The sequence below is a fragment of the Balaenoptera physalus genome (assembly GCF_965194825.1).
Source record: "Balaenoptera physalus genome assembly, chromosome: 8".
Classification (NCBI taxonomy): domain Eukaryota; kingdom Metazoa; phylum Chordata; class Mammalia; order Artiodactyla; family Balaenopteridae; genus Balaenoptera; species Balaenoptera physalus.
Genome location: NC_138887.1, coordinates 1,761,448 through 2,049,805, shown reverse-complemented (window position 1 = coordinate 2,049,805; position 288,358 = coordinate 1,761,448). Strand labels below are relative to the sequence as shown.

Genomic DNA, 288,358 nt, shown 5'->3' with positions numbered 1-288,358 from the left:
GTTGGAACAGATTTCTGGTGCCCAGTCAGAATTCATGCTGCAGTGGGTCTAGGGTGAGACCCCTCATTTGCTTGTCTCACAAGTTCCCAGGTAATACTGATGCTGATGGTTTTTGAGAGCCACTCCCTAAGGGCTTAAATGTGGCATCCTGACTGGAAGAGTCTCCTAGGGTGTCTGCAAAGAGGCGTTTGGCGGTGTTGTTCTGGACTCCCTCCTAATACTATCCCTCCCCTTAAATTCCTGGGCTCCTGAAGTCTAGGACCCACCTCCCCTAAATACACATGGCTAGAGTGGCTGCTGCCCCCTGGAAAATGAGCTACACAGATCAGACATCTGATGATGTAGTACAGCTACTTCAAACAACAGAAACAAGCTGGCTAGCAAATGCCATCTGAGAAACATGGTTAAGTGCTAACTGAAACAATGTATAGTTTTCAACTAAAACAATTATACACTTCGATATGGACTGAATATCCGTATCCTCCACAAATTCCTTTGTTGAAGCCCTAACCTCCCACTGTGATGGTATTTAGTGGTGGAGCCTTTGGGAAGTAGTAAGGTTTAAAGGAGTTCACACGGATGGGACCCTCAGGATGAGATTAGTGCCCTTAGGAGAAAAAGAGGAGTGACCCCCTGTCTGTTTCCCCTCTCTGTGTGAGCACACAGTGAGGAGGGCTATCGACAAGCCAGGAAGAGGGTTCTCACCAAGGACAGAATCTATGAGCACCTTGATCTCGGATGTTCAGCCTGCAGAACTGTGAGAAGTAGGGTCTGCTGTGTAAGCCCCCCACCCTGAGGGCACTCCGTCAGGGTGGCCTGAGTGACAGACCCACCTCATTTCCTGTCAGGGCCACACCCTCAGGTGCCTGGAGGTGAGCTCTCCACACCCTCTGTTCCTCTACTTCCCAGGCACAGCTGCACCCTCACCTGCTTCCTGCTCCTCTCTTCCGGGAGGCCAGATACTGAACCTGATGGTGCAATCTGTTGACCATCTTATAAAGCCCTCTCAGAATCGTATCTGATTGTTCAAAGTTCTGGCCACCACCTGTGTCAGGTTGTGTTCATTCAGACTCTGAAACAAGGGTTGACATGCAGGTAGTTTCTCTGGAGCTGATCCCAGGAGGCCCTGGTGGTGGAGCTGGAAGGTGAGTTGGGGAGGGAAGGAGACCAACACGGGTGCATGAGTGCACAGGTGACACTGTGGGCAGCTGCACCTGCACCCCATGGGGCCTCTGGGAGACAAGGGAGCATGCCCAGGTGTTCCACCTGAAGGAAGCTGAGCGGCTGATCCATTGATTCATATCAATCGTCCATGGGGGCTGCTCCCTAGAGGTGATAGTCTTCTGGCACTTTTGTCCAATGGCCAGTGTTTGTGTGTGTGTGTGTGCGTGTGTGTGTGTGTGTGCAGGACAGGTGGGAGCCGAGGGGTTGGGAGAAGGGCATCTCCATCCTTGGTACCTTATCTTCTCCCAATTACCAGGAAGACCAACAAGGCTTTCCTTCCTGCACCTTGAGGTCTGATTCAGATCAACGAAGCATCTTTCTCCCCATCTGGTTATTGGTGCCTGAATGTCCTCTAAGTTGGGTACTTTACCAATGAGACAGCAGAAGTTTAACATTAAAAAATATCCTGAGCCAAATAACACGGAGTCCAGTAGCCCTGGACCACAGATCTCAAGGCTGTGAGCCCCAGAAGCTTCCTGGAATGGTGTCGGACTTTCTGCATTTGAGGGGCAGTAAGGGTGTGTTTTCCTAGACGGCGAGTGGTAGCTTTTATCGGGACATCGATAGGCCTGTGAGGCATCCACCCAGGAAGGTTAAGTACCACTGGACTAAAACTGCTGGAGCACGTTTACACTGAAACGTAGTCCCTCGCAAAAGCAAATGGCCATAACATTGTCCTCTCTGTCTGATGTGGGGAAGACACTGTTGGAGTAGAGGAAAGGGGTACACAGGAGGGGCAGAGAAATCCCCAAAGCAGTGTGCCTGAGTAGAGGAAAGGGGTACACAGGAGGGGCAGAGAAATCCCCAAAGCAACGTGACACTTGGAACTTTTAGCCTGGGGGTCAAGCTTGTTAGCTTCTTGGGTGAAGCCAAGTAGCAGCACTGTGTTGATGTTTTGTTTGGTCCAGGAGGTTGCTCACACCTGCTTGCCAAGCTGATCCACAGGATAGATGACACCAAGGCTTACTCTGGTGTCATGTTTGCTATGGAACTCCCTCCCTCCCTCCTTCTCTCCTTCCTTCCTTCCTTTCCTTTCAGTCCATTCCTTCCTTTCTTTCAGCCTTCAACTCCTAAGTCTTTTCCTCCATACATCATTTATCTATCCATCTACTGTCAACTGTTTATTGCTACATACCAGGTCTTGGGCCAGGCTCTAAGCCTATGACATGGTAAGTTATGGTGTCTTCAGTCAAGAGCCCCAGTGTTTAGTGAGGAAGGCGAACATGAAATCTAATGCCGTTCTGGATGATCAATGCTATGAAGAGGAGATAAATAGACTGAAAGCCCCAAGGACATCAGAGGCTTCTTTATAAGTGTTTGTGTCCCCCCAAAATTCATATGTGAATTCCTAATGCCCAATGTGATAGTATTAGGAGGCGGGGCTTTTGGGAGGTGCTTAAGCCATGAGGGTGGATCCCACACCCTCTAATGAGGATTAGTGTCCTCATAAAAGAAGCTCCAGAGAGATCCTCAGCCCCTTCCACCATGTGAGGACACAGCGAGAAGCCTGCAACCAGGAGGAAAGCCCTCACCTAACCGTGCTGGCACCCTGATCTCGAACTTCCAGTCCCCAGAAGCATGAGAAGTAAATTTCTATTGTTTATTAGCTACCCGGTCACTGGCATTTTGTTTTAGCAGTTCCAAAAGACTGAAACAATGCACTGGGTGATTTAAGATGTTGTTGAAACTTGGACATAATTACGGTTTGATATTCTGTTGGTCATCCACCTTCTAAGTCTTAATGCACGTTTTAATTTCACCTTTACAAACAAAGATGATCCAGAGTACTGGGGCTTTGTGATTTTCTTCCAAGCAATGGGGGGGGAGGGGGGCTGTCCTACTGTCCTGCATACACATTTTTGGTGACAGCAGCACACGCTGGGTATGGGCTTGCTATGGGGACTAAACCTGCGCCCAGGGACTGTGTGACTAATAACTGATCCGTCGGTGACCTAACCCATGGTCTGTTACCACTGCATCTGCCCAGCTGATGGATGTGGGCTCCCGTTGGTCATACCCAGAGAGCGCTCAGGCCCACTCGATATTTTCTCTCCCCTGAGGTGTAGTTCTAACAAAGTAAAGAATGTATGGGAAGAATGCAAGTGCATCTCCCCTCCAAGGTTCCAGAGAGGCCATTTTCTTAGACACAGTGGCCTGGACAAAGCTTATTAATTACTTTAAGCCTATGAAAGTCATTTGCTAGTCTCATAGCAGATGGGTAGTGGGAGCCCACATGGGTCTCACCCATACAAGGTGGGAATATGTCTTTATTTCAACCATAAGCCCCCCTTCTTTCTGGGCACAATTTATTGGACTAGGGTTTGTCTCCTAACCTAAAACGGGCCAGTTAGATTTTCTTCCCCAGGAATTTGGAATTGTTACTTGACATGCTGATTGATATCCAAGGAAGGTCGTGAGCCTGAGGTTGAGGTAGTTCTATTTGGTTGTGCACGTAGATGCCTCAACAAGGAAATGCATTTTGCAGACTCATAGGAATAAGAGGCACTCAGGGAGGAAGAGGGAAGACACGGTGAGACCTGCTGCTGTGGAGGGAGCCGCCGAGGTTCCTGGCTCAGCTGGGGCTTCCCTGCTCCTGGTTCTAACTTCTGATAAGCCCTGGGGGACCTCTCTGACTTTGGGTACCACAGACACCCCTTATTCCTTATGAGGAAAGAAACAAAAGATCATGAGAACACTCTTTTTACTTAAGGCAGGTTGAGTGGGTCTCTGTTACTTGCAACCTAAGGAACTTGACTTCTTGTCCTAAAAGAGAATCTCAGCGTGTGGGTTATTCTCATGCTTGCTGACCTTGGGCAGTTGAATTTCTTTAGATAGTCCTTTAAAAGCAGATTATTATGACCAGAATGACAGGTACATGGAATCTTTAAGTTATGACCCTAGAATATAAAAAGAGCATCAGGAGAGAAGGAGGAACTGGGTGAGAACAGGCTGGATTGTCTTGAGGGAAATGAACGTAAGTGTCGGACAGAGAGGAGGTAGCCATCGGGGAGAGCAGGGATGTCTCCATCCTGGAGGTTTCCAAAAATAAGAGAGCAGTTGCTCATCGGGCGGGGACAGCTGGGATCATCCGGTGATGAAGTGACCCTTGGTTGTTCCTTCTCTTTGGCCTCTTGAGTCTCCCTCAAGGCTTGTTTGTGGCCATATTTTGTGCTGAGGGGTGAGGTCCTGCATCATAGGAATTGGTCTGGCCAGCTCTGTGGCAGAGGGTCCACATCCAGGATCCATCTTTACCACAGATTTGATGAGCAGACCTGTGAAAATTCCCCACTCTGCAATCCCCTGGATTCTGGTATCCTAGTTGGCTCATCAGAAATGCCATGAAGGCGGTGGGAGAAATGACTGATTCAGAGAAAAACAGTGAAACCAAACAGGAAGTTGGAAAAAAGTGAAATTTTACTATGCATTTTCTTGCCCTTCACTTGTCTCTATTTTCCTGGCCAGGATTCATCCTGAGAGACTATTTTTACTCTGTTCCTGACCCAGCGAAACCTCGAGGTTCTGCAAATCTTGCCAGATTTAGATTCCATTTGTGTTTTCTCTGTAACCTCTTATTTCTGGGAAAGAGAGAAAATCTGAAGGCAAAACTTCACCTTGCTGCGTGGCCTTGGTCTCTTTTAGGAGGAGGGTGTGTAGGGCCTCAAGCTGCCCCACCGTGGGGGAAACCAAGGGAAAACTAATCTCTTCTCCAGAGTTTCTCTGCTCTTTGAAGCCCTGCCTTTGGGATTTCAGAGCTGGGTGAGAGGCAAGTCAGAAGTGTGCCTTCTCCCTGTGGTTTCCTAAAGTTGTCTTGACGCCGTTTCAGAGCCGTCCCTCATGCCAGTGTACTCAGGAGTGAAAGGCCGGCGGTGGCACACGCCCCAAGGGTTCAAGACAAAGTCTCCCACACAGAATTTTCTCACACTCAGCACGCAGGGCAAGGAGAAACCAAGAGGCACAGGCTGAGCGCTGCGGAAATCACAAGACGAAGACGTGGTCGCAGCTGTGGGGGACGGCAGCTGCCGTGCTTACCATTCAGGACTTCTTGTAGCTGGAATATTCCTAATAGTGACACCAGTCAGCAGAGGAGTTTCAGATGGGCTTGAGTAGAAGGGGAGAAGAAAGAACTGTTCTTAAGTGGATGATTCTCTTGTATCAACTTCACAAATATGGTGTCTGTTGGTCTCTCTCTCTCTCTCTCTCTCTCTCTCTGGTAGCATCAAAGCGAACATGCTGTCTTGTCTGAACTGAGTGAGACCTGAAGTCTATTTCTGGTCCTACCAACTGACTCCCGGGTGACCTCAGTCACTTCCTCTAAGAGCCTCAGAGTTCCCCTCTTTTCAAAGGAATTTAGATTATTCTTACAACTACATAGAGCCCCCAAACCTAGAAGATGCTAACAGACACAGCCTTTTACTGAGGCACTCTGAGCCCAGGTGGATTGGATTTAGCCAGGGGCAGGTAAGGTATGAGGAGAATATTCCCTGGTCATTTTCATCCTGGTAAAGATGCATCCAAGTGCACTGTGTTCCTCCTGTCACTTTCTCTGGTTTCACAAAAGCCTGTGGATGAGCTCTCTGATTCCATCCAAAGCTGGTGATGGAAGAACCTGGGAGAACAGAAAATCTTGGAAATGAACTTCAGCTTCAGGAAAAAATCGCCCAGACAAACTCTAAGGCATTGGCCCCAGGCTCTGTTGGGCTCCAGCTACAACAATAGCATGTAAGCCAGAAGGAAGAGGACTGGAGTTGAGGAGCCTCAGGTCCTAACATTTTCTGAATCGAGGTAAAAATATTTATTAACTTTATGTGTTAAGTGTGCATATTAAAACTTCTATGGTGACCACTAAAAACAAAAAAACAGGAATAAGGTATGTAACTGTCAAACTATTAGTAAAGAAAAAACACAATTCAAAAGGAAACAAGAAAAGAGTAAAAAAAAAAAAAAGGCAGAATACACAGAAAATGCAAAATGATAGAAATAAATCAGAATATTTCATTACTTAAAATAAATTTGAATAGGCCAAATTCTCTAGTTGAGATTAAACTAGATTTTTGAGGGTGGATTTTAAAAATAAACAAAGCTATAGGCTTTTAATAATAGATATAAGATAGAGATTTCAGAAGGATTGAAAATGAAACTATCAGAAAAGATACAGTAGCCAAATAGAGATCAAAACAAACAAACAAAGAAGTGTAGCTATATTCCCATCACACAAAAGAGACTCTAAGGTAAAGGGAATTATGAGAGAATAAGAGTTATTACATCATTGTCAGAAAAATATAATAATTCTTGTAATAAACTTGTAAACTGAGAAATAGCCTCATAATATAGAAATACAATTGCACACACAGGACTAAAATAGATAAACAGATAAATTTACCATCATAGTTTTAAATAAATAGAGAGATGTACTATGTTCATGGATTGAATAACTCAATATTTAAAAAAATGTCAATTTTCCAGATTGATTGAGGAGTTCAATTCAATCTCAGTTAAATCTCTACCTTTTTAAGGAATTCAAAAAGATAATTCTAGGATTTATGTGGAAAGGATCCACAAGTTAAGAGTAGCTAAGAAAATACTGATTCAAAATGCGGGACCATTTTCCTGATCAGCTAACAAGAATTATTATGAATAACATAGTGACTATTATGGTCTGGTCTTAGTACAGAAATAGACAAGTGGATCAATGGAACAGCACAGAGAGCCTAGAAATAGACTCATACATACATGGACACAATTTATAATGGAGCTAAAATTGCAAATGATGGAGAAGGAAAATTTTTTCAGTAAGTCATAATTAGAGGATAATTCATTACCTACAGAAGGAAAAAAATGGAAGTTAACCCTTTCCTCAATCCATTCCTTTAAAATGAAGACATTAAAGACCAAACTGTGAAGTAATAAACTTTTATTTCAGAAGAAAATATAGAGAAAACTCTTCATGATCTTGAGGTAAGGAAAGTTTTGACACAAAAAGCACATTTTAAAAAAGAAAATGTTAAAAACTTCTATAAAGAAAATGAAAAGACAAGCTCTAAACTGAGGGATTCTCTCACAAATACATACATATCATAGTCATTTCCAGAATCTATAAAGAACGTATACTACTCATTTTCAGAATATGTAAATAACTCCTACAAATTAGATTTAAAAAGTCGATTATAAAGCAATAGCAAAATGACAAAAGGCTTGAACAGGCACTTACAAAAGAGAACATAAATGACTGAACACATGAAAAGATGTTCAACCTCACTAGTAATTAGGTAAATGCAAGTTAAAATCATATTGTCATATCACCAGATTGGAAAAACTAAAATATTCAAGAATATAAAGTAGCACTCTTTGTAAAAACAAAACTGTAAGAAACCAGAAAGTCCACTGGCAAGTGAATATTTTTAAAAACTGGGGGTACTACATAGCAGTTAAAATGAACTAACTGTTCATCACACATCAATATGAATGAATGTCATGAACTTCTTCTTGAATGGGAAAAGCAAGTCACCAAGAATATAAAAGGTAAATTTCTATTCCTGTAATGTCCAAAGACATAAAAACCAAATATATTATTTATAGATGGTGAGAAATGAGAATAATTTTCTAAAGAACATAGGACAGAAGGAGATGCGATTAGGAAGGGGGACTTCAAAGTAACGATATAGTTGGTTTTCCTAATGCACCAAGTGGATTCATGGCTGTTAGTTGGCTATTCATTGTACTTTATGTATATTAATAATTTTGTGTCTACTCAATACTTAAAAATTGAACATGTCTTGAATAATTTTCCAACTTCTAACATTCAGTTGTACTTCATTCTTTTTTAAAATGCGTATTAGTCTGTAATGCAGACACGTCATTTTTGGTCTAATCGTTTCCCTGCTGATGTACATTTAAGGATTTTGTTTCCCAAGTTTTGATGTTTCTCATATAACAGAATCTAAAAAGGGCTTTTTAAAATTGGTATTTTTTTTTTCAGAAAAGGATGTGTCTTTGTTTAACGAAACAAACACACCCATGCTTTCTAGATCCTCCGCGTCGAAGACTTGATGCCTTGGACCTTGGAGAATAAGGAAGAGAGATTCCAGAGGGGTGGAGGGTGAAGGGAGTGAGTCACCCCTGAGGCTGGGGTGACCCTAGCTGTGAGCCTGAATCACGCTCTGTAATCCTGGTCTATTATCAAGACACCAGAGAATTTCTGTCTCCTTTTGTTCTGCAGGAGTGAGCTGGACCCTTCATTTTACTGAAACGTCTTCAACCCCTTTGCTACCTCAATGCAAGTTTTTCTTACGTGGAATTCTCTAATCTGTAAATTTAGTAGGTTTTCTTTTTCTCCGAAAGCTTCAGGAATGGCATTTTCAGTATGAGTGTCGGGGATAATTAGAAAATGCAGGAACCAGGAGTTGGATCTATAAAGAAATGAACAGGAGAAGGCACAGGAGGTGTAAATTCTCTTCCCATCAGTGTTTGCAAGGAAGCCCAGGGCCAGCCAATGAGAGGCACACAATGGTCCTCCTGCCTCTACAATGATATAGGAACATTTGTTGATTATTTAATTTGTTGACCATCTAAAAGGGAAAGAAGAATTTATTCAGTTTAGAACTGTTAGTAATAAATGAGTTCCTTTATTATAGATAACTCAGTTATTTTTTTAATAGGTTGTTGAAAATATGACCTGAGATGCCATTTAAATAAAGATGTTATAGTATGTAATGGGTCACAGAAACCAAAAACACAATATCCAAGTAATTAACTAACAGTTAGGAATCAGATTTCCATTAGCCATGCCTGGAATTGGAGCATACTACTTTACTGCTTTCTATCAAGAAGACCTCTAAATTCCCAATTTAAAACGGATACATTTCAAGCTTGTGAATTAGCGTGGGTATCTGTGTAAGAGAATAAATTGGGCCAGAGACTTAGCCATTGTGCTCCTGTGCAAACCCGATTGCTCCTGCGAGGTTATTAGAAATTCTGGGCTAATGTTCTGGAAAGAATGAATTTGCTATTATAGCAATCTTCCCGCATCATGGTACCTCTGCTATTAAAGCACAATCTCTAGATTTAGCGTGTCCTCTAGGAAAGAGATTAATTGAATTAAGAAGTATTTATTAGAAAAGAAATAAATAGCTCTTGCCAATTAATGAGATCGATCAGCCCAGCCATTAAAGAGGATGAAGGAGGTCTGCCCCGTGGTGTTGGGTTTTAAGGTATAGAGGTTGATAGGCGATATTCCAGGGGGTGTGGATCACATTCATGAGCTGTATACATTTAGAGGCACAGAGGAAATGAAGTGTAAAAGAGAGTAATTGAGCCATTGTAAAATCAGATTAGAAAAATGTATCACCTTTGCCTCACCTTTCTTTTTTCCCCTTTCCCAAACATCTCTCTTATATAATCCTCTGTATTGACTGCTACAGCATCTATCGACAATATTAAGGAGCTGCTTGCTATTGTCATTTAATGCTATTTGTTGCTATTTGGACATCAGCAACGTATGGATAGTTATTTTCTAATTTTCTGTCTAAAAAAGAAAAACGATTCCATTTGGAAAATCTGAAAATGTGTCAAATCTTCTACTTAATTTTATGAAAATTTCAATTAAACAAAGAGAATTCCCCTTTCCTCTAATGTCACTATAACTTTTTTCCAAAAGTGTTATTTCCAAACTTATTAGAATTGAGGAATAGGGGCTTCCCTGGTGGCACAGTGGCTAAGAATCCGCCTGCCAATGCAGGGGACACGGGTTTGAGCCCTGGTCCAGGAAGATCCCACATGCTACGGAGGAACTAAGCCAGTGTGCCACAACTACTGAGCCTGCGCCCTAGAGCCCGTGAGCCACAACTATTGAACCCACGTGCCACAACTACTTAAGCCCGGGTGCCTAGAGCCCGTGCTCCACAACAATACAAGCCCCCGCAATGAGAAGCCCGCTCACCATAAAGAAGAGTAGCCCCCGGCTCGCCACAACTAAAAAAAGCCCGCACGCAGCAACGAAGACCCCATGCAGCCAAAAATAAATAAATAAAATAAATAAATTTTAAAAAGAAGAACTGAGGAATAATTGATTTCTACTTGTATTTAAATATCTATGTATTACATGCAATATATTCACTTCCTGCTAATGGGGTGTATGTAAGGCAAAGAAAGTTTGCCCAAGGATAGTCTTCATTTAATTTCCCAATGTAAATGTGATTTTTCTTCCATAAGTATTGATCCGTGTGTTGGCAACGACCATGCAACGACCACAATTATGGTAATCTTGACTCCCAGCACATCAAGTGTTTGAACCAGAAGGGACTTCGAGGGTTACCTGGTTACATCACTGTATGAATGGCCTGTATGTTTGTGTCTTGTTAGAACCCATTAGCAGCATCTCTGCAGGCACTGCAGATGCTCTGGGAGCAGTTTAAAGTCCTGTCTGGCTCCACAGTAAATCTTCATTCATGAGGGAGGGACCTGGGTTATGAGAAGTGACTAACATTTTTTGCTCACTACCTCTGTGTGAACAGGTTTTATGCATCACTGAATTCCCATCACACCTCTGGGAGGCAGACATTATTATCCCCATTTTGCAGATGAGTAAAACTGAGGTTCAGAGCAGCTGGTCAGTTGGTGAAGTTAGACTTGAACTCACATATGTTTTGTATGAACTTATTTTTCCTTTTCTCACTCTCTTCTCTCCCATCGTCCACACAGCCCAGCTGAAGGTGCTACCATGGTCTCCCTGCTTATATACTGGGTAACGGGGACAGGCTCTCACTGAAGCAGACACCCCACTTCTGCCTCCTCCTGCTTCTGTGCCTGACACTTGCTCCCCCACGTGGGATGAGGCATCATAGTTAAGAGCATGGAGTCCACAGCGAGTCTGCCTGAATTCCAGTCCTGGCTCTTCCTCTTCTTTTCCGTGTGTCCCTGAGCAAATTACTTCACCTTTCTGGGTCTCATTGTCCTCTGTAAAATGGGCATAATAATAGTACCTCTCCATAGGGTGGCTTTGAGGGGTAAACGAATTAGTGTTTCTAAAGCACGTAAAAGCATGCCTAGCACACAATCTGGCCTCAATCAGTGTGGTCGTGTTGATTAAATAGGCACATAAAGGGATTAGAAGGGTACCTGGCACATGGCATGCGCTTAATTAAGCATGTTATTCTTTAAGAACATAATGTGTTGGCTTCTGCACAGCTGTTCTTGTGTTTTCTCCATCTTCAGAGACAACTGTTTAAACTCTGATCTTCATGATGGGAAGAGTACATTTCAGAAAGCCCCCTTTGTGACACCCTGGGTTCTTCCAGGATGGAGCCATTTGGATACGCACCCTCCCACCCCCGACCCTGGTTTAATCAAGTCAGTTTTGATCACTGCTATGCTACCAGTGTTCGAGGACAGGATCCCGAAGCTTTTCTCTTTTATATGCACGCAGGTGCTCAATAAATGTTTATTGGATGAATAAATCAAGGTTGGGTCCTTCATTCAAGATGGAGGCTAATTCCAGTTCTTGGGCTCCTCTGTGTGTATGTGGGCAGGAGGACCCAGCCGTCTGGAGGGCTGCCATCCCAAATGCCCACAGGGTTTGTGCTGGAAGAGAACTCATGCTCTGCTCCAGAGAAAATGGCTGGAGAGTGATGGACTAACCCCTCCCGCTTCCTCCTGAGCACATAACACGGCCCACCCTTGAAAATGACCCTTCTCTGCCCTAACCAACAGGGTTAACCTCTTGGGAGAGAGGTAGGCCTAATGCCCCTTTGGCTCTTACCTAAGGGAGAAGGGCTGGGTTGGATACAATGAAATGACCTAAGTATACTGAAATAGCAGAAAACAACACAGCAGTAATTCTGTGGCTTTACCTTTTTTAAAATTTGGAAATCCTGGACGCTATAGGAAATAGCACAGACAGTGCTGGTCAAGTAAAGTTCTGTGAAGAATGCTGTGTTCCTGGTCTCCCTACTATTGTTAAAGTAAGTTTTCTCTATGATTTCTGTGGCTTGAAAGTTATCATTAAGTATTGCAATGTGGCGTTTGCATACGGAGTGAATGCTGGTTGGGGGTCTACCCAGTGGGGATCGCTATAGATGCCAATCACGTGTATAAAATACTGTAGCTAGTTTGCAGAGTGTCTGATACTACCCACTGCTCCCACTTTGTTAGGGGATGGGGGGAGGCTCTCAGCTGGGAGCAATGGAATATCTGGGTCCTGTTTTTGGTTGGTGTCTTGAATCATTGGCCCACTTCCTTCATGGATGTTCCTCAGGGTGCCCCCTGCTCCCAGCTCATTCTTGACCCACATGAGGCCATCTTTCTGGTGTAGCATCTTTTACCCTGACTGAAAAAGATGCTCAGTTTCTCTCTCTGCAAGTGATGGATATTCACATTTTAAGTGCAGTTACCCACTCCAAATGGCTTTGGTTGTTGCTAAATCTTTGGGAGAGACTTTCCCCCCATTCTGCAATGTTCTGGCAGCTTTTCTGTTACTTGGGCATGAGTAGAGTGAACTGTGAACAGCTATGACTCCTCTAGATTAAGTGTGAGGAGAACAAATCCTTCCCCACTGTGAATGTGGTCCAGTGGGCAGACCCCTCACCCCCATCTCCCATAGCTGCAGACCTGTGAGCTTTCACTGTTTAACCATTTCACATCCACAAGCGGCCCTGGAATGGCTTAGTCCAGGCCCAGCGAAATGCGTGAGATCAGAAAATGTGGAGGACCACAGAGCCCTGTCACATGGCGCGTGATCCGGAACGCGGCTAAGGATCTCTCCTGATGAAAATAACTGATGGAGAAGCAGAGTTTCTGACGCAACACAGGATTTGCAGGCGCTGGGGCTGGCCGTGGACACACACCCCTCGCTCCTTCTGAGAAGTGGGGTCTGAGCAGCTCCATGGCCAGGGAGGTTCCCAGAGAGCAGAGGCAGGACAATGGAAACGACTCTCTTACTTAACTCAGAGTTCATTTTTAGCGCATGCAAGGCGGCCTGGCTCGTTATACATTTATTACCCTGCGATGCACTTGGTAACTCACACCAGATGCCCTTAGCTGCCCATACAGGGCGCTTACACCATCTGGACCTCCTTCGTCCCCTTGACAGCACCATTAAGTCCAAGAGTAAATTATTAATGGTGCTGACTGAAACCAAAGCCCCAAATGATGCAAATAAAGTTAACTAACGTGCAGTGGGAAAACAGAAGTTTTCACCAAGTTGAGAAATGCTCGCTCTTCCAAAAAATGTGGCTTAAAATTTGTCATTATGTATCACGATGTGGCACCCTATGATCCTGGGGCCAACTTGTTCAGGAAGAACGGAGCCTAGGGAAATTGTGTAGTAAATAGTATAAACAGACAGAGATATTCAGGCAAAGCTGTGTAAAGAATGCTGTTTTCCTGGTCTCCCCACTCTTGATCATAATAATGAGAAAAGCTTGATCCAAAACGTTTAGATTTGGTCAAATGAAACCTGTACTCTAGCCCACTTACCAAGGAGCCCAGATTTAAGGATCCAGATCTCTTTCTGAGAATAAATGGCAGATGTGGCAATTCTCTAGAAGCAGTGGTCAGGGGAATCCCCTCTCTCCACCTGTGGCAGGTGACCGTGGTCATTTGTGGAGAACGTGGGATATGGCCGGGGGTTGTCACGAAGCCCCCAGGGCTGCTCAGGGATGGAACCTCTGCTTTCAGCTTTGAGGTCAGTCTGAGGCGTGGTTCATGTTCAGGAGGCTTGGATCATGGAGGGCTCAGCTTTACAATGGTGAATTTAAAGTCTTCTCAGTATCGACAGTCAAGAAATCTCTTCATGCAGAAAGACTCACCGACTGTAATTTGATTCTGTGAGGCTGAGCCAGTAGGGCCTTCCCTGGACTTTCCTGCATGCTGCTGCGCACAGACTTTCCACGCCCTGGGTGATGGGCTGGAAGGTGTCTGGTCATGGTCCTGTGTCCTCGTCAGCACAGAGAGATGTCAGCCACTGGGGACAAAACAGGTACCAAGATCCGGGAGTTAAGAGAAAAAGAGACAGAGGGTGGCAGAGAGCACCCCCTGCCCAAGGCTTCTTCACCTGCAGTCATCCTGCTCCGCAGTCCAGCTCCTCCTTCAGAGCTGTAGACCACTCAGGAATCTTTATTTCTTCCCTTCGGCTGCACCGAGCAGCTTGCAGGATCTTAGCTCCCCGACCAGGGATTGAACCTAGACCCTCAGCAGTGAGAGCACAGAGTCCTAACCGCTGGACTGCCAGGGAATTCCCTCACTCAAGCATCTTTTCATTTCTTTACTTATTTATTTATTTATTTTTCAAGCATCTTTTTAATGAGAATCTAGGGTGGTTCATGCCAGTTCAAATTGGGTTTCTGTCACAGGCAACTGAGAGGCTCCTGAGAAATAGGTTAAAAGGAGAAAAAATGCACAAAAGCAAAATGAATAAATAAATCTAAGTTATTTTTGAAAAACTAATAACAGAGAAAAGTCCCAGAAATGCATACAGAGGTAAAGTATGTATCAGAAAGTTGGCATAATTCCAAAAATTTGATATTCAATATAAGAAATTATAAAGAGAGCAAATAACAGTATAGAACAAAAAATAGGAAATTTCTATCAAGCAAGTACACAATAGAAATAAAATGAAAAGGAAAACAAACTGGGCAATATTTTCAATAAGTATGATAAGAGATTTAATATGGATTCTCATAAAAATTGGTAAGAAAAAAATTAGGACTCCAATAGAAAGTTGGGCAAACTTAATGAACAGACAATTCACAGAAGTTGATTATACATTATCCAATTTGAAAGTTGAAAAAAAACCCCAGAGACACAAATTAATATCCTATGGTCACCATATAACATCATATGACATAAAAGGGTCAATAATGATAAACATTATGCTGACATTGGCATATTTATGGCTTTTTGATGACAGGATATATTGACACACTCTTTTAGGAAACAATTAAAAATTCTCAACAAGGTTTCTAAAACTGTCAATACTCCTTGTCCGGGTCATCTTATTCCTTGAAATGCATCATAAGATAAGAAATTAAATGAACTTAAGGGCTATAGTAGGGCTTTGGTCACCAACAATGAAAATCCAGCTTCAATAAACTTAAATAAATAAAAGACTCTATTTTCCCTGGTAACTGTAAAGTTCAGGTACAAACAGCTTTGTAGGCCCCTGGATGGAAGCTTAGAAAGAAGGGTCTTGGGTCTGGCTACCTGTATCACTTTTCTATTGCTGTATAACAAAGTACCATACAATTTGAGTCTTAAAACTATTCCCTTTTTTTTTTGGCACACAGTTTAATGGGTCAGAAGCCCGGTCACAGTGGGCCTGGTTTCTCTGCTCAGCATCTTCTGAGGCTGAAATCAAGGTGTCGGCTGGACTGACTTCTTATCTGGGGGGTCTGGGGAAGGACGTGCTTCAGCTCGTCCAGGTTATTGGCAGGTTCACTGCTTATGATTGGAAGACTGAGGTCCCCTTTTCCTCCCCGCTGTCAGCAGGTGACAGCTGCCAGCATCTTTCAGCTGCCCATGGTCCTTGCAACTTGGTCCCCACCCTTCTCAAAGCCAACAGTGGAGAATGTCCCTAATGTCAAATCTCTCTCACACTCTGAGTCGCTCACTTCCTGTCTCTGGCCTCTAGAGCCAAATCGAAAGGGACCGTGTCCAACCAGACAATGTCTGTTGATTAACTCAAAGCCAACTGATGGTTAATCTTAATAACATCTGCAAAAACTGTCTTGCCATATAACATGACATAATTATGATAATGGGTATCTCATCATACTCACAAATTCCACCCACACTCAAGGGAAGGAAGTTAGATAAGGGAAAGGGCCTTTGGGGATCATCTTAGAATTCCCCCTACTACATACATCCTCCATCTCCCACTTGGCCTCATAGTTTAGATTGACTGTCTATCCAGGGGATGTGTATGATGCAGGCGCCAAGCTCATGTCATCCCAGGTGTGCAACCACACTCAAGACAGGGTCTTCTCTTCCCAGAGAGGCTGGGTCCATCCCATGGTCCATAGACTTATCCATCTAAGGACTTTGAGATGCTCTCCTTCATCATGGGGTCAAGAAGAGATGAAACTAATAGTTAACTCATGACTTAATCGAAATATAAGTTGAACAACCCTGAGATACAACTGAATACCTATCAAGTCAATAACATTTTTTAAAAATATTTATTTATTTATTTATTTATTTGGTGTACCAGGTCTTAGTTGTGGCAGGCGGGCTCCTTAGTTGTGGCATGTGAACTCTTAGTTGCGGCATGCATGTGGGATCTAGTTCCCTGACCAGGGATTGAACCTGGGGCCCCTGCATTGGGAGCGTGAAGTCTTAACCACTGTGCCACCAGGGAAGTCCCTCAATAACATTTAAAAAAAAAAAAAAACCTGAAACTTATATCTAAACAATATAGGAAATGTATCAGCTCAAATAAGAAGTCAACAGGTGACACAGAAAGAAGACCCAGCAGATCCACAAGAGCATCAGAGATCCTCCCTGCCCATGGTCAGCCTTCTATGGCATCATCCTTAGAATCCACAGGGTGGCTCCTGCTCGGGTGAGCTCCGCCCTCACATCCAGACCCGGGGGCTCCGTCGTACCATCCAGAGGAAGGGAGGATGTGGGCCCTTGAAGCTCTTGCAGATGACAAAGTTCTTCTGTCCAGAGGCCCCAGGAAGCATCCTTGGCTCTGACTGGATCACATCCCTGTCCTGTAACTGATGACTGTGGTCGGTGGTGTCAGCCGTTCAGGGCCCCTTCCTGCAGTGACCATGGAATCCAGGTCATTCACAGGTCAGCGCAGAAGAGGCTGCTCCCTGCAAGGAACTGAAGCAGCCCACGAGGCAGGCCCTGTACAGGAAACCAGCATGGGCATGAAGGACAGAAAGGCGTTCACCAAAGTGACTTTGAGCCTAACAGAGCCCAGGACAACTCAAGAAGGTCCCGTACCGGCAGGATTGCCAGCGACATGTTGCCTTGGAGGGCACGAGCCGTGGGTGACAGTCCCTGCATGGGCGCAGGCCTTCTGCAGGCCCGCATCGTCTCCTCCAGCCCTCACCACTTCCCCGAGAAGTCCATGCCCCTTCCACATCTCAGAGGAGGAAACGCAGTCTGGTCCCTATCTTGCTGGACACCAGCGCGACGGCAGCTGCCTGTCATGGCTCCCGAGCCCCCCACACGTGTGAGGTACTGTTTGCACAGCCTGAAGCCACACTTGCCCCAGAGAGTGGCCCTTGTCACTGTCTTTCCAGTAGGTGGGAATTTCACTTCCCTATTTCCAGGCATAAATAATTGCAGATGCAAAATCGCAGCCTGATTTTAGCCACAAGCGTTGAGAATGCAGCTCTTAAATCCTCGGCAGTACCTTGCATCTTTGAGTAGGAGGTGGCCTGACCCCAACTTGCTGGCCGCTGAGGCCCTGGCTCGTATAGAAACCAAGCTGCCAGAGAGGAAGCAGGTGGGTCTGTCTCCTCCGAACCCACCCTATCCCTTAAGGAGAACATCAGCCAAAGTCCCGGACGGTGTGGGCCCCAGGAGCCAGCACTCCGTCCATAACCTTGTGTCCCGGGTGACCAGTTGCCCTGGCACCCGCCGGGTGGGCAAGGCAGGCTACGTAATGGGTGGGTCCTGTGCAAACTGAAGACATGGGCTCCTTGTGCAAAAAAGAGGAAAGATGTGTTTTCTTTCTTTTGTGGTCTCTCTCTTAACTTGTCATGAGGGTTTTTATTTGTTATCTGAGGTCATCTCCCTTGGCCTCGGGGATACTCAGGCGGTAATTGCAGACCTCCCAGCATCCAGGGCACCGCCCACAGCTGTGTGTGCCTAACCTTCCCCATGTCCCCAGGTCCCCAGGTCCCTGTGTCCCACACCCCGGCCGGGTCCCAGTGCAGGGTGGAGGGCGGCCATGAGGGTGGGGCGGGGTGCCGGAGCAGGCGGCAGGGCGCCCGTGGGTGGGTGGGGAGACAGCTGGGAGACGGCTCCCCTGGCACACTCTCCACTGCCCCCTCCACACCACACGCCAAACACAAAGTCAAGGTGAAACAACCAACGGTTCAAGGCCACAGCCGTGGAGCAGTAATGGCGGGGCCTCCTGCACCCAGGCCCCGAGCGACCGCACTGAGGGCAGGCCCTGGGAGGTGGCCCAGCTGCCAGGCTTCGTGGGCGGCCAGGGAAACAGAAAACCAACGAGTGTATTGGATTTCTCAACGTTGATGGCTTTGTCTGTCTGGTCTTTACGGGTCACGTGATCTTGAGAGAGCAGCCTGACCTTTCTGGGCCTCAGTTGCCTCTTCTGCATGCAGCAGCTGATCCCAGGGCACCGGGAGGATGGAGGGGTCGTCAAGGGCAGAGGCCCGGTACCTCGGGGGGGTGACTGCCTTTGGGATTGACTGGCTCTGGGAGTTGCAGCTGCCTCGGGGTTGGGGGCTGGCCTCGTGGTCGGGAAGGCTGGCTGTGACCATGGAGGGACCGCCCCCCCCCCGCCCCGAGGCCTCGGGCAGCCCTCAAGAGGCAGCTGTGGAATCCACCTCTGGCCCCGGCCTGGTGTGGAATACTCCAGCTGCGACTGCTTGGCGACCCGATGGCTGAGGCCGACAGGGCCCCCGTACCTCCCACGGATGGCCAGACCCTTCGCTGGGCTTCAGAGGTAGAGGACCAAGGAGCTCAGAGCCACGGTCCCGGGCAGCCCAGTGGGGCCCTGGTAGCATCTGGTCGAGAAGGCGTGCAATGCAGGCCCTGGGCTAAGTCCTAAGTGACAAGCAGCTGAAGCAGGCAGGTGGAAGTGGGAAGTGGGTGCCCTGGGCAGAAGCGGGGGGCGGCAGCTCTCAGCCACGGCCCCAACCCCGAGACCCCTGCTTCCTCATACCACTGAGACACATCCCTGCTTCCAGAGTGACAGTGGCAGCTAAACACACGTACTTGTTTGCTTAGCGCCCTTGCCGTGCGGTTAGGGGTGCGATCCCATCACAGGAAACAGCGCCCTCAGTGCTGCAGTCTAGGAGACGGAATAGTCCAGCACGAGGCAGGGGGGCAGTTCCCTTGGCGCCCAGGGGGATGAGGAGGCTGGAGTGCCAACCCCCCGGGGCTCAGGGCACGCTGTGCTTTCCCAGTCCCAGCTCCTCCAAAAACTGTGAAAGGAGGCGACTCCCAAGAGAGCAGGTGGTGCGCGTGTTTTGCAGAGCACAGAAAACAGGGGATCTCGGCGCCCGCAGGAGCCTGTGGTTTCTGAAACGGGGTGGGGGGGGGGGGCCGGCTTCCTGCAGCTGCAAGGCATGCCGGGGAGGAGGTGCGCAATCTGGGCCTCACCTCCCGCGTGTTCTCAGGCAGTTTGGCTCCCGCGGGCCTGGCCTGTTGCTCCCTCCCTGCCCAGAGCACAGGGGAATCCAGCCACTGCCAGGGAAAGCCAAGGATGCACAGATCCCATACATCAGGGGGGCTCCGAAAGTGGAAGCCAGGCAGAACTCTGTCGCAGGCAAGGCCCCCTGGGAGAGATGGGAAGAGATTCATTTTATTTTGTGCGTGGAGACAGTGATTTTAATGTTATGTAAATGTAGCCGGCGATTCCTAATCTCCCCTGAAATGTACGTGTCAGGGCTCTGGTGTAACTCAGGTTGCTGATGATAGAAAACAAGCTGTGTTTTTACAGGGGAGGCTGGTGATGACCCGCTTCTGAATTTTTTTTTTTTTTTTCCATTACAAACTTAAATAGAACAAGCTGAGGCAGTGGTGCCTCTTCGGAGCTGCAGGTGCAACACCTGTCTGCTGAGCATTGACCCACACCTTCAGAGGCAGCAGTGCCCGGGAGACCAGAGACCTCAGTGCCCCCCTGATGCTTCAAGGTTAACCGATAATCATTCCAGTGCTAAGCCAGATCACCAGAAGTGGCCCTGTTCTCTGCCTCTCAAACATCCTGAAAAGCAACTGATTTGGCAGGATGATTTCTTCTCCCCCCAGGGATTGGTGAAGGAAACAGCCACTTGGAACAATTGTTTTTTGGCATTTTTTTTTTTTTTTTTGGCTGTACCGCATGGCTTGTAGCATCTCAGTTCCCTGACTAGGGATCGAACCCGCACGCCCCCGGCAGTGAAAGCGCTGAGTCCTAACCACTAGACTGCCAGGGAATTCCCTACTGGCAAATTTTTAATCAGGGATGTTCGTAATAACTTTTCTCCTTATGCAAGTACCCCCCTTTGAAGTTCTGGGCCAAGGAAGTTTATTTTCCCGGATAAGCAGCAAGAATCATTGTGACCAGACAGTGGGATCCCACAGTTTGTCTTCTCTGTCCTGACTCTGACCAGACGAGGATGCTTGGAGCAAAATGTTTTACTTCATCCATTTCTATGTTCCTGTGCTTTTTATCTCTCATCCAAGAATTCTCAACAGAGGTTTTGTCCCCATGCCTTCCACCATCCTCATTCCTTTCTATTTCATGCTCATTGATTTCGTTCTTCATGTATCTGCTAGCTTTGTCTCTGTTTAACTCTGAGTCAACTTTAAAGCAATTTTGAAATGAGGTGAGCTCTCTCTATGTAACTAAACTTGAAAATTTGTCAAGTGTGTTCTGATGGGAAAATGCTAGAATCCTGTCCATTTGGCATCTTCGTCAATTTCACACTGACACGTGGTGGGTCAAGGTAGGTGTGACCATCTTTCCCAAGGCACCCGGCTCAGCAAATCAGTTCTGTGGCATCAGCAATTCCAACCTCGGAAATTCCACAAGGTATGAAAGAAAAGAGTTTTTCCCTTAGAAGAAAGAGGCCTCAAGCCACAGATGAGTCACAGGCTACCTCCGCCTCCTCCTAGGCTTCTTCATAAAACGTAAGACTTCCTCTTTCCTTCAGCTGGAAGCACTCACCTCTTCTTCTGCCACCTTCCTGTCCTGGAGAGTCCTGACTCTGAAATCGGCCTGGAACCCCTTTCTCGGGCCCCACGTGCACGGACAGCGCAGGACCTGCACAGCTTCCTCCACCGTATCCCTCATTCCTGTTTCTCTCCCCGCATCCGACCCCGTCCTGCTGGCTCAGAGCTCAGTCCTCCTTCCAGACTCCCTCCCCTCTGCCTTCCTCACCCTGGCCCTCCTGACCCACCCCCACTGCCCCCTCCCTGCTCACCCGACACTGCTTGTCACCCACTCAGAGGTCACGTCTCTTAGAGAGGCCTTCCCTGTCCCCTAGGCTCACACTTGTCACCAGCCCCTCCACCTGCCCCATCATCCTGTTTATTCTTCATGATGGTTTCCACCTGCTGAATTTCTTTCTTTCCCTCTCCCTCCCTCCTTTCTTTCCTTCCTCCCTCCTTTCTTTCTTTCTTTCTTCCCTCCTTTCTTTCTTTCTTCCTTCCTTTCTTTCTTCCTTTCTTTCTTTTTTCTTGTTCATTGTCTTATCTCTCCTACTAGAATGCAGGTGCCATTAGAAAAAGAATCACGTCTGTCTTGTTCCTTTGCTGTATTTTTAGCACCTAGAAGACCATCTTGAGAGATACTTAAGAGAATGGATGAATGAATGTATAACTCACTCAGCAAAGTTCTTAGCACCATTTATCTGGGCCCTTACAACCATCCCCATTCTGTGACTTGGGATTCTCCTCTTTTTATTTATCTTATGTAAGAGCCTTCCTAATATTCCTAGAATACTGATTCCCCTTTTAACATCCCTTAAAAGTTCCCTAGTCTAAGACAGAACAAGATCCAATCTGTAGACCTTGCTGTTGAAGGCGTCTTTCATCTGGCGTTTATCTGATTCCAGCGTTTGTCTCCCTGAAAGCAAACTCTACCCCATCTTACCATTTCAGCTTCTATTTCCCTAGCCGTGCAGTCTAGGTCAAGGCCCTTCTCCCACCACTCTCCCTTCCCTTAATTCCTTCTTCCTTCTGCCAGTGGAAGGCATCCCCATGTGGAAAAAGGCATAGTCTTTGGAGAGTCAGATAGATTTGGATTAAAACCATGCCCTCGCTATTTACTATATTTGACCTTATGTTTTTCTTTGTAATAGAAAGAACATGGCAACATGTTAGTCTTCTCACTACACTTTGCATTTCCTACAGCCCTTCCTGTGAGGGCTGTTCCAGTCTTTGCATCCCCCAAAGGCGTCCCCAGCCCTCTGCCATCATTCCTTTGGTGAGTTTTCTCCAGGATTTGCTATCTGTACCCTTTGCATGGAGTGCAAACTCACCTGACACTGTTATCTAACCCTCTGTATCTGCATCAGCCCTTCTCAACTATCCTCATGAAGGGCAGGAAACTTGCCTTATATTTATTTTCTCTCCAGAAGGTACTCAGTAAATGTTTACTGCTTCTGTCCATTCATTCCCTTATTGGGTATGTATTGAACACTTGCTATGTGGAAGGCCATATACCAAGCCCTAGAGTGGCGGATGCACAGGCAGAAAAAGGTGGAGATTTGTTCTTAGGGCACTTACGTCCATGGGGCTTTAATCCACAGTAAAAACAGCATTACCGAATTATTCTGTACCTCCTCTGTGCTGAGATATTGCCAGTGTTAATGATGCTATGATGAACAAAACATACATGGCTTAGGTCTTACATACTCACACACTGATTGTAAGAGAGAAATGGCACCAAATGGACATCAATTCTAATTTCAGGGGCATTTAAGAATAAGGAGAAATGAGGAAGATGAAGGTGATAATACATGATGATAGAGTAAGATAACATTGCCTACTAAATGTTCAGATTAAAAAAAACCTGATTTATCATTCTGAAAAATTCCAAATTGGCAATTATGTGGTGATTTTTGCAGTTTAACATACACCATCTGGGCTGAGAGCCCTCTGTAGTCCTCCCTAAATTCCCTTCCTGTTTGCCCAACTTTGGTCAGGTTTGCAGCTATTAAATGAGAATCAGATCCACTGATGTCTCTTTGGCTCACTCACCTAATCTAGGAAAGGTGGGAGACAGAAGAAGAAACCTCTTTCCTCCCTCCTCTTGTTCTGCTTTTCAATCATTGCATTGCAGCCAGAGATGATCACAATTATTCTTAGAAATGTCCAGATGAAAACGTTGATGGAGAAGCAAAGTTGATCAGGCAGGTTCTAGAGGCATCTTTGAAGCCCGGAGATTTATCCCACGGAGGAGTGGCGTGAGGTACCCTCCTCTCTCCTCCACACGCACCCCTCCACTCCTACCCCACTCTGGGATGCAGACTCCCAGCAGAATTCCCTGATGCACAGGGGTTGCTAATGCACGTGGCGGATTACATAACCCATCTTATTTTGGGCAATTGCCTTATCAGAACAAGTCCCCCAGTGGGAAAGTGGTGGAAAAAGAGGAAAGAGATGGGCATTTCAGTACAGGAGAGGTTGCGAGAGCTGTGCCTTGGTTTATTAATAATCACCATGGCAATCTCGTGAAGTGGGCGTCGCTGTTCATGTTTTTCAGATGAGGAATTTGAGACTCAGAGAGTGGATGTTCTGGGCTGCCTGCTACACTACCCCCCTTCCAAAGGAAGATACCACCACCAAGTATAATAAAACTTGGAAAGCCATATTACCAACAACAAGTTATCCAACTACTGTTGTTCAGAATCTGGCCAGTGCCAAGGTAGCTATGAGGGAGGTTTGTCAGGGTGGTCACTGAACACTTCCTTCTGGTTGTCTCCACTCTACTCCTGGGCAGAAGCAGCCGGGCACCACAGTGGCTTCTCTTTTTCCTTTTTTTCAAAGAATTTCTGGCGTGTTCAAAACCAGGAAGTTCCGGAAATCGGGCAACAAAGCTTAATCTCATGAGATTTCCTACCCAAATAGGTACTGAAAGTTCAAAGTTTCCAGATAAGCGTGCAGCTTCTTGTTGCTTATCTAGCCTAAAGGTTTAAGTATTCTGAGTTTCATCAGATTCCAAACCAGAGAGAGTCACAATGTCTTCTTCTTGTGGGAATTTTTAACCTCCTATGATGCTATGATTTAGGAGGAGGTGGTGAGTACTCTCATTTTATACTCAGTTTTCCAGGAAAAAAAAAATATTGTCCAGAAGAAGCTACTAGAGGGGAAAAAAAGTTAAAATCCAATCAGTAAAATTTTGACTTAGCAACAGAACAGGGCGTCCTAGATATCTGAACACCCACAGATAGAGATCTCTCACACACTGAGGCCTGCTCAGAAACAAGGGCCACATACAGTCACGCAACAGATGGAGAAAGAGCTTGCACACGCCTGTAAAGCACAGTGATTGATTCACAAAGGTATGTCCATATCTGGAAAAAAAATAATAAGGCCAAAGCCAATTAAAGATGATTAAAAGTTCTGCCATCATTTGGATAATGTTTTATCCTTTTCACAGCATTTTTGCTTGCATTATCTTCCTTGATCTTCTTCCTAGTCACCCGCTAAGATAGGCAGAAGCGTTATGACCATTACACAGCTGGGAAAATTGGAGGCTCAATCATGTTGAGTGACAGCTAAGAAGACCTGCTGGAAGTGAGCCATTGCTAGAATCCGGGCTTATGGTTCCCTAAGACGAGGTTGTGATCTCCCTGTATTAATACTGAAAGAGAAGTCCTAAGAACAGCAGTGGTGGAAACAGCAAACTATGGCATCATGACCAGCAAGGCAAGTAAGGCTGGTTTTGATACCAACCAGGGTTCTTAGCCTTCCCCAATCAATAGAAATTGGTACGTGGCCAGACAAGAAATTCAGGCAAAGCGTTATTGGGGCCCCTGCTTCAGTAGTGGGGAGTGAGAACAAGTAGGTTCCCTTGTTCCATCCCCGAGGAGGGGCAAGCTGGTTCCTTTTATGGGGTGAAGGTAGGGGTGTGTCCAGGGGTCGGGCCAGAGGGGTGTCTTAGGTGTTTTGCCCACCCCTTTGGTGGTGTTGGAGTGCTGGGGGCATGCACAATGCCCTGCTTTGGCTCCCAACACCCTGTTTTTGCTCCTGGTTCTTCAGAAGTAGCAGCTGGGTTTTGGTCTTTTGTACCTTGTTCTCCATAATTTGCCCCAACTGCACATGCACAATTATTTTTAGTCCCTTATAGTTTCTTTGTATTTTCTTGCTTGAGGAGACACTGTCCAGGTGCAAGCACTGCAACAAAGGGTCCCAGGTCCCAGGTCCCGGCCTTTCTCAGTTTCATGAAAAAAGTTGAGCTTTGGAGCTACAAAGCTCTTCCATTCCTGTTTTGGACTCTTTCTATTTATGGCATCTTGAGCAGGTAACTGAACTTCTCTGGACCTCAGCTTTAGTAAATATTTATGAAATGAAGGGTCTTGTGAAGATGAAATGAAATAATGTATGTAAAATAGGCAGTTACTACCTGTTCGATTGCATCTTTTGTTCTTTCCCTTTAGGATTTACCAAAACTAAGTAATCACATTTCTAGAAACTGTTACTACTGATAAGCCAGATGCTTCTCCATTTTCATCCTAGGGACTCTACAAGATGCCCCACTTCTCTTAAACTCTGCTATCATGTTTTCACTGATTGGGGGTACAGAACTGAGAAGATATAATCCATTCCTCAATGGGGCTCAGTGCTTACAGTGACTTCATTTCCTTTCTTTCTTTCTTTCTTCCTTTCTTTCTTTCTTTCTTTCTTCCTTTCTTTCTTTCTTTCTTTCTTTCTCCCCCCCTTTCTTTCTTTCTCTCTCTCCCCAACTGTCTTTCCCTCCCTCCCTCCTTCACGCTCTCTCTCTCTTTCTTTCTTTTCTTTCCCTTTCTTTTTTCTTTCTTTTTCTTTCTCTCTCTCTTTCTTTCTTTCTTTCTTTCTTTCTTTCTTTCTTTCTTTCTTTCTTTCTTTCTTTCTTTCTTTCCTTCTTTCTTTTCTTTCTTTCTTCCTTCCTTCCTTCCTTCCTTCCTTCCTTCCTTTCTTCTTTCTTTCTCTCTCTCTCTCTGTTTCTTTCTTTCTTCTTCCTCCCTCCCTCCCTCATCTCTCTTTCTCTCTCTCTCTCCTTCTTTCTTTCTGACTCTTCTATCATCTATATAGAGGTGTGTAAACTGTGGCCATGGACAAAATTTGGTCCAATGCCTAAGTTATATTCTAGTCTAAGCCAAAAATGGTTTTTGCATTTTTTAAATAGCTGTCTATGGCTGCTTTCATGTTACAACTACAGAGCTGAGTAGTTGATCCACAGATCCTAAAGCTTAAAAAGCCTAAGCTATTTATGCTCTAGCCCTTTGAAGAAAAAGGGTCCTGATCGCTGATCTGTATTCCATCCTATATTGCATGACAATGCCCAATGCCCAGTGTAGCTTGTGCATGTGCTCTGCCTTCTGCTTGCTTGAGGGTTAGTTTGTTTTTCTTTTTCTAGTTTCTTAAACTGGAAGCTAGGGGTATTGATCTGAGACATTTTTCTCTCATATAGATGCTGAAGATGTAAATTTCCCTGTGAGCACTGCTTGAGCTACATTCATAAATTTTGATATCTGTGTTTTCATTTTCATTCAATTTAGAATATTTTAAAATTTCCCTTGTAAGTTGTTTTCTTTAACCCACCTGTTATTTGGAAGTGTGTTGTTTAAGTTCCAAATATTTGAGTTTTTCCCAGATTTCTTTGTGCTGTGGATCCCTTATTAAAATCAACTGTGGTCAGAGAACATATTTTATATAATTTCAATCTTTTAAATGTATTAAGGTTGTTTTGTGGCCCAGGATATGATTTATCCTGGAGAATATTTCTTGTGTATTTGAAAAAATAATATGTACTTTGTAGCCCATGAGTGGAGTGTTCTACAAATCTCTGTTAGGTAGACTTGGTGGAGAGCTTTGTCCAAATCTTTTATTCTTGCTAATTTTCTGACTATCTTTATCAATTATTGAATGGGATTTATTGAAATTTCCAGCTATTGTTGATGAATTTCTCCTGTCAATTCTGTCAGTTTTGCTTCATGTATTTTTTGGCTCTGTTATTAAGTGCATATACATTTATAATTGTTATATCTTCCTGATGTATTGACCCTTTTATCATTATGAAATATCTCTCTGTATCTCTAACAATATACTTTTCTCTTACAGTCTATTTTATCTACTAATAGTATCCTACTCCATCTCTCTTATGGTTATTGTTATAAATCTTTTCTTATCCTTTTGCTTTTAACCTATTTGTGTCTTTGAATCTAAAGTGTATTTTCTGTAGATAGCGTGTAATTGAGTTTGCTTTTATATTGCCTGACAATCTGTACCTTTTGAATGGGATTTTTTTTCATTTACATTTAATGTAATTGCTGATACAGATGGATATATGGCTGTCAGTTTTTAAAATTTGCTTTCTACTTGTCTCAGGTCTTTTTTTTGTTCTTCTATTCCTCTTTTGCTGCTTTTTTTCGTGTTAGATAAATATTTTTAGTGCACTATTTTAATTTCTCTAATTTTTTTTACCATATTTTAAAATTTTATTTTCTTACTAGTTACACTAGGGATTACATTATACATCTTATCACAATTCACTTCAGATAAAAACTTTGCTCCAATACATCTCCTTTCCCTCACCCCTCCTTTGAGCTATTATTGATATATAGATCATGTCTATATAGGTTATTAATTTAAGAATGCACTATTATAAATTTTTGCTTTACACTACGTTATGTCTTTTAAAGAAGTTAAGAAAAGTAATAAGAAAAAATATAAAGTGTTTTATATTTATCCACATATTTACTATTCCAGTGCTCAGTATTTCATCCTGTGGACCTGAGTTACCTTTTGGTGCTACTTCCTTTCAGCTGGAAAGATTTCTTTTCTTTTTTAATTAATTTATTTTATTTTATTTATTTTTGGCTGCATTGGGTCTTTGTTGCTCTGGGAGTGCTTTCTCTAGTTGCAGCAAGCAGGGGCTACTCATCGTTGCAGTCTGCGGGCTTCTCATTGTGGTGGCTTCTCTTGCTTTGGAGCATGGGCTATAGGCACGTGGGCTTCAGTAGTTGTGGCTCATGGACTTTAGAGCACAGGCTCAAGTAGTTGTGGCACACGGGCTTAGTTGCTCTGCAGCATGTGGGATCTTCCTGGACAAGGGCTGGAACCTGTGTCCCCTGCATTGGCAGGCGGATTCTTAACCACTGTGCTACCAGGGAAGCCCAGAAAGACTTCTTTTAGTAGTTCTTGAAAGGCAAATCTGCTGCCAACACATTTTCTCAGTCTTTTTTAGCTGGGAATATTTTTATTTCTCTTTCATTTTTGAGGAGTAGTTTTACTAAATGTATAATTCTTAGTTGACAGTTTTCCTTTTAGCATTCTGAATATGTCCTTCCAGCCTTCCTTGTTTCTGATGAGAAGACAGCATTAATTGTATTGTCCGTCTCTTGCCCATGAGTCCTTTTTCTCGTGATGCTTTCAAGATTTTCCCTTCATCTTTGTCTTTTAAAAAAATTAACTAAGTTGTGTCTAAGTGTGCATCTCTTAGCGTTTATCCAACTTGGGTTTATTAAACTTCTTGGATTTGTAGATAAATAGTTTTTCATCAAATTTTGGAAGTTTTAAGCCATTAATTTTTTCAATTTTTTTTTAATGCTCCCCTCTCTGATTCTTCTAGGACTCTCATTACCCATAAATTGATACACTTGATATTGTACCATAGGTCTCTGAGTCTTTGTTCATTTTTGTTCAAACTTTTATCTTTGTTATTCATATTGAATAATTTCTATTACTCTATCTTGAAGGTTACTGCATCTTTTCTCTGCCATCTCAAATCTTCTGTTACAGAAAGGAAAAATTTTTATTTACGTTATTATTAACTTCTGATAATAATTCAGACCAAAATTTCTATTTGGTCCTTTAAAAAATAATTTATATCTCTTTACATATATTTCTATCACTATCTTTAAAGCTGGGTTTAAGCCTTACTGAATTTTATACCCAATTAAATTTGCACATTTAAAAACTGGTTATATGTGTAAAGAGAAAGTCTCACACAGTTGAAAATTAAATCAATACATGAAGTGAAAACTGAGAGAAATTCTACTAGCTTTCTGAGGACAGAGGGAAAAAGATGAAGAAGATGGAAGAGAAGATGGGGATTATGAAGGACAGAGACAGAAAGCTGACCAAGTGTTGCTGGTGTTTTAGAGGGAGGAAATAAAGCAGTTAGAGTAGAAGGAACAAATAAAGTCAGAGCAGATTAAAATTCTACTGAACTAATAAAGGAGTGAACTGATATACAAGCAAAATTAATAAAATTAAATCTATCAGAATTACCCTGGCAATATTTTTGAACTACAAAGATAACAGCAAAAACACACATTCTTATAAATATCCAGAAAAAAAAGAAAAAAAGGAAGAGATGGAGCACCCACAAATGTTTAATAAATATACTTAATCTCTTGGCTTTCCTCTGTAACAGTATTATGAGGGAAAAAAGGCAGAAGCAGTGTCTACAGAATTTTTAGTGCAAATGATATGACTCAAGAATGTGATGTGCCACCAAATTTTTATTAAGCTGTGAAGGCTATAAAAAGACCTTTCCAAATAGTCAAAGAAAATATACCATTTGTAAACCTTCTTTAAATAATAACATAAAAATTTGTTTCAGCCAACCAAAAAAATAAACTGAAAGAAATCAATCAAGAATGAGAAAGCAAAAATATCAAAGAACTAAAGGTGAAAATTAAATTTAATTATTATAAAATTAGTTTAAAATTAAATCCAAGTGTTAATGCTATTTATGAAACATAAAATAAAATAATTCAATATGTCATCTAAGTGACAAACATTATTGCTGGGACAGCACAAATTTTATCCTGTATATCAGTTCTGTCCTGTTTCTATAACTGCCTAGAAAACAATATCATAAAAGATTCTAAAGCCACATCTTGACTCAAAGGGAAAGAATTCTGTGATGAATTAGAGGTATTTTCTATAATCAATCTGTGATGTCTGCCTTGGGTGCACAAGTGGGTGTAAAGGTTCATGTGCTATATTCATGGCACCTTGCATTTCCATAGCCTGGAAACAAAGTCAACATAATTCATAATCTTGACTAAACCTAATATCAAAAGTTTATAAAGAGTTAAAATGTAAGGCAATAGAATAAACGTGTCATATGTGTGTGTGTATATATATATATATAAAACATATTATAAATTTTCAAGGTGGGGATTTCATTTGCTAATGGTTTAAACCAGGAATATAAATCACTTTAAGGATCTGTTTTAACATTTTCTGAATAGAGTTTACAGACTACAAGTTCAATGAGATATTAATCTTAATTGGTATGTTAAAAATAAATCTTTTCCAGAACAAATAACCTTGGGAAAGCTACACATTAAATCAACATCATAGATATTGATTAAGATTAGAATATTAATGTCTTTAAGAAATTCTACATTGAAAACAATTCATAACAAGTAACTATAACCCTTAACCCAACTTACCAAATATAAAGCAGACTTGGTTGCCAGCAATAACTAGTTAATATAATTAGGAATAAAGTTCTATTCATAAGAGCACAATACAAATAAATAATCTGTTAATAATACTAATAAATATGTGCAGAACATATAAGAGAAACATTATTGAGAGGTCTAACAGAAAAATTTAATAGTAAGTTATGCCATATTTCTGAGTGGAAAAACTGAAAATAGTAAACATATCAGTTTTTGACAAATCTCAGCCCAAAGTGCTATAAAATTATTCTAGGAAGCTGAAATAATTATACTACAGTTTATGTGATAGCACTAATAGGTAAAGCTGGTCATAAAATTAAAAAAAAAAAGAGCCAAGATTTTGTAAAGTAATACTATTAATTCTGGAAAAAACAGAATGAACTTTTTGGCCAACCGAATACAATCAGGTATTAAAATGTATGGTAAAGAGATAAATTTCTTCAGATAATGGTCAATAGTTTATTATGAACAAACTTCCACCTATTAAAACTAGAAGTGCTGGACTAAAAAAAAAAAAAAAGAAGAAGGCATTGGAGACCTATCAGGAGAGCAGAGACAGACTTAAAGCTTCAAATTTTTTAAAATGAGGGAATTGCAGATAGGTGGACTCTATATTTAAGAGGTGGAGGAGAGCTTCCTCTAGTCTTATGGGGCAGAAGCGACCAAAATTACAGTTCAGGAACCATGAAAGAAGTCAGACCCTGCTAAGTCAAGGATTTTATTTGAGACTCTCAGGGGCAAAACCAGAAACAGATCAGCATCACAAAGATTGAAACAACTCTGTCCTTGGTGGGATTAAGTTGACCTGCTGCTACATTAAGTGCCTGCCAGTAACAAAAATAAATCCTACCTAGAGGGATATAAAATATTTAGAGCCATAAATGACCTGTAAGATTTTTCATACACGATGTCCAGCAGACAACAGAAAATTACTAGGACTATCCAGTAATTGGAGTCAAGACCAAATGACCAAAAATCAGTAGGGATAACATATAGTGAAATCAAAATCACAGGAAATCCAGGAATTGGAGTTATCAGACACTGATTTTAATTTAATTGTAATTAATATGCTCAAGGCATTAAATAACAAGAAGGAGAATAACAGAGAACTAGGAAATGAAGAATCAAGGAAAATCTTTAAAATGTAAAATATAATAATTGAAACTATTGAGATGCCTTTAATAGCAAATAGGCATAGATGGAGTGATGATGAGCTGGAAGAAGATAGCCAGGTGGAAAAGGGGTAGAAAATATAGACAAGAACCTCTGAGACATTTGGGACATGATGAAAATGTCACACATATATGTAATTAGATTTCCAGGAGAGGAGAAATAGTGGAGCAAAATCATTATTTAAAGAGATAATGAAAAAAAAAAAAAAGAGGTAATGGCCAAGAATTTCCAAATGTGATAAAAGGCAATAGCCCCCAGATTCAAGGAGCCGAAAGAAGCCAAAATAGTATAAATTAAAAATAACCTGAGACCCAAATACTAAGAAAAATTTTAGGAGTAGTTAGAGGGAAAACAAAACAAACTAATGTCAAAGCTGCCTGAAACCTCTGGGTGGGGGAAGATCAGTGGGAACAAAGAAGCTTCTGGGGATCATCAAGGGTTACTTGTGGCTGAATTGGAGGGGGGCAATAAAGAGGATCCCATGAACTGGATAATCCTTTCCCCCACCTCGAGGCATCAGGTAGCCTGGCTGGAGGGAACTCCCCTTGTGCCCTCTGGTAGCATTGGCAGGGATCAAAGGAATTCCCAACAGAACCAGATAAACCAGAGGAAATAACACTTCAAAGGCTCTGAAAATGACATTGTCATTGGAACTGTCGTCCACAAATATAGGCCAGGACCTGTGTGCTAAACTATAAGTGAACAGAGCTGCAGAGGCTTGAGGAACAATAACAAATGATTCATCCCTCACTGGAGTCCAAGAAGGAAAGGAGAAAGAGACCAAATCTGAAAAAATAAGTGTTGCTGAAAACTTGGGATCTAAAGAAATTGGGAGCTGAAAACATCCAAATTTGGAGGGAGATGGAAGCCTATAGGTTCAAGAGCTCAAATGAATCACAAATAGGGTAAACTCCAAGTAATCCATGCTAAGGCACATCATAGTTAAACTTTGGAAAACTAAAGACAAAATAAAAATCTTGAAAGCAGCAGAGAGAAACAACACATTCGCTAGAGGGGACATCAATAGGGATGATAGTAGGTTTCTCACCTGGAGCCCTGGAGGGCAGATGGGAGACCACTTTCTCAGATGCTGAAAGAAATAACTGTTAACTATAAGTTTTATATTTAGGGAAACGATCTTTCAGGAATGAAGGAGAAATAAAGACATTCCCAAGTGAAGAAAAACTAAAAAGAACTACTCACATAAAGACCTACCCTTAACAAATGGCTAAAGGAAGTTCTTCAAACAGAAAGGAAATGGGAAAAGAAGAAATTTTGGAGCATTAGGAATGAAGGAGGAACAAGAAAAAACAGAAATACCAGTACCTACAAGAGACCATTCTCACTGAGTTTTATAATGATATTTGATAATGGAAACAAAAACTATAACAACACCTGATACTCAAGACGATGGTACTTAAAAGTGGGGACAGTAAAGGGACACAAGTGGGAGTGGGGTTTCCACACTTCAGTCAACATGGTAAAATGTGACGGTGAGCGGACGGTATGTCCCACGTGTGTCTTGTCACACCCAGAGCCACCGCCAGTAAGAACACCATACAAAGAAATGCACTCAAAAACAGAATAAATAAATCAGAATAACAAAATTATAAAAATGGAGAACAGATTACTGTCACCAGGGGTTAGGAGTGGGTGGGGTGGGCAGCAGTATGGGGTGGGAGGTGTTACAAAAATACAGCATAAGGAATGTTTGTAGGGATGCTTGTGGCAATGTAAGTCTTCTGTGTCCTGACTGTTGCCAGTAGACCCACACATGTGATAAAATTGATAGAACTACACACAGACACACACACACACACACACACACACACACACACACACACACACACAAAGTATAAGTAAACCAGGGACTTTGAATAAGAACAGTGCACTGTATCAATGTCTGTACTGTGGTTGTTATCCATAGTTTTGCAAGATGTTGCCATAAGGGAAACGAGGGTCAGGGTACACAGATCTCTCTGTATTATTTCTTGCACCTGCATATGAATCTATAATTACCTCAAAATTTAAAAGTTTAGTTACCCCCCTCCCCCCAGCATGAAAACAATATGCCAAAAGGCAGGAAGGGAGCTCTAACATTGCTTAGGAAGTGGTAAAATACTTATAAATAAGCCAAGGAAGCGTGTTGTAATATCTAGGGTAACTGCTGAAAGAACAATAAAAGCCTGTGAGGCTATCAGATAAATAGAGAAAGAAGAGAAAGTATTTTTAAAAGCAGTTGAATCAAGCCCACATGAAGAATGGAAGGAGAAAAATGAAGCAGAGAACAGGTGCAACAAGTAGAAAATAAATTGTAAAATGTTTGATTCAAACCTACATATAAAAGTAGTTAGGAAAAGAAAAACGGAAAATGTTCCAAATAAAAAGACCATGATTGTCAGACTGAATTTAAAAATGAAATATATAAGATTTACACTTTGGATATAAGGAAACAGAGAGCTTGACAGTTACTTCTTTGAAAAAGCCAATCAAATTGGCAAATTCCTGACAGACAGAGCATATCTTACCAATATTAAGGATTCAAAGGGGGACATTACTACAGAAACTATGTACAGAAAAGCTAATATAAAAATTTTATTAAAAGCTTTATGTTAGTAAATTTGCAAATTCAGACAAAAGGGTGAAATCCCTAGAAAAATACAGCTTTTCAAAACTGGCACAGTAGGAAATAAAGTGTTTGAATAATCCTACATCTACTGAAGAATTTGAATCTGTTATGAAATCCTTCCAACAAAGAAAACTCATCCAATTGTCTTCATTGGTGAATTCTTCCAGACAGTTGAAAACTAAAAACCTTTCAACTCATTTTTACAGTGCTAGCATAACCTTGATACAAAATCTAGAAAGAATATCACAGCAAAGGAAAATGAGCAGCCAAACCTTTCTCATGAACACAGATGCAAAACTCCCATCAAAATATTAACTGAATTCAGCAATATAATACAGAACAATTTATCACAACTAAATTGGCTTTAATTCAGAAAGTCAAATTTTGTTTCGCGTTTGAACATAAACCACTATCATTTACCACATTTACAGATTAAGGAGAAACATCTTATGATTACCTCCACAAATGAAGGAAAAGCATGTGATAAAATTCAAAACTCGTTCAGGATAAAAATTCTTAGGAAACTGGGAATAGAAGGATCCTTTCTTAATCTTATAAAGAAAACCTACAAATACAAAACAGAACACAACAAGGTAAATCAACCTATGGCAGCTTCCACTATGGCTGAGTAAGCTCTGTACCAAACCTCCCAGAGGGCAACTAAAAACTCCAGACAAAACACAAAATACAAAGGATTAATCTCCAAAATTTACAAGCAGCTCATGCAGCTCAATAACAAAAAAACAAACAACCCAATCCAAAAATGGGCAGAAAACCTAAATAGACATTTCTCCAAAGAAGATATACAGATTGCCAACAAACACATGAAAGAATGCTCAACATCATTAATCATTAGAGAAATGCAAATCAAAACTACAATGAGATACCATCTCACACCGGTCAGAATGGCCATCATCAAAAAATCTAGAAACAATAAATGCTGGAGAGGGTGTGGAGAAAAGGGAACCCTCTTGCACTGTTGGTGGGAATGTAAATTGATACAGCCACTATGGAGAACAGTATGGAGGTTCCTTAAAAAACTAAAAATAGAACTACCATACGACCCAGCAATCCCACTACTGGGCATATACCCTGAGAAAACCATAATTCAAAAAGAGTCATTTACCAAAATGTTCATTGCAGCTCTATTTACAATAGCCAGGACATGGAAGCAACGTAATTGTCCATCATCGGATGAATGGATAAAGAAGGTGTGGCACATATATACAATGGAATATTACTCAGCCATAAAAAGAAATGAAATTGAGTTATTTGTAGTGAGGTGGATGGAGTTAGAGTCTGTCATACAGAGTGAAGTAAATCAGAAAGAGAAAAACAAATACAGTACGTTAACACATATATATGGAATCTAAGGAAAAAAAAAAAAAGGTCATGAAGAACCTAGTGGCAAGACGGGAATAAAGACACAGGCCTACTAGAGAATGGACTTGAGGATATGGGGAGGGTGAAGGGTAAGATGTGACAAAGTGAGAGAGTGGCATGGACATATACACACTACCAACGTAAAATAGATAGCTAGTGGGAAGCAACTGCATAGCACAGGGAGATCAGCTCTGTGCTTTGTGACCACCTAGAGGGGTGGGATAGGGAGGGTGGGAGGGAGGGAGATGCAAGAGGGAAGAGATATGGGAACATATGTATATGTATAACTGATTCACTTTGTTATAAAGCAGAAACTAACACACCATTGTAAAGCAATTATATGCCAATAAAGATGTTAAAAAAACAAAAACACACAAAATACAAGCTGCAGGTTCTCTAGTGGAGTTGATACTTGGAAGAAGAAAACAATATGGGGCAACCTTACTTTTTTGGCTTTTAGCTTGTAGTAAGGCCCCAGTTTGCACCATGTAGCCCAGCTAGGGGGTGTCTGAGCCCAGTTGGGATTAGAGAGGCATCAACACAGGGAAAGACAATGATTGGAGATGGGTTACTTCCAGGGAGATGACTCACATAAAAATAACAAGCGTGGGGTTCTTAATGTTGGAGAAGGGTGTTACCTGTATGGAGGCAGCAGACTATCCTTCTGCCTTGAATGCGGAATTATCCGTGTGAATTCATGGTTTTATAGGTAGATGTCGGTCTACGCATATATTATCTGTGATGTAGACAGACACTCCACAGCTTGATCCACCGAGAAGGGTTGAAGCAGTGAGCACACGTAGGCCCCGTTCTTGATTTCCAACACCATTTTCCACCAAATGGAGCTGGGGCTCCTTGAAGGAATGGTTGATTCCAGGGCTGGAGCAGAGAAAATATGACACGAGCCTGCAACATTTTGTTGTGTCAGACCATGATGACATAGTTAATTTGAAGGGGAACCTATCAAAAGGACACAGATGTTGACGTGAAGAGGCTCCCACTGTCCAAGTCTGGAAGAAACTTGAGTCTCAAAATAAATAAGGATAGTAATGGATTACAGTTCATTGAATGAAATAGGAAACTATGAGTTTATATAGATATACATAATAAATGCATTAATAAACTATAACTTTGTTGAGGCATGGGATATTTACATCATTTCAAAGTAGGTACCGTAAAATGTTTGTTAATTTGAACGGGGAAAACAATGATTTTGCAGTGGAGAAACTGGCAGATACCAACTTAATCAAACAAAGTTAACATCGTCAGTTATGGAACAAATAAAAATATATTCCACATGATAGAATGTCCACAGCACATGAGTCATGAGGAGATTCCTGGCAAACACATACTGGCAGAAATTCCTGAAACAGTGGACCTATGCTCTTCAAACACGTTAAGAACATGAAAGTCAAGGAAACACTGAGTAACTCTTCCAGGTTGAAAGAGACTAAAATGAAATTAGAACTAAAAGTAATACCCTTTAGAACCAACAGGTCAAGTTCAGAATCATGTATTTGGGGACCAGTTGATAAAATTTGCATAGGGTTTGTAGATTGAATGATAGTGTATCAATGTTAATTTCCCATTTTGACGGTGTTATAGACGATTTATAAGATAATTTCTTTATCTGTAGAAAATATACTCTAAAACATTTGAAGGTTGATTAAACATCACGTCAGCAGCCTAGTATCAAGTGATGTTGCAGGGGAGAAGCTTTTTATTAGTGTACTTGAGACTTGTCTCTAAATCTGAAATTGTTTCCCAAAAACCATGATTTTCAAAAAGAAAGGACACGGCCAATTTGGAAAACTGCATATAGGTCAATATGTTTGGAATGTAAGATACATTTGAAGAATGGGAGCTGAAGCTAGAGCCGTATCACAAAGGACCCAAGGATTGTATTTTTGCTGTTTTAGGATTTTAGGGAAAGAAGTGTCATGGTCTAGATTGCATTTTAGGAAACATCATTCCTGCAGCTTAGCAGAGTATTAAATGAAGAGGATGCAGACACATAGTTAATAAAGCAAGTTCAAGGCTGTCAGATCAGAACTCAGGGAGCCATGCTCGATGAATAGGGCAGCTGGAGAGCGGCAAGAGCAGCTGGGGGGATGGTCGCCCGGAAACTGAAGGGTAACAGAATGAGGTGCACATGGCAGATAAGGAGGTGGAAGCTTAGACAACCGGATATAACGACAAAAATCTTGGATCTTTCATATTTTTATATTGCCTGGGCCATGTTCATTCCTAAATCATTCAGAGAAGAAAATTCTGATGCATGGAGGTCCAGAGCCCTTGTACTGCCTCAGGCAAGCTTGTCCTGGGCAGGCAGAGTGATGAAGAGAGCCTGGGGTCGCGAGGCCATGAGAAGGAGAAGGTTGGGAAAGGCCTGCTTGGTGTCTGGCTGTGCTCGTGACATTTGTGGGAGGTTTTGGGACCACGCCAGCAAGGGTGAGGGTGACAGGTGTCTAATGGCATTCCACGGAGGTCGGTGCCCAGGAGCAGAGATGTGCATCCAAGTCCGGGGAGCAGTGGTGAGGTTGGTGACAAGTCAACCAGCTGGAGGGCCCAGAGGACAGGAAGGGAGAGGGAGTGAGGGCCAAACGCAGAGCCTCCAGCGGTGGGATGACGTGCTCCCTGCTCAGATGGGATACTCCTCGCCCTGTTCTCTGGCTGATGCCCCTTTGTTCTCTGTGCTTATCAGGGCAACAAGGGACACACTGAGGGCTTCTCCGTTCCAAGAACTGGCTGGACGTTTGAGAGACGTTAGGTGCTTAATCCCTGCAACAAGCCTGCTGGAAGGATATTATCTACACTTTCTAGATAATAGATAGAAAATAAATCTGAGGCTAAGAGAATTATTGTCACTAGCTTGAGAGGGAGACCCAGTGCTGTCTGACTCCAAAGCCCTAGAACTTGCACCACTAGTGCTTGACTCCGAGTTGCTTAAGCAAGAATGAACGTAGAACTGATGCCAGAGGGAAAATGGTAGAATATATCCCTTCTCTAATGTAGTTAGAATTGTAAAGTTCAGCAGGTAGCTGTGAAAACTTGCCATCTTACCACTAATCAATGGTGCTTCCTAGAATTGTATTTATTTTATTTACTTATTATTTATTTATTTAGTTTATTGAAGTATAGTTGATTTGCAATATTGTGTTAGTTTCAGGTGTACAGCACAGCAATTCAGTTATACATATCCTAGAATTTTAGAATTTCAGCACTGGCAAGTCCAATTTATCACTCTTTTCTTTAACCAGTTGAGAAATTGTCACCCAGAGAAGTGAGGCAGATTTGCCAAGAGGACACTGGATATTAAAACTCAGAAGGGCCCATGGAATTTTGTTGAACAAAACCACAAAGCCTTGATTATCTTTATCAATGGTGCTTTCTTTTTATCTTGAACCCATTGCTTCATGGAGAATGTGAAACAAAACAAAACAAAACAAAATAAAACAAACAAAAAAATAATATTTTATAAACTTGTTTGTGATGTGCAGATCATAATAAATCATTTCATAAGTACTGGCTTCTCTCTTATAATCATTAGTTTAGTGATTTTTCAAACAATTATATTAGGGGCAATGTGGTAATACTGCAAATAAATAAATATGGTAATACCATAAAATAAATTCTCCCCCTATGTCAGCAAAAAGGGGTGGCAGCTGGTTTGTGCATTTCTGTGATTTCGTGGTACTGTTAGTTGGTTTATTTTGGTCATTACAATTTCATGTACTGAATAAACTTCAGGTCCATTGAATGAAGATATTGAAATTATAGTCAGTGTGACTGGTTTTGCTTGGAACCCCTGGTCCCTTCACTCCATTGCTGGCCTTGCCTCCACACACCCAGGTTCACCCCCTCTAACACAGGGTAAGTACACAGCTGCCCTCCTGCTTTTCAGTCATGGAAAATGCTGGAAATGCCTCATTCCACAATGCTTGTTGACTCTTGATACTGTCAGGCTTCAAACTCTTTATCTAGCGATAAAACTAATATTACTGTAGTTTTGATCGGAATTCCCTTGTTTATTAATGAGACTGAACATGTTTTCATATATTTTTCTCTCATACAAAGTGCCCATCGAAATAATTTGCCCACTTCTCTACTAGATCACTTGTCATTTTTGTTATTTTTATATTGGCAGTATACTCACATGTTTTAGGAAAAAATATTTGTGATGTGTGCAAATACCTTATCTCAATATGTATTGTCTTGTCACATCTTAATTGTACCTTAATTTTAAGATGAATTGGCCAAACATTTCCTTAATGGAATGTGCTTTTAACATCTTTATGAAGTCTTCCTTTTTCTAGGTAATGGTCAGCTGCATTGTTTTCTTAAAGTTTAATAGTTTTTCTTTTTAGGTATATGTCATAAGTTTACCTTAAAATGACTTTAGTATATTATGTGAGATAGGGATATTAGTTCATTTTCCTCCCCATATAAAAGCGGTTGTTTTCTGCACCATTTTCCCTCCGTCTCCACCACCAGCCCCATAATAATCAGGTTTCTAAGTTTGTGTAAGTCTGTCTCTGAGTCTCTTCTTCTGTACCATAAGTCTATCTGTTTATCTCTGCACCAATGAAATATGTCTTAATCATATTGTTTAAAATATGTCTTGATATGTGGTCAGGCACATCCCTCCACCTTGTTCTCTTCAACAATGCTCTCTTTAACTGTTGGCAATATGTAAATTTTAGAGCCAGCTAAATGCAGAAAATAACCTGTTGGAAATTTGTGTGCATTTGTGTTGAACAGAAAAATCAAGCCAAGGAGAATTAACATCTTTCTTATATTGTCTTCCTAGTCAAGTATCTCATTTTCTTTGTTCAGGTCTGCTAAAGTTGTACGTCTGCTATTGTATTTATTCCTACAATTTTTGTTTCTATTTTAGATAGAACTTAACCTGTGGTATTATTTCATTTACATTTATTTTCATTTCAACATAGTTGGATGTATTTCTACCATTCTATTTTGTGCTTTTAATATCTCCCCTTTCTTTTCCTTCTTTTCTTGTCTTCCTTCAGATTGATTAAATTTTTAAACTTCTCATTTCTTTTCTTTCTCCTCCAGTTCTTTCAGAACTTACATACAGTTGCCTCTTGGTATCCATGGAGGATTGGTGCCAGAATCTGTGGAGGGTACCACAGTCTGGGAATGCTCATGCCCCATGGTTGGCCCTCTGTATCTGCAGGTTCTACATCCAGGAAGTCAACCAACCACAGGTTGTGTGTTAAGTTTGTGATCCCCAGTTGTTTGAATCCATGGATGTGGAACCAGGAATAGAGAGGGCTGTTTATTAGGAAAAAATATCCACGTATAAGTGGACCCACACAGTTCAAACCCCTGTTGTTCAAGTGTCACTATTTGTTAGCGATTATCTTAGATATTTTAAAAGGGATAATGAATAAAGTATGCAGTTCACCAACATATCTCTCTTCCTTGTAAACGTCACAAAGATCTAAGATAAATATGTTTTTGTTTTTTCGGTTCGATTATTTTAGATTAATTCTACTTTTACCTAAGCACTAATGCTAAATGTTGTTGTTGTTTTGCCATATAGTTAATGGTTATTTAGATTTACTTGTCACAGTAACAAATATATTTGCTTGTTATTCCTTCTTGCAGGTCAAATTATCCGAGTTTATATTCCTTCTTTTTAAAGAACATCCTTTAGAATTTTCTTTAACGAGTATTTATAGATCAGTTTTTGTTTATCTGAGAAAAATTTCTATTTTCCTCTTGTTCTTTAAAGGGAGTTTCTTTATATGTACAATTCTAGATTGGCAGTTCTCTCTTGGCAACACTCCAATGGTATCTTTTGGCTTCCATTGTTGCCAAGGCAGCTGTCAGTGTAATTGCCATTTATTTTTTAGGTTTTTGTATTTTTCTGCCTAATTTTTAGGTCTTTATCATTGGTGTTCTGAAACATCAACATTTTGAACCTAGGTATGAATTATTATTATTATTTTTTTTAGATTCCCTGGGCTACCTGAATCTCAAAAGAGAGTCCTATAATCAATTCTAGAATATTGTCAGCAATTGCTAATAAAGACATTGCTCCATCTCTCTCTTATTAGACTCTAAATAAATGTGTTAAACCATCACAATCTACACTTCATGTCAATGCATTTCATATTTAACATCTCATTTTCTTTCTGTGTGGCAGTCTCGATAATTTCTTCAGATTTAATTTTCAGATAAATAATTCTGTCTTCAGCTGTATCTAATCTGCTGACTATTGTATTTCAATTTTCAGTACTATAAAAAATTTCAGAAATTTGATATGTTTCCTTCTTTTCCCAATATGCCTGGTCATATTTTATTGTCAACTAGTTTTTACTCATTGTACCCTATTTCCTTTTATATTTTATGATGTTCCTTTGAAATTTATTTGTAGGAATTCTTTGAGAACTGAATAAAAATTGGGTTTCCTGGAAAGGATTTGTCTTTCCTTCCAGGAAGTTTTGAATATTACTAACCTGGGAACACTTGAATTTCTGGCTTTAGATTTTTCAAACCATAGAGACAGCTGGAATTTGAGTTGAAAATGCACGTGAAAGTCAGTAGAGATGATGAAATCTCAAAGGACAATTGGTTCCCTTTTATATGGCGCCAAAGCCAAGGTAGGCAACTTTCCCCTTTGTCTCTTTGTAGGTTTGTTTCTAAATTACCCTATGCTTCTGGCCTTTGACTTTAAGTAGGCATCTCTTTGTTTCCCCAGCTTGGGAGAGTACTTATTTATCTCTTGTCCTTGTGCTTTGTGAGTGGAAATCAAATCAGAAAGCCGATTTCAATAGTATTCCACTGATGCTTCTGGGAAAAAGAGCTTGAGTGCTTGCTTACATCTATGGATTCCTTTCTCAACTTCATTGTCTGCGTCTGAGCAATGCAAAAAATATATTCTTAAAAATGTTTTATACTAAATTTTGTGTGTGTGAAAAGATATCTCAGGTCATCCTGTCATACTGTGTACTTTGGAACAATTTTCTTGGACCACGAAAATAGAAAATTAAATTAATTGTACTCCCAACTTTATGACACAGTGTAATCATTTGTCCACCTCATTGCCATTGTTCTTATCCTACAGACAATAATTCTGATGTGTTTAGTATATATTTTGGGAGTGTTCTTTCAAAATGTGTATTGGTATCTTGTATGCATGTATTTTTAATTGATCCCCATGGTGTCAAAATATAATCTCATGCTGTTTATTACTCTTTTTTTTTCACTAAGCACTATTTTTTTAAAGGTTTTTCTATGTCTTATTGTACACATCTAACTTGTTTCTTCTAACTATTAAATAATTCTCCATGGAAGACGTCTACCATACTTTTCCTACCCACTATTCTAGGACAGATTCCCTGTGGCTCCCAATTCCTCACAACACAGGGATGCTGCAAGAAGCATCCTCATATGTGAGCCCTTGAGGACTGCTGGGCTGTCACTGAGGAACCATTGTATGTCCTTTGACTAAGAGTACTAGATTGCTCTCTGTAGCAATTAAAATCAATCTATATTTCTACCAGTATTATAGGAAGGGATTTATACTTCACACTTCTACTAATGCTTGACTCTATCTTGCTTTCAAATTTTGTTATCTATGAACTTTGTCCGTGGTTTTTGTCATTAAACAGAAATAGTTTTAATATGATCTAATAACAGGTTGTTGGTTTTCATTTTACTTAAGTTCTATGCTTCTGTCACTCTTCAGGATCACTAAGGTATGGTCTTACCTTTTTCATAATTAACTTTAAAGTTTTGTCTTTCACACTGGAATCTTTGATTCGTGTAGAACTCTGCTAGATTTGTTATTGTACACTTGAAAGGTGACCAGTGCATTGAGGAACTGAATTTTAATTTTATTTGATTTTAATTAATTTAAATGTAAAATCTGAAACAGTGTTATTTTCCATCACACATAACTAATTGTTCTGATAGGCATGCATTTAACTATTACATTATATAAGATATTATTGTTTTATTGTGGTGTGTTTGTCAGACACATGCATCATTTCTATTATTACACATAAACATATTACCAATTTAATTGGTGTCACCCAATTGGTTTAGTTAAAATGATTTTATTCTATACACTGATGTAACATCATAGTGTAATTGTTGAACATATTATGAAAATAGGAAGAGTCAGAGTGATACTTGTGTAAATTGTAATTATTAAATACATTCTAAAATTATTATTTAGTCAATGTATTTAATATCTTTCTAGTCTAAAAATAACTATTACCAAGTTTTTGGGTTTAAAATGAAGCCATACTGCTGATGCAGAAACAAGTGGAGACGTAGATGTATATAACAAAAATCAATATAAAATGGAGAGATGTACATAACAAAGTTTATGATAAATGGCATTTACAAATTGCTCTAACACAGCAAAAAAAGAGTAAAATTTAAACATAAGAAAGAGGATAATATTAAGAGACATTTACAGCAAATACAAAATTGCCAACAAATATAATTGATAAAACTTAATCACTTGAAATCAGAATTAAATGACCAACACAAAAATTTTATATGATTCTTAATAGAAACTGGGCTTATAACTTTTGCCATCTATAGAATGCTTAAATTCTTACACAGAAAAAAAAGAATTTTTAGATAGGAAGGTGGTAAAAGAAATTATTAAGTTATAGAAATTTCATTAGAAAGTTACAAAGGAAAGACTAAAAAAGATATTTTACTATAAGTGAAAACCTGCAATTAAGCCATCAAATAATTGCCCACAAAATACAATACTTTTCTAAGAATATCAGACCAATTGATTCAACATTTGCAAAGATGTAAACACATTTTTTAGCTTTAGATGTGTCATCTGTTATGAAATGCCACTCAACTAATACTTTTGGTATGCTTTATCCCAAAGAACTTCCAAATATATTTAGAAATACTGTCAATTCACAATCTAAAAAAATTGAATTTGTGGCATAGATATTGTTGAATCTTTTACATTTTTTTCAAAGAATAATTTCTGATAGATGTGGAGAAATTAGCTCCAATTACAACAGACAGTGTTCCAGCTATATTAAAAATCTGGATTCCTTACAATTTTAAAACAAGAGACTGGTGTTTCTCTTATGGCTTCATTCTACAGTTTGATAGATATTGAAAATATCTTTTGCTCAGTTTTCTGAAGCTTTTAATGAAAGGATCATGAATATATCTGTTAATATCTTTCAGTATGTAAGTGCAAAGGATATGAATCATCAATGGTTTATTAAAGTGTTGAAAGAAAATGAATTTAAGGATCTTGTGTTATTTGTCAGTGCTAGTTGTTTGAGTGGTGGGAGTGGCTTACAAAAATTTTCTTTACTGTTAACCTCAATGTAAGATTTCTTGAAATAGAAGTAATGCTTACCCTAAATTCAATAACTAAAGAAAGAACTTGCCTTATGGAGAAAATGTGTGTGTTTATTCGATCAGCACTGTTCAGGCATAAGTTGGCCATGTGTTCAGTGTTAATGAATCAACAATGTATACATTAAGTAAGGTGTCTTTAAACAGAAGGGCACAAGAAATCAGGTATGTATTGATCAGTTGATAAAATTGTTGTAACCAGAGGTTCATAGGGGCTTAAAACTGTATTTCCTCTAGAAAGTATGGTTCTGCATTTGCCACCTCAGTCCTTATGCTGAATTTGTAGAAAACAACTGCTGTGAACAATGATAACTGACAATAGAAGTCATTGATTTTTGCTAGTGAATTTTGTAGATCAAGCTTGTGTACAGCAAAGTCGCTGAAAACTCTTATTGGTTTTAACAGTTTACCTGATGCTTTTTCTTCATTGGTAATCATGTCACATGCAAATAAGCATAGTTTCATGTTTTCCTTCCCAGTCCTACACCAACACTAGGTCAAATGGTAATGGTGATTATTACCTTTGGTTGCTGGTTTAAATAGAATGCATCGACATTTTTTTCATCAAGTAAATATTTACTATAAATTGTTGGCATATACGATGAAGTTCTGTCATGTATCTTAAGGTAACTATTTCTCCATTTATTTATAAGTTCATATTCTATACCAGAATAGCACAGAATTCTCAATGTGTGCCATCTCAGTTCAAAAGAATCATGAAAAAAAAAAAGATTTATGCCACGAGTTTTGTCTTATAAATGTTTTTCAAAGGGAATTACTAATGAATAAAGGTTACTATTTCTCCATTTATTTAAGTAGTCATAATGTATTTATCCTTAACATATTAACATGGCAGATTACATTATAGATTTTCTTATATTGAACTATACTTATGTTCCTAGCATTTTATGACAATATTTTAAACATACTATTGGATTTAGTTACCCATATTTTATTTAAGATTTTTGCATCTAGATTCATAAGTGAAATGGACCCATAAATTTTTCTTTGCTTGTTTGCATGGACCTTATTTCGTTTAGGAACCAAGAATACACTAACCTCGCAAAATGAATGGGGCCATTTTTTTTTAAAGTCTGGAACAACTATTTCTTCAGGTTTGGTAGCTGTGACCCAAAATCAAATTTGTAAGCTACCCATATGAAATGATATTCAGAGACAGTGTAGGACAAAGTCATCTTAGTGTTTTACTAATATCAGTGCTGTTGGTATTTATTTAGCTTGTTTCTAAACATTCTAAAATATTCCTCTTAGATTATAACAACTTGCTTTCTTGCAAAACACTTATAAAATATTTTCTTACTGGCTTTAAAAAATAAAATTGTTTAAAATATTTTTCATAGATGTATTTTATGGTTAATATACTTTAAACTGTTGACACTTTTCATGGATTTTTCTCTTTAGAACTTACTTTTAATTGAGAAAAATTTCTCCAGAGGTGCTGAGATTTCTGGTAGTTCAGAGTAAAAGCTGCTAAATGGGGAATATTCTAATATTTTTGTGTTAAAATGTGTGTAAGTCTAAATATTTTCATAGGCATCATCTTTTTGCCTTTAGTCATTAGTACCTCCCTTTGACAAACATTTATAAGACAAAGCTCATGACATAAATCATCTTTTTTTCATGATTCTTTTGAGCAGAGATGGCACACATTGAGACTTCTGTGCTATTCTGGTATAGAATATGAATTTATCCAAAATAAAGAAATAAGAGCTCTATTGAAATAGTGTTTCTACACATCTAGATAATCCAAAACGCAATTGTAGATATTCACCATTAAATCTAGTATATCGCTTGAGTTCTCATTTAATTTGTTCAGTCCCTTTTTTGCAACTTTGAGCTGGATACAGTAACTGGATAGGTCCTTAGGTGGTTTCAGTTTAATTTCCAAGAATTCCTTTTGTTAAAACAGAAATGCTGAAGATTTTTAGCCCTCCACTTGTTGAATATTTTTATTAGAGATCTCCAGCTGATTTCAAACAAAATATACCCCAAATTTACAGAACTTGTTTACAAACTGGTTTTTAACATGAAATATATATATATAACACAGCAGTAGCCAATATCATACTTAAGAGGGATCCATTAGAAATGACCTAATTAACAAAGTAAGATAAATGTACCCATTATTTAACATTATACTAGAATTTGTAGACAATAAAGCAAGGAATAAAACAGAAATAATGGATTCAAATATTGGAGAGTAGACAAAATTTTCATTATTTGCAGATGATATAATGTATATCTAGAAAATATGAGAATATTAAGTGCAAAAACTATTACAACCAATAAGAGAGTTTGGTAAATGGGGCAGACACAAAGGAATTTCTTTAATTAATACTAGCAATAAATAACTGGAAAAATATCTGTAGAAGATCCCATTGACAGGGACAACATCAGCCAAAATTGTAAACTATGTTATAATAAATACACAGAACAGAACAAGAAGATCCTAGAACTTTCTTACTGGACGTAAGAGAAATGCTTATGTAAGTGGTCATATCTGATTAGGGCAGCACGGGTGGCAGAGGCAGTATAACAGAGAAAAGAAATGGGGTGTGTCTTCCCCACCATCTGGTTTCTCTCTGAGGAGAGGTTTATTGTCTCCTCCTTGACCGTCCAGCCCCTCCTACACAGAGAATTACAGTCTGACTTCTGGAAGTTTTGACCTCAAGGCTGATCTCCAATCACCAAGATGCTTTGTCAACCACTCACCTTCAGAGTTCATGCAAGAGGAACTAAGAAGCCCAGTTTAAGACTCATGCCCTGAGCCACACTCTCTAACCTGGGTGTTATTATCTGAGTGTAGTGCCCTTGCCCTTCTGTTTAATAAAGTCAGCATTTACTTCCCATGTAGAGAAGATGTGTCATTAATTTGTAGGTTCAAAAACCGATGACCACCCTCCCAAACCCATAACTGCACATTTTTTTCCCTTGAGTTCATCTGTCTTTAAGAGGCATAATGAAGGTAAAGACCTATAGGAAAATAGCTTACGTCTGATGTCACAAGGGGCAAAAAAGAATCTGTTGCTTATTTTTCACCCTTGAGCAGATTCTTTCTCTCTTTGATTTTTTCTTTATTGTGTTTTAAATCTACCAAAGTATTCAATGATTAATTATTTTAACTGATATTTATATTAACCTACTATGTGCCAAGGACTGTGCTAAGCATTGGGTGTAAAATAATGAATGTACATATAATGTGTGTACGTGTATATGTAAAGATACACATATGCATATAAATGTTGACATGTATGAATGCACACACACATATGTCTTATTTATGAAAATACATGCACAAAGGAAAAGGACTGCAAGGGAATACAAAATATGGCATTGTCTGAGAGGTGATATTACAGGTGATTTTTAAGATATTTTTTTTTTCAAATGCTTATAAAGAGCATGGGTTATAATTTTTCATCTAGGAAAAATATCCTGAGGAGCTTTTTAAAAATAAAGAGACTCGAGGGACTTCCCTGGTGGCACAGTGGTTAAGAATCTGCCTGCCAATGCAGGGGACACGGGTTCGAGCGCTGGTCCGGGAAGATCTCACATGCTGCGGAGCAACTAAGCCCATGCGTCACAACTACTGAGCCTGCGCTCTAGAGCTCACGAGCCACAACTACTGAGCCCACGAGCCACAACTACTGAAGCCCGTGCACCTAGAGCCCGTGCTCCGCAACAAGAGAAGCCACTGCAATGAGAAGACTGCGCACTGCAACGAAGTGTAGCACCCACTCTCTGCAACTAGAGAAAGCCTGTGTGCAGCAATGAAGACCCAACACTGCTAAAAATAAATAAATAAATTTAAAAATAAAGAGATTTGAATTATTGAATCATATTGCCTGTTGCTATGACCTAGGCATGTGCTCCACACTGATGGGGTATAGATTTCTGCTTAAGAACCACTGCCAGGTTGGTGGTGGGTCACTATAATTGCAGGCTTAGCTCTTTTCTGAGATGGCTATCTTCAAGGTAAATTTGGTTCCTGAATGTTTCCGTTCTTATTTGTAATCGCTATCTTATTTCTTTAACAGAGGAGTGCTGTGTTTGGGACTGATGAGCAGCCTGACCTCTAAAATATCCAGTCATCCACTTGCAATGAAGTTTCCCTAAAAGGATGCATTAAATAGAGTTTGCAGCCAAGGAAGCATATTAGAAAATGATCAGAACAATTCTGGCATATCTTAAGTATCTTATGGTCCCAGTAGATTATTTATACATACACAAATAATTCATTGAATAGAGACTTGCCCAAATAAACCCAATAATTTTTCTTTTAGTTGCCTCTGATATCTCTCCAAAGCAAGGTAATTTGTTTCCTTCCATCCTGGGTCCTTTATTGCTGGGGTCCAAGTAAAGACCTCTCAGCTTTCAGTACAAATTACCTTTGCAACCAGGTGACTTCAGGATAATTGGATTTTTTCCCACAGTCACTGTATCAAACCCCTTTTATGTTGAAAAGTTTTTCCCAGAGGTGACTTCTGACTCTTAAGCTTTAAAAACAAACAAACAAACAAACAAAAACTACTCTGACTACTCTCACAGTGGACCCTGGATAGAACTGACGTTCTTCCCAAATAGTCTTCTTAAATAAGTCACTCTTTTTCATCATCCTTACTTATCCTCAGGCTTCTCCCATTTACCAACTCCTGGGATGCCTGGTCGGTATTGCAGAAGTCTAATTTATGTTTGAAATTTTCACCAACTGGAAAGCATAGAATGTTTGCTATTTAATCTATAACACAGATTGGGATGAGATAAGGAGCAACACCAAATAAACAAGAGAAGAAAATGTGAAAACACTAAGATGTGTGTTTTCTCACATGTTCACATTCCTCATGTTGGGATACATTTTATGATCTATATGTGATTAATGTGTATATTTTGATCATACAATGCATTCTAAATCAGAAACATTAACATGTAGGAAAATAACATTTCCTCACCTTGAATGCTTACAGATGTGATTAAATCTGTGGTAGGTTTATAATCAATGGCATCCTGGAATGAAGAAAATAGAAAGTAGAGTTCATTTCTCTCATGGTAAGCCCTGTCTTGACTATGAATATGAATGATTGAACATTTAACAGAGTAATTTGAGAACTTGAGTAATGCAGAATGGCCATTCTGTTCCTGTCCGTTTGCAAAATTCAGCCACAAGGCAAAGCCATGTCTGGAGCCAATGGGAGATCTATATTTACATTTTAGGACGAGACTTGCTTCCTTTAAAGCCTAAAATACTGCTGAAGATCTAGAGAAAAGAGGAACACTTAACTGGAAAGGGTTTGTATTGTTTTTCTCATTTTAACAAGAAGAGCAATTTTAGTGGAAATTTAAAATGAACTATATATTTAACAAGATAAGGACGAAATTCTCTTTAACTACAAATGCATATTAAAGTACAATATTGGGTCCTCGCTGGAGACGAGATTGGATGAGGAGGAGGTAACACCTTAAAGGCGGCATTTGTGTGTGGCATTTTGTTATTTTCTTCTTTGATGTGAATAAATTGAAGAAGTTTCCAACAATTAGCCCTCGCCAAAGAGAATGGTGAAATGCTTGCTGTCCTGTCTCTCATTCACTGAAGCAGGCAAGTGATGGAGAGCAGAGCTCCAGGCCCTCTGGGGAAGTTTGAGGTGTTTGGAAAGTGATCCCAGGACACCAGCGACATTCAAACAGCCTCACTCATTGTGGGTTAGGGGGGCAGGGACACAACGGGCTGTGCACCAAGATGTTTACTCTTCTGCATGTGAATTGTAATGAGATTATTTCAGACAAGCAACAAGACAAGAAAGATATCTTGATTTTGAGGCTAACTGTAGTTACTCCACACTTACCCTCACTGCTCAGTTTACATACTCAAACATGTGGATTTGGGAATTCCCTGGAGGTCCAGTGGTTAGGTTCACTGCCGAGGGTGAGGGTTCAATCCCTGGTCGGGGACCTAAGATCCTGCAAGCTGAGTGGCCAAATAAATAAATACGTGAACTTTTCCTCCTCTCTCCCAATTTTTAAACCTAGTCAGTCAGGAAGTGTTACAATCTATAATAGAACGAACAAAATGGGGAAGGTGACCTTTAGTTGAAAGTAGAAAATTTAATTCTAAGAACTCTCAGCTTGAAACCCAAATCCTGGTTCCTTCCACTAGATAACGATGCAAAGGGTTCCTCTGTATTATTAGTAGCTCAGATGGGTTAGCTGTCCTGAAAGAATCGCCTCCAGATTGGAAACCTTAGTTCCAAACAGAAAATGTTTGGTACTTACCACACACTTAAGAGAGGAAAGAGAATCCCTGCTTCACCCACCCAGTAACCAAGTAACCAGACCTCCCTCTTCCAAGGACATCGGGATGGAGAAGGCCAAGGAATCGCTTTGCTTTAGAGCTGAAGAGCCATTTCTGGGAGTTTTTGCTTGCAAATATAGAAGGGGGTACGGTGTAGTGAAAGGAGCCCTGAATTTGAAATTAAAGCCTCTGCTGGGAGTCTTGTCTCTATCATATATGGACTGTCTTTAGACCAATCACTCACTTTCTGGAGGTGTGGTGAGGGGACCGATATTAACCATACAGCTCAAAAGACTATCATAAGAATCAAAATAAGACAGTGGTTAAAAAAAATGTGCCCTGAGCATTATGACATTATTGTTATTAGGAAATTTAAGTGATTTATTTAGCATATTCAAATTTTTAAAGTATGAATATTCTAGTTGTGTAAAATCAGGATGTTTTCTGGTACTTTCCCACGTCCAGCTGTCTGGCACATCTTCCATTATAGGTGAACCAGAGCTAACCTGTACTGCGAACCAACCCTAGTGAAATTATGTTATCTAATCTCATCATCGTTAACACATATACAAATCAGGTATTAGATTGAATTGTATTAAATTGTCAATTTTGGAGGTCAAAAAGGTCCAGTAGTGACTTTTTTATATGTTTCAACCTAATACTACCATTCTCATCATATAGATGAACAGATGGAGATGACAGAGAGAAAAAGATGAGCCCAAAGTGAAACAGGCAGAACAGGAATTTGATCCCGGGTCTGTCTGCATTATTACTGAGTCAGCTTACTTGAAGTTTGCACCGTTGCCTGGGATGTAATTTTCTTGGCCTTGAACTGATTCAGCACAGCCTGTGGCTCTCATTTCCCCATTCATCTTGGGGTTCATTTTCCTTTTGTCAGGAATTCCCCACACTTTCCACCACCAGCCCTGCCCACTTCTCCCTCACATCTCTTCCTCTGAACAGAGCCTAGAGTGATCTTTGCTGTAGTCAGTTTTCCAGAAATCTCACTGCGTTCTGACGACCGAGCATCAGCTCATATTTTGGGCCTGGATTGTGTATTCTTTCCACCTTGTGCATATGCTTTGAAAATTCCAACCCGAGCTGGATCCCTGAGTGTTTCTGAACATCGCTCGAGTCTCCCTGAGCACACATCCTTTTAAGAGTCTTGGACCACGGAATGCAGCTTCTTTCTAATTCTTTTTTTTTTCATGCTGATGACACTGTGCCTAGAAATCTGTTTTAGGGAGAAATTCTGTGTTTGTAAGTTCGTTGCATCAGAGGCTCAAACCATTATTTTTATCACGGTTTTTAACTCTTTTCTTAAAGCCATTTATTGACTAACATACACCGACACATGCATGGATTTTTGTAACAACATATATTTTCGAGTGATCTTTACCTGCCATCGACTGTGCTAAGTGTTTTACATGTGCTGTGTATTTTAATTCTCATACTAATACTCTGGGTTAGGTATTGTCATTAACCCATCGAACAGATAAAGAAAAGGGAGCCCAGTTTCAGGCAGAGGTTTAGGGCCTAAGGAAGACCCTGCCCTTGTGTCTTTTTTCTTCTATAAAATGACAATGATACTACTTCCTTGAGTTCCAAAATATTTGTCATGTGCAAACATCTTGTGAAGTTGAAAGCATGACACAATGTTGGTTGTAACACTTTTTAAAAATAGTAGCATATAAAAAATATTTTGCAACCATCACTACCCTTTAGTTCAGAAATTTTTGGTCACCCCAAATGGAAACCTGTACCCATTAAGAAATCACTCCTATCCCCTGCTGTGTGGAGAGGTCACATTTTATTTATCTACTCAACAGTTGGTGGACATTTGGGTTATTTCCACTGTTTGGCTATGGTGAATAGTGCTGCTATGAATATTCATGTGTAGGCTTTGTTTTCCCACATGTTTTGAATTTTGGGAGTATATACTTACTTAGGAATGGAATTACTGGGTCATATGATAATTCTATGTTTAAGTTATTGAGGAGCAGTCAAACTGTTTTCCACAGCAATTATACCATTTTACATTCCCACCAGCAGTGTATGAGTTTCCAATTTTTCCATATCCTCACTGACACTTGTTATTTTCCACTTTTTCAATTACGGCCATCCCAGTGAGTGTGAAGTACTACCTCCTTGTGGTTTAGAATTCAGTTTCCCTGATGACTAATGATATTGAGCATCTTTTCATGTGCTTGTTGGCCCTTTGTATATCATCTTTGGAGAAATGTCTATTCAAATCCTTTGTGCATTTTAAAATTGGGATGTTTGCCTTTTTGTTGTTACGTTGTAAGAGTTCTTTATGTAATTTAGGTAACAGACCCTCATCAGATATAAGATGTAAATATTTTCTCCCATTCTGTGAGTGTTTTTTCCCTCTTTTTTTTCTTTCCATAATTCCTATTTAATTCTCTAAACTCACACATTTCCAAGAAAATAAATATTTCTCACCATGAAGTAGTTCCAATGATGTAGCATGTTCCAAATTCTTAGAAAAATAGCCTAATGCTGCAGCAAGAGTAAACAGCCATTACAAAGTGAAATAATTTATTTCTTTAACTTACCTAGCATAAAAGTTGAAATCCCTGGTTAGGCTTAATCAGAATATCTAAATATCTTTAGATATTTAAAAAGTTGAGAAGTTGAAAGTGATAAGCAAACACTTCCGTCTTTTGATAGTATCCTTTGATTCACGAAAGTTTTTAACTTTTAGATGAAATCCAATGTGTCTGTTTGTTGCTTGTGCTTTTGGTGTCATATCTAAGAAATCGGCCAAATCCTTGGCCATGAATATTTACTCCTATGTTTTCTTCAAACAGTTGTAATATTTTAGTCCTTATATTTAGATCATTGATAAATTTTGAGTTAATATTTGTATATTTTGTGAGGTAAGGCTACAGTTTCATTCTTTTGCATATTGGATATCCAATTGTACCAATACCACTTGTGAAAGACAGTTCTTTATTGATTGAATGGTTTTGGCACCCTAATCAAAACTCAGTTAACCATAGATATATAGCTTGATTTCTGGACTCCCAATTCTATCCATTGATCTATATGTCTACCCTTATGCCAATACCACTGAAATGGTAGATTTGCAGTAAGCTTTTGAAAGTTAGAAGTATGAATGCCCCAAATGTTATCAAGATTGTTTTGGCATTCAAGGTCTCTTGCAATTGTATATGGAATTTAGGAATGACTTTTCCATTTCTGTAAAAAAGACTGTTGGGATTTTGATAGGGATTACATTTAATCTGTAGATCACTTTGGGAAGTGTTACCATGTCAATAATATTAAACTCTCCAATCCATTAACATGGTATGTCTTTCCTTTTATGTATGTCTCCTTAATTTCTTTCAGCAGTGTTTTATAGTTTTCAGTGTACAAGTGTTGCCCCTCCTTGGTTAAATTTATTCTTATGTATGTTATTCTTTTGGATGCTATCGTAAATGAAATTGTTCTTCTAATTTCATTTTTGCATTGTTCGTTGATAGCTTATGACTGATTTTTACATATTGATATTGTTTCCTGCAAACTTGCTGGACTTATTTCTAACTCAAATACTTTTTTTTGGCTTCTTTAAGATATGCTATATACAAAATCATAACACCTGCAAATAAAGATAGTCTTACTTCTTCCTTTAGAATATGAATGTGTTTTATTTCCTTTTCTTACATGATTGCTGTAGCTAGAACCTCCAGTACTATGATGAATAAAAGCAGTAAAAGTGGAAACCCTTGTCCTGTTCCTGATATCAGGGAAAAAGCATTCAGTCTTTTCCTACTAATATGTTAGTTGTGGGTTTCTCACACATACCTTTTATCAGGTTCAAGGCATTCCCATTTGTTACAGACTGAATTGTGTCCATCCTAAATTCATATGTTGAAGCCGTAACAACCCTCAAGGAGACTACATTTGGAGATAGGGCCTTTAAGGAGATAACTAGGTTTAAATGAAGCCATAAGTGTGGGGTCCTAATTTTACAGGACTCATGTTCTTATAAGAAGAGGAGAGACACCATTATTCTCTCTCTCTCTCTCTCTCTCCATGCACACACAGAGGAAAGGTCATGTGAGGATGCAGCAAGAAGGCCACTATCTGCAAGCTAGAAAGAGAGATCTCACCAGAAATTAACTCTGATGATAACTTTATCTTGGAGTTCTAGTCTCAAGAACTGTGAAAAATACATTTCTATTGTTTGTCACCGAGTTCATGATATTTTGTTATGGCAGCCCTAGCAGATGATTGCACCATTTATTCTTAGTTTTTTTGAGTGCTTTTTAGGATCAGGAAGGGGATTTTTCTATAAATGATTTTTCTGCATCAATTTAGCTCATCATACAGTTTTTTTCCTTTTCTTAATCGATATGTTGTATTACATTAATTGATTTTCAGATATTAAACCAACCTTGAATTCTGGGGTAAATCTTACTTTGTGTTTATACACGTTTTATAATTCATTTAATATGTTGCTAGATTTTATTTGCTAGTATTTTGTTGACAGTTTTTGTATCTATATTTATTTAAAAAAATTTTTTTTGATGTGGACCATTTTTAAAGTCTTTATTGAATTTGTTACAATATTGCTTCTGTTTTATGTTTTTTGGCTTTTTGGCCACGAGACATGTGGTATCTTAGCTCCCCCACCAGGGATTGAACCGGCACCCCCTGCATTGGAAGGTGAAGTCTTAACCACTGGACCACAAGGGAAGTCCCAGCATCTATATTTATAGAAGATATTGGTCTGTTTTCTTTTTCTCGTGACAATAGGGATTTTAGAATTTGTGGAAGTTAAGGAGCAGGGGCAGATTACAAGTGTTCCAAAGATCCTAACCAACCAGGAAAATTTCTTCAAATGACAAGACAGTGCAGAATGTGCAAGAAAGGGTATGTTGCATTTTATCTCTATCTTTGACACTTACATTAAGGCTTTCTTAATCCATTTTATCCCATTTACATAGTTAATTTTTGAATTGCCTAGAGAGAGTGGAACTAGGCTTTGTATCTGTGCAGAACCTGGTATCAAGCATATAATGTGCCTTTGAATGGACTTTTTCCAACCCCTTTGTTTCTTTATATTTGAAGGATTATCTATTAAAATCCTATTAAAAACAACATGAGCCTGTCTCATTGTGTTTGGCTGAAATCAGATTCCAGTAATGTTAGGATTCCTTCTAATCACTACATTAACTGGAATTAGTGACTGGGAAGCAACATTCTAGTACTGCAAACATTTTCGAGGCTGCAACCACATGGCATTAGTCACTTAATTTCTCCCTAACAAATTGTGTCTGTATATACACATACATATATGTATTATATATACTTGTGTATATGTATCTCTGTGTATATATGATTAAATGTGATTCTACTTTTGAACATTTAGTGGGAATTATGAGATGGTTCACAGAGATGATCTGGTTGGCTTAAGTCTGTAGTTGAAATTGTTGCACTGGGTTAAAAAGTGAAATAGTGCATGGAAATAAATTTCTCATCTTAGGTTGTTTTGCATTTTCATAATAGTCCTGACATAGATTTGAGGTCTGAAATCTTAACCTTGGCTGTTTAATTTTCTTCTTATAAGCTACAAATGAATGTTCATTGCTGGTACTTCAGCACAGAACTAGAAGTGTTCCTTCACTACTCCTTCCACTGAGGGAAGGGCCCCAAGCTCCCAGGGAGAGCCTCACCACTCCAGGCAGCCACACCCCTCCCCACTTTCCATCCGGGTGCCTCCCCACAAACTAGTCTCCTTTCCATTTCCTGCTGAGCTTGGTGATTGCCTAGTCCCTGCCAGTGTTACCCCACTTCCTCTATTTGGAGGTACTCTTCTACCCCTTTCCTAATTCATCTTCATGACGTGTGTTAAACTTTTCTATGTGAAATTGTCACTAATTCACTTCCTTCACTCTGGTGGCTCCTTTGAGCACCTCTATCTTGAAATTAGGTGAATTTTATAGAAGGAACTCCATCTTCAGCCATGTAGGGAGATACAGAGGTGGGTCTAGGTAGTGCGTAGTCTGCCAGCCAGGGCAAGCAAACAAGAGTTAGAAGAACCCACGGGGCTGAGGATACTGTCTGGGATAGGGGAAGCTGGACAAGAGTATCCAAGGGGCACATCTCAGTCAGGGGTCAAGAAACCCTGTCAGCTCTAAGAATGGGATTGGGATAGGTAGGAGGTGATAGGACCCCAGTGGGAAATGGAGTGTAGACTTTCAGCATTTCAGGTACATGATGCCAGCTGGGGGGGGAAAGCATTTGGAAAATTGGTTTCCAAAGACTAGGTCCTAGCCACCTTGTGAGGTGTTCAGAGACCAGGCTTCAAACTCCAAAGGCATGAGCTCTGTCATGAACAAGGGGTTCAGAGGGCTGGATGGGACTGCAAAAGGGATCAAAGTCTTTGTTCACAGCCTGGGGTGCGCACAGGGCAGGGACCAGCAACTGTGGACCTGAGCAGGAGCTCCCCATTCAGCCCAGTGAGGACAGTGATGGTATTCAATTCTACCTGTTTGAGTGAGGAGAAGGAGATGGCTGCAGAGCTTTAAGTACTGAGCATCTTCATCAAAACTGACTCAGGACCTAAGGATGGGATAGAGAGGGGACATTTGGGTACAGGTGACTATTCAAATAAGTGTTTTTAAAGTTGTGGGACAGATATGGGGCAGTGAGGTTACAGCATCATGTCAGCAAAGGAGGCCTACTGACCAGGTCCAGATAAAGGCCTCAGATTTTTCAGGTTGGAGGGGATCAATTTTGTCGGCGCATCTTGAAGTGACCACAATCTCAGAAAAGAATTCATGATATTCATGAATTCATGGCAGCTCACAAGATGCCAAATTATAGTTATTTTGTTAACTTCCAACATGAAGTACAGTTGACCCTTGAACAACATGGGTTTGAATGGCAAGGGTCCACTTACACACGAATGTTTCCTGATAAATACTACAGTGCCACGTGATCTGTGGTTGGCTGAATCCACAGGTGCAGAACTGTGTGTACAGAGGGTCAACTGTAAAGTTACATGGGGATTTTTGACTACATGGAAAATGTAGTCGAACCCCCTAACCCCCGTGTTGTTCAAGGGTCAACTGTATTCCTTTCTAATGATGTTCATATGTGCTACCCATGGCACCACTTCCAAATCAATAACCATCAGGATATGATTAAGGGCACAGGATAATGGATGACATTTGAGGACCCTGGGAAAACCCCTAGGACAATTCCTGGTACTACTTAGGTCTCTTAAATGCTAATATCTGCCCAGTCCTTTTTTTTTTGGGCACTGTTGGCAAGCACTCACTCACATCATCCCCCTTTTCTCTTTTCTAAACCATCTGCCTTGTACTGGCACCCTTTTCTCAGGCATGGTACTACCATTGGTTGGACCACTGCCTCTTCATATGATTTCTGCATGGTCTTGCTCTCTCTTTGATTTAAGAGATACCCCATCTCCTAAAGACTACTGCAGTGTGGTCATCTCCATTAGGTGAGAATTCTGATAATGTAAACTTGGAAGCTCAGCTTAAGTCTGAAGACACGCTACTTTATCTCCTCTGTATTGACCAAGCTGGCCAAATAAGTTAACGTCATGACATAACCTATATCCTTACAAGACGTTTTATCCTCAATAATTTGGATGAATGGTTGGATGCAGAGATGGACAAAGAGCTTGTAAACTCAAAATCAATGACAGAGGCAACATCTACTGATCTTTCTGTCTTTCATGAACTCTCACTTTATCATCACTTTCTGTCTGCATTTTATTATCACATTAGAACATTAATTTCTCAGGGTGACTTTGCTTATTCTGCCTCATAGGACTCCTTCTCCAGAGATTCCACAGCCCCTTCCTGACCTGGGAACATGCCACCACCTGGCTTGGATGCTGAGACTTGACCATAGAGGACTAGAGGACAAACCACAGGAAGGCAGATTCGTCACCTCAGAATCTCGATAGAATGCAGACTCTGATGCTAAGGTTTGAGGCAGGGCTCAAGGATCTGCATTTCTAACAAGCATTCCAGTGATCCAGATGCTGCTGGTCTGTGGACCTTGAGTGATGAGCCCTTAGTGGTAAAACCGTGGACCTTGAAGCTTCCCTCTCCTGAGTGGTTATCTCGGTTTCCTCCATTGTCAGCTTCATGACCTTGGGAAAATTCCCTCACCTTTCTGAGCCTAGTTTTATGTCTATAGAGTGGGAATTCTCCTTGCTTCCCAGGATCCTGTGAGGATGGAGGGCATGAGTGCTCAGTGACTTGGATAGTATCTGTCACCTTCAATCTTCCTCTTCCAACCTAACCCTTTCCTTTCAGGCCCATCTAAGTCCAGCCAATCTCTGGCCTCTTTACCTGGATGATCCCACAAGCAGGACATGGGACAGCTGTTTCTAGGACTTTTTCAAAAGCATTCCGTCTTCTCAGGCTCCAACTGTCCCCTTGGTTTGGTCACAGCTCCCTTTTTCAGCTGGTGCTCACCCTTCCTCTGGCCCCTGGATCACAGCTCCTGACACCTGGGCTCTTCCTGGGCCTGGGCGTTCTGAGCACACCTGGCTTAGACTCTCACCACCTATGGACACTGTGAAGAGATACCTCACCTTTGTGACATCATCCAGGGAGGGCAGGCAATACCTTTCTTTCGCCCTAGCAAGGCTGCTGTTTGGATATAGTGAGAAAGTCTTGTTTCTAAACTGAATGAAGTTCCTGTTTATTTCAGGAGCACGTTCCCTCCTCCTGGTGGTCTGTCCCTCTGAGAAGTTGGTTGCTGGCCCACATTTTCCCAAAGGCTGGGTGACCCGATGGCACCCTCAGAATGGCTCCTTTCTAGCCTTTAAAGACGACTCCAATTTCATCGCCATGAGAGCTGTGCAATCTCAGATTGTTGATTAGAGCTTCGGTCACTGGTTTCCTGCCTGCAGAGAAGAGAAGAGAGTCTGGCATTTCTGCTCAAAAGAAGGGCAGGACACTCTTGTATAGAGAACAAAGGGAAATCATTAAGGTGTCCACGATTACCAAAGTATATGTAAGAAATGTGTTGTCTAAAGTGGAAATTGCTACCCTTGGGCAACAGGAAAAGGCTGGTCATTACATTATAAGTAGGAAATGGGAGATAATGAAATAGATGCCAAGCACACAATGCAACCTCGATAAGGGAGTTTGCATCATAGCCCTCCCAATTCGTCTTCACAGATGGTTCTCCTCTCGGGCATTTAAACATTGTCTCTAATATCAATCGGTGAAATGAGCAAAGAGATTTGGCCAGTTGTTGTTATTGCTACCAATAAAGCGCTGGTCAGATATCCCCACAATGTCCTCTCAGATAGGAAAGCAACTTAATGGATCCAAGCTGGCTTGTGCGTTTCTGCGCTTCTGAAATGCCGTGTGTTCTGATGGCCCGAGGAAGTCGCAGGGGATTCATTGCATTCAAGTCTTAATGGACTCGGGCTTCAGACAGGCAACACGAATAGAGAGAACTTTGTAAAAAATGTTTTCGCTCAGTTCCCTGAAATGCTTGGGACCGTTTAACCATAATCTCTGGCTTGTTTTCCTGGATATCGCAGCCAGCTAACGGGTGGTAGGATTTCCGGTGAGAAATTTGGCACAATGAGTGATTTCCCCAGCATATCAGAGAGGCAGCATTACTGTAAGGCCAGATTCCCACGAGGTCTCCATCCTGAGTGACCATTATTACAGAATCCACTCCAGTTGGTGTCACAGACCACCGGAGACCACCTCTGGCTTCTGCAGCTTCAGAACACGGGTCTCCAGGATGGAAAGTCCATGACTGTAAAGTCAGGAGATAAGTTGGGACAAGGGTCCTGACCCACCCCATTAGGTGGGTGGTACCGTATGAACCCTGACCTTGCCCATCCAGCTAGCCCTTCCTCTGCTCTCACGGCTGTTGTCAAGTGAAGTGCACAGTGGGGACATGGAAGTGAGGCCACTAGGACACCCAGTGGAGCTACCATTCACAGAGGGGTCTATGAAATGGGTGACTTCTGGAATTATGCAATGCACAGCCCAGGGGGCCGGGTGCAATACCCATGCTTGGAAAAAGCTGTGATCTGGCCCAATTTACGTACCCTAAAATCAAAGGGCCCCAAAGCATGGTAAATATGGATAGAGTGAAAACTCCAAGTGGCAACCAACCCCAAGAAATCAGAGCTCAGGCCTGGGCACTTCAGTACAGAGCTGTGGGGACCTAAGGGCTGAATCGGGCCCGAGGTGTGATCCATGCCCAGCCCTCATGTCGGAGAAGGGGAAGCTTGGGCCAAAGTGGGAAGTGGTTTGTTTGCCCAGTGTCACTCAGAGCATCTTTGGCTGAGCCGGGGTGGGGCCCCGTGGTTTCTGGATGCGAGGCCTGCACACTCTCCCATGATGCCTGAGATGGTAGTGAGAACACTGCTTGAGGAAGGGCTGCTGGGGGGATGTCAGGTGGGCAGGCTGATGGCCAGAACCAAAGGTCGCCTCTGGGGAGCGGAGGTGACGCAAGAACGTGTATGGCACGTACACAGACGCCTCTCTCTGAACCGATAGGAAGGTGTTTCCGTGCTCCCTCCCTCTCTCTCCCGCTCACACACATGCACTCACTGCTGCTCACCTGTGACTTCTCTTTCTCTGTGGACCCACGTTCTTAGCTCCTCACCGCAGGGGCAGAATATTCTTAAATCCCGCCACTCCAAGACTCTCTCGACTCCACCTCCAAACTGATGCTGCGTTCGGACGTGTGGGTCCCTAACTCTCACCTGTGGTTGAAGGGGGGGTTGGCAGGGACACCTGGAAAGCGGGGCAGCAAGCAGTGGTCCCTGAGGACCCAGGACTCCTCACATGGGGCTTTGAAACGACCCCGAACTGCTCCCCCTCGGCTCCAGCTCCTTCTCCCGGATCCTTGCTCTGCCTTTGGGTCCAAACTGAACTTCGTCTTCCCTAGTTTGAACCCTGCTGAGCGAGGCTTCCCCAGGTGGAACCTACAGGGTCAGGATGGAGCCTGAATCCTGAAGCAGAGCCATGAGCCCCAGGACACCCAGCTGCCTGTCCCCCCTCCTGCTGGCACCCCCGACCCTGCAGAGCTGGCAGCAGGCACACCGTGCCCGTCTGGTCCTCCACCCCTGGACGCCGCAGCATCCAGACCCAGATGGATGTCTGACTTCGCCATCCTGCTCTGGGAACTGAGTCCGTTGCTGAGTGCTGAAGGGACATCCATCTATCTATACCGCCGGGCAGACCTCATCCAGATGAGTGAATTCTTGAGTTTTGGGTCACACAGAACTTGGTTGCAGTTTTGTAAATTACATGACGCACATTCACATCCCTTCATTTTGACTGTTGATCTGAAGGCCCCAAGAGGTCCCGGCCGGTGTTGAGCCTCATGAGGCCATGGCGGGACAGAGGGGCGGGGCTCACAGGTGTTGCCTGACCGGCTGCTCTGCCTGTCGCTGTGCTACACCTTCTACAGATCATCTCAGAGGGGCAGGTGGCAACGCTGGGGAACCACAGGGAAAGATAAGGGGAATTTTGTGACTTCTGACATCCAGGAAAGGACAGACCTTAAGGGAAAAAGATAAGGGGGAGAGAGATACACATTCAGAAGAGCTGTGCTGGGCAAGGCCAGCCTGCAGCCAGCAGACCCTGACCCTCTCTTGTCCCGTCTTTGCTGCAGATGTGACTCTGCTGTAGGACCTTCCCAGCTACAGCTACCAATCCATGCCCCGAGTGAGCTGAGTGCCTTGGCGTTCTGGGGGACCTGCTCTGGGAACGGTGGGGTCCTCCTGCTTCCCAGGGGGCAGGCGAGGCCTGAGGAAGGAAGCCAGACACCCCCAGGCCAGGTCTGGGAGCAGGTCCACGGACGATTCTCTGTTGCTCTGCCCCATCACCAAGACTCTCCAGGAGAGCAGTGGCTGCTGCTTTGCAGACACTGGGCAGCTGGCCCACTAGCACAGGAGCCTGGACGGTCCCTGCAAAACCAGTGTGATGAGCCCTGTAGCCACCTGACCTCTCAACAGCATGCTCCTTCCAAATGTAAGAGTCTTCCCTCTTGGGCTCCACTTCCAAGCTGCTGAGCCCGGCCTGCCTGTGCTGTGTGGGCCTCCTTCCCCCGGGCACCCTTCGGCCTCGCTGGGCTGGGCCTGACCTGCCTCCTGAAGAGCAAGGAGATGGGCCGCTGTGTCCCCTCCACCAGCGCAGGCAATGAAAGCGACTCGTGTGGATGGAAGGGCGGCTCTGAGCCAGGCAAACCGATCATTTCAGAATTTCACCTGCCAAGCCTCATACTGCTCCCTGCTTTACAGATGGGGAGAGGGAGGCCGCATCCCCCCAGACCCTGGGATCTGACCTCACGCTCCTGTCCTTTCTGGGCTCAATGCCAGCAGAGCAAAGGCAGCTCGTGTGAGGGATCCACGGAAGTGTGTGCTGGAAAGGGGGACAGACGGGAGCCAGATTCAGTGGGAGGGGCCTGGGGAGTTGCCCCCATCCCCCCGCCCCAGCCCGGATGAAGCCAGCACCTCCCCCCCAACACCAGGGCTGGGGCCAAGGCCCGTTTTCAAGCATCGTCCAGCCCCGAGCGCCACCATATGCTGTGTGACCAAAGGGCCGGGACAGGACCGGTGCTGTTGTGTGTGTGTCTGCGGAGGGGGGCGCTGAGTTTGTGTGCGCTCTGAGTGCAGGGGAGCAGGGATGCGGAGGGCAGAGCAGGCACATGTGGAAAAGCCAAGAATAGCAGCCGGCCGCGCGCTCCAGCGGGGAGGAGACCCCATCCCAGCGGGCAGAGCGGAGGCCGCTGGGAGGAAGCAGAGGCAGCTGGCGGAGCCCAGGGGCTCTCCAGCACGGGGCAGTTCCTCTCGTGTAGAAGCCAAGGTACGGATGTGGTTTCCAGCTCTCTGGAGGCCCCCTGAAGATACGCATCCTGGCCGCGTGCGTGCTTGATTTAGAGATAAGAGCTGGTCTGGAACCCAGGAGCGGGGGATGGGGGGAGGAAGGAGGGGGAGGGGCGAGGGGTGCCCAGTGCAGGACTCGTCCTCCCCATCCACCAGGTAGGTTCTCCCAGTGTCCCCTGCCTGCCCGGCGCCCCTCCCCCTCCCCTGCCTCCACCCGCCACCCTGTGCATCATGCTGCTGCCTCCAGCCTGGCCCAGAGTCCCTGCCTGGCCGAGCCCTGGTGGCCTGGGTCTGTCCAGTGGCCACACAGAGGCCCTCCTGCTCTCAGCGCCCAGGGAAGCAGCAGGATTGAGGCTGGAAGAACTTATCAGGGGGTTCACCTGAGACACTTGCCTACCTCGGTCCTATTTGCCGGGGCTGGGGGGCCTGGCATCATCACCCTGCGCCCCGGTCTTGCCCGTCTGCTCCCCTTGGAAGGGCACAGGGATCCCCCTGCCTCGACCTCCCTCTGAGTGGGGGGCCTCCACCAAAGTCTCCACCCCGACCTCACCGCCCAGCTCTTCAGCCCAGTCCCCCCGACGCCGGACGCCCCATCAGCGCACTTCCTTGTTTTACTGGTACCATCTCCCGGTGCATCTGCATTCCTCACCCAATATATGGTGGCCTCAGAGACGGAGCCGTGTCTCCCTGACCTGGTCACTTCTGCCCGCCTTTCCGCCCGCATCCCGAATGCACCCTAACCAGGACCAAGAATGTGAAAATGTGTCCAGTGTGAACTGTGGCCTAGAGTATCCTATGATGCAGGACCAAGGACAGGGCAGCAGGAGGTCAGGCCTGGGTGAGGAGGGGAAACGGAGGGGACACAGGAAGGCGGGAACAGGCACTGTTGACTGCTGGGCCCCGGGCATCTACCCTAAGGGTGGCAAATGGCCTTGCTGGCCCGGCTCAACTTTCCACAGCCTGGGAGGCGACCCAGGCCCCGGGAGGGCAGGTGACGGGTCTCACAGCCCCTCGGAGCCCAGAACCTGTGCGTCAGCGGACACCTCCTAGCGCCAGCCAGCTTCTGTGCTCGGCTGCCGGGACCTCTGAACGGGGTCGGAACGCACCTGGCTGACCTCACGTCTCTCCTTTCGTGTAGCTGCCTCGGGCCGCGTCTGCCCCAGAGTGAAGGCTCCTGCCAGCGAGGACCCTGGAAGAGGAAAGCAGGACAAATGACCCGGCTCCGATCTCAGCGGCTCCCCTCCCTCCTAGGGGCTGCCATGTGCATCAATGTGATTGCTGTGGCCACGTAGAGACCCCACCTTCCACGTCAGACAGGCTGTTAGTGCAGGACCTGTGCTGAGTCATTTACGAAAACCTTCAGTATCAAGCACGGTGTTTGCCACTTGTCAGGTATTTAGTGATGGTTATCACATGAATGAATGAAAGAAAGGACGGAATGGTGTTTTTCAGCCCACGGGTACACATTTGACTGTACTAGCCAGGAGCGCTCATGACTACACAATGAAGGCAGACACGTGGAGTGTGGAGGGAATAAGCACATTCAAGTGCCCCCTGCAACCCGGCAGAGAGCTCTCTGCTTTTTCATCCCACATACCTGATGGGTACCCCTTATGTCACTCACAGAATCTGCGCAATCATAATTATTCATTGTATTAATTCTACTTATCCTTAATCAGACATCGCAGTTTATGTTTGCAATTTTCTTTGATAAACATTAAAACAAGTCATGTTTTAATACTGTGAGATAGAGATTTAATACTATGAAATAGAGATTTTCATATTAAAAACTATTAAACTGTGTCCGTTCCCCAAAACATTACTAGTACCTAAAAAATAACAAACAGATCAACTCTTAAAAACTTTTGTGGCTAAATACAATTCATACAATTCATAAATGTGTCTGCTCCTTTACAATCTGTTGTTTCTCATCCACAACGTTACTGGCTCTCCACCGCACCCTGTGATGTGGATATTGTCATTTTCCTTTCACCAGAAAGATGCTACCAATACTCAAAACCTAAGTCGCCGGAGGTATTCATTATAATACGTGCGCATCCCTTCTAAGGACACAAAATAGGAGATTACAAGTGGCCTCAGGGGGAAAAAAGGGATGGATGGCGCGAAACGAAACTGAGAAGATGAAGAGGTGGGAGGTGACCCTGATGCCTGTGGGCAGCGGGCACCTGGCTCTGGTCCCCCAGGGTTGTGATGTCCCACATTTTGTAGTTGTGACCCACAGAGACAGACAGACACGCTGGTACGAGTAAAATTCCATCCTTTTGCATCTGTTGAGTAACTTCCGCTCATTTGCTACTGCCTTATGAAGGAGGATTGTCAGGCATTTATCATGACACATTAAAGAGGAGAAGCCGAGGCCCAGGGCTGACCACGCCCAGCCCACCCGTGAGAGCAGCAGGAAGAGAGGGGGAACTTCTGTCTCCATCCAATGCCTCCCGTGCCCAGGCTGAGGCCCCACGGCCTTCCAGCTCTCACACTCCGCCCTTGGCAGTGGTCTTGGGTAAGAGGGTTCTGGATGCAGCCGGTTGCACAAGGGCTGCTCAGTGAAGCCACCGATTGTCCTCCAGGCCTGGGCTGGGCACACAGTTATTGCACAGCAGAGACCGCCCAGATAAGGAGAGATTTGCGAAGTTCCCCGGTCAGTTTGCACACACTCCCATTTGACCCAATGAAATCACTCGCTGGTGGACGAGGCCAGCGAAAGCCACAGACGCCACCTGCTAATTCAGTGACCTAGTGGCTGGTGCAATGCCTAGCAGGCGTTCAGGGAACGTTCCACGTGGATCGGCAGAAGGACAAGTTAGGGATATATGGTCTGGGGGCCCAAAGCCCCTGACCCCAGCTCCAGCGTGTTCTGTGTGACTTAGGGCAGATAACTTCTCTGGGTTTTGCTTTCCACCTGTGAAAGCATTACGCAGACGGTATTTATTTCACCGGGCACCGTGGAAGAGAAACAAGGTAACTGCCCAGAGCAAGAGCCCTGTAAGTACGGACCGTGATGATCCTCCCAGTAGAGCTGCTGGAATGCAGACAAGGCCTCTGGGCGAACCTCCTCCGCTCTCTCGAGAATCATTTCACTTACCTGCTACTTCGACGTCCAGTGTGATGGATGGAGGTATTTTTGGTAGCATCTCCCGTTAACAAGAGGGCAGCACCCAGGCCGCAACTTAGTTCGCTCCCAGGCCTCACGTCCGAATCTGAAGAAGCACGAGTGGGCTGGCTGTGTTGGAGTCTCCTCCATCTCCGACCTCCCTCTGGAAAGGGAAAGAGTCTGTAGGGTCTGTAGGGGTGGCAGGGGGGATAAGGTGCGGAATTGTCTGAGTTACGCTCGAAGGAACCACGGAGGAGAAAAGCCAGCCAGCAGACTCCGGGCAGGGACAGGGCAGGGAGGGACAGGAGACTCTGTGGCATCCCTGGCGGGTCCAGTGACCTGCTAACCCCAGCCAGGCACATGGCGCTAGGGGTCCCACACGTGGCCATGACTTTCCCAGCAAAAAGATGCTTCTGTTTGAGTCCTAAGGCTGCTGGCCTGTCCTGTGATCTCACTGAAAAGACATGAAGTTACAGCCATCAGACTTTGCTGTAAAGATTTTCAAAATCTATGTCTTCTGAAGCAAAACATTCTTTCCAGTAGGCGTTGTGAATGTGCCCATTGCCCTGTGGCTCCTCTGCCCCTGATTCGAGATTCCATGCTGGCTGTCACATGGGTCGGGTGGGAAATACCCCCTCCAGCCTGAAATCCACCCTTGGAAAGCCGTGTGCTCTTGGACAAACACTTAAGTTTTCTCATTTGAAAAATACCTGCCTATTAGTTTATAATACTCAAATTAGTGCTGACGTCTAAAAAAGCAACAACCTATTATGCTTTTGAAAAAAAAAATTTTTTTGTGACGAAAACAAAGATCTGGCTTCATGGATTTATTTTCTCCCCTTGGCAGGAAGCCACCTTAGTTTTATGTTTTAAAGCCTTTCTAAGGTTCTGTGAAAATGTCTGAAAATATTTTATTCCTGAAAAATAGATCCTCACACTTGAGGAGGACAGTTTCTTCAGAGGAACATAAAATAAGTTCTGCCCATTGTCCGTCAAAGTGGGACACCTCAGCCATGGTTAAGGTACCACGATGAAAGTCTGGGGTCTCTTAGCAGAAGTGGCTTCTCTCTTTCATGCCATGTCTCTCTTCTAGAAGAAAGAAGAGAGTACAATTTCTGATAAGACAAGACCGTTCTATGATTTCAATTATGGCCTCATTCCATCTGCTCTTGTCAGAAAGCACCCCGGACATGTGGATGCTATTTGCAGCTAATAAAGAGGCGGGAGGCCTCGCTCTAATCGGTGCTAAGAACATAAAGAAACGAAAGAACACAGGCAAGCTGGAGAAAGGCGGCGGGCCATGGGGAAAGCAGGGCTTCTTATGGCAAATGAACTGGACCGAGAGGCCAGCCTGGGGAGGAGCGTGTGTGTGTGATGAGGACCAAGGGCAGGACAAATGGCCAGGCAGTGTGGGCGTGCCATGCGCACCAGCAGGAGAGGTGCCAGGTAGCACCTAAGTGAGCATCCAAGTCCCCACCCATTATTCGGTACCCAAGTAAGCTTCCAACCTCCCATCCATTATTTGGTACTAAAGTGAGCATCCATCCTCGCATCCATTATTTGGTACCCAAGTGAGCATCCAACCTCGCATCCATTATTTGGTACCCAAGTGAGCATCCAACCTCCCATCCATTATTTGGTACCCAAGTGAGCATCCAACCTCCCACCCATTATTTGGTACTAAAGTGAGCATCCATCTTCGCATCCATTATTTGGTACCCAAGTGAGCATTGATACTCCCACTCAATCCTCCATCAACTGAAAGGTGGCTTTCGCTAGACACCTCATGACGTCACACCACCGTCTCCAGCCACGTGGCCTCAATGTCACACAGTCAATCTTTCAAGGGCATTTCATCCAGCTCCCTTTTCACAGTCTCCCTTTCTCTGCCCTGACACACCTGCTCCATCAGCAGCTTTTCACAGCTTCACCCTCACTTCTGACCACATCCTGCACCTACACGCTTCTCCTCACCCGGTCTGCAAACTCCTGCCCCATCTCCCTGGACCAGGGCTATGGCCTCACGTGTATGCTTGCCCTCTAATCTCTTTTCACGCAGAGACCAGAGAGACAGCTGAACCCACCACTGGACTCTGTCAGCCCCACCTACAAACCCCTTCCTCGTTCTCAGAGGAAAACCCGCCTCCTTTCCTGGCCTGGACGTCGCCCTGGAGGTGTCTCCTGGCTGCACATCCTCCCCCCACTTCCTCCCCAGCCCCGCTGCTCCTCACAGGGGAGCTGGACCACCTCTCACCTCCTCAGTGCTCCCTCGTGCCTGGAATGGGGGCTCCAGGGCTCAGGTCTTATTCAAGTCCCTTCCTCCAGGAGGCTACCCTGGCCACCGCCCCCACCCCCCAGCCTCTACCAGGGTCCACTGTGGGGGAAATAACTGCATTGACTTTATCTCTCCCTGCTCCTCTGGCTGTAGGCTGAGTTCCCAATGGGAGACGTGGTCCCTGGGCCCCCACCTGTACCCCAGCCCTCAGCCCAGGCAGTGCTGAGTGGCTGAGTTTGAGGTGACAACCAACACATCACTTTTCCAAAATCGGCTTCCCCTGAGCCCCCCAGGCTTGTGCCCAGGGCTCCCTCCTTAGATCTGGACGCCCTCCCAACCATCGTGGGCAAAACGAGCCATGGGGCCGCCACCCAAGGTGTACAGGAGGGCTCCCCCTCTCCCCTCATGCTTTCCGCCTCGGTGCAGCCGCCGGGAGGGCACCATCACCCCCGCCTGCACTGACAGCTCTGTCCCTCGCCGGCTCCTGCACCGTCTCCTGAGCACCCGCTGTGTGCGGACACTGAGACACATGGAGACACAGCACAGGAGCATCTTTCTAGCAGTTTCCAGAGTGCCCAGCGTCATCCAGGGGACAAACAGACAGACAAGTTATGTGGTGACGCCAGTGACGCTGATGTGAGGGACGAGAGATGACAGAGGATGCGGTGGGGTCTGCAGGGACCCTGGCTTAGACCTGGGGGCTGGAGGGGTGGGCGGACTCCCCCAGGCCCATCCCCTCCCCACCTGAAGTCCTGGCCCAGCTGCTCATTCCAGGAGGGATTCCCAGCCCAGGTGACCCGTTCCAGAGATGGACTCTGCTGTCGTCCGGCCCCAGCTTCAAGGGAAGGACTCAGCTGCCACCCCGCGTTTTACTAGACGCCCCCCCTCCCGCCTCGTACACCCCACCTGCACAACCTCAGGCTGCAGGCCCCCGCCCCTTGGCTTCTGGAACAGGCCGCTCCTCCCCCCGGAATCACCTCCCCCCCAGCCTGGGGGAGGGCAGAGGGCAGCCCCTGCAGACCCCCGGCCTGGCCCACTGCAGGGCGGGTCCTGCTCCCCAAACGCGGGAGTGGGAGCTGAGGTGGCAGAGTGACAGCCCCTGCCCGAGAGAGAAGATGCTGGATTGTTGCCCAGCTGACTGGGGGGCAGGGGCGTCACCCACAGAGTTGGCCTGTTTCTCACCCAGCGCTGGGGGCCCGTTCTGATTGGTGGGTGCCAGGACCCATCACTACTGCCACCTGCTGGCCAGGTACCCCACCTGCAGGCTCGGCTACGCAAGGCATTTCTGATCTTTAGGTTGCTGCAATTCCCGATCCTTCCCCAGTCCTAGGGGAAGAAGGATTCCTCTAGGGTGAGAGAGAGAGAATTTCCTCCCTGTACTTTTTTGTCTCCCACTTCCCACCGTGACCCAGACATGCGCTTCTCACAAAGACAGCTCCCGTGGGAGGAGCAGCCTGGATTTCAAGGCGCCAGCAGCACCTGTCGGGCTGTCTGTGCCTAGAGACCTCCAGGAGTGTGGTCTGCCCTGAGCTCAGCTCCAGACCTTCAGCAGCACTGACTGCGCTTAGGCCAAAACGGAGCCATTTTAAAATGTCCATGAAGATGTCAGGCCCGACCAGCCACACTCTGGCTGGTTTATGTTTCCTCGTGACTCTAATCGTTCATGAGACAAGGAAGAGCTGGCCACTGGCTGCTCCCCTCTGGGGCTCTGTCAGCATCTCCTCACCGGGACCAGTATCCCAGCGGATGGTAACTGTGTGTCCTGGTCCTCTGGTCCTTGCAGTGATGACCTGGCCCCTCGAACATGGGATCAAGTCCCCCTAAGAGCCAGGCCCTGCCGGCAGCCTGGGCAGGCTGTCCAGACGAGCAGCCAGTGGGAAGCTGTGTCTGTGCGTCTGCTGGGCAGGGAGACCTCTTTACCAGGACACGCTCCTGCCTCTGACACAGCTTTCCTGATGCTCCTGTGTCCTCACCAGTGCCTTGCGAACGGACGGCCTTTGAAGATGCCCAAGAATCCCGACTTAGAATTGTGTGTTATGCTAAGCCTTATCTGTCTTCTCTGTCTCTGAATTGTTACAAGGCGTGGATGGGGCCTGGGTCTGGGGTTTGGGGTGTCTGAGTGGCCAGCAGAAGGCTCACAGGAGTATCTCCTAGCCTCTCTTGGAGAAATAACAGGAGGGACTCTCAGAACAGAGGCGAAGACAAGAGGCTCCAGGTTGGGGACGTGAAGGAGGAGGAGATGAAAGTGGGCCCAGCCTCTTGGGAAGGACCCTGCTTGGTCACCTGCAGGCTCAGGGGTTATCTCTGAAGACCACCAAGGGAGGTTCGTTCATTCATTCACTTATTCATCAGATAATAATTGAGAGTCCACTGCCAAGGACCATGCCAGGGGAAGGGGTAAGACACTGAGATGAAACCTCAGTTTCATCCACAGTTTCTGTTCTCAAAGACAGAGATGAAGAGTAACCAAAATATCACATGATGAGTGTATGCTTACTCGGAGAACGCTACCTCACACATGACGAGACAGAGCAAAGGAACTCACCTGACCTGGGCTCTGTCAGGCTTCCCCTGAGGAAGGGACCTCTGTCCAGAGAGCTGAAGTATAGAGGAGAGTCAGCTCGGTCACGAGGGGGAGAGGAACACCTCCCGACAGAAAGCAAAGAGGCTCAAAATTTCCAGGGCAGCAGGGAGTGGGGCCTCTTTGAGGATCTGAAATAAGCTGTGAGCTGGAGCAGGGGGGTGCTAGGCTGGGGTCCCCTGCCCGCTCCCTGGGGACACTGGGGGAGAAGGCACAGTGAGCCCTGGGTGGTCTCTGCCCTGGGGGAGGTGAGCAGACAACTACATGCACCGCAAGGCAGGCCGTCCGGTGCTCCTTGAGAGGATGGTAAAAGCGGAGTTGGGGGCTCCCCCCCGACGGGGGTGTCTGTACATAAAGCAGCACCCGGGCTGCCATAGGTGCTCCGTGTTTGTTGAATGAATCAATGAATGAAAAGGTGCTCTGCCCCATCCTTGGGAGGCGGCCTCCCGCACAGGAATGCTCCCAGGTCCCCCTGAGTTTTCCATCCCCTGCCCTCATCCCCCGTGAGGAGAGGAGGATGGTTCTGGGTTGCTCAAACCCAGGGATAGTGAATGGGTCTTCTTTTTCTGTTGAGCGTTAGGAAGCGAGATACGACAGAAACAGGCGATCAGACCCCTGCTCTCCTGTTCTGTCGCTCTGGTTCTTGTATCCGGACTTGCTTCTCCTTGCTGGACGTTTCCCCCCTTACCATAAAAGCGGCAGGAAAGATGCTGCAGGTTGAGGCTGAGGAGACGAAAGATGGAAAGAACTCCGTCACCCTGCTCGCTTGGGTCTAGGCAGGTGGTGCCCCTGGAGCGATCCCGTGTGGTTCGGAGGGGACTGCGCACGCGGGGCCCTGCTGAGGCTGAGGGGGACGCTTGTGGGAACCTGGCCCCGAGGTTCAGGAAGCATTTGTGGGCATCACCATTCCTGTCTCTTCTGTTCTAATTTTTGAAGACTGACTGTGACAATAGCATTAAAGGTGAAAGTACAAGGGTTGGAGAAAGTGGAGGCATGAAAAAAAAATGCAGATAAAGAAAGTAAAACTTAGAGGGGCTGAGTAACTGTCCTGAGGCCACACAGAGAACTCTTCCAAGTGGGGAAGCAAACTGAGGTCACCCAGGCTCCAGAACTTTATTCTAATGGCTGCTCTGGGAACCCCGGGGGCAACGAATCGTACAGATACAGATTCCTACACATTCGTGGTAGCTTGCAGAGTACGGGCAGAGATTCCTTCCAAAGTGCACTTGTGTCCCATGACAATGTGATTTGGTGGCTCTTCCATCCAGAAATGGTGTGGATTTCCCACCCTTGCCATCTGGAGCTGTGACTTGTATTGGTATAATTGATAATAAAATGAATGGAAATGGGATTGTGCAAGTTCAGGGTCTAAACCTTGGGAGATCCACTGGTTTTGCTTTTGATCTCTTGAAACTCTGCCCTGAGACCACCGAGTAGGGACACCTGTGTTGTATTCTGGAGACTGAGCGGTCACATGGGAAGAACAGAGGCCAAGATCAACTGCCCAACATGTGACCTCAACCCCGCTGACCTTGAAGCTGAAAGGAGCTGCGTGGATGAGCTGAGGCCAGTCGGCCAGAGCTGCAGCCTATCCTCGTGGCCCTCAGGGATCTTACTCATCGGGGTTTGAAGCTACTGAGTTTTGGGGTAGTTGGTTATGCATCAGTAAATCACAACACCACGTCCTTCATACCGGAGACTCCCTGCATCATCTTGTTCCATCCTCATGACGACCCCGCAAGATTCTTATTTGTCCATTTTACAGATAAGGAAACTGAGCCTCCCAGAGATGGTGCAAAGACATTAAGTGGCATAACTAACGTTTGCATCATGTCTATGTGGCCCGCAGGCCACGCTAGCCCCGTTTTACTCACCTGTCAAAACCACAGAGATGGGGTCAGACAGCATGTCAAGTGCTGGAAACAGAGGCTCCCGTCTGGGTCTGTAGCACGATCTCAACTCATCTGGTCACAGGACAGGCCACTGGGGAGTCAAGGGAAGGTACAGGAACCTCTAGGACACCAGAGAAAAAGGGATGGGCTTGGGCTTCTATTGGCTTTACTGAACGGGAACTAAAAACTATTGTGAGTCAAAAACTCTCATGATTGAGACCCACACTGCTGCTCTTCTGCAAGAAGCTGCACAACCTGAGATGCGAGGGCAGAAAACACCGATGGTGTTGGTATTACTCATCTGCTGCTGGGTAAAACGTTGTCCCCAAATTTAGCAATTTAAAGAAATCTGAGGGAGGCTTAAAATTGCAGTGAATTTGTTGGCCAGGGATGCAGTCATTGGAAGAGGTTGAAGCATCCACGTCTAAGCACGAGGCTAGTGGCAGGAGGATTCGATCCATCACAGGGTCGGGGAGGAAGAGGGGCAGAAAGAGTGAGGAGGAAGGGAAATCAGAGCCTTTCACACCTTAATCTCAGAAGCCCCATACCTTTACTTTATGCTGTGGATCACACAAGCACCCTTGCCTGCTTGCTGCAAGGGGGGAAAAGACGACACAGGTGGGAATGCAGGAGGAGGTCACTGGAGTTCACGCCGACCCCAGGGTTCTTACAGCATCAGTGACACTGCCATGCCCACCCTTTCAGAGGAGGGGAATACTGGCAACCATGTTCCAAAGTACTCGCAGGAAGCTGGATCATCTCTGCCCCAGTAACAAGTGGCGTATTGGCTTGTGACTCTGCAGAGTTACCATGCAAAGGCTTCCTAAGAAGGTAGAAAATGAAAAATCTCATGGAAAATGAACCAGAGTGGAGGAATTATCTGATAATTCAAAGAAAACATATGTCACTTGATTTCATCCCATTCCCCAAAGTGACATAATGAAACATGTCCACAATTTTCTGAACGTCTATTACTCTATGCCAGTCTCAGAGGATTTAATTAATATTTTCCAAAGAGAAACGGAGTCATTGACTTAGGATCAGTGCTCTGGCAATTCTATAATCTCAAGTCTTTACTCAAAAGTGTGTTTCCTCTCCCGGGACAGCCCTTTCCTCCGCTGGCACCATGGCTACCCAGTCATTCTACTCCCTCCATCTTAACTAAATCTATTTGATAAAGATGGAAACATTCTCCACCTGGCTTGTTGATCTTTGATTAAAGAATTGCAGGAGGGAGAATCGTTCATGTAAAGCCAAGAAGAGCAGAAAGAGAAAGAGAGAGAGAGAGAATAGAACAATACAGGAAAATAGCTGAGGAAAAGTGAGGAGGCCAGCCTGTCCTGGCATCACCGTCTGGGCTCCAGGCCTGAGTCTTCCTCACAGAGAAGCCAGAAAACTGCATGTCCAGGTGTCCAGAGGCTGGAAGGACCATCGGGTACTGGACCACTACAGCTGAACACCTGCCGGAGAAGGTCCTCACCCTAAAGACAGAGCCAGAGCTTTCCATGCACTGAAATCTGCCACGTCAGCGGGCAGCATGTCCTGCGACCACCTGTACGGATGTGTGTGCTTTGCCTGGAATCTAAGCATGAATTGGGACAGGATTTCTGATAAAGAAGAACCGTAATGACTAAACACCGTTCATGGAAATAGGAGCCTCTCCATTTAAAAATGTTGTGTTAACATACATATAACATGACATTACTATTTAACATTTTTAAAACTTCTTTTATTTTTTATTTTTTTGAAGTATAGTTGATTTATAGTGTCATGTTTGTTTCAGGGGTATAGGAAAGTGATTCAGTTATACAGTTTTTTCAGATTCTTTTCCCTTATGGGTTATTACAAAATATTGAGTATAGTTCCCTGTGCTATACAGTAGGACCTTGTAGTTTATCTATTTTATATATAATAGTGTGTATCTGCTAATCCCAACTCCTAATTTATCCTTCCCCCCTTCCCCTTTGGTAACCATAAGTTTGTTTCCTATGTCTGTGAGTCTGTTTCTGTTTCATAAATAAGTTCATTTGTACTTTATTTTTAGATCCCACATATAAATGATATCATACGGTATTTGTCTTTCTCTTTCTGACTTACTTCACTTAGTATGATAATCTCCAGGTCCATCCATGTTGTTGTAAATGGCATTATTTCGTTCTTTTTTATGGCTGAGTAGCATTCCATTGTATATGTATACCACATCTTCTTTATCCATTCATCTGTCAATGGACATTTAGGTTGTTTACATGTCTTGGCTATTGTAAATAGTGCTCCAATGAACATTGGGGTGCATGTATCTTTTTGAATTATAGTTTTCTCTGGATATATGCCAAGGAATGTGGTTGCAGGATCATATGGTAGCTCTAGTTTTCATTTTTTAAGGAACCTCCCTACTATGTACATTTCCATGGCATTAAGTACATTCACATTGTTGTGCAACCATCACCAAAATCATCTCCTGGACTTTCACCGAAACTGAAACTTTGTCCCCATTAAACACTGATGCCCCATCCCTTATCCCTCCCACAGCCCCTGGCACCCCCAATTCTCCTTTCTGTCTCTGTGAATTTCACGAAGTGCTTCATATGATGTAACCTTACAGTATTTGTCTTTTTGCAACAGACACTTCACTGAGCATAATGTCCTCAAAGTCCATCCATGTTGTAGCATGTGTCAGAATTTCCTTCCTTTTTAAGGCTGAATATGTTGTATTGTGTATATATATATATATATATATATATATATATATATATATATATATATATATATACACACATACCACATTTGTTTATCTATTCATCCATCACTTGGGTTGTTTCTACCTTTTGGCTATTGCAAATAATGCTGCCATGAACATGGTATACACATAATTTTTGAGACAGTTCTTCCAATTCTTTGGAGAATATATCCAGACGTGGTTAGTCCTGATTGTCCCTGATTGTCTGTTCAACTTTCTGAGGAACTGCCGTACTGTTTCCCACAGTGGCTGCACCATTTTACATCCCCACTAGCAATGAACAGTTTCCAATCTCTCCACATCCTCCACCTCCTCGCCAACACTTTCTTTTTTAATAGTAGCCGCCCTAATGGATGTGGAGCTTCTTTGTTTTATAGAATAGGAAGCCAAGACAGCAAATTTAAACAGTTTGCTTAAGGTCACCCAGAGAATAAGTAACGAGGCAGGGAATGGCACTCAGGGGGTCTGAATCCAAGGGGCAGGGTTTCCGTTCATTCCCTTCCCAGGTTCATAGCACACGAGCTCCAGCTTAGAGGGGCTCCTGCCAGCTGCAGGGAACTGCTCATGGGGAGAGATCTGTGCTTAGCGTGTGTCGGTAAAGAGGAAGATGTAAAAATATTTCCAGTAGCTAGAAGTGAATCTGCAATTGGTTTGGTCAAAAACGAGTCGATAATCTGGAACAGATAAAATCAGAATACCTCCCGATCTTTGGTGTAAATGCCCAGGGATCTGAACGTGGATAATTTTGGAAGCCAACTGAAGAGTTGAGTTATGACTTGTCTCAAGGCTTCCTGCTTTCGGTTGGGACTGGAAATGGCCGTGCGGGCCCTGCCAGGAGGTCTTCGCTCGTGGTTTTACTGGTTGGGGCTAATTTAGGAAGTGCTGGAAATCTTGTAGAAACCCCTTGGGAAATTTTTACCTTGTTTTCCTGCATCAAAAGCTCCACTCAGTTAAAAAAACCTCAAAAGTGACATCTGGTCACCCTATACTGGCTTATCTGGGCTAAACCTCGCATTCTTTCTTCACTGCAATTCGGTATCAGGCAGCACAGCCTGGGGACATAGGCCAGGCTGGGCAGAGAGATTTACTGGGCATCCTGTTGGCACTAGTCTGTGTCGTCCCATTTTACGCACATGTCACCCCATGAAATGCGTGTTCTTACCTCCATCTCACCCCAGAAGACCCGGAAGACCTGGGGGTGCAAATAAGGTGAGTGAATTTATCCAACATCCCCCAGCTAATAAACAGTCAACAAACCTGAACACATGTGGTTCCACAAATGACACTTTTTTCCTTACCCCTGGGTTTCAAAAGAAAGATTGGACCTCTTACTCTAGGAGGTGAACACTGAAATTCCCCCATTCAACAGAAAGCATCCATGTGGCTTTAGGTTCAAACTCCGGCCCCCTGGGCTTCCCTCCTCTCCTCCTGTGGCCACACCTGCTGCTCTCCACACCTGGACAGGTCGCCCCCCCCCCCTTGCCTCATGCTGTTCCCTCACAGGTCTGCAACCTTCCAACCTTTTGAGGCCCTGCCCAAAGGGTCCATCAGAGACCCATGGGATCTCCCGCTCTCTCTCCAATTCCCCCAGCACATGCCCCACAGCTTCCGCACATACACCCCCGTGAGCTGCCCACATGTCTCATTTCACCTGAAAGAAGTCACGTGCACAAAATGCCCAGCACGGTGATGACACGTTCGGGAGTTCAGTGGAGGACGACATGAGTTACAGCCCAAACAAGGAAAGGAAAATGTCTATGCAAATCTCAGGGGAAAGAAAATGTGAACTTGAAGCAGAAAATGAGTAACCTTCAGCGATTAAGGTTCGAATGGTTGAGATTCGGGGCTGGAGGAACAGGGGAGGCAAAGGATGGAAGACAGAAGTGGGCCATTCAGAGTGAGGAGGGGCTCCCTCCGGCTAAGGCGGGGGTTCCTACAGCACACTTGCAGCGGACCAGACTGAAGACCTTACAGTCCTTGAGAAATCGAGCTTGACATTCCTTCACAAAACACGAGCAAAAAAGAGCACATCACCCAGTGTAAAATCAGCCACTACTCATTCATTTGCATAATCAAACTTTGTGCATGTTTACCATGTTCAGCGAATCACAGGTGGGTTCCTGCCCATTTAGAACAGACAGTTGACCAAGAAGGATCAGGACCCAGACTACTGTCTTTTCACTTGACGTCCATTGTGAAGAGATGCCTGGCAATTAACAGACTTGAACAAGGGCATTCATCATTTTATCCTGGAAAATGATATGTCCTACAGACATAGATTTACCGGTGGCAAACTTATAATTACATTGGCTCACTGCTGCTCATTAAGAGTGGAAGAAGATCAGGAGAGAAAATTCCAGCTCATTTTTTCCTCCTTAAAATCAATTTTAATAACTATGAACTGTGTTCCATGGCAGGGTCATCCAATTCTCTTCCTTTGAAAAAGGAAATAGGGAAAAGCTTTTTTTTTTTTTTTTTAATTGGAACATATTTGATTTACAATGTTGTGTTAGTTTCGGGTGTACAGCAAAGTGAGTCAGTTATACATATGCATATATCTAATCTTTTTTAGATTCTTTTCCCGTATAGGTCAGTACAGAGTATTGAGTAGAGTTCCCTGTGCTACACAGTAAGTCCTTATTAGTTATCTGTTTTATATACAGCAGTGTGTATATGCCAATCCTAATCTCCCAGTTTATCCGTCCCCCACCTCCCCCTGGTAACCATAGGTTTGTTTTCTGTGTCTCAGAGTCCAGATACTCGTTATTATAAAGACACAAGAGACGCTTGCCGTCTTGCTTTCTTAATCTGTGATTCAAATATGTTCTCAGCAACTTGGAAATTACGTGTAAGGTTTTCAAACTGCATTTACATATCCAGCAACATTTTGAGCTAGAAAAGAAATGAGAATCAGAACCTCACTTATCTCTGGAAAACTCGGCACCCAGGCTGGTGGCAGCCCCCCGTTAGTCATGGCCCATTTCCATACGCCCACCCAGCAGGGCAGGAGGAGCCCTGTGCCCACGGGGGGCGGCGGTGAGTCAGAGTGACTCGGCTCCGTCACCCACCTTGGTCTGGCTTGATGTGTGACTCACGGAGGCCAGGCCCCTGGGAGCCTCCCTACCTCTTGCCCCGGCTACGAGCCTCCTGCAGCCTGATTCCCAGGTCCCAGCTTCTCCTGTGTTCGCAGAGCACAGCCCACAGGCCTTGTCATCTGACTGGGTCAGAGACAAATAAGCTATTTTCACGTGGGGATCAGTCTCTGGGGTCTGAATCAGTCGTGGGGCGGGGGGAGGTTCGTCCTCCATTCTTCGGTGCAGAGCAATTTGATGCTCTCTTCTGTTGTATAGTTGCTTCTGAAGAAGACAATCCACGTGCAGTGAGAGGCATCTATTTTCCTGGAGGCAGAGGGCTTTTCTGCCCAGGTGACGGGGATGACGGTCAGAAGACATCTGTTCCCCCACCTTGTTCTGTGACTGCGGCTGGGGGCAAAGATGGAGCTGGAGTTTGGGGGGCGTCCTGAGGAAGAACGGGGAGATCCAGTGACATGGCAGCTGCACTGGGATCAGGAGGGACTGCAGGCTGATGAGGCTGAGTGATGCCAGGAGCGGGACCAGCTGACACGGCTTCAAGTTCTCCTTTCTACACCATAATCCCCTATGTTGGCCTCAAACCTGGGGAGAGTCGTAAGAGATGACAGTCTCAAGTTTAGCTGTGATTTGAGACTAAAAGGGATAAGCTCTGACAGTGATCTCATCGAAAGCAGGCTGGAGACTTCCAGAAACCTGGAGGGGTGACAGGAGCTGACAGCCCCCATCAGGATGGATCTGGGGAAGTGAGGGCTCCCCAGGGGGCTGCTTGAAGGGTGGGGTGGCACTGGCTGGGAGGATGATGGGAAAGGCAGGGGTGGTCAAGTGACGCTTACATTCTCCCATGTTGATGCAGTTCTAGAGGAAATTTATTGTAGATTGAATGTCAATTATGTCTTAGGACTTGTGTCCTAATGTCTTAGGACTTGTGTCCTAAGTCTAAGGTCTATTCACATGTAATGCTGGTGAATAAGCAAGCTTAAGAGCACGTCCTGTGAAGCTCAATGTGAACCAGAAACACAGAGACCCGCTGAGGCCCAAGGGGAGCCCTGAGAGCAGAGAGGTAGAGGTTTGCAGCCGAAGACCCCAGGGGAAGGAGAAGGGCCAGCCAGGGCCCTGGAGATTGTCTGGGGTTGGAATCTACCTCGTATTATATATTAGCAGCATGGCCTCAGCCAACTGACAGGTCCACCCATGTGAATCACTCAGACTGAGTGTCTACATCTTCACGTGGTGTGATGGTTAATTTTATGTGTCAACTTGGTTAGGCTCTTTAGGCAGCTTTTGACCAAACAACCACTGTGGATGTTGCTGTGAAAGGTATTTGTTTGTTTGTTTGTTTGTTTGTTTAGGTGAGATTAACATTTAAATCAGCAGACATTGAGTAAAGCAGATTGCACTCCATATGTGGGTGGGTCTTGTCTAATTAGTTGAAGGTCTTCAGAGCAAAGACCGAGATCTCCTGAGGAAGAAAGAAGAAATCCTGCCCCCAGACTGCCCTTCTGTTAAATCATGGACATGCACATACATGCATGTTTTAGGATCTCACATCTTAAAAGAAGAAGGAAAAAAAAGTCCCACTCTTGGTCTCCTATCCCCCTCCTGCTCCTGGACCCTTTTCCTGCCACTTGTCCAGCAACGCTCCCTGCAGGGTGGTTCCTGGTCACCCAGCACTGCTGTGCTTTGCGCTCTCTGTTCCAGCCCTTCCAGCCAGCCCTCCACCCCCTACAGCTCTTGCCAGGCACCGAGGAACTCCAGGCCCAACCCAAAGGGCACATTTAGATCTTGGCTAATTCGACCTCTTGACAGTATTAAGCACCATTTCCTTCTTACATCTGCTTCTCCTGCAGGCCTCTGGGGATCCTTAGCCCATGCTCTTCCTCTTATCTCAGCCTCCTTTCCAATCTCTCTGCTTGGTGTTGAAACATTGCTGGGCCCAATGGCTCTGATCCAGACCACTCTCCTCTTCACCTGCCCTCACCTGAACCTCACCCAGCTCTGTGGATTCAAACACCATGCTCGTGCTCATTACCCCAATTCTGTTCCTGCTGGTCAGGCCTCTCCCTGAAAATCCAGACTCTCACCTCCAACCACACACTTGGCACATCTGTGCAAGTGTGTTTCTCCATCTTACCAGGGTCATGGCCGAGCTCTTAGATCTCACTGCCATTAAATGGGTCTTCCTGTCTCAATAAACAGATCTGCCCTGCTGCTCAGGCCATAAATAAGTATCATGCTTCTCTTCTTCTTTTCTCCTGTACTTCAATTTGTAGCAGTTCTATTGAGATACCATCCCATACCTGAGAATTCACCTGTTGAAATTGTACAAGTTGGTGTTTTTTTAGTATATTCACAGAAATGTGAAACTATCACCATGATCAAAGTTAAAAATATTTCATAACCCCCAAAAGAAACTTTGTACCTTAGTAACGATCATACCCTCCCACCCCAGCTCTCCTCTTCGAGCCTCTGGCAACCAATAATCTACTTTATGTCTCTATAGATTTGCCTATTCTGCACGTTTTATAAAAATAGAATCATATAATATGTGGACTTTCGTGTCTGGCTCTTTCACTTAGCATCACGTTTTTGAGGTTCCTCCACGTCGTGCCTGCGTTGCCACTTCATCTCTTTTATTGCCAAACAATATTCCATTGTATTGATTTCCCATAGTTTGTTTATCCAGTCCTCAGTTGATGGACGTGTGGGTGGTTTACACTTTTAGGCTATTGTGAATAGTGCTGCTATGAATGTCCGTGTACCAGCTTTGGCGGGACACACATTTTCATTTCTCTTGGCTCAGTGCCTGGGAGTAGAGTTTCTGGGTCACATCATAGCTCTGTGCTGAACCATTTGAGGAGCTGCCAGACTGTTTTCCAAAGTGGCTGCACCACTTTGCCTTCCCACCAGTGGTGAATGGTGGTTCCAACTTCCCTCCATCCTCGCCAACACTTGTCATTGTCTCTTTTGGCTCTAGCTGTGCTATCTGTGTGACTCATTTGGTGTGTGTTATGGGCTGGATGTTCATGCCCAGCCCCTTCCAGAATTCATATATTGAAATCCTAACCTCATGATGTAGCAGTGTTAGGAGGTGGGGTCTTTGGGAGGTAATTAGGTCACGAGGGTGGAGCCCCCATAATGGGATTAGCACCCTTACAAGGAGACCCCAGGGAGCTCTCTAGCTCTCGTCCTGCCACGTGAGGGCACAACAAGAGGACAGCCATCCATGAACCAGGAAGTAGCTCCCCAACAGACATGAAGTCTTCTGGCACCCTGACCCTGGACATCCAGCATCCAGAACCAGGAGAAATGAGTGCCTGTTGTTTAGGCCCCAGTCTTCAGTGTCTGTTACACATCCCGGGTGATGGAGTGCGAGATGCCTTGCTGTTCCAATAACTACGGCCCAAGTTGTGGAAGTCGGTGGAAGGTTTTTCTGGGACTTGGCATTTGAACAGGTGTTAGAAGGATGCAGAGGATTTCGGTAGCTGTGGGGAAAAGGGGAGGTGTTCCTGGGCAGTGTGAGAAATTGATCCCCTTCACAGGATTTGTCTCTGACCCTTTGGCTAAAGCGTGGGCTACCCTGTGATGTCCTGTTGCCTGAGGCTGGGGCTGCTCTCTGAGCGGTTCAGGCATTTTGACAGCCTAGACGCTGCGGAAGGGCAGTCATGACCAGGCTGCGGTCCCATCCCCACCCCTGCCCCTGCTCTGCGTCTTTCCTCCTTCCCTGATGAGCCCCATGCCGCAGCCTGGCTTACATGTGATGCACTGAACAAATGAAGAGTCATATTTAGGGTTTCTCCCCACAAGACCACAAGCAGTGAAGAGTGGTCAGGGAAGCAGGGCGAGTGCCCTTCCACACAGGTGAAGTTCACAGGACTCCATCTAGGGTGACGTCAGGAATATTACAGCAAGAGTGTGAGATGGCAACAGAGTTGGCTAGAGCTGGAGAGGCCTGGGGCAGCCAGAAAGAGCCTCAACAAAGCGAATCTTTCTCTTACACATCAGAGGTACTAGTGTTTGAACAACGAATACCCGGTTTTTAAACTTTATTTACTCAATTACTTCAACCACAGCTTTGTGTGGCAGAAGCAGAAATCCACCTTGGAAAGGATGTCTGTTAAATAGGAGACATTTGAGCAAAATCTCTCAGAAGGCAGAAGAGAGAGTGACTTTTTATTTGACTTGAGACACCATCCCCTCCATAGGGGTTCAGAGCCCCGGGGAAAGGGGGTGGACCAATTTAGATAAAGAGCCCAGAGCCTTCGGAAGGGAAGGGATGAGGACCCCAGGCCCCTCCGACTGGGGTTTTAACTAAACTCCTCCGCCAGCAAAGGATCCAGCTCAGCAGGAGGTCAGGGGCCGAGGTGGGCACAGCCAGGGCGGCTGCTTGGATGGCTGCCCTGTGACTGGGGGTGAAGGTGAGCCATCCTGGATGGGGCAGATGCACACGGGGGGGTGACCCCAGGCTCCAGGCAGGGCAGCCCCATGGCCGGTGCCTGGGGCAGCCCAGGAACCAGCGCAGAACGGACAGTGGCCGTCAGACCGGCAGAACGGGTGTCCAGCAGGAAGTGGTGACAGGTGAGCAGACCTGGCTGGGTATCCCATGCTCCGCCCCTCTGCCTGGAAGTGGACTCAGAGCTGGTTCCTTGGACCACGTCAGCCTCAGAAGGGAAATACAGACATTTTTGCTAATAAGGGCAGGTGAGGGCTCAAGCAACTAATAAGAAAAAAATGTGATTGAGTTTGTACCCCACGCTGACGAAGCAGGTCACCTACAGATATCAGGAAGGAAAACTGTTTTCTACTCCGGGAGGTGAACATAGCTTGGCTTCTTCAGACACAGCTAGTGGATCATTTTCAGTCACAACCTATAGAAAGAGTGATGGAAAGTCAATAGCCTTACATTTTCTATATATTATGTGAAGGAATTATCTGTGGGTATCCTAAAATTTTAAGCGAGGATTAAATACTCTCGTTACATAGATTCTACGTATGTGGGGTCTTAAAAAAATGGTACAAATGAACTTATTTACAGAACAGAAATAGAATCACAGATGTAGAAAACAAACTTATGGTTACTAAGCAGGAGAGGGGCGAGGGATAACTTGGGAGATTGGGATTGATGCATACACACTACTATATATAAAATAGATAACTAATAAGAACCTAATGTAGAGCACAGGGAACTCTACTCAGTACTCTGTAATGGCCTATATGGGAAAAGAATCTAAAAAAGATTGGATATATGTACATGTATAACTGATTCACTTTGCTGTACACCTCAAACTAACACAACATTGTAAATCAACTCTACTCCAATTAAAATTATTTAAACTGTGTGCCTGCATCTCTTTCCCCTGATGACACCCCCTCCCCCATTCAACTCGGTGGCCTGATAATGAGAAATCAAGTCCCCATTCATCTCTGGGTGCAAATGACATTGTGTGCAGTCGTGGGTTGCCGGGTTCTTTGTCCTGGGCCTGCACCATCCTTCTCATAATGGCCGTGACTTTTCTAGCAGCAGAGAGAAGAGGCAGGTCTGAAAATCGGTGCCCAGGTTGAGGGTCAGTTTTTATTGTCTGAAGTCTAAGCAAAATCATATCATTTCCCTGGGGTCTGCCATGTGTGTTGAAAGGACGTGTGAGGCTCAATGAGACGAGAAGCGACTATGGCCTCCCTTCTCATGTTACCAGCTGCTGGGAAATAGTTTGTCAAGTTGTATTTATGGTTAGACAGGTTCACGCGGTAGCTTTAGAGCTACCCGCCTGGAACTATATTGGAAATGGAAAACGAACGAGCAAGAGAGTAATAAAGGGTCAATTAAGGCTCGGGGGAAGAGAGGAGAAGAGACAAATTCAGAAAGAATGGTAAAAGGAGTCAGAATTTTTTTATTACTGCCTTAAAATATCAAGGGAAAAGGAGTACATAGAGAGAGAGTCTCTCCTTCCTTATACGGAGAACGCAAACTCAGAAAGCACCAGGCAGCAAATTGATGTTCATCACCATCAGCAGAGTCACCAATCTTCAGGTGACAGCTCTGTCCCGTCACCTAGTGTAACTGTCGCCGGGTGTGTGGTGAGGTGGGGTTATGACCCCAGCTCCATAGGTGGGGACAGTGAGGCTTAGGGAGCTTTACGTGTCCTGCCCAGATTCACCCAGAAGTCACTGATGGAGCTGGTTTTCCAGCCTCACTTTCTCACTCCTAAGCTTTGCTCTTTCCGCCAGACCACAGCCTACACCGTGGAGACAAGGAAGGAAAAGCTTTGGCCAAATTCTGGTCCTTGCTGAGCCTGTGTACTCAGCGAGTCATTTGGAAGCTCCGTCAAACCCTGGCCCTATTAAGCTCATGGGGACCCAGTGGTGCCATGAAAAGGGGGGAGGGCTGCCAGATCATCTTTGGGGGCAGCCCACTGGCTAAGAGGTGAAGCCTGGGTTCCTGGCAGAAAGGACAATGAAGCAAGGGCTGGTGTGCAGGCAGTGGTCCCCAGGATTAGGGGTGGGGATAAGGAGAGGAGATAAAGTCCCTGTTGGGGTGCTGGACCCCACCTGGACAGGGCCCTTCGGGGGCTGTGGGACGCACCCCAGAATTGCCCCTGGAGTCACAGAGGAGGGCCGTCTGTCCTCTGGCTCCACCCCCTGGGAGCAGTGGGTGCCTCTGGTGCCCTCACTCCTCACACCACTAGTTGGGCCCGATTGCAGCATCTGCATCCCAGGAGGACAGGGCTGGAAGACAGAGGTCCTCTGTACAGCTGAGGCAGAGCCGTCAGCAGCCCCAGGGGACAGCCGGCTTCAGGGCAGTGGCGGGAGGAAAAGGCAGGTGGCCGAGGGATGGGAGCCTGGGCCCACCACGTGTGGACACAGCCCTGCTTACAGGCGGGAGTCAGAGCCTGTGCGTATCTGTCAGGGGCGTGGGCACACAATCAGGAGCTTCTGTTCTACAGGAGGGTAGCTTCCGCAACATTGTTAATCAACTAGTTATAAAATTTAAGAAAGAAGGTAGCTTCCTCCTGGCTCTAGGACGGCTAGGGGCAACTAGCCCAGGAAATCTCCAAGAGTCTTTTCCTGCTTGGACCAGTAACACTGTGTCACATTTGCACAGGGCTTTACAGTTTACAAAGTACCTCCGCACACACCATCTCACCTGATCCTTCTGGAGTTCCATGAGTTAGTCCTTGCTGAGAGTGCCATTTACCAAGGAGGAAACGGAGGCCCTGAAGGGCTACACAGCTGTTAAGTCGGGGAGGACAATTCCAGAGTTCATCTTTGCTTTTTTTTTTTTTTTTAACATCTTTATTGGAGTATAATTGCTTTACAACGGTGTGTTAGTTTCTGCTTTATAACAAAGTGAATCAGCTATACATATACATATGTCGCCATATCTCCTCCCTCTTGCGTCTCCCTCCCTCCCACCCTCCCTATCCCACCCCTCTAGGTGGTCGCAAAGCACCGAGCTGATCTCCCTGTGCTATGCGGCTGCTTCCCACTAGCTATCTATTTTACGTTTGGTAGTGTCTATATGTCCATGCGGCTTTTACTAACCGCTTCGACTTTCTACAAGTTCACGTGATGATACAATGTGGATGCATATGCCTGTGTTTTCCCGGACATTACTGAGCCTTCTCTGCAAATAAAATTCATCCGGGTTCCCCAGCATGAGGTCCATTAAGCTACCCTTGCGTTTTGCAATGGCAGGGGTGGGGGCCTGGGAAGAGGGATAGTAGGGGCTTAGGTCTCTCCCGCCAAGAAGTGGCACTTATAGTTCTTCTTTCTTTCCGTTTTGCTTCTGGACCAGAGGTCCTATATTTATGTCATCACAGAACAAATAGAGCCATGAAGACGTTTCACAGGTTTCACGACTGATTTTGTGGGCACTCCCAGTTGGTGTATCATGTCTTTTTCCTGAGCGTCTGCTTCGTGCCAGACACGTGTGCCAGTGAGTGTGTTAGCTCCACAGCAGCCCTGACTGTGAGGGGATCACTGACCCTACTTTATGAACAAACCTGGACCCACGGAGGTGGAGTCTTACCCAGACGCATGCAGCTAACAGCCAACCTGATAAGACCCAATTCCACCTCGCCTTTGGAGAGAGAGGGGGATGGAAGACATTCGAGGGATATTACCCCTCATTTTGGGGAGGAAGAAGTTATTTGTTCAGGTCGTATAACCAGTAACTGTGTGGGCACAGGATTCTCTGGTTCTAATCCATCATCCAGGTATGGCTGCCTCTGGGCTATAGCTACCATGGCCATGGGACTGACGCAACCATCATTGTCATAAAATATTCACTTACATTTATTGAGGACTTCTATTTTCCTGGATCATCTTATTTTCCAGGCGGGTATAATGACTGCACCCATTTTACAGACAAAGTAGACAAGCCTTTCAAAGATTAAAAACAGAAACAGAGTCACAGACATAGAAAACAAACATAGTTACCAAAGGGGAAGGGAGAGGGACACATTATGAATATGGGATTAAGAGGTACAAACTACTATGTATAAAATAGATAAGCAACAAGGATGTATTTTACTTCATAGGGAAATGTACCATTGTTTTGTAATGACTTTAAATGGAGTATAGTCTATACAAATATTGAATCACTATGTTGTATACCTGAAACTACTATAATATTGTAAATCAGCTATACTTCAGTTTGAAACCATGCTCAAGGACAAACCAGGGCATGTTAGAGCTGAGAGTCCAGCCTGGCACCCAGGCTCCCGAGAGAGGTGAGAGGTCCAGGGAGAAAGGCAGCAACTGTCTTAAAGCAAGACTCAGTCCCGTCCTGAAAAGCAAGTTGCTTAGAACTGTTTAATCTTCCATTACTCATTTGAGAAGCAAAGGACTTGTGAAGGTTCAAATGTCAGACAGTTTTACAAAAGTGTAAAGAGTTTCACAACATGGAGACAAATTGTGTTCCATGGCCACCTCCCAGCACCTTCCAGGGAAGAAAACGCGACAGCTTAGGTGGGGCGCCCTTCCCTAATGGTGGCTTTGGAGATCTGAGACTCTTGGGAACCACATGCAAAAATGTGTGTATGGATAAAAAAGATGTGGTACATATATGCAATGGAATATTACTCAGCCATAAAAAAGAATGAAATAATGACATTTGCAGCAACATGGATGGACCTGGAGATTATCAGACTAAGTGAAGTAAGTCAGACAGAGAAAGACAAATATCACATGATATCACTTACATGTGAAATCTAAAAATATGATACAAATGAGCTTATTTACAAAAGAGAAATAGACTCACAGACATAGAAAACAAGCTTATGGTTACTAAAGGGGGAGGGAGGGATAAATTAGGAGTTTGGGATTAACAGATGCATACTACTAAATATAAGATAGATAACCAACAAGGACCTACTGTATAGCACAGGGAGCTCTACTCAATATTCTGTAATAACCTACAATGGAAAAGAATCTGAAAAATAATATATATATATATATATATATATATATATATATATATATATATATATATATATTCAAATAACTGAACCACTCTGCAGTACACCTGAAACATTGTAAATCAACTATAATTTTAAAAAAATTTCAGGAAACAGAACCAGCTCCTGTCAGTCAAACGGGACATGGTCATTCAGTGCTTTATGCAGTAATACTTCAACCATGACACTCTGGCTGGTTAATCTCTAATAAAAAGTTTGTAGTCAACATTCTCAAAAAAAAAATGTGTGTGTGTGTGTGTGTGTGTGTGTGTGTGTGTAGAGGGGGGCAGGACACGTGGACCAAGGGAGCAGAATGGCACGTCTGTCCTCCAGTGCTGTTGGTCACCCAGGGCTCTGGGCCCACAGAGAGGAAATTAGTGTCACCCTCAGCAGGGTGGATGGGCTGGTGACTGAGGGCTGGAGCAGGGTGATGTGATGACGTCACCAGCAGGACACCCTGGGCTCAGCACATGGCCAGGACACGTGGGTGCCTCTGCGTACGGCTGTGTTGGTCCCGCTGCCCAGCTGTGCTCTGGGTCAGGTGAGCTGTGCTGAGGGCAGCAACAGAGAAGACAAGGAAGGAGATTGTGCCTCTCCTCCAGCTGCTCCAGGACCAGAAGGAGAAGCTGGGTTCCCAACCTCAGGAGCCCGTGGGCACCGCACCCTTGCAGCACGCAGGGGGCAAGGGCTGGTGTTTCTTGAGTGTTTTCTCTTTGTGACCCTTTGACCCAGTGCCAGCCCCGCCCTACGCCTGGTCCCATGACGGTCGGGCAGCAGCCCTGGATGTTCGCTGCATCTTGCCCATGTCCACCTCTGGCCTTGAACGCAGAAGGGGAAGGTCTAATCCGAACTCTGGCAGAGAAATAGTTCGGGAGTTTCATCAAGAGGCAGACAGCAAACGTGTGTACACATCAATGAGCTGCTCCACTGTCTGAAAGGATGGGTGTTTGTTTACCTGGGCATGTGTTTGTTAGCACGCGTCTACCAGGTAAAGGGAGATGGGGGTGCTGGAGAGATGAGCAGAGTCGGGCCGACGCCTTCAGTGGTGCCTACACTCAGACAGGAGGCAGGTGTGTGCGTCATCAAAGGGGAAGCTGCAGGAGAGCCAGATGGGAACTGAGAAGAGGAATATCCTTCTAGATTCTGGGCCACAGACCTGCTATGTGATGGCTGGGATGGAGGGCCCACTGGAAGTTGGAGCCAAGGCATCTTTGAGAGTCTGTGGCATCACAGGACCCATTAAATATCTGGACCCCCTTCTTCCCAGATTTTAAGACTTCTCTCCATCGGCATCAGTGTGAAGGGACCTCGTTCCTCTGTGTTTCTTTTCCCTTTTGGGAAGTCACCGTTCTTATAATTGCTGCTCACCCCTCATCAGCTGGGATGATTTACCAGCTGCTGGTCCCTGTTCCTCTTCTCTCTTAAGAGATCATAGACACGGATATGATGATTATTAGTATGAATCTTTAGAAGAGAATAAAACTCTTTTTAAAAACCTCTTATTCAAAATCATGGCATTTGAATCATTTTTGAGCTACCAAACGGAATTTATTTGGGCTAGTTTAAAGGCTAATTGATACAATTTCAATTTCAAATGGAAACACTACTTATAATGCGTTGTCATTCATCTTAATGGGTGTTAATGTTGAAACATAATTGAGACTCTTTGCCTAAGAGCATCATTAACCCCGTTATTGCTGATCAATGTACAGCAATGTTCAAATACAGATGCTCGTCTGCTCTGATTGGATGCACAGTCTGGGGTCTCCATCCTGAGAATTTCTGGAAGAAGAAGGAGCCTTGCAAATACTTTGGTGTGTAACCCTTGGATGTTGAGGAAATAAGACAAAACATGAGGTGCCTAGCATCCCGCCTGGAACAGAATAAGGACTCATTAAATAGCTTCTGTTTCTCATGTAGATTATAGTTTTTGCAGCTGTTCTCCAAAAGTTATATTTGTTTTCTTTTCCCAAGCCGCTTGGAGATCCCCATTGGATCTAGAATGTATATTAAGCTACAGAAAGTGTCTTAGGATGCATAATCATCGCAATCATCATTTGCACTTTCCGTATAGGACAGGAACGCCACAAAATCTTTCTTATGCAGTGGAACATCAATCTTCCCAGCAGCCCCATGGCGTACGTATTACTGTTCCACTTTACGTACGAGGACACGGAAGTTTGAAGATGTTAAAAAGTCCCCAAATTCACACGTAAGGTGCCTATTAAGGGATGGAGCTGAAATTTCATCTGACGCCTTGGCCCAAACTGCTAATGATTACACTGGCCCAAACTCTGATGTAGGACACGCCACACATTTCCAGAAGAAAAAAAGTGATTTCAGCTGGCTCTGCTCTGTCATAAACCTCTGCCCTTTTCAGTTCCCTTTGCCTCAGGCACCCTTCACCCCAGGGCCCAAAGCCCACCACCGTGACCATTTCCCTGAATGGACTCCCGGTGTTTCCTCAGTCATTGGAGATGTGGTGGGTCCCACCTCTGCCCTCAACTCTCAAGGGCAAATCTTCCAAAGCATTACTGAAAACTAAAATGTCTGGGCTTGTCTTCCGTGGACGGTGTTTTTGCAGGTCTGTACGGACAGCAAAGACCGTGATGAGTGGGTGCCTCACACTCTCCCCACGGGGGTCTTCTTTTTCTGGTTTATCAAAGTGAGAAGTGCATTCAAAACTTCCCGCCATCAGCCAAGCCTTGCTGCAGCTGGGCATCGAACCAACACATTTACCCAGAGCACGTTACGTGCCAGGGCTCTGAACACTGTGTACACGTACAGGAAAGACCTTGCCTCTGATAGGAAGGAGTTGTCTACAGTTTAGTGCAGAAACGCAGGTGTAAACAATACAGTGGTACAAGGCGATGACTGTGACGACAATATTTAGCTTTCCTGAGCCTCTGTGCTAGGTGTCAACACGCTCAATCTGGATCAATCCTCACAGTGAACCCTAGGAAGGAGCGTTTTACGTGTGGGGAAACTGAGGTCTAGAGAGGTAAAAATGACTTCCTCGAGGTGATGTGGTCATCAGGTGACAGGATCGAGATGCACGGCTCTTTAGCCTGGCTGCAGAGCATGAGCTTTTGACCACCCCACAAGGCTCCACCGTGGAGGGAGGACAGACAGAATCTCCAAGCTCGAGCGAGAACTTGCCGAGTGAACAAGAAGAGAGGAGTATTCCCAGCTGAAGAAATAGTATGCGCCGAAGCCCAGAGGTCAAGGTCATCTCATGCTTTGGGAAACCCATGCAGTGTTACTGAAGCAAACTTCCTGCTGACGGGCGGGGCAGGGACACAGGGAGAGAAGAGGAAGTGGCGAGCAGGAGGTAGGGGCAGGTCACAGAGGGCCCTGTGGCTCTGCAAAGTCAGGGGGTCGGTCCAGCTGTTGATGCGGAGCCCTTGAAGAAGGCGGGGGCCCCCGAGGTAGGGCCATCCAGTGCCCGGGTTAGGATGACCTCGTGGCTGTGTGTGGGATGGGGGGGGTGGGCTGCAGGCTGTGCACCTGGACGTGGGGACCAGGGCTGTGCCCTGAGCGCAGGGCTGCTGCGGGGGTCCAGGTGGGGCAGGAGGATGGCCCTGAGGCTGTTTCATGGGTAGAAGCATCAGTACTTGGTCAGAAAGTGGGCGAGCGCCTGGGGGGGATGGTAACGGGGTGTCATGGTCTGTGTGGCAAGCAGCAGAAAGGGACACGCTTAGGCAAGAAAGGGACTTTATCTGAAGAAGGTTAGTTAGCATAGCTCAGAGTTAAGAAGAGTTGAAATCCCCGCCTCGGGGCTGAAAGGCCACCGTTCCAGTCCTGCTAACAGGAGCAGGAGGTGTGAAGCTCCATTTCTTCTGGTCTCTTTGACTCCAAATGTGACAGTGTGCTACTAGATCAGGGTCCACGGGAGGCGCGGGAGGGGATGCGGGTCCCTCGTAAAATTGGGCTTGGTAGAGAATGCGGTGGAGTTTGGCCAAGTCCCCCCAAGATTGCAATCCAGGCTTCCCCTCTAGAAAAGGACAAAATGAGCCCAAAGGAAGACAAACCATCTATTTCCTAATGAGTGGAAAAGATTATGATTTATAGCACATGGATAGTATCTCTGACTGTGAAATGCAAACCAATTTTAAGAATTAACAACCCCCCCTCCCCCAACTGAAAAGGAAGTTCCTCTGTGACAGATGTTTTCGGTTTGTTGAGGTGTGTGTCAACCTGGGGCCAGCTCGCCGTGGACAGTGCCCACTGACGGTCCTGCACCAGGAACTGTCGGAGTCTGAGGACTGAGGGGACGAATGCAGTCAGGTGTGCGAGGATGTACAGGCAACAAACCTGGGATAGCAGACCAGCCCTGGCAGTTACTAGCTGGGTGCTTGGGGTCAAAATCTGTGAGTATCAGTTTCCTCAGAAATTTCAGCAAATACATCTGTTCCAGACCACACCTTCTTAGCTTCTGATTCAGTAAGTTGACTCCTTAAAAAGTTCCACAGTTTCAAAACCACAACGAGGTGCCACCTCACACTGGTCAGAATGGCCATCATCAAAAAGTCTACAAATAACAAATGCTGGAGAGGGCGTGGAGAAAAGGGAACCTTCTTACACTGCTGGTGGGAATGTAAGTTGGTGCAGCCACTATGGAGAACAATATGCAGCTTCCTCAAAAAACTAAAACTAGAGTTGCCATATGATCCAATGATCCCATTTCCGGGCATATATTCAGACAAAACTCTAATTTGAAAAGATACTTGCACCCCTATGTTCATAGCAGCATTATTTACAATAGACAGGACATGGAAACAACCTAAATGTCCATCAACATATGAATGGATAAATATGATGTGGTATTCATATACGATGGACTACTACTCAGCCATTAAAAATGAAATGATGCCATTTGCAGAAACATGGATGGACCTAGAGATGATCATATTAAGTGAAGTAAGTCAGACAGAGAAAGACAAATACAATATGATATCGCTTACGTGTGGAATCTAAAATATGACACAAATGAATTTATTTCCAAAATGAAAAGAGACTCACAGACATAGAGAACAGACTTGTGGTTGCCAAAGGGGAAAGGTTGGGGGAGGGATAAATTAGGAGTATAGAATTAATAGATACACACTACTATATATAAAATAGATAACCAAATAGGACCTACTGTATAGCACAGGGAATTCTGCTCAATACTCTGTAATAACCTACATGGGAAAATAATCTGAAACAGAATAGATATATGTATATGTATAACTGAATCACTTTGCTGTACACCTGAAATTAACACAATATTGTGAATCAACTATAGTTCAATAAAAAGAAAAAGTTCCACGGGTCGTAGGATAAGCAACAAGGGTGGAAAACTGATCAACAGGAAAACCCCAAAACAATAATGTTTCCACAGTCACTCAACTCCACCACGTGCCAGGGTCTGTGCCGGGCGCTAGGACCAGAGTGATGCACGAGACAGGACCCTTCGCCTCCTGGAACTTAATGTCACGGAAGTGGCCATCCGTGAATGAGCCCGATGAGAGAAGGAAGTGTTGTCATGTCAGTCCGGGTGGGCCCTGGTTATCACTGGCTGGAAGCTTCCTGGAGCCTTGTTAGCTCCTAAATTCCTAAAAGCTTTTCACTGGCGATTCTGGACTTAGGGATGGCTTCCATTTGCCGCTCACCATGTCCCACGATGGAACATTTCAGAAGCCACAGGTGATGGGGGGGTGGAGTGGGGTGGGCAAGCTTGGGCCCTAAATGAAGCCCTTTCTCCAGCCCGCCCTTTCTCCGGATGTACCTGTTACATCACGGGGATGGCTTTTGTGCTGCCCTGCGACATTTTTCTGAGCATGAGTGCAAGTCTCTTGTGTCTGGTCCCTGCCTGGCGCATCCCTGAGGCCCCCTCGATGGGCTCAGCCCCTCCTTCAGGGTGGATCCCGAGCAGAGGAGACGTGCACCAGCGGACATGCCTCCGAACAGCTGGGGAGCCAGACCAGCTGCTGGAGGTCCAGGTCAGGAACGGCAGCCTGCCCTCTCCGGATGCTATGGTGACTCAGAACACAGAACGGAGCTTTCCAGACAATCAGGGAATTCAAGGGCGGCAGACCAGCCTCCAGACTGAATCCAGCCACGAACTGGTTAACCTGCAGTGCCTGGCGATGTGCATTTCCACGGGGCAGAAGTCAGGAGCCTGCACTCTGGGAAGAGCTGCCCCGGGGGAAAGAGGAAGCGTGTGCGGTCAGGGCGGGGGAGGCGAGGCGGGGAGCTGGATGAGGAGCCGCCTGGCCTTGGGGGCCTCAGTCACATTCTCCACGACAAACACAGTCGTCTGAGAGGCCGAACGTTTCATTGCGGGTTCATGTGATACACATGTCTCTGTGCAGATGCAGAGGGGTGAGGGTTTTTATCTGGCATCCTCCCTTCCTGGCCATCCGGCAGGGAGCAGGTGTCAGTGAACGTTTGGGAAGAAATGCTGGCTGATGGGGGGAGTGAAGAAATGGTAGAAATTTGATTATAATAGTGATGCCGACGGCTGACATGGCCTTCGGTGCCGTGGAGATGGATCTAGGCTTTCCCCTAAGCATAGCCTCACAGTTAAAATCACGGACTCCGATTCATCATCTTGGGTTCAAATCCCAGCTTGGCCCCTTGTTAACTGATGCCATGAGTGTGTTACTTAACCCTCTGCATGCAGGTTTCCCCAACTGTAAAAGGGCGTAATGATAGTACCGTGTGTGTCTGTGTGTGCGTAAAGGCTGTCACTATAAGTGAGACGCTTAGAACCATGCTTGGCACAGAGTGAGGTGTCTGAAATTATTAGCTAGTATTATTAGTTGTAATGGCAGCTGTATATGTTTGTATATTTTCTAACTATATGTATAGGCTATATATATATATATATATATATATATATATATATTTCTTGGAATGGCTGTCAAAGATGAACGGGATAATGTGGCTGATGGGATCTGCCCCAGATCTCCCTTACCACTTGACTATTTCAGACAGAGACCACCGTGTTACAATTTTGTATTGCTTGCATTTTTGCTTCCCTTTTTGTCCCTTATAGCTTAAAAATACAGACACAGAGTGCAAATATGTTCTTAAATAAAGTGATATTTAAGGTTTCAAATGATGGAGCAATTAGCAGGGAGAGGTAAGGACAGAACGCACCATTCTCGTATCTGATTAATATGGTTTTTAAACCTTGGCATTCATTTTCCTGGCTTATGGAGTGGCCCTCCATCTCGGGGGCCCTGATAGTCCTGGTGAAACATCACCATTTCCAGGAATCGATGCATCTGGAACCTACACATCCACCCGGAAACCCGGGAGGGATGCCGCCGAGACAGCTGGGGCCACAAGTGTGCATCCCAGAAGCCCCTGCAGCAGGACCATCGCAGAGGCCGCCCAGGTTCCTCAGCCCAGGGGCAGGGGGACTTTTCGGTTGGGACCCTTGGGCAATCCCCTGCTGTTACCCAAACGGTCACAGGGTCTGTCTGGGACACAGCGCAGGACAGGCTTCTCTGAAAGTTTCTCCTGAGAGGAAATGTGAGCGGGCAGAGGTGCTGGATAAAGGGAACTTCTGGGTTGGCTTTGTCCAGAAATTTCCTGTCAAGTGTTTCACTTCACGTTTAGGAAAGGATTGAGGAACTCTTGGGAATCTAGTTAAAAAAGGTTCAGACTCAGTGAAAAGAAATTCTCCACCCAGGCCTCTTCTCACCGGCGTATGCCAAGGAGGTTATTTTACATCCTGTCTTTGTGTCTTGACTTTCTGGTGGTCCTGAGCTTGCACTTGGCATTGTTGTTGCTGTTTTCTTCAGGTCTCAAAAAAAAAAAAAAAAAAAAAAGGAAAACCAGGAAATACTGTAAGTGGTTCATGTCTGCAGTACACCCTTGCTCTGCAAAGTGTGTGAATAACCATGGTCACTCACTCCATCCCCAAACGCTTTTCGGTTTCTTCCAACCCTTTACGCTAATAACCTTGCCCCAGGCCAGACCTGTTACTGTAATACCTCTTTTAAAGTATGCATTAAAACTTCATGCAGAAAAGAGTATATATTTTTTCAAAGAGGGCATATTCTGAGCCCTCCTCCCTGGGTGTCAAAGAGCAGATTTTGGAAGACTGGAGAGAAAGAAAAGAGGATGGGATTTTCTTTTCATTTCATGGATCCTTAACACGTATTTAATGCAGCCTCTGGATTTGAGACACAGCAAGTGAGCTCGTAATTATTTCAAACAGTTAAAAAAGCTAGTTAATGATGTTCAACATAAGTAATCATGTTAATAGTAAAATTTAATTTCTTAAAAACTTAAGTCCTCATATCTTGTGGAACGCATTGTGCTGTAGGGTGTCTGAGTGAATTAAATTCTCTCCCACACACTAAAGCATCAATTTCCTTATGGTAATTATCTGCTAGATTGGATCTGTCAGAGGCAGGGAAGCAAGCCTGACACTATACCCTCTTTACAAAAAATGATTACAAAAAATTAAGACGAATGAGCAAAATTAAGGCCGCGGCTGGTAAGCCTCTCAAAAGCTCTCAGGGATCACTCTACATAAGATACCATTGTGCCGGGGACTAAGCCCTTAATGACTTAGCCGTATAATCAAGGCAAGTCCATTAAAGGACACCAGAAGTTACCGATCACAGAGATAACAGCGAGAAATGATTTTTCGCCAAGGAGAAGCAATTTATTATACACAAAAACGCATTTCTGATGGAAGTGTCTGGAGAGAGGAGGAACTTGGTAAAGTTGACAGGATTTCTTTCCTGGAAAGTCTGACAAATGCCGCACTGCTGGGCCCCGTGTGTGCTTTGCCTTTGACCCCGGCATCCCTGGGGTCCAAGTGGCTGTTCTAAGCTGGAACCCACAGGGTCTGCAGTGGCCGGTGGGTGCCTCTGGGGCTCACGCTGCCCCCAGACCCGAGCTCTCTGGCCTGGATCCCTCAGAAGCTGACGCGGACAGAGACAGCCTTTGGTTCAGGGCTGAAATCTCTGATGGCATCATGGCAGCCAGGTTGTTAATCTGCTGGTGCAAAGCCCGGCCATGTGTGAAGGCACTTGGGGTATATAACTGCACAGTTATCATGGCCAGCACGTCGTTTAATGAACTCTAAGTCTAAAGCAAAAGCAGAAGCCCCATGGAATCCCAAGGAAAGCTGCCCGATCTCCGGGCATAATGAAAAACACATGGCTTGGAGTTCAAGGGCCTGGACCAGTTACCTCCCGTCTCCAAGGTACTGTCCCTGCCACCAGCCCCAGCCGTGTCTTGGTCTGGGCTTGTCCCAGTTCATTTCAAAGGACGCCCTGGCCCCTCTGCAATGACAGACTGCTGGTCCCACTGCCGCTCTGCTCTGGGCTTCGCACCATTTCCCCCGAATTACTGAACTTCTCCAGGTCTCGGTTTTCTGATCTGTAAAATGGGATTTCTCACGGCAACACAACCTCTCTGGTTTACGGGGGCATCCAGGCAACGCTGGGCTGGCGTGTGCTGGGCACGTACCAACCCGAGTGTGACTTCTGGCAACAACCATGCTTCTCCTGGCTTCATGGCAAACTGTGTGTCCATCTTCCTGTTCTCTCCCGCTCTCTGTGAGGGCAGGGAATGTGTTTTGGTTTTCATTGTATTCCTGGGACCTAATGCAAATGCTGACAGATAGTAGGTGCTTTAAAACGATGGCTGAATGACAGGTGTGCGGAACTGGAATTATCCAGTCTTGAGTGAAAACTAGGGGCAATGAATTCTCACTGTGAAACCTCAGTTTTCCTCCATTTGAACGCCCTTGAGAATCTGGGTTATGCCCAAATGCATCGCATTTGTCAGGGATGTGCATGGCACCTCCCGAGGGGAACGCTGAGGACAGGGCAGCCTTTCTTGCGCGGCCAGTGGCAGGGGTGGTGTCAGGCAGGGAGGCCAGGCCTGTCCGGCTCAGACGGTCACTGCCGCCAGCCTTTCCCGTCCTGTAGCCTCTGTCCTCATCACCTGTCAAGGTTCCTGGGTTTCCAGAGCCTGCTCCAGCCACGTGGAGTAGCCTGGACCCTCCACACTGTCAGCTCCTTCCTTAATCCGAAAGATCCCTGCTCGTCCTGAAGGCCACGTTCCCTCTGACGGCTTCTCTGATATGCTCAGGGAAAAGGAGCTGCTTTCATGACACTTTCTTTATATTTCCCTAAGAGCACCGATGAAATTATAGCTCCGGTTAATTGGATACGAGTCTGTCTCCCCCTGTAGTTAGCTACCGAAAGGCACAGGGCATATGTTTACTCTCTGTTTATGCCCACGGTGGTCTGCAAGCCTGTCCTGGTATAAACCAACACCCAAGAATATCACCTTACTCTCAGGTGACCAGGGATACACAAGGTATCCATGGGATGGTGCAAAATAGTTATGCACCAATTGGATTGTGTGAGCTGCTTTCCCTCCAGACTGGGCTTCTTGGGGCATCTGCTGATTCCTCTCTCTTAGTCTTCGCCCTTCTTTCTTCCTGTTGTCAATATTGGTCATTTCTCACAGCATAAGGTTTTTGGTTTTTTTTTTTACTGTGTTAGAATACAGATAACAAAATGCATCATCGTAACCGTTTTTAAGCGTGCAGTTCGGGTTAAGTACATTCCCATTGTTGGGCAATCACCAGAACTTTTTCACCTTGCAAAAGTGACACTCTGTTCCCATTAAACAACCCCCTTCTTCCCTGCCCCACCCACCTCCTGGCAACCACCATTCGACTTTCTGTATCTGTGAATTTGTCTCCTCTACACAGCTCATATGATGGAATCACAGGGTATTTGTTGTGTGTGTGTGTCTATGTGTGTGTCGGGGGGCTGGTATATTTCACTGCATACAATGTCCTCAAGGTCCATTCATGTTGTAGCATGTGTCAGAATTTGCTTCCTTTTTAAGGCTGAATAATATTTTATTCCATGTACAGACCTCGTTCTGTTCTCCATTCATCCTTGGGTAGACACTTAGGTTGCTTCCACTTTTTGGTCATTGTGAACAGTCTTGACACAAACATGGGCATGCAAGTATCTCTCCGAGACCCATTTCCAATTCTTTCAGATTTATACCAGAAGCAGAATTGCTGAATCATATTTTTAATTTTTTGAGGAACCTCCATACTATTTTCCATAGTGACTGCACGAATTTACATTCTTACCAACAGTGCACAAGAGTTCTAATTTCTCAACACCCTCACCAACCCTTGGCATTCTTTTTCTTTTCCTTTTTTTTTGACAGTAGTCATCCAAGTGGGTGTGTGGTAACATCTCGCTGTGGTTTTGATTTGTATTTCCCTAAGGGTTAGTGACATTGAGCATGTTTTCACGTGCTTGTTGACAATTTGTGCATCTAATTTGGAGAAATGTCTATTCAAGTCCTTTGTTCATTTTCTAATTGAGTTATTTATTTTTTTGTTGTTAAGCTGTAAGAGTTACTTTTATAATCTGGATATTAACCTCTCGTCAGATTTGTAATTTGCAAATATCTTTTCTTATTCTATAGGTTGCCTTTTCGCTCTGTTGATCATGTCTTTTGACGTACAGGAGTTTTTGGTGTTGTCATAGTTCAACTTACCCAATTTTATTTTTGTTGACTATGATTTTGGTGTTAAATCCAAGAAATCATTGCCAAATCCAACATCATGAAGCATTTCCTCTGTGTTTTCTTCTAAAAGTTTTCTAGTTTTAGATCTTATATTTAGATGCTTGATCCATTTTGAGGAAATTTTTAATACGATGTAAGGCAAGGATCCAGCTTCTCTCATAGCATAAGCTTTATGCCAACAAGTTTTTTATTTTGTTAACAAGTTAACAAAAAGGGAAGGGAAGGTTAAAGCTGAGAAGGACATCCTGAAAGACAAAGACAATCTCATCCTGCCATATTTCAGTCCACCAACACCTACCTTAGCAAATGTTTCTCAACTGAGTACAAATCTCTACAGGGATAATGTGCGTTGAGTTTGTACCTCAGTCTAATTGCGTGAATGCCTTGCACTTAGACCAGAATTTTGCTCCTTCATTGGCGTCTCTGCCAGTTGAACGCTCCCACCACCATTGATGAGTTTGGGGCACGAGGGGCAGTCCCCTCTCCCAGGAGGTCTGCAATGGGTGATGAGACCCAGTAAATCCAAGCCAAGGTTCTGGAAACTGGACAGAATTAATACATATTGCTCAAAGTGTGGGAGCGGAACCTAAACAGGAAGAAGACTGAGAGTTGGGAACTGAAAAGAAGTAGGAGCACGTCAGGACAGGTGATGTGGTCATGTCATGACTGCTATGAACCCCATGGACCCTGCGCCATCCATGACAAGTCCTTGGACCAGCCTTGGTCCTCAGGAAAGATGGCGGAGGCAGACTGGGATCAGAGGTCTGGTCTGCACCAAGGGCAGATGGGCCTGGAGTAACAGGGGCTCTGAAGTCCACCAAACACCACACTCTGACTGGATGGCCTTGACCAAGCTGGGCTCCAGGGCTGGTCAGGGATCTTGAGAACAACTTGAGTTACCCTAACAGAAGCTAATGGAATGCTCTTAGGTCACTCTTCTCTCTGCCATCCCATCCCCCCAACTCCCCACCCAAGGATGGTATTGGGTGAGGCTTAGGCACCCAAAACCCTTAAGATTGTGACCTACACCCCAAGAACATGGGAACTGAAGTCCCAGGTTAGCAAAACTGCGTGGACCTGCTTTGTAATCAATGCACTTTGTGTGAACCCCGCCTCTGTGATTCTGTTTGGGAAGTAAATGAAAAATCAAAAGAGGACCCAGAGATCTAAGTGGCCATATAAACCCAACAAGCACCTGAAGTAACCCATACAATCCTCATAGGTACTACATAGTTGGCCTATATGGTCAGAAGGTTCTAGCTACTCATGACATCCTGAAGAGTGAGGTGGACAAGAACTTAGAAATCTTTGAAATCTACCCTTTAATTTACAGTGGAACACCTGGGGCCCAAGGATGCCACATGACCTGCTTGATGACATCATGCAGCTGATCAAAAGCAGAGGCCACTGTCCCCAGCATCTTTTCTATGTCATTTCTGCTCCTGCAACTCCTTACAGACCAATTGACAAGATTTAAGAATTTCCAAGGCCATTGTAAAAAAAAAGTATGATTATTATATCAAATACTTTTGCCTAAATAATTATGGGCTATTTACCTAAGTTTTAATACTTTAATTGTCTGAAAAAAACTTTTTGACAGGTTGGCCATTCACACAAAGTACCCAACTGTTCTGTAAGTAAAATTAATGGCAGAAAAGCACAAACTGGGCTTCAAAATGAACTCAGGAACAATCGGGATGTTAGGAAGAGATCTTGCCCGGGACATGAAATCAAGGGAGTAGGTTTCCAGCTAATGAACAGATGGGAACATTTTACTTGAGTTAAAATGCAGAAAATCAGCTTCATAGGGAAGGGATATGAGAAGGTTTGGTGGCAAATTCTCCCACCTGAACCAGCCAATGACCTGGATGTGAGAAAAGGACACTTGTGGTAGTAGAAATTGAGGAATACAGCTGGGTCAAGTCATCCAGTCAAATTTCACCATCAGTGGATGGCATCAGAGCCAAATGCTTTGTACCTTGATTGCTTCATCTCCTACCTGACCAGCTCTCTCTGACAGACTCAGAAGTAAACTTCCTCTATTTTATTCTAAATAAACTTCAGCAGAAACCCACTGCCTGAGGGATTTCACAACCACCCAGCAGGATGCCTCTCTATGAGCATGCAGCCCATCTCTACTGTTCACACCTTCCTGAGTTCTTTCAGGTACAAACTTCGCAGGTGAATCAGCCCACAGTTGTCTTCCACTCCAGGCAAAGTCTTCTCCACACGCCTGCACGTGTGGTCCTAGGGCAGAATTCTTTTTAGCCACAGTACGTGCCAAGTCTCATGTGTATCTGCATGCAGAATACAGGGTACTTTTTTTTCCTGGGCTATGGTAGGTTTTTAGTAAGTGTTTCCTAAAATAGTGAGAAATCAAAGCGAATAAGTTTGCAATTTTCTCCTCTTATCCTCGACATCTTAGGAGTCATGTTAGATAAGATGGTGGAGGTGTAAATGGATACGTGGTCTTTCACAGACATGAACCTCAGTTTACTTCTCCCAACATCTGTTGAGTTCTCAGTATACTCTAGGCAATGTTTCTACCCTTACAAGACATAGTTGCTGGCATTATAGGACAAACAGTCATATAGATAAACAATTATGAAACAGTTTACAAGTAAATAGATATATGTACAAAGCACAATAAAATGATGGAGTAATTAATTTCCCCAGGGGGTTAGTAATTAACTCCCCCTGGAATATTACTATCTAGTGTTTATGTTTGGGGTGAGGAAGTTGGTGGGAAATGCAGACCTTCCAGGCAAAGGCAACAGAGTTTGTAAGAAGGTATAAAACAAAACTGGCCACCTCGTGATGGCCATGTGGGATGGGTGGAGACAAGCAGAAGATGGTCTTGGAAAGAAAGGTAGGGTCCATGCTGTGTAAGATCTGGGAAGCCCTGCTAACGGCTGAGGATTCTTTCTGGGGTTTGTTGGGATTTGTTCTGAAGGTAGAAGGACTCTTAGCAAAAAGTTGAAATAAACAGATGTGTGTTTTCGAGCTGTCCTAGAGCAACACTGAGGAAGTTGGATTTGAAAAGGATAGAATGAGGGAGGGAGGGTGAGAGAAAACACTGGAGGCTGTTACAGAAATATCAGACATGGGATGATGAAGACCTTGTGAATGAAAAATGTTACTGCCATATCAGTAAACAAATGATTCTGCAGCCATCAAGCCATCACATGACAGCTGCCCCAACAGTGACCCCTGAGGGGACTCAGGATGGAGACAAACAAGCTGCCCACTGCCAAGCTCTCAGCCACTGCAGTGGCCCCAAACTCTGTACCCTGAAGGGATCCAGGATGGAGAAAAGCAGCCCCAGGTAGCTGAGGTGCAAATCAAAGGGATGATTTCAGTGAGCCCAGACTCTGGCATCTTCCCATACATAGAAAAGCACTAAATTCCTTAACTTGAGATGTCTGGTTTTCTTTAATTAACAGTAATCTTTTGATGTTCCTACTACATGGTTTTTGTTGCAAATCTTCTGAATGTCCTGGCTTCCCCTTACCTGTTTGGAGCAGTCCCTCAGAGCCATCTGAGAGGCTGCGTCCCGGGCTTAAGTCCTCAGTTTTGTCTGCCAAATAAAACATAATTCTCAACTCTTAGGTTGTTTATTTTTTTTTTCAGTTCACAAACCAGAAAAGCAGAACCAGTGGCATATAAGTATATGCGTGGGTGTATGTGTTTGTATATATACTGATGTTGATATACAGATGTATATGTACACATGCACACACACACACACACACACATCATTTTCAATGAACTCAGTGCAGAAGGGGGCTGGCCGAGCAGCCTGTACCAGGCTGTCCTCCATCTGAGGCTGGAGCCCCAAGCCTGCCAGCAGGCCATCAGAAAGAATGACTGTGAGCAGCCTGGAACCCACAGGTGGGGCTGGAGCCTTACGAGGACACAAGGGGGTCTGTGTCTGTTCTTGCTGCCTCTGCTCTTAGTGGTGGGGGGGTCCTGGGGAAGCCAGGGCCCTTCTTCAGTAACCACACACACACACACCTGGCCCAGAAGGCAGGGAGGCTGGTGGAGTGGGCCTCCACTCTACGTATTTGATGGACCAATCTTTGAACAGCTGGAAGACAGTGCTGCAGAACCCCATTGCCTCCCTTCTCACCCTAACTCTAGGGGGAAGCTCCCCGTTGCCCATCCTTACCGGAAACGTACTAGAACAGAAATTCTGGGGAGTGGATCTCAGCCACGAACCATGAACATGGTTCAATTTCCATATTGCAACTAAACTTGAAGAAACTACCTCTTGTTGATTTTTAATATAGAATCAAAGAAGAATAGCCCCAATTGTCTAAAACGTCTGTTAAGACATGTCTCTCCTTATCAACGATCTATGTGAGGCTTCACCTTTTTTTTATATACTTCAAAAACACCTGTTGCCACAGATTGTAACACAGAAGCAGACACAAGAATCCAGCTGTCTTCCAGTAAGCCAGACACCAAAGAGATTTACAAAAATTAAAATGATGAGGCTCATTTAATTTTTTGTTGTTTTGCAAAATATTGTTATTTTTCATAAAAAGTAGTTTGTGTTAACATGTAATGGCTTTGTTATTATGGTTTTAAAATGAATTAACAAAAATTTTAAAATTGATCAGTTTTAATTTCTAATACAGTAAATACGAATGACATAATCCAGATGAGCAAATGCCCTTGGTGACTTTCATCATTTTTAAGAGTGTCAAGGAGCCCTGAGATCAAATGTTTGAGACCCGCCAGCCCACACGATGGAGGAAGTCAGCTCAGATCTCTCCAGTGTGGCCATGTACTTTCCTCCTCTGCTCTGGCTCCCCTGTTGCCTGGAAGGGTCTCCCCTCTCCTCCCTTAGTGAGGTCCTAGGGTCATGGACCCCAGGAAGAATCGTATGTTTTCTGTTCCTCTCTAAGAGCTCCCTAGCTACACCTACTGCACCTGGGACCTTGCCTCACCTCACGCTGTTTATCCCTGCAGCTGGACCACATTCCATAACCCCCAGAACCTAGTGTGCTGGAGGGAGACCCCTACTCTGAGGTTCCTTAACTGAGGAACCAGAGAAGCTGGCCCAGCACACTCGGATCCGTGCTAAAGGCTGAGATGTACATGGAGCTTGATACAAAAGAAAGATTGTGGCTGTGTCTACATCCAGGCAGATGGATCTCACGCCCAGAGAAGCAGGCTGAGGACAGTCACTTTTCCAGGAATGGAACATACACGTAGAGTAAGATGTTGCTTTTTTGAAGGAATTCGGCAGTTCCATCTGGCAGGTAAAACCTGAATTACAGGTATTTTCAAAGAAATAGTTTCTTCTCCTTCAATAGCAATTAGAATGAGTGGTACTTGATTAAATATAATTTGTGCTAAGCTGCAATCAGAATATCACTTGTCTGAGGGGGTTGGAAGGAGCAGATCTCCAGAGGCCAAGGGTTTTGAGGAAGCCAGACACCAGCTAAATTCCTCATTCTGCCATGAAGCCGGGTATAGCCTTGGGTACGAGTCTGAATTCAGTTCCTCATCTGTAACATGCAAGAAATAATACCCACCCTGTAGCGTATTTGGGGTGATTAAATGAAATATTACTTTGACCCGGCCCATGGGGGCTAGCAGTGCTTTCGCTCTTTTGCTTCCCTTCTCTTCTGTCTGCTCCTCCCCTCTTACTTAAATTGAGATGAGGTCTCCAATCCACATTCAGCATTCCTTTTATAGTGTCATTTACATCTTCACTTGCCAAATTCAGAGAAAGCATAATAAAATTATTTAAGAATCCTGATGATTGGGTCCAAATTAGTGAGATTGTACTGGATAAAAAAAATCTTTAAAAATTGACTTTCGAGATCCCTTTCAATTTTCATTCAAGTTTTAACTCCAGTTCCACATCTTAAAAGGTCAGTGCCAATTTCCCTGACCTGAAAGTTTCTTTCTTTTCTCTGAGGCTCTAACATGTGTATAGTCTGCACCATGTAATTTAGCCCTTAGTGATATATGGTCTTATTGTTAATGAAGATTCTTAAGCTAAAGTAGAAGAACTTAACATGTTCTGTGTCCCAGATGCTCTCCCAGTAAAAGTGTGCACAGATTTGTACACACACACACACACACACACACACACGAGTTAGCATGTGATTTCCAAAGCTCAGGTTCCCCGAGCTGGGAAGGGAGAAATGCAGATACTTCTTCTCAGCACTAAGCAGAGATTAGATGCTTCTCCGTGTGCTGGCCAATGGGAATGCAGACAGAGCTGCAGATTCAAACTGTGAGCAGTGAGGTGGGGACTGGGAGAGCAGAGGGAAGCAGAAGACAAGAAAAGGAGGGATGTTGACCTTAGCACAAGATGAAGGAAAGTGGTCTGAGGGAGGAAACACAGGGAACAAAAGGAGGGAGTGAGTGGGGATACAGCTAGAGAAGAAAAAGTACAGGGAATTCCTGATATTCAGTTTTATGAGTTGTAGGTTCAAATTCATTTTCTGCTAAGGGGACTGCCCAGAGTCTGGGGTGAAGAATTACCCATCCATCCATCTGTGTGCCTGGCCATACATCCATGTGTCCATGCATCCATCCATGTATCCATTCACCCAACTATCCATCATTCATCCACCCATCCATCCATCCATCCATCCATCCTGCATCCATCCATCCATCCATCCTGCATCCATCCATGCTTCCATCCATCCATCCATCCATCCATCCATCCATCCATCCATCCATCTATCCATCCACTATTACACAGATATTTTAAAGTATCTAATAAGTGCCTGGCTAGCTATAGGACCTGGTTGATACCTAGATAAATAAAACACAGTTCCAGACTTCAAGGCATGGAAAAGGAAAATACATAAACAGATCCTATCAAGACAATGAGATAATTGCTATAATATATTACAATACATACAAAACCTAAGTAAGGCAATATTAGCAGAAGGAAATAAGAGAGCTTATTTGAGAGCTGTAGCGAAAGAGAGAGAAAGTAGAATCCAAACTGGATGTCAGGTGACTCTCAGCTTCCGGCTTCAGCATGTGGTGAGTCATGGAATAACCACCTCGCTGGGATTGCAGAGGCCGAGCAGGGTCGGAGAACACAGGACACGGTTAGTGGTGGGAGAAGGGCTGGTTGTTACGTGAACAGTGCATCCACTCCAAGAAGGGAAGCCAAGGTCTGTTTCAGAGGAGCGTTATTTTTAATAATAATAATAATAGTTAATATTATTGAATGTCTCTAATGCACCAGTTACTTACGTATGTTCTCTCCTTTAACACCCTCAACCACCCAGCATTTTCCAAATGAGAACTGTGAGTACTGAGGACATAAATTTCTTACCACAAATCAAGGCAGGTGCTGTGCAGTCTTGCCACTCCCCCCGCCACCCGCCCTGCCTGCTCTGGGAAAATGCAGACTTTGACCTGGGCCGGTGAGTCAGCTGTGCGGGAGGGGCTCATGGAGCCCACTGCCCCTTCCCAAGGGGATAGGTCTTCACGGGATATCCATGTCAATTTAGAAAGTTAGAAAAATCAGCATTCAGATTTGGGAGAAAACTTTGACCTAGAGGAAGCAAATGCCCTGCTCTCACATTCAGGGGCCCCAGGAGGAGCTGAGCTGGAAATCTGGGGTCTCCACCCCTGTACCCAGGATGGATTCTCTGCTCTGGACCCCAGGGAAACTCTGTCCTCCTGTTTCTCCTGGGCCCCCTCCAGTTCAGACTCACTGCTTTCTTCTCAGGCAGGAAGTGAAAAGTCGCTCACAAGAGGTGCTTCTGATGCAAAGGGTTACCTCTTGGTGGGGCCTGTGGGGAAGGAAGGGGTGCGGTCACTGTGATTGAAGGGGGCTGAGGATTTCTGAAGAAAAACACCTTCTCTCAGGTACCCAGTCCAGGCACCCAGAAGGGCAAACAATGAAGAATTCAAAGGAACGGTGAACAAACTGCAGCCAACACAAACACTGTACCCCGCCTTCACCAACCTCACCTTTTAAGCAGAAGAGGGTACAGGTTCTGCAAAGGTCCCTGGTCTTTGCAGAAATATCAGGCGCTGTCACCTCCCCGGCATGGTGGCCTCCATCCCTGAGCCCCAGGGGCCCTCTCGAGGGGCAGTCTGGCACCCGGCTGTGCCACTCGCAGGCCAGGCAGAGCCTCCCTCATCGGCCTCTGCAGACCCCTGCCTCCAACTACAGAGACCAGAGGGCACCTCCAATGTTCTGCTCCCCAAACAGGCAGTGGCCAGACCTCCTCGGGCGACCAGGAGCCCCATCTGAGTCTGCTGAAAGGAGTCACACGTACGGGGGTGTTTTCCACCAGCAGGCCCCTCAGGAACATCCCAACAACCACCATCCCACCGTGCACCCTGCAGGGCCTTCCTCTGCACACAGACACACAGACACAAAGACACACATGCCCCTCTGGGGGCCTGGTTTGCTCTGTCCCCACAGTGCCTTGGGTCAGGTCCCAATCACTCAGGGTGTGTGGACCTACTTCCCTATCCTCCTGCTGTTTTCAAAAGGTCTCTTTGAAAGCCCCTTGTGAATTTCCCTGCTGACTCCAGAGAGACCCTTTTATTTTTCAGCTGGTAAGTTCATCATTAAATAATTCTTAGAGAGACACAGGCCACTGATTTTCTGCAATTTGCATCACCCCACTTTAACATGTGTTGAAACCTGAGCCTTTTGGTCCCCTGGTTTTAGAAGTACATTAAGATTTCTGTGACCTTTACGAGATGGCAGTTGAGACATATTCTTTTAAATAGCAAAAGCAAGAACACCGATAACCTAAAGTGCATATTACTGACCTTAGTTTGATAAACAAATTAGGAGAGAGAACTCTTTTCCCAAAGGGAAAAGAAACTCAAGGGGACTTGAAAAGTTTAAATAGAATAATTATAGACAGATGTTATCAGACAGATAGATAGATCGAGAGATAGATAGATAGATATAGATAGATAGATGATAGATAGATAGATATAGAAAGATGATAGATATAGATAGATGATAGATAATGATAGATAGATAGATATAGATAGATGATAGATAGATACAGATAGATGATAGATGATAGATAGGTGATAGATAGATAGATATAGATGATAGATCGATAGATAGATGATAGATAGATAGATAGATAGATAGATAGATAGATAGATAGATAGATAGATAAATAGATAGATAGATAGATTCCAATATTTTGCAGGCATGATTCAGATCCATCCATCTTTTGATGTGCTGCAGTGCTTTATACACCAGTTCCCTGTTACATCTTACGGAATTTACTTGAGTTTTTAAAGGCTGACACATTTGGTCAGTACCTGGATGACAGAATAGGTGGGAGAGGAGATGTGGGTCAGAGTGCACTGGCAGCTGTGCCCCAGGGCGCAGCCACAAGCCCCTCCTTGTGCATCAGCATTGGTCACGCCGTCTGCCCCTCCTGAGGCTGGACCTGTCTTCGAGACCTGGATTAGTTTGCGTGGACCTCCTCATGGGGGGTCCAGGTGGTTGAGCCACTGTGTCCACGCCACCAGCAGAGCTCAGCTGAGGGGGACGTGAATCCCTGTAAGTGGAACCCAAGTCACAGGAGTGGAGGGGACCCAACGGCCACAGTGTCTCTAGAATCCAGGGTCCTCCACTGCAGTGTCCAAAATGACAGTGACCTTGGGGTCTTGGTCTAGCTTCCATGTTGGACTAGGGTCTGCAGTGGGCTTATGGACATCTCAGTAAGGAACCCCCCCAGGACACCCTGCTCAAAACACTGTGACTTTCAGTGACCCTCTCAGGGGAGACTTGCTGTTGCATTTGTCCTCTTAGGAAACTAGCTGAGGATAGAGAGGGTGTCCCTAAACCGTTAAGTGCTGCTGAGATGAGTTTGAAATATCAGATCTGCCGAAATTAGACCATGGGGTTGCTGTTCAGGTCTCCCCATCCAGCTATCTGAGTGGGTTTCTCCTAGACTCTGCTTTGATAGTGCAAGTCAACCCTGCCACCCGCCGCCCCCCAGACCTGCCCTGACACTCACAATCCTGCCTGGGAGTCCAGGGCTGTGCTTGGCACTGGGTGGGCCCCACCTGCCCCATCCTCTGCGCAGATCCCCAGGGGTCTCCCCACTAACACCCAACAGCCCCCGGGACCCGCACCTGCCTGCCCTCCTTCCCACCAACCCCCCCACCAGGGCACATTGCCAAGTCTGCTCTGTCTGCTACCTCCTGGCCCTGCCCACAGAAGACACATAAAAGCGGTCAGCCAGCACTGGAAAAATCGATTTATGCAACACGTTAACACTTTATTTCCAAAGTGGGAATGCAAGGACGTAAAGCTGTTTGCATTCCAGTTTACAAGCTTGCAGCAGTGGGGTTTGCCTGGAAACCCACGCTGGGTGAGCGCCCTGTGAGGGCGGTTCTCTTCCTGTGCACCTGCCATCAGTGTGTATGCTGTGCGGGCCGGGAGTGGCCTTTCATGTCAGTTTGCACCGGGGTGTGAGGAACCTACATTGTAGGAGGGTGAGATGGGAACTGCCTTGATGACAGTAATTGTGAGTGTATTCAAAACCAACCATAATAAGAAAATACCAGCGCATCAGATCAAACCACAGTGCAGTGTGTGAACCATTTGGATAGAACACAGAAGGACTGATTGTGACTCAAAGTCAGAAAAAAACACCAAAAATCAGGGCGCCCAGATATCGCCTTTTCACGAAAGTTTATAAAAAAAATATTGTGCGCCTACTGGATGCCCATTACTCTTACGGATTCGCAGTTGTTACCACCCACCCCCAAAGCCAATACAATTTATTCCCATTTTCCAGACAGCATTAATTTGGCTAAACCAAGGTCTTTTATGACAAAGATATATAATTAGTTCCACTGGATGATCCGTTAAGTGTATTTGTGTGTATGCGTATATACAAGTACACCTATCTTACGATAGGAAATATTTTTACTTTGAAAAATGCAGCGTAGCTTTTTGAAGAAAGATTGCTCAATTTACGACACTAAGGATTTATTTATTTTTATTTTTTTAACATCTTTATTGGAGTATAATTGCTTTATATTGTGTGTGTTAGTTTCTGCTGTATAACAAAGTGAATCAGCTGTACATATACATGTATCCCCATATAATCTGTGTACGTGTGTGAGCTGAGAGATGGGCACATCGCTATTGCCTGTAGCCTCCTTGGCACAACCAACGTGTTTTTACGTTTTCTACGGCTCAAGTTCGTTCTCCAGCGTGAATGCTGGATGAGAACCCACAACTCCTGAACCCCAGGCATCTCACACATTGTTTCTTCTTGGGATATTTGCTGAATGACGAATGTGCACCGGACAAGGGTACCCACCTTCCATACTATCTCAGGGAACGAGGTTCTCAGCATTGCTGTGGCTACTGTCATACCCATGTTTGTGATTGCAATCATAGCACTATTTCTGTAATCCTATGAGTGTAGAAATATATTATGTTCTTTCCCTCTCCGAAGTGTGGCTCAGAGCCGTGAAGCAGCTCACCAGGACAGTGAGGGATTTAGACCCCATTCAGGTTGATCCTGAAACCCACGCTTGTAGCCACAATGCCTCCTCGCCTCCCAGGCTTTAAATGAGAATGGTGATAGAAAACTCCATCTTCACAGCAGATGTTTAAAAAAATCAATCCTGAAAATGTATTTTGCAGAGGAACATACCTGCTCCTCAGTTAATTGTAGTTATTTTGCATTTCCTTCTTTGCCTTTTATACTTTAGCAGTTTATAGATCGCAAAGCAGAGCTCTTTGATTCCCGGAGATTAAAACAATACAGTCTACCCTAGACTAAGGGGAGCAAATGGGCCTACTGTAGAATATTCTCACTTTATTAGAAAATAGTCCTGGGTCATCAGGTTATTCCGGCTGCTGGGTGACTTGACCCTCTCCCGCCGCCAACCTGATTCAGGCAGGACCAGCAGGGCTGGAGGTTGCCCACAACAAAAGGCAATTGGGACGGTTTTTACCACTCAGTCCCGGCTTGGGTTTTTCCTTCCTTAGCCAGTGCTCCATTATTTTGCATGAAACACTAATGGGGAAACATTAAACATTTAATGTAATCTGTACTTTATCAGTTTCCCCAAGGGTGAAGGCATCTCCTAAGGGTACAAGGCTCTTACAGTAGAAAGAGAAAAATCTGAAACCATGTGGAAGGAGGGGAAAGCAGGTACACTGCCCCGCAGAATCAGTGGTCCCCGACTTGGGCATGTGCCAGAGGCCTCCAGAGGCCTGTGGAGTACCCATGTTGAACCGGGCGCCTGGTTCAGGTCTGTTCGGGTTTCCAAGCTAATTTCTTTACTTAATACGCTTCGAGCTTCCTGGGAGGCATGGGGAAATGGAAGCACTTCCCATTTTAGCATTTTCAATTTACAGGAACTGTAATTTCACTCCTGTGTATATTACAAATCATCAAAATTTAGAAAAGATTGAGACGGATGGCTTACATAATCCGCATACTCAGACACCACTTCTTCAAGAGGGACAAATGTTTTCCTGGTACTCAATTCATAAAAGAAATTTGGGGGGTAGTTTCCTTTATAAGGGGTTTTGAAGTTTGAAGGATATTGTCTTTATATGACTTTTCAAATTTTCCAACTTAAAAGAAATACATGTCTACTCTAGTAACAGTATAAAATACAGAATTAAAACTATTAACTTTTTTTTTACATTTTCCCACATTATTCTATATGTTCATATATAAAATTAAGATAATTAAATATACTGTTGTAAATTCTGCTTTTTGCACTTACCAATAATTGCATGTATATCTTTCCGTGATAATAAATACGTAGAGAGCCCCATCATATTTTAAGGCGTGTATTGTATTTTGGTATATTCATGGAAGGCAGTTTATTAAATTTTCTCTTGATGAGCATTGAGTTGTTTCTAATTTCTCAGTTATGAAATGCTGTACCTTCAACTCCTTTGTAAAATATATTTGCTCACTGGTGAAATTATTTGCTTGACAAAATCCTAAAAGTGAAATTGCTAAGTCTGAACTTATGCCACCTGGCAAAAGCTCTTGAAACATTTTGCCAAATGCCCTCTGGAAAGGTGTTAGCAATGTCAAGACCGACTAGTGGAAGGTAAAGATACGGATCTCTTCCCACGAGCGCCGACCATGGGTGAAAAGAGAAATACTACTGTTATTTCTCTAATACTCCAACATTTACTTATTGGCCACTTATATTTCTTGTTTTGAATATATTTGTTAATATCCCTTGTCTTATTTCTATTGGTATAATTTTTTTTGTATCATTGGCTGTTTTTAGAATGAGGATATGAATCTTCTGTCTGACGTATTTTCCCAACAGGTTTGTCTTAACATTTTTTGGCAGTATTTTTTAATATTAAAAGTAGTTATTTTTGTCTTCATGATTTCTGGCTTCAGCGGCCTTTTTGGAAAAATTTTCCATTATCCACATGTTATAAACCAGTTCTTCTGTATTTCGAGGTCACCTGTCGAAGGCTGTAAATTATCCATTTAAAGCTGTATTCCAAGAGCAGTTTTCTTTTGTTCTATGGGTGAGACCTGAATCTTCCTTTCTGTTTTGTTTCCAAATAGTTGTCTCTATATCATCTATTGAAAAAAATCTGTCCTGGGCTCAGGGGTTTAAAATGATTTCTTTATCCGTCCATTTCTAGATTCTCTCTTCTGCTCTCCCATGAGTGTCATATTTTTCATAGTGTTACACTTGTGTAATGTTTTTACAATATTACGTTGCAATATATTTATTTGCTAGAATAAGCTCACTAGTGTGCATTTTCTCTTCCAAGTGTACTCTTTAATAATTTCCGACACTCTCTTCCACATATGTTTTACAAAAGCTGCAGAGGTTCTCTGTGTCTGTGTCATCCCTGGTGATAAATGAAAGCTGAGGCAGTAACACTGTAGGAAAGCCTGGGCTTGGGGACAGGCGCGGAGGGCAAGCATCAGAGTCATCCAAGACCAGAATTCAGAACTTGAAGAGCAGATGCAAATCCCTGAAGCTATCTTCCTTGATTTTTATGGTTTTCAGTTGCTGACCATGGAAACCCAAGTCATACAATTTGCACTTGGAGGTAAGGGCCAGGGACACTGGCGTTGCTATGTTGGCTTTGGACCCTGGATCTGTGGTGAGCAGGGTTTGCATTTGAGCTTCACGGGTGAAAAGTCTGAACCAGGTGTTGTGAAGATGAAGAGCTGCCATCTCTCTTCTGGATGTGGTCCAGGGATGCTGCGGACAAGGCCAGCATCCTTCTAGAAGCAGCTTTGGAGGTGCTCAGTGCTCTGATGGGTGCCCAGGGATCTGCACCATGGAGGATGGAAACAGTTATCACAGGCTGCAGGGTGTTAGGATCGGGGTGCTGCTGGTGCCTTGCCATAGAAAGGCCCAGAATGATAAACAGGTGCCTCGGATTTGGAGCAACAACGCCTCCTGACAAAGTGACCTGCCGGGGATGTTTACCGCAAAATGTGATCTCAGGTCCCTGAATTCATCTACCCCCTGGACACGGCTCATCCTTCCCATCTGTGTTTGGGTGAGAATCTTGCAGAGATGAAGATTTTTGTTTTAGTCCAAATTTTTGATAGAATTGCTCTTTCTGAAAATAATTACACTGCACGATCGGGTTCAGGTGAAGCCATTCCTTTTCTGTGAAGGCAAGTCAGCTCCGCAGGATGGATGGAGGGTGGACGCCTGCCTTCCTGTGCGTCCTGGCAGAAAGGCAGTGTGCAGGGAGCGTCTGCAGTCAGCGTCTAGGTCTGTAGAGGTGTCAGCTCAGGCAATAGGTGATTCCCAAGCAAAAACAGCTGATTTTGCCCTTCCGACGGGAAAGCAGGGCCAAACTACCCCCAGACGATTTACACATCTGTTTGGAGTTCTGTGGGATCCCTATCTCATTCTGAATCTCTTGGGAGAAGGAGAAGGCATTCTGTCTCTGTTTGTTTTTTAATAACTCAGGGAAGGTTATTCCATGTGCCAAGAAATGGAGTGGCCAAGGTTCTAAATCCGGAAAGCCTGGGTTCTAGTTCTAATTCTGCTAATTATGAGTGTGTGACCTTTGATCAGTATTTCCCTTCTCCTAGTCTCAGTACGCTTATCCATAAAATAGCAAGAGATTTGAAAAATGCCTGCTGTGCGGTTGTGGATCAAATGTGCTAAGGTTTATGCAAGCTAACGGGATCTGCAGACGTGTGGATACAAATATAACCACGTGTGGGAGGACGGAGGGATCCCACACAGCCCACATCCATGCCTGATAGGTTCTGGAGCTGGAACTCCACTTGGTCACGGCCCAGCCAGGCCACACGCTGACCCTAATGTGGTTATGTGTGGTCACTCCTGCCTCAGACCCTCATGGAGCCTGGGGTATGCTTGTCTCTCAGAAAGAGAAACACTGGAGCCAGGCAAAGGCTGGCTTTTGTTTTCTGTATCACAGGCACTGTCCCCATGTGATACGCTCTGTGTGAAAAGAATGCCACTTTCTCTCTTCATATTCAGTTTTCTCATCGACAGCATACGGGCCTTGGACTGGATAATCTGTGATCATAGAATCTGTGATCTAGGCTCCACAGTTAAAATCCCCACGTGAACCCCAGACCTCTAGGTAGCCTGGCATTACAACTCTAAAGAGGAATATTCTAAAATAACACCTCTGCTGCTGGGGGTTTCCAGAAGACCTTGGCACCACGAAACCTTGTCCAACTTGTACAGACACACTGGGAACATGCTTTATTTGATTTCTTTTATTTCCCCATTGTACTGTGCGTGGCGCCTCCCCAAGGCTCAGGTGTCACTCAGGGCAGGTCGCTTTCAGTAGCCTACAGTTTCCTTTTCCTTCTTATTGAAGGGGTTGTAGGGTTTCACAGTTGTGACCATTCTAGACAGTGGCCCCTGGTGACGGAAGAGGTCAACTGCCATTTCTCTCCGTAAGATGCTGTAATAGAATGGAGGGGAAAAAAGACACATAAAATAAAATAAAAGCATATAACCTCATCTATCCTCCAACTAATGATACACACGTCGGGGCGGGGGTGGGGAGGAGAGAGAAAGGAGAAGCACAGAACAGAAAGAAAATGGTTAGTCCTTGTGTGTATTGTTTCCTTTATTTCATTTATTTGCATTCAGTTCATTGATTGCATTCTATGAATTATATTGCCATCAGTTTCATTGACTGAAAATCTACTTTGTGCCTAGAATTACAGTAGGTGCTAAGAATACAGAAAATACAGACAAAAGGAGGTGAGGCTGCAGAGAGGCAGCTGAATAACCCAGGGCTACCACACAAAGCCTCCGTGGGGGTGGGCTCAGGGTGTGGGGGCGCCCAGAGGTAGAGTCACCTTTCTGGGTTGGGGAAGGACATCCACCCAGAGTCTATGTCAGGGAGGAATCAGGAGGGTCACGGTAAAGGCCAGCTGGTGCAAAGGTCAGAGTTCAGGGAGACAGGAAGGTGGGAGGGCGTGGAGCATGCGGGCAGGGCTGGGAGGGGGAGAGGGAGACAAGGGCAGAGGCGGGAGGGGCCACGTGCAGGGCTGAGAGCTGGCTTCACCCTGCAGGTGAGGTACCCTGGTGGCTCCCTCACGATGCTCTCACCCACACCTTAGTCTTCTCATCTCTCCAATGGAAATGATGCCCTACCAAGTTTCTGGTGAGAATTAACAGAAAGGAAATAACCGTGAAAATGTAGAATACTATGCATGCAAATGATGCTTTCCAAACACTTTTGTGTCCAGAGGTGTCCACCTCAGCATGGACCTGGGTCATGCCATCTCTCTTGAACAGCTGCACACAGCCTGTAGCAATTCTTCCATGAATTTGCTGCTACTTGAATCACACACACACACCACGATGCTCGTATGTGGCGGAAGTTACAGAGGACACGGCAAATGAATCTCAAGCACGCTGTTTTTACACCGTGATTATCATGAAGTAACAATATTTTTTTATTATGTTGTGAAAAATGGCTGTTGAAATGAGAACTCCTGCTTCTGTGAAGGTTGAATTCCGGTGTGAGGGATGCACAGGAAACACTGAGCTGCGGTGGAAACAGGAGTGGCGCCCTTACCTTCAGACCTGGGGACTCACAGCATCCCTCTGACCCATCTCCTGCACCCCCGTCTCCCCACCTTGAACCCCTGTCCCATAACCCCTTCCTTGCTCCTTTGCATCTCCTCTCAGCAACACCCATCCTAGGGCACTGCTGGTGTCCTGCACACCACCCTCAGCATGTGTTATGGGGACCGCACGGCCCTCCCTCCCCTGGCATTGACATTCAAGGCCTAAGCCGCTCAACCCCAAACCACCACTGCGGCCCATCGGCCACAAACTCCACCGCAAGTGCGCCGTTCTTGCCCTGGGTGGGAAGAGGGGCCCTCAGTCCCTCCCCCGGTTGTCCTGTGGGAGCTTTTCATCTGACTGCAAGAGGAGAGGCGAGAGCCGGAGGAGGGAGAGGGCTGGGAGGGCGTGGAGCAGCGAGGGAGGGCAGGGTGGCGGCTCGCTTCTTAAAGAGGCTTAGAAGTGACCGGGAGGAGAGGGAGAAGCAGGACGGCTGCTCGAGGGGAAGGTCTGAGTCTCCAGTAGGGAGGCCCTGGGCCTGGCCAGCCAGCAGGGAGGGAACAGGGCTGAAGGGGAGCCTGAGCTCACAGGGAAGGAAGAACCATTGAGGCACGTGAGAGCTTGTCTTTCTGGGATGAAGGAAACAGAAGTAGTGGTGGGAGTAGTGATTCTGAAGTGGGGGGAGGACACGGGGGTGGTGGTCCACCGGAGCAGGTAGGCCGGGGGCCTAGTGAGCAGCAGGGGGGCCCCTCTGCAGGGGAAGGAGAAGGGCTGCTGCCACCAAGGGGTGGAGCCAGCTTTCCATGGAAGGAGAGCCGTGAGGGGGCGCATCGGTGGCTGGCACTCCGGAGCACCCAGGGCAGGCCCTGGGCAGGCGGCTTCTCAGGAACAGCGGGAGAAACAGAGGGGATCGGGAGGCAGTCAGCTCACTAAGGTCTCATGATTCTCATCAGACAGAGACTCAGACTCTCACGGTCGCTGGAAATTTTTAGCAAAGAGAAAAGCAAAACAACGACAACAAAAACACATTAAATGTAGTGTCACAAAAAATCAGAGGCACTACTTCACCACGGAGAACCTCAGAGACCTGACTTTTTCTGATAACAGGGGCCAGGACAGGTGCAGACCGTTGGCCGCCCTGCTGCAGGTCACTGGCCTGTGTCAGCAGAGTGCTTTTAAAAATCTACATACTCCCTGTGCGTTCTCACCACAGAGCCCCGCTGCCACGTCAGGAGCCCTCGTTTGGGGCGACGCAGGGGCGATCTGGGCTCCCAGCCCAACACAAGTCTGTCATTTCATGTCACATAGTGGGTGACACGTGTATCGCTGCCACTGCCTGTGTTTCCAGAGCCGCTGTGCACCCTGAGAATGAGAACCCCGGAGAAGACAGCTCCACGGGTCCTTGGTCCCCACTCTGGGACGGCAGGTGACAGCTGTGTGTGCAGTATGTGTGGGGTGAGTGCGGGCCTGCCAGGGGTCAGCAACCGGCCTGAATCTGCTGCTGTGGCCATTACCACAAATGGCCTAAAGACTCAGGCTCTTTTCTCAAGTAGCAGCAGTGATCACAGTAGGAACAGGAGTAGTAGCGGTGGAGGCTAGTTCCCCACGTAGGAATAAAGATTCCTCTGAAATATATTAGGGACTTAGGACAGCTGGCTCACGTGGCTGCAGAAACACGCCAGACCATGAGGCTGTTGGGGACGAGGTCTGAGAGATTTGGGGTGAGAAGATGGGCTGTGGACAAAAACGGCGACGGGTGAGAACCGGCTGCATTTGCCAGAAAAATATCCTCGAGTTTGGTCCCTCCTCCATCGTGAATTGCCCAGATGCAGGGCGTTACACTAGCTCTTCTGGGCAATAAGTCTAAACGACAGATATAAGGATGCATTTAATTTTGATGTTGTTTCTTTAGGTCCTTCAGAGGAAGTAAAATACTGTGTCTAAATTTCTACCAGCCCTTCCTTTGGAATTTGTGTGACGTTTGACAATGTGTCTTGAGAGAAAACAGACTGAATGCAAAACACCAGCCTAGAAAGCCAATGACTTTCTTTAAAATGTTTCCCACCGGATGGCCCAGAGATGGCGGCCAGTTGTCAACCTGTCAGAGCTAAGCTCAGTTGACGACGCGCCCCATCGTCCTGCAGTCACTGCCCTTACCACGCGGCTCTCTACACCCAGTTCACACGGCGGCGGGCGGCGGCCTGAGAGCCGCCTCCCTAAGACCCCACAGCCGTGCGATGAGGGCTGCCTGGGGCAGGCAGAGGCCTGCCCTCGGGTATCTGTGAGACGAATCCCACTGCCCCTAGAATCACGGTGTGGACCACCTCCTCCCTCCGTGAAGTCTTCGCTGCACCCACACCGATGCCCTGCTGGCCTGGAGCCTCAGTTTCCTTACCTGTCAAATGGGAAAACAAGAGACCTTCCTCACAGGGTCACAGGGTTGATGAGACCAGTCAGTCCTTACAGGGCAGCGTCCCAGAAGCCCTCAGCTGTTAAGTGACTGTCACTATGACAACACTGGGCACCCTCCAGGGTAACTGTTTATCCCTGGCTCACCGCTAGACTGGGAGCTCCTTGCAAACTGGGTCTAACTCTTGTGAATTCCTGGCACCGTAAACATTTGTTGACACAAAGAAAGAACATATGAACGAACCACACGCACACGAGTGTACGACTAGTGAACTGACGTATGAACCGCGGGCCGAGGTCCACGAGGCCCCGCCATATCCTGCCTCTCGGGAAGATCAGGAAGCCCATCAAGGCAGCAGCTCGGACTCTGCCTGAAGGTCAGCACCCACCAGCACCCCTGACCGCCCAGCTTCCTGGGTCCCTGCCCAGGCTCTCTCTCTGACGTCACCCTGCCTTTTCTTCTGCACAGCATGTGTCTCTCTCCAAAATCATTTTAATTCATTTCTTCAGATACTTGTGTGCCTCTTTGCTTCTGTCTTTCACTCCAGAACGTAGGTTCCTGAGAGCCTGGAGCTTTCCTGCTCAACCCTGTGAGCACAGAGCCTTCAGCAGTGCCTGGCCCAGGGTGGGTGCTCAATGAATGTTTCAGGAATGAGTGGATTCTCCACCAAAAAGGAGAAAAGGCACCCATGGAGGCGGGGGGGCTGCGTCGGTCCCCCTCCCAGACGCACACCCACCGACCCACTGCGAGAGCTTATTTACTGGCGTGGGGCCGGCCTCTGGACCCTGCATTTGCATCTTAAGAGCTGTGTCATCTTATTTGCAAGGCCAGGACGTCCATCAGATGCTTTCAAATTCGAGGTATAATGAGAAGTAATGCGCCGCTTCTCACTGGCAGCTTCAAAACACGGGGTCTGCGCTAAACTCCCATCAGATGTCTCCTGTTTTCAATTTGCAAAACAGTGTTTAGAAATATATATGGCTTTCAACCGAATGCTGTCTTTTGTGAAAAGTAAGGTGGCTATTCACAAGTGAATACGTGTCTCGTGCTGTGTGTTCCACGCGTGTGCTGAGGATAATGCAGAAGGGGGATGTGTATGCAGAGCTGAGCCCAAGAGGCGAAGATGTCGTCCACCTAAGATGCATTAAATACCTTCATAAGCTCCTTGGAGCGACAACAGTGGGGAATGAACTCTTCTGTCTTTTTGGACTCGACACCCTATTTTTTAAACAACGTAAATTTACTCTTAGTACTGAATCGCTCTTTAGTGGGATAATCATCATTAGGACACCTCCCCACCGCGTATCTGAGTGCACTGAGTAATAGGACTCATACTTACTGGTGCACTCCTGAATCCGGCGAGGGGGTCGTTGATGGATGATCAGAATTTGCTGGATGGGTGGCTGTGAAATGAACCTTACCGGTGTACCCTGGAATATTTGCAGAGCTAAAGGAAAGAGGGCAAGGAAGGAAAGGAAAATAACAATCTGTGAAATAGTCACGGTCACCAGCACCCAACTATGAAAACATAAAGGAGGACGCAGTCTAAAGGTTTTGTCCCACGTCAGGTCTGGGAATCTGGCTGCCAGACAGGAAAGCGTGCAGGCAGGGGGCAGAGATGTGCAGATGACAGCCCTGCTCTAGGACTAAAGAAACTTACTTCAGGTCCATGTTTTTCTACTGTTTCAATTTGCATGTGTTTTACATACGTGACTCACAGTTGAGCTCTGTTTTCTAATGAAGGCGGACAAGTTTTCCCTACCAAAGGGTGGACCTGGCTCCCACACGGAGCTCTGTGACACCAACTCCAATATCAGGCACAGCTGTGATTTTTAAATAGTATTTATTTCTTGCCACCGTTAAAGTACTGATTTCATATAATTTCCTGCAATTGCACAAATTTAACTCAATTCCACTTACTCCTCTGCTTCCCTGGTCCTTTTCCCCTCCAGAGAGACAGAGAGTAGAAGAAAAACACAAGAAGGTCTGGCAGGGTTTTTCAGGGTGGGTATAACATCCCTCTCTATAAAGGCAAGCAAACGTCCGAGAGAAATATTTTAATGGGTAATTCAGAGAAGTGTGAATAATAAGTACTGTTTTCGCCATTCTTACAGCATATGCAGCCCTTTCCATGGATTACTTCCTGAGGAAGAGGTGGGGCCCGTCCCAGTGCTGCTGAAGGCATGCAGCCTCGCCCTCAGGTGCGAGCAAGAAAGTGAGCTTGAGACTGTTTTCAAAGAGCAAGGACACGCTCTCTGCAAATCACAAGGCTCCCTCAGATGACACCCAACTTTGTGAAGTTCAGCTCTCAGGGTCCTCTTGGCGCCGCGGCAAGGAGAGGGCCAGGGCTCAGCTTGCCCCGGCCGCCCCATGGCCCCTCCTCGGGAGCGCGCCATCCCTCTGGCGAGGGGCCTTATCCTCGATGGAGGCCCAGACGCAAGGCAAGAGCAGCAAGGACCGAGCGCCCACGGAAGGCAGAGGGACGGCTCCTCTGAGGGTCCCCTGGTTTCGGCCCGTGCTTTCCACACATCCAGTAAGCCCAGGAAACCTGCAAGCACCACTGACCGCAGGAGGAATTTTCAGACTACGGAGCTTCAGGGAGGCTGCTCCGTACAGAGTCCGGGACCGGCCGACAGCGGAGGGCGGGGCAACGAACGGGGTGGGCTCAGGGGCCGGGGCGCAAATCTGGGCCTCAGCTACAAGAGGGGTGACAGTACCAAGCTCAAGGGCATGGGCAGGAGGGAGGCCAGATTCTACTTGTGCCTGTGGGCAGGCAGGTCCTCTGGTGTCCTTCTGGGTACGGAAGATGTGCCCCTGGCATCAGCACGTTAGGGGAAACGACGTTTCAGGTAGGAATTGCACCAGTATAGTCCCGTGTCTCTTCCAAGTGCATCCGTCTACGACTAGCTGGCTTGCAGGCAATAAAACAGGGGACCCCGATGCAGACAAAGTGAAGGGAAAGCACATCAAGGGCAACAGCAGAGTAAGCAGTGCAAGTCAATGGATCTTGTGAGGTCAGGAAAATCAGGGAGCCAGGTCTGCCTGGACCTCTTCGCTAGCTGTGAGATTGTCCTTGTCTCGGCCAGCTGCAGCCCAAGAGCGCACATGGCCTCCCAGGACCTGGGCGTCAAAGGGATTCAGTGAAGGTGGAAGCAACTGGCAAGTCTTTAGCACTTAGTAGGTGCTCAATTAATTGAGCATATAAGATTTTAAAGAAATAAGAACTGTACAAAATAGGAGCCTGGCAGGTGAAGAATGCAGTTCGTCCAGGACAGGCAGCTTGAGAGAGGTGAAGACAGACAGTGGTTTCCAAACGCTGCTGCGCCCTGACAACTCACGGGGATTTTTAAAAGGTACTGATGCCTTACTCCTACCCCCAGACATTCTGATTTAATTCGCAAGCGGTGTAACCTGGGAATTGGGGTTTTTAATCTCTCCAGATAACTCCCGTGGGCAGCCAGGTTTGGAGGTCTCTGTTTCAGGTTTGTTGCAGGGACCTGGGTGAGTAAACCACTGCTGTCCACTTCCAGGCAGGGCCCTTCAGGGTTTCTTGGAATTTTCTTAAAGAATTGCAGCTGTATGTCAGAGAGGTAACAAAAAATGGGGCAAAATCATTCATGTGTCATGTCTCTCCCCAAACATTCATTAAAGCTTCCATGCATGTTACAAAGGAAATCCCCTTCCTCTGCGTGAGAGGTTTTTTCCACTGCCCCTAAAACACCTGCAGAATGAAAATGTCTCTGAAGTCATAACCTTCCATCAGAGCAGTTAAGAAGTCAAAGGTGGAAACAAGTGATGTGTCAATCACAAGAAGGGCTTGATATAAAACGCCGCCCCACTATATGTGCCTTGTGGCATACAGGTTATTGATGTTAAACGGTATTATACATTACGTTATAATAATGATATTATATTACATCATATCTAAAAATAGCACCCATGCACTAGTGGACTGGATTAAAGAGAAGCTGCTTAGGCCTGAGAAATGAATTCAGTTGCATAATAAACTGCCACATATTTGAAAACGAAAGTCCTCACCCACGCTGCTTCTAAAATCTATTCCATTTAACCCTTTGGCAGGGACATCACAGGGGAACTTTTTTCCATCTTAAGTGCAACATGTTGACCTTATATCAAGAGGAGAATAGTCTCTGGGGGACACTCTGCAGACCTGCGGCTGATGGGTGACACGGTTTTTCAGATGGAAGAAACAAAGATATTAAAGACACTGAAATGTTCAGGCTCTAAGAGAATTTCCAGAGCAGTTGTACGTTCAAACCCACTCCCCCATTGAAGGAAAGCGAGAGAAACAGGAAACCATTTGAAAATAAGCGAAGTCTTCATGTTTGCCTTTGCTCCATAGCTGCTAGTCTTTTGAACACCTTCTCTGGTACCCAATTCCCAAAATAAGCCTAGAGTTGGTTCACTAATGGGTAAATTTGAATAAATTGTTGCCTAAGTTTACAACTAATTGGTTTTGCTCAGCAAAGCATAATAAAATAGAAATTAAATAACTTGAGAAACATAAGGAACTTTAGTAAATCAGTTAGAAGGAGGGAGCCCAGATGGTGTGTAATGAAAAGCTAAATAGAAAATAAAGAAAACATGGAGAAAACCGTGTTATATGTGACTATAGGTCATGCATACGTGGATTAGAATTCCAGTGTGCACACGTTCTTTCTCTGTACCACAGGCCTGACGAATCCTCACTGAGTGTGTGCCCTTTATGACACTTAACATGAGTTGACTGATTTAATCTCCCAACACTCTGGGTCGCTGGTCCTGGTATCATGCCCATTTCATAGATGCAGGCACTGGGGCCTCAGAAAAAGTCTAAGTCATGTGCCCAGAGACAACCGAGCTGGCAGGTGGCGGAACTGACCCGACCCAGGAGGCCCTGACACCCAGACTGCCAGCCGAGCCGGGAGAGCTGTGCTGGGTCAGGGTGGTCGACATTGTTCAGGGTGTGGGTGTAGTGCAAGTTCAAGTCACTTGGACCCTCGTTTATTGAGAGCTATTCTGTGTCAGGTACAGATCTAGCAGAACTCAAACAGGCCTGACTCCTGACAGCTTTCACATTAAGGAGTAAAGTTTTTAAATGCACAACGAGAGGTTTACAGAACTCAAGTGGGGCAAAGATCACTGATGCAAAGTAAGAGCCGGAGGGTGTGAGAGGGACACAGAGGGAGGCGTGGGCTCAGAGTGTCCGAGGGCTGGCATCGGCCTTCAGGGCTGCCCCCGCCAGCCCTGTGACCCTGGACACAGGATGGGAGCTTTCTGAGCCACCTCTGCCCAAGTCAGGGGTGGGGGGATTTGCAGCTCCCTTGCAGGGGTCGTGGGGCCATGTTAGCCGGGCCAAGTGCTGGCCTAGTGCATGTGTGGACAGAGAAGGAGGCAGGCCTGGGAAGGCTGAGAGGGCACAGCTGAGGGGAAGGAGGGCCTGGTAGCTGTGACTGGTTTGCTGATCATTCTGTGAGAAATCTAAATAAGACCAGAGTCACTTTGGCCACTGGGCTGTGCTTCCCTGAATGTGGTAAGATGTGGTAAGATCCCCAGGATCTGCTCAGGAATTAGTTTCACTCCTACCATCATCATGCTCTAGAGGATATGTTTTTCTCCCTCTGTTCTCAGGGAACCTTCACCTCTTGCATCTGGGAGGGGACACAGAAAGGAGCCGACAGCCCCATCAGAGCAGGGCTGACGCCCAGGAAGCACTCACTGGCCAGAGGCTGCCCTGGGGACTGGGGCTGTTCTCCTAACTGCTCATGGAATGAGTACCTGGGGCTCTTACATAATTTACTCTGCCTCAACCTCCTCATCTGTAAAGTGGGGAGAGAACCTATTCCCGCACCTCTGGCTTCATCACACTGCTTTGAAAAACAAATGAGAGAGTCGATGTGAAAGTTCTCAGAAAAGGCAGAAGTGTGGGCTAGTGTAAGGAACTGCTATTCATAGCCCGTCTTGAACCTGCCTTGTGGTCAGAGTTTGTTAAAGGTGCAGCGCACCCGGGGACGGGCAGGGCGGCCCCTTCTTCCATCTCAGGCCTTGGCCCAGGGGTGCCTGGAGGTCACTTTGGACAATTACTCATTATTTGCAAGTGCTTCATCAGAGAGACGACAGAGGTAAAGGCACAGTGAATACGAAACTGGGTGAAGTCCTGAAATAAAAGATTATGATTTAGTGGAAGACAGCACGGTGGAGGCGCCAGGCTGGTTTGGGAAACCAAACGGCAAACAGTCTCTGGAAAGCACCGGGTACGGGGTCGGAGGGCGCAGCCTCTGCTCTGTCACCTGGACGTGCTTCTTTCCTGCTCAAGCCCCAGTGTCCTCGTTGGTAAAGGGAGGGGCTGGACCAGCTGAGACGCGCATATGTGAGAGCCCACGTGGTCCGTGGCAAAAGAAAAACACTCCCCCTTTTCTTAGGAAAGGGCAAGGTTCCATGCTTTTGGATCCTGGGTCTGCACAGATCTGCTGTTACACATCATTCTATAATCAGGCACTTTGCACTGATGACTCCTGAATGCCAGGCATTTTGAAACAATGTGGGCCACAAAATAATTACGAACAGAAAACAAACTTCTCTTCCATCTCATTTTATAATAAGCTCTTGCAAAGAATATGGCTCTAGTATTTAAAAGTAGGATGAAAAAACAGATTTGGAAAAAAATGGGGGAGAGGAAATTCCTACATTAGTCTTACCTTGTTTGCTTGACACAGATTGTAAGTGAGGATTGACTTTTTATCTTTTTTTTTTTTTTTTTGTAATTCCTACTCAGTGCCTGAGCTTCAAGAACTGTTGAAGCCAATGTATACTGTGGATTCTAGTTCCTAAACTAGGCCCAAGTTAGAAGTTAGGAACCTCAGTGGAAACTGAACTAATGTCTTGAGTTCCTTAACTCTAAATATCTTTTAATAACTGGGCATCACTACCAAATCAGAAAATATTTTATTAATTTTAATGAGAAAACTCATGCAACAATTCTGCTTTTAAGGATTTGTTCTGCAGAAATGGATGCAGAAAACTGTGCAAAGATATATGTGGAGGATGTTTATTGCTGTATTTTTTTAACAATAGGAAAGATTTTAGTAACTACTTGGCCTATGTAAACTATGATATAGCTTGTAGTGGAATATCACGCAGCCATTAAAAAAGATTTCATAGCCCTGTGTAGAGCCTGGGAAAATGTCCATTGCACCTGTCAACCCAACACCGCCCCACACACACATGCACACACAGCAACATGCAGCTACCTACAGGCAGAAATTCATGCACGCTTGGCGGTAAAGTCTAAAACATACATCACTTTTCAATACTGGCCCTGAAAATGAAAGAGGTATTCTACTTTTGACAAACATATTTGAATTGTTTTTATAGTAAACACATTTGGAAGGAAAAGAATATGCTATTTGGTGAGCTTTAAGGCTAGCATTGAAGGTGTGCATGCATACACACTGGACATAAACTCTGGTTCCACTGTAAATTTATATAATACTTCCAGGAAAGGATTTTGCAACATGCTTAAGAATGTTTATATATTTTGACCTCATAATCCATCTCAAGGAGTCTCCCTTAAGTAAATAACTCCAAATTAGAAGAAGATTCACTTAAAAAGTATTTGACAGCATTATTTATCATAACAAAAAATGGAAAGAGTTTACGTATGTAACCTAAGCGAACTAGTCAATGACAGTACATCTACACAAATAAAAAATCCTGATGAGTTCATAATAACATGTACCCATGATGATGTAGCAATGTTAAGGTAGTAAAGATTATATATGTAGCATGATCATAGCTATATAAATATACACAAACAAGATTCAGGATGACAGATGGAAATATGTCAAAATATTAATAATGCCTATGTTTCTGTATAAAAGTTTAGTTATATTTGTATTGTTATTAATTTTTTCTGTACTTTTTTCTATAATGATCAGATTCAGTTCTACAGTTTTAAAAGTTATTTTTAAAACTATTAGTGTAATCACCACCAATACATTGGGCATGTCAAATGACATGGTGGCCAGAATACAAAATCAATGAATGAGGAAAATTTGAAAACATTTACCCTTTGGGGAAATTGGTGATTCCAGCCACCTGAACCCAAGAGGCAGTAGCCTTGACTCTGTCTGAAATGCGGCTTCCACTGAAGGAGTAGGGACAGGGACAGTGTCTGTCCTAAGTGTCATGGGTTATGAGAACCTTAAAGATGATCTCATATAAACATATTTCCCTTTAAGAAAGTTTAAGATGAGGAAACAAAGGAAGAGTCATATTTGCTTTTGAATAGGATGGTACTCTACTCTACTGGGCACAAAGTAAGTTTACGTGTTTCTGGGTTTTGGACCTTGTGCAAATGACGTCATGTTGTATGCATTCTTCTCTACTTTGCTCAGTGTGGTGCTGTGGAAAGGACATAACATTTTGTTTAGAGATTCAAGTATATGTAGCCAAACTACCAAGCAAAGCAAGCAAAGGATAAGCACGAAGTCTGTTGTGATGACTTCTGGGTTGGGGAAGGAGACCGAGGAGATGGGTTTGGGAGGAATATACAGGTGGCTTAAAAGATACAATACTATGTCCTTAGCTAGGCCCGGGATGCACAGGCATTTCCTTGTTATTTTGCTTTATATGTTACATATGACAGTATACATTTTGTATCAATATCTCATAATAAAAATGGAAAATCTTTCTTTGTGTTAAAAGGTTAAGATTCTGTTAAAAAATGAAACCGCATCCAAAGAAGAAACTTTGCAACCTTGGGGGTCCTCTAGTGGCCAATTTGGGGAAGTACAGTTAGTGTCCAATTCTTTTACATAATCCGTTCAATTTGCTTTCCTTAAAAACACTAATTAACAGCAAGATGAGGTAGAATGGCATACTCCCAAATTTACTCAAGTTAAATGGTATGTTCTACATCAAATTTTTAAAATGCTGCCAGACTTCTCTTTACTATCCTTGAAGAATGACCCAGAAGAATACATTTTATTCTTTAGCAAGAATGTTTCATAAAACATTCCAAAATTCAGATGTACATTTCAAAGGAGAAATAAAATTTTATGCCAGTAGGATATTTTCAGTTGGGTTTATCCTCATATTCTTTCTTGAAAATTTTTTAGAATTGCCACGTTTAATAGCAATAATTTCCTTGCAGAAATTATGGAAGAATCATAACCAGCGAACCCTTCCTCAGGACTCAGCTAAAACGTCACGGCCTTCAAGTCTCGTGGGTGAAAGCGACCTCTCTGTACAACTGAGATCAAAAGCACTAAACTCACTTCTCAGGAGACTCACTCCATGCTGCTCTATATTATCATTGTTGGTGTGCAGAGCTCACCGGCCCTGCAGGTTTGCAAGCTACGTGAGGGCTAAGTTTTTGTCACAGTACATGGAATATTTTATGTATTCTCTCTTCTTTTTTCTTTCTTTTTTGTTTTTGGTTGAAATAGATCAACTCATTTAATTCTTCAATGCAATAAGTTACAGAAATATATTTTAAAACCAAAGTTAGTTTTGAAACATATTTTAGTTTGGCCAAGTAGTCAAAAGAATTAGAGAGTCAGAATATATAACACAGGAAAATTCAAAATTATTATAGGGTGTAGAATAGGTCTGAAGGACAGCCAATGAGAAATTTAGCTATTTCGTCTCATGGGCACAACTGATGTTTAAAAAAAATAGAAAGCAGCTAACATTTAAAATACTGTCGTGATTCACACTATAGGCTTGCAGGACACCTCCTGCAAGGTTTTCAGGCACCACAGAAACTGATGGGGTAACAGCCATGATGTGTAGCAGCTCAGTGGCGTAATGAAGAAGATGTGGTACGTATATACCACGGAATATTACTCAACCATTAAAAGGAACGAAATAATGCCCTTTGCAGCAACATGGATGGACCTAGAGATTATCATACTAAGTGAAGTAAGTCAGACAGAGAAAGACATATCATATGATATCACTTATATGTGGAATCTAAAAAAAGGGTAGAAATGAACTTATTTACAAAACAGAAATAGAGTCACAGATGTAGAAAACAAACTTATGGTTACCAGGGGGTAAGGGGGGGAGGGATAAATTGGGAGATAGGGATTGACATATACACACTACTATAGATAAAATAGATAACTAATAAGAACCTGCTGTATAGCACAGGAACTCTACTCAATACTCTGTAATGACCTATATGGGAAAAGAATCTAAAAAAGAGTGGATATGTGTGCACGTATAACTGATTCACTTTGCTGTACACCTGAAACTAACAACATTGCAAATCAATTATACTCCAGTAAAAATTAAAAAAAAAAAAAAAAAAAAGACACAGAACGTCAGCTTCCTGTAGTGTATCCTGTGAATCCTAGGGAAGTAATTTCTGAGGCTCAGTATTTCCACTGGTGAAAGTGAATCTATACATACTTTTTGTATATATTATATATATATAATATATTCATAAAACATAGCATGTAAAGATATATTGCATATATATGTAGGCGCCCAGGTTAGTCAGTGCTCAAAACTATAATCTCCTTTGTGAGAAACTACAGTCCTTTCAGGAAACAGGTATCTTTCTTCCTAAGCTGTGTGCAGCACCAGGCTGTTGTCTTTTTTTTTTAAATTTTATTGAAGTAGAGTTGATTTATAATGTTGTGTTAATTTCTGCTGTACAGCAAAGTGACTCAGTTATACACATATATATTCTTTTTCAGATTCTTTTCCATTATGGTTTATCCCAGGAGATTGAATATAGTTCCCTGTGCTGTACAGTAGGACCTTGTTGTTTATCCAGGGCCGTTTTTTAATTGCTTCATTCATTGCAAAGCCCATGACCATGTTTCCTCCTGAATAATAAAGTGAGGGGAATAATCATAAGTGGAACTCACCAACTTGAGTGCGAATAAAGAATTTCAGAGCTGCGAGGCTTGGCGAGAGATGTGATGTCTCCACAGGGGTTGTCAACGTCATCAGCATTTGTAGACTGCACGCAACCACTGTTAGGATGAAAAGAAACATAGAAAAAATAGATGAACATATCCTAACTTGCAAAGGAAATCTTGACAAAATAGATCAAAATTCAAAATGCAAAAAATTAACCACGGTGATGGAACAATTTGCCTTAAAAAAAAATAAAGTAAGGAGACTCTCTCTTTTAGAGTAAGAGTTGATCTTCCGTTTGGGCCAGAGTGAGAGCAACAGCTGGTTTGTGTTTTTCAGCAAAGACGCAGCTGCTTCTGCAGCCCTGAGCCAACTCCTGCCTGGAGCTTGGAGGCAGCCGGGGCAAGGCAGAGGAGGGTGTCGCCAGAGCTGAGGGGCCTTCTGTGGGGACGGAAACGGGGCAGGTGCCTGGGATTGTGGGCAACTGGCGATGTGCCTTCGGGGCCTGCGAGAAGGTCCAATTAGTCCACAGCAGTGAGGGGGTGCCCCGCAGGCACTTCTGGGGCCACTCGTAGGAAGGTGAGTCAACTCTACTGGAGAGCAGGAGAGGCTGGAGTAATGAGGGGGGAGGGCAAAGATGAAAGGCCCAGATTCCTCTCTTTTCTTGGATTTACTTTGTTCCAAGGTACTGTGATCTGAAGGTTTATGTCCCCTCAAAATTCATACGTTGAATTCCTAACATCCAAAGGTGATGGTTTCAGGAGGTGGGAGGTACTTGGGTCATTAGTGTTCTTATAAAAGGGACACCACGAGCTCCTCGCCCCCTGAACCATGCGTGGACACAAGTCTGTGACCCCTTGGCCGTCCCTAACTTCCAGCCTCCAGAACTGTGGGAAATAAACGTGTGTTGTTTACAAGCCACCCAGTCTGTGCTATGTTGTGACAGCAGCCCAAGCTGACTAAAGCACAAGTTTCTTCTCCAATACAAAGCAGAGAAGACCCCAAAGGGCGGATGACGCACATCTGTGCCACCCACGGAGAGCCAAATTTAAATAGAAAAGCAAGAGATCGCGTTTCCTGCCCTTCAGCTTTGGTGAGCACATTGCAGCTTCCACATCAAGTGTAAAAGTCTTTCTGGGTGACAGCACCCAATATTAGTAGCATCCAAGGTATTTTATTTCATAAAATAACCAATTTGGGAAAACTGAAAACACTGCTCTCCCTTTCTTTCTTTTATTATAACCTTTAACACATTTTTGATGAAACTCCTGACAGGCATCATGCTAGGAAAACATTAGAAATCTGTTAGAAAGCGTAAGCTGTTTTAAAAAGTGAATTACAAACATGAGTGAGCTGAAAGCAACTACAATTTAGATGTAAATCTAGTAATTTTTAAAACATTAAGAAACATTACTTACGTATAGAGAGGAATGTATTTGCTTCTGGAACTTGGACTCACACTTAGAAAAAGAGAAAACATGGGCAACTGAGTTATTGACATTAATAAACATCAAATGATTAGAGTATTTCTCTTATTAAAAAATGTCTTCAGAGATATCCCATAAGAATGGGCTTCCAAAAGTTTGTAATTTTAAGCAGAAAAGCTTTAAAGATGTAGTTTTTAAGTGATGAAAATCAAGCACAGAACAAATTGACTCCAAACAGCCAAGGACACATAAGTCCTTGTTGACTCCTATGATTTAGCTCCAAAGCCTCTTCTCCCGGGTTTTTCTTTGCTGTTTTTGTCCTCAATGGTTAGACATGTCATATTTGGCAGAGCTGACCTCTCATTTTCTTAGACACACGGAAGGTCCACATTTGACTGGCTCTTACTGACCATCTAGTGTAACTCTCCATGGTGGAGAGGAAGCGACTGTGGCCCAAAGGAGTTCAGTGACATACACAAGATTGCAGTTATTTAGGGCGCTTCAAGGAGGTTGGGGTTTATTGTGTACTTTCCCTGCTCCAACCCTAGAATCAGCCATTTCTCCAAGGATCTCACAATGTCTTTTATTGGAGAGTGGCATTTTAAACCAACATTTTGGAGCTAGACATGCTTCTGGCTGCTTGTGTGTCCCTGCTTCTAGGCCTTCCCAGCGGACAGAACTAGGAATATCTGGGTGTATTTGAACCCGTGTGTATCCATATATCTACATATATTTCTGTATTTACTTTCTGCATATACATATATATAAATAAAGGGATACCTCAGAGATATTATGGGTTCAGTTCCAGATCACGGCAATAAAAGTGAATACCACAGTAAAGCGAGTAACACAAATTTTTCAATTTCCCAGTGCATATAAAAGTTATGTTTATACTAAACCGTAGCCTATTAAGTGTACAATGGCATTATGTCTAAAACTGTCCATACCTTAATTTAAAAATACTTTACTGCTAAAAAATGCTAACCATAATCTAAGTCTTCAGCAAGCTGAAATCTTGTTGCACTAGTAACATTAAAGATCACTGCTCACAGACCACCATTACAAATATAATAATAATGGAAAAGTTTGAAATATTGTGAGAATTATCAAAATGTGACACAGAGATGCAAAGTGAGCAAGTGCTGTTGGAAAAATGGCACCGATAAACTTGCTCGAGGCAGGGTTGCCACAGACCTTCCATTTGTAAAAAACACAGAATCTGTGAAGCACAACAAAATGAAGTGTGCCTGTAAACATGAGTTCGTGGGACGCCCCCAAGTCTAATCAGCACCACAGGGCTCATTCTCAGCCTTTTCTCCCTTATTTACTGTTTCCTTCTCTGACAGTGTGAGACCTGCCTCTCACCATCTATCAAAGATTTACTTTTTGTCACATGTAACAAAATGTGACAAAAAGGCACAAGTCATACTACATGTTCTTACATGGAGTGTACATGTAAGAAGTTTAGAATTGCCAGCCTGTTTCTTGGGGAGAAACACATTTACCAAGTAGAGTGTAGATAGTACTTACATACAGTTCTTTTTGTCATTAGCCTTACTGTTTTGTGTCAAAATACTGTTTCCGAGTTTACGAAGGTCCAAATTTAGGATCACTCCTGTTTTCTCCCATCCACTTAAATGTAGTTATGTCATTTGTTTGTAATACAGATTCACTTGTTACCTTCTGAATTCCATCCTGGATTTTCCCACCATCCTGGTATATATTTCTCTCTCTTTCTCTATTTTTTACTTTGCATTCAGTACAGTTTGTTCTCCGTGGTGTACATACAGTTCTATGGGTTTGACAAATACAGTCATGTGGCCAGAACCACAGAACCATATAGAGCTGTTCCATCGCCCTAATGTTTGTTTACAGGCTCTTTGTCTTCAACTCTGTCCCCCTCCCCCAAATCCTGGTACCAATGATCCACTCCCACCCTTGTAGTTTTGCCTTTTCTACAATGTCATATAAATGGAATCATGCAATATGAGATCTTTTGGATCTGGCTGCTTTCATTGAGCAAAATGCTTTTAAGATTCATCCGTCTTGTTGTGTGTTGCATTTGTTCTATTCCATTGTGTAGCTCTACTCTAGTATCTTTATCCAATACATGTTTTTCCATTCACCTGTTGAAAGCAATCTTGGTTGTTTCCAGGTTTTGAAGATTATGAATAGAGCTGTTACGAGCATTCACATATAGGTTTTTCTTGCTAATGGGAGCAGCATTTACTAGAGGAAGGCTCCAGGGTGAGTGGATCCCTCAGGAGTTCTGAGATGTGGCAGAACTGACTAGGACTTACACCTTTTAGTTCAGTGGATGATTCATCATTAAAACAATAAATGCAATGGATGCATAGAAACTGGGTGAGCTATTTGCTATTTTACCACATGACATGTAAATAGAAAGATGCTAATAAAGTTTTTCTTTTCTTGTTTCTTTTTTGGCTGTGACATGTGGCTCGTGGAATCTTATTTCCTCGACCAGGGATCGAACCTGGGTCCATGGCAGTGAAAGGGCCTAACCTAACCACCATGGCAGTGGTTAGGTCGAGTCCTAACCACTGGACTGCCAGGGAATTCTCGCTAATAAAGTTTTTTTATTAGCACTCACGTAATATTAAGAGTTAGCACCAGCAATTTACATCTTTATTCTTTTAAAAGATATTTGAATGGGATTATCAACTATTTCAGCTTGCTGTGTTTATAAGGAACTTATATTTTGAATGTTTTAATCTTTGATTTAAATTATTACCATTCAATTTATACATTGGAATCTATTATTTTTATTGGGGTGTTTTATACCTTTGGTTAAGCCATCTTTTAAATAATCTTTATCAAAATTTTACATACTGTTTTTAGAATATGGCTCAATAAAATCGGTTTGCTGACACGACTCAATATTTTTCTCAATACTGTCATTACTTGCAATTCCAGATTCAGCATTTAAACTTGATTATGATTTTGCATATTTCCACTTCACTATACTTTTTTATTCTAATAATTAAAAAAGTCCTTTTTTTAAACATCTTTATTGGAGTATAACTGCTTTACAATGTTGTGTTACTTTCTGCTGTATAACAAAGTGAATCAGCTATACATATACATATATCCCCATATCCCCTCCCTCTTGTGTCTCCCTCCCACTCTCCCTATCCCACCCCTCTAGGTGGTCACAAAGCACCAAGCTGATCTCCCTGTGCTGTGTGGCTGCTTCCCACTAGCTATCTATTTTACATTTGGTAGTGTATATATGTCCATGTCACTCTCTCACTTCATCCCAGGTTACCCTTCCCCCTCCCTGTGTCCTCAAGTCCATTCTCTACATCTGCTGCCCCTAGGTTCCTCAGAACCATTTTTTTTCTTTTAAGATTCCATATATATGCGTTAGCATACAGTATTTGTTTTTCTCTTTCTGACTTACTTCACTCTGTATGACAGATTCTAGGTCCATCCACCTCACAACAAATAACTCAATTTTGTTTCTTTTTATGGCTGAGTAATATTCCATTGTATATATGATGCCACATCTTCTTTATCCATTCATCTGTCGATGGACACTTAGGTTGCTTCCATGTCCTGGCTATTGTAAATAGTGCTGCAATGAACATTGTGGTACAGGTCTCTTTTTGAATTATGGTTTTCTCAGGGTATATGCCCAGTAGTGGGATTGCTGGGTAGTATGGTAGTTGTATTTTTAGTTTTTTAAGGAACCTCCATACTGTTCTCCATAGTGGCTGTATCAATTTACATTCCCACCAACAGTGCAAGAGGGTTCCCTTTTCTCCACACCCTCTCCAGCATTTATTGTTTGCAGATTTTTTGATGATGGCCATTCTGACCTGTGTGAGATGATACCTCATTGAAGTTTTGATTTGCATTTCTCTAATGATTAGTGATGTTGAGCATCCTTTCATGTGTTTGTTGGCAATCTGTATATCTTCTTTGGAGAAATGTCTATTGACATCTTCTGCCCATTTTTGGATTGGGTTGTTTGTTTTTTTGTTATTGAGCTGCATGAGCTGCTTGTATATTTTGGAGACTAACCCTTTGTCAGTTGCTTTGTTTGCAAATATTTTCTCCAATCCTGAGGGTTGTCATTTCGTCTTGTTTATGGTTTCTCTTGCTATGGAAAAGCTTTTAAGTTTCATTAGGTCCCATTTGTTTGTTTTAATTTCCCATACTCTAGGAGGTGAGTCAAAAATGATCTTGCTGTGATTTATGTCATAGAGTGTTCTGCCTTTGTTTTCTTCTAAGAGTTTTATAGTGTCTGGCCTTACATTAAGGTCTTCAATCAATTTTGAGTCTAGTTTTGTGTATGGTGTTAGGGAGTGTTCTGATTTCATTGTTTTACATGTAGCTGTCCAGTATTGCCAGCACCACTTATGGAAGAGGCTGTCTTTTCTCCATTGTATATTCTTGCCTCCTTTATCAAAGATTAGCTGATTATATGTGCATGGGTTTATCTCTGGGCTTTCTATCCTCTTCCATTGATCTATATTTCTGTTTTTGTGCCAGTATCATACTGTCTTGATTACTGTAACTTTGTAGTATAGTCTGAAGTCAGGGAGCCTGATTCCTCCAGCTCCGTTTTTCTTTCTCAAGATTGCTTTGGCTATTAGGGGTCTTTTGTGTTTCCATACAAATTGTGAGCTTTTTTGTTCTAGTTCTGTGAAAAATGCCATTGGTAGTTTGATAGGGATTGCACTGAATCTGTAGATTGTTTTGGGTAGTAGAGTCATTTTCACAATGTTGATTCTTCCAATCCAAGAACATGCTATATCTTTCCATCTGTTTGTATCATCTTTAGTTTCTTTCATTAGTGTCTTATAGTTTTCTGCATAGAGGTCTTTTTTCTCCTTAGGTAGGTTTATTCCTAGGTATTTTATTCTTTTTGTTGCAATGGTAAATAAGGGTGTTTCCTTAATTTCTCTTTCAGATTTTTCATCATTAGTGTATAGGAATGCAAGAGACTTCTGTGCATTAATTTTGTATCCTGCTACTTTACCAAATTCATTGATTAGCTCTCATAGCTTTCTGGTAGCATCTTTAGGATTCTCTATGTATAGTAACATGTCATCTGCAAAGAGTGACAGCTTTCTTCTTCTTTTCTAACTTGGATTCCTTTTATTTCTTTTTCTTCTCTGATTGCTGTGGCTAAAACTTCCAAAACTATGTTGAATAATAGCGGTGAGAATGGGCAACCTTGTCTTGTTCCTGATCTTAGTGGAAATGGTTTCAGTTGTTCACCATTGAGAACGCTGTTGGCTGTGGGTTTGTCCTATATGGCCTTTATTATGTTGAGGTAAGTTCCCTCTATGCCTACTTTCTGGAGGGTTTTTATCATTAATGGGTGTTGAATTTTGTCAAAAGCTTTTTCTGCATCTGTTGAGATGATCATATGGTTTTTCTCCTTCAGTTTATTAATATGGTGTATCACATTGATTGATTTGCGTATATTGAAGAATCCTTGCATGCCTGGGATAAACTCCACTTGATCATGGTGTCTGATCCGTTTAATGTGCTGTTGGATTCTGTTTGCCAGTATTTTGTTGAGGACTTTTGCATTTATGTTCATCAGTATTACTGGCCTGTGGTTTTCTTTTTTTGTGACATCTTTTTCTAGTTTTGTTATCAGCGTGATGGTGGCCTCATAGAATGAGCTTGGGAGTGTTCCTCCCTCTGCTATATTTGGGAAGAGTTTGAGAAGGATTGGTGTTAGCTCTTCTCTAAATGTTTGATAGAATTCGCCTGTGAAGCCATCTGGTCCTGGGCTTTTGTTTGTTGGAAGATTTTTAATCACAGTCTCAATTACAGTGCTTGTGATTGGTCGGTTCATATTTTCTATTCCTTTCTGGTTCAGTCTTGGAAGGTTGTGTTTTTCTAAGAATTTGTTCATTCCTTCCAGGTTGTCCATTTTATCGTCATAGAGTTGCTTGTAGTAATCTCTCATGATCCCTGTACTTCTGCAGTGTCACTTGTTAATTCTCCTTTTTCATTTCTAATTCTGTTGATTTGAGTCTTCTCCCTTTTTTTCTTGATGAGTCTGGCTAATGGTTTATCAATTTTGTTTATCTTCTGAAAGAACCACTTTTTAGTTTTATTGATCTTTACTATTGTTTCCTTCATTTGTTTTTCATATCTTTCTGATCTGATCTTTATGAATTCTTTCCTACTGCTAACTTTGGGGGTTTTTTGTTTTTGTTTTTCTTTCTCTAATTGCTTTAAGTGTAAGGTTAGGTTGTTTATTTGAGATGTTTCTTGTTTCTTGAGGCAGGACTGTATTGCTATAAACTTCCCTCTTAGAGCTGCTTTTGCTGAATCCCATAGGTTTGGGGTTGCTGTGTTCTCATTGTCAGTTGTTTCTAGGTATTTTTAAAATTTCCTCTTTGATTTCCTCAGTGATCTCTTGGTTATTTAGTAGTTTATTGTTTAGCTCCCCATGTGTTTGTATTTTTTACAGTTTTTTTTTCCTGTAATTGATATCTCGTCTCATAGTGTTGTGGTCAGAAAAGATACTTGATAAATTTTCAATTTCTTAAATTTACCAAGGCTTGATTTGTGACCCAAGATATGATCTATCCTTCAGAATGTTCCATGAGCATTTGAGAAGAAAGTGTATTCTGTTGATTTTGGATGGAATGTCCTATAAATATCAATTAAGTCCATCTTGTTTAATGTGTCATTTAAAGCTTGTGTTTCCTTATTTATTTTCATTTTGGACGATCAGTCCACTGGTGAAAGTAGGGTGTTAAATTCCCCTACTATGATTGTGTTACTGTCGATTTCCCCTTTTACAGCTGTTAGCATTTGGCTTATGTATTGAGGTGCTCCTATGTTGGATGCATAAATATTTACAATTGTTATATCTTCTTCTTGGATTGATTGCTTGATCATTATGTAGTGTCCTTCTTTGTCTCTTGTAATAGTCTTTATTTTAAAGTCTATTTTGTCTGATATGAGTATTGCTACTCCAGATTTCTTTTGATTTCCATTTGCATGGAATATCTTTTTCCATCCCCTCACTTTCAGTCTTTATGTGTCCCTAGGTCTGAAGTGGGTCTCTTGTAGACAGCATATATATGGGTCTTGTTTTTGTATCCTTTCAGCCAGTCTGTGTCTTTTGGTTGGAGCATTTAATCCATTTACACTTGACGTAATTATCGATATGTATGTTCCTTGTACCATTTTTTAAATTGTTTTGGGTTTGTTTTTGTAGGTGTTTTCCTTCTCTTGTGTTTCCTGCCTAGAGAAGTTCCCTTAGTATTTGTTGTAAATCTGGTTTGGTGGTGCTGAATTCTCTTTACTTTTGCTTGTCTGAAAAGGTTTTAATTTCTCTGTCGAATCTGAATGAGATCCTTGCTGGGTAGAGTAATCTTGGTTGTAGGTTTTCCCCTTTCATCACTTTAAATATGTCCTGCCACTCCCTTCTGGCTTGCAGTGTTTCTGCTGAAAGATCAGCTGTTAATCTTAGGGTGATTCCCTTGTATGTTATTTGCTGTTTTTCCCTTGCTGCTTTTAATATTTTTTCTTTGTATTTAATTTTTGATAGTTTGATTAATATGTGTTTTGGCATGTTTCTCTTTGGATTTATCCTGTATGGGACTCTCTGTTCTTACTGGACTTGATAGACTATTTCCTTTCCCATATTAGGGAAGCTTTCAACTATAATTTCTTCAAATATTTTCTCAGTGTCTTTCTTTTTTTCTTGTTCTTCTGGGACCCTATAATTGGAATGTTGGTGTGTTTAATGTTGTCCCAGATGTATCTGAGACTGCCCTCAATTATTTTCATTCTTTTTTCTTCATTCTGCTCTGGGGTAGTTATTTCCACTATTTTATCTTCCAGATCACTTATCGGTTCTTCTGCCTCAGTTATTCTGCTATTGATTCCTTCTAGAGAATTTTTAATTTCATTTAGTGTGTTTTTCATCATTATTTGTTTGCTCTTTGCTTCTTCTAGGTCCTTGTTAAACGTTTCTTGTATCTTCTCCACTCTATTTCCAGGATTTTGGAACATCTTTACTATCATTAGTCTGAATTCTTTTTCAGGTAGACTGCCTATTTCCTCTTCATTTGTTTGGGCTGGTGGGTTTTTACCTTGCTCCTTCATCTGCTGTGCTTCTCTGTCTTCTTGTTTTGCTTAACTTACTGTGTTTGGGGTCTCCTTTTTGCAGGCTGCAGGTTCGTAGTTCCCATTGTTTTTGGTGTCCACCCCCAGTGGGTGAGGTTGGTTCAGTGGGTTGTGTAGGCTTCCTGGTGGAGGGGACTGGTGCCTGTTTTCTGGTGGATGAGGCTGGATCTTGTCTTTCTGGTGGGCAGAACTGTGTCCGGTCATGTGTTTTGGGGTGTCTGTAAATTTATTATGATTTTAGGCAGCCTCTCTGCTAATGGGTGTGGTTGTGTTCTTATCTTGCTACTTGTTTGGCATTGGGTGTTCAGCACTGGAGCTTGCTGGTGATTGAGTGGAGCTGGTTCTTAGCATTGAGATGGAGATCTCTGTGAGAGCTCTCACTGATTGATATTACATGGGGCTGGGAGGTCTCTGGTGGTCCAATGTCCTGAACTCGGCTCTCCCACCTCAGAGGCTCATGCCTCATAGCCAGCCAGATCACCAAGACCCTGTCAGCCACACGGCTCAGAAGGAACGGGAAAAAAAAAGAGAGAAAGAAAAATAATAAAATAAAATAAAGTAATTAAAATAAAATATAAAAAAATTATTAAAAAAATAATAAAAAATTTAAAAATTAAAAAAACGAAGAGAGCAACCAAACCAATAAACAAATCCACCAATGATAACAAGTGCTAAGAACTATACTGAGATAAGCATAAAAGTCAGAAACAAAAGAGTTGCAGACAGCAATCCCCAAGTCTACAGTTGCTCCCAAAGTCTACCACCTCAATTTTGGGATGATTCATTGTCTATTCAGGTATTCCACAGATGCAGGGTACCTCAAGTTGATTGTGGGGATTTAATCCACTGCTCCTGAGGCTGCTGGGAGAGATTTCTCTTTCTCTTCTTTGTTCGCACAGCTCCTGGGGTTCAGCTTTGGATTTGGCCCCTCCTCTGCATGTAGGTTGCCCTCTGGCATCTTTTCTTTGCCCAGACAGGAGGGGGTTAAAGGAGTGGCTGATTAGGGGGCTCTGGCTCAGTCAGGCCAGGGGGAGGGAGGGGTACATAATGCGGGGTGAGCCTGCAGTGGCAGAGGCCAGCGTGACGTTGCAACAGCCTGAGGCGTGCCGTGTGTTCTCCTGGGGAATTTGTCCCTGGATTACTGGACCCTGGCAGTGGTGGGCTGCACAGGCTCCGGGGAGGGGAGATATGGATAGTGACCTGTGCTTGCACACAGGCTTCTTGGTGGCTGCAGCAGCAGCCTTAGCGTTTCATGCCTGTCTCTGGTGTCTGCACTGATACCCGTGGCTTGTGCCTGTCTCTGGAGCTCATTTAGGCAGTGCTCTGAATCCCCTCTCCTCATGCACCCTGAAAAAATGGTCTCTTGACTCTTAGGCAGTTCCAGACTTTTCCCCAGACTCCCTCCTGGCTAGCTGTGGCGCACTAGCCCCCTTCAGGCTGTGTTCACACAGCCAACCCCAGTCCTCTCCCTGGGATCTGACCTCAGAAGCCTGAGCCTCAGCTCCCAGCCCCCACCCTCCCGGGCGGGTGAGCAGACAAGTCTCTCGGGCTGGTGAGTGCTGGTCGGCACTGATCCTCTGTGCAGGAATCTCTCTGCTTTGCCCTCTGCACCCCTGTTGCTGCACTCTCCTCCATGGTTCTGAAGCTTCCCCCCGCTGCCCACCCTCTGTCTCCACCAGTGAAGGGGCTTCCTAGTGTGTAGAAACCTTTCCTCCTTCACTTCTCCCTCCCACTGGTGCAGGTCCCGTCCCTATTCTTTTGTCTCTGTTTTTTCTTTTTTCTTTTGCCCTACCCACGTACCTGGGTAGGGCAAAAGAAAAAAGGTACGTGAGGAGTTTCTTGCCTTTTGGGAAGTCTGAGGTCTTCTGCCGGTGTTCAGTAGGTGTTCTGTAGGAGTTGTTCCACATGTAGATATATTTTTGATGTATTTGTGGGGAGGAAGTCTTACTCCTCTGCCATCTTAAGGGTCCTCCAAAATATCCTTCTTTAAAGGGCAATTTATGCTGGTTTTATTGAAGTGATACATACAATTGTTAAAGATTTGAAAAATGTCACCTTTGATATTATTTTTCCATAACTTAAATTTATTAATAACTTATTAATTTTGCTGACTAAGGCCTAAAATCTCCCATACTTTGCTTTGCAATTAATGATGGATTAGGTAAATATAAAATTAAATGTATAAGATTAAAAACCCTCCCATTGAGATGACAATCAAATTGACCATCATCAAACCAGAACATCATATGAAACTCCAGGGAACAAAAGATGGGATTATCTCACTGTGGACGCATGAATTCTTTTTATGCATTATCTGCCTGTCTCGCACTATTCTTCATAACTGGCCACAGTATTTGTTGCAAAATACACATATCTGTTTAAAGTTTCATGTGATTCAGTCTTATGTTTTCTATTCTATTTAATTTTCACAAAATGCTGGTTGTGACTCTCCACTAATGGTTTGCAGGCTACAAATCACTCATTAGTCTGCTCAGCAGTCTACTCACTAAACTGGGACAGGACAACTGCCGAGTCATGCTGAGAAATGGGTCCCTGGCTCAGATCATAAGTGAGAATTGACTTCAAATGTTTTAAAGAGATAAATATGAAAAGCAAAACTTTAATTATTTTTAGGAAAAAAAGTAAATAAAGGATAATATCCTTTTTACTTCTGGATAGGGAAAGATCTATTAAAAATTCCACAAATATAACAAGATATGGAGGTAAATATTGATGAATTCAGTTATATTAAAACTCTGAACTTCAGTTCTGCAAAGGGCACTATAAAATAGAAAAGTCACAGCCTAGAAGGAGACATGCATATTACCAATAAAGGATTTAAATCCAGAATAATAGACTTAAAAATTTCTATAATCAATCAGTAAAAGACAAAATATATGAACAAGTAAGTTATACATGTGAACATGCAGTAAGTTACAACTTACAAAGAAATGGTTATTAGTAACCAGGTAAATGTTAAAATTATAATGAAGTACAATTTCATGCTTCTAAAATTAGAATTTTTCTAATTTGAAAATTCCAAACGCTGGCCACAAAGTGCAGCAGTGGGAATTCAATCATTGCTGATGGTTGGTCCATTGGTAAAACTCATTTGGAGAATAACGTAGCAATATTTAGAACATAAAGAAGTTTACACCACTTGATGTAGCAATTGTAGATGTAAGGATGTATATATAAAACCCAGACATGGCTTTATACTTTATAAAGATATGGGGACACTGTTTCCAACTCCAACAGAAATCAGACAAAAAATTGTTATGAGAATGGATGAATAAATTGTGGTATAACGGTTCAATGGAAGACTATGTGTCAGAGAAAGTGAACACCTAGAGATGCCAGCATGAGTCTCACAAACACAATACTGAACAAAAATGTTAAGTTGTATGAATATACATTTGACACCACTTATAAACATGGAACACTTGTTTACCACTTGTAAACATGGAGCACAATTCCACATCTTGGTTAAGAATAACACATATGTTTTAAGGGTGCATGAAAATGTGAAACTTCACAGCCGGAATAATGGTGATCCCTTAGGAAGGCACATGTGCTTAGAGAGAAGTACGTAGGGGCTTCTGTGGTGTTAGTAACGGTTTGTTTTTATAGTTGGGAAGTAGACACGCAGATTATATCATATTTTTATTTTATATTTTTATATAAGAATTATTCAAAGATAAATATAAAAAATAAAAACAGAGATGATTGCTGTATTGTGGGCTAAAAGAAGAAAAAAGACAAAATAGTGACATTTTCAAAGACAGAAACACCAAGTTTTTTAGACTAAATGCACAAAATTACCTATGTGGAAAGATTAGTAATAAATCATTGTTTCTAGCATTAATAGAACTCAAAATAACTATTTGATACAAAAGTTGAGAGAAAATAATTCATAATCCCTTGAAATCCATGCATTTTACAACATTATAATTGTTCATATCAAATGCGATATAAAACACTCCTTATTTTTAAATGGTTGTGGTATATTTGATAGTCTAAATTTTAAGAAGGGTTAAGAGAAAACAAGAGAAAGCTGGCAACACTGAGTGACTGAACTGGGATTTGTGTTCTCTTTCCAGCCACAGGGACGAAGTCAGAGGGCCTCTGGGATGCTCTCCGGAGGACATGCCCCTCACCCATGGGCTAGAGCCTCTGATTCTGACAAATATGTGACAGCAAAAGGTCTACTGATGAGAACATTAGGAGATAAAACTTACAAATTGACTGGTTTGACTGGTGCCAAGAAAGATCTTGTTTGAAATCTGTCCCATAGTCCACCAACCATCTAAAATCACCATCAAAATGAATGACAAGTATTTAACCAAGTTACTGTAATTTCTAGTATTTAAGTTCCAATTACTGTAATCTCTAGTATACATGTTCTAAGTTACTGTAATTTCTAGTATACAGACTTCAGTGCTCTTGTCAGTCCCCTCGTATCACGGGCAAGAGCCCCAGTCACCCAATGGAAAGCACTCCCCGAGCATCCTTATTCACTCAGGGGGTTGCTCCTGAGCCATTCCTGGTCTCTGCTCTGCTCGCAGACCTTCAGTGTCAGTTTGTTTTCTCATAGCTGGAATCTGCCTCTTTAGCCACCTCCTTTGGACTGAAGCCCTTGTGAAAGGTCTGGTTTGGATTTTCATCCCAAGACTGTGCTTTCTTGGCTCCCCCTTAGCCCATGCTCCACAGCCCCAGGCTAGTCTCCCCCACCTAGAGCCATCATCTTAGACCATCATCTTGCCAGGAAGGATTTTGGATACAAGTATAATTCAACACTAAACAATATGTAATAAAAGACCAATTTTCACAAGGTATAAAAATATTTTAAAGGAGTTGAGAGATCCTTAAAAATAGTTATAGGAATCCAGACACATTTTTGGTCCTTTAATTAGTTTTCATTTCTGTGCACAAATCCTGTGTTGAGATTTTATATTAAAACTATATTTTTCCTCTCTAATTATCATTTTCCTCTGTAAAAGCTTAAGTTTTTCAAGATACTGTGGGCTTCTTAACCTGTAGTTCACAAACCTCTTAGGAGTCATGTTTAGAACTGTATTTCAATATAATTGATTTCCTTTTTAGTTTTGTGTACTTTTATGTATTAAAAAACTTCATTATGAGAGGTGATCACTGACCTGAGTTATTGCTGGCAATCCTTCATATCTTTTCAGTGTAAAACACTGTGAGATAGGGTCAGCAGCTTTTTCCACTGTTGTTTCTTCTGGATCAAGTTTTGGTGGTAGCATCTTGTCCCAAGGAACCATTTCATAAGCCCTATGAAATTATTAAATAATGACATTTTGTGAAAAATACATATTCAGTTGGCATAGTTCTTAACAATATCATATTCTGTGGTAGGAAGAATTCTAAACTGCCCCCCAAGATTCCTGCCCCTGGTGTACATACTGTACGTAGTCACCTCCCCTCAAGTGTGGGCAGAGCAAATGTATATGGTAGGGTATCACGCCTATGATAGTTTATATGGCAACTTTATATGGCAAAAAGGGATTGTGCACAGGTAATTAAGGTCCCTAATCAGTTGAATTTGAGTTAATCAAAAAAAAAAAAAGGCAGGTTATCCTAAGTGGTTCTGACCTAAACAGGTGACCCCTAAAAAGAAGCAAGAAAACAGCAGCAGACACACTTCAGTTATCCTTAAACAAATCCTGTGAGCCCTAGAGCTGCGCTGAGCTGAATTCTGCCAACAATCCGAATGATGCTGGGAGATGGGGACTCAGCCGCCGCTGACATCTTGATTCCAGCCTGAGAAACCCTGAGCATTGAACTCAGCGGGGACTTGCCAGCACTTCTGTCTTATGCAAACGTGAGATACTAAATGGGCATGATGTAAAGCTGCCATATTGTGGTAATCTGTTACACAGAAATAGAAAACTAATGCATACACTTATATACATCTTACACTTTACCAAAAAAAATTTCATTTGAGCTTTGCAGCAGGGCAAGAAGAATATTAATTTACAAATAAATAAGCTATGGCTTAGAAAACTGAATTTGTTTGCTTAAGGTCACTCAGCCACTGATGGTCGAAGTTAGACGTCTGATCTTGTTTACCTGCCACTGAGGAGTCAGTAACATTCACATGATGTTCATCCCCCTCCCTGCTAAAGCACTTTCTTAGTTTGTCACCTGGGCCCTAGGTCTCTGCATTTTCCTCCCCCCACCCGAGTACTAGGTCTCTGCATTTCCTCTCCCCTCCCCTGACCCGAGCACTAGGTCTCTGCATTTCCTCCCCCCACACCCCCCAGTGGTTCCCTCCTCTCAGTCCCTTTTACTGGCACCCACCCCCTTTTTCTCCTCTTTCTTGATGTACAGATGCCAAAACTCAAGCTCTGTTCTTCTCCTCTGACTCATCCAGTGCTGAGGCTTGACGTCCCTGCTCATAAGCCATGACACCCAGACTTGTTCCTCCAGCCCAGACCTCTCCCCCAGACTGCAGACCCACAGACCCCGTTGCCTACTTGACACATCCACTTGGATGTCTAATGAGCATCTTTATATTCAGCACATCTAAAACTGACCTCTGATCTTTCCCTCCAAACCTGCTCGACCTGCCTTCATCTTGATAAGTGATGGCTTCAGTCCGTCCAGCTGCAGAGCCCTAAAGCTTGGAATCATTCTCCATGCCTCTTTCTTTCAGACTCACAATCTCCAGTCTGGAAACTGTGTTGACTCTGCTCTCAAAATGTATCCAGAGGCCAGCAGCTGTTACAACTTCCTACCACGCTCCTCCAAAACGCCATTATCTCTGACCTAGATGACAGCAGCAAACTTCTGCCTGGTCTCCCAGCTTCTCCCCTCACCCAGTCCACTTTGAACCCAGGAGCCACCATGACGACTTTGATACACAAGTCTGATCTGGCCACTTCACTGCTAACACCCTACTGTTTACAATCGCTTCAAGTGCCCAGCAAGATCTGGTTCCTGGGCACTCCCTGACCTCTTCTTTTTCTACCCCTCTCTTACTGCACTGTAGACCCCCGGCCTTTGCTTTTCCTTGACATCTCAATCACACTTCTGACACAGGGCTTTTGCTCTACGTTCCCTTTGACTGGGAAGTAGTCAATCCAGATATCGGCACATCACTCACTTCCAAGTTCCTGCTCAAATCTCATCGCTCAAGGAGGCCTACCCAGACCTCGTAGTTATTATGCAAGCCTGTTACTCCACACAGGACACTCTTGATATTCTTATCCTGTTCTATTTTTTCTCTCCTATTTTTTCACTGACTCATCACCTTCTAAGATATGATCTATTTACTTATTACGTTTGTGGCTTATTGTCCGTCTCCCTTTAGAGTGAGTGCTCATTGGACGAGTCTTTTATTCACTGGTGAATCTCACTGCCTAGGGCATGGACACATAACAGATACTCTATATGATTTTCGACTGAGTAAAAAAGTTCTCCTTCAAACTTCTCTGCTCTCATTTTCTATGATGCTGTGCCCTTATCTCATCCTCTCTCTCTCTGAGCCTTTCCTTTCTGTTTTGGTTTTATTTTTCTATTAAATATAGGTTTTCTTCCCTTAACTGTTTATTTTAGCAATCAATGTAAGTAAGTAAAGAATTGTGTCTGATGATAGTCTTTGAATTCCTCACAGGATCCAGGATATTGTGGACACAAAGGAGATGTGTTATTAAAGAAAAAAGAAATACATTTTTAAATCAAATTCTACTGGGGAAAAAATGCTTACTTTTGTGTAGAGGACTTGTAAAATGAGTCTTTTGCATTATATTTCTTGTTTGATTGTAAAAGTGGTTCTCCATCATCCTAGAAGGGGTGAATAATAAGTTTAAAAAGATTAGATGTAAATGAAAATTGCTAATGTTTTCTATTCACCATGCTTTCTTTTTCTCTCTTTCTGCATTTTTCTTCTTTCAAAGCACATCTTGGATCCACTGGATTTAATGCTTTCCTACTTTCCTCTATTGTCTTGGAAATTTACATTGTGTGTGTGTGTGTGTGTATACTCCTACTAATTAAATTAAAATTTACAAATGTATGTTATTCTACTCATTTCTGATTTTTGGCTTAATAATTTTTTTAAGATTGAAATGTATGTAATTAATTTTAGACCTTTCTTGCTTTCTAATATAGACACAAAAGACTAATTTTTTCTTCTTAGCACGGTTTTAACTCCTTTATACAAAATTTGATATGTTTCATTTTCAAATTTATCATCAGTTTAAAACATTTTCTAATTTCTCCTGTGATTTCTTCTTTGACCCATGGATTATTTAGAATTGTGGTGTTTAATTTAAAAATATTTGATGCTTTCCTAGACATCTTATAGTTATTTATTTTTAATTTAACTCTGTGGTGGTTTGAGAACATATATAGTAAATTACAGTCACTGATTTTTGAATGCTAAAAAAATCTTGCAATCCTGGAATAATCCCCACTTAGTTGTGATGTATCATCCTTTTTATATATTACCAAATTCAATTTAGTAAAATTTTGCTAAGGATTTTTTTGTCTGTTCATATCAGACTAAGTTTTGTTGTAATATCTTTTTCATATTTTGGTGACAGGCTTCTTTTGTCCTCAAATATATTATTTGGGTAAAATGATATTATTTCTTCCTTAAATATCTGATCTTACTCATCAGTAGAACTATCTAGCCCTGGAGTTTTTTCTGTAGAAAGTGTTTTGATAATCAATTAAACTATTTAATAGATATAGGGCTACTCAGACTTTCTTATTATGTCAGTTTTGTTGTGTTTTCAAGGAATTTGCTCATCTTAGCTAAGTTGTCAGATTGACTGGCATAAAGTTGTTTATCACATCCTTTATTAAAAAAATAAACTGTATTGAGGTATAATATACTGCAATGAACTAAATTCGATAAATGCATACAATTTGATGGGATATTATAGCTGTGTATACCCATGAAAACACAACATACAAGATTCAGAGCATTTATATTTTGCAGAAGTATTTCTCATGCCCCTTTGCATCCATATCTCTCCCTGTTCCCAGGCGAGGGCAACAAATGATCTGCTTTTTGTCACTCTATATTGGTTTGCATTTTTAGAGCTTTATTTAAATAGAATCAGTTGGTATGTAATATTTTGTTTCTGGTTACTTTCATTCAGTATAATGATTTTGAGATTCATTCATGTTGTTGCATGTATCAGTAGATTTTTATTGCTGAATACTATTCCATTCTATGACTATGCTACAATTTGTTCATACTTTCACATGCACGTGAACATTTGTTTCCACATTTTGGCAATTATGAATAAAGCTGCTTTGAATATTTATGTCCAAGTCATTGTGTGGACATACATTTAAATTTGTCTTGGGTAAATATCTAGGAGTAGAATGGCTGGGACACTTGATAGGTGTATGTTTAACTTCTAAACAAAGTGTTAAAGAGTTTCCAAAGTATCTGTAATGTTTCACAATCCTGCCAGCAATGTGTGAGAGTTCCAGTGTTCTGGATCTTTGTCAACACCTGGAATTTTCAGTCTTTTAAATTTTAGCCTTTGTGGGGATATACTGTTTTTCACTAATGACTCAGCATGTTGAACATCTTTTCATGTGTTTTTTAGCCATTCTTATTTTTTTTGTGAAGTGTCTGTTCAGATTTTTTGTTCATTTTGCACTTGGGTTGTTCGTCTTGTTATTGATTGATTTTAAGAGGTTTTTACACATTATAGATACAAATCCTTTGTCATATATGTGATTGTGAATATTTTCCCATTGCGTGGCTTGCTGTTTCATTTTCTTAACAATGCATTTTGAAAATCTAAATATTCAAAAAATTTTACAATCTTAATTTTATATTGAAGCCTATTATCCATTTTAAGGTTAATTTTTTGTATATTTTAATATAGTAAAACTTGATTTTTTCCCCCATAGGATATCTAGTTGTTTTAGTAATATATTAAGACTTCCCTTTCTTCACTAAAATGCCTTGGCACATTAAAAAAATCAAATGTCAATATATTAGGTGGCTCCACTTCTGCACTCTTTTTTATGTTCCGTTAATCTGTATCTATCATGTTCCCTTTGGTACTGATTATTCTAACTTTATAGTAAGACTTGAAATCAGGTGGCATAAATCCTCCAAGTTTATTCTTCTTATTCAAAATTGTTTTAGCTATTTTAGGTTTCTGTTTTATATTGATTTTATAATCAGCTTGCCAATTTCTTCAAAAGTGCCTCTTAAGATTTTGATGGAGTTTGCATTGAAACTATAGATCAACTGGGGAAGCATTAACATACTAACAATAATAAGTCTTTCAGTCCATAAACCTGGTTTGCTTTCCATTTATTTAGGTCTTCTTTAATTGATTTCATTCAGCGATGTACTCTAGTTGTCAGTGAAGAAAATGTGCATGTGTTTCACTAAATTCTATGTTGATTTTGGCCTTATTGTAAACAGAATCTTTTGAAATTTCACTTTCCAATTGTTGGCTTCTGATATGCACAAATACAATTGGTTTTTGTATATTAACAATAAACCTATGCCTTTAATAAATTCAGCTATTACTTTTAGTAGTTGTTTTGAAGATTCCTGAGGATTTTCTATAAATATTATGTCATCTCTATGTAAAGATAGATTTGTTTCTTCCTTTCCAATATTTATAACTTCTACCTCTCTTCCTTACCCTGCTGCAATAGCCATTACCTCCATTGGATGGAAAATAAAAGTGGTAAGAGCAGGCATTTTTGTCTTGTTCCTGATTTTAGAGAAAGAAAATTGTCTTTCATCATTACTTTAGCCTTAGTTTATCACAGATGCCCTAAATATCAGGTTGAGGAAGTCCCCCTATAAGTCTAATTTGTTGAGAGTTTTTATTACAAATGAATATTGATTTTTCCCTTCTTCCTAAGAATAGTCTTGGTTATTTCTGATTCTCTGGTTTCTGTATCCATTTTATAAAGAAATTTTCAATTTCCACAAATATACAGATAGGATACTGATTGAAATTGCATTGAAACTATAAATCAACTTAGAAAGGTCTAAAAAAACTTTAAATGTTGAGCCTTTTAATCCAGATAATAGTATATTTCTCTATCTATTTGGGTATTTTAAAATTTCTCTCAATACACTTACTAGTTTTGCCACAGGGTTCTTGAATATGTTTTGTTAGATTTACTACTCAATAGTTAATAATTTTGATGCAATTTTAAATGATAGTTTAAACTTTTAAAAAATGTTTGCTTCTCACTGATATTTAGAATACAATTAATGATTTTATAATAATATTTATTTCTAGAAACCTTATTACATTCATTTTTTAATTTTAGCAAGTTAATTGCAGATTTAATTGGATTTTTAACATGCATAATCATATTATCAAGAATAATAGATTTGTTTAACGCTTTCTAAGTTTTATACTATTTTTATGTTTCTTTGATTTGGCTGGCTAGGAACTCCAATGTGTAGAGTTCAAATATTGTTTGATTTACCTTTTCATAGATATCTATTGTTAATTTGAGGATAATTTTCAGTTCTTTTCATCAAACTTTTTTCTTTTTTTGCCTATGTTTAGATGAGTATATGACTTTTCTACTGTGATACAGTTAGTTATGCTCACCTATTTCCTAAAGTTAAGCAAATCTTACATTGCTGGGGTAGACTTAACTTTATCATGATCTAGTAACCACGTGCTATATTGCTAGACCCTAAACATGTGTGTGCATCTTCAGTCTTTACCTGATACCTTTCATTACAGATTTCTACCTTAATTCATTTGCCATCAGAGCATATTTTGTGTATAATTTCAATTATTTTGATTTATTGATTTGTTTTATGTCCCAGAATACAATTTACCTTGGTGAACCCTCTGTGTGAATTGAAAAGAATTCCTATTCTGCTGTTGTTGTGTGGACTATACCAAGTAGGTCAAGTCAGTCAATAATGTTTTTTTATATCTTCTTTTTATATCTTCTCTATCTTCACTTTTTTTTCTGTCTACCTTTTCTATCAGTTACTAAGAATGGAGTGTTTAAATCTCTGATAGTGATTGTGGATCTGCTTTTCAGTTCCATCAGTTTTTGCTTCATGTATTTGAGTTGCGTTATTAGGTCATTTTATAAATTGACCTTCTTTATCATCATGGAATATCTACCTGGTAAAATTTCTTGTTCTGAAATCTACTTCGTTTGATATTATTACAGATATTTCTGTTTTCTTTAACTCTTTTTTGTGCAGTATATATTTTCCCATCTTAAACTTTTATCTATTTCTATTTAACATGGCTTTCTTGTAGCCAGAATATAGTTGGGTACTAATTTTTTTTATCCAATATAACAATTGCTGACTTTAAATTTAATTATATATAGTTAGAGTCAATATGACAATTGACATAATTTGGTTTAAATCTAGCTTTATTTACTATTTGTTTCACCTGCTCCTTTTCCTTTTGTATTACTTTGTTTTGCATTAGTTGAGGTAATTTTTTCCTCTTTACAGTTTAATTTTATCTCTGCCTATTAGCTTTCTTTCTTTCTCTCTTTCCTTCCTTCCTTTCTCTCTCTCTCTCTCTCTCTTTCTTTTATCATGGCCACTTTAGGATTTACAATACACGTCTTTAATTCTAGGGTTTACAGTATATTATACCATTTCACAAATGGTGTAAAAATTACAACAGCATATCCCCATTTTCATCCTGACATTCCCTGGGTTACTGTAATACAGTTTACTCCTACATATGCTATAACCTCTAACTACTTGTAATGGTTGTTTCTTTAACAGTCAGTATAATTTAACTAACTTAAAAACAAAACATAGTATTTTATTTTTACCCACATATTTACCATTTCTGTTGATCTCAAATCCATTTCATTGTGGAAACTCAAATTTCCATATACTTTAGTTTTTTCTATCTAAAGAACTTCCTTTATGTCTGCTAGCAATGAATTTTCTCAGCTTGGTTTTTCTGAAAATGTCCTTGTGTGTTTTGACTTTATTTTTGAAATGTGTTATTTCTGGTTAAAGTATTCTTAGTTGATTTTTTTTAAATTTAAAATGTTTCTTCATTTTATTCTGGCTTGCACAGATTCTGACAAGAAACCTACTGTCATTCTTACATGTGTTCCTCTGTACATAATTTCTTTTCTCTAACTATTTTAGGATTTTCTTTTTATCACTGTTTTTCCACAATGTGATAGATGTGCATGGTTTTATTTATCTTTACTCAGCTTGACATTGGCTGAATTTTTGCGGTCTGAAGATTTATAATTTTCTTCAGTTAGGAACAATTTGGGCCATTATTTCCCCAAATATTTTTCTCCCACCTTCCTTGTTTCCCTGGAATTCCAAGTACATGTATGTTAGACTGCTCGACACTGCCCCACAGCTGACTGATGCTTTATTTGTTAATTTTCTCTCTGTATTTCATGTTCGAGTTTCTACTGCTATGTCTTTAATTTCACTGACCTTTTATTCTGCAGTGTCTAATCTGCTCTTGAAGCTACCCATTTAACTTTCATTTTAGACATGGTGTTTTTCTCTAGAAGTCCTTTTGAGTCTTGTTTGTATGGCCCATTTTCCACGTCATCATGGTTGTGGTCTCCTCTACATCCTGAATGTAGGGAACACATTTGTAATAGTTGCTTGACCATATCCCTGTCTGCTTGTTTCTTCATGTCTGTCACTTCTGTGTCTGGCATTACTGACTTACTTTTTCTCCTGACTGTGGGTAATATTTTTCTTCTCCTTTGCATAAAAATTAATTTTTAATTGAGTTTTGCTTATTTTGGATGTTAGTTTATTGGTTGCTAGAACTTATTTTAATACTTAAATAGTGTTCGATTTTGTTCCAGCACAAAGTTCAGTACTTGAAATCAGTTGGGTGCTTTTGAGGGTTGCTTTTAAGCTTTGTTCATTAAAGTCCAGAGGAAGCTTTAGAGTAGGGCTAACTAAGCCTGACTACAGAGGTGACATCCTTCTGAAGCATCCACCTAACATCCCATGAACTAAAAAGTTTCTTCCTTCTACTTTGTGGGGACATGGACATCCCCTGCCTGTTTGAGCTTCAGAAAATGATCATGCCAGTTCTTTATGATAGGTGTTTCCTCAGCTTTGGTAGTTTCCCCTTAAGGAGGCACAGATCAGTGCTCAAAGATCTGCTCATTCTCTCTCCCAGATCTCCAGAGGCCCCTCTCTGTAGCTCCCTCCTCCCTGGTATCCTACGCTGCAAATTCTGCTTGACTTGCCCCTCACCCCCAGAACACCAATCTCTGTTTCCTCAACTGCATGAGAGTGTGAAGCTTTGTATGGATTTCCCTTCCCTGGACTGTGGTTTAGAAACTGTCTCCGGGTAGTAAGCCAGTACGATTGTGGAGTTCACACTGTTTTTGTTCCTTCCTCAGAGAGCTCAGTACTTCACTGCCTCTTGTCTAGTGTCTGGAAGCCATTATTTCTCATAATTTGTTCAGTTTTCTACATTATTAAGGCAGGATAGTTGAGTGCATGTTACTCCATCTCCTGTACTTCATGAATTTCTTCTGTTATCTTTTTTCTCACCTTGTACTATTGTTGGTTTCCTTTGCTGTCCATTTTCTAGCTTTTTGAGAAGGGATTTTCATTCATAAAGAAAGGTGATACTGGTGTTTAGTGGGGAGAAGCCAGGAATGCTGCTAATCAGCCTACACTGCACGAAATCTCCCCCACAGCAAAGAATTATCCAGCCCAAAATGTCATTGCGCCAAAGTTGAGAAACCCTGGTTTAACATATTATTTCCATTCTATCATTTAGTTTTTCTTCAGGGACTCCAATTATAAATATATTCTTTCTTCTTTGCTTATCTTCCTTTTCAACCATTTTCACTCAGATATTTTAAACTAATTCTTCATTCTTCTTCTCTTGGATGTTTTCCTGCCTTTCTTCAATGCCCCCATTAAATTTTTATTTTAATTAAATCTTATTTAATTTTAGTTTCCTTGGGCATCATGTAATTAGAAATTAGGTCTTAATTTCTAAATGAATTTTCTTTCATTTATTTCACCTAAAATTTTATTTGTAAATCTTTGAATTTCTTTATGCAGGCAATTTTCATATTCTCAAATGCTTGCTTCAAATTATATAATAAACTTCAGAGTGTTATATTACAATTTTTTCTTTATAGTTGATTTGCGGAGGAATTTTCTTCACTAAAGTATTTTGATTCTTGTTTTCTGTTTTATTACAGTTTTCTTTAATTCATTCTGTGAATTTTGTGTGGTTTAATATTTGTAGTTCAATGGTACCCTCTTCTGTCAGTGTAGCAAAGTACAGTTTCTTTAATAAAGTTTTTTCCTTACCTTAGTTGACTGTTACCAGAGGGGTTGTATAATCTCCAATTAAATAATTCTTTTTGCCTTTCAGGATCTTAAATTTTCCTCTTTTTCTTCTTTTTTTTCTTTTAAACTTCTTCTCCTACACAATTGATTCCTTTCAGAAACTGCCATCTCAGATCACATGTTCTTTTAACTCCTTCTCTGTAGACTTAGACTTTAGACTTAGACATTATCTATATTTTTAGTCTTAGACTTTGTCTATTTATCCATGGTTTTGACCAATTTTAAGCTGGCTTCTGTCTACCATGTAGTTTTTCCAAAGCTGTCCTCATTTACCAAAAAAACATTTCTGTTGAGATGTTGAGACATGACTTGTTAGGATTTTCTGTTTTCTTTTCTTTAGAACGTGCAGTAATTTGAAATTTAGAATTTCTCTGTCTTCTAGTTATGGTGATGGTAAGGTTTTTGTATACTGTCATTTGTCTTGTTCTGCACTGTTTTTGAGGCTATGTGGGGATGCACAGTTTTATGAGGTCACCATTATATTTGGCTTCCCCAAAGTTATATTTTTTTGTTCTTCTTGATTGACATTGGCAGATATTTATCAATTGTTTTTCAATGAACCAACCTGTGGCCTTGGTGTTCTTTTAAAATATACGTTTGTTTTCTCTTTTCATATTTCTCATTTTATCTTTATTATATCCTCCATTCAACTTAAAAAACTGACTATTATTTTTTCTCATTTTGAGATGGATGCTTGCTTAGTTCTTAAATTTTCAGGTTTTCTTCTGTTATAACATATTCATTTAAGATTATATATTTTCCTTCAGGCACTGTTATAGTTGCATTCCCACACATGTTGCTACAATAATTCTATTTTATTTTATTATTTTTAGTGATAATTTTTGTTTTTATCACTTAGAAGTGTGTATACAAGGAAACTAAAAGTAAATGAACACCAACATTTACAATTCCAGATCCCTTCCTTTTTTAGAATTAGCAGTAGTCAAATTAATATGAAGAACCTGGAGGAGGCCAGGTAGCAGAAAAATATATAAACTATTGGCCTAAATATCTTGACAAGCTATGTAACTATTAGAAAATCACTTATTTCTCTCTGGGTTTGTTTCTTCATCTGTTAAATGAAACTTCAGAATTGTATGATTCTTACTTGAAGTAGTTACAGATGAAATTATATGATGCCTGGAATTTTCTTTAAAATAACTGAGTGAGTTTAGGATGGGAGTATAGATTATATAAAATTGGCCAAATAATAACTGCTGAAGGGTACATAGGAGGTCTTTACATTATTGCCTCTACCTTTATATATGTTTGAAATTTCCCATAAGTTTTAAAATTAATAATATTTTAAGAAGAAACGGTTGATTCTTTGCCTCTCATTTTCACAAATTTTACTGCAAGAGGCAAGTACTATCTGGGAGCTACACACAAAACCAAGATCACAGGCAACACCTTCAAAATGTTAAAAAGAATAAACTATGTTTAATCTGAACAGAGTCGATAATCTTCATATTGGATGTGTACTACTTTTAAAAACTCATGGTCTTGATTTCTTTTTCACAGATCATGAGAACCAGTCCATCCTGACCACGTAAGTGATTTTTTTCTTCTTCTCTGGTTTATGGTGATTGTCTTAGATATTGACAATGTAAGCTGTAGTTCTGATCTATTCTCTGGTTTCTGTCTGACAGTGGAGAATCTGGGGCAGGAAAGACTGTGAACACAGAGAAGTGTGTCATCCAGTACTTTGCAACAATTGCAGCTACTGGAGAGAAGAAGGATGAAACTGGCAAAATGCAGGTGGGTCTGATTGGTGTGTCAGAATCAAGACTGTCAGGGCACTCAGGAAGCCCAGTTGTGAGGACTGCTCTTGTCTTTGCAGGGGACTCTGGAAGATCAAATCATCAATGCCAATCCCCTGCTGGAGGCCTTTGGCAATGCCACGACCGTGAGGAATGACAACTCCTCTCGCTTTGTGAGTCTCTGGGTCACAGAGGCTTTTCTCAGGGCTTAAATGCCCAAAAAGGCATGTATGAGTTATTATTCAACCTCTTCTTACTCGTGCACTTCCAGTTTTGTATGTAACGTCATCTTTTTCACTTGCAAGGGTAAATTCTTCAGGATCCACTTCAGTACCACAGGGAAACTGGCTTCTGACCTGATCCAAGTCTCTTCTGCCATGTCTGTATCTCCTGTAGTCTGGGGATGATTTGTAACTTGCCCTCTCTCCAGGTTTTCTTCAAAGCTGGCCTCCTGGGTCTTCAGTCAGGGACACTCACCGGCTCCAGGCTGGTCCCAACCATGGCGGAATCACTTCTGGCCTTTCCTTCCCTGGAGGCGCACTCCTCCCATGATCGATTTTATTTTTTAAATTGAAGTATAGTTGATGTACAACATTATATAATCTACAGGTGTACAATACAGTGACTCACAATTTTTAAAGGTTATATTCCATTTATAGTTATTGTAAGATATTGGCTATATTCTTTGTGTTGTACAACATTTTATTATTCAGTTCAAGATATTTTCTAGTTTCCTTTATGATTTCTTCTTTGGCCCATCACTCATTCATAAATACATTTTTATATTTCCAAATGCATGATTTTCTAGGGTGTTTTGACCTGTCATAATAGTCTTGTGGGCAAAGAATATACTTTGTATGACTTAAAACATTTGAAATATTTTTAGACTTGTTTTATGGCATAGTATGTGGTAATTTTTGTAAATGATCCTTGCATAAATATTTATTTATGTATGTCTATTAGGTTGAGTTGTTAATTGTGCTGTTTTATTCTACTATATCTAGGTCCAGTATATCTATATGTACTATATTCCCCAGTATCCTGTTGTCCTGTTAATTGGCACACAGTTTATGATGATTCCTATCAGCCTGAGTCATTAGCAAATATTTCAGTACCTTTGCAGATAAAAATCCATGTTTAGCATAGAGGTCACCCAAATAAACCTAACATTGTTAGTGTTATGTACTACTAACAAATATGAAATCTTTGACAAATCAATTGCTGCTACATCAATATAATTTCTACATCTTTTCTGAAGATTACACATAAACATGGGTAAGAATAAGAGCTGTGTGGGAGATGGAGCAAACAAGCAAATAAAACCAATGGATCTACTGTCAAAAAGGAGGCATGTAGAAATGCAAAATCACATCAATTTTTTATTTCTAAAAAGTATTCTAAATTACAATTGACTACAATTCATTTAAAATATTTTAGATTGTGAGCTTTTCAGCAATTTACAAGATCTGTCACAATTACCTGTTTTCTGTGGGTAATGTATTGATAAAGTTGGTGAGTGATGTGTGGATAAGATTGGTCTTCCTCTAGTTTTAGGGGCAAAGATTCTGAAATCTGTCATTTCCTATTGTTCTTCATCAAGAAGGTAACTAAATCTTTCCTAGCAGGGTCTGAATTTATGTCTCCCCATTTTCTGGTGGTTCATATTATTGTTCATCATCATCTTGGTTTATCATGTCATTGGTATCATGGCACAGTCTTTCATTGGAATCTGGATTTTTCTCAAATACACAATCTCTTCCACTTCCTGATTGGTCTTATAGGCTGCCACTTCTATGTTATGTAGCTTCAATTTCTTTATGAAATGTTTTAGTTTCCAGGTCCTCAAATTTATCATCTACATCATTTCCTAATAAGTATTCATTTTCTAGTAGCTATTCTTCTGCTGGTGCATCTTCTATCTCTGTTCTCTGAATGTTTTGTGTGTACTATTTCATAAAGAATTGATTAAATTTGATCTTTGACTTCAGCTCTAGTGCTCTTGGAATCTGATTCAATGGGAACCTCTACTAATAAATCTAGATATTTCCTAGATTCTTCTGACCAGACTAATAACATTGAAGGAGATCTCGCTTTATGTCCTGATACTTTAGCATCATTCACATTAAGATCCTCCATCACTAACAATATCATGTTTCAATTTCCTAGAATTTCTTCATGTTCAACAAGACCTTACAAAAGATAACAACTGATACCCAGATTCTAAACAATGCAAGTACCATAAACAATGTGAAGAAATAACTTTCAAAAATTTCCTTCTTTCCATTTTTGTGTCTTCTGTGCTTTGTCTGTCTTTTGAGACTCTTGCTGCCATTTTTGTTGGTGCTGGGGCTGACAACAACAGCTGCTGCTGCTGCTGTCATGATTGGCTTACTATAATTAATCCTTAATGTACAGCAGAATATGTGAAGGGATGCCACAGGGAACTCCATAAATAAACAGCAGTGGATATGATAATTGTGTCTTCACATGTTGCTTCTATCCTATTCTCTTACACATCTAGGATTCCAAATAAACATATGTTTTTCTTTTTCACTGTATCCTCTATGATTTTTACTCTCCCTTTGGTATTTTCCATCTTTTTGTAAATTTGTGCATCATCAAGAGTATTTTCCTCTCTTTTATCTACTGTTCTCCAATCCTCTCTTTAACTGTGTCTAATCTGCTACAGCACCCATCTACCTTATTCTTTGCTTACTGTATTTTTCAGTTCTGGTACTACATTTTTCTCACTTTTCTAATTTTTCATTTTATAATTTCTAACTTATTTACAAAAATTTCGAGCTTATCTTTTTTTTTTCTTTTTGAATATTTAATGCATATTTCCAATGCCTAGAATCAATTTTTGTCTCTCTTTGTTTTCTCTCATTTCTGCTGATTCTCATTCACAGTGTCCTTTCTCTTTATGTGTTTGGTTACTGTTGATTGTGTGTTAAACATTATATTTTAAAAGTTATTGACAGAAATCATTTGAGGCTTAGTAATTAATATACTATCATCCTCCAAAGAAGTTTTATTTGTATGTGTCTGGATTCTGGGAATGATAGCAATCTAGGATCCCCTTAATACCAGTTCAAGACTTGGTTTTCTCTTTTATTGTGAAGCAGCTGTAGTCTGTTCAAGGCTTTTTACTATTGATCTACCCTTACTTCTAAGGTGAAAGCCTTCAGGTGTAGTGGGTGGTTTTCAAAGATCAATTCTAATTTTTGATGTTTTATACCCACGAAGCTAGGAAATGTTCAGTTAAAGTTTAGTTTCCCTTCCCAGAACAGCAAATTCCTGTAAGGCCGAAGTGACCCTAAGTGATGGCTTAAATTTTAGAGTTTCTACCCTCTCATTGGCCCAGTAATTTCTCTTCACCTTATTAGCTTTTTGATATTAAAAAAAATGTTAATCCAGTTGTTTTTCCATTGGAAGTACTGTCCCATGTTACTTCTCTCCCACTACTGGTAGTAAAATATCAAGATTTTGTCATAAAAGTCTAAGCTTATTTTAAATTTAAATAAGTATGCTCTATAAACTTTTGCAGAACAAGCCCAAACTTCAGAATTCTAATTCTACAATAGATATCTAAGTAAGCATGTAGCCTTGATATAAATTTGTAACCTTAGATGGAAAAAAAAGGCATTAATGCCTTCAATTTCTTATAATGTTCCCTTTCATTTGCTTTCACAGGATTTACCAGAAGGGGCAATAGACTCTTTGAAGAGTCTGGAGATGGAATAAATGAAACTAACAAATACAAATTTTCTTTACCCTTGTAACCAAATTCTGCCTTTTATCTGAATTTAGAATAGCTCAAAACAGGTCAAATCTCCCTCATTTCTAATGCTATAATTTTCTTATAGAGAAAAATGCATAGACAAGGAAAGACATGAAGCCCTGGCATGGGTGGATGGCATCTTGAGTAAAGGAGGCACTGGTGACATTTATTTTGAATGACCTTTTTATTCCATGGCCATATACCCTAGTACATGATTTGTGGGAGGTATGCTCCATTCCTCTTTGTGGCAAAATTAGAAAAGGCAAAGGGAGAGGTGGGGAAAGAGGGAAAAGAAGAAATCAATCTGAATGTCTAACTACAGATAATTTATCAGGCAGATCAACTTTAGGAAGGAGTACATACAAGAGTAACAGAAATGGAAATTGACTCCTTGAAAGCATCCGTATCTTTACTGCTAATAGGCATGGGTTTCTTTTTGGAGTGATGAAAGAGTTCTAAAATTAGATTGTGGCAATGGTTGTACAATTCAGTGAATATCCTAAAAAAAAGAAGAAAAACCCCCACTGAATTGAACACTTCAAATGGGCAAACTTTATGGTGTGTAAAACATACCTCACTAAAGCTGTTTTTTTTTTTTTTAATCCCTTGTCATATCTATGTATTCCTTGGGGAGTCTTCAAGTAATTTAAATATCACGGGTTTGGAATCTATTAATCCACATATATTAGACATATTCAGACATATATCTAGGTTTAGACATATATCTAGGTTCAGATATATATCTAGGTTCAGACATATATCTAGGTTTAAAGTTTGTGGTCAAAAGTCAGTTGCTTAACATCACAGGACTTCAGATTTCTCAAATAATATGGGGATAACAACACTGTCTTGTCCAGAAGCAGGGACTGAAGCACAATTTTTGTTCAATTAATACATGGTGGGAGTGCTCTAGGTGAAGTGTAGGATACAACAAGGAAAAGACACTAGTGGGAATGTGGTTTCAGCTGAAGTCTAGCTTTATTCTGTTTCTTCAAGGAAGTCAGTCATTGGCCAAAGCCTGAGTGGTCAGTGTGGGAGGGTGTAGTGTCCAGCTGGCAGCTGGCAGACATTTAGTGGCCATTGCCCACTGCCACTGGGGAGGGTGCACTTGCCAGTAGAGGGACCTGTGTTGGGCACTACCATCATCTACTACTCATTCCTCTTCCATAGTACTGTTCTGTTGTAGGGATGCACAGACATACATAATATACAATGACTGTGAACTTCTACACAGTGCCTGGCACATAAGGAGTACTTTATAAATGGTAGCTATTTTTTTAAAAAACTTTTTATTTTATATTTGGAGTATCATTGATTAGCAATGTTGTGTTAGCTTCAGATGTACAGCAAAGTGATTCAGTTATACATATACATGTATCTATTCTTTATCAAATTCTTTTCCCATTTAGGTTGTAACATAATATTGAGCAGAGTTCCCTGTGCTATACAGTAGGTCCTTATTGGTTACCTATTTTAAATATAGCAGTGTGTACACGTCAATCCCAAACTTCCTAACTATTCTTCCCACCCCCCACCCTTCCCCTCTGGTAACCATAAGTTTGTTCTCTAAGTCTGTGAGCCTGTTTCTGTTTTGTAAATAAGTTCATTTGTATCATTTTTTTTTTTTTTAGATTCTGCATATAAGCAATATCATATGATATTTCTCTTTCTCTATCTGACTTACTTCACTCAGTATGCGTAGCTATTTTTTACAGGGCATAAAATATCAAATACACAGACAAGGAAATAAATTGATTACAAATACTACATAACGCTATGCAGTAAGAAAATCTTACGGTACATGTTGCTTCCTCATCAAATGTATATAGGTGATTTACTGAGTATTCTTCATGATGAGGTTGTAAGGCAGTAACTTTCAGTGGGCTTGTCCAACCTGAAAACAAAAATGTATGTGCTTTGGTTACATATGTACGAAATACAAACGTACACAATGCAATAGGAATTTCTTCTTCCACCAGAAATACTTCCTACTAGAAAGCTAAACTGTGTGGTATTGATTTTTCCAAGGATTATCTAACATTTTTTCTCAGCAGTGAGAACAGAAGCGCTCTGGAATTTATGTGTTAGATTAATTAGTGTACAATTGTTTGTTATTTATTATTTATTATTGGAAGAGATCTCTTGGGCACTATTAATCTGTGCATGTGCACGCAGACAGGTTGGGGATGGTGGTGACACAAAGGAGTTTACTATGTGGATAATTCAACCTAATGAAAAGAGACGAGCAAATATAAAAGCTGCCTTCAACAGATATTTACCTCACCACAAATGGAAGCAGATGAATATATAAAGATGGAAAACAGGTTTCCCGGTTTTGAGGTGCTCATGAACAAATGGAAAAGACAGACATGTAAGTAGATAATTTCAATATAATGTGGTGACTGTGATAATTGTTGAGCTCTGAGTGCTGTGGGAGTGCAGAGGAGGGACATCTAATCCAGCCAGATTGTAGGGAATTAGGAACATCTTCCTGAAGATAAGACCTGACCTCATCTTGACAATTGAGTATGACTTGGATAACAAAGGGGAAGTGGAGGAAGAAGAGTCATTCCAGATGGGGGAACAGTATGTACAATGGTAGGCTTGCCCTGTGAGAGCAACATCACAACTCTTACTGAAGGTTGGGTATAGCTACATCTTGAAATGGCAGTCAGGGAATGGTGGAAGATGAACAAAAGAGGTAGGCCAATGTCAGGACATGAAAGCCTGGGACCTATCCGCCTTGGTAGGTCTTAATCAGAGAGATTGATAACTTTGGCAAATTACTCTGGTTTGGACAGGGGACTAGTGTAGGTGAAGATAATGATTGTACCATAGAGATACTTTTCTTACCCCATGGGGTCTTCTAACTTGGTCCTCTACATTTTAGCTTTGCCCCATGAATTAATCTAACTCAGCAAAAGATGAACTTTAAAATGTTAAAATTGGGAGCTAACTGGACAGTACAGAGATATTTAAGCATAGGTGAGATGAATTGTGAGAGGGATTTGGGATAACACAGGAGCACCCTGGTCACCATGGATAGCAATCTGGTGAAGCTCCATAACAGACTACAGCAATACTTGGGGCTTAATAATGTATATGCTTCCTGGCTAAGGTGCCACTGTGACCTTGTGAATTATTTGACCCCCCTGAGTCTTATTTTTCTTACCTTTAATGATTGCTGTCAGAGTTGTAAAAACTACCATTGATGTATTTAAAGGAATTGGCAAATTTCTGGCATGCAGTTTATAACATTTATTAATTATCAGTTAGTAGTTGTAACATTATTAGTACCTATAGTAGTAATGTAGTAATATCATCTTCATAATGATGATGTTGATTCAGTCAATATTTGACCAATCAGGACAGAACCTGCAAACTCACAAGTGGCAATGAAGGGCTGGAGAATGGGGGACCCTCTGTGGATTCTGAAGGTAAGTGAGAGAGAGTAGTAAGTGAGAAGGCCTTGACACAGCACTGCTGACTGTGAAGATGGAGCAGGCCATGTGAGAAGACTCCAGGAGCAGAGTGCACCCCCTGCTGCCAAAGAGCAAGGAAATGGGCGCCTCAGATGTCAGGGACTATATTCTGCACAGTTGGAATGAGCCCCAAAGTAGATTTCTCCCCAGACCCTCCAGATATGAACAAAGAGCACACCTTGACTTTGGCAGTTGGATCTCAAATAGAGAACACAGTTAAGCCTGCTCAGGTTTTTGACCCACAAACTTGTCAGTAATAAATGGCCTTTGTTTAAAGGTGCTAAGTTTGCAGCACTTTGTTATAGCAGCAGGAGAAAACTAATACAGAAGCAGAGGCAAGAGGCCAAGGCAGAGTGAGAGAGGCAGTGCTGAATTCCACGATCATTTCAGTTTTGAGAAGAAGGATAATTCTGTCTGTGACTCAACTGGCCAAAGAAAACCCTCCAGTAGATTCTCATGCCATCAGCAGCAATATGGCACTTTTTGGTATCCTCTGATTGGAAGCCATTCTAGCAGCTACTTAGAAAAAAAAAAAAAAAAAAAGGAAAGTAGAAAAACAAGAAAACTAAAATTTTGACTTTAAGCCAGAGTAGAAGTAAACAGGGCAATGAATTACAACTATATACCTCAGGGGCACTACGCTTACATCTAAGTATGATGACATCCTTTCTTCTACCTTGTTTCAGTATCTACTGCTGCAAAATAACCTCAAACCTAGTAGCTTAAAATAACCATTCATCATCTACTGGGACTCTGAATTGTTCTGTCATAAGGCATAGCTCCGATAGCTGAAAATGTCCAAAATGACCTCACTCACATGGCTGGCAAGTTGGTATTGACTGTTAGCTGGGAGCTCAGCTGGGCCTGATGACCAATGCCTTATTTTTCTTCCCCTCTGGATCTAGGTTGGGTCTCTCACAAAATAGTGACTGAAACTCCAGGGGAAGAATCCCAAAAGGACCAATCTCAATGTGCAAGTACTTCCCAGGCCTCCACTTGCATCATGCTTGCTAATATCTTATTGGCTAAAGCCACTCATATGTCCAAGCCCAGAGTCAACGTGAGAAGGAAACAGACCTCATGTTATGGTAGGAGAAGTGGCAGGCACACACAGGAAGGGGTGAGCTGCCAAAAGCCACTATTGGGAACAGCTATTACCCACGTCTCCTTCATAACCCACAGTCTCACTTCATTGCTTTCATGCCACCAAACAAACATCAAGTCTTTTGTCAAGGAAAGCACTGTATTATTTCCTTGACACAAGTATTCCCTCATTTATTAGAGATTTAACATGTTTAAAACTGTGATCGTATTTTTACAGTGAATGGGTTTTGTGTGTAACCCATGAAACTGCATGAGTTTGGAGGAGTCTACCATGAACACTATTTTCCCATAGGCCTTATTATTTTTATTATAAAACATTTCCAGAACAAGGTGCTTTTAAGGAAGCCAAAACCTTAGAAGAAAGATTCAAGGACTATTCTATGTATTTTTTTTTATTCATGTGTTATCTCTCCTCTAATGGTTACAGACGGGTTTTTTTTTTTTTTTTTTTAAACATCTAATATACCCTTTGTGAGTGGTCTTCCCTGAGTTTTCTTTCTCAATATAGCAAAAGGTAGGTTAATTATGTTGATATTTTCAAAGAACCAACTTGAGGTTTAGGTTATTTTTTCTGCTGTTTTTCTATTCTCTATTTTATTTATATGAACCAAACATCCAACCTTCAAAATATATGATGCAAATATTGACAGAATTGAAGAGAAAAATAGCCCTACAATAACAGTTGAAGACTTTAGTACCCTACTTTCAATAATGAATAGAACAACCAGACACAGATCAGCAAGGAAATAGAGGGCTTAAACAACAATTTGACCTAACAGACATTTACAGAACACTCAAACCAACAGAATACCGAAGCGGAATACACATTTTTCTCAGGTGCACATGGAACATTCTCTAGACTATATTGTAGGTGACAAAGCAAGTCTTGGTAAATTTAAAAGGACTGAAAGCATGTAAAATATATTAATACTTTCTGAACACAATGGAATGAAACTAGATATCAACAGAATGGAATGAAATTAAAAACTGATATATGAAAATTAAACACCACACCCCTAAATAACCATTGGGTTAAAGAAATTAACCCATGGGAAATTAGAAATTATCCTGAGACAAATGAAAACAAAAACATAAGTCATGGGGTTCAGCAAAAGTAGTGCTAAGAGGAAAACTCATAGGTATAAATGCTTGTATTAAACAAGAAATATCTCAAATCAACCACCTAAATTTACACCTTAAAAAACTAGAAAAAGAACAAACTAAACCCAAAGCTAGCAGAAAAAAGAAAATAATAAAGATTAGGTCAGAGACGCACAAAATAGAGAATAAAAAAACAATAGGGAAAATCAATGAAAGCAAGAGTTGGTTCTTGAAAAGATCAACAAAATTGACAAACATTTAGCTAGATTGACTCAGAGAAAAAGAAAGAAGGCTCAAATAACTAAAATCACAAATGAAAGAAGGGACATTACAACTGATTTTTGCTGGAGGAGGTCATTGAGAGGATGTGACCACCCACTGACCCGTGAGCTGAACTCAGGCAATCAGAGGCTCCTCACCCCCTCCTCTGTCCTTGAAATGAATGTTTGTTCTGCCCACTGTTCCCACCGTAGGAGCTGTTTCAAGAACACAGCCTTGAGAGAGTAATGCTTCGTTGAGACCATCTGGACAGTATACGTGACTGAGCCGTGTTAAGTCCTCTACATAAACTTGAAGATTCTGGAGGGTGGGTGCGGAGATCTACTCATCTTGAGGCACCTAAGACAAGCAAAAGTAAGTCTCCTCGGTAATTAAACCTGCCACCTACCCGTCTGGAGAGTCTGCCTCTTTCTCCTTGCCCTGTGAGTACAGGGGCCAGTTTTGGATTTCACCTGGGAAATCCTGAGGTTTTGAACCAACAATTTTACAGAAATAAAAAGGATTATAAGAAAGTACTATGAACAGTTGTACACCAAATGATTATATAACCTACATGAAATGGACAAATTCCTAAAAACACATAACCTACCAAGACTGAATCATGAAGAAACAGAAAATATGAACAGACCTATAACTAATAAGGAGATTAAATCAGTAATCAAAACTCCCAACGAAGAAAAGCTCCAGATCAGATGGCTTCACTGGTAAATTCTACAAAATATTTAAAAAAGAATTAAGACTAATCCACTTCAAGCTCTTCCAAAAAAATTGAAGAGAACACTTCCAAATTCATTCCATAAGGCCAACTGATACCAAAGGCAGACAAAGACACTACAAGAAGAAATGGACCAATAGCCTGATGAATACTGATGCGAAAATCCTCAAGTACTAGAAAACAGAATTTAACACACATTTGAAAGGATTATACACCATGACCAAGTGGGGTTTATTCCTTGAATGTAAGGAATTGTAATTGTGCATTAGTATATTGTGTGGCAATGTAAAATGGAGTAGCCACTATGGAAAACAATAGCTGGTTCCTCAAAACATTAAACACAGAATTACCATTGAGCAATTCCACCTTTTGGTATATACCCCAAAGAACAGAAAGTGGGATCTTGAAGAGATATCTGTACACCCACGTTCATAGCAGCATTATTCACAATAGTCAAAAGGTGAAGCAACCGAAGTGTCCATTGATGGATGAAAGGATAAACAAAATGCGGTATACACATAAAATGGAAAATTATTCAGCCTTAAAAAGGAAGGAATTCTGACCTATGCTACAGCAAGAACACTGTTGTCCATGAGGACACTATGCTAAGTGAAATGAGCCCATCACAAAAAGACAAATACTGTATGATTTTGCTCCTATGAGGTGGCTAAAGTAGTCAAATTCATAGAGAAAGAAAGTAAAATGATTGCTAGGGGTTGAGAGGAGGGAGGGAAAGGTAGTTAGTATTTGATGGGTATAGAATTTCAGTTTGGTAAGATGAAAGGAGTTATGGAGATGGACAGTGGTGATGGCTGCACAATAATGTGCTTAATACCAATGATACCAATTAATACCAATTTATATACACTTAAAAATGGTTAAGATGGTTGTTACTGAGGGAAGGCTTGTGTACTCCAAAATTCATATGTTGTAGCCCCTACCCCAATATGATGGTATTTGGAGGTGGGGCCTTTGGGTAATTAGGTTCAGATGAGGCCATGAGGGTGTGGCTCCGATGACAGGATGGAACTAGGAACAAAAAACAACTGATCACAGTTAAATGTCTAGATAAGGTTGAAATAAGACAAAAAAAATCAGTGATATAATCTTTTAGGATCTTGTTTTGATATTTATGAAAGTTCACTGAAAAGCATAATGGTGTGTGATATAATTAATTCTGAGAAGATACCCTTCTTTATCAGAATGTATGAGAAATTATGTGTATTTAGGTTTGCTAAAAACTGAAAGTATTTATTATTTATAATTAATGATTATTTCCAGAATCACTGAAAGCATAGGGCAAATTATATTGAAATCAGTCCCTGAACTGCAAGTATTGTTCTTTGAAACTGTTAATAGCTCATAACAGCTACTACTAATTAAATGCTTTACCAGGTTCCACGAATTTTGCTAAGTACTTTACCCATCTTAATTCATTCAATTCCTACAATTTTATAAGAGAATTTATGTATGAAGGAACTGAAAATTCTGGACTTTAACTTTATAACATGACTTTGTTTAACTTTACAACATCTAATAAATGTTATTGGTTCATTCCTTTGTCAGATATTTTTACATGAATAACATTAAATAGCCTTCGTTATTCTAAAGTATAACTAGTACCTGAATTTCACAAATAAGGATACACAGGCATAGAGATTAGCAACGAGTCCCGGGTCATGGTGCAAGTAAATTTCCTGCCAGAAATAGAGTACAGACAGTCTCACTCTAGAGCCTATCTTCTGCATTCTGCTGTACTGATTCAGGCAGTGAAATAGAGCCTAGATGAGCTCTATATTTGGTTCTGAACTGTTGGTGCAATGTCTGTTATCCCTATTTCAGTCATAAGTTAGCTTCTTCACCTCTAATTTGTTGCAATGCTTTGACAGTTCACTCTTAGGAAAACTTGCAAAAACAAATCAATATTGTTCTTAAAAATTACACTAGGTTGGGATTTTCTGCTTACAAGCAAAGTGTCATACTTGTCTAAAATAGGACTACAATGAAAAATGATTTCGATTTCTTTAAAGAAGAGTTCTTGATAATGACTATCAGTGTACATTGAAACATTAACAAAAGATTGAGCTCAAGCTCCTTTCTTGACAGATCAGAAAATTGATCACTAGTTCAGAATCAGTGAAAACTGTACTATGGCTGTAAGACTGGCCTGAATTCATCAATGGTTCCTTCAATGTGAATTGCATTTGCTTCTCAGCAATATCTTATTTCCACAGATGGTATTTCAAATGGATTATAAATTAATTATTTCTTAAAATAGGTTATTGAACCTCATTTATATATTTACATGAACATTCCAAACTAAGGAATTTCCCTAAGCCTACCCGCTGAGGCCACAACTGGAGTGCACATTAAAAGCATAGTTCTTATCCCATGCTTATCTCTCATCAAATTGCTCTTTTCTTGTTCAACAGTGGGTATCTGGAGCGTGTGGCTTGGGACCATTATTTTGTGGGGCTTTGCATTTCTACTACCTTTGCCCTGATTCTTATTCCCTTCCTGGTCCCAAGTGCCTATGGCCTCTCTTCACGGAGGAGTGGCAGGAACCATGAGCTCCCACTGCTCCAAAAAACAATGATGTCCCTGTTCCTCCCACAGCCTCCCTAGGCCTCTGGTCTGCAGCTGGGCACTGTAGAGGAGTGGTGAAGAGGGCACAGCCTCTTAAGGCTAGAGCAAGCTCAGCATCTCTTGCTACAGCACTTGGTCTTTGCCTTTCCCACATGCTCAAACAGGTTAATCTCTTTTCACTCCCTGCCTACCAGGCACATTCCATATGGGAACACTGCCCGTGGCTTTCTTCTGGAAGTTTCTCACCACTTCTGGGCCGGGCTTGTGACACCCTCTGGATGTTCTTACAGAGAAACCAAAAGGTGCAGCAGTCAGTAAGTGTTCGTCAAATTCTGCCTCCAGGAATGTGGTGGAGTTATTTATGCAGGGGTTGCCTCTCTTCAGCTCCTGTTCTTACAAGACCCCAAAATTTACTTTCAACTACTTTCCCATTGCATTTCAGCTCCTGTAACCTAACTCTTTGATAATCCTCAGCGAATTAATTTTTTCAAAGGAGAGAGACAGATAAGGAGGCATGATACACAATTATCAAAGTTAAATATAAATTCCTTTGTGGCAAAATTAGGTTATCTGTGTGTTTAGAATAAATTATCTGATACATACTTTGTGTTGGCCACATACTGATGAATGTATTTTTTGAAAACCACCTATTTTTTTACAAACAGGTCTATAAAAGTCTTATCATTCTTACTACTTTTTCCTTATAATCCATAATTTAAAAATAAGAATTCCTTATTTGGTCTTTTACTATTTTATGTCAAATGAACTGCTAAATACTGAATCTTAGATCCATGCTCTTTTCTCTCATTTGAGTGTTTAAAAATTACAAAGCCCATGTCACTTCATTTACCTCCAAGTCTTGCTCTGATGGAAATGTCTGGTACTGCCCTGGAATTCCATCTCCTGTCCTGTTTTAGTTCTTCTAATAATATTTTTTTCCTTTTTAATGTCGTCTGAAATCCTGCGTCTGGCCTGGGAACTCGATGTTGAGGTTTCACATCACTGAAATCTACCAAGCTTGGTATGGTTCTGCCAATGCCAGGCTTTAAGTCAGCATCACCACCAGGACTCACAAACCCTGAACAAGTGTCACCTAAGGGGACATCATCCCGAAGTGGAAATAATGGATAATCTGGCCCATACGGTGGGGGATAAGGATAGTGTAAATGATAGTCTGGCAGGACTGAAGGGGGATAAGGGTGAAATTTAAGAAAAGTAGGGTTGCATTTCTTTTCAATTCTGCCACAGTCATGTCTGTCCTCAACTCCTTTCACAAAAGGCATGTTCAGTTTTCGTAAGAGAGCCCGATAGTGTGGGTAATCTATATTCTCAACAGTCTTTGTTCTTGAAAGGAAGGATCCTTCAGAGATACTTATCTTTCCAGGTGTGTGTTGTAAATCCATATCTATGGCCTTTCTCTTTAAAATTGTGGATGACTGTATATTAATTGCTTCTGAAGTCTCCTTTCTCTTTAACTATAAAACTCTTATATTTCTAACCACTGAGGATTGGTTAACCTAACATAGTTATTGATTTGGCTTTCTCAATGTCAATAGAGTAGAGTTTTTTCTTTTTTAAAATTTTTAAGGTAAATACTTTTTCTCCATCAAAGGAAGTAAGGGACCAGAACAGAAAAGAACAAAACAAAACAGAGCCCATGTTGCTTGGCAACAGCTAGAACTCTAACACATTGGACCATTTATTATATACATCATAATTTAATTCTTAGGAAAAACAAAAACAGACTTGTTAGTAAAATCTCCATGACAGTTTCCTCAGCAATGCTCAGGAAAACTGTGCTCATTTGTTATTTTTTAATTTTTCCATAAGTTGATACTTTATGGGTAAATGAGATTCAGTAAAGGGTATAAATAAAGCAGCTAATGAAGAGGCAACATATTTTTTAAAGAATATCTCTGATATACTTTAAGTATTTACCTGATAGATGTAAAAAAGTACAAAACACGCTGCCTATATAAATTGTAAATTTAAATGCAGTGCAAAAAATGAACATATTTTACATTACAGTTAAATCAATGTATCTAATTTTTAAGGAAAGTAACTTGCAATTTATAGTCAAAGTACAGGTTCATCTTTTACGCGTCCTACATTATCCTTACTTACCTTTTTGCTACCATGATGACAGAGTAAGAGCAATGAAGTTCTTAAACTCATTTCAGGAAACTACAGTAAGTAGCAGCTATTAGCTCAATGCAAAAACAGACGTCATCAATATACTGTTCATTTAAAAGCTCATTTCAACTAGGTAACTTGGTCTTGCATGAAAACTGCTATCAAAGGAATTCCAGACAGTAGAATTTGGGCACAAAAGCTAACACCATCCCTACTGGAGTAAAAAGTGCAAATATGAATGACAGACCCACTTTCTTTTTGATTTTCAGCAATCAGCTTTCCATCTTTAGAATCACACCATACATTAACTAAGATATCCAGTATTACTTCTTATTCTCAGGTTGAATATTAAGAATTTACACAGCAGACCAAGGAAGGAAGGACTGCTGAATTACAGAAAACAGAGATTTCAAGATTTAGCAGGTCTGAACAGTCCTCTCTGCCCTCTAGTCTCTGTAAGTCCACAGTCCAAAGTTCATTTGGTAAAAATCATGTTGTGCAGGTTGACTTGTTTATAAAAATTAAAAGGAATTTTAGCAGAATATATAACCAGACAAATATAGTGATTTATTGGGCACTATTCAGTAAAATTTGTTTACTAGGTGTGCTCAAAGGAAGTGCAAGACCTTGACCAAAATGCTGGCTGGATCTAAATCATGCAGGTCTCTTTACTAAGACATGCCTGAACAGGCTGAACTCAATTCAGGACTTTATATAGATTAGAAAGAATTTCTAAAGAAGTAAATCTACTCAGTAGAATAAACTGTACTGGATACATTTTACCAATTAGCACATGCATAAAGACAGCCAGAAAACTCAAGAAATAAGCAGAAATTTCAATCTCCTTTGTTAATAAGAACCAAGGACTTCTTTGGATATTTATGTAATCCTTAAGACATGTCTTCATGCTGGTTCTGGTCCAAAATGAACTCTGCTTCCTTTCTGCTAGATATTTTCTGTTCTTTTCTTTTATAAAAAAAAATTATGGTTGTTTGAATGCTTACTTTATACCAGGAACTATCCCAGGAGTTGAGGTTAAAATGGTGGCAAGGCAGACACGATTCTAGCTGTGAAGACATAGTTTGTAAAGCAGGCCAGCTGAAAGACAGCAAGGGGCGATGCTCTCTGTGGCACAAACAAGATGCATCTGAAGGCATCGAAGTTCGAGATACGCCACCGAACAAGCGGGGAGGCGGACTCAGGTGGGTGCTCAGGGTGTCAGTTGGAAAACCCTCGTCTGGAGCGAAGGACACCCAGCGATGGCTTTCAGACCACCCTGGATCACTCACTTCTTCCGATTACACAGGGTTATTGGGCATTCTGTCTTCAGTTGCTTAAACTTCATTCTCCTATGTACTTGTACCAACTGGGTAAGATTTACTTGTATCGTAGCTCCCTTCACGTGAAGTGAATCCTTCCCGCCGCAGAAACGCAGAGGATTCTAACACGTTCTGGCTAGAAACGCCCACGTAGGCGGACGGGTGGTTTTATGCATCTTCCCGAACTCAGGTGATAAAAGACCATCTTTGGGGCTGAGCGCTGCATGCGGTCCATTCCATCTAAGGCCGTGGCCTCCTTCTTCCCGCCCAGCCTCTTCCTGGGGCTCAGGGCCCACTTCCATTCCCGGTGGCTGGGCCTTGCATCCATCGCCCAGTGGCGTCCCATAAATCCGTAGGTAGTCAGGAGCCGACGTCGGGAGAGGCAGGCAGCCCTCTCGGGCTGGACCAGCCCTCACTCCCGTGACCCTCGCCCTGTGGTCCAGAGTCGGCCTCAACGCTCAGACGCGGCCAGCCCGTCCCTCGGCCCGGGACTCTTCTGCGGCTCCACAACCTTCCACAGGTCGCCTATGCTTTCCTGGTTGCCTGAGCGACGGCAGGGTCCTGAAGGCGGGCGACTTCGCGCCCCCCAGGCCTCCACGACCCGTCCAGCCCCGCCCCCGCCCTGCCGGAAGTGGTGGCCCTTTTTCCGGCCCCCCTTCCGGTCCGCCGGCGGGCGGGTGGGCGCGAGCCGCGTAACGACCCTCTGCGCTGAGTGTCGGCCGGCGGCGGCGGCGGCGGCGGCGGCGGGTGGATGGAGGCCTCGGCCTCCGGCCGGGCGCGGCGGGGCTGGCGGCGGTCCCGGGCCGCGGGCTCCCCGCTCTCCCGGGCCGCGGTGGTCCTGGTGTTCTCCGCGCTGGTGCTGCGGGCAACCCCGTCAGGTGAGGCGGCGGAGGGCGGCTCCGGACCGCGGCTCCCGGAGGTTTTTGCGTGTCACGTGCGTCCGCTGATGGGAAAGCCTGTATCACTGGTCCCGCTCTTGAATTTAATAGGAGGACTGGGCACACTGATGTCGTGTAGGGGGGCGAGGTCATTCAAACACCCAGAGCTCAAGGCTTGAGATTAAATTGGCTGTTAACAAGCCCCTTATTAGCCCCCGGGTCCTTTGCCAGCTTTCCACGACGTACGCGGCTCAGGATTTCAGTATATTTCGAAATGAGTAGACATCCCGCCGCTTTGGCATTTCCCGTGGTCCTGGAGCTCCATCTATTGGTTTTAGCTATAAAGTACAGGAAAGACTGGGAACTTAAAGTTTTGATACTCCGCTGCCGCCATTTGTTTCCTCCGTTTCATTCAGAGATCCGAAATGCTTTCTCATGTTTTCAAAATAGAGTTAATATACCGAAGGGAGTGCTTAATTAAACGGTCGTCATTTAACTAGGAAGGTTTTGGCTGCGTTCAAGTTTTAGACTTTTTAGGAATAAAGTGTCTCCCAGAATTGAATCATAGAAAGCACAAAGGAGGTTTGTTTAAGATACAATTTGTGCAGAAAAGGGGCAATGAGTAAAGAAGCCCTCCAAGAATATGAATGAGGAAGGGCTGCGGAGGTCGACAGGGGATAGGAGGAGAATGGAAAGAAATGGAGTGAAGAGACATTACAAAATATGCCAAAGTCCAGAGGTCATTCTAGTTTAAGTAGAGACTAGCCAATAGCCGTTCATTACCCCGTAGGAGAAGGATGCTTCTTGACCACGGCCCATGATCTTATGCTAGGTACGACTCTGTGTGTGTGTGTGTGTGTGTGTGTGTGTGTGTGTGTGTGTGTGTGTGTGTGTGTGTGTTGTCTTTTGATCCGAGAACAAGATCAGACCTGAGGATATAAGAAGTAGACTAAGACCGCAGTATCTTAATATGTAAGGTATGAATAGTGAAGCAACATTTATGTAGCACTTTATAGTTTATACAGTAGTCCGTTCAGTTCCTACAAAAACTCTAAATCTGGAATTTAGTCTCATTTTGCGGGTGAGAAAACTGAAGCTCCTGGAGTTTTAAGTGACTTTCCTAAGACTAGTTAGTGGAAGTTGGGGTTTAAATCCAGGTCATCTGGCTTTGAATACCATACTCTTCTTTGCTCTGTTAACAACAAAGAGGATTTGGGTCTAAGCTTTATTGCATTTTTTATGCTGCTCCTCCCACTGGCCTGTGCACACTCCTGTGTCCATCAACATTTTCTTGTTCAACGAGGACTGAACAACATCAGAATATATCATATTCAACAATTATTATTTAATATTTGCTATGTGCAAGGTATAGTGCTTGACGGATTATTTTTTTCTTGATTAAGTCTTTTATTTGCTTGCTGGTTTTTGCAGAGTCAAAGCCTGCCTTACAAAGACCTTCCCAGTCTGGCCCTACCTTCCTCTTCTGCTTCCCATCCCTGTGTCCTCCAGGTTTAAGGAACATACTTTTTTCTTCCAGTTTTATTGAAGTATAAGTGACATACAGCACTGTATAATTTTAAGGTGTACAACATAAGGATTTGATTTACATACATCATGAAGTGATTATCACAGTAAGTTGAGGGAGTGTCCATCATCTTATATGGGTACAAAATTAAAGAAATAGAAAAAAATTTTTTTTTCCTGTGTTGAGAACTCTTAGGATCAACTCTCTTAACAATTCATATGTAACATACAGCAGTGTTAATTATATTAATCATATGTTTATCATCATAATTTATATTATCGTATGGTTTATTACATGCCAAGTATGTAGTTATCTTATGACTGGAAAGTTGTATGTTTTGACTGCCACCTACTGAATGGGAGAAGATATTTGCAAAGAATATATCCTCTAAGGGGTTAATATCCAAAATATACAAACAACTCATACAACTCAACATCAAAAAACAGCAGTCTAGTTAAAAAATGGGCAGAGGATCTGAATAGACCTTTTTCCAAGGGAAGACATACAGATGGCCAATAGGCACGTGAAAAAGATGCTCAACATCACTAATCATCAGGGAAATGCAAGTCTGAACCACAATGAGATACCGTTCTCACACCTGTTAAAATAGCTATTATCAAAAAGGCAACAAATAACAAGTGCTGGAGAGGGTGTGGAGAAAAGGGAACCCTCCTGCACTGTTGGTGGGAATGTAAATTGATACAGCCACCATGGAGAAAAGTATGGAGGTACTCAAAAAATTAAAAATAGAGCTACCATATGATCCAACAATATCACTCCTAGGATTTATCTGAAGAAAACAAAAACACTAATTAGAAAAGATATATGCATCTCTGTGTTCATTGTAACATTATTTACAGTAGCCAAGATATGGGAGCAACCTAAGTGCCCATCAATAGATGAATGGATAATGAAGATAATAGGTACATACAGTGGACTCTTACTCAGCCATAAAAAAATAATGAAATCTTGTCATTTGTGACAACATGGATGGACCTAGAGGGTATTATGCTAAGTGAAATAAGAGAAGGACAAATGCCGCATGATTTCACTTATATGTGGAATCTAAAAAAACAAATGAACAAACATCAAAACATAAACAGAGTTATAGATAGAGAACAAGCAGGCGTTTGCCAAAGGATAGGGAAGAAGCAGGTGAGGGAGATTAAGCAGTACAAACTTCCAGTTGCAAAATAAATGAGTCACAAGTATGAAATGTACAGTGTGGGGAATATAGTCAATAGCAATGTAATGTCTTTGTATGATGACTTATCATAACTAGACTAACCGTGGTGATCATTTCGAAATGTATAGAAACATCAAAGCACTATGTTGTATAACAGGAACTAACAAAGTGTTGTGGGACAATTATATTTCAAAAACAAACTCATGGAAAAAGAGATCAGATTTGTGGTTACCAGAGGCGGGATTGAGGGGAATTGGGTGAAGGCAGTCAAAAGATACCGATTCTCAATAAGTTGACATAAACACTGATCCTACTATTGAGCTTATAGTCAAATAAGGAAAATTATGTCTGTGCGTGAAGAACTGTATTACAATGTAGAGTGAGTGTTGCTGATGATGTACTAAAGAGGTAAGAAATGAGGACAAACAGAAGGTTTGAGGGAGCAGGGACTTGTGATTTGGGTCTTGAAGGGTGGGGATTTGGACTTTTAAAAATGAGAGTATTCTAAGTGGATGTAGAGAAAGCTGAAGGTGAGGCATAATAGGGAAAGTGGTGGGTATGTTAATTTCATTGGAATGTATGAAGGGAGTAGAGCTGGAACAGAGATACCAGATATCAAAGGATATTGATTTATGGCTCCCCTTCAACAAACATCAAATATACTGTGATACTATCCTGTTCGAATGTCTTGAAATTTGTAATGAGCCAGACTGTTGATTAATTCTGTTCTTTTTGTTTTTGATAGTTGGATATTTGGCTCGATTGCCAAGAGGTATTCACTTGACCCAAGATTCAATGAAAATAGTGGGATCATCAGATTTTCCAGGTATTAATAAATAGATTTTCAGTAATTGTAAGAAAGTAATTGGCGTTTGTTTAAATCTTATCAATCTTTTGCAAAAGGCTAGTGTTCCCCAGTTATCCTAGTTTCCTATGGCCTTTTCCTCTATGGAAATAGATTAAAGTTGTCTCCACAGAGTTAGATTCATATAGTTTAATTCTGTTTGCTGTAACTGCTTAAGTGTGCAAAAAATAATTATTTCTAAAAGTTATCTAATTAAAGTTGTCTACAGTGTTTTTGCTTGTTATTGTATAATAATTAAACATAATATTAAATGTATGCAGTTCTTTTTTTTTAAAGCACTTTTTAAAAAATTAATTAATTAATGAATTACTTTTTGGCTTCGTTGGGTCTTCATTGCTGCACATGGGCTTTCTCTAGTTGTGGTGAGAAGGGGCTACTCTTTGTTGTGGTGTGTGGGCTTCTCATTGTGGTGGCTTCCCTTGTGGAGCACGGGCTCTAGGTGCACAGGCTTCAGTAGTTGTGTCACACAGGCTCAGCAGTTGTGGCTTGTGGGCTCTAGAGTGCAGGCTCAGTAGTTGTGGTGCATGGGCTTAGTTGCTCCGTGGCATGTGGGATCTTCCTGGACCAGGGATCGAACCCGTGTCCCCTGCATTGGCAGGCGGACTCCCAACCACTACGCCACCAGGGAAGTCCCCATATACAGTTCTTATGCTAAAACTTTTTTTAAATGGGATCTATATATCATAAAGATTTTGGGTTAGTAAGATTTTGCAGTAGTAACATGAGGCTTAGCATCTACAACTTTTTTTGTATATATATATTTTTAATTGAGGTAAATTCACATGCCTCAAAATTCCTTCTGTAAAGTATACAATCGAGTAGTTTTTAGTATATTGACCAGGTTCTGAATCCATCAGCACTATGTAATTCCATAACATTTTCATCACTCTAAAAAGAAACACCGTACCCATTAAGCAATCACACTCTAGCCCCTGGAAAGCACTAATCTACTTTCTGTCTCCATGAATTTGCCCACTCTGGACATTTCCTATAAGTGGAATCATACACTATGTGGTGTTTTGTGTGTGGCTTCTTTCACTTTGTATGATGTTTTCAAAGTTCATTTATGTTACAGAATGTATCATTCATTTTTATGGCTGAATAATATTCAATTGAATGGATATAATACAATTGTGTATCCATCAATTGATGGATAGTTAGGAATTTTCCACTTTTTGGCTATTTTGAATAGTGCTGTTATGAACATTTCTGGACAAGTTTCTGTGTGAACATACGTTTTCAGTGTACCTAGGAGTAAAATTGCTGGGATATATGGTAACTCTATGTTTAACATTTTGAGGAACCGCCAAACAATTTTTCAAAGAACCTGAACTATTGTACTTTGACACCAGAAATTTATGAGGACTCAAATTTCCCAGCATCCATATTAACATTTATTATTGTCCATCTTTTAAAATTTTAGCCCTCCTAGTGTATGTGAAGTGGATTCTCATTGTGCTTTTTATTTGCATTTTCCTAATGACTAATGATGTGGAACCTCTTTTCATGTGTTTATTGACCATTTGGATGTCTTCTTTACAGAAACGCCTGTTCAAGTTCTTTACCCAATTTTTAATTTGGCTGTCTTTTATATTACTGAGATGGAAGAGTTTTGTTTTTGTTTTTTTAAATATGTTCTGGATACTAGACCCTTATCAGATGTTGGATTTGCAAATATTTTCTTCTATTCTATGGATTGTGTTTTCATTTCTTGATAGTGTTCTTCAAAGCACACATTTTAAACTTTGATAAAGTCTGATTTCTAATTTTTCTTTTGTACTGGTGCTTTAGGAGTCATGTATCAGAAGTGATTGCTTAATCAGCAGCCACAAAGTGTTACTCCTACATTTTTTTAAAAGAATTTCATAGTTTTAGTGCTTACATTTACATCTTTGATCCATTTTGAATTAATTTTTGCATATGGTATGCAGTAGGGATCAAACTTCATTCTTTTGCATGTGGATATCCACTTGTTCCAGCATCATTTGTTTAAGAAACTTTTCCTTCTCTATCTAATGTCTTGGTGCTCTTGTTGAAGAGCAGTTTGCCATAGATGTATGAGTTTTCTTTATGGACTCTCAATTCTATTCCTTTGATATATATGTCTTTCCTTACACTAGTACCACACTATCTTGATTGCTGTTGCTTTATAATAAGTTTTGAAATTATCAAGTGTGAGTACTTCAAATTTGCTCTTTTTCAAGATTGTTTTGGCTACTCTGGGTCCTTTGAAATTTCGTGTTATTCTAGAATCAGCTTTGTCAATTTTTGGAATAAAAGCCCATTGGGATTTTAATAGGGATTGTAGTGAATCTGTTGATCAATTTTGGGAGTATTACCACCTTAACACTCTACAGTCTTCCAATTCATAAGCATGGAGTGTCTTTTCATTTATTTAGGTGTTCTTTATTTTCCCTCAATGATGTTTTACAGTTTTCAGTGTATGAGTCTTCTTGTACTACTTTTGTTAAATGTATCCCTAAATATTTTATTCTTTTTGATGCTACTGTAAATATAATGTTTTTTATCAATTTAGTGTTTGGATTTCTCATTGCTACTGTATAGAAATACAATTGAGATTTGCAAATGGATATTATATCCTGTCATCTTGCCAAATCATTTATAGCTCTAATTTTTTAAATGGGGGTAGGGGGAGTTATTCCTTAAAATTTCCTATATATAATATCATGTCATCTGCAAATGGAGGTAGTTTTATTTCTTCTTTTATAGTCTGCCTAGTTTTCCTTGCTAGTTGCTCCAGGTAGAACCTCCAGTTCAATATTGATGTTAACAGATATCTTTGTTTTGTTCCTGACCTTGGGGGCCTGGGAAAGATTTCAGTTTTCACTATTAAGTATTATGTTAGCTGTGAATTTTTGTAGATGCCCTTTATCAGATTAAGAGAGTTACCTTCTGTTCCTAGTTTGTTGAGTGCTTTTATTGTGAAAGGGTATTGGATTTTGTCAAATGATTTTTCTGCATATATTGAGAGGATCAGTGGTTTTTGTCCATTATTCTATTGATATGATAAGGTATTACATTGATTGATTTTTGTATTTTGAACTAGCCTTGCATTTCTGGAATGAATCTGAGTTGACTGTGATGTATAATCCTTTTTCATGTTGCTGGATTTGGTTGCTAGTATTTTGAAGATTATCATGTACATATTCATAAGGAAAAGTGGTCTATAGATTTCTTGTGTTGTCTTTGTCAGATTTTGGTTTTAGGGCAATAGTGGCTTCATAAAATGATTTGGAGTGTGTTCCCTCCTCTTCTGTTTTTTGGAAGTTTGTGAAGTATTGTTAATTCTACTTGTTTGGTAGTATTCACAAGTGAATTCAACTGGTGCTGGGCTTTTCCTTGTGGGAAGTTTTTTTTTATTATTCAGTCACTTTACTTGTTTTAGGTCTAGTCAAACTTTCTATTTCATTATGGTTTCTGATGAGAAGTAAGCTAATTTTATTGAGGACCATATTATGTCATGAGTTGCTTCTCTCTTGCTGCTTTCAAGATTCTTTGTTTCTGGATTTTCACAGTTGATTATGATGTGCCTAAGGTGTGGATCTCTTTGAAGGTATCCTAGTTCATTGGGCTTGTTTGATGTGTGGATTCATGTTTTTCATCAATTTTGGGAAGTTTTTGCTATTATTCCTTCAAATATTCTTTCTGGCTCTTTCTCTCCACTCTTCCATGGGACTTTTATGCATATACTGGCATGCTTGATGGTTTCCCAAAGGTCTCTGAGTACTGTTGATTTATCTTCACTTATCTTTCTATTTTTCTTTTTCTCAGATTGGATAAATCCCACATTGATGTAACGTAAAGTTTGCTGATTCTTTCTTGTGTCTGTTGAGATCTGCTATTGATTCTTTACTGTGAATTTTCATTTGTTACTGTACTTTTTAATCCAGAATTTCTCCTTGGATCTTTTTTTATAATTTCTATCCCTTTATTGATAGTTTCTGTTTGGAGAGACATCATTTTCATACTTTTTTAGTACTTTAGGCATGATGTTCTTTGATCATATTTAAAATAACTGATTTAAAGTCTTTGTCCAGTAACTCCAAAATTTGGCTTTCCTCAGGGACAGTTTCTATTAGTTGCTTTTTTTGCTGCCTATGACTATACTTTCTTGGTTTTTTGCATGACTCATGTTTTTGGTTGAAAACTGGACTTTGTAGGGAATATTATGTAGTACTCTGGAAATCAGATTCTTCCCCCTTTCTATGTATTTATGTAGTTGCTTTTTGTTGTACAGGCATACTCAGAGATATTGCAGGTTCAGTTACAGGCCATCACAATAAAGTGAGTATCACAATAAAGTAAGGCACATGAATTTTTTTGGTTTCCCAGTGCCTATAAAAGTTATGTTTACATTGTACTGCAGTCTATTAAGTGTGCAAAGGCATTTGATTAAAAACCAATGTATGTACCTTAATTAAAAAATACTTTATTGCTAAAAAATGCTAACCATCATCTGAAACTCAGGATTGCTACAAACCATTGATGGTAAAAAATGCAAAATCTGTGAGGTACAGTAAAGCGAAGTGCAGTAAAATGAGGTATTCCTGTAGCATTTGTTTAGTGACTTTTCTGAACTAATTCTCTTTAAATTCTGTATTCTTTGTCATGTGTGGCCACTGAAGTCTTTGCTTAGTTAGCTTAGTTAGGCTAATGGTTCAACAGAGATTTCATTAAACACCTGAACCAGTTAGTCTCCTAGTATTTTCTGAGAATCCTTGTGAGCTTGTCATGGCTTACCTTAAACATTTAGCCAGGCAGTTGACAACTCCACCATATCCTTCACCTTCTGCTCTACAGAGGCTCAATTTCAGCCAGAGGTGAGAACTTTAAGGCCTCTCATTCTTTACTGAGCATGCCCAGTCTTGGCCACGTGGCCTACTCTGTGCATGCACATGCCCTTCTATTTTCCTAGGAACGTGTCAGAAGTTTTCAGAGCTCCCATTGACATGTCATTACCCAGCTTTTCCTCTTAAGCTTTTGGTTAAGCTGATGTTTACTCCCACTGCTTCAGGCATTTACAAAGTTAAGTGGCAAGCTCTAGTTATTTTTGACAAGGGCTCTTGGGGAAAAGGCTTTTTACAGTGGGTGTGCTCCAAGTTAGGTCATGTAAAGATAGCTTTGTGCCTGGTGTCTTCCAGGACACTGCCAGAAAGGTGAAATAATGACAATTCTCTGGGAAGGAGGCACTGAAGTCCATCTAACCCCATCTGCCCCTCTAGTGGCTGCCAGGCTGCTCGTTCTAATGGGTATACAGCAACTTAAAGTGCTACAAGCTCACTGTTTTTACCAGGTGTATTTGCTAGGGCTACCATAACAAATTACCACAGACCTGGCAGGTTAAACAACAGAAATGTGTTGTCTCACAGTTTTGGAGGATAGAAGTCCAATCATGGAGGCTTGGGTGGGTCCTTCTAGGGCAGTAGGGCAAGGACCTGCTCCAGTTCTCCTTCCTTGGCTTGGAGATGGCCATCTTCTCCCTGTATCTCTTCACATTGTTTTCCTCTGTGTTTGTCTGTGTGTCCAAATTTCCCCTTTTTATAAGGACACCAGTCATATTGGATTTGGGCCTACCCTGATGACCTCATTTTAACTTGGTTACTTCTATAAAAACTCTATCTCCAAATAAGTTCACTTTCTGGGGAACTGGGAATTAGCACTTAAACATATGACTTTAGGGAGAAGCATAATTCAGGCCATGACACCGAGATTCAGTTGCTTTTCCTGAGTACATTTTTCGTGGTTGTTGCAAGTCTTTGATTAATTTCCAGAGTTCTGAAAATGTTGATTCTAACAATATGTGCCATTTTCTTATTACCTTTATGAAGGGGATGATTTTTGGAGTTCTTTACTCTGCCATTTTCACTGATATCACAACTTTTATCACAGCTTTTATTTTAAAACTTCAGCTTTTAAACCTAAATTATAAAACAGTCATATATAACTAACCTCCCTTTTTATTAGATGTGCTTAAATTTATCCTTAAAATGAATTAACATTTCAGTTAAGAAAAACAACTGAATCTCAGTGTGATGGACTGAATCATGCTTCTCCCTAAAATCATATGTTTGAGTCCTAATCCTCAGTTCCCCAGAAAGTGAACTTATTTGGAGACAGCATCTTTATAGAAGTAATCAAGTTAAAATGAGGTCATTAGGGTAGACCCAAATCCAATATGACTTGTGTCCTTATAAAAGGGCCAGTAAGTCGTGCTGAGGAATGACACGTTAATACAATAAGCATTTATTAAAAGTAGAAAAAAGAAGAAACATTTAAACTGAGTTGAGTAGGAAATAAAATAAGAGGAGAAATTAATGAAAGAGACCAGAGAAGAATAATAGATTGAATGGAACCAAAAGCTGCCTTTGGAGCAATTAGTAGACAGAGTTTTGGTAATTGTTTCACAAGAGAATAATGAAAGTACAAAAATATTATGAATAAATTAAGATATGGTGAGATTTAAAAATCAGAACTTAGTATTCTGAATAATTTTATATAATAAACTTACAGTGAATAACTCTACTAAAATATAAGTTTCTAAAACAGACTTGATTAAATTACTTAGTAAACTAATAATTAAATTCTCCAGATTGTTAATTGGAAATTTATTTTGTTACTTCCTCCCTTGCCAAAAAATAAGTACCAGGCTATATAGTTTCCAAGGACAAAAACACTTTACATATTCTTTCAGAGAAAATTTATAGAAGGAAATCTGCCTAATTCATTTTATGTGGCTATTATAATCTTAGATGCCTAACTTAATAGTGCTAAACACTAAATAACAAATTTGTACTGAAATTGGAAGAAGACAAAGGATAATATAAGAAAATTATATACAGTTACATTTATGAATATAGGTGCAAGTGTCCCAGGAAAACAAATTACCAAGAATTGAGGGGAACTTTCTTAACCTAAGTAAGGGTAGCTATCTAAAAGCTACATTCAATAAACATGATGTTGTATGGTGAAAGTTTAGAGACAGTTTCTTTAAAGTTAAGGAGAATTTTGATTCTCATAGAAACAATTTTTATTTTACTGGAACACAAAAATCTTAGTATATGGTTGATTAGTGAAGTGTTGCCATGGGATTACTGAGAAGTTGCTAGAAGCTTTTCTAAAAGCTTCCTTATGAGTAAATGCAAAACAATTGAACCTGTACTGTGTTCCTTTTGTATCTCCTAGAGAATACTATTTTTGCTTGTTTAATGAGCAGTGCTCTAAATTTTAAAGCAAAGTGGGAAAAATGCTTAATAATTAAAATCAATCAAAGCACATATTTGTCAATTTTTTAATCACATTACAATTTTAAAATTCAGTACACTGTGTTATGTTACATCATTGTGAGTAATGTATTGTTCCCTAATCTAAACAAATTTATCTTGTCAATTTCTTTCAGGTTTGGTGTCTTTGCAAAACAGATGAAGTATAGATATAGAATTATCTTAATACTTTGTAATTAAAATAATTTTATGAGAACAAAGTAAGTTGGTATATGAACTCTGAATAAAAAGACCAATGCATAATGCTGAGATTAAGGTACACTCGCATACGCAAATAAAATAAGTGTATGTTTTTGAAAGTTAGTTATATGGAATGCAATGAAATTTAGTTCTTACCAAGCAATAGCAATAATCCAAAGAAAACTTCTGAAAACATGTAACCCAGACTACAAAAATGTAAGCCATTATAGATCGTGAACGAACATAAAATATTATTGGAACATTTTAATATTTATTTTCAGTGAAAGTATATGTTATGCTCCATCAAAAGAGTCCACACGTGTTATGTGTAACCCAACGACTGCGGAATTCCGAACTCATAGACCCATCATTCCAGTGGCATGGGCCGAAAGGAAAAATCATTTCAGGTGGGCTTCTGTTTCAGTTGTTATAATTAAAAATGATATGTATGAAATGTACTCAGAACAAAAAGAATATTTGTATCTCATATACATTTATGTATTAGCCCATTTCTTTTTCTTGCGATTTCTTTTTGGAGTTAGAATCTAACAATGTAGATGGCGTGACCATTTTTTACAGATCTTAATTTGGAATAGAGACACACTGGATGATTAAACTGGAGAATTCTCTAAGCATCTGTATTTCAAAAAATTTTCCTTTTTTATTGTAAAATTCATAAAATAATTTTGGTTACCTCAGTTAGACTTTTGTTAGCAAAGTATGTATGAAGAAGCAAATATGATTCTGGCTTTTGTTAAAAATACAAATGAGCACTTTGAGCTCTAGGTTTAAAACTATGGTTTTGTTTGTTTTATATAGCCCCACATAGGGGCAACTTGAGACTTTATTAGTAGTTACGATTTTATATTTTTTATCTTATATTTCACTCTGATTAAAATCCTGACCAGACAGTATGGATTATATTTTAACTTAACCTAAATATTAATATCCATTTTGAAAAAAATGACTAAATTTAACATTCAGTATTTTAGTATGAAAAACATGCTCTTAAATATACTGCATGGTTTGGCGGTAGCTGTGTAATAATATGTTACTGATGCTGTGCTTACAAAAGAGGAAGTTTAATCCTTGGGTACTCATCCAGAGGAGAAGATGGACTTGAGACACATCTGAATAGTAGCCTTACAGGTTTCAGATTTTTGAGAAAACAAGGTCTTATTCTCATGAAGGTACATTTTTCCACATAGAGATTACTATTGCTATGATTAATTTGATCAACATTTTCTCCATTCAGCTTCTTATTTTGTTATTTTGAAATGCCCATCTTACTTGTATTCTGATATCTCATTTGCTAAAAGCTGATTTGTTTTTGCAGTGTACTTTAAAAAATATCGATCAGCTTAGCTGTTTTTGTTTTCAGCCTTGCTGAAAATTCAGATAATGAGTTTTCATCCTTAATATCTGTTCAAGGAAGTACCTTTTGCATACCTTCTGTGGAAGTTTTTCTTTATTGCTCTATTCACCATGTTTTCTTTCTCTTTCTTTTCCTTCCCTCCCTCCCTTCCTCCTTCCTTCCCTCCTTTCCTTCCTTCCTTCTTCTCCTTTTTTTCCCTTATTGGTGTTTTGAGATAGTGCTTGTGGATGAAAACCTACAGGTTTATTTTGTAGACCTGGATGGAGGAAAGCAGTATATTCATACAAAGACTTGCTGAAGAAACATTTATAAGAAATATTTATTTTTAAATATGTTTTAATTCATATTTTATATAGTTGAACAATCTAAGTTGTACATTGCTATAATATTTATGTTGATTCTAAAATAGCTCAAGGCTTCAAGAGTTACTTCACTCTTTAGGTTAGGTGGTGCATCTCCAAAGCGAGTTACTCGGCTCTAGGTGAGCGACTACCTGTTGGCTGCCGTTGTGCCCAGCTTTTCAGGAGGTGCACCGAGCAGCGTGACCTCTGCCTGGCTGCAGTCCTAGAGTGTAGGAGGGGGTCAGCAGAGGTCAGGGACAGAGGTCCTGAGAGGCTAGGCGGTTAATATAAATCAGCGAAGGGGGCCAGGAGTAAAGGTATCCAATATTGAAAATAAAATCAGTCTTTATTTTTATTGCTTTCTAATAACAAATAACATAATGCAAGCATGTATATTAAATATATTTTACATTTGTTATTAAACTCTGTGAGTTCAAAAATAGAAGCATGTAAGTATTGATTTGTTGTGTTGTAATTTGTTACTCCTTTGATTTGAAAATTGAGATGTGAAATATGCTCTTCTCTGAGATGCCAGGCCAGGTCTTGCAGCTTGTGTTGCAAAGTATAATATGTAAGTGAATTTTGAATCCTTTAACTAGAAGTGACATTTTATATTACTCACTTTCATAATGGAAAACAGATGTTCAAAAACGTAACTGTTTCCAGGTAAGGATAAAATCATATAGATGCAATGGTTTTGTATTTATAAAGACTATTCTCAGAAAATCCTGGTATTCTGACGTCATGATTACAGTTGTGTTTTCAGTGCAGTGTCACATCATAGTTTGCTGTCTGCCAGCTTTACAGCTCAGTACTATCACTGTAATTGCAGAGAGACGTGGAAAATGTCTAATTTTATTAAAGCTTGAAAAACCAGAGAAGCTTTTTGGACTCTAAGTTAAGCTACACTGTACTTTTGTTATCTTTTTATGGATATTCCAAAGATAGTTCCCCTGCAGTTGAACCAAAGAAACATGTAGTTACATACTTGCGCCTCCCTTTGGAGAGAAGCATCCAGGTTGTTTAGATGGTTGTACAGTGTGGGGACCAAGTCTTAGACTTGCTAGGCTCTCTTCCTCTCACCCCCACTGCCGCCCTCTTCTGTCTGTCTCTCTTCCAACGTTTTTGGTTTACAAAGGTAAAGCATTTATTGCAGCAAGGCCTGTACCTCTTACTTCAACCCTAATACCATTCTGATGAATTAGCTCTTTTTGGTGTGTGGACTTTCCCACTTTTTTAAATGTTCACACAAACCTGTATAAGCACACACACACACACACACACACACACACAAACACACACGTTGAGCTTTACCCTGTAACTGTATCCTTATTATGTTTTTTAAAAAATGAGATAATAGATTATATCTTACTCTACCTTAATATTTTTATTATGAAACATCTGATAAATACAAATCTGTATAACAGATATGTAAGTTGTGAAGCGTAATAAAACAGACATCCTTGAGCTTGCTATAGAAGCCAATATATACCATTATCATGACTGTTGAACCTTCTAACGTTGAAAAATCCCATTCTTCTGTCCCCAGCCCCTCTTAGGTAAACATTATCCTGAACTTTTACAATATTATTCCTTAGCTTTTCTTTATGCATTTACTACGTGTATGAATACACACGCACAAATACATACATATATCTATGTACGTGTGTATTCATACATGTAGTAAATGCACATATTTAAATATATATATAAATATAGATATACATGTATGGATATATTCTGCAAGCATATTTTTACTTTAGTGTTTTTATTTTGAATTTTATAAAAATAATCAACACGTATACTTTTATCATGTAGCAGATTCTGTTCTAAGCAATTTACACATACTAATCATTTAAGTTTCACAACAGCTCTTTGCAGTAAGTACAGTCATTTTTCTCCCTTTTATATGTGGAAAACAGAGACATTGAGAGAACAAGGTACTTTCCTGAAGTCAGGTGCCTTTGAAGTCTGGCTTCAGGGTTCACAGATAATAATCTAAATGAGGTAGGACTAGGAATTTCCCTTCTCACCATTTTGTGACTTTTTGTAGTTTGTGTCTTTCAAGGAATTTGTCCAACTTAGATATTTTTCAACTTGTCGAATTAATGTGCATAGTTTGTGATATTTTCTTGTTATCTTTTTGATATATCCAGGGTCTCTATGATGTGCTCTCATTCACTCCTGATATTGGATGTGTCTTTTCTCTTTCATTTTGGTCTCTCTGGCTACAGGGTTAACAATTTTATCAGTCATTTCAAGGGACCAGCTTTTGAGTTATTTTTCTCTGGTATTTTTCTGTTTTCAGTTTCATTGATTTCTGACTTTATTATTTCCTTTCTGTTTGCTTTGGGTAAAGTTTGCTTATCTTTTTCTTTTGCTGGTTGTAGAATTCTGGATTGGCAGTTTTTTTCTTTCAACATTCCAAAGATGGCATTCTGTATTCTTTCTGCTTGCATAGTTTCTCGTGAGAAGGCTGCTATAAAATAGTCCTTGTCCCTCTGTAGGCAGTGTGCCATATTTTTCTGATTAATTTCAAGATTTTTTCTTTCCCTTTCACTTTGTGATTTGAATACTAAATGCATTTTTTTTTTTGGTTATTTGTATTATTCTGCTTGGTGTTCTATAAGCTTCTTGGATCTGTAGTTTTGGTTTGTCATTAATTTTTGAAAATTGTCAGCCATTATATCTTCCAATATTTCTTCTGCTTCATCCTGTCTCTCTGCTCCTTCTGAGATTTCTATCACCCTTATGTAACACTGTTTGAAATTGTTCCATAGCTCTTGGATTCATTCTTCTTGGTGTTGTTTTGCTTTTGTTGTTGTTGTTGCTTTTTCTCTTTGGGTAAATTTCTTTTGATCTATCTTCAAGTCATTGATTCTTTTCTTAGCTGTGTCAAGCCTCTTTATGAGCTCATTGAAGGAAGACTTCATCTGTGTTACTGTGTTCTTTTTTTATAGTTTTTGTTTTTTTGGTTTGGTTTTAGTTCTAACATTTCCATTTGATTATTTCTTATGGTTTCAGACTCTGCTGAAATCACCTATCTGATCTTGCATGCTTTCTACATTTTCCATTAAATTATTTAATACATTATTCATCGTTATTTTAAACTAACTGATACTTCTGACATCTGTGTCATTGCTTGGTATTTTGGAAATGTGCCATTTCTTACCTTTCTGTATGCTTCTTAATTTTTTGAGAACATCTTGAATAAGATAGTAAATATTGAGATAATTATTTTTATATTTGAGATGAACACTTTTAAAAATATTATTAAGCCTTTAATATTGGGAGTTTGTGTTAAAATAGTCAGGAATTGTCTGGCTTTGATATTGGTTATTGCTGTGGTTACTGAAAACTTATTTTTCTCCAGTGTCTCATCTTTGGCTTTGGTTTCTCCTTTTTTGCTTCCTCTAGAGAGAATATTTCTTGCAGCTCTCCTAGCTTGATTTCACTGCATTTTTCTAGACTCGTATTAGTGATGGGCAGTTGGGAGAGAGGGGCAGTCTCTAGTGTTCTGATTCAGCATTAGTCTTTGGCAGGTGTGGTGTCACTGGATCTTGTGGGTGTGGCCTTTAGAAGTGTTTCAGCGTGTCTGCTGGTTTTAGTGTTGGCCTAGTACTTCTTGCTGACTTCCTCAAGAATGAGTTTTTTTCTTCCTGTTTCCTTCCCTAGTGGTAACATGTTTCCACAGTGCCCTCAGTGACCATTTTTGTTTCTTCTCCCTTGTAGGTTAAAGCATTGCTCCTCACCAGGAGGTAGGAGAAATGGGCAAGGGTGGAGTTTTGGCAGGGCTGCCGGCCCCCTCCTTAGCCAGTACCCTGTGCCGGCCCCCTCCTCCAGCCAGTACCCTGTGGGAATCTTGCTCAGGGTTCCCCCTGATCTCCCCTTGAACACCCAGAGGTTTTCATGAAGGTAGAGCCTGTAAGAGGGTGCAGCTGCCTTTGCGCTCCCGCTACCCCCATCCGTGGTCCTCGGAGGCGTCACGTGCTCACACTGGACAACACTTGGCTTTTAGCAATTCATTGAAAACTCTCAGCCAGATGTTCTTAGACCATTGAAGCAAATGCTTAGGTCTAGGTTCTACCTGCAGGCCCTGTTCATTCCTGGTTTTCAGGGTTACTGGTTGCCCTACCTGCTTCATTTGTTTGATGGGTCCAAGAAAATTTGTTGGTTGACAGTTTGTCTGTCTTTTTCCTTATTGTTGTATGATGTTGTTGCGCTTATAGTCACTCCATGTGTGAGTAGAAACCAAAAGTATAAACCTGTTTTTAAAAACAAGTTGTAATGAAATGGTGCTTAAATTTTGCCATATAATTTTAGAGCTCTAAGGCATGTGCTTCTAGAAATCTAATCCAACTCTGAATTTTTAGATGATCAAGCTGAGTTCTAGAGAAAGAAGTCCTGACTTCAGTTTAATTATTTATTGACTGTCTGCTGTTGTATGAGTTCTTATAGTGATATCTTATAGTGATATCCCTTGGCATCCTGAAATTCCCATTTAAACTTAGTTTTGTAAAAGTCTGTTTGTTAAGTGGTATTTGTTAAGTGGGTTCTTCTCTTGGCTATGAAATCGTCTGGGTATCTTTTCAAAGTGTGCTACTTTTAAATTTTTTAAAATAAGAAGGTAGCCAGAGAGTGTTTTCTTACAAATTGTATGATACTAGATTTTCTGGCTGTCATAATATTTAACATTGTAGTAGGCATTCAAATATATATTAATACACTTATTAATGCTTCTGGTTTGGGAAATTTTATTTCAAATTTTTGCCAGGGAATGTATAGCTTCATTGCTGACATGATATTATAAAATTTCTTTACAATTTGTGGGCACCTTTTATCTTACTATGATGTATCTGTTTGTATCTGCTGAAATATATGTATAGCAAACACTTGAAAACCTCTTAATCTGTTCGAAAAATGAGACATGTTATGATAAATATGTACTCTTTCATCGAAAGATATTCATGAAGAAATAGGCAGTACAATAGAAATGTATTCTAAATTTATATCACATTTTTCAGCTTCATCCAGGATATAGAAATGGGAATTCTCAAGGCATAATGCTCTATGTAAATCCCTTGAGGGTGGGTATATCCATCTATTCATTTCTCCTTCAGTATCTGAAACAGGGCTTTGCATGTGCTAGAAACTCAACAAATTGTTAGTGAAAAAATTAATAATGAAAATTTCTTCACTGAGAACATTCATCTTTGGTCTTATTTTGAAGCAATAAATTTCTTCAAAATAAATTTCAACTTGACAGTTATAGGCAATAAATTATTTTCTTAAAATAGAAAAAGGTGAGTATTTATTAAGGTATATTTTCAATCCTAATGAATAGTTTATTAAATTATTGAGTGAGTTTTAATATTTAATAATTTTTTCTAATGCAAACCCATGGTTATGAACTTTGAGAGTAACCATTTTTAATTGCTTAATGATTTATAGCTTTTTCAAGTACTTTAACATTCCTTGTATTTGTTATTCAAAAACAATTCTATGAGATATATTATCATATATTATGATTCTTTGTTGTGCAAATGAAGGAGCTAGACTTCAGAAAGACTAAGTGATTACCCCCGGTTACACAGTTTATGAGAAAGAAAGGCACACCTCAAAACCAAGTCCTAACCCTCTAAATCAGGCTTCTTTCCCGTTACACAACATGGCTCTCTCCCAGTGTGGTACTTAAGGGGTGCTGAAGTGACAAGGGACCTTACGTCCAAGTTCTGACTCCCAGCACTGCAGTTATGATTGTGTGACTTCGGGTGTCAAGTGATCCAGTCTCCTGTTTCCTTTCTTCTGCAACCCTCATGGTTGTAATCCAAATTTTGCCAAGTACCTTGTGTAATGACAACAAATCCCTAGGTGTTCGTGATTACATTGAGTTAGCCTTTGTTCTGGACACACTGTTTTATCCCTTTCATGTAAATTTTTTATGCTTAATGAGAGCATAACTCATCAATAAAGTATTTATATGCATGTATACAAATATAATTACTTGACAGTATGTATAAATGTATACTATATCATATGTATAGGAGTACCGATCGTGCCATCTCAGTGCGACAAGCAGATCGGGAGCACGTCATGTACGTGTGACTGTTAGTCTCTTACCACGTAGGCAGCCACACACTTACTTGATGAACTCTGGTTAGTGAAATTCTGACACTAACAAGTTCATCCTGGCACCCACTGTCAAGAACCACCAGACACAATGACTATGTCCCCGACTCCTTCAATGATTCTGTAGGTAAATTTGGATGGTTTTTCTCTGTTTAGAAAGTATTTCTTTATTTTATCTCAATCTCATGTAATTTAAGCTACTGATCACTGTATCTTATTCCTCTATTAGAAAACAGCACTGCACAAGTGACCTCCACAGGAAGTCTTGTATTCCAGAACTTCGAGGAGAGCATGAGTGGGGTTTACACGTGTTTTCTGGAGTATAAACCTACTGTGGAAGAAGTCGTTAAAAATCTCCAACTGAAATATATTGTATATGGTAAGAAGGGATTTTAGTTGTATTTTAACATTTCTTAATGTTTTCAAATATTTACATATTTTAACAGGTTTTTTTTAAAGGGATTTTGTTATTTTTACTCTCTCTTAAAGAAAAATTTCTGCCTGCCTATATTTTGTGAAGTGCTTTGTAAGGGGTTAGTGGTAAGGGAAGATCTTTTTTCTTCAGGGGAATGTTGACATGTACAGATCAATTTAAGACAGTGCATAGAAACAGGATGGTATGGAAACCATGTTTTCAGAGAATGAGCATGATATTGTACTCCATACTGCTTTTAAATTCTGAGTATCCTCTTGATGGTGCACTGCCATCCCCATGAACAGGAGCATGAATTGCCACTGTATTAAAACCCCTTTCCAAAAGCAGCTTGATCTGTTGAGGTCTGAGACTGGAGAGGTGAGTTGGTCGTGGAGTGCCCAGGAGAACAGCCTGAGTGAAAGTTCCATCTCACGGCTGGGACCCACGCATGGAGACAAAGTCAGGGTCCTCAAGGATGTCCGTGTCTCACCTCCAGAGCTTCTGAATATGTTACCCTACAGTAGCAGGTTTTGCAGGTGTAATTAAGATCTTGAGAAGGGGAGACTCTCCTGAATTACTAGCTTGGGCCCAGTGCAGTCACAGGGGTCCTTAAAGAGGAAGGCAGGACAGCCAAAGGCAGTAAAAGGAGATGTGGCAGTGAAAGGAGAGGGTGGGGTAGGGGCCACAAGCCAAGGAGGTGGCAGGTCTCTGGAGCCTGGCACTTCCAGAGTGAATGTACCTTGATTCCAGCCTTGCAAGACTCACTTTGGACGTCTGATCGCCACAACTGTGAGATACTACATTTGTGTTATTTTAAGCCATGAGGTTTGTGGCTTAAGAAGTTAATATACCATTGGAAGCAATAGGAAGCTCATGCAGCATTGTCTTCACAGCTGGGATGCAGAACAAATGGCAGAGTTATTAATGGTTTCCTGATCATTTTTATATGCTAAAAAACGGTGTTCCATGTATCCAAAGAAAGACACAATTTTCATGAGAAATTATATTAACTTTGTTAGGCAAATAATTTGTTTAAACTTTGTAATCAGTCACACTTCATTTTTGTTACATAGTTTTTCCTGTAATATATGATATGTGTTATTTCGTATAGTTTATATAGTTTATAACAGATATACTTTGAAGTCTCTCATAAGGGTATATTCACATAAGCTAACAAGTGTAACAGTGCCTAAAATGAATGCTGGTTTATAGTAATGAAAATGATAGCTAATATTTACCAAGCATTTATGCTGTGTTTTTATGTGTAATTATAACAATAACAGCAAAACACATATATTGCTTATTTTTGCAAGGCTTTTTTTTGAAGTGCTTTATTTATATTCAATTTATTTAATCCTCACAACAAACCCTCACAGTAGGTACTGCAATTTTCTGTGTTGTCGAGATGAGGAGACTGCGGCACCGAGTAGGTTAGGTGACCTGCCCAAGGCCACACAGTTAGAATGTGGGACTCAGATTTGAATCTAGGGATTCTCATTCTAGAGTTAGTATTTTTATCTCTCTTGATATCCTGCTGTGCCCCACTGTTACACCAGTGGCAGCAGGATGACACATCATTTAATAAACTGATTTTGGAGACCTGCTATTTTTGTGCTTAAAAAAATCATGTAAGTCATTCTGTTTCACTCTAAGGATCCACTTTAGTCTTTCCAATGCCACATGGTATTACAGATTTTGCTTGCACATTCCTCAGTTGATGATCGTTTCGTGTGTTTCAGATTTTCCCTGCCTCAAACAGCAGTGCGTGGAACCTTGAGATAAGTCCTTCAGTCTCTTCCTCCCTGAGTCCCTCTGTGCGTGTCTCTCTGTGTATGAGTCCCTCGCTCATTGATCTGTGTGTAAACACACACACACACACTAGTATTCTTGTATTATAGATGTTAAATTGTTAGTATTTCGCTGAGGTGATTCTGTAAGGTAGTATCTTCTACAGGGTTTTCACAATGTTATTTTGATAATTCTGCTAGTTGCCCTGCAAAGAGTGTACAGTTTGTATCCCCGCCACAGTACACGAGAACCTCATTACCTAAAATGCCCTTAGTATACTGTATCTTGAATTGTTGCCAATGTAATAGGTTAATAATGGTATTTCATGGCTTTAATGTTTATTTTTTGGTCATTGATGAGGTTTTTTGAGTTTTGCTATTTGCATGGGCTGTGAACAAAAGTTTTGCTTTTGTTGCTTTTACTTTTGGTGTTTGATTAAAAAATTTATCTCTAAGACAGTAAGTCAGAGAGCTTACTGCCTGTGTTTTCTGCTAGAAGTTTTATGGTTTCGGGTCTTACATTCAAGTCTTTAATCAATTTTGAGTTGATTTCTGTGCATGGTGTAAGACAGTGGTTACATTCTTTTGCATGTGGCTGGCCAGTTTTCCCAACACCATTTACTGAAGAGACTGTCGATTCCACATTGTATATTTTTGGCTCCTTTGTTATAAACTAATTGACCATATATGTATGGGTTTATTTCTGGGCTCTCTGTCTGTTACATTGATCTGTGTGTCTGGTTGTATGCCAATACCACATTGTGTTAATTACTGTAGCTTTGTAATATAGCTTGAAATCAGGGAACATGATGCCTCCAGCTTTGTTCTTTTTTCTCAAGATTGCTTTGGCTATTTGTGGTCTTTTGTGGTTCCATACAAATTTCTGATAGCTTTATTTCTGTGAAAAATGCCATTGGAATTTTGATAGCGATAGCATTGGATCTGTAGATTGCTTTGTGTAGTATTTAACATTTTAACAATATTAATTCTTCCAATCCATGAGCACAGAATATCTTTCCATTTATTTGTTTCTTCTTCAATTTCTTTTCTTAATGTCTTGTAGTTTTCAGTATTTTTACAGAGCGAGAGTTTTCAATTCAATGAAGTATGATTTACAGATTTGCTTATTAGTCATGCTTTTGTTGTCAAGTCTAAGAATTCTTTGCCTAGCCATAGGCAAAGATTTTCTCCTCTTTTGTGATAATTTTGCTTAACATGATGCAGTTTCAGTTAATTTTTGTGTAAGGTGTGAGGTTTAATAATTTTCATTAGGATATCCAATTGCTCCAGCATGATTTCTTGAAGTGTTTTTGTACCTTTGTCAACAGTAAGCTGAGAATATTTGTGTGGGTCTATTTCTGGGTTTTCTAATTTCTTCCATTGATCTATGGGGTTTGTTCCTCTGCCAGTGCCACTGTGTGGATCACTGTAACAATGTAGAAACCCTCAGTACCAGGTAGAGTGATTCCTTCCACTATTCTTTATCAAAATGTTTTTCTTTTTTAGGGCCCACCCCTTTCCTTATATATTTTAGAATAATCCTATACGTATCTACAGTGTATGCTGCTGGAATTTTGATGGGAATTGCATTCAATCTATAGATAAATTTGGGGAATATTTGCCATCTCTCTCTGTCTTTCTTTTTGGCCATGCCGTGAGGCCTTTGAGATCTTAGTTCCCTGACCAGGGATCGAACCTGTGCCCCCTGCAGTGGAAGCGCTAACCACTGGACTGCCAGGGAATTCCCTCTTTCATCTCTATATACATGCTTTCTTAAATGTATACCTAAGTATGTTATTTTGGGCTTTTTTTGCACAATTGTAGATGATGTTAGATTTCCAATTTTGGATTCCACATGTTTATTGCTAATATATAGAAAAAATGATTTATAAAAAGTAAGAAAAAAAAACACTTTCTTTGCTCATCCATAAGAAGCAACTCCTCATTTATTCAAGTTTTATCATGAGATTGCAGCAATTCAGTCATATATTCAATTTCTACTTATAATTCTGTGAAAATACTGAAATATGATACAAAGACATAAAGTGAGCAAGTGCTGCAGAAAAAAATGGCACTGATAGACTTGCTTAACGCAGGGTTGCCACAAACCTTCAATTTGTAAAAAAATGCAATATCTGCTAAGCACAATAATGTGGAGCACAACAAAATGAGACATACTGTAAAAAAAAAGTGGTTTATTATTTGTGTCTTGATCTAGAATTTTAAAAAAATGGGGACAGTTTTGTTTCTTTCTTTTCAATCGTATGCCTCTTATTTTTTTTTTTTTTTTTATTGGGGACACTAGGGCTTCTGGTACTGTGTTGAATAAGAATGGTGAGAGCACATATCCTTGCCTTCTTTGTAATATTAGGGGGAATCATCCAGTCTTTTACTATTAAATGTGGTGTTAGATTGGTTTTTACATAGATGCCTTTTATTAGGTTGAGGAAGTTTCCTTCCATTCCAAGTTTGTTGATTTTTAATTTTTTATTGTGAAAGGATGTTGGATTTTGTCAAGTGTTTCTTCTGCATTAATTGAGATAATCATGTGTTTTTTATTTTCTGTTTTATTGATATGGTATATTGCATTCATTGATTTTCAAGTGTTGAACCAAGCTTGGTTCCTAGGATAAAATCCCACTTGGTCATGATGTATAATGCTTTCAATATACTGATAGATTCATTTTGCTGGAATGTTGTTGAGAATTTTTGCATCTATATTCGTATGAGATATTGGTCTGTAGTTCTGTTTTCTTGTGATATCATTTTTATCTGGTTTTGCTTTCATGATAATACTGAGTATGACTTGGGAATTCTTTCTTTCTCTTCTGACTTTGGAAGAGTTCATTAAGAATTGTTAATATTTCTTTAAAGGTTTGGTAGAATTCATGAGTGAAAACATCTGGGCTTGGTTTTTTCTTCCTGGATAGTTGTTTTTTCTGATTACTAATTTAATCTCTTTGCTTGGTATAGCTCTATTCATACAGTCTATTTTTTCTTGAGTCAGTTTCAGTAGTGTGTGTCTTTTAGCGATTTTTCTATTTCATCTAAGTTATCTAATTTATTGGCATACAGGTTTTTATAGTATCCCTTTGTAATTCTTTTTATTTCTGTAAGGTCAGTAATACTGCCTCCTTTTTTTTTTTTTTGCCTCCTTTTTTATTGATGATTTTGTTAATTTGAGTCCTCTCTTTTTTTCTTGGTCACTCTAGCTAAAGATTTATAAATTTTGTTGATATCTTCAAATAACTATGTTTTTGTTTCATTGATTCTGTTGTTTTTCTATTTTCTATATCATTTATCTCTGCTCTAATTTTTATTATTTCTTTCCCTCTTCTTGATTTAAGGTTAGTTTTCTCTTTCTTTCCTAGTGTCATAAGGTAAAAGTTTCAATTATTGATTAGAGATCACATTATATTTTATATATATATAATTTTGTATATATAATTTCCCACAACATACTGCTTTAGCTGCATTCCATAGGTTTTTTTTTTTTTTTAATTTATATCAAGTTTTTTTTTTCTAACTTCTCTTTTGATTTCTTCTTTGACACATTGGTTACTTAGAATTATGTTGTTTAATTTCCACACATTTGTGAGTTTTTCAAATTTTTTCTGTTACTCTAATTTTATTACATTGTAGTCAGAGAAAATACTTTGTATTATTTCAGTCCTTTAAAATTTATTGTGATTTGTGGCTTAAAATAGTCTCCATCCTTGAGAATGTGCCAGAGCACTTGAGAAGAATGTATATTCTGCTGCTGCCAGGTGGAGAGGTCTGTAGATGTCTTTTAGGTATATTTGGTTTAGGCATTACTCAAGTCTTCTGTTTTCCTTGTTGATCTTCTGCCTAGTTGTTTCATTCATTATTGGAAGTCTCCAAGCAATATTTTGAATTGTTTTTATCATTATTTAATGATATAATCATTATCATATAATCAAAATGATTATTTCTTTTATCATTTCTGTCAGTTTTTACTTCATTTTGGTGCTTTGTTCTTACGTGTGTGTATGTTTATAATTGTTCTCTCTTCCTGATAGGTTGTCTTTTTTTATTACAAAAAAATGTTACCCTTTAGCTATAGTAGCATTTTTTGTTTGTTTTAAAGTTTACTTTGCCTGATAATTGAATAGCCATTCCTATTGTCTTGTGATTGCTGTATACAGGATGTATTATTTTGCACCCCATCACTTTCAGTCTATTTGTATCTTTGCATGTAAAGTGTGTCTCATGTAGACACTAAATAGTTTATTGCTTTTTAAATCCAGTTTCATAGTCTCTGCCTTTTGCTTAGATAATTTAATCCATTCACATTTAATGTTATTATTTGTATAAGTGGATATACTCTATCATTTTATTTTATATTTCACTGTCTTGTGTGTTCCTCTCTTTCTCATTGTCTTGCGAATTAAGTGAATATTTTCTAATGTAGCATTTTAATTACTTTAATGATTTTTTACTATATATTTTTGAGTCATTTCCTTATTGATTGCTCTAGAAGTTACCACACATATCTTAACCTATCAGAATCAGCTTGACATCTTTACAAACTTAATTCTAGTGAGATATAGAAACCTTAGTCTTATGTAGATCTATTCCTTTTCCATGCTTTTTGTGGTATTAATATTATACATATTACACCTGTAAATGTTACAAAACTAACAATACATTTTTATAATTATTATTTTGTGTAACTTTATGTATTTCAGAGAAGCTGAAATTAGGAGAGCAAGTGTATATTTATAGATTTTGTTACATTAGCCTTCTTGTTTATCATTTTTTATTTTCTTTAATTGTTTGCATTTTTTCAAGTTTCCATCTGTAGTCATTTCCTTAGTCTAGTACAGCTTTGCTCCCACCCACCTCCATTGTGCTTCTATTGGAAAATATATATTTATGTTTGGTCCCAGTGATGCATCATATACAAATTCTTTTATACAATTGCTTTTTAAATCAGTAAAGAGGAAAGAAAGTAGAAGAAATATGCACTTATTCTGTCTATATAATTACATAATTTACTGGAGTGCTTTGTTTTTTTGTGTGGATTCAGATTATTGACTGAGGTCATGTTCTTTCAGTCTTGTTAGAAAACAAAATTCAAGAAAATTTGAAGATCTAATTAGCTTTATTAGGCACTTCATGAATCGGGGAGCATCCCATCTAGCAACTAGAAGGTGGCTCTCAGGGGTTGTATGAAATGGGAGTTTTTGTAGGCAGGAGGATGGAGCAAGGGAGCTATTAGCAAAAGAAAAGAAAGGATTATTTTTAGACTAGGCCCTCTTTTTTTTAGGGTGTGGGGAAGGGAGTGGCAGAGGTTTTGGTTTTATCATGCAGGTTGCTTCTTCTTCCTCTGGGGACTGGAGGAGGCCTGTGTGATAGATTACCTTAGTGTTAGACTAGAAAATTCCAGACTGGTTGATTAGGATTACATTTCTGGGAGAGGTTGAAACTGCCATTAAATTAAATATTAAGTGTAGTTTTGATATCTTGGGGTTTAGCACATGTGACATAATTTTGGGCCTGTGGTTTTCTTTTTAAAAGTCTGAAAAACTTTTAGCTGATTCGTTATTCTGTCAGATCAGATCTACTGTTGAGCTTCTTATTGTGTTTTTCCTTTCAGTGTTCTTACTTTTTACCTACAGAATTTCCATGTGATTCTTTTTTTTATAATTTTTTTTTTTTTTTTTTGTATAATTTTTTATAGATAGTTTCTATTTGATGTGACATTATTAAAATACCTCCCTTCATTAATCATGATTTTCTTTTGTTATTTTAACACATTTATAATGAATGCTTTGAAGTCTTTAGTTTTTAATATTTATCTGTAAAAGTGACCACATCTGGTCACTCTTAAACAGGCAATTTCTGCTTCCTAGTTTTTTCCAGTGTATGGGTCATACTTTCCTGTTTCGTTGCATGTCTCATAAATTTGTTTGGAAACTGGACTTTTTAGATAATGTATTCTAGCAACTCTGGGTAGTGGTCCACTTCCTTCCCCCACCCTCCAGATTTGTCATAATTTTATCCTGTTTATTTGTTTAGCAACTGGCTAGATTATTTCAGTGAGGTTCACTCCCCCTACCACCATAGTGTGAGGCCTCCAAAGTCTGTCCTAGGAAGGTGCACCTTGGGTGTACCCATAGAGGTTTCATGTATCTGTTGTTTTCAACAATGCCCTGAGGCATAAATTCCTCTAAATCTGATCCAGTTCAGTTTGGGTTCCCCAGGTCTGCTTGAGATTTGTTCTGACCTCAGGATTGCTCCTTCCAGCTGACTCCTCCTGTGTTGCTCTCTGACAACTAGACTGCCTACAGTTTCGCCTTCTCCCAGTTGTCTTTCCCCATATTGCCAGTGTTTTTGGAAGCGCCCTGAGGTTTGAGCTTCCCCCAGTTTATCACAAGGACGTCAGTTCCTTTGAGAAGAGATTCTGAGCTCTCGGTTCTACAGCCTGCTGCTCATCCCCGGCGGATTCTCTGAGCCACCGCGCTGGGGCTGGGGACAGTGGTGTGCTTCTCTGTGGGTGACACACTGCTTTAGGAACTTGGCACCTGTTGCAGGGGGTAGCAGCAGCAGCCCCGGGTCTCCACAGCATGTTTCTCCTGGTGTGGACACTTCACATGATGAGCTGGACAAGGCTGATGGGCTCCCATTGTTTTCAGAATTGCTGCAGCCAGGTTAGAGCCTCCGTCTCACAAAGTGGGGATGGTGGAAGGAGGGAGCCTTCACCCCTCAGCTGTGCTCACCCACAACTTCCCTTTAGCACCAGGTAGCTCTGGTCTGCATGAGAAAGGCTGACCTCCTGTCCCTTCTTGGGGAGAGGGGGCCTTGTGCCCTTGTCTGCCCCAGTCTGGAGTGGAGTTTCCATCTAGCTTGGATTTTGTTGACTCCTTCATGATCTCTAAAAACCTTTCCCCTTAACTATTTATTTCTGGAATACCAATTAAACATATTTGTTAGGGCTCCTTAATTTATCATCCATATCTTTTCACTGTCTTTCATATATACACATCTTTAAATGTGTTTTAGGTACCATTGTCCAATTTATCAAACCTCTCTTCAGCGATGTGAAGTCTGCAAGTTTAGATAGTCTATTCACTTTCTGTTTTAACTTTGGTGCCGTTTTTCTATTTCAATGACTATACTTTCCATCCCCAGTATTTCCAATTGGATCTTTTTCTTTAAAATCTCCACTTGTTCTTTAGTCATGTGTACTGCTTTTTGTTTTATAATTTCCTATTCTTAACTTATTACTTTCCTTAATATTTTGAGATATATATTTCTTTTATTTTTAAATTTTCATAATATGTATGAAAACTTGTTCATACCCATATCCCTCACAAAAATAGGTGTTATTGCTCTTTTATTTGTATAGGGGTATAAAATGTTATGCCACTGTTATGATTGCATTTTCCTTAGTACTAGTATCTCTGAGCATCTTTTTCTGTGCTTATTATTCCTTTTGAGATTTTCTATTCATATTTTTTGCCTGTTTTACTAAGTTATTGTGTTCTTGCCAATTTCTAGTAAGTTCAAATACTCTAACCCTGAGTATAGATCAGTAGTTTTCAAATAGTAATCTATGGACTCCTTGGAGTCCCTGAGTCCCTTTCAAGGGGTCAGTAAGGTGAAAACTGTTTTTGTAATTATACAATGATGTTATTTACTGTTTTAACTGTGTTGAGATTTACAGTTGCAGTGGGTAAACTACTGTGGAACAGTCATCCACAATTACCTGAAAAAGCTGTTAAAATGTTTCTTTCTAACCAACTACATATCTCTATGAGGCAATAAACCAACACATCATATGTCATTGAATGAACAAGCAAGTATAAGAATCCAGCTGACTTCTATTAAGCAGACCTTAAAGAGCTTTTCAAAATATAAAACAGTACTACTGTTCTCACTGATTCTTTTTGAAAAGTGTTATTGTACCTAAAATGTTTTTTTTTATGTTACTGCCTGAGGAGTTTCTATCATTTTAAAATGAATTAATAAACATTTAAAAAGTTTTTCAGTTTGAATTTTTTGTATCATAAATATTGGTAGATATATCCTACATAAAAGTTCTTTGGTGGTCCTTAGTGATTTTTAAGAATGTAAAGAGATCCGGAGACCAAAACTTTTGAGAACAGCTCCTGTAGATGTTTATGCCATTTTTTTTATCATTCTCATTTTTCTAGAGCCGTATATGTCTTTTTTCTTTTAAAGCTTCTGATTTTCATATGAGGATTTTATTTTTTAAACTGTTGCAGGGATTCCCTGCAAGGACTTGGGGGACTCAGCAGAGCTGTACTCAAGGCTAAGGTGAGGGATGCACAGTAGGAATGGCAGGGGGAAAGTCATGGGCAGAGCCAGGTGAAATCCACGTACGGGACTGCTGTGCTGTCCTTCCTGTGTGAGGTCGCACTGAGCCCCTTCCTTTCCTTAGTGTGAAAATCCAGTAACCCCTGTGCCGGCTCAGCACCCAGGCGCTGACTGTGAACTAGTCATGAAGGCTCCCTCTGCCTGACAACGACAGAAGTCCCAAACTCCCAGAGGTGCAGGGTTCAGTTCCTCAGGTGGGGAAACAGTTTTATCATATGGGGAGCAATGCCTGTCCGTGTAGGGAAATACTTACCATCCAGGGGCCAATCCTGTAGGCAGCCTCAGCCTGCTGTGTTCTCTTTTATACAACTTGTTAATAACTCTTTTACAAGCGGATCCTGAGTTGCTGTGTGTGTAAATGTGTACTTCTCCCAGAGATAAGAAGCTGTCTTCAGAAGAGGACACTTTTGATACAGTTTTTGAGGGCATTTTGAAGATATTGTGGCTTATATTCAGATTTCTTTCTATCAAAGGTAATAGCATGATACATGCCGGATTTCTGGAAGGAAAAAGGAGTTCTTTTTTTAGCCCGTGAACCAGAGGAGTGCTTGCTCTGTCTGCAGTCCTTGCTGTGAGCCTTGCTGCAGCTTCCAGGTCCATCTGATAAGGTTCACTCGTCTACGTGGTGCTTGTGTGTATCACATCACAGGGCTTTGATGTGATCAGTCATGATATAATCAATATAAATCAGTCATTTATCATATGGGAATGTATGTATCAGTAAATGCATGATATTGATAGATTTTTAAGATTTATGTCTCAATGTGACATTGTTTTTCAGTTTTCTTATTGACAGTTTCATGGAACTTTTTGGCGTGGTGACACAAATCTTTCTTCAGCTTACAGAGTGTTTTCCCTGTTTGTCCCCTGATTAACTTCTTCTTTGTCTGCTCTGTTCTCTCCTGGAACTCCTTCACTTTGACATAGGATATCTGGGATCTCTCTTCCTTTTCTCTTCCTTTGCTCTTGTCATTTTGTTTCTAATTTTGATCTATGCTATGTGAGAATTTCATTATTTCATCTCCAAACATATATTTTTAACCTTGTTTTCATTTATTACTTCAATTAATTTTTAAATTTCAGTATTTGTATTTAAAATTTTTTTCCAGGTTGCTTTTCATATTTACCATCACTTCTCTTCTACAATAGCTTTATAATAGTTTTATGGATACATTTTCTATCTTTACTAGTTAGAATTTTAAAAACTTATTTCTAAATGCTTCCTACATTAATTTTCTTTTATGTTATTTTCCCTTGCTTTTTCATTTTCATGCTTTTCTTTAGTGCTTTTGGATTTCCCCGGATTTAGTTAGGAAAATCTGTGGTTTTCATTCATGTTTGTAAATGAATTAGAAGCTGTCAGGTCTCAACCTTGAATACAAAGGCTTATAGTAGCTTGGTCTGTGCACTCAATTTTGGCTTAAATGAGCAGGTAGGAGAGTGAACAGTGGTGGCTGTCACTTTAGTGTGAGTGGAAAGTGTCTCCTCAGCAGGCCCCTTGATTAACAAAGGTAGCAACAGAGCTCCCTGTCTCAGACGGTAAACTTTTCTGATTTCTAGTACCATGGATTTATCATTTTTATATTTCTTGTGTCATTTCAGGGAGATTTTGAAATGGATAGAAAAAAAACCCCTAATCTCACTTTCAGGTGTTATAATTGAACTCAATAAAGCTTATAGATAAGTTAGAAACATACTTTTTTTTTTGCCTATTGTTGGCAATTATATGACTCTCTTTTCTTCTAAGATGAATATTTAAACTTAGGGAAGTCTCATACCTGAGTTTGAGGCAGCATGACATGGTGGTTAAGGGCACAGGCTCTGGGCTAGGCTCCTCAGCTAGAGTCTCAGTTTTGATAGCACAGGCATTAGGCATGTGACATAGTATCCCTCAATACATGCTGGATGTGAAGATTATACCAGTCTTCAATAATCTTAGGAGATTTAAATGAGTTTCTATTTGTAAAGTGCCTATAACAGCATTTGTCACTTAGTAGCTGCTAGATAAGTGCTTGTTAAATTAAAATTATGTATATATGGCTGTATATAAAAACATACACAGTTCACCTTTGAACAACATGGGTTTGAGCTGTGTGGGTCCGTTATACATGGATGTTTTCAGTAGCAAATACTGCAGTACCGCACGATCCACCTCCACACATGCAGAACCCTGGATTCAGAGGAACATGGGTAAGGAGGGCTGACTATAGATTGTACGTGGATTTTCACCTGGGGGTGTGGCTGGTGTTCCTAACCCTAACCCTGCGTTGTACAAGGGTCCAATGTATTCCAAGTAATGATTTCTCTTGAACAGCTGAAATATATCTGAATTGCTTAAATAACCATTGCCGTATTGTTCTCTGTTTAATTTTTTGCAGCTTATCGTGAGCCGCAGTATTATTACCAGTTCACAGCTCGATATCATGCAGCTCCCTGCAATAGTGTCTATAATGTTTCTTTTGAGAAGAAACTTCTTCAGATTTTAAGCAAATTGGTTCTTGACCTTTCATGTCAAGTTTTCTTACTTAAGTCTGAATGCCATCGTGTTAAAATGCAAAGAGCTGGTTTGCAAAATGAATTGTTTTTTACATTTTCAGGTAAGTATATGCAGTTCTCTAAAGAAAACAAAGTTAGAATGCAAAACTAATCTTAGAGATGTGAGTTACTAGCGACATTTTTAGAATGTAAATGCTATAGATCTGAATGTTGCATATTCTTTACTTTCACTTCTTAGTTCTAATAGCCCCCAAATACATTTCTGCTGATTCATGTACTTAATGAAAAGTTTGGGTTCCCAAATAACTTAAACATTGCTATGATAATTTACTATAGAATGGAATTTAGTATGAGGAATATCTATCATGATGTTTAGCTACAAAGATTTAATTTGTAAAAGCGTGTAATTATATAATAAGCTAGGTTAACAGTTTAGACCAGAGGGACTGTTCTAACAGCTTAGGTTGCTTTTCCTAACAATGCAGAGCAAAAGCCCAGTGTATTCTGGAAAACCAAGAATTGGACTTAATATCTGAAGACTTTAGATTTATAAAGGGCCTGTTTATGAATGAGCATTTAGGAATACCCATGCATGTGTTCTTAATGGATCCCAGTGGCGAGAGGACCCCCTCCACTTTTCATCTCAAATGGTATGTTGCTGTCTCCTTTCTTTCTTCTTTACCCCCTGTCCTTGATTCCTCTACTGTCAGTGTTTGATTACACTTACTCATTTCTCTGATATTCCCTCTCTCTTTCTTGGCCATCTAGGATTGAATGTTTAGATACAAGTGAGAGGTGCGAAGCTTTCAGAGAAAAGAATAAGAGGTGTTCAACCCCATTTTCACTATCTTTTATCTTCCTTACTTATTTTCTCTTCTCCAGAAAAACTTTTGAGAGTTTTTCTCCAGCCCCTGAAGCAAATTATGAAAGATAGGCTGAGTCTTTCTTTAGCTCATCAAAGACCCACTGTTAGCATTCATAAGAGTTATGGGGTCTTTGTACCTGGTGTATTGAATAGGTGCTATTAATAGGCATTTAATAGTCTTGAGAAAACCTGAAAGTGTACTTGAACCCATAAGAGAAAAGAGATGATTTTCGATAGAAATGAGTTCACTGTGGGCTTAATTTGCATTTCTGTAATGACTCATGATGTTGAGCATTTTTTCATGTGCTTATTGACCATTCGTATATTTTTTTGGGGGAAATGTCCATTCAAGTCCTTTGCCCAATTTTGATTTTTTTCCCTAGCTTTATTGATACATAATTGACATATAACAATACGTTAGTTCAAAGTGAACAACATAAGGATTTGATGTATCTATGTATTGCAAAATGTTTACCATAATAAGGTTAAGCACATAGATCTTCTCACATAGTTACAATGTATTTATTTCTGCAGTAAGAACTTTTAAAATCTACTCTTATAGCAACTTTCAAATATATACAATACAGTATTATTAACTAGATTCACCAAGCTCTGCATTACATACCTGAATTTATTTGTACCCTTTGTCTTCCTTCATTCATTTCCCTCACCCCCGATCCATGCCCCTGGCAATCACCAATCTGTTCTCTTTTTCTGAGTTCAGTTTTTGTAGATTCCACATATAAGTAAGGCCATACAGTATTTGTCTTTCTCTGACTTGTTTCACTTAGCAAAATGCCCTCAAGTTTTATCTGTTTTGTTACACATGGCAGAATCTCCTTCATTTTTATGGTTGAATAATATTCCTCTATGTGTGTGTGTGTGTGTGTGTGTGTGTGTGTACACCATATTTTCTTTATCCGTTCATCTGTTGATGGATACTTAGGTTGTTTCTATGTCTTAGCTATGGTGAATGATGCTGCATTGAACACGTGGGTACAGATATCTCTAAGAGAGAGTGATTTCATTTCCTTCAGATGTGTGTCCAGAAGTGGAATTGCTGGATCATATGGTAGTTCTATTTTTTTTTTTTTTTTTTTTTTTTACCCTTTGAGGAACCTCCCTACTATTTTCCATAGTAGCTATACCAATTCATATTCCCACTAAAGGTGCACAAGGGTTACCTTTTTTCCACATCCTTGCTAACACTCATCTCTTGTCTTTTGGATAATCATCATTCTAACAGATGTGGGTGATATCTCATGGTTTTGATTTTCATTTCTGTGATGAATTGTGATGTTGAGCACCTTTTCATTTACCTGTTGGCCATTTGAATACTTTCTAAGAAAAAATTGTCTATTCAGGTCCTTTTCAATTTTTAATTGGGTTATTTGTTTTTTGTTTTTGAATTGTATGAGTTCCTTATATATTTAGGATATTATTGTCTTATCAAATTTATGTGGTTATCAAATATTTTATACCATTCTCTAGGTTGTCTTTTCAGTTTTTTGATTGTTTCTTTTGCTGTGAAGAAGCTTTTTTAGTTGTATGTAGTCCCATTTGTTTATTTTTGTTTTCATTGCTTGTGCTTTGGTGTCATATTCATAAAGTCATTGCCAGCACCAGCTTTTCCCTGTGTTTTCTCCTAGGAGTTTTATGGTTTAGGTTTTACATTTAAGTCTTTAATCCATTTTGAGTTAATTTTTGTGAGTGGTATGAGATAGGAGTCTAGTTTCATTCTTCTGCATGTGAATGTCCAGTTTTCCCAGTACCATTTATTGGGGAGACTGTCTGTTCTCAACTGAGTATTCTTGGCTTTCTTGTCAAATATTAGTTGACCTTACATGCATAGGTTTATTTCCTGGGTTTTCAGTTCTATTCCATAGGACTATGTGTTTGTTTTTATGCCAGTACCATATTGTTTTGACTACTATACCTTTGTAATATAATTTGAAATTAGAAGTGTGATACTTCCAGCTTCGTTCTTTCTTAGAACTGCATTGGTTATTCAGGGTCTTTTGTGATTCCATACAAATTTTAGGATTTTTTTCTTCTATTTCTGTAAAAAATACATTGGAATCTTAGTAAAGATTACATTGAATCTGTAGGCTACTTTGGGTTATATGGATATTTTAACAATATTAATTTCATTCAATTCATGAACATGAGGCATCTCCATTTATTTGTGTCTTCTTCAGTTTCTTTCATCACTGTCTTGTAATTTTCAGTGTACAGACCTTTTACCTCCTTGTTTAAATTTACTCCTATGTATTTTTTTGTTTTTGATAGTATTGTAAATAGGATTGTTTCTTTATTTCTTTTCAGATAATTTGTTATTATATAGAAATTATACCAATTTTTGCATGTTGTTTTGTATCCTGAAACTTAGCTAAATTCATTTATTAAGTCTAACAGTTTTTTGCTGAAGTCTTTAGGATTTTCTCTATGTCAAATTACATCATATGCAGACAGAGATAGTTTCACTTCTCCTTGTTTGATTCAGGTGTCTTTTATTTCTTTGCCTTGCTGGACTACTCTGGCTAGGACTTCCAGTACTGTGTTATACAGGGGTGGTGAGAGTGGGCATCCTTTCCTTGTTCCTGATCTTAGAGGAAAATCTTTCAACCTTTCATATTGAGTATGATGTTAGCTGTGGACTTGTCATACATGGCCATTACTATATTAAGGTAGATTCATTGTGTACCTAATTTGTTGAGAGTTTTATTTTAAAAGGAAGTTGAATTTTGTCAGATACATTTTTGCATATATTGAGATGACCATGTGGTTTTTATTTTTCATTCTATTAATGTGATGAATCACATTTGTTCATTTGCATATGTTGAACCATCCTTGCATCTCAGAGATGAATCCCACTTGCTCATGTTGTTTGATGCTTTTAATGTGCTGTTCATTTTGGCTTGCCAGTATTTTGTTGAGGATTTTTCTATCTATATTCATCAGGAATATTGGCCTGTAGTTTTCTTTTCGATCAGTGTCCTTATCTGGCTTTGGTATCAGGCCTTGTAAAATGATTTGAGCATGTTACCTCCTCTTCAGTTTTTTGGAAGTTTGAGAAAGATTGACATTAGTTCTTTAAATATTTGGTAGACTTCATCAGTGAAGCCATCTGCTTCTGGGCTTTTTTGTGGGGCTGGGGGGAGATTTTTGGTTAATGATTCTATCTCCTTACTCACTATTGATCTGTTCAAATTTTCTACTTCTTTATGATTCCGGTCTTGGTAGGTTGCATGTTTCTAGGAATTTATCAGTTTCTTCTCAGTTGTCCAATTTTTGGTGTATAGTTATTCATAGTAGTCTCTTTGGCTCCTTTGTATTTCTGGGTATCAGAGTAACGTCTCTTCTTTAATTTATAATTTCATTTATTTGGGTCCTCTTTTTTTCTTATTATAGCTAAAGGTTGTCAGTTTTATCTTTTCAAAAAACCAAGTTTTGGTTTCGTTAGCCATTTCTGTTTTTTCCTATTTCATTTATTTCTGCTCTAATCTATTATTTCCTTTCTTCTGCTAATGTTGGGATTAGCGTGATTTTCTTTTTCTTATTCCTTGAGGTATAATATTACGTTTTTTATTTGAGATCTCTTTGCTTGATGTGTACTCATTTTGCTATTTTCTAGGAATTTTGAAGTTTACCACCTACATTTAGGTCTCAGATTCATTTTGAGTTAATTTTTGTATATGCTATGAAACATGGATCGAACCTCATACATTTGAATGTGGATGTACGATTATGCCAACACCGATTTTGAAGAGACTGTTCTTTTCTCATTGAATTGTCATGGTACTCTTGTTGAAACTTACTTAGCCACAGATAGGTGAATCTATTTCCGGGCTGTTAATTCTATTTCATTGCTCTGTATGCCTATTCTTTTGCTAGTCCACAACGTTTTGATCATAAGGTTTTGATAGTAGCTTTGTTTGTAGTAATATTTGAAATTGGGAAGTGGGCGTCCTTAAATTTTGTTCTCCCCTTTTCAACATTGTTTTGGCTATTTGAAGTCAGTTGCAATCCCATATGTTTTTTTGCACCTGCTTTTCCATTCCTGTTGAACAAGGCCATTGGGGTTTGCATTGAATCTGTAGATGTCTCTAATGTTACCTCCTGAACAATATTGTCTTCCAACCCATGAACACAGGATAGCTCTCCCTTTATTTAGGACTTTGTCTTAGTCTGTTGGGCTGCTGTAACTAATACCATAGACTGGGTAGCTTATAAACAATGGAAATTTATTTCTCACATTTCTGAGGTTACAGTGCCACCATATTTGGTGAGGGCCCTCTTAAGGGTTACAGACTTTTCATTATGTCCTCACATAGCAGAAGGAGCTAGGGGTTTCTCTGGAGCCTCTTTTGTAAGAGCACCAATCTCATTCATAAAGGCTCTATTCTCATGACCTAAGCACTTCCTGAAGACCCCATCTCCTAATACCATCACATTGGGCATTAGCATTTCAACATAAGAACTGGGGGGGACATAAAATATTTAGACCACAGCAGACTTCTTTATCTATTAGCAGTGCTTTATACTTTTCAGTGTATAAGTCTTAAACCTCTTGATAAAGTAATTACTACGTATGTTATTGTTTTTGATGCTATTGTAAGTGCAATAATTTTCTTTTTCACATTGTTCATCGCTAGTGTGTAGAAATACATTGTTTTTTTTGTGTATCTTACATTTTGGTTTAATTAATTAAGAGTTTTTTTATGGTGCTTGGAATTTTTAGTATTTTCTACATGGAAGATTATGTCACCTAAGGATAACAATAGTCTTACTTACTTCTTTCCAATTTGGATAACTTTTATCTCTTCTCTGTCTATTTTGTGCCAAATTGCTCTTGCTAGAATGTCAATATATTGTTTAGTAGAAATGGCAAAAGTGGACATGCTTGAATTGTTCTTGATCCTAGGGGAAAAGTTTAAGTGTTTCACTATTGAATTTGACATTGGCTGTGTGGGTTTTTCATAAAACCTCTTTATCAGGGTGAAGCAGTTACTTTCAATTCCTAGTTTATTGAGTGTGGTTTTTTTTAATCATGAAAGGGTGTTAGCTTTTGTCAAATGTTTCTTTTGTGTCAAATGAGATGATTATGTATTTTTTCCCTTCTATGAATGTTGTGCATTGTAATTTTTGATTTCCACATGGTGAACCACACTTGTACTCCTGCAATATATCCCACTTGGTCAGGGTATATATATTTTTTTAGTATGCTGCTGGAATAATTTTGTACTTCTATTATTGAGAGTATTTGCATTCAAATTGATATTAGCCCAGAGTTTTCTTTTCTTGTTATTGTCTGCCCTTGGTATCAGGGTACTACTGGCTTCATGAAATGAGTTTTAAGAAGTGTCCCTTCCTCTTCTATTCTTTTGAAAGTGATGGAGAAAGATTTCTTTTAATAGTTAATGTTTGGTAGAGTTCACCACTGAAGCCATTGGGTCCAGGGTTTTCTTTATTGGAAGATCATTGATTACTGATTTGATCTGTTTGTTACATGCCTGTTCATATTTTGTGTTTCTTCTTGGGTCAGTTTAGATAATTTATATTTTCATCTATTTCATGTAGGTTATCTAATTTTTAACATACTATTGTACTTAATATTCTTATAATCCTTTTTATTTATGAAAGATATATAGTAATGTCCTCTACTTTAATTTCTCTTTTTTTCTTTGTCTAGATGTTTGTCTTTTGTCTAAAGTTAATATTGCTTTTCCAGCTTTCTTTTGATTCATGTTAGCATGGTATATTTTTCTCCATCCCTTTACTTTTAGTCTATCAGTGTCTTTATGTTTAAACTGGGTCTCTTGTAGATGAGATATAATTAGATCTTTAAAAAATTCATTCTGACAGTCTCTGTCTTTTTTTTTTTTTTTAATAAAGTCCTTCAATCAGTTCTTTCTTTCTTTATTTATTTATGGCAGTGTTGGGTCTTCGCTTCTGTGCGAGGGCTTTCTCTAGTTGCGGCAAGCGGGCCTTACACTATCGCGGCCTCTCCCGTTGCGGAGAACAGGCTCCAGACGCGCAGGCTCGGTAATTGTGGCTCATGGGCCCAGTTGCTCTGTGGCATGTGGGATCTTCCCAGACCAGGGCTCGAACCCGTGTCCCCTGCATTAGCAGGCAGATTCTCAACCACTGCGCCACCAGGGAAGCCCAGTCTCTGTCTTTTAATTGGTGAATTTAAACCATTGACTTTAAAAATGATTATTGGTGGAGTTGGATTAACATTTACCATATTTGTTACTGTTCTGTATTTGTTGCCCCTTTTCTTTGTTTCTTTTTCCTCTTCTACTTTTTTGCCTTCTCTGGTTTTAATCAAGCATTTATATGATTCCATTTGTTTCTCTTAGCATATCAATTATAATTTGTTTTTTACTTTAAGTGTTTGCCCTGTAGTTTGCAGTACACCTTTATGACTAATCCAAGTCTACTTTCAAATAATGCTGTACCATTTCATGGGTAGTACAAGTACTTCATAATAGAATTCCCAAATTTGTCCTCTCTTCCCTTATAAAAATGCAGTAATTTATTTTACTCATCCATAAGCTTTTGAACAAGCTATTGTCAGATCAGTTAAGAATAAGAAAAATAGATTTACTATTACCTTCTTTTATTCCTTCTCTAGTGCCCTTCCTTTATTTAGATCCAAGTTGTGGACATGTATTGTTTTCCTTCTTTATGAAGAACTTCTTTTAATGTTTCCTATAAGTCTGGGTTTCTGGTGACAGATTCTCTCAGTTTTTGTTTTTCTGAGAAAGTCTTTGTTTTTATTTCAGTTTTGAAGAATAATTTCATGGAATTCAGTATTTTAGTTTGGTGACTTTTTTTTTTTTTTTTTTTAAATTATTATTTATTTATTTATTTATTTTTTGGCTGTGTTGGGTCTTCGTTTCTGTGCGAGGGCTTCCTCTAGTTGCGGCAAGTGGGGGCCACTCTTCATCGCGGTGCGCGGGCCTCTCACTGTCGCGGCCTCTCTTGTTGCGGAGCACAGGCTCCAGACGCGCAGGCTCAGTAATTGTGGCTCACGGGCCCAGCCGCTCCGCGGCATGTGGGATCTTCCCAGACCAGGGCTCGAACCCGTGTCCCCTGCATTGGCAGGCAGATTCTCAACCACTGCGCCACCCGGGAAGCCCCGGTGACTTTTTTTTGTTTCAATACTGTGTTTAAAATCATTCACACTATTCTCTTGCTTGCATGGCTTCTGAGGAGAAGTCTGATTTAATTCTTTTATTTTTAATTTTCTTCCATTTTTTTATTGTGGTAAAATACACATAACATAAAATTAATCTTAACCATTTCAAGTATACAGTTACGTCGTATTAAATACATTCATGTCTAACTGTTATCATCATTCACCTCCAAAACACTTTCCTTGTGGGAAGCTGATACTCTGTTTCTACTAAACAATAAGTTGCTCTTTTCCCTGCAGCTCCTAGCATCTACCCTTCTACTTTCTATCTCTGTGATTTTAACTAAATATCTCATATAAGGGGAATCATACAGTAGTTTTCTGTTTGTTTCTGGCTTATTTCACTTAGCAAAATGTCCTCAAGGTTCATCCATGTTGTAACATATGGCAGGATTTTCTTCCTTTTTAAGAACTAATAATATTTCATTCTGTGTATATACAACATTTTGCTTCTCCGTGAATGCATTGATGGCCACTTGTGTTGTTTTCAGTTCACTATTGTGAATAATGCTGCTTATAGGTGTACACATGTCTCTTTGAGACCCTGCATTCAGTTCTTTTGGGTATATACTCAAAGGTGGATTTGCTAGATCATAATAGTAATTCTGTTTTGATTTTTGTTTTTTTTTTGAGGAACTGCTACTGTTTTTCCACAGTGGCTACAACATTTTGCATTCCCACCAACAGTGTACAAGAGTTCCAATTCACCACATTCTCACCAGCACTAGTTATTTTCTTTTGTTTTCATAGTAACCATCCTAATGGGTATTTGGTAGTGTCTCATTATAGTTTTGATTTGCATTTCCCTAAAAATTAGTTATGTTGAATATCTTTTCCTGAGCTTATTGGCCATTTGTACATCTCCTTTGGAGAAATTCCTAGTCAATTTCATTACCCATTTAAAAAAAAAAATTATTTATTTATTTATTTATTTATTTGGCTGTGCTGGGTCTTAGTTGTGGCATGCGGGTTCTTAGTTGCAGCATGTGGGATCTAGTTCCCTGACCAGGGATCGAACCCAGGCCCCCTGCACTGGGAGCATGGAGTCTTAACCACTGGACCACCAGGGAAGTCCCTCATTGCCCACTTTTTTTTTTTTTTTTTTTGTTCATTGCCCATTTTTTAATCTGGTTGTTTGGTTTTTTTTGGTATTGAGTTTTAGGAGTTCTCTATATATTCTGTATATTTATCCCTTATCAGATATGTGACTTGCAGATATTTTCTCACATTCTGTAGGTTACCTTTTAACTCTATTGCTATTGTGTTTTGATGCACACTTTAAAAAATTTTTTTGATGAAGTCCACTTGTCTGTTTTTTTCTTTTGTTTCTTGTACCTTTGGTGACATATCCAAGAAATCACTGCCAAATCCAATGAAGCTTTTGCCATAAGTTTTCTCCTAAGAATTTTGTAGTTTTATTTCTTACATTTAGGTTTTTGATCCATCTTGAGCTAATTTGCATGTATGGTGTTAGGTAAGAATCCAATTTCATCCTTTTGCATGTGGATATCCAGTTTTCCCAGCACCATTTATTGAAAAGGCTGTCCTTTCCCCATCGAATAGTGTTGACACCGTTGTCAAAAATCATTTGGCCATATATGTGAGGACTTATTTCTGGGCTGTCTGTTACATTGGTCAGTATTTCTGTCTTTATGCCAGTAGCACACTGTTTTGGTTACTGCAGCTTTGTAGTAAATTTTGAAATCAAGAATTGTGATCTTTAGCTTTATTCTTTTTTAAGACTTCTGGCTATATAAAGCCCCTTGTGATTCCACATAGATTTTTAGCATGCATATTTCTGTTTTGCAGAAAATGTAGTTGGGATTTTAATGTTGATTGCATTGAGTCTATAGATTGTTTTGTGTAGTATTGACATTTTAACGATGTTACGTTTTCCAGTCTATGAACATTGGATGCATTTCTATTTATTTATGTCTTCTTTAATTTCTTTCAACAATGGTTAAGTTAATTGTAAGTTAATTCCTGCATATTGGTTAAGGTAATGGTTAATTAATTGGTTAATTCCTCAGTATTTTATTCTTTCTGATGCCTTTGTAAATGGAATTGTTCCCATAATTTTCTTTTCAGGCTTTTCATTGTAGTGTATAGAAACGCAGCTGATTTGTGCATTGACTTTGTATTGTGCAACTTTGCTGAATTTATTTATTAGTTCTTAACAGTTTTATTTGTGGAATCTTACTGTCTGCGTATGAGATCATAGCATCTCTGAACAGAAGTAATTTTCCTGCTTCTTTTCCAATTTGGACGCCTCTTATTTCGCTTTCCTGCCACAACGCACTGGCTACAACTTCCATTACTGAGATGAAATGGCATAGTTGTATGTGGGCCCATCCCTGAATTCTGGCAATAAACCCCACCTGCGCATGGTATATGATCCTGTTAGTAAGCCCCTGAGTTTGGTTTGTTAGTATTTTGTTGAGTTTTTCATCAGTGTTGATTAGGGATGTGGATCTATAGTGTCTTATGGTGTCTTTGTCTGGCTTTTGTGTCTGGGTAACGCTGGCCTCAGAGGATGAGTTTAGAAGTGTTACCTCCTCTTCACCTTTTTGGAAGTGTTTGAGAGGATTGGTATTAATTCTTCTAACTGTTGTTAGAACTCACCACTGAAGTCATCCAGTCCTGGGTTATGACTGTGTTGTTTAAGATCTCTATTTCCTTACTTACCTTCTATCTGACTCTTCTATCCACTATTGTGAGATATTGAAGTCTCCAAATGTTATTGTAGAAATGTATATTTCTCTTTTGAATGCTGTTAGGTTTTACTTCAAAAGTTTTCATGGTCTGATATTAGGTATGTAAATGTTTATATTTACATTACATATACTTGCTGTGTTAAACCTTTTATTAGTATATATTGTCCTTATTTGTCTCTTATACCCTTTCTTGATTTTAAGTCTATTTTATCTCTTATGAGTATAACAACTCTTGTTCTGTTTTGGTTACTATTTGCATGGAATATCTTTTTCCATCCTTTCATTTGCAATCTGTTTTTGTATCTAAGTGAGTCTCCTATAGACAGTACGTAGTAGGATTATGTTTTTTTATTCATTCTCAAATCTCTCTCTTTTGACTTGAGAATTTAATACACTTATTTATTTATTTATTTGTTTATTTTTGGCTGTGTTGGGTCTTCATTGCTGCGTGCAGGCTTTCTCTAGTTGTGGCTAACGGGGGCTACTCCTCATTGTGGTGCGTGGGCTTCTCACTGTGGTGGCCTCTCTTGCTGTGGAGCATGGGCTCTAGGCGTGCGGGCTTCAGTAGTTGGAGCACGTGGGCTCAATAGTTGTGGTGCGTGGGCTCTAGGGAGCACGGGCTTCAGTAGTTGTGGCTCACGGGCTCTAGAGCACAGGCTCAGTAGTTGTGGCACATGGGCTTAGTTGCTCCATGGCATGTGGGATCTTCCCGGTCCAGGGCTCGAACCCGTGTCCCCTACATTGGCAGGTGGATTCTTAACCACTGCGCCACCAGGGACGTCCCCAATCCATTTACTTTTAAAATGATTATTGATAATGCAGAATTTACCAATGTCATTTTGCTGTTTGTTTTCTTTATGCTTTATAGCAGTTTTGTTCCTCATTTCCTTCATTATAGTCTTTTTTGTGTAGTTGACTTTTTTGTAGTTAAATGTTGAACTCTTTTTCATTTCCTTTTGTGTATATTCTATAGTTATTTTCTTTGTTGTTACCACGGGAATTACATTTCACATTCCTAAGTTTATAACACTCTAATCTGAATTTATACCAACCTAACTTCTACACCATATGAAAACTCTCCTTTAACAGCTGTATCCCCACCTCTTTCAGTTGTTGATGACATAAACTTGCTACTTTATAAATTGTGTGCCCCAAAATATAACTAATAATTAGTTTAAATGAATTAGTCTCTTAATTTATATAGAAAACAAAGTGTGGCGTTACAAACCAAAGTTACAGTAATACTAGCCTTTAGACCAATTGTTTTTTCTTAAGTATATTAGACTCTTAAGTCATGTATAGAAAAATTGCTGTTACAATCTGATCTGACAGTGGCAGCAGCTTCTGTCGTCCGTGTGCTTACCTTTGTTGAGGTCTTTATTTCTCTGCATGCAGCTTCACGTTACCTTCTAGTATCCTTTCACTTCACCTGCAGGACTCCCTGAGCAGTTCTTGCTGGGCAGGTCAGGTGGTCACAAACTCCCTCAGCTCTTGTTTAGTTAGGAAAGTCTTCATTTCTCTCTCACTCTTGAAGGGCAATTTTGCAGGTTATAGGATTCTTTCCTTGCTCTTTCTTTTCTAGTACTTATCACCTTATCACAAAATATGTTTTTGTAATGATGATTGTTTATTGTTTGTATTGTCATTTATTCTCATTTTCTACCTTAGAATATAATTTCCAAAGAGTCAGGGAGTTTGTAGATTTTGATCACTTATGTGTCTCAGACTCTTAGAATAACTCTTAGTATGTAATAGACTCTCAATAATTACTTATTGAATAAATAGGTACATGAATGCATGCATATATGACTGTGTTCATCATCTTAGTTACCATGGCCACTACTGTAGTCCAACCTCATTCTCTTTTCAGTATTGTTATAATCATTTATCTCTTTGTAGAGATTAAGAATTGAGTTAGTCAAATGACTAACACTATATTATATGGGTAGAGTTAAATAGAATATTGAATGAGTAAACACATTTATACATACATATACATATATATGGTATAAAAAGCAAAATAATTCCATTGTTAAAAATTGTATGATGTCAATTGCCACATACTCTTAAGTTCACTGCAATAGGTTTTCCTTATTTATATAAGATAAATTTTTACATTAGGTTTTTGGCTGAAAAGAGTGATTTAACATTTGGAAAATTGCTTAATTTTTTAGTGGAATAGAAATATTAGACACATGGTCTATTTTATATTTCAAAAGCCAATTTAAATATTGTGATATAGTAGTTTAGACCCATGATAAAATATAAAATATTTTCTCAGTTTCATCTCTAGACACTGAAAAAGGACCCAATCCATGTGCAGACCATAGTTGTGAATCTTCCAAAAGACTATCTAAGGTATGTTATGTGAGGTGAGAAAAAAGAGGAAATGGTGAACATGCCCAGGGTGTGAGTAAGCATCTTAGCTATTTATAGAACACACCACCACCCCCCGCAACACACACACTTAGGGAATTCAACAATAAAAATAAAACTTCATCAAATAACATCAAATAATAAATGACGAGAATTTAGTGGAGTTAATATTTTTATGAAATGCTTTGAGATTTAGCATGTTGTAACTGATTGTATTAGGAAATAGGATTTTCCCATTTATATAGCCTTGTTTGCTATTGCAAATTAATTTATAACTAATAATCCAGAAGAATTCTCTCCATGTTACTGTTATTAATCCTAAATAATAAATTTGATCTATACTGTTTATTAACTGTTTTCACATTGCTCTATACTCAGCATCTTGTATCTATGCTTAGGGTGAAAATTATGCTGTAACTTCTTCCAGCAGCAATTTAATTTAGTTTTGTCTTTTACATTATGCTTAACATATTATTCATGCTCAGTAAATTTATGGCAGATTTTCCTACTTCAGATTACTCTTCAATGACCCTGAACACTTCATTAAAAATAATATTTTAAAATATTTGGACTACAATGTAATTTACATTTTATGATTGTGAAAATTTTCTGTTAAAATCATAGATAATGCATATTTATAGGTCAGTATCTGTTACTTTTGCCCAGTGAAATTGACAGGGGGATGATTTCTTAATTTGTACTCACTAAGCCTCCTGAAATGTAGCTTAAATCATCTATTTATATATAACCAGATATTTCCATTTAAAAGAGGGGTTACCTCTCATCCCAGGGATATATTTTTTCCTTTACTTTTGAAATAGGAGTTAAATTTTAGGGCATTGAGAACAGAAAGCAATCTTATTTTTTCTAATTCTGTTTCTTAATCCATGAGTACTATTTTAATTATTATTTAGTATAGCCCACAAATTTTGTTAATATTTTGTTGAAATTTAAAATTTTCAAAGTACTTTTATTTTATTTTTTTATTTTTTTTATTTGTTTTTTCTTTTTTTTAATTTTTTTTACATCTTTATTAAAGTATAATTGCCTTACAATGGTGTGTTGGCTTCTGCTTTATAACAAAGTGAATCAGTTATACACATACAATATGTTCCCATATCTCTTCCCTCTTGCATCTCCCTCCCTCCCACCCTCCCCATCCCACCCCTCTAGGTGGTCACAAAGCACCAAGCTGATCTCCCTGTGCTATGTGGCTGCTTCCCAATAGCTATCTATTTTACATTTAGTAGTGTATATATGTCCATGACACTCTCTTACCCTGTCACATCTCACCCCACCCCCTCCCCATATCCTCAAGTCCATTCTCTAGTAGGTCTGTGTCTTTATTCCCATCTTGCCACTAGGTTCTTCATGGCTTTTTTTTTTTTTTTCCTTAGATTCCGTATATATGTGTTAGCATACTGTATTTGTTTTTCTCTTTCTGACTTACTTCACTCTGTATGACTGACTCTAACTCCATCCACCTCATTACAAATACCTCCATTTCATTTCTTTTTATGGCTGAGTAATATTCCATTGTATATATGTGCCACATCTTCTTTATCCATTCATCTGTCGATGGAGATTTAGGTTGCTTCCATGTCCTGGCTATTGTAAATAGAGCTGCAATGAACATTTTGGTACATGACTCTTTTTGACCTATGGTTTTCTCAGGGTATATGCCCAGTAGTGGGATTGCTGGGTCGTATGGTAGTTCCATTTGTAGTTTTCCAAGGAACCTCCATACTGTTCTCCATAGTGGCTGTATCAATTTACATTCCCACCAACAGTGCAAGAGTGTTCCCTTTCCTCCACACCCTCTCCAGCATTTATTGTTTCTAGATTTTTTGATGATGGCCATTCTGACCGGTGTGAAATGATATCTCATTGTAGTCTTGATTTGCATTTCTCTAATGATTAATGATGTTGAGCATTCTTTCATGTGTCTGTAGGCCATCTGTATATCTTCTTTGGAGAAATGTCTATTTAGGTCTTCTACCCATTTTTGGATTGGGTTGTTCGTTTTTTTGTTATTGAGCTGCATGAGCTGCTTGTAAATCTTGGAGATTAATCCTTTGTCAGTTGCTTCATTTGCAAATATTTTCTCCCATTCTGAGGGTTGTCTTTTGGTCTTGTTTATGGTTTCCTTTGCTGTGCAAAAGCTTTTAAGTTTCATTAGGTCCCATTTGTTTATTTGTGTTCTTATTTCCATTTCTCTGGGAGCTGGGTCAAAAAGAATCTTGCTGTGATGTATTTCATAGAGTGTTCTGCCTATGTTTTCCTCTAAGAGTTTGATAGTGTCTGGCCTTACATTTAGGTCTTTAATCCATTTTGAGTTTATCAAAGTACTTTTTTAAATTTGTCTTGAGATATCTTCTTTGACCCATGTGTTAGCAGTGTGTTGTTTAATATCCATTGATTTCTGTTTAATTACATTATGATCTGAGAGCAGACATTGTATGATTTCTGTTCTTGTTAATTTGTTAAAGTGTGTGCTGTGGTGGAGAATATTGTCTGTCACGGTGAATGTTCCATTTGAGCTTGAGGAGAATGTGTATTCTCCTGATGTTGTATGACTGAGTCTATAGAAGTCAGTTATAACAGGTGATTCATGGTGGTGTTGAGTTCAATTATGTCCTTAGAATTCCTTCTTTTTTGTGGCTGTGTAAGATTCCATTATATGTATAGGCCACAGTTTTTTATATATCCTTTCAACCACAGATGGACTTTTAGGTTGCTTCTTTGTCTTGACTACTGTGAATAGTGAACATGGGAGTGTAGATATCTCTTTGAGATCCTGATTTCAGTTACTTTGGATATATACCTAGAAATGGAATTGCTAGATCATATGGTAATTCTATTTTTAATTTTTTGGGGACCTTCCATACTGTTTTCCATAGTGGCTGCATCAATTTACATTTATTCCAATAAAGTATAAGGATTCCCTTTTCTATATATCCTTACCAACACTTTCTGTCTTTTGTTTTTCTGATAATTGTCATTCTGACATGTGTGACGTGATAGTGCATTGCGGTTTTTATTGCATCTCCCTGATGGTTAGTTCTGTTAAGAATCTTCTCATATACCTGCTGATTGTATGTCTTCTTTGGAGAAATGTCTCTTCAGTTCCTTTGCCTATTTTAAAATTCAGATCATTTGATTATTATTATTATTATTATTATTTTGCTATTGAGTTTTATGTCTTCCTTATATATTTTGGAAATTAACCCTTTATCTGATACAAAGTTTACAAATACACTCCCATTTCATAGGTTGCCTTGTTGTTTTCTTGTTCATTTCCTTTTCTGTTCAGAAACTTTTTAGTTTGATGTAATCCCATTTGTCTGTTTTTGCCTTTGTTGCCTGTGTTTTTTGGTATCATATCCAAGTTTTCATTGCTAAGGCCAGTGTCAAACTTTTTTTCTCGCTATTTTCTTCCAGATATTTTACAGTTTCATGCCTTACATTTAAATCTTTAATATATTTTGAATTGATTTTTGTGTACGGTAGAAGATAAGCGTCCGATTTCATTCTTCTTCATCTGGAAAAATCGTTTGCCCAAAACCATTTATTGAAGAGAATATCCTTTCCCCATTGTGTATTCTTGGCTCTCTTGTGTAAGACCAGTTGACAGTATATGTGTGGGTTTATTTCTGGATACTCCATGCTGTTTCACTGGACAATATATCTGTTTTTATGCCAATACCATATGGTTTTGATCAATATAGCTTTGTAATGTAATTTGAAATCAGGACATGTGATGACTCCCTCTTTGTTCATCTTGCTCAAAATTGCTTTGACTGGGATATTTTGTAGTTCCAGATGAATTTTAGGGGTTTTTTTTTCTGTTTCTGGAAAAAATGCCATTGGGATTTGGAAGCAAATTGCAATGAATGTCGAAATCCCTCTAGGTATTCTGGACCCTTTCACAATAGTCTTCCATCTGAATGTAGGGCATCTTTACATTTATTTATTTAAAAAAAGTTTCTCTCATCAATGTTTTTAGTTTTTAGTGTACACATCTCATCTTCCTACTTAATTTTACTTCTAAGTATTTTATTCTTCTTGCACTCATGTTAATGGGATTATTTTCTTGATATCCTTTTTAGATAGTTTCTTGCCAGTGTGTAGAAATACAATGATTTTTTTAATGTTGATTTTGTATCATGCAGCTTTACTGAATTTGCTTATTCTAAGAGTTTTTGTGGAGTCTTTAGGGTTTTCTGCATATATGAACATTTCATCTGAAAACAGATGATTTTACTTCTTCGTTTCAGATTTGGATGATTTTTATTTGTTTTTCTTTTCTAATCACTCTCTTTAGGACTTTCAGTACTATATTGAATAGAAGTAGCAAGACTGGGCATCCTTTCTTTGCCCAGATCTTAGAGAAAAGGTTTTCAGTTTTTCACTTTTGAATGTGCTGCTAGCTGTGGAATTTTTCTATATGGACTTAATTATTATATTTTGGCAAGTTCCTAACATTCCTACTTTATTGAGAAGTTTCATTATGAATGGATGTGAAATCATGCTTTTCTACATCTATTGTGATAATCATATGATTTTTATTTTTCATTCTTTTAATGATTGATTTGTGTATGTTGAAACATCCTTGCATACCAAAGATGCATCCCAGTTGGTCATGGTGTATAATCCTTTTAATATGTTGTTGAATTTGGTTTGCTAGTGTTTAGTTGAGGTTTCTTGTATGTATGTTAATCAGGTATATTATCTTATAAATTTCTTTTCTTTTGGTGTCTTTGTCTGGTTTTGGTATCAGAGTGGTACTTGCCTCACAAAATGAGTTTGGAAGTGTTCCCTATTCTATTTTTTTTGAATGAAGTTTAAGAAATTCTGGTATTAATTCTTCTTTAAATATATGGTAGAATTCATCTATGTTGACATCTGGTCCTGGAGCTTTCCTTGCTAGAAAGTTTTTGATAACTGATTCAGTCTTCTTATTTATTATTGGTCTGTTCATGTTTTCTGTCTTTTTCTTATTTCTGAATTCAGCCTCTATATTTTGTATGTTTATAGGAATTTGCCATATATTCTAACTTATTCAATTTGTTGGCATATAGTTTTTCATAATAGTCCTCTTTTATGATTTATGAAAGAAAATAATCATCTTTTCTCTTTCTGTGGCATCAGTTGTAATTTCTCTTTCATTTCTGATTTTATTTTTTCTGATTTTATTTGTCTTCTCTCTTTTTTCCTTTGTTAGTCTTGCTCATTGTTTGTCTTCTTAGTTTATCTTTAAAAAAAAACAGCTCTTAGTTTCATCATTGTTCTATTTTTGTGTTTTCTACTTTATTTATTTCTGCTGTAGTGTTTATTCCTTCTTTACTTCGCCTAACTTTGGGTTTAATTTGTCTTTCTTTTTCTAGTTTCTTGAGGTGTAAAGTTGGGTGTTTATTTGATGTTTTTCTATTTTTCTAACATAGGCTTTTATTGCTATAAATTTACCTCATAGTACTGCTTTTTCTGCATCTCATAAATTTTAGTATTTTGTGTCTTTGTTTACATTTGTCTCATGATATTTTGTTGTCTTCTTTGACTCAGTGGTCCCAGGATGTGTTGTTTAAATTCCACATATTTGTGAATCGTTTCATTTTCCTTCTGTTATTGATTTCTAGGTCCACTTCATTGTGGTTGGAGGATATACTTGGTGTGAGCTTAATATTTTTATATTCGTAAAGACATGTTTTGTGACCCATCCTAGAGAATGTTTGTATGCACTTGAGAAGAATCCATTTTCTTCTGCTGTTGCATGGAACATTCTGTGGATCTGTTAAGTTCATTTGGTCTATTGTGTTGTTCAAGTCTGGTAGTTCCTTATTGATTTGCTGTCTGAATATTCTATCCATTATTCAAATTGGAGTATTGAAATCTCCTACTATTACTGTATTGATGTCTATTCTTCATTTCAGCTCTGTCAGTGTTTGCTTTATATATTTATATACGCTGATGTTGGGTGTATATATATGTTATATCTTCCTGTTGAATTGATTCCTTAATCATTATATAATGACCTTTTTTGTTTCTTATTACAGTTTTTTATTATTTCAAAGTGATTTTTTTGGATATATGTACATCCATCCTTGCTCTGTTTGGTTGTCATCTGCATGGGATATTTTTCCATGTTTCACTTTCAGCTTATAAGTGTCCTTAAATCTACAGTTAATCTCTTGTAGACAGCATATAGTTGGATGATCTTGTTTTGTCCATTAAGCCATGTCATGTTTTTTACAGGGGAGTTTAATCTATTCACATTTAAAGTTATTATTGATAGGTAAGGGACTACTATTGTCATTTTGTTAATTATTTTCTGTATGTTTGTAGTTCTTTTGTTCCTTTCTTCCAGTGTTGCTGTCATCCTTTGTTATCTGACTTTTTTGTGTATTGATACACTTTGATTCCTTTCTCTTTTTTAAAGATATTTTCTTTTTGGTTATCATGAAGCTTACGTATAAATCTTATAACAGTCTACTTTAAGCTGATAACTTAGTTCATATGCAAGTCTGTATTGCATATGAATTGCATATGAAAGTCTATACTTATACTCTCCCCTGCACAGTATGTTATTGATGTCACAAGTTACATCTTTTATATTGTACATCTAATTACAGGTTTTTATACTTATATTTTTGATACTTTTGTCTGTAACTTTTATACTAGTTTAAGATGTGATTTATGTATCACCCTTACAGTATTACATTAGTCTGTATTTGCTGTGAGATTTATACTTTTTAATGTTGCTGTTAAGTGTTCTTTCATTTCATTTCATTTGATGAACTCTCTTTAGCAATTCTTGTAAGGCAGTTCACTCACTTGGGCAGAGCACTGAGATGCTGGGACTTCTAATGGTGTTGAACTCTTTCAGTTTTTGTTTTCCTGGGAAACTCTTCATCTTTCCTTCATTTTCAAAGGACGGTTTGACAGGTATAGTATTCTTGGTTCATAGTTTTGTTTGTTTGTTTCTGCACTTTGAATGCTTCATTATGTACTCTCCTAGCCTGGAAGGTTTGTGCCAAGACATCCACTGACTTCTAATCACTGATAGTATTATTTGTGTGTGTGGGTACCCTTTATTTGATGAATTGCTTTTCTCTAGCCACTTTCATAGTTCTGTCATTGTGAATATTGTCAAATTAATAACAATGTTTCTTGGTGTAGTTCCCTTTAGTACAACATATTTGGTATTCTTTAAGGTTTATGAATCTGGATTCCCATTCCCTCTGCAGATTTAGAAAGTTCTTTGGTATTATTTCTTTAAATAAGCTTTCTAGTCCTTTCTCTTTCTCTTCTTAAGGGAACTCCATAGTGCATGTATTGATTTAGGTAATGATATCAAATAAGTCTCATAGGATTTCTTCACTCTTTTTTTCTTTTTGTTTCTCAGACTGGATAATTTCAAATGATCTGTCTTTTAATTCATTGATTCTTTTCTATGCTTGATTGAGTCAACCTTTGAAGCTCTATTGAATTTTTAAGTCCAATCACTGTATTTTTCAAACTAGAATTTCTGTTTGGTTCTTTTTTATGGTTTGTATCTCTTTGTTGTACTTCTTGGGTTTTGTGTGTATGTATGTGTTTGTGTGTGCACACACATGCACGTGTGCACCTTGTTTTCTTGATTTTATCTGTGTTTTCTTGTAGTTTACTGAGTTTCTTTAAGATTATATTGAATTCTTTTTAGGTGATTCATAGATCTTCATATCTTTGGCCTTTGTAGCTGGTTATTGGAGCTTTTTTTTGTTGTTGTTCTTTTATGGTGTCATGTTTTATTGATTCTTTGTGATCCTGGTATGCTGGAATTGGTGCCTGTGCTTTTAAAGAAAAGTTTCCTCTTCTAATCTTTATGGTCTGGCTTCAGGAGAGAATGACCTTTACCAGACTAGAGTTTCTAGGAGTTTCTCTTATCTTTCTTATGGCTACACCTCCTCAAGTCTTGCTTTTTCCTGGGGTGGATGTCTTAGAATTATTTCTTCTCTCAATCCTACAGAGCCATGTCAGGTTATGAGAGTCACATCAGGTGCTAAGAGCAAACCACTCCTTTTTCCTGAGGGCAGTGCCTGAAATGCCAAGGCTTTTTATGCATCTTCCATTTCTCTCCCTCCCTCCTAAAGGGGATGTCTTGGAGTTTGCTCCTTCTCTGTAGTCTGCAGAGTCATGCCAAGTGCCCCAAGAGTCACCTTTCTCTTTTCCCCAGGGCAGTGCCCTTGCTTCTGAGCCATGGGTTGCAAGCTCCATCTCTCTTCCTTTCTCCTGAAGGAACAGTCTCAGGGTTGTGTGCCTTCACCAAATTTGCAGAGTTTAACTTGCTGCAGGCTTCCATACCGCCTGCTTAGATCTGTGTGCCAGCTGTCAGGGCACACATGCCAGGTGCCATGAGTTTCAACCCCTTTTCTTTGTTCTCAGCTTTCTCTAAATGATTCGGCCATGCTAATTTCCTCAGAGTTCTAGGTGCAGTAAGAGAGAAGCAGACCTCCAGAAGGAGTCCGCATGGGAAGTGACCCCAAGCTTGGGAAAGCCAAACCTTCACGTTGCATTTTCCTTCCCCTGAGGGAGAAGTTGTGGTCTAGAGGGATCTCTCTGGGTGCTGAGTTTTGGTGACCTGGGAAAGTGGTGATGCAGTCAAAGTGAAACAGTTTCTCCTACCATTTTCAGTGTGTCTGATCTTGGGTTTTGTGGTCCCTGGGGGTGCTGGAACATTTCTACTATATTCAGGAGTTCCTAAAAAGTATTTTCATCCCTGAATCATTGTCAAATCAGTGTTTTTGTGCAGTGAAGACTGGAATCTCCTATTCTGCCATGTGGCTGACAGCATTCCTTTTGGATATAGTTAACAATCCAGCTAACAAATCAAGTTAATAATCCCTGCCTCTTAATTAGAATATTTAGACCAATTACATGTAATTTAATTATCAATGATTTGGATTTAAATCGACCATTTTTCCACTTTTTTCTATTTGTCCCATCTCTTGTAAGTTTTTCCTTTTATTCTTTCTTTTGGATGATTGTGCCTTTTAAAGAATGATATACTGTTTTATAGTCTTGCTCATTGCTTTATTGTTTTCAAATCATACTGCTGATTTATGTGGATGGGTTTTTATCATTCTATTATATATCATTTAACCTGGTTTTCTATTCTTCTGGTTTTGCTCCTTCCCTATCTTTGGATTGATTAAACTTTTTTTTAACTGACTTTTTTCTTGTTATATTTTTTTCACTCTTTTTCTGGATTTGTTTAAAATTTTAACATATTCTTTGTAGCAGAACCAAAACTTACTTAGTTTATATACCTTCCAAAAGAGTACAAAAGCCTTAAAGACCTTTAACTGTTATGACCTGTTTTCATCTTTCAAGGTTTTGTTTTCTAGTACTCTAGTTTTTTTTTTTTTTTTAATTTTTCACTTATTATTAAGATTGTTTCAGAATGTCAGTGTCTGTTTAGATTTACCCACAGTTTTATCCATTTCTTTGCTTACGATTTCTTCTTGCATCTCAGTCTTTCCGTATCATGTATTTTTCCTTCTTCCTATATTTATTGTTCCACTGAAATCTGAGGATTCATTACTTTGATCAGTTCTGGAAATTTTTTCTGCCAGAACATCTTTGAAAATTACCTGTTGCCCCATTTGCTTCTCTTGAACTCCCATTTAGTATGTTTCAGGTTATCTCATTGATTTCTCCACCTCTCTCTTACTTTTTTTTCTTTTTTAAAATATGTTCTTCATTCTCAGTAATTTCTTCAATTATTTATTGCATTTAATTGTTCTGGCTCCAGCAAGGCCTAATCTGATGTTCAGTCTGTCCACTGAGTTTTTAATTTCACTCCATTTTTTACTCCCTTCATTAATTGTAATTTAAGTAGGTAATTTTTCAAATATACTTTCTCTTTTATTGTGATATAAATTTCCTTTCCTGTGTTTTCATACCACTTTTATGTCTTCATGTGTTCTAAGGATACTTCATATCATTTTTTTCTATTTTAGGTCACTGGAGCTCCATTATCTGAATTGCTTGATGGTCTAATTTGGCAGTTTGTTGACCCCACTGTTGTTTCTTAGTTCATCCTCTGCTACATAATTCTGGCTGATAAGTCATGTTTGTCAGTCCTTTATCAGTAGCTGTAGCCCCTTTGGCTTAGGTTGTGTGTGTTTTTCTGTAAAGTTACTATGTTTGCTTTTGCCTAATGTTCCATGGTTGTTCTCAATCAAAGCCAAATTTTTATGTTAATTTCTGACTTGGGTATCTTGTACCACACAGAAAGTACAACAAAACCCCACACCCACTTTGAAAGCAAACCATCGTGTAGGAATTCACAGAGGAGTTTTGCTTTCCCCCATCCCTCCACTCCATCACCCCCTCCTGCTGCCCCCTCCCTACCCTATTGAGAGGCTTTCTTGTTATTTCCCTTTTGTAATTGAATTTCTTTTCCTGCTCCACTGTTTTACTTAGAGTCTTTCTTGGTTGTTTATTTTGTTTGTTTTTAACAGCTTTAAGCCTTTTTTCCTTAGCTCTTTTGTTTGTTGAATTATAACACTCTGGAATACTCAGATTGGCATGAAATGAAATAGGGACTCAGCTAATATTAGGTTTGTAATTTTCATTTTTAGCACCTTTCTGTCTTTCTTTCTGTCTCTCCCTGTCTTCCTTTTTTCCTTTCTACTTTTTTCTTCCTCTCTTATTGTTGAAATATAAGTACACAGTATCTTTGCTGTGTTATGTTCAGTTAGGTGATTTTTAGCAGGGTGATTTTTCAGACTATCTAGTGCACCATATGGTTGGAAATGTGAATTCTTTTTCTGTATTTTTAAATGTCATTTCTCTCCTCTCACTCCTATCTTATCTGCTTGCTTTTTTCAATTAGAAATATACTACTTTAAAAAACTTTAATATGACAGTTTAAATCTCTAATAATTTCAAAACCTAAATTATAATTTATCTTTAATCTTTCTTCTAAAAAATCTGGTTTTCTAATACAGGTTTCATTTCTTGTGGAGCAACTACCATTTCAGTGACAATGCTGAGTGAAGAGTCAATTCTTTTGTCTTTTGCTTCAGGACTGAAGTAGACTACATTGCAAAGTTAAATTTTTCTTTATTCTAAAGTTCTGGGATTCATTATGCTTCTTAGGAGTGGATTCCAACTTTCATAGAATTCAAACTATTATATAACCCTTTACTTTCTTCCTCTTCCCTTTGGCTCTGCTTTGAAACTGAGCTTTATCTCATAGTTCTCTGCCTGCTTTACTGATATGAGTGAGTGTACATCATCCATGTTGATGTTCCTACCACGAGAGGGACAACTTTGTGTTTTTGTTTTAAAATTTTTCGACAGTTCTTCATTGGGATGTTGTCCTGTAAGATCCGGACACCCTACCTCTCATTTGCTCACTGAGCACTGAGATCACCAGTCTTTTCTATGCAAATTCACAGTTCTTTCCATTTCATCCAAGATACTGTAAGCCTCTCCCTTTTTGTTTTTTTGGGGTTTTTTTTGGCTTTTTAATTCCAGCCCCATTTGATGACTATAGTCATTTTTCAAAGAGATTCCCCAAATATAGGTGTTAACCAAAGGTTTCCAACGAACTCTATCTTAAAAGTGTTTTGTCCATAACACCTGGTACATAATGAATTCTCCCCTCATGGATACTGGAGCTCCAATTCAACTCTGGTCGTGTATAATGTATGACATTTTTTGCCTATCCTAGGACTCCCATCGCTTGCTGGACTAATGTAGAGCACATATTAAGCCTTTCTAGTCGCCTTTTTCAGTACCTAATGTGGCATGATCAGTTGAGCAGATTATGGTATTTAAAGTAAGCTGTTCAACTTCTCCATGCAGAATTTTATATAGTTTACAAACTGCTTACTGTTGAAGTGGTAATGATTTCTTGTTCTAGTCTTGTAATCAATAACCAATAATTATAGAACATATTCCTTCCATATATGCTTAATAATTCTATAAAATTTGGGGGTGGGTTGGTGAAGGGAGGAGTAGCTTGGGCCAGGCAATCTGATGTTTATTCAGTTGTATTAATTCTTTGTATCTTAAACCAGGTGATTAATCTATGAAGAATTTCTATAATTATGATTTGTTCTTATGTCATCCAAATTTGTCCAAAAATTTTTACTTTAAAATCTTTAATCTTTACCCAACTCAGAGAATTCTTCAGTTTCACACTTTGTTTGGTACAAATAACTAACCCCATGTCAACCATCAACATACTCATTATTTTAAAAAAATTTAGTCAATGATTCAAATAATTTATTGCCTTCTTTCCATTTTTATCAAATAAGAGATTTATCCTCATTCTCCTCCTTAGAAAGAAAACAGGAAACAGGAATCTGATTTACATGATAATTTTTGTTCTTGTCAGGTTTTGTGAGGTATAGTTTCATTGGTTTTTTTTTTCTTCTTTTTTTCTCCTGCATAGAGTGTCAGGAAGCCAAGTGATTATGATCATGTCTCCTGATACTTTTATTTGTAGTCTTGCATTTAAATATAGTTAATTGGATACCAGATTTGTAGCTAATTAATTCATAAGCACTTCCTTAACCAAAATTGTAAATAGCAGCAAATTTGACAGAATTTATTAGAAGTACAAGAAAACCATTTAGACTATAAAAATATAGTAATTCAGTAATAGAATGAGTTGAATGCAGTATATTGAAAAACACTTTTACAATTATTTATAGAAATTTTCATCGGAGGGGTGTAATTTGTAAGGTATCTGGAGAAGTCAGTAGATTGAGATGCACCATTAGTGGTTATAGATGAGCACGATTTCATTTACCCCTGCTCCTGACTACATGAGAGGCGCAGGTGAGCATAGGAGAACTTAGCAGAACTAACTAGCTTGTCGAGGGTGTGAACTCATGACCATACCTCATGCTTTACCACGTAAGGCTTACCAGCCACTGAAAAGTATAAGCCTCTTGTTACTTTTAGGAGTCAAGCCAGAATAATTACTACAAGTAAAAAGGTAATTAATTATAGATCAGAATTATGCCTTAATTATTTTGTAAATTTGATTTTTGAAACAGAGCTAGAAGTTTTAACATGTGCTGTATTCCATCTTTAAACCTAATTTTTCTTTATTTACACAGTGGAGCAGATGTCTCAGGATATGCTTCTTAAAGATTCTTAAAGTACATTTCTTTAAGAACATTTAATTGTTAGAGTACCTTTCTGAAAGTACATTTAATTTCAAAGAGCTGTCTTGTTTTTGCTCTTAAGCCCATCCATATATTATTCAAAACCAAAGGGACCAAAAAATTTGGTTATATATTGAAATATTTTCATTGTGTTGTATATGGAAGTACATTTAGAAATATTTGAGGTTTATAGGTGATATCTTTTCAGTTTTACAGGTGTTATTTATATTTTATGAATTCAAGAAAAAATAAGGACCTTGAGAATTTGTTTCCCCTGCTTCTAAATACATAAGCGTCCTTATTTGTTCTAAAATTACATTTATGTGATAATTTTTTCATACTGTATTTCTATTTCAGGCTAAAAATCTCATAGAGAGATTTTTTAATCAACAAGTGGAAGTTCTGGGCAGACGTGCAGAGCCGTTGCCTGAGATATATTACATTGAAGGTACTCTCCAAATGGTTTGGATTAATCGCTGCTTCCCAGGGTATGGAATGAATATCCTGAAACACCCAAAATGTCCTGAGTGCTGTGGTATGTAATGAACTATGACTTTATGGTTTATATGTATGAAAATTCACTTGTCTTCATTATGCCTAAGTGAATGTCTATCACTTATTTTTACTATCATTTAGGTTTGAAGTAGTGTGTTTGAAAAGACTATGTCAATTTGAAGATTTAAAAGAAAAAGGCCAACTTAATTCTGGCCTTGTTTTAATACTAGAGTGAAGAGGGGTTGGGGTGTTAGGCAGTTGTCTGGGAGGAAGCACAAATACTAGTTATGAGACACCTAGAGTTACTTATCTTAACAGCCAAAATATATTTTAGAATCAATTTTTGAAGAGTTTACATTTGTATAGTCTGGTTTAGGTAACTTTTTACTTTTTTTAAAAGTAAGTATATGAGTTGCTTTATTACCAGTTGTTCCTTCTGACCGTTGATCCTAGCACTAAAGGATCTGAGCAGCTATCTGGCTTCCCATCTTTGTGCTCATTATAGGACCGTCTGTAGAGGCTGTTTAGGATGAGGACATGGGTTCACAGTCTCTGAATTTCCATCTGCAGCTGTGGAGTGAGCCAATTAACCTTCAGTCTTGAAAGACTTTCTAACATAAATATCACTACATTAGTGCCATTGTTTGAGTCTTCTCTGTTCTTCCCTCTTTTCTACTATCTTATGTTAGATTAAAAACCTTTTTATATGGTAGAGCACTAAATATTATTTTTGCTTTGCTTTATTTAACTTGGTTAGATTTTGCTTTACTTTTTCATAATTTTGTCTTTGTTTAAGGATATGAAATTTGACAAAATGTACTGAAAATTTATCTCAGGAAACACAATACAAATTTAACAAATAAAGCACTTACAAATGCCAACCTTGTGACTGTTTTGATAATCTGTGATTACGCATATCACGCTAGAGCACAGAAAATGATGAAGAAAAGCCTGGCAATGCCAAATAGTGAGACCAAAACTTAGTAGTTTAGCTGTCTGTTAAATACATTTATATTGTCTGTCAATAAAGCCTTAAGACAAACTAAAAATTTTAAATAGTTGCATCTCATTAATTCTAAGAATTTTGAAATAAACATAGCTCTTTCAGTTGAAATGATAGGTTTCATCATAATGATGAAATTATTATGAATAATAATTTTATCATTGGAGTTTTTTTGTGTTTATAGAAGTTCAGATAACACAATTTTCAGGTACTCTAATTTTACCATGTAATTATAACATTCGAGTTATTATATGCTGTACTATTTGATCAAGTTCATTAAGCAACTCTTTTATTCCTGACAACAAACACCATGGGAAGTATATAATAAAATTGTTATATAAATCTCCAAAATGTTTTCTGCATCTAAAATACTGCTTTGCTCTCCCAAATATATGTCTTGGCCCACAGAGCTTAGAGATACAGGAGATGCATCCAGGAAACAATTAGAGAACAAGAGACCACCAAACTACAGGGAAGAGAACAGAAAGGAGATTATATAAAGCAAACTAAGTTAGAGATAGGATGAATCTCTATATAGGATTAATATAATTGAAAAAAAGGCTTTCTGAGTGATTTGAGACTTGAGGTAACACTTTGAAGATACAGGCTTAGCAAGGACCACCCAAGCAAGGGCATGACTGAGTGTCAGATTTCTGGGGGAATTTTGCTTGACAGGGACTACAAGATTAGTATCAGAAGAGCTGTGGGGAATGACAGGCTTTGAAAGCAAAGTGGGAGAGTTCAAATTTAATGTGGCAATAAGAGTCATATCTTTGCATAGAGGAGAGAAATAACATTTATTTTTTGAATTTTATGGGATCATTATCATTGCTCAGTATACTTACCAAGTAATGATTTGCTATATCTCAGTTTGTGTTGTTCTATGGTAAATAAATATTTTAATTTAGAATTACCTTTATGCTATTATCATCTCTGTTCGATTACTTAAGCGAGACTGCGCTCCTTTTTTGCACAGAACTCATTAAATATAATGTGACCTTCAGGTCCCCATCATATACAGTTATTTTTACAGAATTTTTACAGTGATTAATACAGTCTATATTACAGAAGGCTATCACTCTAAAAATTTTAAAGAGCACATACTCCCCAAAAAACATTTATATCATTCTCCAAATTGGTAGGCACTATAAAATATAACAGTAGTTACAAGACAAAATTAACATATTAAATGAACTTATCCATTCAAGTGTGAAATGGAATACTAGATAGAAGCACATAAAACATATGAGATGCTTTGTAAAGTGACTTAACTTCCAAAATGAAGACACACCAAGTTTATATTCAGCAAAGATTGAGATAAGCATGTCTATTATGTGAGGGAAGTTTATGTACTTTCTCAGCAGCTGGTAAAGTAAACGGTGACGTTTTCTTCTTTTTTGGATATCTTTACTCATTTAATCTTTATGTCTAGATCACAGATAAAGATCGTTTGCTTATAAACCTAGAGACTTAACATTTCTACCTGTATTATTTTTCTCATTTCTAGTTAATTTAGCATTTTAAATTGATTTTCACTGAAAGTATTTCTTTACACATTTATCATTGCTTACTATATGCATCATTTTGTCAATCATTTTGACACTGAATAATGAAAAAGTTCTAATTTGTGAATTATAGATGTCTCATAATTTCATAAATTATATCATAAAGATACTACAACCAAAGACCAGCTAGAATATTGTATTGTTTCTTATAGAATTTTTTAAAACACAGATTCTAAAATATGTTTTAGTGTGTAATTTCTGTAGTTTCTATTATTTCGTAAGACTGTATATTTTGCTTTCCTTTTTATTTTATTCCTATTTAAGCTCATCAAATAACATTTTTTTTGACATAATATCCCACTCCTCCTTCTTCTTCCTCTTTAAACTATGGCACTGTCTCAAAGTTACCTGAAGACCTTCTCAAAAATATATCCAAGGTGTGGGAGCCACACATTTACGTTTATAAGCATCCTGGGTGATTTGATGGACATGAAAGTTTGAGTCTCTTGAGTATTGGTGTTGATAAAGTGATACCTAGATAGGACGCCTTTCCTCCTAATGAGGCAGCAGACTGTTTTTCATTGAATGTTTTGGATGAATGTATAGCTCACTAATAGTTTATGCAGCACTGTTGTTTTCTGTTGCTTTCTTTATAAATAAGGTTTTCTGTTGCACATCCAAAGCTTTGGGGAGTCCCAGGAAACTTAAGCAAGGAGCTCTTTCATGGTGATACAGTGTTTGTGTTAGTAGTTAGAAATAATTAGGTTACAGGTTAAACATCTTGAGATAATTTTATTAATAAAGTGTACTTTTGTAATTTAATTATGCAGTGAAAGTGAATTGTTTAGTAGATACAATTGTTTTTAATAAGGTATTTTAGACTCTAAAAATTTATCCTGCTCAGACATGCAACCATGAACTCTTGTTTTAATTTTACATCTAAGGACCAAAAAAAATGATAACAAAAAAATATGCCATCAACAAAGCAGACTTTAAGGCAAGAAGTCTTACTAGTTACACAGGCATTAAGTAATGATGAAAGGATAAGTCTAACAAGAAGAGGTGAAAATAAAATATTTCTAAATCTGTGAGGACTTAACGTAGGTCTGAAATACACAAAACAAAAATTGTCAGGTAATACTGGCATATAAAACCATATAGAAAAAATTAAGATTGGACCCAGCTAAAAATTCACTTCCAGATGTATTACAGACATATATACATAAAGAACTGTAAATGTTTTAGAATATAACAAGAAAATATCATGTCTTCAGCATCAGAAAAAGATTTCCAGAAAAACACCCAAAAATCACTAACTTTAATAAAAAAAGATTTTGTCTACATAAAAATTGAGTGCTTATCAAAAGATACTGCAAAGAGAGAAAATATAATCTACAGAATGGGAAAATTGTTTATAGTGGATATAACCAACAAAAGACTAGGATATATAAAGAACCCATAGAAGACATTTTTTTTTAAAGTTATAATAGTTAACATTTATTGACCACTTATCAGTTTCTATTTTTTTTTTTAGAGTATTAGTCATTTTTTATTATTTATTTATTTATTTATGGCTGTGTTGGGTCTTCTTTTCTGTGCGAGGGCTTTCTCTAGTTGTGGCAGGCGGGGGCCACTCTTCATCGCGGTGCACGGGCCTCTCACTATCGTGGCCTCTCTTGCTGCGGAGCACAGGCTCCAGATGCGCAGGCTCAGCAATTGTGGCTCACGGGCCCAGTTACTCTGGGCATGTGGGATCTTCCCAGACCAGGGCTCGAACCCATGTCCCCTGCATCGACAGGCAGATTCTCAACCACTGCGCCACCAGGGAAGCCCAGAAAACATTTTTTAAAAAGACGAAACAATTTTGAAAAATGGGAAAATATTTGAACAAGTAATTCACAAAAGAGTAATTCCAAATGGTCAATGGATCCATGAAAATATGTTCAACCTTTTTGTAATCAGGGAAATGTAAATTAAAAACAAAATGAGCTCCTACTACGCAACTATCAGGTGGGCAAAAAATAAATAGTCTCAATACACTGGTGTTCAAAAAAATGTGGAGTCTCAGAGCAGCATACACTGCCTGGGTGAGTATAAATCTTGCCCCTTGGGCAACAGTTTGGCATTATTGTAAACATGACGATGCACATACTCTATGATCTAGCATTTGACTCTCAGGGAAATTTCCTCTCAGCATATTTTCTCATAGTCCCAAACTAGAGACAACCCAAATGTCTGTTCATAGTAAAATGTACAGATAAACAGTGATGTATTCATACAATGGAACGGCTGTAATTGGTGAATGGGAATTACAACCACTTGAATACATTTTATAAACATAACTTGTGGAAAAGAAGCTAAGCACAATGGAATTCATGTAATTTAGGCATAGCTAAACTCTGTTTTATAGAGACTTATTTGTGAATACTGAAAGCTAAAACCATAGTGCAATCCAAGGAAATTATCACCATGACACAGAAGAAGACTAGTGCTGACTTGTGAAGGGGAAGGAGTGTGGGTGGGTGGGACATAGGCAGAGTGTTAAGGGGTGGCAGATTTCTACGTTATGGCCTCAGTTGTTTCTAGACAGGTTTTCTATGCAAGCGTTCATTATACTGAACATTTATGTCTTATTTTTTCTATGTGTTAGATTTTATAATAAAAAGGTAAAAAATTAAAATTTTCCCTTAAAGCTTGAACACCATTGTTAACAACACTAAAGGCACGCTAAGGAAAAATAATAAGTGCTTTCTTTCTCTAATAATTCGAATCTATCATTTGTGTATAGTATCACCTGATTTTTGTCTTCATAAATTTATAATTTTAATAGAGCTATCAGTAAATGGTTCATTATAATGACTTTTTTTCTGTTAACCATTAAGTTGTAAATATCATTCCATATTACTCTACTGTCTTCTTATTACTTTTATTTGTTAAAAATGACCAAGTAATCATAGGAATTATGTTTAAACATTTTGTTTATGTTGGAATTTAGATTATTTCCTATTTTAATTATTATAGTAAATGTTATTTACAAGAATACTTAACCAGCTTTTATTTTTTGAGTATTTCCTTGTATAAATTTACAGAAATGTGAGTAATAATCTTAAATAATGGGCATTTTGAGTTTTCACATTTTTGGTGTGTTATTTTAACAGTTCAAAACGTTCACACTATCTTATCTTAACCTCTCTCACAATGTATGTGTAACTACAGACATTTTCGAATGACCTCTAATTGCTTCTGAGCATGACTTTTCAAAAATTAAAAAGTAAAATTTTATAGCCATGAAGAGTAAAGACTGTATCTCTCACCCTGCTGCGTTCTGCTTTGACATCCTTACCTGGGAGATTTCACAGGTCTGCCTGCCACTCAGGGCTTGTTAACTGGACAACCGTCCATAGCACTTCATAACTGCCCATTCCCTTCTCTCTCCCCCACTGCCTTCCTGCAGTTACATTCTTGGTTAGATCTTTCACCCAAATTCATCTGCTTGTCTTCATTCCCACTGCAGTCATCTTAATTTGGATTCCATTTTCTTGTGCCTGGAAAGATTAGTCTTTTCCTAACTGGTATCCCTTTACTTTTTCTCCTTTTCAGTCCATATCTCACATTGCTTCCGATTATACTTGTAAATTCCAAGTGTAATCATCTCATTACTTTAAAACCTACAATAATAAAACCCTGGCTTCATAGCATAACTCACTATACCCTTTGTAAGCCAAATCTTATCTTGAGCAACTAACCCTTTATTGTAACACTGATGTCATTTTTTATATTTTATTCCTCCAGGAAATGTGTTAGAATTCAGAAATACATAGCATGCTTACTAAATGTCTGGCACTGGGGATACATTGATGAGAGACATGAACAAGTTGCTTCTCTTGTGTTTGTATTTTGTCTGGTCAAGCAGCTTATAAACAAACAGGTGAATAAAGTCATTGCATATGATGATAGGCACAATAACAAGCATTAAACAAGGTGATATGATGCACCCTAGTGTACCTGGCAGGATTTAAACAGTAAACAGGAGGTCTGCTCACTAGTATTTTGAATAGGATTGAATGAAAGTGCCACTGTCAGAGGTCTAGGTAGGGATAAGGGATGTTGAGGCCCTGGGACTACAGCATCTTGAAGCAGCTACCATCCATAGGCTTGAAGAATGAAGATGAGGGAAGAATGAGACAGTGGCCTGTGAGAGTTGGGGAAACAGGGCCGCCTGACACCAGCTGAGCTGTAGGCGCACAGTGAGGCAGCCACTCCATAAAACTGGCAGGAGGCAAGAGGAAGATAAGTGTCCTGTCCTGCCGTCCTCTCGTGGAGCCTTCCTGTGGCCAGACCCAGAGGAAGGGATCCTGGGTGATGGAGTCTATAGAGGTTAGCTCCAAGAGAGGGAGCAGGGCAGAGAAGGGTGGGTGATGGACCAGGTTTTGGGTTCAGTTGGAGACTACCATGGAGAGTGTCTAGGGTGAAACTAGGGGATCCATTAATTGGATTGTCAAGCATGACTTCACTCAGAAAGTGACTCCTGGGACTTCCCTGGTGGTCCAGTGGCTAAGGCCCCGTGCTCCCAATGCAGGGGGCCTGGGTTCGATCCCTGGTCAGGGAACTAGATCCCTCATGCCACGACTAGGAGTTCACATGCTGCAACTACAGATCCTGCATGCCACAACTAAAAGATCCCTCATGCCGCAGCTATAGATCCTGCATGCTGCAACTAAAAGATCCCACATGCCGCAACTAGGACCCGGCTCAGCCAAATATAAATGAATAAATAAAAAAATAAATTTGTTTAAAAAGTGACTCTTGAGTTGAGCCCTGCATGATAAGTGGGAGAAGATTATACAGAGATTTGTGTACTGAGTTTTCCTGGCAGAGAGAAAACACATACAAAGGCATGACTAAGCATGACATGCTTCAGAGCTGATTACTGGCCACGGCAATAGAAAGTAGATTTAGTATATTTAAGACACAATCAAGAAAAAGTGTTTATGGAATGTAAAAGCAGGAGGAAAGGGAAGAATAAAGAGTGGTTCTTATGTTTAAGCATGAGTAGGTGGTATATACTGAAATCCCAGTTGAATTTTTTTATATTATGTGAAGTTGTCGTCTGATTTTATTTCATGTAGAACGCCCAGTTTCTCAGTAGGATTTATTGAAAAGTTCATCCTTTATTCAGTGCGACATTTAAGTATCTCTAAAGGTAGATATGTTTCTGAATACTGTTGTTCCACTGATACGTTAATCTATCCCCAGCAGTCGCACTACTGGGCATATACCCTGAGAAGACCATAATTCGAAAAGTCACATGCACCCCAACGTTCATTGCAGCACCATTTACAATAGCCAGGACATGGAAGCAACCTAAATGCCCATCGACAGATGAATGGATAAAGAAGTTGTGGTACATATATATAATGGAATATTACTCAGACATAAAAGGAAATTAAATTGGGTCATTTGTAGAGATGTGGATGGACCTAGAGTCTGTCATACGGAGTGAAGTAAGTCAGAAAGAGAAAAACAAATATCGTATATTAATGCATATATGTGGAATCTAGAAAAATGGTACAGATGAACCTATTTGCAGGGCAGGAATAGAAACACAGGTGTAGAGAACGGACGTGTGGACATGGGGGGAAGGAGAGGGTGGGATGAATTGGGAGATTAGGTTTGACATAAATACACTACCATGTATAAAATACATAGCTAGTGGGAACCAGCTGTATACTACAGGGAGCGCAGCTCAGTGCTCTGTGATGACCTAGGTGGGTGGGATGGAGGGTGGTGGGAGGGAGGTCCAAGAGGGAGGGGATATATGTATACATATAGCTGATTCACTTCATTGTACAGTAGAAACTAACACTACAGTGTAAAACAGTTATACTCCAATTAAAAAAAAACAGTTATGACTTTTAATGAGTGTCAATCTCTGATAAGGCATGTCCTTTTGTATTTGGTTGGCCAGAAAGTTCGTTCGGGCTTGTCTGTAACATCTTACAGAAAAACCCAAGTGAACTTTTTGGGCAACCCAATGTTATGAGATCCATTGCCTCTCTATTCAGACTTTTGAATCAGCTTGTCAAGTTCTATAAAAATGGCTGTTGGATTTTGATCGCCACTTCACTGAATCTACAATGCTATTTGGGAGAATTGTCATCCTACCAGTATTGAGTCTTTCAATTCATGAACATGGTGTGTGTGTGTGTGTGTGCGCGTGCGTGCACATGTGCTTATTCATTAAAATATATCCCATTAAGTCTTCATTTAAATGTATCCCAATTATAATTGTTCTTATAGAGGTCTTACAAATATTTTACTTAGATTTATATCTAGGTAATTGATTGTTTTAAACGTCTTATTTTGATATAATATTGGACTTCAGAAAAATAGTACAAAGTATTCCTCTTTAACTTTCACCAAACTTATTGGTATAGGCTGAATATTTGTACCCCCCCATAAGTTCATATGCCAAAACCTAATCCCCAGTGTGGTAGTATTTGGTGGTGGGGACTTTGGGAGTTGATTTTTGTGTATAATGTAAGATAAGGCTCCAACTTTATTCATTTGCATGTGGATATTCAGTTTTCTAGCACCATTTGTTGAGGTGACTATCCTTTACCCATGGTATGGTCTTAGCCTCCATGTTGGACATCAGTTGACCATGTACACGAGGGTTTGTTTCTGGGACCTCTCTTCTATTCCATTGGTCTGTATGTCTGTGTTTATGCTAATATCACACGGTTTTGATTACTGTATCTTTGTAATCAGTTTTGAAATCAAAAAGTGTGATTGCTCCAAATCTTTCTTTTTCAGGATTTTTCTGGTTATTTGTGGATCCTGGAGTTCCATGTGGATTTTAAGATGAGGTTTTCTATTTCTGAAAAGAAAAAAAAAATACATTTGGGATCTTGATAAGGATTGCATTGAATTTGTAGATTGCTTTAGGTAGTATTTTTATCTTAATATTAACTCTTCCATGAACACAGGATGTCTTTCCAAATTTACGTTTCCTTTAATTTCTGTCAACAATGTTTTGTAGTTTTCAGTGAACAGATCTTCTGCCTCCTTGGTTAAAGTTATTGCTAAACATTTTATTATTTGTTATGCTATAGCAAATGAATTGTTTTATTCTTTTCCATGTTGGATTATTCATTGCTAATTTATAGAAATACAACTATTTTAGCATTTGGTTTCACATGGTGTGATTTTGCAGAATTTGTTTATTAGATTTAGTAGGGTTTTTAGAGTGTTGATGATTTTATACATATAAGATCGTGATATCTTTGAACAGAAATAATTTTATTCTTCTTTTTCAATTGTATTCATTTATTTTTCTTACCAAATTACCCTATCAAGAACTTCTGATAATGTTGAATATAAGTGGCAAATGTGGACATTCGTAGTGTTCTTAGGGGGAAAACTTTCAGTCTTTCATCGTTGAATATGATGTTAGCTATGAGTTCTTTGTATGTGGCCTTTAACATGTTTAGAGAGTTTTCTTCCATACGTAGTTGATTATTGTTATTATAAAAGGGTATTGACATTGAAAAAATGTTTTTTCTATGTAAATTGAGATGAGCGTATGTTTTTTCCCCCACATTTCATTCTGTTAATGTGGTATATTTTATTGATCAAGGTTTTGAATGTTGAATCATCCTTGCATTCTGGGAATAAAACCCACTTGGTCACAGTTTACAATCCTCTAAATATGTTGCAAATTTGGTGTCCTTACATTTTGTTGAGGATTTTTGTATCAGTATTCATAAGGGATATTGGCCTAATTTTCTTGTAGTGTCTCATCTGGCTGGCTTTAGAGGATGAGTTAGGAAGTGTCTACTCCTCTGAATTTTTGGATGAGTTTGAAAAAAGAATTTGTGTTACTTCTTTAAATTTTAGTAGAATTCACAAGTGAAGCCATCTGGTCCTGGGTTTTCTCTATGAGTAGGTTTTTGATTACTGATTTAATGTCTTACTAGTTTTACATTTATTCAGATTTTCTATTTCTTTATGTGTCATTTTGGTAGATTATGTGTTTCTAGAAATGTGTACAGCAACTATACTCCAAAAAATAAAAAATAAAATAAAAAATAAAAATAAAAATCCTAACCCCCCAAAAAAAGAAAGAAAGAAATGTGTCCATTTCATTTAGGTTATACAACTTACTGGTGTACAGTTATTCATAGTATAGTTTTATATTGCTGTTTGTGTAAAATCAGTAGTAATGTCCCCACTTTCACTAATACTGTTATTTTAGTATTTTAAGTATTTTCTCTCTTATTCATTGCCGATCTAGCTGAAGTGGTTAACTTTGTTGTTCTTTTCAACGAACCAGCTTTTTGTTTTTGTTTTGTTGATATTCTCTATTACTTTCCTATATACATATATACATTTTTTTACCTCAATTTTAATCTTTATTATTTCCATCATTCTGTTGGCTTTGTGCTCAGTTTGTCCCACTTTTCCTACTTCCTTAAGTGAAGTCAGTTTAATAATTTGAGATCTCCCTTTTTTGATCTAAGTATTTAGAGTTAGCACTTCTTTTGCTGCATCCCATAAGCTTTAGCATATTGTGTTATAATTTTCATTTGTCTCAAGTATCTATTTCCCTTGTGTTTATCAATTGATTCATTAATTGTTTAATAGTATATTATTTGATTTCCAGATATTTGTATACTTTCCAGTATTCCTTAATGCACTGGTTTCTAGCTTTATTATATTGTAATCATAAAAGACACTTTGTATGATTTCAGTTTTTTAAAGTTTATTGAGACTTTTTTTGTTGCATAACATATGATCTATCCTGAAGAATGTTCCATGTGCACTTGATAAAAATGTGTATTTAGCTATTCTTGTGGAGGCTTCTCTGTATGTCTCTTAGGTCTAATAGGTTTATAGTGTTGTTTAAGCTCTCTGTTTCCTTATTAATTTTTTTTGTATGGTTATTGTTAAAGGTGGGTTACTGAAGTCACTAATATTTTATAGCTCTCTATTTCCCTTCAGTTCTTTCAATGTTTGCTTTATATATTTTGAGACTCTGTTTCTAGGTGAGGTGCATATATGTTTATAATTGTTATCTCTTCTTGATGAACTGAATTGTCCATCATTAATATGTAATGTTCTTGTAACAATTTTTGTCCAAAAGTTAATTTTGTCTGACATTAGTATGGCCACCCCAGCTTTCTTTTGATTAATCTTTGCATGTAAGATCTTTTTCTGTTCTTTCACTTTCAGCCTATTTGTGTTTTAGAACTAAATGGGTCTCTTGTAGTTAACATCAGTTGCATCATGTTTTTTTTTCTTTTAATCCATTCTGCCAATATCTGTCTTTTGATTGGAGATGTTAATCCATTAACATTTAAAGTTATTACTTATAAGGAAGGACTTCTGTCATTTTTCTATTTGTTTTCTATATTTCTCATAGCTTTTTTGTTCCTTATTTCCTCCATTCCTGCATTCTTTTCTGTTTAGTTGATTTCTTATAGTGACACTTTTTGATTCACTTCTCATTTCCTTTGTATATATAGTAAAGTTCTTTTCTCTGTGGCTACAATGGGAATGAAATATAACATTCTATTATAACAATCTAATTATAACGGTTATCAACTTAACTGCATTCAGATATAAAAACTCTCCTCCTTTACAACTCTGCATCCCCCTTAAATTATTGATGTTCTAAATTATATCTTTAATATTGTGTGCCCAATAACATAATTTATAATTGTTTTTATGCATTTGTTTCTTAAATCCTGTAGAAAACAAAAATAGTGGTTACAGCCTGAAACTACCATAATACTGACATTTATACTCACTACATGTTACCTTTACTAGAGATCTTTATATCATCATCTGACTTTGAGTTACTGTCTAGCATCCTTTCATTTGTACCTTGAAGGGACTCCCTTTAGCATTTCTTTTAGGACAGATCTAGTGGTAATGAACCTCCTCATCTTTTCTTTATCTTGGAATGGCTTAATTTCTCCAAAATTTTTGAAGGATATTATTGCTGGATATAAAATTCTCAGTTGACACTTTCTTTTTTCCAGCACTTTAAATGTATCTTCCTACTCACTTCTGGCCTACAAGGTTTCTGTTGAGAAATTAGCTGATAGTCTTATGTAGGGCCTCATGTAAATGATGAATTAATTCTGTCTTGCTACTTTCAATATTTTTCTATACCTTTGTCTTCAACAGTTTGCTTACAATGTGTGTGCTGGTGTGGGTCTCTTTCAGTTTATCCTACTTGGAACTTGTGTTTTTGGATTTGTCGATACATGTATTTCATCAAGTTTTTGGACATTATTTTTCTTTCTCTTCTTCTGGGATTCCCATAATGTAGATACTGGTGTCCCACAAGTCCCTTTGACACTAGTTACATTTTTCTTTCTGCAACTTAGATTTGGTAATTTCAACTGTCCTGTTTTCAAATTCACTGATTTTTTTCTTGTACAGCCTCAAATATGCAGTTCAACCCCTCCAGTTAGTTTTATTTACTGTTGTTTCAGCTCCAACATTTCTGTTTCCTTTTTTATGATTTCTGTCTTTTATTGTTATTTTCATTTTCTTCGTACACCATTTTCCTTATGTTCTTTGTTCTTTTTACATCTTTAGCTCTTTGAACATATTTAACATAGTCATTTTAAAGTCTTTTTTTAAATAAGCCTGATGTCTGGGCTTCCTCAAGATTGATTTCTGTCTTTCTCTTTCTGACTTACTTCACTCTGTATGACAGACTCTAGGTCCATCCACCTCACTACCAATAACTCACTTTCGTTTCTTTTTATGGCTGAGTAATATTCCATTGTATATGTCAATTTACTATGTTCCTGTAATGGGCAATGTTTTTCTGAGCTTTTTTAAATTATTATTTTTTTTTAAGTTGAGCATTGTAATAATATAATGTGGTTACTCTAGAAATCATATTCTGTCCCTTCCCCAGAGTTTGCTGCTTTTGTTTGGTTTTTTACTGAAGGTTTTAGTAGTCCCTTTGTTTTGAGACTTTTCCAAACTATTTTTGCAAAGTGTAAAACTATTTTATACTCAGTTGTGTGTAGTCACCAAAATCTCTGTCTTTGGACAAATCCTACTTCATTATTGTATGCTGCTGGATTTAATTTGCTAATATTTTAAAGATTTGTGTTATTATATTATGTATTTTGTTGTAATTTCTTTCTCAGGTTTGGTATTATGAATGTGCCAGCCTTAAGAAAGCAAGTTGAGCAAGTGTTCTCTCTTCTTCTGTATTCTGGGGGAAAAAAAAAAAAAAAACTGTAATTAGTTTTTTTTTTAAATTAGGATTTACTTAAAATGTCATAGAATTCATCAATGAAAACATCTGGGCTGGGGCTTTATTTTTTGGAAGGAAACTTTTCCACATTTGATGTGAATTTGGTCTAATTTTCTCATTTTTTGAAGTAATTCTGTGCAGATATGTTTGTCTTTTTATATTCATTTTTAAGATATTTGGAATGTCTTATAAAATTTCTAGTCCATTTCTGCTAGTAGATTTATTTATTAATTTGTTTCAGTAATTGAAGAGGGATTCTGTGCCCTCCAGATTTTAGTTCTTTTTTTCTTGCAGGATCTTAATTTTTTCCCCTTTGCTAATTTTTCACTTCACCATGCAACTGCCAAAGGACACTTTTCCCTTTTTTCTTTTTTTCCTCCTCAAAAAAAATTGTGAATATTTGGAGATTTTCAGGTATCATTTTGTATTGAGTTCTGATTTAATATGTTACTTATTAATTTAATTCATATATATAGTTATTTTATTGGAAACAATGTATATTCTGTAGTTGTTGAGTGTATTAGTTTATAAATATCAATTATGTCCAGGTAGTTAATAATTTAATAATTTAATAATTATAAAGGGAGAAATTGGAAGGAAGAAAGGGGTCACTGGTCCTAAGCAAGTTTGAAATTTAGAAGGGAAAATTCCAGTATATTTCTAGTCTTGAGAATAGTCCTCTATAGCTCAGTCCTCTGCCCACTGGACCCACAGAGGCACTACATTCTAGTCCATGGAAGTTCCATTATCCCCTGTTTCAGGCCTGTGGGTCTGACTTGGTCCACCACTGGACCCAGTACTTTTCCATGGGAGTCATTCCTTTTTTATTGAAGGGTAGTGCATGTTTGCAAATGATTAAGTCTACCAGCCCATTTCCTGCTTGTAGAATTTTGGAAATCTAAAAACTCTTTAATTTGATCCTGTCTCTGTTCCCTTTAGTTCAAGTTAGCAGTGTTTCTGCTGCAAAACATTCTTAAAAACCTTGCAGTTCTCCTGTGTATGTCATGGGTATTCACATCATTAGTCAAGAGGGACAGCTCTTGTGGAGGCACAGAACTTTCCTGCAATTCCATATCTCAATTCCAGGTTTCTTCCAGGATGGTTGAGTGGACCTATGAATCACATACGTAGTCTTGGTAGCAAAAGTTTATCCAGCCATAGCATTACTCTCTAGGCCTTGCTTTTTAACAGTGGACTTCCTGATTTTAACATTCTTTGAAATCTGGATAGGTTTCTAATTACCAGATGATGGTTCCTTTTTGCTTAGCAGTGCCATCATCAATTTATCTCTTTCCTCCTGCATTTTACTGTAAGCAGCAAGGCAAAGACAGAGTACATCTTTTATTTTGTTTTCTTTGTTGGGAAGTGTTTTTTGTCTTTTGGGTTTTTTTTTTTTTTTTTTTTTGCTAAAAATTCTATTTCTCTAATACATGTGGCTATTCAGGTTTTTTTGTGGGGGGAGTGGGTAACGTTTTAATAATTTGTGGCCGTCAAGATATAAACTTCTCCCTAGCCTTAGTGGCACCTCACAAATTTCGACATGTTGTATTTTCATTTCCATTCACTTCATAATGTTCATTTCTCTTTGGATTTCTTCTTCAAGCAATTGGTTATTTAGAATTGTGGTGTTTAATTTCCAGATGTTATGGGAATTTTCAGAGATCTTTCTTTTATTGAAACCTAATTTAATTCAGTTGTCAGAGAGAATATGTGTGATTTGAATACTTTTTAATTTACTGAAACATGTTTTATGCTGTATCCTTCTGGTTATATTCATACCCCTATCATTATGAGATATTTTTTGTTCCTTGTAATAATCTTTTCTCTGACTTCTGTTTTGTCTAATATTAGTACTGCCAACTACAGATTTCTTTTTATTAGTGTTATCGTGGTTTATCAGTCAGGGTTCCACCAGAGAAAAGAATCAGTAGGATATATGTATATTGAGAGATTTATTGCAAGGAATTGGCTTATGTAATTGTGATAGCTAACTAGATAATTCCAAAATTCATAGGGCAGGTCTTCAGGAAGGGCAGACAAAAAACTCTTGGCCACAGTCTGAAGCTGAAGTCCACAGGCAGAATTTCTTATTCAAGGGACCCTCAGTTCTGGTCTTAGGCCTTTCAACTGATTAAATCAGTCCCACCAGATTATCTCCTTAAAGTCAGCTGATGGTAAACGTTAATCTTGTCTACAAAATACCTGCACAACAATGCCTAGATTAGTGTTTAATTGAATAACTAGTATTGCTTAGCCAAATTGACACATAAAACTGGCCAGTACAAATGCTATGCCTTTTGCTAGCCCCTTATGTTAAATTTATATCTTCATAGTTAAGATGTATTTATTTAGGCAACATACAGTTTGATCTTGCTTTTTAAATCCAGTCTGACAATATCTGCCTTGTAATTGGCATCTTTAAACCCAATTTAATGTAACTACTCGCATTGTCAGCTTCAAGTGTATCATCTCACTGTTTTCTATTTCCCCAACTTATTTTTTGTTCCTTTTTTTCCATTTTTTCTACATTCAATTAAATTAATTGAATAGTGTTTGTGCTTCCATTTATCTGCCTGTTGACCTATTAGGTACAGCTCTGTGTTTTTATTCTAGTGGTAATTTTAAATTATTTATTTATTTATTTATTTTTAGCTGTGTTGGGTCTTCGTTTCTGTGCAAGGGCTTTCTCTAGTTGCAGCAAGCGGGGGCCACTCTTCATCGCGGTGCGCGGGCCTCTCACTATTGCGGCCTCTGTTGTTGTGGAGCACAGGCTCCAGACACACAGGCTCAGTAGTTGTGGCTCACGGGCCCAGTTGCTCTGCGGCATGTGGGATCTTCCCAGACCAGGGCTCGAACCCGCATCCCCTGCATTGGCAAGCAGACTCTCAACCACCGCATCACCAGGGAAGCCCTCTAGTGGTAATTTTAGGCTTATGGTGTATATCATTAATTTATCCCAGTCTACCTTTAATTAATATTATACCACTTCATATGAAGTATAAACATCTTAAAATATTATACTTCCATTTCTTCTCTCCTGACCTTTGTGCTATTGTTGACATCTACCCAGTTAAGCTTACCTGTGTCACAGATCCCACACTACATTGTTCTGTTTGTTAAACAGTTTATCTTTTATGGGGATGTAAATGATAAAAAATCACATGTATTTACCCATCTAATTATCCTTTCCATTAGTCTTCATTCTTGGTGTAGACCCAATTCCACCTGCAGTTCTCTTCCTATGGCCTGAAGGATTTTATTTAACATTTCTTCGGTGTGAATTTGCTGTTGAAGAATATTTCATTTTCTTGGATTTGTGGACACTCAGTGCTCTTCAAATTTGGAAAATCGTTTTACTTATTTATTCAAATAATTTTTCTATTAGTCTCTTCTCCTCCAGGGATTCCAATTAAAAGCATATTAACCTGACTGACATTTTGCCACAGCTCTTTGTTGATTTCTTCATTAAAAATTTTTTCTGTGTGTTTTATTCTCTCTAGTTTCTTTTGCTGTATCTTCAAGATTGGTCATCTTTCCTTCTACAATATCAAATCAACCAGTAATCCTACCCAGAGTGTTTTTCATCACACACAACATGGTTTTGGCCTCTAGAAGATTGATTGAAATGCTTTTTTTTTATATCTTCCATATGTTATCTTAAGTTTTGAACATAGGGAATATTGTTACAGTAATTGTTTTAATGTCCTTTTCCACATATTCAGGGTAGTTTGCAATTAACTTTTTTTCTTATCATGAGTCATATTGTCTTGTTTCCCTCATGCCAAGTAATTTTTCACTGAATGCCAGATATTTGTGAATGTTCTGTTGTTTGGCATTGAATATTTTTGTATTTTTATATTTTTGCATTACTTAGTTTTTGCTGTTTTTTTTGGAATTTTATTTACTTTTTTATACAGCAGGTTCTTTTTAGTCATCCATTTTATACACATCAGTGTATACATGTCAACCCCAATCTCTCAATTCATCCTACCACCACCTCCACCCACCGCCGCTTTCCCCCCCCTGGTGTCCATACGTTTGTTTTCTACATCTGTGTCTCTATTTCTGCCCTGCAAACCTGTTCATCTGTACCATTTTTCTGGGTTCCACATATATGCATTAATACACGATATTTGTTCTTCTCTTTCTGACTTACTTCACTCTATATGACAGTCTCTAGATCCATCCACGTCTCTACAAATGACTTAATTTTGTTCCTTTTTATCGCTGAGTAATATTCCATTGTATATATGTACCACATCTTTTTTTTTTTTAAACATCTTTATTGAAGTATAATTGCCTTACAATGGTGTGTTAGCTTCTGCTTTATAACAAAGTGAATCAGTTATACATATACAATATGTTCCCATTTCTCTTCCCTCTTGCCATCTCCCTCCCTCCCACCCTCCCCATCCCACCCCTCTAGGTGGTCACAAAGCACCGAGCTGATCTCCCTGTGTTATGCGGCTGCTTCCCACTAGTTATCTATTTTACATTTGGTAGTGTACCACATCTTCTTTATCCATTCGTCTGTCGATGGGCATTTGGGTTGCTTCCATGACCTGGCTATTGTAAACAGTGCTGCAATGAACATTGGTGTGCATGTGTCTTTTTGATTTATGGTTTTCTCTGGGTATATGCCCAGTAGTGGGATTACTGGGTCGTATGGTAATTCTATTTTTAGTTTTTTAAGGAACCTCCATACTGTTCTCCATAGTGGCTGTATCAATTGACATTCCCACCAACAGTGCAAGAGGGTTCCCTTTCCTCCACACCCTCTCCAGCATTTGTTGCTTGTAGCTTTTCTGATGATGCCCATTATAACTGGTGTGAGGTGATACCTCATTGTAGTTTTGATTTGCATTTCTCTAATAATTAGCAATGTTGAGCAGCTTTTCATGTGCTTCTTGGCCATCTGTATGTCTTCTTTGGAGAAATGTCTATTTAGGTCTTCTGCCCTTTTTTGGATTGGGTTGTTTGTTTCTTTAATATTGAGCTGCATGAGCTGTTTATATATTTTGGAGATTAATCCTTTGCCCGTTGATTTGTTTGCAAATATTTTCTCCCATTTTGAGGATTGTCTTTTCGTCCTGTTTATGGTTTCCTTTGCTGTGCAAAAGCTTGTAAGTTTCATTAGGTCCTATTTGTTTATTTTTGTTTTTATTTCCATTACTCTAGGAGGTGGATCAAAAAAGATCTTGCTGTGATTTATGTCAAAGAGTGTTCTTCCTATGTTTTCCTCTAAGAGTTTTATAGTGTCTGGTCCTACATTTAGGTCTCTAATATTTTTTAGTTTATTTTTGTGTATGGTGTTAAGGAGTGTTCTAATTTCATTCTTTTACATGTAGCTGTCCAGTTTTCCCAGCACCACTTATTGAAGAGACTGTCTTTTCTCCATTATATATCCTTGCCTCCTTTGTCATAGATTAGTTGACCATAGGTGCGTGGGTTTATCTCTGGGCTTTCTAAGTTTTGAACATAGGGAATATTGTTACATTAATTTTTTTAATGTCCTTTTCCACATATTCAGGGTAGATGGCAATTAACTTTTTTTCTTATCGTGAGTCATATAGTCTTGTCTCCCTCATGCCAAGTAATTTTTCACTGAATCCCAGATATTTGTGAATGTTCTGTTGTTTGGCATTGAATATTTTTGTATTTTTATATTTTTGCATTATTGAATTTTGTTCTTACATAGAAAAATTGTTTGGAAACAGTTTGGTTATTTCTGGTCTTACTTGTAATTTATTTGGCTGAACCAATATTCAGTCTAGGCAAGTCATTCTCTGCTATAGAGGTGAGAATTTTCTGTTTACTCTGGCCATAAGCCTGTTATTCTTGAGTGTTTCCATACTAACTCATGGGATTATACACACTAACTGGCCCTGTGTGAGCACTGGGCACTGTTACATTACAGTATGGCAGTGGAATCTAAAAGCTCATGTCCTAAGACAACAATAGAAAGCCATGACCTAGCCTCAGAAGTCAGCTGGTGTCACTTCTGTCATACAAAGTTCCACTTAGGAACAGAGGAGGTGACCTGGATGGATTCTACTGCTCAACAAGGTCACAATTGTAAGAATGTGTAGAATGGGATGGATATATTGTTAGCCATCTCTGGGAAATACAGTCTGTCACAAGGTCCTTATATTCCCCTATTCATTTTAGAATCAGCTGGTCAGTTTTCATTTTCAGTAAGCCTGATAGGATTATGTTTTGGGGAGAAGGTGGCTTCAAATTCATAAATGTGTTATATCTCTGTGTCTGTTTTTCATCTTAATTGTGGTATAATTGACAAAGTTTTATGTATCTAAGATATACAACTTGATGTTTTGATATATGTATACATTGTGAAATAATCACCACAATTAAGCTAATTCACATATCCATCATGCTCCATACCTCACATAGTTACATATATATATATATATTTTGTGTGTGTGTGTGTGTGTGTGTGTGTGTGTGTGTGTGTATGGTGAGATCATTTAAGATCTACCCTTTTACCAGATTTCAACTATGCAATGTAATATTGTTAATTAGAGTCATATTGCTCTACTTGGTTCTCCAGAATTTATTCATCCTGCATAACTAAAACTTTGTAATATCTCCTCATTTCTCCCTCTCACCAGCCCCTGGGAACCACCATTCTACTTCCTGCCTCTGTGAATTTGACTATTTTAGATCATGCAGTATTTGTGGGAAATTTTTTTAATCAACTTTATTAAGGTGTCATAAATACACTCATTTTTAAATGTGCACATTTTAATTGTACAGTTCAGTGAGTTTTGACAAGTGTATTCATCCATTTAACCAATACCACTATGAAGATATAGAAATTTCCATTCCCCAAATTGTCCCCTTATGCTACTTCACAATCACAACTACTTATTAAATTTACCACTGTTTATTTATACATTCAGTTTTTTACAGGCCTTATGGGTTGTTTCTAGTTTTTGGCTATTGTGAATAGAGCTTGTATGAACATTTCTGTGTAAGTTTTTTGTGGACCTATGTTTTCATTTCTCTTGGATAAATGCATAAGAGTTAAGTTTTAGGATAATATGGTAGAGTATTTTTAACTGTTAAGAAACTCCCAAACTTTTACAAAGTAGTTGTATGATTTTGCATGTCCACCAAGCAGTGTATGAGATTTCTGGTTGTTTCACATTCTTGCAGTCTTGATATTGTCCATCTTTTAAATTTTAATCAGTGTAGTGCTATTTTATTTGTGATATAATTTGTATTTACTTTATAGCTAATGATATCAAATATCTTCTCATGTTCTCTGTGAGCATTCACATATGTTCTTTTGTGAACTGTTTGTTCACATCATTTCCTCTACCCTTTTTCAGGTTATTATTCTTCTAAATATTGACTTACAAGGTTTATTTATGTATTCTGGAAACAGGTCCATATATATTCGTTTTACTTTCTTAGTGGTGTCTTTCAAATACAGAAGTTTTAATTTTGACAAAACTAAGTTTCTTAATTTTTTTCTTAAGGAACCAAAGATATTTTGTCCATCCAAGGAATTTCTGCTTACCCCAAATTCATGAAGAATTTTTCCTATTTTCTTCTAGAAATATTGACCTTGTATTTTGTGGCCTTGCTAAAACTTATAGTTCTAAGAATTTACTTTTTAGAACTATATGTTAGCATATAGTTAGTCTGGCTAGACTGTTCAGAAAAGTGCTCGCCAAAAGTTGTGAGAGTTGGCATTCTTTTCCTGTTCCAACTATCAGGGCCCACGGGCTTTCCCTGTTAGCTGTGATGCTAGCTGGCAGCTTTTAAAATGCCATTAATGGGGTTGATGAAGGAAATTCCCTTCCATTCTCTATTTATTTTGAGTTTTCATCATGAAGGAGATTGAATTTTGTCATGTCTTATATACACCATTGAGATGATCATATGTTTTGTATCTTTTATCATGTTTTATGATGCATTGATCGATACATAGAAGTTAAACCAACTTTGTATAAACTGACATCTAATATAAACTATATGTGATCATCATTCATAATTTCTACATATCGCTGAGGTTTATATGCTAACATTTAGTTAAGGATTCTTGTGTCTATATCCATGAGGAACTTTGGTCTGTAGTTTTCTTGGAAATATTTACAAAATTTTATTATTAGGGCACTTGCTGTTTTAAAAATGAATTGCAGTCGTTCCCTCTTCTTGCTTTTTCTGAATGGTTTATGTAAAATTTATATAATTTTTCTCTCAATACCTCATTGAAGCTATCTGTACCTTGAAGCTTGTTTAGTTTTGGTTTTCAGGGAACGATGCATGTGTGTGTGTATGTGTGTGTGTGTCTTTGATTTATTATCACTCTTTGGAAATAAAATTTTTCTTTATAATGTTATATTTCAAACATCTAGAAATATAGAAAATGATGTTATAAGTAAGTATGTTCATATCACCCATTCCAAACAAATTTCATATTCTGTTACTTGCTTCGTATCCTAAGATTTAAAGTGATTTAAATAGGACACAGCTGAAGCTTCCTGTGAAGGCCTCAACAATTCATTGTCTTCCTCTTCTGCTCAGATATATTCATTATCAGAATTGGATATTTTTACCCCAATCCAGGATTTTATACTTTTAATTCTTATTGAGGCAATCAACAATGACAAGTAGTATTGGTTTGCATGATAATAAATGGCGTCTTGCCTTAAATAACCTCTACAACTTGCTTTGTTTGGGCTCAACAATGACATACAATTAAGTACGCATGTTGAAATTATACAGTTTAATGACCTGGACACATATACATCCATGAAACTATCACAACAATCAAGAAGAGGATCTCTGCCGTAACCCTGAATTTTGCTTATGCCTTTTTGTAATCAATCCTCCCTCAATATCCATTCCCAAGCAAATGCAGATATCCTGTGCATCACTGTATATTTGCATGCATTTTAATAATTTTTAATAAATGGAATCATGCAGTATATAATCTTTGTCTGAATTCTTTCGGCACAATTTTGAGGATTGTCAGTATTATCGCATGTATTAATAGTTTGCTCCTCTTTATTGCTGAGTAGTAGTCCATTGTATGGATATACCACATTTCACTTATCCATTCACCTGATGATGGACATCTGGGTTGTTTCCAGTTTTAGGCCATTACAAATAAAGCTGCTATGAACATTCCTGTACAAGTCTCTGTGTGGACATGTGTTTTCAGTTCTTCTGGGAAAATACCTATGATTGCGATTGCTGGGTCATACGGTAAGTGTATGTTTAACTTTATAAAAAAAAAGCCAAATTATTTTTAAAGTGACTGTACAATTTTCATGTTCTACCAGCAAAGTTGTGGAGTTCCAGTTGTTCTAAATACTTTCCAAAGCATAGGATGGTCACTCTGTTTTAATTTTAGCCATTCCAATGTGTGTATGTGTAGTGGTATCTCATTGTGGTTTTAATTAATTTTCCTTTTTATAAGATATTTTCAAGTTTCTATTGGATATTGGTATTCTTTTGCACAGTATCTGTTCAAATATCTTTCCCATTTTTTAAGTGGGTTGTTTGTCTCACTGAGTTGTAAGAGTTCTTAATTTAGTATGGACAAAAAGGTTTTTTTCTGATATATGTGCTGTGACTATATTTCCCCAGATTGTGGCTTACATTTTTGTTTTCAAAGCAAAACGTTGAAGAAGTCCAATTTATTAATTTTTTTTATTCTGTGGTTGATGTGTTTTTGTGTTCTAATAAACATTTTCCTACCCTAAGGTCACAAAGATTTTCTAGTGTGCTTTTTGTTTAGTACTTTTGGGTTGTGCATTTAAGTCTATGATAGATATTGAGTTAATATTTCTAATTGGTATGAGGTAAGGGTCAATAATCATTTGTTACAATACAGATAACCTATCCTGGTGATACAGCACCATTTGTTGAAGACTTTTCTTTTGTCATTAAACTTTCCTTGGTACCTCTGTCAAAAATTCAACTGACTATATTCATGTGGGTTTAATTCTGCTCCATTCATTCTTATGTTTATCATTTCACCAATACCAAAGTGTCTTCATTAATGAAGCTTTATTACCATATTACATTAAAAATTTGCTTTGCTTGCTCTGTGTTTTTGAATTACTATAGCATATTGATTTTTAAATATTAACCTGGATCCCATATGTCTGTTTTATTAAGTGATTAGATATCATAATTATTTTGTAGACCCTGTATTTTTTTATAAGAATAAACATATCATCTGCAAATAACAGTTTTACTTCTTCATCTGATATCTGTGCCCTTTTTTCTTTTACTTTATCACAGTGACTGGGTCCTCCAGTACGGTGTTGAATAGAAATAAAAACAGACATTCTTCTTATTATTTTTGTTTTGTATCTTATTTTTGTTTTACAAGCTCTAGCTGGAGGTTTATCAGTTTTATTAGTCTCTTCAAAGAGCCAGATTTTAGGTTATTGAATTTTTCATTTGATTTCTATTTCATTAATATCTGCTCTTTTATTTATTTATTTATTTTGCTTTCTTCCTCATCTGAAACTTAATGTGCTCTTCTTTCTTTAGTTTCTTAAGGGAGCAGCATACTATCAATACATTGATTTTATATCTTTTTCTTTTCTTACATAAGTATTTAAGGCTATACATTTTTCTCTACCATTGTTTTACCTTCATCCTACTAATTCTATTTATTTTTAAGTTTTCACTCAGTGCAAAATATTTTCTAATTTTCTTTGTAATTTTATTTGTCCCAGGGCTCATTTCATAGTATTCTGTTTAATTCCCATATAACTGATCACTTCCAGTGTATCTTTATATTGTTGATTCCCAACTAAATTTTTCTGTTTAGAAAGCATGCTCTATATTACTTTGAATCTTTTAGTTGTTTTGACAAGTGTTTTAAGGTTCAAGATATGGCACATCTTGATGAATCTTCCATGTCTTCTTGAATAATAAGTTTATTCTGGCATTTAAGTAGAAGTTGTCTTCTGTATTTCTGTTGTTCTAGTTTCCACTTGTTAAATCAATTTGTAAGAGTGAAATGTTGAAGCTCCCAGCTGATATTGTGGATTGGACTATTTCTCCTTTACTTTCTTCCAAGTATCTTGAAACTCAGTAATTATGTAAATAGGCATTTAGGATTGCTACTTTTCTTGATGACTTGACTCTCCATCATTATGTAATGATACACCTTTTTATTCCTGATAATATTCCTTGCATTGAAGTCTACTTTGTTAGATATTAATATAATCACTCCAGCTTTCTTATGATTAGTGCTTATATCTTGTGCCAGAAAGAGACAGACCCTGTTAACATTTCTGCTTAGCCATTTAACAAAGTTGTTGATAATGTCTTTTGATGCATAAAATTTTAAATTTTGATGAAGTCCAGTTTATCCATTTTTTAACTTTGTTGCCATATCTCATCATTTGTTGCCATACCAAAAGACATGAAGATTTAGCCCTATGTTTTCTTCTAGGAATTTTTAGCTCTTTATTTAAGTCATAGTTGATATTTGTATATAGCATGAGGTAGAGATCCAACTTCATTTTTCTGCTTGTGGAAATACAGTTTTCCCAGCACCATTTGTTGAAGAGTCTACTGTTTTCACATTGAATGGACTTGGCACCCTTATCAAGAATCAGTTGGTAATAAATGAATAGGTTTATTTCTGTTCCACTGGTCTGTAGGTCTATCTGTTTTGATTACTGGAGCTTTGTAATATGTTTTGAAATTGGGAAGTATGAGTCCTCTGGCTTTGTTCTTCTTTTTCAAGATTGTGTTTTGGCTGTTCAGGGCCACTTGCAATTTACTATGAATTGAGGAATGGCTTTTCAATTTCTTTAAAACAAAAGCTGTTGGAATTTTTATAGGGATTGCATTGAATATCTAGATTGCTTTGGGTAATGTTGAAATCTTAATGTTAAGTCTTCCTACCATGACCACAGAATGACTTTCTATTTATTTAGGTCTCCTGTAGTTTCTTTCAGCAATGTTTTGTAGTTTTTAGTATACAAGTATTTCACCTCCTTTTTTCTAGTTTGGTTTTATTGTTTGATTATTCCCTTTATTATGTGTTTTCTTGCCTCTTTCTCATGCCTAGTAATCTTTGTGTAGATTCCAAACACTGTGATTTTACCTTATTTAGTACTGCATATTTTTGTATTCCTGTGAATTTTGTCTTCTTTTTTTCACATGCAATTAATACATTATTGAAAACAATTTGATCATTTCATGTCTTGCTTTTCTAATCTGATTGGTGTTTCTGGTTCAGTATTCAGTCTAAAGCTGATCATTTTCCACTACTTTCCTAAGTGCTTCACCCAATGCCTTTTGAATATGAATTTTCTATTCTGGTTATTGGGAACAGACACTATTCCTTAGCCTGAGTGATTGCCAAGCACCCTTTCCTATGAAGTTATCAAAGTTGATGGTCCTTTCCCCAGATTCAGGTAGCTTCCTCAGACACATATGCTGATTTCTGTTATATAATCAAGTGAGATGTTCTACTCATCTCCAGAGTTCTCTGTCTCCACAGTATCTCCTTTCTGGTTCACAGGAAGAACACTAGCTGCATTCGTCTTCTTGGACTTCAGCTTTGTCTCTTCAGTTCAGGGAAGAACTCAGCTCCACCTCAGTTCCCTTTGCCATAATTTAGAAACTCACTGAAAGCAATAATCTACAACAGTTGTAGAGCTCATATATCAATATTTTGTTTCCTCTATGTCCCTTGGGATCACTGTCCCTTGTGGTTTGATGTCCAGTTTCCTGAAAACCATTTTCCATGTCTTTCTATGGTTATTATGTTTCAGTTGTTTCAGGCAAAATGGTAAATCATTTCCTTTATTCTATCTGGTCACTATTCTCTTCAGGCTAAAGAAATTCTTTTAGCCTTACTTGTACTGCAGGGTTATTGTCTACAATGTCTCTAAATTGTATTACCAAATGTCTTTTTTTACCTTTCACGTTTTTTAAATAAACTTTATTTTTTAGTCAGTTTTGGGTTCAAAGCAAATTTGAATGTAAGGTACAGAGATTTTCCATATGTCCCCTGGCCCCACTCATGCTTAACCTCCACCACTCAACATCCCTCAGCAGAGTGATACATTTGTTGTAATTGATGAATCTACAATGAATGAAATATCATTATCACCCAAAGTCCGTGGTTTACATTAGGATTCACTACTGGTGTTGTACATTCTGTGGTTTTTTGGACAAATGTGTAATGACATATGTTTACAATTATAGTATCATACAGTGTAGCTACACTACCCTAAAATTTCTCTGCTTTCCACCAATTCATTCTTCTTTATCCCCAAGCCACTGATCTTTTTACTGTCTCCATAGTTTTGCCTTTTCCTGAATGTTATATTGTTGGAATCATACAGTGTGTAGCCTTTTCAGATTGACTTCCTTCACTTAGTAGTATTTCTTTTTAGCACTGAATAATATTCCACTGCCTTCTAGCAGTTATTGCTTCTAGTGTGAAGTGAGCTGCTACTCATACTTCTTCCCTCTCGCACCTTGCATTTAATGTGTCATCTTTTTTACTCCATAGCATTTAGATTATCTTTACTCGGGGTTTATAGCAGTTTGACTATGTTGTGTGTAGGGGTGGAGGTTTTGTACATTTCATGTTGGTGTTTGCAGAGTTTTTTGGATTATTCATTTATGTCTTTTGTTAAATTCTAGGCTTTTGGGTCATATATGTCATTTATTGTTTTCTGCATTATTCTCTCTGTCTTCCCTTTTTGGTTATCAATTACACATATGTTACACCAATTTATATTGGCCCAGGGGTCACATGAAGCTCTACTCATTTTTTAATTAAGTTGAAATTCATATAACATAAAGCCATTTTAAAGTGGATAATTCAGTGGCATTTAAGTACACGGTGCTGTGCAACCACCACCTCTACCTAGTTCCCAAACATTTTAATCACCTCAAAAAGAAACTCTGTGCTTATTAAGTGGTTACTCCCTATTTTTCTCTACCTTCAGCCCCTGACAACTACCAGTCTGCCTTCTGTCTCTATTCTGGATATTTAATACAAATGAAAAGATACAATATGTGTCATTTTTTCTCTGGCTTCTTTCACTTAGCCTAATGTTTCAAGATTTAACCACATTGTAGCATGTATCAATATGTCATTCCTTTTTATGGTTGAATAATATTGCATTTTTTTTATACTTTATACACAGGCAATCCTCTGTTTACCTTTTTGAGCAGTTTTCAAACTATTTAGCACAGTGCCTGCACAATTTTACAGTGCTGCTAATAATATATAAGGGTAACTATTCTCAACAACACTTGTTATTTTCCTTTAAAAAAATTATTGCTATCCTTGTGTGTGAAGTAGTGTCTCAGTATTGACTTGCATTTCCCAAATGACTAATGATGTTGAGCATTTTTTCCTGTACTTGGTGGCCACTTGTATATCTTCAGAAAAATGTCTAGGCAAGTCTTCTGTTCATTTTTTAAATTGGGTTTTCTTTCTTTTTGTTGTTGAGTTCTAAGGGCTATTTACATATTCTTTATACTCAGACCTTAGCACGTGTATGATTTGCAAATGTTTATCTATTCTCAGAGAGTTTTTTCACTTTCTTAATAATGTCCATTTGTGCACAGAAGTTTTATATTTTTATGAAGTTCAGTTTATTTTCTTTTTTATTGCTGATGCTTTTGGTGTCATTTCTAAAAAACCATTATGGAATCTAAAATTGTGAAAAATTTACCCCTTTCATTTTTTTCAAAGAGGTCATTGATGATTTGAGGTAAGTTCTAGAAAGCAGTATGAGTTAGGGGTCCAAATGTATTCTTGGCATGTGGCTATCTGGTTGTCACAGGACTTTTCACTGAAGAGACTGTTCTTTCCCCCTTGTGTGATCTTGTCATCCTTGTTGAAAATCAGTTCACCACTGATGTCTGTGGCTATTTCTGGACTCTCAGTTCTATTCCATTAGTGTACCTTCTCTCCTTTTCTAGTACTACACTGTTTTGATTACTGTAGCTTTGTAGGGAGTTTTGAAATTTAGAAGTGTGAGTACTCTAGGTTTGCTTTTTTCAAAACTATGTTCTATATTTTAGGCCCCTTGCAATTCCATGTGAATTTGAGGATCATCATTCCCTCTCTTCAAAACAGACCTGAGGGATTTTGATACAGGATACATTGATCTATAGGTTCCTTTGGATTGTATAGTCATCTTCACTATATTGTCTTCCACTTCTCCAACATAGGATGTCTTTCCATTTATGTAGGTCTTCTTTTATTTCTTACAGCAGTGTTTTATAATTTTAATTTTACAAGTCTTCAACCTTCTTGCTTCAATTTACATCTAGATTTTTTGTGGATTATCATGTAAATATAATTGCTTCTCTAATTTTCTTTTGGGATTTTTCACTGCTAGTGTATAGACATAACCACTTTTTGTGTGTTGATCTTGTATCCTGCAACTTTGCTGAATTCCTTTATTAGCTCTAGTACCATGTGTATATGTGTATTCACAGGTTTCTCTCTCTCTCTCCGTGTGTGTGTGTGTGTGTATACATACACACAATCATGTCATCTACAATTAGTTTACTTTTTCTTTTATAATTCAGATGCCTTTTATTTTTCTTGCCTAATTGCTCTCTCTAGAACTTTCTTTAGGACATCCTTACCTTGTTCTTGATCTTAGGGGGAAAGCTTTCAATATTTCACTATTGAAGATGATGTTAGCCTTGGGTTTTTCATAAAAGCCCTTTATCAGATTGAATTTTTTTTCATTTTGTTCCTAGTTGTTGAGTGTTTTTATGATGAAAATTTTGGATTTTGTCAAATCCTTTTTCTGCATCAATTGAGATGACCATGTAGTTTTTTTTTCCCCCTTCTATTTGTATAGTATATTACTTTGATTGGTTTTTATATGTTTAGCCACCTTTGCAGTTCCTGGGATATATCCCACTTGATTATGGTGAATAATACTTTAATATAGTGCTGGAAGTTGCTTGTTAGTATTTTGTTGAGGATGTTTGCATCTGCATTCTAGAGATATTGACATTTATTTCCTTGTCTTAGTAATAACTCTATCTGGCTTTGATGTCAGGGCAATGCTGATATCACAGATTGATTAGTGTTTCCTCCTCTTCTGTTTTTGAAAGAGTTTGAGAAGAATTGGTTTAATTGTTCTTTAACTGTTTGATAGTATTCACCAGTGAAGCCATCTCACCCTGAGATTTTCACTATTGGAGGTTTTCAGTTACTAGCTCAATATCTTTACTTGTTATAGATTTCTTCAGATTTTCTATTTCTTCTTCAGTCAGTTTTTGTAACACATGTGTTTCCAGGTATTTTTCATTTTTTTTCTAGCTTACCTAATTTGGTGGCATATAATTTTTCTTAAAATTGGCTTATTCTTTTTATTTCTGTAAGTTTGGTAGTAATGTTCCATCTTTCTTTCTGACTCTGGAAATTTCTCTCTTCTCTCTTTTTCTCAATCTACCTAAAGATTTGTCAATCCTTTTAGTCTTTATAAAAATCAACTTCTGTTTTCCTTGCTTTTCTCTATTTTTTAAATTCTGTCATTAATATTCACTTTAATCTTTAAAAAATTTTTCTTCCTTCTGCTATCTGTAGATTTAGTTTATTGCTTTCTCATCCCTTCAGGTGTAAAGTTATGTTATTGATTTAAGATCTTTCTTTTTTTTCAATATAGGCATTTACTACTAATAAATGTTCCTCTGCTTTCACTTAATCTCATATGGTTTGGTGTGTTATGCTTTCATTCTAATACATCTCAATATGTTTTCCAATTTCCCTTTTGATATCTTCTTTATCTTCTTGGCCTTTTAAGAATGTGTTGTTTAATTTCCACGTATTTGTGAACATTCCACTTTTCCTTATGTTACTGATTTCTTCAGTAGCTTCATTCTGTTGTGATTTGTATGATATCATTCTTTTTAAATTTATGAAGAATTGTCTTGTGTCCTAAAATATTATCTATCCTAGAAAATATTCCGTGTGTACTTGATAAAAATGGGTATTCTGTTGCTATGAGTGAAGTGTTCTATATACGTCTCTTAATTTAGTTGGTTTATAGTGTTGTCAAGTCCTCTATTTCCTTATTGATCCTCTGTCTAGAAACTCTATTCATTATTGGAAGAGAGGTAATGAAATCTCCAAGTATTACTGTAGAGCTATGTCTCCCTCTGTTCTGCCAGTGTTTGCTTTATATATTTTCTGTACCTGTTGTTTGGTGTGTATATTTTTATAATTGTTATATCTTCTTGGTGATTTGATCCTTTTAGGAATATGTAATTTCCTTTTTCTCTTATAACAGTTTTTGACTTAAAGTCTATTTAATCTGAATTAGTGCCAGCTCTTTTTTCATTACAGTTTCCATGGAATATCTTTTTCCACTTTTTCACTTTCAACCTAATTGTTTCATGTGGTCTAAAGTGAGTCTCTTCCAGATTGCATATAGTTGGATCATAAATATTCATTCTGCCAGTTTCTGTCTTCTGATTGTAGAATTTAATCCATTTACATTAAAAGTAATTACTGATAAGAAAGGACTTATTTCTGCCATTTTACTATTTCCTATATGTTGATTGTTTTTTAGAGTTCTTTCAAAGTTAATTCTGAGAGTTTTTGCTTGATTATTTTCATGTTTCTTTAGTTGGGACTGTCATTTGGAGCTGCCAGTATCTTTGCTGATGTTACTCTATTCAATTTTTTTAAACTCTTATTTCTCTTTCTTCTACACAATGGACAGTTTCTATAGGTATGTCTTTGTATTTACTGACATATTCTACTTCTGTCTTTATTCTGCTATTAAGCACATCCAGTTTTGTTTTGTTTTGTTATTTACTTCAAATATTTTACTTTTGGGGTCTAGAATTTTCAGTTGTTGTGCTTTATAGTTTCCATCTCTCTGATAAGATTTTTCAGTCAGTTTACTTATTATGATAATTCACTCCTTTATGTCTTTGAATACATTTATGCTAGCTGCTTTAAAGTCCTTATCTGCTAATTACCATGCCTCTGTTATTTTGAATGTTTTATTGATGTTTTTTCTCTTGACTATGAGTTAGTTTTCTGTGTCTTTGAAAATCTAATAATTTTTATTATATGCTAAACTTTATTGGTAGTGCTATGTAGAGTCTTCTGGCTTATTTTTGCTCTGAAGAGTGTTTATTATTTAGTCTAATAATATGCTAGATTCAAAATCTAAACTGTCTCTGCCACTGTAGGCACCATCTTCTCAGTTTGTTCAGCTTTCCAACTCTTTCTGGTTTTGAACTTCTTGCAATATCATTGACTAATGTGAAGGTCTCACATCAGCCAGTGATCTGCATGGAGTTTATACGAGATTTTAGAGTTCTTGCTTCTGTTTCTACCTCTTTCCTTGAATTTCTCCCATTACTTTCTATATCTTCTGGTGGCCTAGAAGTCTGTCCTCTCATTTTTTGTAACCAAGTAGACATAATTTTTGCTTCAGTTTTAGCCACCCATGCACCACATAGCGTGGTGAGTACCCACTGCTGAAATATATAATAATACTCTTACCCATTTACCTGTCTTTGCTACCTCTTCAAGGCTGTCAAATAGTGTACGTTTCCTCTTTGCAGATGTTATAAGTGTTTTCTGCAGATTGATTAATTCAATATAAGCTAGAATTAGAATTCTTGGCCACTTGATTTTTAGCATTGTGGACATTGTCTTTGGTACATTATTTTTTGTTTAATATTGTATAAGTCTTATTGCTTATTTCTCTATTTGTTTTCTCTTATAAAAGTCTTACCTGCCTCACAACCAGGAAAAAATTCTCTAATAATTTATTTTATTAATTTCAAATTTTGTTTCTTTACTCTCAGGTCCATAAAATAAGGGTACATACCGTGTGTGTGTGTGTGTGTGTGTGTGTGTGTGTGTGTGTGTGTGTGTGTGTATGTACACATATATATACTTATAATGTATGGTGCATATATACACACACCTACATTTGTATGTATATACACATATATGTACATACACACGAATATATATGTCTTTTAAAGGGTCCTCGTTTTTGTTTTACTGTTTGTGGTAATTAATGTCTTGGTGTATAGAGAGGGTAAACCACCTTCTTTTTTCTTTTTAGAAGTTGTCCATTTTAAATTGATTTGTCAAGTTATGTAAAATAAAATTGTAGTTGAAGTTTTATTTATGAGTGCAGTGCAGGTGTAGATTAATTTGATTAAAATTTACATTTTTACATTAACAGCATAAAGTTGGATTTTTAAAAATCCAGTCTGAGAATCTGTCCAATGATAGGCTATTTTAACAGATTCACAGTATTGCAAATTGTATCTGTGAGATTCATGCACATTTTTGTGGTTATAACACAATTTTAAAAAATTTTCTTTTCTATATAATATTCTATTTTATGAATATATCAAGGAGTATGTATCTGTTTTATTGTTGGTTGAAATTGCTTCCTACTTCTCAATTTTTCTACTATGACAAACAATGGTGTTGGGAATATTTTTGTTTGTATATCCTAGGTCTTTAGCTAATATTGGATCATAAGATGAGCGATTCATTAAAATATGTCAGATTGGGTTAATACAAAAAACTTAGAAAACACTTTTACAACGCAGTGTAGGACAGATCCTGTCTACATCTATGCCAATTCTTGGCATAACCAAACTTTAAATATTTGCAATCTGATGATTATGTAATGCATCACATTTTTTATTATGGTAAAATATACATAAGATTTAACCTTTTCAGCATATTGAAAGGTACAAATTAGTGACATTAAGCACATTCACGTTGTTGTGTAAGCATCAATACCATCCATCTCCAGAACTTTTTCATCTTCCCAAACTGAAATTCTATACCTATTAAATGCTAGCTCCCCATTCTGCCCTCCCTTCAGTCCCTGACAACCACCCTTCTTCTTTCTGTCCCTGTAAATTTGACGACTACTCTAGGTACCTCATGTAAATGAGATCATGTGGCATTTGTCCTTTTGTGATTGGCTTATTTCACTTGGCATCTATGTTGTAATATGTGTCAGAATTTCCTTCCTTTTGCAGGCTAAATACTATTCTGTTGTGTATGTGTGTGTATATGTATCACATCCCCACCTCCAACATGTGTAGTATGTGACCATCACACATTTTCATACCATTCCACAGTACTTTTTTATAATTTCACATTCCCTCATTAACATCACATTAGGTGACCCAGCACTAATGTACCACATTTTCGTTGTCCACATGTGTATGCCATGTTTTCTTTATCCATTCATCTGTCAATGAACATAGGGTTGCTTCCACCTCTTGGCTATTGTGGATAATGCTGCACTGAACATGGGTGTGCAGATATCTCTTCGAGATCCTACTTTTAGTTCTTTTGGATAAATACTGTATTAGATTGGGCCGCCATAACAAAATTCTGTATACTGGATGGCTTAAACAAAAATTTTTTTCACAATTCTGGAGGCTGGAAGCCCAAGTTCAAGGTGCTGGTGATTCGTTTCTGGTGAGTTCTCTCTTGGCTTGATGATGGCATAATGGGCCACCTTCTCATTTTGTCCTCACATGGCCTTTCCTTGGTTCAAGTATGCAGAAAAAGTTTCGATTTTGATGTAGTCCAATTTAATTATTTGTCTTTTGTCCTCATGCTTTCAGTGTCATATAAAAAATCATTGTAAAATCTAATGTCATAAAGCTTTTTCCTATGTTTTCTTCCAAGAATTTCATGGTTTTAGCTCTTATGTTTAGGTCTTTGATCCATTTTGAGTTAATTTTTGTATATATGGTGTAAGGTGAGTCCAGCCTCATTCATTTTCAAGTGGATATCCAGTTTGCTCAACCATTTGTTGAAAAGACTGTCCTTTCCTCATCGAATGATCTTGGTATCCTTGTTAAAAGTTATTTGGGAGTTTATTTCTATTTTTTTGTCTGTAATTCTGTCTTTATGTCAGTACCAGACCACTGAAATTACTGTAGCTTTGTAGTACTTAAATCAGCAAGTGTGAGATGTCCAACTTTGTTATTCTTTTACAAAATTGTTTTGGCTATTCTGAGTCCCTTGAGATTTCAAATGAGTTTTATGATGAATTTTTTTATCTCTGAAAACGCCACCACTGGGATTTTGATAGAGCTTTCATAGAAGCTAGAGATTTCATAGATAGAGATTTCATGGATAGTTAGTAGTACTGACATCTTAACAATATTAAATATTAAATGAACATGGGATGTCTTCCCATTTGTGTCTTTGATTTCTTTCAGCAATTTTTGGTAGTTTTCAGTACACAAGAATTTGCCTCCTTGGTTAAGTTTTTCCTATTATTTTCTGTCCTTTTCTCATTGATTTATATGAATTGTGTGTGTTTTCTGAATGGTAGTCCTCTGTTGGTTATATAGCTGCAACTATTTCCTAGTTTTCTTGCTTGACTATTGTTACTATTGTTACTTTAAGTTCTTAATTTTAATACCACATGTATCAATTATTTTCTATTATGGCTAGTCACTTCCCTTTTTAAGGAATTATTCTCTATCCAAAATTTATTAAGATATTTTCCTGTATTTACTTATTTCTTCATATGTCGATACCGATCAGTCACCAATGCTTCCTTCTCTTCTTATTGAAATAATCAAGTTTTAATCAGGCTGCTCTCATAACTGTAGCTGGGAGATGTGCTTCTCAGTGACACTCAGACCTGGAAGAAAAGTTCACTAATTTTGTACTTTAAATTTAAATAACATTTTAGCATTTTTCCTCAATTCCACTTAAAAGAGAACAAAATATTTCAGGATATATCCTAGGAGAGAGTGCTACAGATAAGGGCTCTGTGGTATAACATGTACTATATGATGAAGGTTTTTTTAATTATAAGAATATTTATTAGAATATCATTATTTATTTAAACTTTGGTTTAGATGATTTTATGCCAGTATCAGTTCTGTTTGTAACAGTCATGTATAAAGTCTGTGTGTAAAGACTGCATGCAGGTTTCTCTTTTCCATATGTAATGATTTGACACTTTCAATACATTCGCTAAATCTTTCCATATTTGTGCATCAAGAAATATTAATATGTGTTTTGAGAGAAAGTGTACCATGATCACACACCTTTGAGAAATATTATATCATTAGAATTTTACCACATACATTTTCACTTTAAACACTCTTCTTATTACTGCAGCAAATAAATCTATTTAACTTTGTTTCCCAATTTTTTTTTCCATCTGGAACATTAATTCCCAAATAAAATGTCTATTAAAACTTGAGGAACTCTGTGGAACCTAGAATGGAAAATACTTTTTCTGAGTGACGGTTAAGATATTTCCCAATTTGAAAAAATATATTTTAAAAAGAATAAGAAATTAAATAATATAATATGACCCAGATGCAGTCAGTGACATGTATTATTAAATCATGGTGCTAGAAAAATAATCTTTTTTGATGGCCCATGATACCCATGCCTTAGATGTGCTGTTACTAACATCTTTGTGATCCCTTGGCTGACCACATCTGCAATAGGTTAGTCAGAGACTCCAACCCAATTAGGGGCTGATGGCATCCCATGACCCCCCCCCCCCCGCCCAGTGGAAGAGGTGAGTAGAGGCAGCAACCCTGCAATGCACAGGGTTAAGCATTTATTGAGTGCCCATCACATGCTGGGTGCCTTTTCATCTAAGTCATCTGGTTTCAGTCCTCACAATAATGCTATGACTTGATTGTTACTGTACCTGTTTTACAAATAAGGAAACTAGAACTAAGAGAATTGACTACTTTGCCCAGGATCCCAAAGTTAATCAATGGCAGAGAATGTATTTGACTTTGGTTTCTTCCTGCCTTTCTTTACTTTCCATCATGCAGAGGGAGCAGTGGTGACATATTCATGGTATACATTGTCCTTATGTTAGGGATGACCAAACTGAGTTACGTTTTAGGCTAAGTAATTTTTCCAGAATTACACATTTAGCCCATGATAGAAATAGGATTTGAAATCAGAGGATTGTTAGAAATGATCTGCAAGTCCTTCCCATGTTTGGGGCTATCTTTATATGTCTAAATCGTGGTTACTATGGATCATCTGGTAGTCACATTTGGTTCTTGACCCCTTGTGGCTTCTTCTGTAACTTACAGTCCCAGTCAGCCTTCTGATGTCAACATCGTGTGGTCAGTAAAACTATTTTAGGTCACAGTCTTGGTTTAAGCTGGATTAGAGTGAAAACTTAAAACTTTTCACTTACATGAGGATTTAGAGGAGTCAAACTCATAGAAACAAATTGTGGAATGGTGGCTGCTAGGAGCTAGGAGAGGGGGAATGAGGAGATCTTTAATGGGTATAGAGTTGCAGTTTTTCCCAGATGCAGAAGTTCTGGAGATTAGTTGTACAATGATTTGCATACATTTAACACTACTGAACTGTACACTTAAAAATGGTTAAAATGGCAGATTTTATGCTATGTGCATTTTACCACAATTAAAAACAAAAAGAAAAAAAAGAACCTTCTTTGAAAATTTATCCTCCATGTAAAGTTAATTTACGTGGCATTAGGAAACCGTTACTTATTAACTTATTTTTTATTCACAGTGATCTGCAGCCCTGGATCTTATAACTCCCATGATGGAATTCACTGCCTTCAGTGCAATAGCAGCTTGGTGTTTGGAGCAAAAGCATGTTTATAGGCCATTATTTTGAGCTCTTCGGTGGTTTGTTAAACACAAAAGCATATTTTTGAAATATTACTACATAATAAATCACTATTATGCCAAAATTAAATATATTAGATATTACCAAAATATGGTGTCATCATTTTAATTGAAACACGGTATGTCCAAATGTCTTATATACAGAACATCCAGTAATCTTTATTCATTAGTGCCAGACCTACATACTACTCCAAAATATTTCTTGGATCACTGTTTTTAAAATAGTTTGAAATATACTATATTGGGTTAGCCCAAAAGACTTTTTTATGATTTTTCAAAAATAGCCCATTCTATCATTATTATATGTTGACTAATCTCAGGCCACCATATTCTTCCACAATCATTTTAATTTCAGCTTGTTTCATTCCTTTGTTTTAATTTTATGGGATTCTATTCCTTCCAGTTTGACCTTTCATAGCTCAAAGTCACTGCAAGTCTTATTATTGCAATTTTTAGCCACTTTAGTTTAAGACCTAGTCCCAAACACACTATGAGTTTTTAATATACTTCAATGTGGTGATCTTAAACTTTTCAGTTGAAAGTCCCTCAAATTACCTTTTTGACATTTTAGAATGGAGTAATCATTGTATGTGCCTGAATTAACGTTTGAGCTTTCACAATGTGGAAAGAGAAACTAAGCAGTTTCTTTCCCCAGCAGCACCTGTAGGGGTGAGAATCAAGCAGTCGTTTCTCTTCCTTCACTATTACAGTGTTCTGTGACAGATACCACTGCTGCGACCGCCTAATACTTACTCTCTCACCCTGGAATGTTGTGTTTGAATATGAAAAACTACCAAAAATTTAAATATTAATTACCAGGAAAATACATGAGTAAATCACAAAATTAGTAGCTTCTCAGTTTTCTAATTACTGTTTTAATTATATTCGTATCCACTTTACACTCTCTTGGAACGTTCCCTGTTTTTCTCTTCATATTTCCTTTCTGGAGACGTGAACACATGTAAATGGCAAATGCACATGGATTGGATCTGGGCACAGGTGTGCAGCACACTGGACAGGAGAGGCATGTACTTACACGGAGGCTCTGCATGGCTTTTTGAAAGTGTCCAGTAAATACATTAGCTTCTCCGTCGTCCTGTGGACAAACATTACTCTGGAATTCTCACACAAATAAGAGAGGGAAGGGAAATGACATTTCTTTGTTAGCCCTGTTGATCTTTCTTTAACAATCCCTTTGGACTTTCCTAATCGTGACGTAATTGTTTTCATATATTTTTGAGAGGTTTTTCAAGAGCTGTCTTTCCACTATTAAGTCACGTATTTTTGCCGTTTTACTGTTTGGGTGAGTTATTGTTCCTCTAGGACGTGCTTTCTGTAACTAGTAAAAAACCTATTAAGTCTCCATCTGTAAAAGTAGTGCAAGCTTCTAAAGTTTTCCAAATTTCTTAATTTAATAATAAGATGAATTGGAGTACATATTCTTTCCTTTGTACTCCTGAAGTTTGGATTACTTTCTTCCTATTATTTAAAAGCCCAGAAGAATTTAGTTTCTGATACATCCTTCTGAGGCATGATCAGTACTAGCCCCCTAGCTGGTCAGCTGGGAAGGCAGCGGTAGGGGTGACGGGCACTGGAGGTCAGAAGAAACGGGTAATCTGGAATGAGAAGAGACAAATGACAGGAGAATGAGTGGAGCCAGTCACGGACTTTCAGCTTATGAAGGCAGACCAGAAATGAGGCCACACAAATTCCAGGGGGCAGAACAGGTCAGATTTAAAAGTCCAGGCAAAAAGAACAGCTGGTAGAAATTTAAGCAGAGAATGAGCTAGGAGAAGAAAGAGAAGTGTTAATTCTTTTTCTTGGTTCTCAAAGTGAAATGTTCTTGGCTCTGTTTTACCACATATCACATTTATTTTAGTTGGTTGTGTGTCTGTCTTCCACATTCAATTTTACTAGTGTATTCCTATTTTCCTAGTCATCTTCAAAGCACATAGTTATGTGCTTAATAATTTTTAAACTAATTAATAGATTATTAAAGTCCTGTGAGTATAAATAATAGCTAAGATAAAAGTTGCTTCTGTTATATTAATAGATAGGTTGTAGAATGTTGAAAGTTGTTTTAAGCAATTGACAATATGTATGATAAAAACTATAAACTAATCCCTAAGAGAGATTGTTGTCATAAGACAGTTACAGGTGTTCATTATTTTTGTTTATATCAAAATAATATCTTACATTTATATAATGCCTTAATTTTAACAAAACATTTTTTTCTTAATTACACAATCTGACATTTACATTGACCTGTGAACTTATGGGAAATATGGTTCCCATTTTGTATTTTATCAATTAGATTTTTTTCTCATGATAGGTGTGTAATATGTATTCATTTGGCAATATGTAAGAGTCTTAACAAGTTTGGTCCAGTAATTTCACTTAAAGGACACTATCCAAAGGAAGCAAATTAGAGATCAGGTGAAATATTCCATCCAATGGTACTAATAATGAAAATGGAATTAACAAATTATCTGCAAGAATGAAATGGTTAAATAAATCATGCTGTTTCCATATGGTAGAATGTTATGTAGTATTGTTTAGAGTTTTAAAACAAATGAACCAAAATGTTAATAGTGGTCATGCTATGTGATAGGGTCCTGTGTGAGGATTTTTGATACCCTCTGTTTTCCAAGTCTTCTACAGTGAAATGAATTACTTTGGAAAATCTTGGAAGCAGTAAACATACTTTGACAAAAGACAAGAGTAGCCATTTGGGGAAGACATTGTTGCTCACTCTCCAGTATCAATTTGCCCCCCTTCTTCCCAACAGAGCACCAAGTTTGTTTGCTCCAGAGAACTATCCTTCTTAGCCAGTCAGCACGTGACTTTTCTTGGCCGCCGCTTTGTTGAAACCATGAGGTGAACACCCTGAGGATGAAGCCCACACTGAGGACCCCGAGTGGAGACATGGAAAGAGCTGGCACTTGAATCACTACCCTTATTGTGTCTGAATCCCAGCCTGCCCTGGACTCCCCAGTTCTGTGAGATAGGAAAGTTCCTTTCATTAAAGCAAGTTAGGTTTTCTGCAGCTAAAAGCATCCTAATTGGTAGAGAGTTCATTACAGGAAATAGGTAAAATAGAGGAAATTAGAAGTAGGGGGAAAATACCACTTACAGTTTCATAACCCAGATATCAGCAATGTTAACATTTTGGTAAATTTCCTACTTTTGTGTGATTTTTTATTCATGTTATATGTTTTATTCATGTATATGCAGTCAGTATTTCCCTTAGTATATATTTTCCATACCATCTTATACACCTCACTAGCATAATTTTAATGATTATTACATATGATACATTTCAGCAAAATTACTATAGTATGGTTAATTATTTCTAATTGTTGGACATTTCTACTGCTTCCAGACTTTTGCTGTTTTTTTTTTTTTTTTTTAAACTTTTTTTGGGGGTTTATTTTATTTATTTATTTATTTATTTACTTATGGCTGTGTTGGGTCTTCGTTTCTGTGCGAGGGCTTTCTCTAGTTGCGGCAAGCGGGGGCCACTCTTCATCGCGGTGCGTGGGCCCCTCATTATCGCGGCCTCTCTTGTTGTGGAGCACAGGCTCCAGACGCGCAGGCTCAGTAACTGTGGCCCACGGGCCCAGTTGCTCCGCGGCACGTGGGATCCTCCCAGACCAGGGCTCGAACCCGTGTCCCCTGCATTGGCAGGCAGACTCTCAACCACTGCGCCACCAGGGAAGCCCCACTTTTGCTGTTTTATGTAGCATTACAGGTAACATCTTCTTTCTTAATACTCTGTGGTATTCTTAAGTCTTCTCTCTGTCCAGAAGTAGAATTACTGGGTTTGGATATTTCTAATCCTTAGGACCATTTGCCAAATTTATTTCCTAAGAATTGTATCAATTCATAGTCCCACCAGTGATATATCAGAGTATACATTTCACTGCACCCTCTCTGAATTCTTTTTTTTTTTTTTGGGTGTCGGCACACCACACAGCTTGTGGGATCTTAGTTCCCTGACCACGGATTGAACCCAGGCCCAGCAGTGAAAGCACGGAGGCCTAACCACTGGACCACCATGGAATTCCTTGAATTCATTTTTTTAATTATTTGTCTTGACAGATGGAAATAGTTTCTCATATTATACTTTCATTTTTCTGCGGTACTGGTGAGGTTGAGCTTTCCTCGTATAATTATGCTGCTGCTGATACTAACGAGTGTTATTTACCGACTGCTTATTATGTGAAAAGATTTGTTTGAAATCCTTTGCATATGTTTTCGTGTTTTATTTACCCAATTCTGTGATTTATTATTATATTACTCTCATTTCGTATATGAGAAAATCGAGTCACAGTAATTGTATAACTTCTGCAAGTTTACAAGCTGATTAGTGGTGAAGATGCGTGTCAGTTACAGAGAGCCCTGTAACTGCTTATGCAGTGGTTTCCGTTCTCTCTCGAGTCCAGCAAAGGTCAGGTTAGAGCTGGTGCCATGTCTCCATAGAGCTGTCCTTACGTTGGGCCACCTGTCCTTTTTTGCTCCACCTTCCTTAGTGTAGGTTTTTGTCTTCATTGTAAGTGGCTGTTGTGCATCTAGGCATTGGATTGACCTTCCATTCAGAAAAAAGATGAAGATGAAAGCCCTCTACAAGACTTTTACATCACATTGAAGGGGACAATGTCCCAAAGACGCATAAGTGGGAAATTGATATATTCATCTTTGATTCTCATTAATAGAGAAGAGGGGTTAAAAGTGGACATGGACTTGGAATGATGTTGAGTGGGCCGGTGTCTCTATCTGACACAGAGCATCCCTTTAACGAGTCGGCATCAATACACACCCTTCACATTAACAAGCCCTGCATGTCACGTGCTCATTGTCTCTCCCTCCCCCATAATACAGGTTCAAACTCTCACCCAGTGAGTGCATTCAGGTTGAAGTTCAAAATCATGGGTGATGTGTGGAAGGTTGCATCAGGTCCAGGGTCCCTATGGTCTAAAGTTGATGTGCCTCCAAACTACCAATATAAAATGGGTGAGAAGGAAGAGAGTGACTAGTTTAAAGCGCCCATTTAGAAAAGGGAGGAAAGAGAAACACATCCGAGTCACCATCCAGGTGGGCAAGATATAGTGAGATCTTCCTGCTGTCGAACATGGGTGAGTTCTTTGATTGGTCCCTGGTTCTGACCTCAGTGGTTATCTTCCTTCTCTATTCTATTCTACTTTCTGGACGTCAGGGGCCCAGAACACTCATAAGCTATCGCTGCCCAGATTTGGGTATCCAAGGGCAGGACAGTTCTCTTTTGTTAGGTTGTGTTGTGTCCTCATGGTTAAGCTTGGTGACAAAAGATGCACAGGTGCCCTCAAAGGCCTCAGCTGGCCCTCACTTCTCCTCTGCTGTGCGTCTGACTTGCTGCCAGCATTGACCAGCAGTGACCTCAGTTATGCCACCCACTGCCTGATGTCCAGAGGCTGAGCTTCCCCAGGGGTCTCAGTTTCCACAGATCTGTCCTTTTATAGATGTAAAGACAAGATGGACTCCCCTGATGGTGGTAACTCCTGGCATTCAGTGGGGGAACATCATTTAAATTGTCACCTGTCATCACTCAGGGCCAAGTGCCTATGGAAGACAAGGCTGCAGATGAAATAGTACATTTTAATGAAGACAGTGAAGTATAAGGACCGAGATGAGTTGGTTGCTTCTAACTGCATTTGGTGAAAGAAAATGATGAGTTCAGGGCTTCAAAAAAACCCAGAAAGTTCCTATGACTGCCATGGAAGTAGCTGTCTCTTCCTGTGGCCACACAGATTTTTGATAAACAAACTTAAATTCGAATCCAATGGTGGATTGAATGATAAATCTACTTGAACTCACCACCTAATATGTTTCTCATGATAGAGGCCTGGCACTGGTTGGGAAAGAATTGAGGTGAAGACATGTGAAAGTCCCAGTGAAGCCAAACACATTAAGCCCAACATTCTACTGGGATTTGTTTGTCAGTAAGAGCAGCCCTTCCTCCCCTGAGGAGCCTAAACTTCCCCTTGCCTGAAGAGCCTATAATGGTCGTCCTAAAACAGTTGTCTTGTTTCCTCCCCAAAACTATCATTTTTCATTGCTTCTGAACCTAGACCTTAACTTTAATCCTGGCAGTCCCCAGGGTGTTTGGTTAGCAAGTGTTACCTACCACATGTATCAGAAGAATTGCAGTAGCCAGTTTACAGCAGAAGCTTACTGGGGACATGCATAGGCGACGTTGGAGACACCTGATTGGGACCCCCTCGGTGAGTTATGTCTGGTATAATCCTCTTCCCTCGAATGCAGGTAGAACCTGTGACTTGATTTTAGACAACAGAAGATGTCAAAGATGGGAGAGTCACTGATTTCCTTTTTGCTGGATCTGGAGCAAGAGATCCTTCCACTGGCACAGAAACAACTGCCATGTCGTGAGAGGACCTGTAAGAGGACCAAGTGGCAAGGGCCTGCAGTGGGCTCAGAGAGCTGAGGGCAGTCCCTGGCTGTCAGCTGGCAGGAAAGCAGTGCCTTAGTTCTAAGACTGCAAGGGATTGGATTCTGCCAACAACCATGTGAGCTGAGATGAGGACACCCTCCTCCAGAAAGGAGCCCAGCCCAGCCAGCACCTGCCTACAGCTCTGTCCCGGGCAGAGGACCTAGCTAAGCCATACCCCAGAAACTGGGATGAAAACGGGTGTTGTCCTCGGCCATGAAACATATGGTGATGTGTTACACAGCAATAGAAAGTGTATAACTGATGCATAGGGAATAGGTCCTCAGTGTACTCAGCCAGAGTGGAAGGAATGCCGTGTTGGGTGGGGCTGAACGTATTGAGATGGGTGTCATTGCCAGAGAGCCTGGATTCAGTGTATTTGTTGGAGCAGCTGGGAATCACACTAACAGTTTGCTCATCTGATTGACTGGACTCTGAACCCAGCGGTGGGTAGCTTACACTGAATAAAGTTGACAGCCTGGAATTACTTGGCGTGCCGAGTAAGGCATCTGAAGGCTTAGGGAGGCTAGAATGCTGGTGTGGACGTTTTATGTGAGATTTCCACGCAGACTCCCCTATTTCTGGCCCCTGATGGGTCTAGAGGCCTCTCCCTTCCAGGGCTCAGAGGAGATCTTGGTGAAGAGCATGCTGGCATCTTGAGGTCTCTGTACTGGCAGCGCTTTGTGGTCCAGTGATGGGAGTTGAGATGGACCTGGTGAATCACGTGGGCTGATGGCATCCAGGAGAAGTGCCATGCGGAGGCCAGAGGTGGTGGGCGTCAGGGCTGAAGCAGCGATCAGAATGACCAGATCCACGGGGGTCTTGGCACATTGCTCATGGTGTCCCCAGACTGAAAGAGGTGGAGGGCAGTTCCATCTGTGAGATTCAAATTCAGGTTGGTTTATCAGAGCTCCAGGGCTGTTTCAAAGAAGCCTGACTTAGCCATGGCAGTTGAGAATCGTGACTTCTTAGCTAATTTCCAGAACTGAATCAATTCACAGACTCAGAGGTATGTGTACCTTGGGGCAGAGGCAGCCCACAGGGGCTCTCTTGAGGAAGGACCCGCCACACGGCCCCAGATTCATGCTGCACATCTTTCCAGCCTTCCCAGAAGGGACCGACAGCCGTTTGCTAGGGTGGCTGCATGATAGAGAATGAAACATACCAGCTATTTTGGAGATTCCTCGACTCTGGCTCTCAACTGATGTTACTCCCAGGAACTCACGATACCACCGTGCTCAGGGTGGGGACTAGTAAAGGAGTGTGGGATCAGGTCTGTCTCACGATGGGCTGGATGTGCTCCCTGGTCCACTGCCTGACTCTTCCGAGTTCCAACACGTGTAGTCGGAATAGCAGCTGGATGAATTCCTCTTGTTGGTTCCATGAACTATGGAGTTATTGGAACTGGAAAGACCTAGTGGAGCCCCTAGAATTGTCCCCACCTATGAAAATAATAAACCAAAAGCAACATTGCATTTCTGTAGGGATTTAGGAGATTAATGCCGTTTTCAAAGACTAGAAGGATGAAGGCTAGTGATTCCTCTCCAATCATCATGCACGCATCTCTCCGGCCTGGGCAGAAGGCGGTGGACCTTGGAGAATGACCATCCAACTCCATCAGGTGGGATTCCAGTTGCAGCTTCCTTTACAGTTGTTGTTTATTTACTAGAATAAATTAAAACAACCCCTGATACGTGGTCCACAGCTGCTGATCTGGTGAATGCTCTCATCTTTGTACTTTTAGGTAAAGTCCACCAGAAGCAGTTTGTTTTCAGCTGGCCAGCCAATAATAACACTTTTACTGTCCTACTGCAAGGCTGTGTCAAATTCCAACTCTGTCATCATCTTGTCTGCAGATAACTTGACCTTTCCATTCCACAGTGCACCAGGCTGACCCACTGTGTTAAAGGCACCGTGCTGACTGCAGTGCTAAACAGGAATTACCAAATTCTTCACACAGCTTTGTGAGACACAGATGTGTCAGAAGGGTGGATGCAAGCCCCACAAGATTTCAGGATCCTGCCACCTTGGTGACATTTCTAGGGGTCTTGTGATCTGGCCTATGTTGATTTCCTTCCATGACTGTAGAAGAATTTCTTCATCTGGCTTCTTCCAGCAAGAAAGAGGTGCAAAGCCGAAGAGGGGAATTCTCTTGATTTTGGAGTCAGTATTTATTTCTACTGATGTGTTTCTCCTGCTAATTTACTAAGTACCCTGGCAAGCTGCCAGTTTTGAATGAGACTCAGAGCAAGAGATGGCTCTGCAGCTGCTGCAGGCCACTGCACGAGCTGCTCCCGCTACCAGCCGTGGGAGTGCTGGACGGGTGTGCGTGAGAAGGGCTCGGGCGGGTCCTGAAGGCCTGGGGAAGTTGACTGTACACGATATATTGGAAGCATCCAAAAGTGGACAGTTACAGCCACGCTCACAGGTAGTCCCGTAAGAGCGGTGAAGGGAAATCTTCTCAAGAGATGGAACTTTGAGCAGTGCCCTTGTTTTTCCACTTGGTCAGAAATGAGAGTTGACTACAAGTATGGAGCTGCATGGATTTTTTTTTTTTTTAATTTTTTTATTTTTTGCATGGATTTTTAAGCAATAAGCAAAAGTTTAGTGGGACAAGATTGGAAATTTGGTGACAAGGAGGAAATGTTTGTGACTGCATCTCTCAGAATACGCACAGAGCGTGGAGGAATGCACACTAAAGGGAAACTCAGCTGAGAGAGCTTTGACCATCCAGTACACGGGATGACTGTTCTGTGGACAGTGGTCCGCCTCTCCTTGCCACGAACCAAGTGGCCATGGTGACAAAGATGGAGGCTCTGCCTGATATCAAGACACAACCAGGCTGCAGTCTCTTCTGAGTGCCTGATCTTCCAACATGAGAGTCCAACAAGGAGCCCCCATTACAGCAGCATTTACCAGGGAGACAGCCAACCACCTGGATGGCAGGTCCAGCAGCATGGGACCAAGGCCATCCTGAAAGGGGCCATGCTTTGTTCATACTGGAACTGGGTGCAGATTTGCTTTCTGGTATTTCTGCCAAAACCACCACCTGCGGATTTAGCAGATGCCGTTATTGCTGTGATTGTAGTCCTCACAGCATTGCTACTGAACAGGGAACTTACTTTACAAGAGGTGAAGCATGACAATAGACTTGTGCTCTTACAATTTGCTAGTTTCACCCTGCTCCCCATTACCTTGAAACATCTATAGTGACAGGATGGTGGGTTGGTCTGGTGAAGACTCTTCTGGTGCCACCTGAAGGGATCACCTGGCGGCTCAGGTAATGTCCTCCTGGGTGTGACTTATGCTTTGAATCACCAACTAATAGCAACGGCCACACTTTCCTCATTGATTTTACTCCTGTAGAATTACAGTGATTATCTGGAGAAGGACATGGTGGGAGAACTGTCCCTACCTCTCTGACAGTAGTATCTGGTAGTGTCACTTCTGTAGTTAAGACCCGCGTGGGTCTCCAAATCGTGTGTGTGTTGGGGGGTAGGTGACAAGAATGGCTTCTCACGATTACACCCCAGACCAACTAGCAAACATTAGCTTCTGGTCTCTGCAATTGTGGACTCTGCTAGTTTAAAGGCAGTATTTCCCAAGGGAGGAATACATCTATTAAACTGTGAGCTGGAACTTGTATCTCACGCTCTGGAATCAATGTGTAAGAGGGAGCTGACTGTAAGGTCAGAGTGATTGACTCTAGTGTTCCAGAAGAGACTGGGTTTCCCCAGCACTGTGGAGACAGGCAGGAAGGCTGGGGTCCTCCGTGGCGAGTCTGAGCACCCCGGTGTCCCGTGGCAGAGTGAACCGAAGACCACAGTGCCCAGGATAGACGGGCTGGTGATTTCACAGGATGCGGGTGTAACAGCTGTGACAACGCGCCTTCCCCACCTTCTGCCATCAGGGGTGACTAACCGACGGACCCATGACCGCGCTCTGGATCCCCCACTGTTTGCCCTGGCCCCGCGCTTCCTGCAGGCTGTGTCCCCCAGTGACTGAGCTCCATGGAGCGCAGAGCTCGGGCCCGTTATCCGCATACATGGGGTTTCCTGATGGGCGACTGTGGCCTGAGGGCTGCCCGTCACCCAGCCGGCTCTGTCTTGGACCCGCGCTGCAGCCTCCAGCTCCACCCAGGGCCTCCCCTCCTTCCTCCCTGCCTCCTAGGGGTCCAACCTGCATCTTACCCCAGGCTCTCTCAGCCTCTTCTCTCTTTCTCCCCTTTTTCTCTCACACACATTTTCCCAAATAAATCTCTTACACATCTAATCTTATTTTTGTGACTGTTTCTCAGGAGATCCTAACTAACCCAAGGAAGGCCAGGAGCCAGGAGTAGTCGGAGAACACAGGCAGTGAGGTGGGGCTCAGGGACTTATTCCCTGTGCAGCCAGTGGGCAGAGAGGGTGCTCACCGGTGTGCCGTGTGCTTGCAGGTGTGACGATCTGAAGGATGAGGGGACAGTGCTGCCAGCAAGGTCAGCTGTGTTGGCAGAATACTGCTGAGTCAAATGGATGCTTTGAAAAGGAATAATGAGAAACAGATGACTGAAGACCATGGGTCGAGCCAGAGGGCCCCTTTGTAGCCACAGAAAGACCCCATTCATTGCACTGGCAGCAACCAGGATGTTGGAGTGTGAGGGTGTTTGGTCAGAGGAACTGGAGTATGAAATGGACTGTGCAAGGGTTCACTGAGCAGGACACTTTTGGGGGGTTCCCCTGGCAAGGACCCTAGGTTATGCACAGACTTACTCCTGGGGGGGCGGTGCTCTTAGAGGCCTGGGGAAAGTGATTGGCCCCACTGAGCAGAGTGGAAGTGCTGGAGCCGCCCTGGGAAGGTGATGGAGCTAGGAATGCAGACTTAGGGATGCAGGAACTGATAACTGACATGAGGCAGAGAGTCCCAACAGAGCACTGTGTCCCACAAGAGGGCTCAAGGGCACACCATTCACAGGGCCATCAGGGACGTGAGGGTCTGAGCAGTACCAGCATCACTAAGCGCTTCATTGGTGGGTCTCCTCTGCAGGCCAGGACGAAAGGGAGGAGAGAGAGAGTAATGCAGTAATAAAGCCTGAGGGAATGCTTAGCTCTAGGCACAAGTGATCACAGACCCAGAACCACTCACTGGGCACTGAATCTGGGCTGACCCGTCAGCAGTCCATTGTTGCATGGAAGAGGTCCATTGAGGACGGAGTCCAGACCGGACCAGCGAGCCCAAGTACACTGCAAGAGCCGGCTTCCCAACCCCCACCTTATCCACAACCATTGCACCAGGGCCCTTCCCCATGCTCACATCAGTTCAACCAACTCAAGGATGAGGAAAATACCAAGCTTGATTTATGGGTCCACTGGCTCCGTCAGTGAGCGCAAGCCAGAATTTATGAGCGGCTGCCCATTTCAGAGGTTGCAGAAAGACTGGAGAGGGGACACTCTATACCTGCTCCTGGTCAGTGGTCCACAGGCTGGCTACAGCCAGGGGCCTAGAAGGAAAAAGCCTGGAAGATTGGATACAAAAATGTCTGGAGCAGGGACCTGTGGACGGACACAGGGGCGTGGGCACAAGTATGAGGACGTTGAATCTCATGTTAACATCCAGCGGGAAGCTTGTGCCCTGGAAGAGGCCCTGAACAAGCAGGTGAGTAAAATGTCCCAGCCAGGTGACACTTGCCAGCTTTCATCACATGGATACATGGACAGAATGGCCAGGGTAATGAGGTGGAGCTACGTGTGCTCCCGATGGCACGGACCCCTGCTTTCCTGGACTCTTCCAGCTCACGCCACCTCTGAGTCCCTGGTATGGCCCCCTCCTCAAGGACACCAGCAACTGGGTAGCAACTTGATGACATTCATCTTCCAACGGTCCATCCTTTCAGGAATGGACTACCCACTGTGTAGTCAGCACCACTGCCCAGGGTGCCACTCCCAGCCTGGCCCCGGCCATGGAATCCTGCACAGAAGAGTAGCCAGCCAAGGGTGGGACCACTCCATAGCATAGAAGGTGCAGGAGTGGACCCCCACCACCCAGCAGGGCAGCAGCAGTGCCACCTGCTTCTCCACTGCTTCTGCAGGTGGAGGGCGAGTGGGAGGCCAGCTCCCCCTCAGTCTGCTGAAACCAGGGGTGGGGTACACTTTTCTGCTGGTGTGTGCCCAGGGTAGGGTAGGAATGGGCAGAAAAGTCTTCTGTTGTTTGGTCACCCTTTTCCCATCCTTTGGCCTTGCTTGGAGCACTTTTGTCTGTGCTATTGATGGGCGTGGTTTCTAGGGGAGACAGTAAGGAACCAGGGAACTCTCTGCAGTGGTCTTCCCCAAATCCCACGGAACTTAGGCAGCCCCCTGCTTCTTTGCAACTTCCAGAGTCTTCTTTTGTTTCTGTTGAGTGATGTCCAGGGTTTTTAGTACAAAGAGGGAGAATCTTCGAGGAAGGGAACTACTGTATTTTGGCAGAACCAGACGTCTCCTGAAGTATAATTTGATTATCTTAATATCTTCCAAGTCTCAAGTGACTTTGCCTCTTCCATTCCGGACATTTGTTATTTGTACCTTTTCTTTCTTTTTGTTCTTGGTCAGTCCATCAGATTTATAATTTTCACTATGACATCTCATTTGTCCACTGGGATATTTGGAATTCTATTCATTTGCAACATATGGAGACTTTTTACTTAGCTCTTCTTACTGATTTATAGTTTAACTGAACTGTTGTCAGGAATTACAATCTGGATGATGTCAGCTCTTTATAATGTGTTGAGACTTTCTTTATGGCTCAGCATAAAGTTATTGTTTATAAATTTTCCACATGTGCTTGTAAAAAAATATGTATTCTGTAAGTTTTTGGGTTTTTTTTTTAATTAATTAATTATTTATTTATTTTTGGCTGTGTTGGGTCTTCATTTCTGTGCGAGGGCTTTTCTCCAGTTGCGGCAAGCGGGGGCCACTCTTCATCGCGGTGCGCGGGCCTCTCACTATTGCAGCCTCTCTTGTTGCAGAGCATAGGCTCCAGACACGCAGGCTCAGTAGTTGTGCCTCATGGGCCTAGTTGCTCCGTGGCATGTGGGATCTTCCCAGACCAGGGCTCAAACCCGTGTCCCCTGCATTGGCAGGCAGACTCTCAACCACTGCGCCACCAGGGAAGCCCTCTGTAATTTTTTTATGAAGAATTATGTACATGTCCACTAAGTCAACTTTGTTAATTAAGTTATTCAGGTTGGTAAAATGTCTCTGAGTATTTTGTCTCCTATTCATTTTACCAGTTATATATAAAAATATAAATTATAGTATATATTCTTATCAAGATCTAATGTTTATTTTTCACCATTTTATATCCTTATAGTTTTAAGAATGCAGTTGACATAAAGATATTTTCAATCAAACGAAAACTGAAAAAAAAAAAATCACCACCAGTAGAAATTCACTAAAAGAGATACCAAAAAGTATTCTTCATGCAGAAGAAATATGATTTGCAATGAAAATGAAAGAAGGAATAAAAACCAATAAAATAGCAGATACAGGGATATAGCTAAATGAATAATGACTATCAGAAAAATAATAGTCAAGACTTGTCGGATATAAAACACGTAGAATTAAAATACTTTAAAATAATGGATATATATAAGGAAGAAGTAAATGGAGTTAAATTGTACTATGGCTTTGCCTGTAAAGTGATAAAAGCATCAGTAAATATTACGTCTTAATAAGGCAACTACTTCTGTATACTACAGTCTGTAGGGTACTGTTTCTGTATATGAAATTCTAAGTTGGCATTTATTTTTCTTCAGCACATTGATGATATTCAGCTGTCTTCAGAATTCCATGGTTTCTTTTGATACCAAAAGAAGAATTATACATTCTGTCCAGCTTCTTTTGTTGCTTTTGGCAGGAAGATTTTTCTAAATTATCCAATCTGCCAATTCAAGAATGTGAAGTTCTTAGCTTTAAAAAGAAGATTTTTGGTTTTTATTTATTTTTAAAGAAGTCTTCCTCCATGCTACAGTGGAGGAAACTCTAGTGAAAGTTTGCACTTAAGGTTTATTTACTTACTGTTAAACCCTATTTCTAGTTACACAGTTTAATGAACACTGCATTTAATTTTATATATATATATATATATATTCAGGCTGCACTGGGTCTTTGTTGCTGTGCGTGGGCTTTCTCTAGTTGCAGTGAGTGGGGGCTACTCTCCGTTGCAGTGCAGGCTTCTCATTGCGGTGGCTTCTCTTGTTGCAGAGCATGGGCTCTAGGCGTGCAGGCTTTGGTAGTTGTGACACGCGGGCTCAGTAGTTGTGGCTCGAGGGCCCTAGAGTGCAGGCTCAGTAGTTGTGGCGCACGGGCTTAGTTGCTCCGCGGCATGTGGGATCTTCCTGGACCAGGGCTCGAACCCGTGTCCCCTGCATCAGCAGGCGGGTTCTTAACCACTGCACCACCAGGGAAGTTCCACATTTAATTTTAGAAACAACAAAATGAAAATGTATTGTCATCACAGTCTGTACCATGAGGCAAGTTTATATTATAGATACTACTTCAGTGTAATGTCCATCCTTTATTTAAATAAGAAGTGAAAGTCATAGTATATATTGAAATAAGCCTCAAGGATTATATTTAAATAATTCAAAATATTTATAGCATTTTTAGTATTTTTTTAAATGACACACATGCTATTATTCTTGTTTAATTTACTTTAAAAGACTGAACTATTTCAAAAGTATTCTTTTAAACATAACTCTGTGTGGAAGTGCAAAACCCAGCTTAAAAAATAGTTTACTTTATAAATCAGCTCGACACACATACCCATGAAACAATACATACACATTGGGCCTAATCATATAAATTCAACATCACATATAATTAAAGTATTATAAAACATTTTCCTGGCAGCTATTATATATAAATAGGATAAAAGCTAAGATATTATATGTTTTAAATTTAAACATTTGAGAGGCATAGAATAGGGGAAAAATAAGTCCTAAATTAAGACATTCACTTTTATTTAATTAGAATCTTCAAAAAAAGTTTTATTATAAAATATTGACTATATTCCCTGTGCTGTACATTAATTACATCCCTGTGACTGATTAGTTTCATAACTGGTAGTTTGTATCTCTTAATCCCCTTCACCTATCCTGCCCCTCTCCCCAGCCCTCTCCCCTCTGGTACCCACAAGGTTGCTCTCTGTGAGTCTGTTTCTGTTTTGTTTGTTCATTTATTTTGGTTTTTAAATTCCAAATATAATTGAAAACATACTGTATTTGTCTTTCTCTCACTTATTATTTGTCTTTCACTTATTTCACTGAGCATAATACCCTCTAGGTCCATCCATGCTGTTGCAAATGTCAAAATTTCATTCTTTCTTATGTCTGAGTAATATTTATTTATTTATTTATTTATATATATATATATAATCTTCTTTATCTATTCATCTGTCCATATCTTGGCTATTGTAAATAATGCAATGAACATTAGGGTGCATATATTTTTTAAATTTAGTGTTTTCATTTTCTTTGGATCAATACCCAGGAGTGGGATTGCTGAATCATATAGTAGTTCTATTTTTAGTTTTTTGAGGAAACGCCATACTGTTTTCCCTGGTGGCTGAACCAATTGACATTCCTACCAACAGCACACAAGGGTTCCCTTTTCTCCACATCATCACCAACACTTAATCATTGTCTTTTTCATAATAGCCATTCTGACAGGTGTAAGGTGATATCTCACCAAGCTTTTGATTTGCATTTCCCTGACAGTTAGTGATGTTGAGCATCTTTTCATGTGACTGTTGGTCATCTGTATGTCTTCTTTGCAAAAATGTCTATTCAGGTCTTCTGCCCATTTTTTTAATCAGATTTTTTGTTTCTTTGTTTGATATGGAGTTGTAGAAGTTCTTTATATATTTTGGATATTAACCCCTTACTGGAAATATTCTTTACAAGTATTTTCTCCAAAACGTTTTAATTTCAATAGTCTCATATTTCCAATGTATTAAGCAGTGAACACTTTTATATGGACCTTGTGCTATGTAAATATATAAATATGATCTATTCTAGTCTGTGTGTTTTTTACAAATATTAACTCATTTAATTATCTTAAGTGTTGGTACTATAGTCTCTATTTTACTGATGAGCAGAGTGAGAGTTGGAGGTAGGTAGCTTGGACTTGATCAACATTCAGTAAGTGGTGGGACTGGGATTAGAACCAGCCTCCAATGGCCAAAGTCTTAACTGCTAAGTTACGTAAAGCAAAGAGATTGCAAACATCTATTAAGGATACATGTTCAAAGGCTGCTCTGCCCTTTGTTTCTGGTGATTTTGATT

General features: G+C 40.1%; 2 protein-coding genes across 5 annotated transcripts; one reads left to right on the top strand and one right to left on the bottom strand.

Annotated features, from left to right (window-relative positions):
• Positions 1 to 111,973: 111,973 nt before the first annotated feature.
• SPMIP7 (sperm microtubule inner protein 7) lies at positions 111,974 to 174,075 on the bottom strand. The gene is made up of 9 exons (XM_082473276.1): positions 171,855 to 174,075; positions 163,534 to 163,631; positions 148,592 to 148,668; positions 146,016 to 146,154; positions 145,098 to 145,165; positions 132,721 to 132,762; positions 131,311 to 131,418; positions 121,770 to 121,877; positions 111,974 to 116,902 (listed from the first exon to the last, which is right to left on the bottom strand). Exons 1-9 carry the CDS (start codon positions 172,405 to 172,407, stop codon positions 116,779 to 116,781), a joined length of 1,317 nt encoding a protein of 438 aa, XP_082329402.1. The 5' UTR covers positions 172,408 to 174,075; the 3' UTR covers positions 111,974 to 116,778.
• A 14-nt stretch (positions 174,076 to 174,089) lies between these two features.
• Positions 174,090 to 274,514, top strand: ZPBP (zona pellucida binding protein). 4 transcript variants are annotated; one of them, XR_014266922.1, is made up of 9 exons: positions 174,090 to 175,334; positions 178,791 to 178,871; positions 186,673 to 186,798; positions 194,466 to 194,615; positions 207,181 to 207,399; positions 220,360 to 220,436; positions 233,978 to 234,155; positions 257,033 to 257,147; positions 271,456 to 271,486. XR_014266922.1 is itself a non-coding variant. In XM_082473270.1 (8 exons), exons 1-8 carry the CDS (start codon positions 175,208 to 175,210, stop codon positions 257,050 to 257,052), a joined length of 978 nt encoding a protein of 325 aa, XP_082329396.1. In that variant the 5' UTR covers positions 174,090 to 175,207; the 3' UTR covers positions 257,053 to 266,775. The 4 variants fall into 4 exon arrangements, 3 of the variants coding, with proteins under 3 accessions (XP_082329396.1, XP_082329395.1, XP_082329397.1); XM_082473270.1 differs by lacking the exon at positions 271,456 to 271,486 and having other exon boundaries at positions 257,033 to 266,775; XM_082473269.1 differs by lacking the exon at positions 257,033 to 257,147 and having other exon boundaries at positions 174,092 to 175,334; positions 271,456 to 274,514.
• Positions 274,515 to 288,358: the final 13,844 nt, after the last annotated feature.

What these genes read in the sequence shown, in the direction of transcription:
- SPMIP7 (XM_082473276.1), bottom strand. Translation starts at nt 172,407, where the DNA reads ATGGATTTACAACACACACCTGGAAAGATAAGTATCTCTGAAGGATCC. An exon ending in ATGAGGAAGCAACATGTACC is followed by an intron (nt 148,669 to 163,533) that starts GTAAGATTTTCT and finishes CACCCCTTCTAG; the next exon opens with GATGATGGAGAACCACTTTT. An exon ending in CTTTATTCGCACTCAAGTTG is followed by an intron (nt 121,878 to 131,310) that starts GTGAGTTCCACT and finishes TCTTTCCTTTAG; the next exon opens with CTCTGCAAATATTCCAGGGT.
- ZPBP (XM_082473269.1), top strand. Translation starts at nt 175,208, where the DNA reads ATGGAGGCCTCGGCCTCCGGCCGGGCGCGGCGGGGCTGGCGGCGGTCC. An exon ending in GAAAGGAAAAATCATTTCAG is followed by an intron (nt 186,799 to 194,465) that starts GTGGGCTTCTGT and finishes TTCCTCTATTAG; the next exon opens with AAAACAGCACTGCACAAGTG. An exon ending in AAAATGTCCTGAGTGCTGTG is followed by an intron (nt 234,156 to 271,455) that starts GTATGTAATGAA and finishes TTTTATTCACAG; the next exon opens with TGATCTGCAGCCCTGGATCT.